The following is a 288,358-nucleotide window of genomic DNA, read 5'->3' on the forward strand; positions in this document are numbered from 1 at the left end:
ACAAAGTAATTAAGTTTAATATACTCGATAGGGGCATACTATCCTCAGTCCTATGCCAAATCTATAGGGTATATTATTCCAATGTGCAGAGCCTATTAGGGAAATAGGAACTACACTACATGATGCCCAACTTTTGGTAAGGCACTAATTTAACGCTAGATACTGAGTAACTCAGTCGTGCTTTTCTCAGCGACCCCATCTCACATAACCAATAGGACGTCGGGAGTGGGTAGGGTTAAGTATCCGCCAAAACTGAATAGGACAAAAATCCTATATATTAGCTGTTTGGTTTGTTCAACGTTGAAGGATACAGTGTTCCAAAATATTGTGCACCTTAACTTTGTTTCCTTTAAACTTGTTCTACATTTTTCAAAAACAATGTCCCTTGACGGGGATACTAACACCGAGAACGGTGAAGCTGCGGCTGACCCAGTCGTAACAGCTTTTAATTTTACAGGTTTAAATGAAACCGATGAGGGTGTTATAAACATCCCTCCAAACTTAAGGAGAGCCATCACTCTAAAACTTATATAACACGGGCTAACACCAAGAGGTGGTAGAGCAGTTTTCGTGATAGAGGCACACGAGGTATTCTATTCATGGATTGTATTCCCAAAATCAAATCCATGAAAAAAAGGATTTCACTTCTTTAAAGAAGATGAACCACCTGAGGAATATATTCCTTTCGAGGATATTGAAATTCCACTCACATACCAGAAGCATAATCTCTGGTTTAAAGGCGCCCTAAAATATCACAAAAACATTACCAGGCTCAATCCACTAGGTAGACCAGGAGCAACATGGCCGATTCTAGCCAGCTACACACCTCATCCAGACATCGAAGAAATGTCAGATGAGGAATTACTCACTCAACTACAAGAGTTAATCAAAATTTACAGACAATTAGTACAATATGTCATGCGTACTTTCACAGTCCAACCACCAATGACCATTCCAAATCAAACCCCTCAACAGGGGTATACACTAAAAATTACTCCACAGACTTTACACGCAGTCATGGGTAAAATGGCCACAAAACGTGAACAAATTCCATTCTGGATAGCTCAAAAAATTACTCAAATTGAAGCAGTATTTCCAAATACTAGTCCTTATAAGAAACACAGAATCCTAACAATCTGTTTATCAATGGGGATCACACCACAACTGGAAGACTGCACCAATTGGGGCACAGTCTTTGCTGCCATCTATACTAAAACACATGGTGTTCCGTCAATTGCAGTAATACCAGCTATCCTGAAACAAATTCAAAACGAATACGGGGCAGAGCCTGCTCTGAATTTAGGTATGAAATTACTGAAAAACTTTGATAATATTATCTAATATTAAAGGGGAGGTAGCATCAGTGGCGATCCGTCAACGCTTAAGGGAATTTGATGTAACAAAACATCAACATGAACGACCCAGAATAATAGAAAAATGTTATGCAGAATTAGGCAGAGACAGTTTAGGTGAAAAACCTTTGAAGCCAAAACTGACTAAAGGTCCTGAGAAGGACTCTATTAAACAAAATCCTACATCTTCTAAAAAGAAGTGAGAAACTAATCAAATTCAAAAGAGAAACGTTCTCAATCCCGAGGTAGGTCTCCTCAAAAAGAGCCCTCTGAAAGGAGGTATAACCTCAGGAATAGGGATAATTTAAGAAAAACTGACAGGTATCAGGATACTGATACACGTTCCTCTCGTACCTTTCACATATCATCACATACATCAGAAAGAAGAGGACGATCAGAACACAAAGAAGAACGAGTGCAGTAAAAAGACGATCAACACGTTCAGAAAATAAATCAAAACCTCAATTTACCAAAAAGAAGGTAGCAGGTCTGAAGATCAGACATGCCGAAAACACTGAGAACGCAGCTCAAGAACGGAGAATGGGCTCAGACAATGCTGGACAGTGCAGCAGAAGTAACAATATCTCGCCAGAACCTGAAGGAACTTCTGGAGATAGTGGACTTAAATGAGTACATCACAGTAGAGACTGTAGACATCAGGGTTAGTACTCCACATATGAAATAACACTCCGGATGGAGGGAGACATACCAAGAAAAGTGAAAGCACTCTTTTGGGAGAAACTTTCAAGGGGTTATGATATACTTCTAGCAGAACAGGACTGGCCACCAAAATTTGTCAGGGAGTGACCACATGGCGAGGATATAATTATGCCAGCTTTCTCCAACCATATTCCAATTCACCTAAAATATACTTATGCCAGGAAATGGGCAGTTGCCCTGGCCCCAGCATTATACAAAAATCATGTAGGATGGGATGAGGATTCACCTCACCACAAAATCCGGCTAAAAGAATCAACCTACTGCACAAAGGCAGTACCCAATAAAGCAAGAAGCTAAAAAACAGGTCAGGGAAATCTTAGATCAACTTGAAAACCAAGGGGTGATTGAAACATGCACCTCCTCAATGAACAATCCTTTGTTTCCTATATCCAAACCAGACAATACATACCATCTAGTTTTGGATTACAGACATTTGAACACTTGTTCCAAAACATTTGCTGTGCAAAATGCACATAGTACAGCATTAATGAATATCACTGTGCGTAAAAAATATAAAACCACATTGGACATTTTAAATGGTTTCTTTTGTCAAAACATAGCACCTTAAAGCAGGTACTTAACAGCTTTTTCAATAATGGGGAGACAGGGTCAATTTTGTCGACTCCCACAAGGGTTCAAGAACAGCCCGGGGTTATTCTCAGCAAGGGTAACAGAGTGACTACTAATTTATGATGACGAGGCATTGTCTGTCATATGTTGACATCTATCTGACAGACGATGACCTAGATAGGCACTTGAACAGGGTGAATACCATTATACTGGGCTTCGCCTGTGAGGGCTATAAATTCAACTTTAAAAAATCCAGAACTGGAGGGGAGGAGCCAAGATGGCGACCGGAGCAGACGCTTGAGCGCCCGGCTCCGTCGGCCCTTGGCCCCGGACTATCATCCTGATTCCTATCCTTGCCGATTCTCGAAGTGAAACGGGTGCGACGGCGCGCTGTCCACGCCGCCGCTTCCCCGAAGTCTCGGCCCGCCCGGATGCCGGAGTTCTTGGTGCTTTTGTTCTCCGCCCTGGACCCCTGCTCCATTGTGGCCTTTGCCGGCCCCCCGGAAGCTCCGCAGTCACCGGACCCGCTAGCGCAAACCCGAGCCCCGCGGTCCCGACCTCACCTAACACCACGGACTGTCGCCAGATGAGCCTGGGGAGGGACGGCCAGACACCTCCTGCACCCTGCGCCTGAAGGGCTGGGGCTGTAAGGTAAGCCCTGGTGCGGCGGGTCTCCTGCCCCGATCTGTGGACCGCGCTGTGGGAGGCTGCCGACCCCCTTCTTCCATTACCTAGTCGGCTGCAAAGAGAACCCGAGGGAAGGGAGGCGACTGTTGGCTTTTCCAGTTGCGGCGCAGACCTGAGGGTGACTGACTCCTTGCTACGACCTCCCCCCCTGGCCATTGTACCGTCCGGCGGTAAAACATGGCGTTGTTTGCCTGCTCGCGGCTGGGTGGTGATACTCCGGTCTTGCCCGCTGCCCGCTTCGCCCTCCCTCCACCAGACACCAGCTCCACAGTGCCGTCCCGGATTGTTGCCGATGTGGGGGTGCAGCCTCCGCTGACATGCGGCTCAGTTCTGGCCGTCCTGCTGGACTTTCGTCTACAAATGTGTGCTCGCTTTCAGGCGCTGAGTGAGCAGTTTGACTCCAGGCTGTCGGCTGCGGGCCGTGAGCGCTCCGTTTGTCGTCAACACGGCGTGGGTCTGCCAGTGCTTTTGTCCTCTTGCGGGGACGCAACAGCTGTGTGTGATCGTGCTACACTGGTGCCTGCATCTGGCTTTCCCGGCACCCAGGATCAATTGCTCTCCAGCTCAACAGCGGATACTTTGTTTCCCAGTTCATTGCTGCCTGCTTCATTGTTGCCTGCCTCACCGCGTTTGCAAGAGTATCCAGCTGAGCAACACCTAACATCCTCGAGGAATCGTTCACGGTGGCCTACTGCTTCTTTTCTGTGGAACTCCTGTACTCTACATGCCATGTCTGGACTTTATGTGGTGCACAAAGGGACCTCTACAGATGGTCGGCGGCCATTTTGTGATTCTACTTCACCATCTTCTCCCAAGCGGCCATATTGTCTTTGTCTGCACGGGATGCGGGGCCTTCATGTAGGGGCTGGCTTAATCTCAAGCCCGCGATCGGGCCAGGGCTAGACTGATTTATATCGCCATGGTTTCACGGGTGGGCTGGACTGGGACTGGAACTGTGTGTATACTTTGTGCGCACTCGTCGCGATCTGTCTTCCTTCATTTAAATTGTTGTGACAATTTATTTTCACACGACCGCTTTTGGTGTAGTGGGTTCTCAGTGTGTGGAAGCCATAGATGGCCGATGGTTAAGGGCGCTCTGATGATACGTAGGCTCCTCCCCAATTTCTTCTTTTTGGGAGTTTAGATTAGAATAGTCCTATTCTTTTCTCACCCCCTTTATCATAGGTGTACTGTTTTCTTATCTTTCTTTACTCTACTCTTACTCTCTTTCTTGTCTATATTTCGGGTTTATTGGGCGACAGGCACTATGCTGGGGGGGGGGCAGGCCGTAGCCTCCGCATTGGTGTAGGGTGGGGGGGTAATTTACTGTTTCTAATTAGTTCTATGGGCCTTTTTTCTCTTTTTATGTTTCTGCGCTATACTTGTTTCGATTCTGGGTCCGGGTGTGGGGTTGACCGAGTGGGGGCGGCACTGGAGGGGTGCGTAACTGCTCATGTGACTATCCTGTTATATAACTGCATTGCCTCACTGCCTGAGATTTTACTTCCATTGCTGTTTTAATGATGCTGCTGCTCTCCCGTGTGGTGAAGATATCGTGCGGACTCGAATCTCCTTGGTTCTTATTCTTCAATGACTTTTTCCCTGATAAAGTTATTTCGAAAACCTTAAAATTAACCTTCACTTCTCCTTTCCCTGGGGTCAAGGATCGCTCCAGTGTATAATTCATATAGCGTCGCTAATCTTGACCTTTGAAGCACAGGGGCCGTAATGTTTGTATCAGTGCTTAACCGTATCGTGGCCGGCCTGAAGGTTGTAGGCCCGTATTTGTTCTTTCAATATGCACGAATAAAGGTTTTAAAAAAAAAAAAAAAAAAAAAAAAATCCAGAACTGCTCATCTCAATGTCCTTTTCCTAGGATATGAGCTTTCAAGTGAAGGAAAAAGCCTGGCAGCTAACTTTTTAGAAAAGTGTGCACTGCTCCAACCTCCCAAAACGCTGAAATATTTACAATCTATCTTGGGTTTCCTAAATTTTAGAAGAACTTACATTCTAAATTACGCAGAAAGGGTTAAACCTCTCTACGAATTAATCAAACCTGATTTTTCAACAAAACATTAGACACAGGAACACACAGACATCCTGCGTTCACTCCACACAATTTAGTGATCCGAATAATTTCGGGTCAATGCGGATTCACCTATTTAACATTTAATGAGGGTGAAAAAGTACCAATAGCATACAAATCTCATTTGTATACACAAGCAGAAATGCGCTTCACTGAAATACTGCCAGAAGTTCCAAACGCTGTAGCAAAAGAAAGAGCACTAGCTCAAGGGAAACACATTATTGTCGTGACTCCAGTACCAGCCTTAGAGGCGGTTACAAAAGTGAGCATTCCAAATGCAAAAGCTTTACATCCTAGATGGATACAATGGTTTAATTCTCTTGCTGCAACAGGTGTTGAATATGTTTTTGATCCTGATTTAAAAACACAAGCGTTTCTGCAATATGAACATGAATGTCCTCTGCCCACTGAAATTCTGCCTCTCTCTACAGTACGAATTTATAATTTATACTGACGGATCAGCACAACCCGCTACAGGGAGTAAGCAAGCTTACAGTACAGCGTGCGCAATCGTTAAAGGTCGCATGCTCGATGGTAACGTTCGACAAATGGTCACTAAAACTCAATCTCTAGGAGATTGTACAGCTCAGCGAGCTGAACTACAAGCATTCAAACTGGCACTTGAAAGTACAGATCGCGAATTCCCCACACTTATAGTGTGCGATTCCTTTTACTGTGTTCAGTCATATAATAAATATTTACAGAATTGGCTTAAAAAATGATTCAAAGATGCAAAAGGTGGCACAATAAAGCATAAAACGCTTTAGGAACAAGTAGTTCAGTTGAGAAATGAACTACCAAAAGCTCACGTGATACACAGCTGAGTCATCAACGTGATGGTGTTTTCGTTGCAGGGAATTCATTGGCTGATGAAGCGGCAAAGGGGGCTGTTCAGACGGCTTCTGTAGCTGCGATCACTGGCTCAAGAACGAGAATAGACAGTGAGATATTGTTGGCTGTCAATGCATCAAGCAAAGGCAGTGGTGCTGCATTACCAAAGAAATTTCCACTCAAGTACTCTTATGTAATTGATGTGAACAACGTTCCTTTTGCTCGAATCCCTGGAGTGGGGGATAGGGTAATTCCAAACATGAAACGTAGATTAGGACTGATCCTAGTAGCACATGAAGGGATAGCCTCTGCCCATGCAGGTGTTTCTGCAACAGCATCTTTACTAAAACAAAGATATTGGTGGCCTGGCATTAGGAAACAGACCAAAAACTATGTTTTGGAATGTGAAATATGCCAACAGATGAACGTCTCCACAGTGAAACGTCCTGCCCAGACACCCCTGTTGATTTCAGACAAACCATTAGCTTGTGTTTACCAGGACCACTGCGGTCCCTTGCAAAGGGACGGTAATGGTCGCAGTAGATTCATGCTCAAGGTTCCTATGGATGTGGCCTCAGCGCTCGGCTGACGCTCGAACTGTTATAAAAGATTTGCGAGTCTTTATCGCCACATATGCAATTGGCACACTACATTCTGACCAAGGCCCTGCGTTTAGCTCTCAGGCTTACAAAGAAGCCATGGCCAGTTTGGGTGTAGCACTGCGGTACTCCTCTCCGTTTCATCCTGAGGGAAATTCTGTTGTGGAAAGGAAAAACCGGGACATAAAGCAGTCTATAACAGCTAGAGTTTTAGGTTCGGTGATGGGTGGGACAAACATCTTTATGGGGTCCAACGCTTTTTAAAAAATTTGCCAAGAAGTTCTCTGGGGGGGGGGTCACTCCATATGAGGTCCTATTTGGGACAAGAATGTGGGTTCCTGATCTCAAATGTAAAGGCACAGTGGAGGAAAATAAACCCTTTGATATCAAAGATTGTTTGGCTGTTTTACAGGATCTAAAAGAACTAAGATCGAAACAATGCAATGTGTTGCTGAAGCCAACCACCACTGGGGAAACACCGACAGTCCCAGCAAGGCCTGTCTGGATCCCAAAAGTTGGGGATCTAGTCAGAGAGAAGATTGTGGACAAGAAGGAATTTGGACCTAGCCGTCCACGGAACAAGAACAGTACTTCTGCCACCCCTTGCTGGAAAAAAGGAGAAAAGATTTGTGTCAATCGATCTCATCAAACCACACTATGTGGCCGATATTAAATAGTAGGCCTCGTGGACTCCGACCTAGTAGCAGACGCCCTCCTCTCGCTACTATCCAAGAGGTTCAGACTGAAAGACTCATAACCATCGATAATTCAGCAGTAATATATGAAGGACTAAGCAACAATGCTATGGAACTCATCCCTCTTGAAACTCAAGTAACAGTTTGTCCAGATACACCTGTCTACACCAACGTTACACGTGATCAACTGGTTTCAGCGATTTCGACGAATCCTGATACAATTCCAACAATTGACCGAACTGCTTCTGGCTACTTCATTAACTTTGATAAGTTTTCTGAGGATCCAAGTGAGCCTGAAACGACGCCAGCCCTAAAAAATTTCAAACAACAAGTACAAGACTTTTTTCATTCTGTGAAAGACACTTATCTGGTTTCACCATGGATTGAACTATGGATTATTTCTGAATTTGTTTTCTTTCTGCTTTGGCTTGCTTTGGTAATGACTCTTAGTGTGCTTATGAATGGCAGATACATTCGTTTGGACACCGAAAGTAAAAATGTGAACTTACTTTTAAAGCCACACAAATCTTCCCATCGTGAAGCAAGAGACTTGTCAGAAGTGAACATCACAGCCGTTCCTATACTGGACGGTAGAGTTTGGGACAAAGCTGATTTCGTCATATTTGGCCTGACTGAACTTTTAAAGATTCCACATTTATTTAACATTTCATTAAGTGACTTTATTACCTCCAGTACCTATTCTGATGATTGGGACTTTGAGACTGTTAATAACATGATGTCTGATCTAGAAAGGTCTGCTGCATTCTCTAACAATGAAAACTTAGAGGGTTCATCAGACTACAAACAGCTTTATTGTTACAACCACTATGGTCATCATTTCTTGCATAAATCTGCAACACCTAGAAATGTGTTTATGTTTAACCAATGGGAACATTGTCCTACACCACCAAAGGGTAGTTCAAAAATGTTTGCAAATAAGTTTCCATATTTTTCAGGGTACAATACATCTGATCCAGAAACATTTTTCTATAGAAATGTAAACAAAACAGGACAGAAAAATATGTTAACTAATACAAAACAGATTTATTCTACAGCCTTTATTGCCCAACTGTCGACACAAGGGTTTGACTATTGGAAAGACACAATCGACACAAAATCTGTCTGGGGTTCTAAAGATTGGCAAGTGCAAGGGATAGAATCTTTGTTTAGAGCCTGTATCATCCCACAGCAAATAATGTTTTTGAATGACACTGTGCAACAAACGTCATGCCTTGGATTAGCCAAGATCAAAGACATGAACACACCTTCTGTACCAACACCTGCAAGTAATAGCACTACACAGGGAGCGGTCACAGTAGACACAATACTACAAAACAACAGATCAGATCCTGATTGGAAAAATGGTTGCTCTGGCCCACAAACATCTGTCAAGAAAGATTCCTGAATAGAATACAGGGCTTTACTATCCATAGGCCAGACCCACGTTATGTTCAACGACAGCACCCGGGGGTAGTAACAACATACAGTGTAGGAAAATTGTGCCTCGACTGGTTACAAAAATCTACATCCGAGGATGTGGAACAACACTTATCTTTACTGAAAGAAGACGCAGACCTTAGGGATTTCGTGCTAGGACCGAGAAAACCGCGTCAAAAAGTTTCATATATGCCGGCATTTATGCTGCTTATAATGAAATATGGAAGGTTTCACAGGCTGAGGCCGCAGAAAGAATACGTGAACTTGATCGTATTAACTTAGAGAAATCTCTCACTGTGGTCGACAATGGGTTAACAACTTTGTCATCCAGAATATATTCACTGGACAACATTGTATCCTCTGCTATTGACATACTGGAACAAGATTTAGCCATTTTACAACAAGGCCAATCTCAGTTACGTTCTATTATGTTATCAGGCTGGACGCTGCAATCCTTGCGTGCAGGCTATGTGCCGTGGCGTTATATTAATACGTCGTCTTTGTTTTCAGAATACAATCTCATGACTAAACGGATCGAACTGGCACAAAGGAGAGCAAAGTATAAAGTGCTGAGCATTGAAAAACTGGAAAAATTACCATTTACGGTAGCAGAAAAAACAGCTACAGAATGGGTTATCCATGGCAAAATAACTCTGCCTGTCACTACTTTTCATTTTCAGTATTGCCTCAAAATAATGCAAGCAGGCAAATATGAACGGTTGGGTAAGGAATACATTAAGACATCCTGGGATATACCTTATGAATACAGATGTTGGAGTGGGGGTCGTGAAGTGTTTATCAGTGGTACACACTGTGAAAATGCACTAAGGGGATCACTCATATGTCAAGACATTTCTTTACACGGGGCTTGTAATGGTTCTGTGGCAACCTTGTCCTGCCACCTGCAGGGTACACCAGCTGCTGTGATTAATCCAACGTTTGACCAACTTTCTAACGGGAGTTACCTCATGTTGAATGATCAAAGTTGCTGTGGCATGTTGCCAGGAATCCCATATCTGGTAACGGTTAGCTCCAGGGTTACTTGTTGTATGCAAGTATTGTTCCCCCAAATAGACACAGTCAGGGAGTCGCCTCTATGGCCTTCATTGAATGTTTCTTTTATACGTTTTGATACTTTAAGCAGAATGAAAGCCATGCTTTTGCAACAGACCGTGCCTCTGACCTAGGCCAAAGAAACCTATGATCTACAAATTGCAAGGACTTCGGCTGAGATACAGGCTCTAATAAGTACAAACTGCCCTATACATTTCGTAGAAATGATGGGACATATCTCAAACATGTCTGATACGAGCTGGATTGTACATGTATTTAAGATCATATGTTCATGACTGTTAACACCTTTTCAGGCAGTCCTCTGAGTCATTCCAAATTTCAGGGATTCGGTGTTTGGTGGTCTGCCATTACTTCTAGCACTCATTGCAGGAATCCTGTTTCTATTCCTACTACTACGCTATGGCAAGTCTATTCACCAGCGTCACTCCCAGCAACTTGGAGAAAGCTCTCCTAGAACGGAAGTGCCGTGAGCGCATAGTACAACTTTTGGGCATACCTCGTCTACGGGAACTTAATACAACATGGTTTCTGTCATTTAGACCAATCTGGCAAGATTGCATCTTACCTGTTCTACGCTGCCTGCTTTGCGGGGAAGAATGCATGCTAGACGTCTGTCTAACACTCCCTTCAGTCATACCAACGGGTATCGATACTCTGCTGGACCCGATAACGGCCCAGGCTCTGTGTTGTCCCCAGAGGCTACCAAACCTGATGACGGCATTCGTTGAGATCTCACAGGCGCTTCCTGCTACTGCTGAGGTACGAGATGGATCAACAGGCACACAGGTTATAACAGACGCGAACATTGCTGCGGCATCCCATGCTGAAGGCGATGCTTCACATCTCTGTGCAGTTAACCTTCTAAACGAGGTGTTCCAACTGTCACCGACATCGGTAGACGATCTTTTGTCTACAGGAGTAGATGATTTCATGTTTACACCAGACCCATACATTAACTTTGATTTGGCTCACAGTGTACCGGGAAAGCTATGAATTTGGCCTCCATATTTTCAAAACAGAACAAAACTTGGAACTCTTCCTAAAATTGACTTTTTTTTCTCTAAATTTGAAAATACATGGCAATTCAATCTGCTTATAGTAGAACTATTCATATAGAACGGACTTCTTTGAATACTTCAAGGGACACATTGTCACCTTATTTACCACTATTTCATTTAGTACCATGTTATGAAATGGCTTTGGTTTTTGAATAATTGTCAACTATTTCGTCATAGGTATATATTTCTATTCATTCATATTACATTTATTTCCAATGTATGCTTAGAATGAAAGACTGCTTTAAAATATACAGTACCTGTGCATTACATGTTTAGCAAAAGTTTTTTTTAAAACAAAACTTCTTTTAGTATGCTTTTACAAATTTTTTTTTTTTTAAACATGTGGTACTCAGTTTAATGTTTAGCATTTAATGTTTAGCATTTAGTATTATCGTTCATTCGAAAGTGGTGTGGGTGTTGTATTCCGTTTTAGGTGTCCGTATATAGGTTTTACTGAAACATGTCCTTATATAGGCACAATTCGCATTGCCCTTATATAGGCATAAGATCCCAGTCCTAATTTAGGCATTAGCCATACTATCCAAATACAGGCATGGTCACCTACAGCCGTCCACCCCAACGTCACAACGAGTTCTTAGAAACCAGACCCTTAAGCTCTTGGGAGTTCCCCTGGCACAGGATTATTGATTTCTCCAAGAACTCCTTTATTATGCATGAACCGCTATTCCTTAAGGGTTCATTCCTGATGTCTTCCTCTGCCCGACTTTACGTCAATGCTAACATTCCACGGCACCGACCAGGTATAAATATAGCTTCCCTTGTCCAAGCAAGTGGGAGGAGACCTCGACTTTAGAGGAGCCCGTGTCCCGGCCTGACGCACTGATAAGAGACGCTGTCATCCCTGCTCGCAGAGAATCTAGCTTCCAGTGTTCTGACTCCCTTCGTGGGGTGTTAGAGTTCGAGACCCAGAAAGAGATTCCCACCTCTCTCATTCTCAAGGTATGGAGCTGACTAGAACCTAGAGGGACTCTTGGCATACCAGACTTGGCATACCAGACTATAGCATACCATATTATAGCCTACCATACTATAGAATACATCACCTACTTCTTACCTTGTACAACACTTAGGTTAGGTACACTGGGGTAGAACTAATTAGAGAAGCATCTTAGGAGTACTCACATTTTTAGCTTATGTTATTTATGTATATGAATATATGTGTCATAACAAAAAGATAATGCTAGCGCAGTATTATTTATTTCTACTGCTTACGCTGTACATAATATATCTTGCATATTGTCTTACGATTGTAACAGTTCATATCTTTTACACGAGAAACAAGACTGTTCAATAAATCCTTTTATTGAAACGCCCGTCTATTCTTTCTGTGTAACTCTGAAGAAACTAAGCATGCACGATTAGCTGAGTGAAACTGTTATCTGCTGTTTCCACGATTCTGAGAGTGTTTCGATCCTAAAGGGAAACAAAGTTGTCATGTTTATGCGGTTGCCAGAAACTTCTCCCTTCTTGTGTACAAGGAGTTTTTAGTGGCCTCTGACTTAGCTGGCACAAAGTAATTAAGTTTAATATACTCGATAGGGGCATACTGACCTCAGTCCTATACCAAATCTATAGGGTATATTATTCCAATGCCTATTTAGGGAAATAGGAACTACACTACACCGGGGAAGGCGGAGAATCCAGCGGGCTACATATCACGCCATCCCCAAGTGCTGATGCAGACACGCAACTCGCTAGCCGAAGAATATCTTCATTTTGTCATTGATCAAGCACGCCCACCTGCTGTCCCACTGGAAGCCATTATAGAGGCCACCGCCAAGGACGCCACACTTCAAGACGTCATGCAACGTATCCGCACAGCTTCCTGGAGACACTTGGATGATCCGCAAACCAATGTCGCCGTTAATAGGCAGGAACTCTCTTCCTTCAGACATGTCAAGGATGACCTCACAATCAGTGCTGACGGGCTGCTGTTGAGAAACAGAAGGATTGTCATTCCTCACCAACTAAGACAAGGGACCGTCAATCTAGCACACAAAGGTCACAGAGGTGGCCATGAAGAAAGCACTGCGAGAGAGGGTCTGGTTCCCATCCCTCGACCAGATGGTAGAAGCCACACTTCAAGACTGCCCACACCGTCAACTAGTAGGGAGAGAGGAACCGCACGCCCCACTGCAGATGTCTGACCTCCCACACAGTGTGTGGTAGCAAGTAGCTGTCGACTTCTTCGGCCTGCTGAAATCCGGAAAATATGTTGTCATCATGGATAAATATTCCCGATTTCCCATTGCACACCAAATTTCATCCACAAAAGCATCCGTTGTCATACCTGTCATTGACGAAGTGTTTGCAGCATAGGGCATCCCCAAGGTAGTGAAATCAAACAATGTGCCACCATTCAACGGGAATGAGTTCACAGAGTTCGCAAATCACCTGAATTTCCAACACCGAAAAATCACTCCCTTGTGTCCCCAAACCAATGGCATGGTCGAACGTTTTATGGCCACCCTAAAGAAGACGATACAACAAGCTGAACTGACTCAATGTGACATCCAACCAGCCCTCAATGAAGTATTGCGAGCATATAGGACCACACCACACAGCACCACCAACAGATGTCCTGCCACCCTGATGCTCGGAAGAACTCTGCGCACCAGGATACCAACTTCAGATGCAGTCACACAGTCCAGACCTCCAACCTCGGACCACGAGACACTTGTGAATCTCAACAAGACCAAGACAGCAAAAATGAAGGAATATGCTGACGACTGTCGACATGCCAAGGTGTCTGACATCCGAGAAGGGGACTGGGTACTAGTGAGGCAAGAGCGGAAAACCAAAGCTGATAGCCGCTACTATGTCTACCCACTCCGAGTGGTAAAGAAAAGAGGGACCATGATCACAGCTGCCTCTGGAACCAAGAGGACCACAAGAAATGTGTCGCACTTCAAGAAGTGCAATCCAGCGGCATACGCTCGAGAAGTTGAAGCGGACTGGGACACGGACATATCGAGCCCAGAAACGAATAATCAAGAAGAACATCATTGTGTGACTCACATGAACGAAGTGGGAGAGGGGCATCTCTCTCGCCGGCCACAGAGAATTATCCAGAGACCGGCTCGACTCATTGAGGAACTCTAAGAAGGACTATGGGACAGTTGACAAATCAAAAAAGGGGGGGAGATGTCATGTCGCCATGCCTGACAATGTCCGTGACTTCCGAGTCAGGCATGGGAGGAGCGAAAGGCACCAGTCGGGGTAAGAGTTAAAGAAATAAAGACGTGTGTAACCCCAGCTCGTGTACGCGTGTTATTTCAGCGCGAGACACTAAGGGCCTCATGTAGGTAAATAAATTTTACCGGTTCTTAAATACCGAGCCGTACCGAATCGGTAAATTAGAATCGGTAAGTTATATGTAGGTAAAAATTCGGTAACAGTTACCGATTCGGTAACATTCGGTAAATACAAATCGGAATTCACCGAATCGGAAAATACCGAGGTGATAATTACCGAATCGGAAAATACCGAGGTGGTATCTACCGATTCGGAAAAGACCGAGGTGGTATCCACCGATTCGGAAAACACCGAATCGGTATGTACGGATTCGGTAAATAGCATCACATGACTTGACGAAACAGCTAATCCTGTGCAACGACAGCCCACCCAACCAGGAACTGCCCACACCCAGGCAGGTGTACACAATTAGCCGACGTGGCCACACCCAGGCAGGTGTACATAATTAGCCGACCCTGGAGAGGCTTGGAGTGCAGAGGAGAGGCAGGGAGCAGTTGCATGTGCGAGCGGGAAACGAACAGCATGTCCAGCCAGAGAACACAGAAAGACGGAGGGGAAAGGAGGAGGAAGCTCAAATTCAGCCCCAAGGAACTCCAGGTGCTGGTGGAGGAGGTGGTGAAGCAGCACCAGAAGCTGTTTGGGAGGCAATCCCTGCAAGTGCCTGAGGCCGAAAAGCGCAACATATGGCTGGCCATCCAGGCGAAGGTCAATGCTGTGGGAGTGACCCACAGGGACATTGAGGTCCTCAAAAAGCGCTGGTATGACCTGAGGATTGTGACCAAGAGGAAGATGGGCGACATCCAGAAGGAGGCCAGCCAGACCGGAGGTGGAACCAACAGGGCACCTGCCCTCACCGAACTGGAGGAGCTGGTGGCGGCCACAATCGAGCAAGAGAGCGTCGTGGGTCTTGGGGACGCCGACAGCTCTGCCAGAGCCGCAACACACCAAGGTAAGACGAAAGCACAGCAATGTAGCCCCCCCTACCCCTATCCCACATCCCCCATTGTGAAACGAGAATCACACTGCAGTCCACACGTGTCAGTGCAGACAGGCAATGCATTCCGGGAGATGCAGTCAGGGCAACACTAACCATGACGTAAATGTCACAGGGCAACAGGGCATGTCACGCACTCGAGGCACAAGGAGACAGAGGACAGATTGGAATGTGAAATGATTTATTGTGACGCTTGCAATGCAGCCCTTCGGGGACACTGAGCCAATGTTGTTTTTCTGTCCACAGATGTGACATCATGCAGTACAGGGCATGCTGCAGGGGAGACGGCACACCTGCCACAAAAATCACCTCTAGCCAGCACGAGTTCAGACCAGGGAGCAGGCCCACTGGCAGCCGCACCACCAACACAGCCAGCCTCGCCGCACACAGAGCCAGCATCACCTCACCGAGAGCCAGCATCACCACAACCACAGCCAGCATCGCCACTCATGTTCGAATCACCGGCCACATCTCCGCTTGCAGGTGTGAGAATGAGGAGGCGTCCAGCAGCCAGGCTACGAGCCTTCGACACCTCGTCAGACGACAGCATGGGCCCAGAAGACCGCACCGGGCACCAGGAAGGGAGCCATCCCACTGTGCCCCACACCTCACAGGCAGCACAGACGGGAGCAAGAGGGCGCCGCAGGTCGCGTGTCCAGAGTCCACCAGCACCCACTGACGGCCATGGTGTCTTCTTGGGGCTCGAGGGCCAAATGTTGAAGCAACAGCGCCTGCAATCAAAGGCAGTTATGTCAGTCCAGAGGCACATGCGGGTGATGAAGACAAGCTTAGTCAACATGGACACAAACATTGGCGGCATGGCTGCGGGCATTCGGGACATGTCCCAGTCAATCCAGCAGTTGTGCAGCAAATTAGATGCTGACATCGAAGCACGGCGCCGGGAACGCCAGAGAAGGGACACTACCAGCAGGGCACTCAACCGTCTGGCAACTGCGACTTCCCTACTTTGCCGGCGCTCTGTGACGATGCAGGAGGGCCTAACACAGTGCTGCAGCGACCTGTCTCGGGGGATGGTGCAGGTGACAAGTGCACTAGGGGTGCTATTGACTAGTCAGGCGTCGACAACTGCTGCAGGGGATGCTGCGGAGCGCATCGACACCAGCAGCAGCATCACACCCCCCGTCCCAGAAGCACGCAGGAGCAGCAGGCGGCTTGGGGTTGGCTCTAGTGAGGATGCACAGGCCGTGCAATCCACCACTGCAGCGCGTATGCGCAAACATTGATGTGGCCCTGCTTAGCCACTTCCCATTGGGTGACGTAACCCTGGACATACTCCTTGTATAGATGGTATATTGCCAGATTGGCCTGTTCATGTGTTCATGGCGTGGTGCCACATTAAACTACGTCATGACTTCTCACAACTCGCTGTGTCCCCTCACTTACTCAGAAATAGTTGCATGTGATCTCTGCCCGTCTCTCTCTCCCATCGATTGCAGTTGGCACTCTAGCTGCGCTGCCCTCTGGCTGGCCTGACTCATCCTCGTTGTCCTCAAAATATGTTAGTTCCACATCTGTACCTTTTTTCGTGGCAAGGTTGTGCAGCATTGCACAAGTGGCAATAATCTTGCAGCAGGTGATGGGTTTGTACTGGCGTGCGCCTCCGCTCTTGTGGAGGCAGCGGAACCTGCTCTTCAGTAGTCCAAACGTGCGCTCCACCACATTGCGTGTTGTTTTGTGGGCCACGTTGTATCGTCTCTCACTCTGGGTTGCTGGGTGTAGGTAGGGAGTGAGGATGAATGAACGGCATGCATATGCACTGTCGCCTGGATGAGTAAGAGGGAACCATCAGTTACATGCCTCTATACACTCTGATTTGCAGGTTTCAAGGGGCGTCACTGTTACTTACCCAGCAGGTATCCCTCTCCGAATTCGCCGGCACTCAGTCGTGTGTAGATCCCACTATTCTGGAAGATGTAAGAGTCGTGGGTGCTCCCAGGAAACTTTGCAACAATATCTGTGATGATGTTCCCTGCATCACAGATCACCTGCACATTGATGGAGTGGGTGGACTTCCTGTTCCTGTAGATGTGCTCTGTATCAGCTGGTGGACAGATTGGGATGTGTGTACCATCAATACAGCCGATGACATGGGGGAACTGTGCCATGTGATAAAAGTCTGTTTTTGTTTTCTGCAGTGCAGCCTGTGTGTTTGGGAAGCTTATGTAGTGGTGCATTCTCTGCATCATGGCATCCAGGAACTTCCTGAAGAAACGGGACAGGCAACTCTGGGATACACCACCCACCGCAGCTATCACCACCTGATAACTGCCGGATGCCAGTAGATGTAGGCTGCAGAGCACCTGCACATGTGGTGGTATGGCGTGCGCCCTTCTTGTTGGCTGGTCCAGGAGTGGGTGCAGGTCCCTTATCAGGTCCATGATGGTTTCGGGGTGTAGCCTGTACCTCTCATGTATCTCTGCATCAGTCAGCTGTAATAGTGTGATGCGCTGTCTGTAGATTTGTTCCTCCCGTCGCCACACCCTCAGTCCTGCTGCCTGTAGACGTAGGCGCCTTGCAATGACGTACATGGCGGCCATGTTGTCCACGCTGTTGCATTTTGGGATTGCTTATGTGCATTGTTGATGGTTACCACCTGCTTTCAATCCGTGTTAATTACCGACTCTTATTTACCGATTTTCCTGGATTTCTTAATTACCGCCTGCTCCTACATGTCATTTTCAATTTTTACCACTTCATATTTACCACTTCATATTTACCGATTCGTTAATTATGTATTCGGTAAACATGAATCGGTATTTTGGAATTCGGTAACTATGAATCGGTATTTACCGCCTCATATTTACCGAAAAGTGGTTTTTGGACTCCTACATCTCACTTGTCTGAATACCGGTCGGTAACGGCATATTTACCGAAAATCGGCCGTTACCGACCGGTATTTCGCTACCTACATGAGGCCCTAAATGAGGTAATGTTTAGGTATGGTGTGGTTCCACTAGGAGTGTGGATGTGTCTTTCTGGGTAGAAGAAATGGTGTATTAGGCTTGGACACATAAAAGTTATTCCAAAAATCTACATTCACACTCCTTTTGGCTTCAGGAATTGGGATCTCTGCAGTTAGCATTTTTATTGAAAAGTGCTTATCAAACTTAACCATGAAACAGGTCACTTAGTAACTATTTTACTAATTGTAAAAACATATCATTTAAAGCTAAACCATGAGAGTGTTCGTTACCCGGGAATACAGTAAACAAGCATTTACAATGCAACGGTCTCGGCATTGTTAAAGTTAGAGCTATTGGCATTGCTCATGACATTATTTTTGTTTATGTTTGTAAAACATTTAAAGAAACGGCTTTGTTATTTACAATGTCAATAGCTTAATCACTCTCAAATTAGTATGGACACTCCCTTGAACTAAAAATGTGCAGAAAGAGCCCATTTTGGAACTGCCCAAGACCCGAATGTGTATTTGTCCGAAGACATATGGTTTGGATTTGGTAGCAAACATCTGATGCCAATATGCAGTCTGAGTTCAAAATGTACAAGTGGCAGGCAGTGGCGGGCATTTGTGAAATCACTCGGCTTTTATGCGTCGGATTGAGCAACCATGAATCCTATGACTACATCCGAAAGCTTGATAATATGCCCCCTCTTTTTTTTGTAAAACGTGCGATAATTCTCTCTTTGCAGATTTTTCGTGTATACACAAACCTACATATGCACAGACACGCACCCCAACGGTACGCACACGTATGCATCACGCACACACTGCTCAAGCTCTACGAAACGTTGGGGGGGACTTCGGCGCTCCAGCTCTGGGGCCAGAGAGTATCTGAATTAGGAGGGAGGCGGGGGAGTTCATCAGACTGGGGGGAGGAGGGTGACGTGTGTAACAAATTAATTAGCGGCCTGTACCAACAGCTGCGTCGTTAACTCCGTACCCTCAACCCCCCTCCAACACCCCTCCCCCTCTGCACGCTCTGGACTCCAGACAGGGCGCAGACAGCCACCCATGTGTCTCATACAGCTTCCTCAGTCATTTGTTAAAGGGTAGCGGATCTTCTTTTGAACGCACAATGAGTGCCCTTCCTGGCCAGCATGGACGGGGGAGGTGAGAGTGTGTAGGGACACCTGGCCTAGTGCGCCGAGGGCGCTGCGGACTCTGCTTCTCTATCACTTCATGTCCAAGACCTCACTGCTCCTGTGTCCATCTCCGGCTGGTCTTGTTAAGTTACTGTTCCCTCGCTCAGTGTTTTTGAAGATGCTTCTATACATTCAGCGCTCTTTCCGTGTCCACATATTTAATCAATACCCAAAAAGCCAGAGCGAACATACTTATAAACGTGCAGTCAATGTAGTAAAACTAAACATAAATATTCAAAGCCTGCCATCTAATCATAAACGCTAGTATCTTTCGGGCATTGATTAAAATGATCAATTGAAGAGTCGCAGTTATTTATGGAAAGAAAACACACCAACCTTACAGTGCGAGGCCTGGCCCTGAACTCTCACATCAAAGTGACCTTTTCTCTTAGCGCCAGGCGCAGCCGTGATATCCGCATGGGATGTGAGCTGGCACAGGACAGCAACGTGCGGATAGCGCCTCGCCGATAAACAGCCGCTTCGTAGGGCCACCGAGCCGGAAGGACCGTGCCGAGGCCGCTGCGTCTGTTCCCGGCAGAGCTTCTCCTCAGAAGACCTCCAATGGCGCCCGGGCCTCCCGCCCTCCGCACTTCCTGCAGCACCGAGGGCGCGCGCTGGGCGGAGGGTGTGTCAGACCCAATTATAACAGGGTCCCACAGCCATTTGTCCTCGCTTCTTCTCTAGTACTGGGAAATGGTGGCTTTATAAAATGTTTAACACATGCTACATTGGCTAGGATGGATTTCTGAGTATTAATGCAAGCAATGGAAATCAGGCCCTTTTTTTGCAGTTTAATATCGCGTGGACTCGTCTCGTACATGAGCACCAGTTACACTACACAAGGAAACATTCATTTTTTGTAGGCGCAGGAAGATAAAGGGATTTGCCAAGAATCACTGGAAGTTGAGCTGACGCAGACACTCAAACCCCTTTTTTTTCGGATCCAGTTCCCCAGTCGGAAGCTCTGGTTGTTATGCCACAACACCACCCTCCTTCCCCCTTTGCCTCATATAGGATAGTTAAAGCCTGTGCAGTGAGTCCTGCAAACACCTCGGCCCTGGTGCCAATGCACCTGCTGCACCGACAGGAGCTCTGACTCTGCCGTCCTTTTTTTTTAATGCTTTATTTAATTTTGAAAAAACAAAACAATACAAAGACATTGGCTGTATGTTCAATAATGAACCATTGATAAGATACATCATGACACCTCTGGCCCACAAATCTGCAATAGCATCTAATAATGGCATCGGTTCAGTGGCCCCCCGTAATCGCCCCAACACTCCCATCCGTCTGAAGGAAAAAAAAAAAAAACCATAAGGAGAACCTCCCGCCAAAGGGCCCACCATTCAGTCTCCATAGACACTGCAGCTGTCGCCCCACACCCCCCGACCAGCCCACGCCTGCACAGACCAGCATCCCAGAACCAACAGCAATGATGACCATAACGTCCTGACAGGTTCTTAACCCATCCTGAATCATAACCCTGGCGCCGCGCGGTTTACCCCACTCCCGTAGGCACTATGCCGGAACTGGAGTGTGGTGGGGAAGAGCTCGGCAGGGTAGCGATATATGTCTTATACGGGCCCCAGATGTCTTTGGGTCGCGCCACCGTGGGGAGGAGACTAGAGTAGATCTCGCTGTTTGTGCTGCAGAAAGCCATGGAAGTGAGCCATGCACCCGCCGTGGGGGCCAGTCGATCCCCCCAGTGCTTAGCAACCTCCCGCTTAGCAAGCAGGAGGCCTAGAGAGGCAAGCCTTCGGACAGTCTTAGGGAAATTTACCGTGTAGCCCAGCAGCGCAACCTCGGGTGTGGGAACCAACGTGAGCCCCAGCGTAGTGCCCAGGATCTCGTGTACCTGTGTCCAGTATAATTGCAGTCTGGGGCACGTCCACGACAGGTGTGCAAAATCAGCGTGTGGTGTAGCGCATTTCCAGCATGTGTGAGGTCGAGAGGGATCAATGGCGTGGAGTCTGTCAGGGGTCATGTAGAAGCGGCGAAGGAATTTGTAATGGAGGAGCTTGTGGCGACTATTGAGTGATATCGTGTTAGTGACTTTGCAACAAACGGTCCACTGCTCGTCCGTGATAGGCCTGCCCAAGTCCGACTCCCAAGCCGCCCGCAGTCGGACATCCGCACAAGGAACCAGAGCTGCGCATGACTTATAAAGTTTAGAAACCATGTGGGCTCCCGTGTCTTTATCAATGAGGAGGGTGAGGGGCTCAAAGGACTCCGGCTCGAGAGGGAATCCCGCGATTTCCGACCGCGCCACGCAATAAAGCCGGCGTAGTACAAACTTGTCCATGAACGTAGCCTCGCTGAAACGCGCCTCCTCCGTCATCGAGAATATGTGTCCGCCAGGATATAAATCTCTAATCTTAGTGAGGTTAAACTTATTTAAAGTACGCTGCACAAGGAGTTCTCCCGTACCCGGCAGCAGCCCAGGGTTAGGAAGTGGGAGCGAAGAGGAATACAGGCGAGGCCGGGCTATATAACGAGCCAGGCGACCCCAGGCCAAGCTGGTGGTGGATACCGTTTGGATGTCCACTGGGCTCCGGGAAACCCCCCTGGGCAACACCGCCGACAAGCGACCCGGGAGCACGAAATCCGCCTCCGGCCGAAGGAACGGGATCTGTGCGTCAGGATGATACCAGGCGTAGGCGTGCGCACACTGAGCAATCAAGTAGTACAGATACATATCCGGTACACCGAAGCCGCCTCTGTCATGGGGGAGCGTAAGAGTCCTCCAGCTGATTCGGGGGCGCTTCCCGCCCCAAACCAGCTTAATCAAATGTGACCGCAGGGTGGAGAAAAATGCCCGAGTAAGAGGAATAGGAATATTATTTAAAAAATACAGAAATCTGGGAAGTACAACCATTTTTATAATGGCAATTCTGGCCGACATGGAGAGCGGGAGTCGCAGCCACCCCTCCACCTGCGTCTCCAGCCTGGCAATTGCGCGGCCATAATTGAGGCGAATAATTTCGTCCGTGTTCAGATGTATCTGAACGCCCAAGTACCGTACCGAGTCGGAGCACCACTCCAACGGGAACTCACACTGCCATTGGGAAGTGCCGCTAGTCAACAGAAAAATTATGGACTTGTGCCAGTTGATGCCCATTCCCGAGTGGGCACCGAAGCGAAGAATTTCCCGTATCAGGGGAGCCAAGTTGACCTGAGGCTCTCTGACATACAGTATCGTGTCGTCCGCGTAGAGGGAAGCCAATAAGGGACCCGTCCGGAACTGGAGACCCCTGTGCAGATGCCGCTCCTGGAAATGCCGAATTAAGGGGTCCATGGCCAAAATGAATAATAGCGGGGAAAGCGGGCAGCCCTGCCGCGTGCCTCTCGTGAGAGAGAAAGGGCGGGACAGCGTACCATTGATACGCAGACGGGCCGTGGGGCGGCAATACAAAAGCCGCGTAGTGGCGAGGAAGTTCTCTGGCATGCCCATGCGTTGCATGACAGAAAGAAAGAAAGGCCACTCTAGGGAGTCGAAGGCCTTCTCAGTGTCTAGAAGGATAGCTGCTATTCTAATGGTTAGGGGTATACCCAACGATCACCCTCCCCTTTTACCTGGGTATCTGAAACACAATATATAAGCAATTGGTAAGGAGGAAAAGATACACAAATATTTTTGGACACGGATACCTTTAATTATCCTGTCATCTGCGTATATATTCGCATTTTAGTTATTTCAACATTTTATCATTGAGCATATACAAAAAACATATATTTACACTTAACACCTCTGCAACTGAAAAAATATATATACACACAACAAACTAAAGCTACTGTCCACCAGGGAATTTTTTCTTATTGTGGAGCCACCTTTAAATAGTATGGACTACCTAGAAGGTTCAAACATTGCATTAGGATCAACTTTTTCCAAATTATTCATGGGAAGCAATGTGAGATTGTAACATCCACAAATAATTGATTCAAATTTTACTCCTTCTATAGAACAACTGTCGACGCGGTCGCGTTTCAGCCGGACTATTTCTTACGGCTTCTTCAGGACAAAAAGCAACAGCAGCATTCTACAAAAAACAAACATAAGCTCCAATAACATATACAAACAAAAATAAACAATTATCCTTGCCGATTTATATACAGGTCTCTTTCCCTGTGAGGCATATGGATAGATCCACCACCACAAAGAACCACCAAAGAAGTGATACGCATTTCTAAAAACATGAAAATAATCTCAATATAACCAGACATGTACGAACTCCCAAGTCGCACAATCTATAAACTTGTCTCTCATGCCCAAATTAATCTTGGTGTTGATATCTTAGGCCAACCTTTCATCTAAGCCCACAAGAAAAGAAGTAAGGTCTTCGTACTGATTAGTGCGGAATTAAAAGGGACGGAATATGTCGTGCACCTACTCAAAACAACCTCATAAAGGTGTTATCTCTATCCAAAAGAAAATAAAATTCAACATAAAAATACCTTAAGTACCCGTAGGGGTCACACTGGTCTGCCTAGGTCAGATGGGAGGGATTAGCATCAATCTTGTACTGGCCGCTACAGTGGAGGAAAATAAATAATTGACTATTCAAGGCTAAACAATTGATGCAAAGCAAGTAACGAGGCTTAATAGCGCGTCTCGGCGTTAAGGCTGATCTTACCTTCTATATAATTATTTACAGTCCCAGGTAATGATTCCCGTATCTCCAAACTAGTAATGTGGCCATGGGTGCGTCGGAAAATAAATCCTTAAGTTCCAACAGTTCAATAATGTAGCATTTCATCCTCCGCAGTGTGGAAACTAAAGGCAAAAACGGTGCCCAACTTAGTAATCAGGAGGCAACAGCAAGGAATCTAAAGCACGGCGTGCGCGGCGAGCGTCCCCCTCTTTCTCTCCCTGCTTGTCTTACCTACTGGGGTTCTCTTGCTGAGCTACGGATAAATATCGTCCTTCAAACCGGCTGTCTGCTTCAGCTCCGTGTGGAAAGGAGAGTTTCCGGAACCGAATAAGAAACTCTGGAAACAGACAAAGGACTACTGCAACCACCACCTGTAGTGTGGGGAGGGTCGGCCATTATGTAATGGAGTCATTAATGAGTGTAAAAAGCTTGCATCATATGGCAGCGTAGCTCTATTAGTTGAGGTCACGCGATAATTGGTGCATTTCAACCGTCGGGAATAAACACTATACGTGCATTAAACTAATGTTAATCAAGGCATCGAAGGCTTAAAGGAGACAAGGATCTTCATAAAATGACGAACAATCGTTAAATTATGGAAATGTTATGTATATTCAAAGTGATAAACTACTAAACAGAAAACAAATACATTAAATCAAATAAAAATTAGTATAAAAAATAGTATAAAAAATAGGGAGGGTCAAGAAGAAAAGTAAAAAGAAAAATGAATAATGGAAAGGAAATAAATCAAAAAGGATAACCACCACCATTATGTCTTATATGTGTAAACAAGGGAGTTAGAGAACCTATGGAAAATACGGCTCACATACTTCAGAAAACATATAGTTAAAATGAGTGTTTCAACAATACATATTTACATCAGGACTACACATCTACAGGCTGACTAATTCGGATTACCTTCCAGGGTTATCAAGGGAGGAATTCTTAAACTTTTCCAGCTATTATTTTATCAATGCCCATATTTCGTCTTTGTCGTTTAGGCCCTCAACAGCTGTACGATATTTCTCAATAAGACGTGCTTCAAGGCGATTTAGGGTATTCTGTAATAAAACTTTATTCATCGGTCGCATGACCGTAAGAACAGTCCACCTCAATTCATCTTCTTGGTGTCCCAGTTCCAGAAAATGCTGGACCAATGGAGCGCCAAGAATTTTACACCTTATCCGTGATTTATGTTGTTGAATTCGGGATTTGACTGCTTGGGTGGTTTGGCCAATGTAGGTTTTCTTACATGGACACTCAATTGAGTAAATCACGTTTTTTGAGTTACAATTTGAGAAACTCTGTTGCACGTGCTTTTTGTCTCCAATGATTGTAAATTTAGAGTCACTTGTCTGAGGGCATACAACGCAGTTCTGACATTTAAAGTGTCCCTGTATCGGTGGCAAACCCATCATAGCTCTTACATCTTTAGGTGTAGAGGGTCTAGATGCTTTGACTAGGTGTTCCCTTAGGTTCTTTCCTTTTTGGAACGCGAACAAAGGTGTACCAAGATCAAGGTGCTCAACTAATCGCCAATTTCTCTGAATGATTTGTCTCACTTTGTTGGCTTTCGGGTTGTAAGTCAACACGCAAGTGAGAAGATCCTCCTTGACTTTGTTTTTTGGTACCAGTAAGGTTTCTCGTGGTGTAAACCACGCTCGTTTGAGGGAGTTCCTGACTAATTTCTTAGGGTAACCCCTATTGCAAAGTTTAGTCTTCAAAATTGCTGCATTGTCAAAAAAGTCATTTTTGTTGAAACAATTTCGGCGAATTCTGAGAAATTGCCCGTAGGGCAAGTTGTCCTTCAGGTGTCTGGGGTGTCCTGAGTTATATACCAATAGTGTATTTCTATCGGTAGGTTTAGTAAAAAGGCTTACTTGGAGAACACCTTCATTGTTTTTTACCCATACGTCCAGAAAATTGACTTGACTGCTACTTACATTTTTAGTGAATTTAAGATCATCTGTTCGTGTATTCAACCAATTATGGAATGCTTCCAGCCTTTCTGCATCTCCATTCCATATCAGGAATATATCATCGATGAATCTTACCCATCTTCCCAAATTAGTGAAGTATGGGCCAGATTCATCGAAAATAAACAGGGTCTCAAAGTGATCCATGACCAAATTCGCTATCTCAGGGGCGAAGCTACAACCCATTGCTACGCCTTTTACTTGTAGGAATAGATCTTCTTTAAAGTTGGAAAAGTTGTTTTTAAGACATATTTTGGCCAAGGCAATTAAGAAATCTGTCGGAACTTGGTGTGGTCTGGGTCTGTTGTTTAAAAACATCGTCATAATTATGAGCGCCTCACCTTGGGGGATGTTTGTATAGAGACTTTCGATGTCGAAGGTAACCAAAAGGCTTTGGTTATCGTCGAACACCGAACCCTCAACCTTGGCGATAAAGTCCATTGTGTCACGTATATATGCTTTTGTCTCCAGGACCAGTGGTTTCAGAAAATGATCCACATATTTAGCCAGGGGTTCCAGGATGGACCCACAGGCTGAAATAATCGGCCTCCCTGGTGGTTTAGTGGCGTCTTTATGTATCTTGGGCAAAACATATAGAGTTGGGACTTTTTGAGTTGTAACATTTAAGAATTCGAATTCCTTTTTACAAAGGAACCCGTTTTCAAATGCTGCATTGGTCAGGTGTAATATTTCTGCTTTAAGTCTTGCTGTGGGATTATTTATCAGGGGTCAGTAATGTAGCTGATTGCTTAGCTGTTTGATAATTTCCTCATCGTAATTTACCGCGTCCCATAAGACGATTCCACCGCCTTTATCGGCGGGTTTCACGACCACAAGGGGATTGTTGGCCAAGTCTGTGAGTGCTGTTCGTTCGTCTTTAGAGAAATTGGGTTTGAAGTAGGATCTTTTTGAATGTAGACCATCTAATTCTCTAAGTATTTGATTTTCAAACATCAAGATTTGTTCAGGCATGGCTGCATTTTCAGGGCAAAAAGTCGATTTATTTCGTAGACCACTAATATTCCTCTCGGAGGCTTCATTATACTCTGAGAAGAAGACTCTTAGTCTGACTTTACGGAGAAACTGTAGAACCTCTTTTTTGGTGTCAATTGGATTCTGTATGGTGTGTGGAACAAATGACAGTCCTTTATTAAGCATTCGAGTCTCTATTTCAGATAAATGATGTTTGGACAGATTGTAAATAGGAATTATTTCATGCATTTTTCCGGGAGTATTGGATATTGAAGGATCTATCTCCGATAGGATCTTTGTCGGGTTCGAAAATAATTCTGTTCTTGAATTTGTTGGGGAACTGGAGGTTGCCATGTTTGTTGTCCTCGCCAGTTGCCTCTGTATCCTCTCCCCCTGCCTCTGCCTAAAAAAGGAGGGGGTGCACGTGGATATTGGTAATGTTGGGGATATTGCTGAGGATACGACCCGGTTCCTTGATCTGAATCAGAGGAAGAGTCAGAGAAGGTGATGAATCTGGATCGTGATCGTGTTCTGTATTGTAGATTCAATGTGCTGGGGTTATTATTTTTGTAAAAGTCTTCTTTGAGGTAAGGGTAAACTGTAAGGTTGTCAAATCCTCTAATATCTTTTGTGACTTTTGCAGTTTTTGCACTAGTGGTTTGATTTTTAAATTCCACCAGTGTTTTTTCTATAGAGTCCAGGAGTGCTTTGGCGTCCTGTATCGTACTGTCACCACTTATTTCTTCTTCTAGCTTCTGGATTTCTTTTAATTCCTCTTCACTAATTCTTAATGCTGTGTGAATAGATAAAACCAGCCAATCTCTGGAGCACTTAGTGCCGACTCCACTGAAATCCAAGAGATAGATTTTATCATTTACAAAGATAATTGGGATGTTTTTTACCTGTAGGCCTACTGGGATAGTGTTAGATTTGAGATATTCGAGTAGGACCTGAGCATGGAGTTGTGTCCTGGTGTTTTTCTTTCTAACCTGAATTAGCTTTTCACCTTTATCGGTAGTGATGTTTGTAGGGTTACTTATCTGTCCTCCTAATAACGAGGGAATCTCTATCAATTTATTAATTTCATCTTCTGAGAAACTGACCATATGTGGAAGTGCCATAACCCCAAAAGGGGAATCTCAATAGCCGACCCTTTAATGTGCAGTCACACAATCAAAAAAAGAGAGAGAAGAACTAAACAACAAAACTTACAAAACTTATTCACCATATATGTTAATATATAGCTCATTCATTACTTCTATTTATACACCAAGTGTATTCGCTTCATTTAGACTGAGGCCCTCACACTTAAAAAAGTGTAAAAATACAATTCTAATGGTTAGGGGTATACCCAACGATCACCCTCCCCTTTTACCTGGGTATCTGAAACACAATATATAAGCAATTGGTAAGGAGGAAAAGATACACAAATATTTTTGGACACGGATACCTTTAATTATCCTGTCATCTGCGTATATATTCGCATTTTAGTTATTTCAACATTTTATCATTGAGCATATACAAAAAACATATATTTACACTTAACACCTCTGCAACTGAAAAAAAATATATACACACAACAAACTAAAGCTACTGTCCACCAGGGAATTTTTTCTTATTGTGGAGCCACCTTTAAATAGTATGGACTACCTAGAAGGTTCAAACATTGCATTAGGATCAACTTTTTCCAAATTATTCATGGGAAGCAATGTGAGATTGTAACATCCACAAATAATTGATTCAAATTTTACTCCTTCTATAGAACAACTGTCGACGCGGTCGCGTTTCAGCCGGACTATTTCTTACGGCTTCTTCAGGACAAAAAGCAACAGCAGCATTCTACAAAAAACAAACATAAGCTCCAATAACATATACAAACAAAAATAAACAATTATCCTTGCCGATTTATATACAGGTCTCTTTCCCTGTGAGGCATATGGATAGATCCACCACCACAAAGAACCACCAAAGAAGTGATACGCATTTCTAAAAACATGAAAATAATCTCAATATAACCAGACATGTACGAACTCCCAAGTCGCACAATCTATAAACTTGTCTCTCATGCCCAAATTAATCTTGGTGTTGATATCTTAGGCCAACCTTTCATCTAAGCCCACAAGAAAAGAAGTAAGGTCTTCCTACTGATTAGTGCGGAATTAAAAGGGACGGAATATGTCGTGCACCTACTCAAAACAACCTCATAAAGGTGTTATCTCTATCCAAAAGAAAATAAAATTCAACATAAAAATACCTTAAGTACCCGTAGGGGTCACACTGGTCTGCCTAGGTAGGAGGAGCTAAGGACTCAGCAGATAACGAGTCAGATGGGAGGGATTAGCATCAATCTTGTACTGGCCGCTACAGTGGAGGAAAATAAATAATTGACTATTCAAGGCTAAACAATTGATGCAAAGCAAGTAACGAGGCTTAATAGCGCGTCTCGTATTTTTTCAGTTGCAGAGGTGTTAAGTGTAAATATATGTTTTTTGTATATGCTCAATGATAAAATGTTGAAATAAAATGTTGAAATAACTAAAATGCGAATATATACGCAGATGACAGGATAATTAAAGGTATCCGTGTCCAAAAATATTTGTGTATCTTTTCCTCCTTACCAATTGCTTATATATTGTGTAGAAGGATAGCTGCGGCAGGCGTGGCCGGGTTGATTCTGTGGAGAACCGTGAAAAGCGTCCGCAAATTTAGAGACGTGGAGCGACGCGGGACAAAGCCCGATTGCACGGGCGATATAATGAATTCCATCAATTGAGACAGTCTGTTGGCCACAATTTTGGCCAGTATCTTGTAATCGAGGTTCAATAGGGAGAGGGGCCTATACGATCCACACAGCATCGGGTCTTTATTTGGTTTGGGGAGCAGAACTATTACCGCCTCACTAAGGGTCGCCGGGAGGGACCCACGCTCCAGCGCCTCTGCGTAGACCTCAATAAGCCGTGGCGACAGGAGATCCGCAAAGGCCTTGTAAAAATCCCCAGAGAAGCCATCGAGGCCGGGGGCAGAAGAGCCGCGAAGCACCTTAATCGCACCCTGAACCTCAGCCACAGTTATGGGCTCCGCCATGAACTCCTGCATACCCCTATCGAGGAATACTAGCGCGATTTCGGACAAGTAGGCCTCACGAGAGGCCGAGGATTCACCTAACTTGGTCTTGTATAGCTCCGAGTAGTAAGCCACGAAGTCGTCCCTGATCTCGGTGGGCTTCGTGTGCAGCGAACCATCTGTACCCCGCACCTCGACTATCAAGGATTTGCTGTACCTGGGGTCTCAGAGCCTGCGCCAGCGTGCGACCCGGTCTATCCCCCTCCCCGTATCTAAGCGCAGTCTGGTACTTCCCCAGGTACAAAATCTCTCTGTCCGCTGCGTCCCTAAAGTCGGTCAGGAGGCGGAGCCGACGAGCGGACAGTTCGGCGGTGGGCGCAAGCTGCGCCTCCGCGTCAATTGCCTCCAACTGTGTCTCCAACTGTTTAATCGTCCCGCGCAGTGCCCCTAGGACCCCAGCATGTTTGGCTATGCAAATCCCCCTAATATATGCCTTGAACCCCTCCCAAAGCATGGCCCACGAGTCAACCGATCCGGTGTTAAGCGTGAAATAGTCCTCGATCGCCTCGGAAATTTCGTGAACAAATAAGTCATCCAGGAGCGCCCTCCCAGGGAATCGCCATTGCCGCTCATAACCCTCCGACCGCGGAACGTCCAAGCACAATGACACCGGGGAGTGATCCGAGTATGTTCTGGGGAAGGTCTGCATCGCACGGAACCATGGGGCCAGGCCTGGGGACAGGAGCCAGTAGTCAATCCTGGTCCAAGTGTTGTGTTGTCCGGAGAAGTGTGTGTAATCAGTGGTGTGTGGATTGCGCCTGCGCCAAATGTCCGTCAGAGAGAACTGGCTGCATAGGTCAAGTAGTGCGCGTCGCGCCCTAGGCTTAGAGTGAGCCGCCCCCGAAGTACTGTCCAGACTCTCGTCCAGCAACAAGTTAAAGTCACCCCCAAGTATGAGGACGGCCGGTTCAAGAGTAGCAAGCTGGGCGGCGAGCTCATGAAAAAATTCCGGAGAATCAGTGTTAGGAGCATACACACACACCAGAACAATAGCATGACCCATCAACTCCCCTCGCACTATGCAGTAGCGCCCCTCCCTATCCCCCAAGAATGCCCGGCAGTGGAACAGGACCCACTTATGAATCAGCACCGCGGTGCCTCTGGCGTAGTTGCTGAAATTGGAGAAGTATCTATGAGCGCCCCATGAAGCCGCAAAGCGTGAGTCAACTGAGGAGTGAAAATGCGTCTCTTGGATAAAAGCTATATCAACTCTATGCCGATTCAAATAATGTAATATCTGTTTACATTTACGCTGGTTGTTCAGACACCTGACGTTCCAAGACATTAGCGTAAGGCCAAGGGGGGACGTGTTCATGCCTATTTGAGCCATCGGTGCCATGTAACAAGTAAGGAGGGTATGAAAGCAGCCGTGTCTCCGTGTACCTGCATAATTAACACAATGCCAGCCATGTCAAGAAAATCAAAATAACCAATCCCATCCCCCCACCCTCCACCCAGCCATACCACGCAAACGTGAGGCAAACCCCAACCTGTGGAAAAAAAGCAGAGCTTCAAACAACAGTACCAAATGTAAGCAAAGAGAAAAATATAGAGCATCAGAACCAAAAGTGTTCCCAGCGGTGTCAACCAGAGGGGGATGACAACGACCCGCCACCCACCCAGCACTACAAAGCAGTTATATATAAAGCAAAAAGTTCCCAAGTCCCCTGTAACAAATTAACAAATATTCAGGAAAGGATAAAGTCAGTCCACAGGTGCCGACTCAGCCGACTCCAGAGCCAGAGAACAGGTCCTGACTAAGCGCCGGTCTACTACGCGGAGGAGATCGACCATCCTCGTCGCCCCCCGGAGGGTCCTTGCGCAGCTTGTAAGTCCAGCAGAATTCCTGCACCGCAGTAGGATTGTCAAAGATCCGCACTCGGCCCTCAATGTCAACCCGGAGCCGGGCAGGGTAGAGCATGCCATATTTGTGGCCCAGATTACGGAGCGCCGCCTCAACCCCCACGTATTTGCGACGGGCCTCCTGGACCATGGCGGTAAAATCGGGGAAGAATGAAAGTCTCGAGCCCTGCCAAGTGATCTCACCCTTTTCCCTAGCCAGTCGCAGGGCCGTGTCGCGGTCTCGGAAGTTCATAATACGGGCAACCAGCGGGCGGGGCGGGAGCCCCGGGCCAGGCCGCGGACCCAGGGAACGGTGCGCCCTCTTGACCACAAATCCCGGTGTGAAGGAGTCTCTCCCAAAAATATCTGAAAAATGCTTTTCCACAAAAACGTCTAGTCTGCCAGTAGCCGTGGACTCCGTAACCCCAGTAATTCGCACGTTGTTGCGCCGACTGCGCGATTCCAAGTCCTCGTTCTTGATGGCCACCTCCTTCAAAATGCATTCCAGTCTATCTATGCGCTTGGTCTCCTGCCCCGCGCCATCCTCCACGGCAGATATCCTGGCCTCAGCCTCCAGCAATCTCTTGTCGTGGGCCTGGATCTTGGCCCCCATTGTTTCCAGCGTTCTATCCAGGGCATCAAAGCGACCATCGAGGGCCCTGAACCCAGCACGCATCTCCTGCAGCCAGTCCGGGGAAGGGGCACAGGCCGCCGGGTCACGGGCTGGCCCCCGGAGGGGGCCGGCATATCTGGACGCTGTTCCACCGGTTGTTCAGGCAGCTTTTCAAAAGGCAGCGTTTTCTGCTTTGGGTCCTTACGACCCATGCCCCCACACGGCTGGGCCGCAACCAGCACGTCGCGATGGGAAAATGGTTCCAGGACAATGAGGAGGCGGCACAAGGGGGACAGTTCACTCAGCGACCCGCTGGGCCCGTGTCACGGGCGATGCAGCAGCCTCCGCGGAATTGCCATGCGCTGGTCAGCCGCCGGGCGAGGCCCTCACTCCCCGGACCAGGTAGCGCCCCCGCGGAGCGTAGGGCCCAAATCAATCCGGAGCAGTCCGGTGTGGACGCAGCAGACGCGGCCGAGCGATGCGGGGTGGGGGTGAAGGAGAGCAGGCCGTACCGGCCGCCGAGCACAGGAGCGGTCAGGCGAGGAACCAGGGTCAGGGGCAGAGAGAGTCCAGGCACCCGGCCCAGCGCAGGGTCCCCCCAACCCACCCACTCCACCAACCAGCCGTCCCGTCAACCCCCCAAGGCCCCCAGACAGTATCTGCCCGGGGCCCCCCAGGAGGAGACCCAGAGGAAGGCCGCGACCGAAGCGCAGAGCAAAGTCCCAGCGCCCGGCCCGACCCTGGCCAACAGCGGAGCGGGGAGTGGAGCGGACCCCCACCAGTCAGAGCCCCGGTGCTCGATACCCCCCCCCCCTCAGTCCCCCCTCCCGGGTACCTGCCTCACAGCCGGCCGCCGCCTCCGTGTTCCCGATCCCGGCCGCCGAGTCATGCCGCCATCTTGGGCTGGAGGGCCTGGAGCCCGCGTCCTCCACCGTTCGTTCTGGGCCACGTCGGGGCCCGATCGTTGTCTCGGAGTACTCCGGGCCACAGGGGAGTCAATGCCGGGGTCGGACACCCAGCGCCCGCATCAGGATGTCGGGAACGGCGGTGTAAGTGCTGGGCCGGCGGCGGAGCTTCAACGCCGCGTGGCCATCTTAGCCCGCAGCTTGGCCACGCCCCGACTCTGCCGTCCTTCACCGGTTCTCCTGGAAAGAGGCCTATGTGGCGGAGCACCCGACCCCGGGTAGCTGAAGGTTCTACCGTGAAAGGTTGCTCCCCCTTTAGATATCTGCCGCAATGAATGCTTTTGTGCCAAATGTTTTGGGGTCTAAGAAAAAGGGGCGCAGGTGTGCTGTGTGGATTTGTAGGCTGTATTATTGGAGCAGCACAAGAGGTGCCCAGGTCATGGTTAGTTGCAGGGGGTGGTTGTGCTCTATGCACATTCAAATCTTAGCCTCTCCTTTTGGTGCGAGCTTGTCGCCTGTGCTCTTTCTTTCTTTGGCCTTTCCCTTCTAGGATTACCCTTGGGCGTGAGGGCAGCAGAGTTCTACCCACCTGTCCATTTAATTGCCTGCTCCTCTGCGGAGGGGTCATTTTCAATGAATAAATAGTGTCAATCGTATGCACATTCACTGTTTGGCCTCTTTGTTTATCTGCTCTCCCTCCTCCCCAGGCCCCCATCTCTCTTTGACTGGACTGGAGGGGCTTCTATTGAAACCCTAGTGCTTTGATTACCAGCTGAATCCTTTGCCCCCCGCGACTCCACGTGCCCCTCCACTCCTGAGCTTTCCCCTCACAAACCATGTGTCCTGGTGCTTCTGCCCAGTCAGGGCAATGGACGTGAGACAGGATTACAACTAATAATGACAATAAAGGTTGTAATAAAAAAGCATTTATACTAACAATACTAAACATAAATTGTGTTACTATAGCGCTTGTAACCTCAGTGTTTTTTTCTAGGCTTTATAAATAGCTGATATTGTTTCTCTCCATTTTAATGACACTCGGGTTGCAAAAGCTTATTAAATGGAAACCTGGGCTCGAGAAACACGGTCCTTTATAGCCTATAAAGGGCCGTGTTTCTCTCCCCGGGTTTCCACTTAAGCTTTTACACCCCGAATGTCATTAAAAAGGAGAAAAACAATATCAGCTATTTGTAGTGCCAGGAAAAAAATACTGAGTTAACAAGCGCTAGAGGGTAACTGTAAGTATGCCACCCAGGCAGGGCCGCCGCCCTCACCCCGTCTTTGAGACGGTGACCCCAGTACATTGTCAGAGAGCAGCAGAACCAGGTGAGTGCCCCCCCCACCCCCCACGCCCTGCACACATCCCCTCCTCTCCAATCTAGACCCTTTGTGTAGCACCCTGGAGGGGATGCGTTAAATGAGCCTCCCTGCGGCTCGGCCTGACCTGGTGAACAAACAGGGGGCCTGGGGGCTGACCTCAGCTGCAGAAGCCATTGTCAGGGGGGCCCCTGAGCTCCGAGGACTGGCCCCCTCAGTGACTAATGGCAGCCGGGCTCAGGCAGGAGCCGGCCTTCCTGTGTGCTTTGTGTCTTCACAATACCCCCAGCATGTTTGCTCTTGGGCACTTTAAAGGGGCATGCGTCTTACAAGACATGCCTGCCTGTTTGCACAGCTTATCTTTTATTCTCCTTGTCTAGGGCCTGAATTCCTTGAAAATCCTGCTCTGTTTTTTGTTGTTTTAATGTCACAAAACCTGCTTATTGTCACCTACGCGCATTTATCAGACAGCCAGTTACAGTGAACTCATGAAATGTTGCCCCCAAGTTCTGTATCCAGGCACATTGACTCGGTCCCTTTCTGTCTCACTCACTCACGCGCGCGCGCACAAACACCAACATACATCTATAGATGTATCCCTAACGTGCCTATAGGAACTCAGATTTATCTATACAACAGGAGATCCGTGTCCCTGAGGATACTAAAAGCCCTCTCAAAAAAGACACACAGACATACACACCTATACAGCAAGAAAACCCGTTTAAGCGCACGCACGCACACATTAACACACACGTACAGCAAGGGAGCCCCTCCCTGGCTATTGCATTCGCACACGCAAGCAGCAGGAGATCCCAGTCCGTGACGATGAAAATTCACAAATACGGACGTGCGCAAACACTAATGCATATTTACACACAAACTACAGAAAGAGGTCCCCCCCGTAGCTATTGCAAATTCACACACACACACATCTGCACCCTGCGGCTCCGATGCAAACTCCTGGGCAAAAGTATGTGGTGCTCCGCCCAGGGGTCTATGGCCTATGGGTCACGTATCGATTTTTAGGTCGAGGACTACCGGTCTGCCGAAAGGCAGAACCGGAAGTCGGAGATTTAATGACTTGGAGAAGAGGGGCTTGAACCAGCCCCTCTTCTCCCCTGTTCTCCATTGGCTGGCCTCGTAAATGCTGGCCAGCCACTGGAGAAGAGGTCAGTCACTCCATTTAGGCCCCGTCCTTTTCGGATCGGGGGGCGTGTTTTTTGCGAGAAGTCTCAAGGAGGACACAACAGCAAAACACGCCCCCGAATCCGAAAAGGACGCTGCGTTTCTCCGAGGCATTTCTCCTCTGCCCCGGAGAAAGGCGGTGGTGTCTTCCGGTGCCCTAGCTTGTAAACAGACTCCGTGTCACTGAAAGCCTGTAGTGTTCTGTCCTTTTTTTAAAAGATTCTACATTATATATATCCCCCATTTGAGCATTTAAAGCGTTTGGAGCTTTGGCGCCATTACATACTTCAAGGGGATTGAGGGATTCAGATGTAGCCGTCCCTCCTGCGGCATTCGATACACTGTTGCTAACAATGTTGCTAGCCATATCTGTAACTCTCTCCCCCGTTGAAGATTTACTTGGAATCTTGTCTTAACAGGCTAAACCCCTGTCTTCCGCTTACCCTTTTCACCGAAAACATCCCGGGCACCGTCTGTGTCCTAGACTTCGTAGCACCATCCGCAAGACGCCATTCGCCGCTGGTAGTTCCATTTTTACTCTCCGCCCTCTCCTGGGTAGGTGTGCAAGCAGCTTCTGATTCCTTAGGGGTAGCCTGCTTCTTAGGCGCTGTTAAGGTCTTAGCGCCGGTCGCTCCTTCCTTCAGAGCGAGTCTCCGTGGAGCCATCCCACCTAGCCGTGAACTCCACCGCCGGCTCCCAGCAAGCAGCGCCGGCAACAGGTATGACCGGTTTCTCAGGTGCAGAGCGCCGATAACAAACACCTCCGATGCGCGTTGTAATAGTTTGTATAAATATTGCTGAAAAATCATCCGGGCTCAGGTTCAGCTTTTTTTCACCACCGTGGCTCAGCTGGGCATTGGATTTCACCAAAAATTACCATAAAGCAGAGCAGCGGTCAGGGAGTGACTCTCGCACGGGTCACGCAGCCGCCGTCTTGCCGCAAGATTTTTTCAATGTTGTTTGTTCTGACTTCAGGGAGGCAGGGGAGAGGACTCCTTGATTAATTTACATAATTGGTTCATTTTAGCAAGTACGAGCATTTCTCCCCTTCATATTGACCGTTTGCATTTCGGAGAAACGTAGGATACGTTTAAGGGAAGGGAGATCGTGGATACAATTTTACTACTTCTAGAAGAAGAACTCGTGAGTTTGATGTCCAATCGAGAAACTTCCTACTTTTTCAGGGAGCTATCTGTTGCTTTTGTTTTTAAAATGTTTATTCCTCAACGCACAGCTCCTTTTGGGCGTTCATAAATTCTTCTATACCTATATTCGTTTGGGGGAGACACCATCTTTTATAACCAAAATAATGTAAATTTTTTTTGTGCGTGAGGTGCTTTGCAAAATACTCCCGTTCTGCAATTTTACAATCTAGAGCAAACTGAAATGGCGACCTGTCGACACATAGGAGCGCCAGTCCGGACAAGAGGAGTGCGGTGAATCACGCGGAGTAGACGATATCTGTTTTATCAAACACATTTGCAAGTGTTCAATACTACCTCACATTTTATTCCACGGGTTGTTTGAGATCTTGAAAGCTGACAAGAAAGCATGTTACAAACTTCGAAGGGCACAAAACAGAGCCAACCTCCCTCCGCAAGGATTTAAACACGTTATGCTGGAGCAAGCGCATTATCCCACCGAACTACCTTTGGCTAGAGTTATGTCGGCAAGTCTCGCAGCCGGATACGACCAACTCCGAATTCCACGCGCTGCGTCCTCTTCCAGGTTTTCCTCTCAACCCAGCCTCTTGACTGCTGGCTTAGATCACCTGTGGAACAGCCCCCTCGCCCCCCTACCCTGATCTACACAACTAAAGAGGAACCTCATTTTATCAGCTAATTGGCCACTTGGCTGGTGTTAAGAGGTCAGCTGCTCCCCCCCCCCCGGGGACTCTCCGCTGTGCTGAATGCACATTTCGGCCTTGCACGCTGTGTGAGAGAAAAGGAATGCAGATTTCAACGGCCACCTTCCCACAGACTGGATGTGCGGGCATTGTGGGCTGATTGGCAGCCTGCAGGGGGAGGAAATGAGAGCTCGAAGCCCCCCTCCTCGGGCATACTCATAGCTCGAGCCAGGGAACACGGGGCCTGCCCTGGGGCATGCATCCTGGTTGCTTAGGGGTAGCGCGTGTTTGTTACCAATCTTCTTTTAAAATAAGATGAAGCGAGTTACTAACTCGGAGGCATCGGAGCGCTGTGCTTCTTTCATTGGGAGACGAGAGACCAGCTAAAATCGTTTTAATCTACAGGGGAATTCACCCCATTCAGTTGCATTTCACACATTAACAATTGCATTGCGGCAAAGGGAGAATACATGATCTGCCTACGATCACACGTTTTCAGGCATGTCCTCTGACCTGGCACGCGTGTTCTCTAAATACAGCTGACTGGCTCTCACGCATGCCTTTATATAGCACCTAAGCCTTTCAGAATAAAAGCGATGTAAATGCAGGTTTATTATTCATGCAATATAATTAGTGCTAATTCTTCCCATTTCGGAGGATTACATACTTTGAAATCCAACGTGCAGATGTGCAGCCCCGCATTTTACAAATGTTGACACCTTAAGCCACCCAGGTTTGGAGGGGGGGGGGCATTCTGAAGCTCGTAGTATCTTTGAGTAAAGGCTAAAAGAATTCGATCTAAGAATTTCATTGGTTTTTGGCTAAAAATCCAAACCTTACGAAACGTTTCACTTATGACGTGGAGTCATTTGGCAGCTGTGGTTGAGGTGACTCCTACCACAATTTAAAAGGGTTCTCCCACGGGCTGGGTGGAAGGGTTAGGCATAAACACATTTCCTTTCCGTTCACTGCAGAGCTCTTGTTTACTGACCTCCGCTTCTTTCGAAAGGGGGCTGGCGCTTGCACCCGTCGCATCTTGTAAACAATGCAGGGAGGAGCCTAGAAGGGGCCGATTTTCTGCAGATGTGGTGGGACAGCGGCAGGGATATCCTCACGTTATCGTAACTCTTCGCTTTTGTAACAGATGTGGCACGATGTATTGAGGGGGCCTGAGACCAGCGAGTCACCTCCTAGCTGGTAAGATAGTACAAAGTGGTAAAATGCCCGGCGCTGACTTCCTTTGCTATTTGCCGACTTGCTAGTTAATGTTCCCCCATGACCCTCCAGCTAGTCCGACATAATTGCCAGGCCTACTTTGGGGTTCCAGTTCGGCCCTGTTGTTGAGTATCCTACCCAGGGCTTTAAGTGGGATAAAAAAACATGGGTGGGGGTGGGGGGCGGTGTTGCGCGGGGTCTGTACGAATTGTCTTTTGCTGTCTCTTTTGTCATTGCATCCAGGCATAATGATACAGCAAGTAACATGCTACCTACAACAAGTTAGGACTATTGGCTTTGTCAATCGTTGTTAGTTGCATAAGATAAATTAGCAGTAACTGTGGCTTGTATATAATATTGAGAAAGCATCCACTTGAAGCCCTAGTGACACCACGACAATGTTACTGCTCCTGAGTTTCAAAAAGAGACAACAATATAATCATGCAGTGGCTGAACTCGACAGATTAAGAAATATATCCCAAATTATATATAACAGTCGGTAGACGCATGCCTCTACAGTGTTCTATTATATTTTGAAACCAGAATTGCTCAAGTTCGTATCCTTTCAAAGTTCCCTTTTCAAACAATCAATATCAACGCCAAGTCTGGCCCTGGCACGGTAGTGCGATTTTTGCTTAGTATTAATAAAATTTGACACTTCAGAGAGCAGTTTCAGCAGAGAGGACAAAGAAGGAATGGGCATGGGATCCAAATACTCATCATGCATATTAGTCTGGGCCACTGGCATTTTGCGATGCTGCAGCGTTTTCCTCATAATTATGGGTTTGCCAAACTTCCCAAATAATGCTCGCATAATAAATCTCGCTTTTGAGAGTGATTAAGCTATTGACATTGTAAATAACAATGCCGTTTCTTTAAATGTTTTAAAAACATAAACAAAAAAAAGCATTTACAATGCAACGGTCTCAGCATTGTTAAAGTTCGAGCTATTGGCATTGCTCATGACAATGCCGTTTCTTTAAATGTTTTAAAAACAAACACATAAACAAAAATAATGTCATGAGCAATGCCAATAGCTCTAACTTTACCAATGCCGAGACCATTGCATTGTAAATGCTTGTTAGATAATGAATGCTGCCTTACCAGAGCAGCAGCCAAACACGGGAGCAAACAGCCGGGGGAGAGGACGCCAGGGACACCACCGCCTTTCTCCGAGGCGAAGCAGATATGCCTCGGAGAAAGGCAGCGGCGTTTCCGGATTCGGGGGCGTGTTTTCTGTTCTCTCCTCTTGCCATTGGCTGGAGGAGATAATCAGAAAAGTAGCAAAAAACACGCCCCCGAATCCGAAAAGGACGGGGCCTGTTCGGAGTGACGAAGCTCTTCTCCAATGGCTCGCCAGCATTCAAGAGGCCAGCCAATGGAGAAGAGGGGAGAAGAGGGGCGGGTGCAAGCCCCTCTACTCCAAAACATTAAATCTCCGACTTCCGGTTCTGCCTTCGGCAGACCGGACGGTCCTCGACCTAAAAATGGGCACAACTACATTACCTTGTACACAGAAAAATCTTGGACAATGCTTCGCACTACCATCTAGCGGAGAAAGAATTCTCAATTTATAAAACTTGCGACTCCCTCCTATTTAAGATCACAGAGAACTCGGCCAGTCGGCTCTGACAACAAACTCACCCAACGAATAAATAACCTCGCTCATATCTCAACCAGTCCAGGGGGTAGCAAAGAGTCAAAGACCTATGTTGACGGTATATAACATGTAGGAGCGTTATGACGCCAAAACGGGTCTAGTAGATGTACGCGACCCAATAGCTTACCTAATAACCAATTTTAATTTGGGTGGCAAACGATCTACTATACGCAATATGGCTGCCGTAGTGACTCTTTTTTTATATAAGGAGTCTAGTGTTTACATGCTTTTGGAACGTGCTGCGTGCGTCTGACATCATTACGCGACGAGTGCCGTCGGAAGCCGCTGTCTTCTTTTTACACCCGGTTGAGGACAGTGACATTACTGTGTGTTTTCGTGTTTTGTGGATTCGGGCTAGCTGCAGCTATGGCGGCGGAGGAGCCAGAGCGTGCTGATGGCAAGATTGTCAAGATGGAGGTTGATTATAGCAGCACTGTGGATCAGCGGCTGCCCGAGTGCGAGAAACTGGCTAAGGTGAGCTGAGTCATGTCTGGCACTGGTAGGCCACAATGGATCAGCAAAGGTTGGGCGAGTCCTATAGGAAATGTGGTAGAGACGGTCGTCGCAGTCTTGGGGCAGGCTGCACTTGAGTGAGAGAACTAATGGATATGAGAGAACTCTGAGTAGCAAGTGTCTAGTGTACTCCCCATTGACACTCTTGTGAAATCTCCCACTTTTTAGATATAGCCACACGCCTAAAAAACAATGTTCTTCCGTAGACTTAAGTGAAATCTCCCACTTTTTAGATATAGCCACACGCATAAAAAACAATATTTTTCCGTAGACTTAAGGGTAGTAAGCAAGCTTGCTTCACCACCTTTTTTTCCTTAATTAGATTAGCCACATATATATTTGTTTTTAATGTCGTTTGCCCTCCAACAGGTGGTGTATCCAGTAACTAGGAAATGAGTCTGGACACGGTGAGAGAAGCTTTTCTCAGCTTGATGGGCTCTCTCAAGCGAATTGGTACAATCTGTATTAGCCCTTTATCGGTAAAAGCCCCTAAACACCTCAGTGCTGAGATTTTTTTTTTTAAATATTTGAGCTCTTTGGGGTTCTGTGGGTCTTACAGGCACAAAGGCGGAGTGGCAGTTACGTTTTTAGTAATGGGCTCCATGCTGATGTTGTGGAACTACTTAAATACAGCATAAGGGGCTCACCTCGTATTCCTCACCGGACACCTGTTTCTTTGGAAAGCCTTATTTCACACCGAGGCTCGAGAGGGTGAAATTTTGAAACTGGCAACAAAGGAGAATGTTATAAGTTGAGAGATCTGTGTAAGAAATCCACACTTAAATCCTTTAAGACCGTTAGATGGTACTTTGGGTTCCCTAAAAAGGAGCGCTTGTGTACCTAGAGCTTTGCCACTGGATGTCACATCCTGGCATTCAGATGTGAGCAGTTGGGGAACTTACAAGTAAGGGAGGACCTGGCTTGGCATTTCGGCCTGGACTGTACCCATAAGGAACAGGGTCAAGACTGATTTGCATATGACTGGGTCCAAACTGGGGTGGTGTGGTGAGCAAAAGAATGAGGGATTAAAACCAGATCCTTGTGACTGGGGGTGAATGTTTGCATTGTCCAGCAATCTGTGTGTCCATCAATTGTTTCTTTTGCATCCAATGCATAAAAACAAAAACGCAAGCAGCAGCTGTTCTTGGTGCTTAGTTTAAATGCATCCACGCACCACAAATTGACGAGAGGACACATTTTGCGCTAAAATATACAAGACAATAAGTGTTTCATTTTGTGTCATTACACATTATTTTGCTTAAGTATATTTACATGAAAGCAAACGACGCAAATTTTGCACACCCTTAATAAAAAGTACAGTCGTCTGCTGAATCATTACATGTGTTGGCATCTTGAAATCAGTCTTTCAGTTTGGGTAGTGGGACCTATTACCATTAGCCGTGTCCTGGCTACCATGCACTTAACCAGCAGCAATAGGAAAGCAACAATTTTCATAGCTAAAGCTGGAATTTCAGCAACATATCCCAACACTGCAGTCAATGGTGATGGTTCAAACGGCGTGTCAGTGATTGTCTATGTAACAAAAGGGTTCCCATAAGTTACTAATATACAGAGTGGGACAGGGGAAAAAAATAAGTACTAGAACAAAAACCCACCTCCAAAATCTGCTCTATAGAGGAGTTGAGGACACATAAATCCATTACACATGTGAACTAGTTTCAGAATATTATACATTTTTATAATGAACTAGTCCTTTTTGATATTTTCTTGTTTTATCAAGTGGCCCATCAATATGTATATTTAGTTAAACACATATTTTCCACAGACATTAATATTATAATATGAACCTCGCACCTGTCGCATACATCTCATTCAACCACTCAGCTTAAAGAGTATTGTTCTGACCTAGTCACTTATTCATTCATACCATTAAAGTAAAACGTACACAGCACCTTCAAATGGGACATTATACAATCTGTTTTGAATGTGGTGTTGATGGTGCGTTGCAGTTCGAGTGCTATGGCAGCCGTGGCTCTGTGGTAGGTGGGATGGGTCGGTGGGGGCCCCCAAGTGGATGCTTTTCATGGTTGAGGCAGTGTCTTCAGCTGTGATCGGTGTCCAGTTGGAGATGGTGGGCTGACTGGTGTTTCTGGGGGGCCGTCTGTGGCGCCTGGTGGATGGTCGATGAAGTTGTCGTAGAGGTTTTTGATTTTGAGGTGGAAATAGGTTCCAAGCTTGTCGCAGAGGTCTTGGGATGGGGTGATGTCTGTGGCTTCTCTGCGTGGGTTGGTGAATTCTTGAATGACACTCAAAAGTTCCTTGGAGTTGGTGGAGTTGACCAGGATTTTGTTGTGGATGAAGTTCCTCTTGGTGGCTCTGATCTGGTTGTGGTAGTCCATCATGGCGTCCTTGTAGGTGGTGTGGTTTTCGGTTGTCTTGGTGTTTCTCAAGTTATTCTCCAGGCGTCTGCAGGTGCATCTGGCTCCTTGGAGAGTGGTGGTGAACATGGCGGCTTTCCTGGGGCCTTGTCTGTCGGGGTTGCGTAGCGGGGCGAGCTCGTCTGCGCAGTCTGAGACCCAGGTGTGGAGTTCTCCGTTTGCGTCGGGTGCCCAGGTGGGATTGTCTCGGGTGAGGGTGGAGTTAAGTTGCTCGTCGGTAACCTTGCTCCAGTTCCTTCGTGGTGGGCGTGGGGCTGGTTTGGGTGCCTTGGGTTTGTTGATGGCGAAGGGTACGCTGTGGTGGTCGGTCCATGGCGGTTGCATTGGGTGGCTGAATTGGATGCTGTTTCCTGCTGCGAAGATGGGGTCGAGGGTGTGTCCTGCTCTGTGGGTCGGTGTGTTGACTAGTTGTTTAAGTCCGATGCTGGCGAGGTTGTCACGAAGGATAGTGGAGTTGGGGTTGTCGAGGTCGCAGTTCAGGTCTCCAATGAGTATGTAGTTTGTTGAGGCGATGGCGTGGGGTGCGATGAAGTCGGTGGTGTCAAAGAGTGTTCGGGGGTCTGTAGACTAGGGTTCCTCGGAGTGTGGCTTTAGGGGTGGTCTGGACCTGGAAGTGCAGGTGTTCGGTGGAGGGGAAGGTTTCGTTTGAGGTGGTGAGGCGGAGGGTGCTCTTGTGGGCAATGGTGAGGCCCCCTCCTGGGTGGTTGGGGCGGTTTTTCCTCTGGATCTTGTATCCGTCAGGGATGGCGGTGCTGATGTCGGGGGTGGAGGATGTGTTATTCCAGATCTCTGTGAACAAGGCGATGGCGAGAGTGAGTCGAGTGGGTTCCAGATTTCCATGGCGTGCTTGTGTACGGAGCGTACTTTGAGGAGGATGCATTTTAGGGTGTCGCCGGTGCTGGCGTCGGTGGTGTTGGAGGCCGGGGTGGCAATGAGGATCTGGCAGCAGTGGAGGCAGGAGAACTGGCTGTGGGTCGTGTTCGGTGAGGCCTGTTGGCAGTCTGGAAGTCTTCCAGGGTTGAGTGCGAGGAGGGTGGTGGTGTCGTAGCGATGGGTTGTGGGAGGTCCAGGGTTCCTGGCGCTGGTCGCCATTAAGTAGGGGAGGTGGGAGGGAGGAGAGGCTGGGAGGTGGGAGCGGGGGAATTCCGGGGGAGGGGGGAGAGGCCGTAGGGGCAGCAGCGGCGAAAGGAACAGGCAGGCGCAAGAAAATAAACTAAAAACAGTGGTGGACTTAGAGCAAGACACAGATGGGTACCATAACAGTGGCACAACAGGGCAAATTAAGAAAAAACGGCTGATAGATGTTACGGTGGTTGCAGGCAGTCTGGTCCCAGTTGGAGCGGGCAGCAGGCGCAGGAGCGGGCAGCAGGCGCAGGAGCAGGCGCAGGAGCCGACAGCAGCCTCGAGCCTCCCAAGGAGGAGGTCGGGGTCTGGAGACTAGAGATGGCCCAGCAGAGCTGCAGGGAGAGAGTGAACATAGACCGAGGATCGGAGGTCTTACTCCACTAGTGAGAGTAATAGTTTAAGTCCTCTTTAAACCTGCTTCCATACCTAAAATCAGCGGGTACCTTGAGAGGCGGATATAACCCTACCTTCTGGTGACTTCCATTTGTATCAATAGCTTTATGATATTGTATATCACTTAAGCACTGTTTAGCAGAGTGTTTAGCAGATTGACTCAAAACAGGTCCTGATGAATGCCCACTGCACAGTCTCTTTGACAAATTGAGGGCAAAAACTTGTCGACAAGGCCCCTCCCTGCTTTACACTTTTGGTTTTAATCCTGTCCCTGCTAGACAGAATACGATTGGAGGGACTGACCATGCAATAGTTTTACTACCTCTCACTTTTACACTGTGCCCAAGCTCACCCACACTCATAGGGTAGGTGATAACATCCAAGAGTTCTAGAAGTTGTAGTCCACATCACAACAACCTCTTTTTCTTGTGAGGAGGGACCCTATGATGAACCATGCGACCTCAGGTTGCGTGATGGTTCATGTTCTAAATAATATTTTCTTCTCTTCTGTTTGTCAGAAACATCAACTCTCTGCAGTTTCCTTTATATGGATTTTTGCTTTTAGTGGTTAGACTCTGGTACTTTGTTGTGCTTGTTTGTGTTATTAGAATTGTGTAGCTGCCTGGCCTTTAAATATTCCCCATGGCACTTTGGTGTTACTGGTAGTAAATGTTTCTCCTAATTAATATCACTTTATGCAAAAATCAGCAACTGAAATGTGACCTTCCTCCATGCAACATAAAGCCTGTCACTGAGTGGCAACACTTGTTGGTAGCATTCTTAGTAACATTTGATCCATTCGTGCAAGCACGCTTTTTTTTTGGGTTGTTAAAATATGCAAATTATACAGAAGATGATGACGTGTGGCAAGTACAGCAAATTAAAAATGTAGCAGAAATGCAGCGGCCACAGAATCGGTTATCTTGGCCATGGTTATAACCTTCAGTAATATTTTATTGTTAAAGTTTATCAATGACACTGTCCAGTTTTAAACCTTACCTGGTCTCTGCAATGCATTTATCTTCTCTCTGTTGATATGTGGTATGGAGTAGGCATTTGACCTTCAGTGCCTTGTTGTACACCTTTAGTAGATGTGGAGCTAACAATTCAGTTTACCACATATAAAAATGTGGTCCTTTGAACCCTGATGATTGACTTCCCTCAAAGCTATCTGTGGCAATTTTGATTTCTTTGACCACTGGCTCTGTTATGGGAATCTCTATTTTCATTATCGACTCGTACTCCACAACGTCATTGAGGTATTTGTTCTTATGGTTATAATCTGTAATTCCCTTCTAGTATAACTCTTGTGTACAAACAAGTTCATGCAAAGTTGCTTATCTGTTACAGGCTAGATCCTAGTCTCCTCTGTGTGTATTGATGTTACATGAGCTCATAACAGCAGAAAGGCGTATTACCTTTGTTAGTGTTTTGCTTTCTGTTTCTCCCTCAACCTATCTACTCACATATGCATATTAATGCAAATATTTCACCTTGCTTTTGGCCACTTCTCTGAGGTTAAGTTAAACTTTACTGAACTCTAAAAGGGTTGCAGCAGATGACTTTTTTTTACATATAGTGTGACTAGTCCCAGTAACCCATATTCGCCCCCCCTTTTAATTGAGCTCTGATTGATTTATGGACTGCAACATGTTTTAATATGCTAGGACCATAATATAGATCTTGACGGTCTCCCATACCATGTAGTAATTTGGTATTGATCCCAAGTCTGTTTGAAGAGATTCCTCCATTGCAGAGTGCATCCTCTCACAAAACACCTCATCTAGCAGTGCTGCTTCTGAAAAATTCCAACTTCTGCTCCATGGCAGCAGGACTGGAAATTCCACTACTACAAGCACTATTGAATGGTGTTAAAGAGATTAAAGTAGAAATGAGTCAATCATCAGGTGGAAAATACTTATGGATAGTAGCCAGTAATTAAAGTGGGAATAAGAACACAGAAGACTAAGATAAGTCACCACTAAGGTCATGGTCATGATTTGTTGTAGCAACGGTGCATTTTTAGGGGATTGGTTGTCTATGGTCTGGACCTGTCCACAGTGGCAACCATTGCAAACTTAAAATCACCATACCAAACTTTGGTGCTTTAGAGTGCCAGTATATCATTGAAAAACTCAGTTGAGTCTACACTAGGAAGATAAATATTGAAGAGCTTAACTGGTGTGTCGCAGAGAGAACCAGTTATCAACAAGACATTTGGGCCTATGTGTATGTGACTCGATCTGAAATTCATTGACTTATGTATACGGATTGCTACTGCTATGGCATATTTGCTGAATGAAGCAAAGTATCAACTCCCACTTATCAGCAGAGGAGGGGGCATGTTTAGGGCAGAGGTGTGTTTACTGTAGAAGCAATACGTTAATGTTGAGGATCAGGATTAACGGTTGCCATACATGCCTTCTTTGGGTTATTCACTTACTCCATGATAAGTGTGTGTGTGTTAAGGTTTGGGAAGGCATAGAGAAGTATTGATTAGATATTATAGCATTCACATGCATTTCAGCAGCAAAATCACCCCCGATGTACCCCAACCCGCGCTCTCAGAAAGTCTATGTTTAGAATGAATTTCCCAATAATTCCACAAAACATGAATGGACCTTCATGGTGTGCACATGGGATCATGGCGCACAGCCAACCACCTGTATCCCTATAGTAAATAGCAGCTTTAAACATGTTGGGCATCTCTGGCATGAATAAGAGCGATGTATAGATTAAAGCTGTAAGTTGTAGGTCTTGCAGTAGCAATAAATACAAACTCTGGCCCTGTTAAATTATAAAGAACTCGTATAAGGTTATTTAGAGCTATCCTTATAGATTTTCTGAAACACCGTAGTGGCCTGTGTACCCGTATTCTTAGATAAAGAGCCCGGCTCTACACTCTGATTCTTCCTTCAATATATATCTTGACAAGGAGCAGCAAGTGAAGAAGTGAGCCCTCCCCTTGTGTAAACTATTTTAGCTTTGTTGAGTCGAACATTGCATAATCTACATCCACAGCTTGGACCCTGTTTTTGATATCTTGGAAGGCTCGTCGTGCTTCCTCAACATGAACCCTAGCTGCAAAGTCTGAACTTATGCCAGCTTTTTACTGTGACTTTCTGTTGTATCTTTGCTTCTAGCTGCTTTTAAGTGCTGTATGCCGGTCTCTATGAATTTAACATCTGTCAGTAATGAGACATATAATAGTGTGTTCTGTATAAATGATCTATAAGCTTCTGTGTGAAAGGCATGGCTGAGAACTGGTTGCTGGTAAATACATGTGTCATCAGAGCTTCATGAACACCTTCACTTTGCCCAGGGTGGAGGGTTCGATTACTCCCACAATCCTTACATTATTGCAGGAAGACCTTGCTTCCAAATACTCATTCTTTGGTTTTGTGACTAATTAAAAACTTCTCTAGCTATGATTGGGTTTTGTTAATGGCAGTGGAGTAGTCTTTCAGATCTGATATTCTCTGCTCATCCCCCAGTATGTTGGCACATGTATCGATGAGTTCCTTAATTTAATCAGTCCGATAGCCAAGGTCTCAGTTTTGGAGTCGGTGGTGAAGAGGTTCTGTTCATTTCAAGCAATATCCCCTTTACATCGATATCTGTATTTCGTTGTTCACCAGCCGTATTACTTGCGGCCTGCTTTGCTATGTTGTTTTCTGTTCCCTTGGGGTGCTGTTAACTGTCAAGTGAAAGCTTCCTCTGCTTATGGTCACATTTTCCCATCTCCTTGTGTCACTGTACCTGTGGCAGATCTACTCTCCACTGTTCATTACACCTCTACCTTCTCTTGTGGGGGAGGGATTGGAAATTCCTTAACTGTTTATACACCCATGGGGTATCGCTGCTCACTTATGTATCGTTATCAATGGAGCAATATCAATAGGGGTTCGGATTTCCGCCTCTGATTGAGCCCATATGGCTCATGGTATGGCTTCAACAGTATGGACCAATTTGTAAGCCTTTTAACTATTATCAACAATTGGTCTGTTCCATCACCTGTTACAAATTGTCTCACTCCAGAGATTGTGAACACTGCACAGCCCCTGTATGCCTAGTTGAAGTTTAAACAATACTGGCGGCCGGGGCCTGTTATGCTGTCCCTCAGGTCCTTGGTGGGCCTCTTCGCCGGTGCTTCTCGAGTGAGTCGCTTTAACGCTTAAGGGGAATGAGCTGTGACCACCAGGTCTATCCTAATTTATGTGGGGTGCAAGATTTTGTTTGTTTGGTTTGCGGGTTTCATTTATGTCTTGACTCAAATTCCTCGAGTAGGTCCTCGAGGGTGCCTACTATTTCAGCGGCGCTGATAAACGCGCGTTCCTTGAAGAAACATCAATCGGATGTGTTTGAGTTACTGGATGACAATTCTCTGGATCTTCTATTTATTACGGAGACCTGGTTCGACAGCTCCTCTGATCCAATAGTCCCATTGGCTATTCCTGGGGGGTTTAAAATTTGTAGATTAGATCGGACTAAGGGGAGAGGGGGTGGGGTGGCTGTTATTTTTAAAGAGAAGTGGGAGCTCTGTAAGTGTGACCTTAGTATTTGGGGTGGCTGTGAAACCCTTGATTTTAGTATTCGTTTCTCAGCTCACTTTACGTTGGGAGGTTCTCTGATTTATCGTCCACCAGGCTCGGCAAAATCTTTTCTTCAGGTCTGTGATGAGGCTGTGTCAGCGCGGGCTCTTCGTTTCTCCCACTATTTGATTCTTGGAGATTTTAATATCCATTTGGATCAAAAAGATTCTAGGGACACGATAGAGTTCCTTGATATTTTTCAATTAGTGCAGTTCTCCCAATGGGTCACTCAGGCGACCCACCAAGGGGGCCATACTCTTGATCCTATTTTTTCTAATTTCCCTATCAAAGCTAATGACCCACTTCCTGTCTCTTGGTCGGATCATTATATGACTTTCTTTTCATGGGAAGTAGACTTACCGAGCTCTAGATCTGTAGTCTGTCATAAACCTCCCTTTAAGAAATTGATCCTGCCAAATTTGCTATGGCATTGGTGGACAGTAGGCCATCCCTGCCTCAGGACTTGGATGGGAGCCTTGTAGCCTTTTCTAACTGGATGCTGGACACTATGTCTGCTATCGCCATTCTCACTTCTAGGAGGCGCTTTAGGGAGTCCCCCTCCAAACCATGGTTTACAGCTGAGCTGATACTTCTGAAGCAGGACTGTAAGAAATTGGAGCGCTTTTGGCGCCTCCGTAAATACTGTCTGGTGGCAAAGGGTCGGCTCAGGCAGGGCCAGAAAATTTATTATAAGGCGATCTCCCTAGCTAAATGGGAGTATTTTGCCGCTCGTATCAACCAGGCCCACAACAACTCAAAAGAGATCTTTGCCATCGTACAGAGCTTTGTCTCCTACAGCACAGAGTAGCGCTCTACCTGCGACGGCTGCGTGGTGCGATACGTTATCCAATTTTTATCTGGATAAAATCCGAGGGATACATGACAGTTTTACACAGCCTTGTGCTCAATCGTGTTCTCCTTCATTGGAGTCCATTCCTGAGGTTATTTCTCCTAATCACTTTGTTTCCGGTTGATCTAGCCTGTACGTTGAGGATTCTGAAGGGACTGAAGTCTGGCTCACCGGCGGACCCCTGCTCTGCAAGATTATTGGCTTCAGTGGCAGATGTGGTGAATTCTGAGGTCAATAGTATCATTAATCTTTCCTTGCGAGATGCTAGGGTCCCTAGTGTTTGGAAGCAAGCTAAAATCCTCCCCCTACTGAAGAAACCCACCCTTAATCCCTTGACTCCGGGGAATTATAGGCCCATCTCTCTCCTTCCTAGCCTTGCTAAGGTGTGTGTGAGAAGATAGTGAACAGACAACTGTCTGATTTTGTGGAGAGGGAGGGGCTCCTGCATCCAGCACAGTTGGGCTTCCGCCCCTCCTGTAGTACGGAAGGAGCTTTGGTGGAAGTGACAGAGGCGATTCGGGAGTTCCTTGATGCCGGCGGGAGAGCAGCCTTAGTGCTGCTCGACCTGTCTGCTGCTTTTGATACGGTCCCCCATCCCCTGTTGTTAGACAGATTGGCGGAGATTGGCGTTGTTGGTTCAGCCTGGGGTTGTATTTAGTCCTTTTTGGAGGGCCGGGTTCAGCAAGTATGGCTACCTCCGGCTGCTTCTTCACCTCAGCGGGTCTCCACAGGGATTCCTCAGGGTTCATCCCTCAGCCCACTTTTTTATTTTTTTTTTTATTTTTGAAAGACCTTTATTGAGAGAAAAAACAAATACAAATCAACAAAGAGCCCTGGGGGCTCACACATACGGTACATTACAACTTACTGAAAGCACAGAGGATACATTACAGAAGGACTGAGGTCTAGTTTTAAAAGTTTTCCTTGTAGGATAGACATAAGCAGGATATCGTAGCACAACAAGTCAATACTGGTGTTGGACAATCAGGATAGATAATCTTATAGCAGAAGAAAACACCAGAGTCGCTGCGTGGCACCCAGAAAGGAACGTCTAAACCCCAGGGAAGGAAAAAGGACAAAGAATAGAAGGCCCATAGAACAAAAAAGAAAAACAAAAAAGAAAGCAACCCCACCCCCCAAGTACCCCCCACCCTGCACCCCTGCAGCTGGCTACGGCCTGTCCCCCCCCTAGCAGTGTGCCTGTCGCCCAAGAAAAGGAGTCCCGAAATATAGAAAGTAAGAAAAGGATAGAAGCCTAAGACTCTCATAAAATTGAGAAAGGTGGGGAGGAGCCCACTATTCGTCCCCCAGCTCCGCCATCTCGCACCAATAATAGCAACAGTAGTCTGACACCCAATAACAATAACATGCCCAATATGACGAGAAAACTGGGGTCACAGCAGCAGCGCGCAGGGTAAGTAAGGCAGCAACACCCAACCGAAACATCCAAAATATCAACAAGGAATCTTCAAGCCATGATTGATAAGCGTAAGCCCCCGCAATAGTCTTCTAGCACCACCGATACATGTCCCGGTCACTCAGAGAAAACTAGGTCCTCGGCTGCCCCACTCGCCAGAACGGTGCAAAACATTTATCAACGGAGGAGGGCCAACCCATGATAACAAAAATAATCGACAGGAGTGTATCCGGCCATCGCTTCCCGGACCCCTATGCAAACCATACCCAAAGTCCAGCTTCCTCGTCAGTCCAGCACAGTCCCAGGAATGTAGTGACCGGTATCAAGGCAAGAAAAAGACAAACTCAACCCTGACCCCTACGTTCCAGTGCGCCAGCAAAGTGCAGTTGCGGCGTAGCCCCGTAGAGTAGGAAGAGCATCCGATGTGACCACCTAGAGAGATGGCAACAGCCAGTAATCGCCATCCAAGGCAGGACAGTGTTATCCCCAAGAGTGCAGTACGGGCAGGCGTACAGTGATAGCCCACCGAAATTAGGCAACTCACTCCCGGGCAACATGTTCAAAGTAAGCAGAGCAATCTTGTCAGCAGCACCCGCTGGCGGTGGTAGTCCTGGCATCCGACGGCGAACTTCTAGTTTCCGTCCAAATATAGAATGCACTGTGTCCTCCATAGTTGCGACAGTCCGAGCGGCGGTGATGTTAAGTGCACTCACAGTCAGTTCCTCTACGTCTCCCCGGAGAGGCTGCACACGACTGCCGAGTCCTGGGCTCGGCGATCCGCTCCGCGCACAGCCGCCCGTCCGGTCAGCCAAGGAGAGAACGGGCACAGCGTCGTCCAACCGGCGCTCCAGGTCACGGGCGTTGGAACAAAAAGCAGCTCGCATAGCAGCCAAAGCTTCCAGGACGTCGCCGATGCTCACGGGCATAACGTGAGAGGAAGAGATGCCAGCTCCCTGTCCCCGGAATCCGCAAGCGTATGGCGACCCTCGAGCCCAGTCTTTAGCATACATGTCCAGGCGTTGTTTAGTAGGTCAGCTCCCAGAAAGACAGGGCCAAACCACGGGGACAGGGCAGCAACCTCTAGTCCAGCGCCACGCACAGGGACAGCACAGTGACGGTCCAACCAGGCGCCGTGTATAAGCGCCGATCACTCAATACAAATGGCCCCTTCCATTACACTACGTAGCGAGAAATCAAAGAGAAACTTCCAAAAAGGGGGATACATTTGTTGCATCGGTGGTAGTAAAGCAGCGTAGCGGCGAGACTCCAAAAGAAACTGTTGCGCCACTTCTGAGGATCTCGGTGGTTTGTCGCGTCTCGCCGGCGGTTTCAGATTCTCATGTAATGGCCGCTGCTGTTGCCTTCCAGCCGGACGCTGCCGAGAACAAAGGACCGGACCCACTCAGCAGCCGTCTGCAGGAGTTCAGGGCATTTCTTCATTCCCGGTGCAGGAGGAACGACGGGGAGCCTACCATCGGATGCAGCGTCGCCTCCCAGACCCGTTACCGCACAACAGGCACGATTCCGCAATCAGGAGAAGAAGCGGTACGGGAGGGAAGCGGACGAGTCGGCGGAGCCGAGGGCTCAGGCGGCCATCTCTGTTGCAGGCTAGGCTCCTCCATCCTCAGCCCACTTTTGTTTAATATCTATCTTACTCCTCTTGTTACATTAGCAGCGGGTTTGGGGGCTAAGGTGATTGCCTATGCTGACGATACTCAGCTATTGTTTACTTGGGATAAGAACGTGGTTTGGCCTCCTCAGAGTCCTTAGAAGATTTTTCCCACTGCTCCCTCAGGCGGCTAGAGAATCAGTGGTACGTGCGCTCATTCTCTCCCGCTTGGACTATGCTAATGCGCTGTATGTGGGGATCCCAGCCTATTTACTCAACAAACTTCAAGTGGTGCAGAATGCGGCGGTCCACATTCTGGGTGGGATCCCGCCTAGGGACAGTGTGCGAGGTTATCTTCGCTCCCTTCACTGGCTCCCGCTGAGGGCGCGAGTGATGTTTAAATCTCACTATTGCCCATCGGGCACTGCATGGTCTAGGGCCGTGCTATTTGCAGAAACGGTTCTCCTTTTATGTCCCAGGGAGGATACTGCGCTCTTCGGTCCTCAGGCTGGCGAAGGGCCCTTGTTTCCATCGACACAGATTAGGAAGTGCCTCCTTGGCCGTTCTTGCGGCCCGAGCGTGGAATGCGCTTCCACTGATACTGGTTTTTAAAAAATTGTTCAAAACCCATCTTTTTGTTTAAAGTCAGGTTATGCTTTGTTATTCTCTATGCTCGCGCCAGGACACCCCTAGGAGTAGCTGTGCGCGTTAGAAATTCAGATAACATAACATAACAATGGAGCAGTACCATTAGCTTCTTATGTGAGTACTGGTGGAGCCCACGCAGCCGAGTTCTTTTTGGCCAGCACCGGGGGACCACCGCCCCCAAGAGACTATTTTCCCCTTGTATTTGCTTCTGCTTTGTTTTCACGGTAAAGTCATTCCCTGGCATTATTTCCAGTAAACGCCATGCTAGATATTCTGTAAGTTATTCATGGCCTGTCCTCCACCTCATTTGAATGTCTATTTGAGGACTATTGTACCTCTTTCCTCTGTCAATGCCCCACTCATATTTATTTAACTCTTGTCGAGGACCGTTTTTTCCAGTTTTTTCTTTATTTCTTATGTCAGCTTAACTATAGCCCAACTGTATAGCCGTAAGCTCTTAATGTCGCTGAGGATCATGTGGCTATTTGAAAATAATCCTCCACCCGGCTGCGATCCAGTACTCGACTAAGGACCTATCTGGACCACGGTTCTCTCAAAAGCCCTGGTTATTGCAGTTGTTCCCATTCTGGTTCGATTCAATACTTTTGATAGTTATCTGGTATAATGACAGAATATTCAGAATTAAATAAAGAATAGATCTGATATTCCCTGCCAAATATACATAATTTGAATGCTTTTTCTCCTTTTCCTCTGCTTCTTTTCTCCCATTCCCCTTGTCTCCCCCCTTTTTTTTCTGATACTTGCTTTTATTATGCTTGTTTCATGACTGACCCATTATTAAAAACTTTCAAAAGGAATCTACTTACTCTTTAAAGAATGTACTTACCAAGATATATTACCATGAAATGTTGCATCTGTAACTTACCCATAGAGCACTTCCTCACATATTAATGGCACCTAACTATATAATATCATGGCTTCCACATTTATTCTTTCTAACTCACTGTTGATTAATGATAGCCCTAAAAAATAATTTAGAATGAAACCCGGAGTAACATCAAATATGCACCTAAAATTAGAATGCCCGCATGCAGAAACTCGCTACATTTCCTAAACTGTTATTTCGCCAGCACTGTAAAACACGCTCTTAACCTCCCAAACTAGACTCCCATCCCTCTTCTCACATCCTTGTTCTTCTCACATAGTCTTGCGCCCACTCTTTTCTCACACTTATCCTAGTCACTTTCTTTCGGGTTCTTACAATCTGTACTTTTAAATATTCTTAAATATTTTATACAGTCTCCACTCCCGAACTTCCTACACTGTGCACACGGTGGTGTCTTATATCCGGTTCCTCATATTGCATTGACTAAACTATCAAATAACATCCTTTGCAGCCTTAATAAAGCCCTGGTCCCACTGACCACTTGGGGCGAAACACGTGTCCGCTGTTGCAGTACTTACAACGTATCTCAAATAACACTCTGGAAAGAAGAGGATGTAAAAGAGAAGTCTGTTCGAGATGAAAACACAAAATGAATAATAACATTTCTATCAAAACTAACCCGAACCAAAAGGTTTTTTTTTCTTGACTACTAAATCATATGCCAATTAATGAGGAGCACATGCTCAATTCATTCCGCGTCTTCTCTCAGTCCTGCTCATAAGTCACTGTGCTTCTGGGTGCTGCAGCAAAGGGTTCCTCATACACCAGTCTCAGTTATGGCCCACTATTTGAATTCACTTACTTGTCTTGTGGTCGATGTCACTCATTTCAACACCTCCAATGTTCGTTAGTTCTCTGGTTATCTGGCTTGCAATCGGTACTTTAGGTACCGATTGCAGCTGTCCTCAACAGCCCTGCTCGGCGCCGAACCAGTTGAAAGCTTCAACTGCAGCTTCACAACTCCAGGACAACTTGCCCCTGGTTAGCAGTCTGAAGCCCCTGGATCTTGTCCCCAGCCACTGGGTCTCTGTGCTGGCTGCTCACTGTCGACCTGGCTCAGTGCCCATCCCTGTAGGTCTTGCATCTTACCTCCCACTTACTTGCAGCAGTATGGTTTAGCCTGTGATCTCTCAGATTTTCACATGTTGATGTAGTCTGTAAAGAATGGGATTTATATTGATGGTTGGGTGCAGGAGCTTAGTGGCTGGCTTAGGCTGCCATGGTAGCTGACAGTCCACCCATGCTGCATGTGGGGTCTGTACGGCTCTGGAGCGTTTCAAGATTTCTCAGAGATTAGAACTGACTATTGGGGGAAAAACTCCTGAAGGTGAATAGGGAAATTGATTTGGTGGTGAACTGCACGATTAGCATGGATGAATGTTGGGTCACACAGCATGGTTATTGAAAAGTGTCAAGTTAAACTGCTTCATTCAGTTCAGCTATGCAATTTAAACTCCTTCAATCAGAAATGACGTACAGCATGTACCCTTGTAACTTGAATACTTGCTATAGTCTGGAATGGAAGAGGCTGCCTTCTTCCATTGAGATGGACCGGCCCCATACTTCAGGTCATCTGGAAAACCATGATGGATCCTTATGGGCCAGTAGCACAATTTGTAGGCCCAAGGTGCTTCTCCTGGGATTGATGCCCCGATGCAAGGCTTAGAAGTCAATCTGCAGGTTTATTGATCTAGCCTTCCTGATGTCCAAATGATCCATAGCCATGAGCTGGCAATGTCTCCATGCACCCAGCATGGCCTGGGATGTTGAAGCTCCATAATTTAGCTACGTCTGAAAAGAACACCTATATTTCTGAATGCAGGATGATGGAAAATGACATGGTATGCAGACTCCTTTCCTCAGCCTTACCCTGATGTGTTCCCATAGGCTGTTTTGATTGTAGTGATGTCCTTCCGGCATGCTGATAGAATAATGGCGGGATGGGTCTTGATATGGTTTGCAATTATTTCATGATTGTGTGTACTGTGGATATTCGATGGTCCCAAGGAGGCTCGTCTTTTGATTGATTTATTTTTGCTGCTGTGTTGACTTGCTATTAACACCATACTTGTATAATTATTGAATTCTTGTCACTCATGGCCACACCCGATGGCTCATTCAGATTGTTTGTTTAGTGGAAGATTGTTGTTCATGTCTATCCTAATTGTGTGATTAACATTTGAATTTTATGAAAATCATAAAAAAAAAGCCTGAACACACATTTTCAGGACTTTTGGCTCAACATGTATTCCAGGCCTGTCTTTCGACTGCACATATCACCGCAATGCCATAACAAATGGGCTTAAGTCTGATCTAATGATGTCTGATTAACTATAGGTGATGGGAGACCTGAGTAGCACCCATGCCTTGAACAGTGGGAAGAGTGCATGGCATTCAGATCTCAGGAGCTTTGTTGGAAGAGGAGTGGAAAGAGGCCCTTATTGCGTTGAGAGGTTGCTATCTCCACTATGCTCACAAGGATTCTATACAGTAACATGCACAAACTGTACTCAACCAGAGTTCACCTGTGGCACATGCAACCGGCTCAATCGCTGATTTTGCCTCGTCTATCAAAACATGAAGATAAACGTCTTGCATACGGTATGGAGATGAACAGATATCCATACTCAAGTTGGAAATGGCAGGAGTCCTCTCTGCTCTGTTAGAATGGATGTTTACCCTGACTCTGAAATTGTCACTGTTGGGGACAGTGGATGGCCAGACTTCTCCCATCCGATGAAAGCCTTGATTAAGTAGGAAGGCCTCAGAACTGGTGTGTGGGAGTGGTATCATCAGTGAGACTATATTTTGGGGAAATAAATTAGTGCATGGTAATGAGACCACAGTTTGTCATACCAGGAAGTGTCCTTTTAAATTTATTTATTATTTATTTATTTTATTTGTAAACTTTTCCTTACCGCGGACTAGACCTTGGAAGGGTATCGGAGCGCTTTACAAAAGTTGCAACACGTAGAAGTTAAATACAAATAGCTACAAAGAGAGAGTGAGGAGTAGAGGGCAGATTTGATGTCTAAGAATCTTAGAGGTCCAAGGAGATTCAGGAGTGTAAAAGTCAATGGTCCTGATGATCGAGTGTAGGTTCTGTTTGGCAAGCAAGTTAAGTGAGGTGGTTGGGTAGAAAGTTGCTCATTAAAAGCAGTTTGACTTCATTTTTGAAGGAGGTGTTCGAAGGGTTCATTCTAATTTAAGGGGGCAGGGCATTCCAGATTGTGTGCTAGGCCAGAGAAAGTTCGATTGTATGTTTTGTCAGAATTTTTGTGGTTTCAGTAGCCAGATGCTGGAGCTTCTCGAGGCTCTGCCACCGCCTGATAGTTCCAATTTATCTGCTAGATACTTTGGTGTGCCAAAGTGCAGGGCTTTTTGTGTCATACATGTGATTTTTAGCTGTGATCTTGCCTCGAAAGACAGCCAGTTCAGTGCCTTTAGATCAGGGGTGATGTGGTTGTTCCTTTTGGAGCTGGTGACCAGTCTTATGGCTGCGTTGAGTAAGGCTTTTAGTAGAACTAGGCTGGATCTTTGCAGACCACATATGGTTGTATTCCCATAGTCTAGTCTTGTATTACTAGGAATTGTACTGCTGATTTGAGGTCGTCTATGAGAAGGAAGAGTTTTAGTTTTCTGATGATGTTCATGTGGAAGTTTGCTCCTCTGGTGGCTGCACTGATGTGTTCCTGCATGTTGAGATCTTTGTCAATTGTTATTCCTAGAGATTTTGCAGAGTTTATGATGTGTTGCTTTCAGTCGAAGGCTGTTTAGATGTTTCATCCAGTCTTCTTTGTTACTTGTCCTCGCGGAGGGGTAGTTGGGAGGAATTCGGTTTTGAGCGCGTTGAGTTTAAGGTAGTTTCTGATTAGCCAGTTGTGTGGTTTTTTCAGAGTTTTATTGAGTGAGCGGATATCCTCAGGTAATGAATTTTTAGGTATAGTTTGATGTCATCAGCATATATGTGGTAAGGAACATTGGAGAGTTTCAGAATTTCGGTTAAGGGCTCCATGAATGGATTGAAGACGGTAGGTGAAAGGAAGGAGCCTTGAGGTACTCCTAAGGTGACCACCGTGGAGGTCAACATCGATTGGTTGAGCTTGATTCTTTGTGTTCATCTGTCTAAGGAGACAAACCATTTTAGGACAGTCCCAGATATCCCCATTCTGTGTTCAAGTAAGTCTAGGAGACTGTAGTGTTTGACCGTATCAAAGGCTTGGGATTGGTCTAGGAGGATTAGGAGGCTGGATTCGTTTTGGTCTAGTATTCTGAGGGCGTCGTCCATGACGTGTGTCATGGCAGTGTCTATGCTGTGGTCCTGACGGAAGCCAGATTAGAGCTGGTCAATGAGGTGGAATTGGTCTATGTGGTTACATAGTTGGGAATGGACACCTTTCTCTAGTAGTTTTTCTGGGGTAGGAATAGTGGAGATTGGACGGTAGTTATCTGGGATAGTGTGATCAGCTGTATTTAAAAAAAAAAAAAAAAATAATAATTTTTTAGAATGGGGGTTACTGACCTGTTTTTAGGCAGCTCGGAAGATTTTCCATTAGGAGGCATTCACAATCTTTGTTCAGAGTGGGATTAGAGCGGTTTTGATTTCATTGAAGATATTGGCTGGAAGGGGGTCGCGGAAGTGGTTAGATGGTTTAAGTGTTGTTAAGATCTTGAGAATTTGATTTTCGTTAAGAGATTTGAAGGTGTTCCAGGTCGTTTTGTTTTTGAGGGGGAGTTTGTTTTGGTTAGTGGTTTGTATAGACTGGGGGGTAGGGTGAAGAATTTTTTTGAGGTGGTCATTTGCTGTTCAGAGTTCATTCTCTATTTTTACACTTTTCATGGAAGTGGGAGGCAAATATGTTGCAGTTTGGTTGTGAGTTTGTTCCGAACGTGGAAGCGTTGGTTTGTTGAGCGGATTGTTGCTTGATAATTTCGAAGAGTTTCCTTGGTCGGTCTTGTTTGTTTGTTTTTTGTTTTGTTTGCTTTTTTGCCTCATTTAGTTGCGCTTTGAAGAAATTTGCTTTTGAGAGTCTGATGTGCTTGTTGTAGGTGCTTCTTTGAGATCTCAATTGCTTAAGGTGCTCAAGCGATGGTGTGGATCTCCATGTCTGTTCAGCTAGTCTCAGGTTGCTTCTTTGGTCATTTAGGCACCCATTGAACCATGGTTTGGAGTCTTTTGAGACGGTTCTTTTTAACTGAAAGGGTGCAACTGAGTCAAGAATGTTTGTCATCGAGTTGTTGTAGTAGTTAGTGAGGTTAAGGACCTTTGTCATGTCTACTGACGTTAATAGAATGGTGTTGCTGAGACCGGTTAGACCATGGAGGTTGATTTCACGGGTGTTCCTTTTCCATTGTTTGGGTTTCTTAAGTTGGTGTTTTATGTGTTTTTGTTGGTTCGATTTTTGTTGGTTCGGTTATGAGGAAGGTGATGTAGTGGTGATCTGTCCAGTCAGAGGGGATGATCGATTCTAGTTTGATGGAATTTGGTCTAGCAGTGATCAGGTCCAGTATTAAACCCTGGGTTGTGAGTTGGGCTGTAACATATTTGGACCAGGATAAGGACAGTGAGGAAGGTTTTAAGGCTATTGACTGAGGGGTCGTTGTGATCGCTCCAGTGGAGGTTGAAGTTTCCAAGGAAGCAGTGTTGTCCTGTGTTGAGGAAATGGTCTCCGTGATTTGTTCGATGAGATGGTCTCCATGATTTGTTCGATGAATGAGTGCTTGTTGCCCGGAGAGTGGTAAATCAGGTGTAGTTTGCATAGGGGATTGTTATTGTTCATAATATTCATGCTTGGGTATTCGCAGGAGGGGTGGTCAGTGGTTTGAGATTGGTTTACCTTGAGGTTAGTGCGATGTATACAGGCTATGCCACTCCCTTTATCTTTTTGGTCTATCTGCCCTTATGATGTCATAGCCTGGAGGGATTAGAATGTCAAGTATGGGTGTAGTATCTGTCTTGAGCCATGTTTCGGTTAAGAGATTCAGGTCAAGATTATTCGTAATAATAAGGTCTGCTATGTTGTCTGCATGTTTTACAGCTGACCTGCAGTTTAGGAGCATACACTTCAAGTGAGGTTTGTTGTTTGTTGAGGTGGTCTCCGTCAGGGGTATTGTTTGAGGTAGGCCTTGTTTATCTCTCTCAAGTTTGGTCTTTGTTCTCTGTATGGATTCGATGCAATTGTTGAGATGGGTTTCAGATTATGTTGGAAATCCTGATGTTTTGTCTCGTATGTGATGAGAAGGGCTTGGATGTCCTTTTCAGAGAAGGGATTCTTGGTCCTGGCTGGCCTAGACATGAGGTTGGGGTAGGGTGTGGAGCGCAGTTTTGTGGCCAGGGGTGGGTGTAAAGGGGTGGACCTGCTTAGAGTGATACTTGGGAGGTGGGAGTGGTGTGAGTTGTTAGTGTGTAGTGGTCTGAGTTGTTAGTGTGTAGTGGTCTATAATTCTCCTGTAGCTTTGAGGGTCCTCTGTTGTGCGAGATATCCAATGTTATGTTCGTTGGGTTCAGTAGGTCAGCTTTGAATAGCTGGAAGGCCTTTGAGTCTGGCTTCAATCTCTGCATAGTGGTCGGAGGGCGGGGTTTTGGGTGGGGGGGGGTGCTGAGATGTCTGTTACGTCTGAGTTACTTTGTTGTGTAGGTCTATTGGAGGTTGAGGGGGAGGTGTTAGTGTGTTGGTTCTTTTGGGCTTATAATTAGGGCGTGTATGCGGGGAGGTGGTGGTCGATACATTTTTGTCGACTTGACGTGCTGTGGTCCTTCTCAAAGTGGTGGTCGAGCAAGGATTGGTATGGTGAGATAGGGTTGCCATGACACAATCAGGTGGGGTGGTTGGGTTGGTAAAGTGTGGTATGGTTGGTGAGGTCGTGCAAGAAGGTGAGAGGTGTGGACTGTCTATGCTGGTAGTGTTATGAGGGGAGGGGTCGGTCTTATCATTACTGCAAGTTAACTGTTGGAAGGTAGAGAGGAGGTCAGTCCGGGAGGGTGGTTGGGATGGTACAGTGTGGTGTGGTTGGTGAGGTCGTACAAGAAGGTGAGAGGTGTGGATTGTCTATGTAGGTAGTGTTGTGGGGTGGGGGGGTCTGGCTTATCGTTGTTATGGGCCTTCTGTTTGAGCATAGGGGAGAAGTCATTGAAAAGGTCGAGATGGTGATCAGATGACTGTATGAGAATGATCTCATTGTTAAATGAATATTGTGAGTTTTGCTTTAAGGGCGGTGGAGGGGGTTATTGAGAGTCTAAGGCTGTGTGCCGTTTTTCTGGATGTGACGATAGATCGCATTGAATAGAGGGTTATTCTCCATTGGACTCTTTTTTTTTTTTTTTTTTTTTTTTTTTTTTTTTTTTTTTTTGTGTGTGAAAAATATGAGTACTAGTTATGGATCCTTTAGATGTGCAGAAATATGGGTTGGATAGGAGTGTTTCTGGATTCGATTTGAGAAGACGATGTTTGAGGGTTTTGGCAGCTTTTTTAGTTCGATTAGGTGGGTATTTGATTATGAATGTGTTGTGGCTATCTGGTACTAAGGAGATGTTCAGTGAGGTAGGTCATTCGGGGTCCATGTCTGAAGTGAGCGAATAATGATCCTCTGCGTGTTATGCCTGTCGTGTATTAAGAGGGTTGATTGAGTCTAGTGATAGCTGTAGGACTGTTGAGTAGGTGGGTGTTTGTGGAAGATGACAAGAACATAACCTCTGTAAGGTAGGTGGGTGTTAGGGGAGTCAGAGCAGGCAGCAGGGGTAGTATGCACTAAGCTAGAGACTCTAATTCTGATGTGAGCCCTCCTATTTTAGGGGGAGGTGAACGCTTACGGGCGGTGTCAGCTATTGGAGTTCCCCGATGGTTCATGCTTTAGAATAGGATGTGCTTGCTTTCTATATTGAGTCTGTGTTCCTTCCTTGATGGGGTAGAGGTTTCATTATTGATTGTGGGGTGGGGCCTCCATGCCAGCAGTAGCCTTGAAGGATTGGGGTTGGTCAGTTAGACAGGGTTAATCTAAATGTTGTTGTTTATCAGCCTCCACTTTAAAGTCCGGCATGGTCCGAGGAATAGCTAGGGTTGGGGCTAGTTTAAAGTAGTTGAGTAGAGTTGGGTATAGTATATGAAACAAAATTGTCCATCAAATATAGTTGCAATAGGAGGTGGTAGCAGGTTGTCTGTGCAGAGGTCGTAGGTCGGGTCAGATTTGCGAGTTTCGATGTCTGGTCTCCATTTTGGGCCCAGGCATATTCATGTGCAAAGTGCCAATTCAGTGTGGGTGAGGTAGTTCTAGCAGGGTATTTCGAAGTGATCAGAGTGCTGCTGTAGCACGAAAAAGGGCTATAAGAGTGCAGCATGTATGTCAGGGTTAATGATGCAGGGGTTGAGCGTCTGCTGCCATCTTTAGTCCAGGCATTAGGTAAAGAGCTTTGGTAGAGTTGGGAGGAAATGATAAATGGCCAGGATAGTTATAGGTTATTTAAGCGTGTTCAATCATTGCAGCGACAATACGAGGGGCTGAGAGATTGCATCTGCCGGATTGCGTTGTGTTTATAAATGCGGGGGTTAAGCATTGGCCGCCAACTTTAGTCCAGGCAACGCTTGGTGAGGCATTCATTTTGTTAATTGTCCAGGTAAAGTCAGGTTAGGGCATGAGTAAACTCCGCCTAAGCACTCACTGCATAAAGGATGGTCATGTTAGCCTTCGGTGAAGCTATCTTAGGGTGTATTGCTTATAAATGTGTGGGGGGGGGGGGTTAACGCGTTGGCCGCCATCTTTGGTCCAGGCAACGCTTTGTGGGGCATTAATTTTGTTAAATGTCAAGGTAAGGTCAGGTGAGGTGTAAGCGCCGCCTAAGCACTCACCGCATAAAGGATGGACTTGTTAACCTTCGGTAAAGCCATCTTAGGGTGGGTTTGCCGGTCCCTGCATTTAATGTTATCTGCCATCTTGCATCTCAATTCTTTCTCTTTGGCACTTCTGTGTAGTCAGGACGTCGACCACTCGGTGCCCACAATAAACTATCTTCCTTCCGTGGATCCTGCTCCCAGGGTGCTGTGTGGGAAGGCGGCTGGTCCTTTCTAGGAATGTAGCACTAGTCTCACGGCATCGGGTCCAGTCGAGCATGAGGTCCGAGATGGTGACTGGAGCGGTGTCAGGTAGGCTAGATAATTTAATTGACGCCGTCAATGATTTGGGAAGCCCCGGGAACCTGTAATTATTTCATATTTATTTTACTGCAAGCTTGTAGCACTTGATTTACGTTTGTTAACCTTCACAGAAGATGTTTACATACCTGTTTAGGTAGACTCTTAAACAAGGAATCGAGCATCTGCATGGTTTCCATTTATTTCTCCAGACTGAGCGTAATAGAAAGAAGTCTGCGAGCTCACCATGTTGCTTGACCCACAAGTAAAGCAAGACTTATCTAGCTACACAAAGATGAAGACTGTGCATGCATGGAGTAAGTGATGTGATTCTGCTGAATGTATCATGAGGATCAGCTTGACTGTGTGATTGAGAGGACATCTCAAAGAAGAGATAATGCGCAGAAATCATAACTTCTGACAGCTGAATGTGAGAAGCAAGTACTAAGCGGAATTGAGGAGCTGCTCCATTGCCTCCAAGACTTATGATCTGTGAGTCTGCTGTCTCAATCCCACCCCACCCTTTCAGGTACCATTATTTGCCTCCTACGTAGTTCCCAAAGATCAAGGAGGCAGTTAGTCTGCGTACAGAGATATAGTTGAATCCGGAACTAATCTAACCATCCTATCACTAGTTGAAGTCATGACTATCCTTTTTTTCATTCAGACCAGTATCTGTTGCTGCTAGTGACTTTCTTTGGGTGCCTCCTTGCAACCAGAACATTTTGGCTCGTAGATTTCAAAATTCAAGCCCTATAACTTTAAAAAGTCTCCTAGTTAGTGTACTACAATTAGCATACTAATTTTCCATCCGTAGCCATTTATAAGATGGTGTAGTTGGTCATTTATCTGTAGTAGTAAAACCTGTTTAATAAAAGTTTTTTTCGGTCATGCTTATACAGCTCACGCAGTGTCTCTCGGAGACGTGTTGTATCTACTCTGTGGCCTTACAACTCGTCCATCACTTTCGATTTGTTGCTGCATGTCCTTAACAAAGGCTTGTTTCTCTGTGGTCAGTGTTTATGTCCCTCTTTTTTGTGTGTCGACCTTCCCCATGGAGCATGACCCTATTACTTATAGTCTTGCCGTTTTGTGTATGTAGGTTTGTTTAAGCGCTCTATTTTTTTAGGTCTCGCTGAACCAGCGCATGCACTGCTCTGCGAGACATTTAGTGTGTGGGTTTTCGAAGTGCTGCCACAGGTTTGGTGGCCTCAAGCTTGCATGCACGCGAGCACGCACGCGCTCAGCCACCATCTGTCTTTCCTCCGTCACACAACTCCCGCTTCTCCCCCACCAATGTCGCGGGCCGCGCGGCCATGTCACTTTCACGGCCGATGCTTGTTTAATGCTTTTCTTTGACCTGTAATTGTAATCATCTGTATTGTAGTTCACCTCCTGTTCAAATCAAGAGTCTTTAAACTCTCCATTGTAGAATACTTTTTGAAACTGGTCTACTTCAATTTCCACCAGCAAGTGTCCCATCCTCCTCCCCAAACCAAATTACAGTTCGAACATCCTTCTATTCTTAAATTCAATCGGCTCTTCAAGCTTTTTTGGCAGAGCAGAATATGGTTTGGGCTCGTAATGCCATGCGCAACTACACCTCACTAAGCTCCTCGCTGCACTACCTAACTTCTTCCCTCTTTTATTAAAATATGTGATATTTGTTCTGTCATAAATTGCAACAATTTTGGAGCAATAAAACAAACTTTACATATTTTCAATTGAATTCATGTCCCCGCCACCCCCTCCCACCCCCTCCCACAATGCAACCCGAGTGATATTCAAACCTAGCAGCAAAGACAATTCACATGTGGACAAGGTCAAAACTATAGGTCATGCCCTTTCTCCTAACAGCAGGGCAGACTGCAAATCAGGTATCTGGGTTGGGTTTGGTGCCATAGGTGCTGTGAGGTGGGCCCCTGAGGTCGTTTGAGCAGTTATTCTAGTTACACAAGACTCTGCTAACCTAGATTGTATCCGTTGGCAGTAGTTCCCTCACAGTCATTTGCCCCCTGGTTTTTGACATTCCTTAGCATTGCTGTACAGTAGCCATACTCTCCCTAGAGCCAATCTATTATAATAGTACCCATACTTAGCACACACGAAAAAAAGAAAAAAAAATGTTGATGCAAGTTTATTTACCGCGGTTAGCTGACAATCATTCAGGGTTAGCCAGCAATGTAACAATTGGAGTTAACTTGACCACTATCCTGCATGCATAAACCATTTATAGTGTGCTTGCACATCGGTTTTTGGCTTTTTTTTTTTTTATTTTTTTTTAAACCGTTTATTACAAGTCTCAAGAATATACAAGTATGGGCCTACAACCTTCCGGCCGGCCGCTAGCAATGACAGGAGCATACGACATACATTTATAAAACACGTGGTGTTGCGGAGGAGCATGCTCAGGAGGTAACGACGTCAAAAGCCACATTAGCCAGACCCCACTATACGGTTTCATTTTAAATTAAGAACAACAAAAAAAACCACACCCACAAGGCAACCCACAATCGGAAATAGCAGCACGTACTCCCCTAGAGGGGGGATCCCAACTATCCACAGGAGTCTAAAGAGGGGGAAGAAAGCAGAGCGAGGACTGGGGGAACCCAATGCCCGGTACCGGGGGAATGAGTCGGCTAAGGGGACGGGGCTGGCGAGGTATCAGGCAGCAACGGTGGTGCACAGATACCCCCGCGGTAGGCGTTCCAGGGGCCCCATACTTTCACCCATGTCCCAGGGTTACCCCTCGCCACATACACCACCTTTTCTCGAAACATGCACCAGTCCATGTGTTCTTTCCAGGCCGAGACCGTCGGGGGGCCTCTGGGATCCCCACAGTTGAGCAATATCACGCTTGGCTATCATATATCCCAGAGTCACCCACCACGTCTGCGGCGCCGAGTAATCAGTCGGTTCCCACACATTCAACAGGCATCTCCTCGCTTCAGGCAACAGCGCCACATGCGTAACCAGTCGCAGCACCTCATGTACACCACGCCAGAACCCTTCCACCTCCGGGCACTCCCACAAAATATGCAGAAAGGTCCCCAAAGCACCACACCCACGCTTACACAACCCATCTTCAGCATAGCCCATACGCAGAAGCTTTGGCCCCGTCATGTAGACCCGGTGGAGTATCTTGAGCTGGACGAAGCGAAGGCGAGCCGGTATGGCCACCTCCTTCGGGGAGGCCACCGCGGAGGTCCAGTCCTCGTCGTCCAACTCCAGCCCGTCGGCAACCCAAGCCACACGAAGGGCAGTCAACAGGCCCGAGCGGTCGTTAATCAGCTTTTTGTATATCAGTGAGATCGTGCTGTCCGGGACGTGCCCATCCAGCATTCTATCCTCCAGGGGGGAATATTCCGGGATGGAGGCAACTTCCGAAAAGACGGAGCCCAGCGCATGACGGACCTGCAAATACCGAAAGTATTCCCTGCCCTGCAACTGAAATTCCGTCTGCAGCATCTCGAACGTTTTAAATCCTCCCCTCGTCCAGAGATCCCCCACTTTACTAATGCCTATTATGTCCCACTTCTCAAAGCCCTTAGAGGTCCACAGGGAGCCCAACCGCTCAGACGCGTATAGTGGTGACGCCCGGGTCAAACGGTCCTTCCACCCCATAGCTGCATTGGCCGCGTGCCACACTTGCACCATGACACGCGTGGGGCCCGTCAGACGAGCGTCGGGCGCGCTAGAATAGAGCGCTCGATTGTAGTCGCCACCTGGCAGGAGCATCTTGTCCATTTCGAATGCCGGGTTTAAGGCGGGCCCGTATAGGCCATGGTTAATTGCAGCTAGCTGGGAGGCCCAATAGTACCGTTTAATATCCGGGAGGGCAATCCCCCCGTCATACCATGGGAGCGTCAACTTCGCCAGGGCAATACGCGGCCTCCCGTCCCAGAACAGGCGGCGTTGCAGACTCTCCACCTCACGGAAGTAGCGCGCCGGGACTAAGTCCATAGTGTTCTGCAAAGCGTACAGGAAGCGTGGCAACGACATCATCTTGAACAATGCCGCCCGGCCGAGCGGCGAAAGCGGCAGGCGCCGCCAGCGTGCGACGTCCTCCTTCAGGCGCTGGAGGGGGGGGAAGCAAGTTCCGTTCGTAGCGGGCCTCCGGGTCCAGAGTAATGAAGACACCCAGGTACCTGAACCCCCGCGAGGCGATCTGAATCGGACAGCCCCGCGGGAGGATGGGAGCCTCCCCAGAGAGCACATACACACATGATTTAGCCCAGTTGATGACAAGGCCGGAGTTGCGACCGAATGAATGTAAAACATCAACCAGTACTATTAGTGATTTACGTGGGGAGGCTAGGTACAAGAGGATGTCATCAGCGTATAGGGACACGCGGTCCTCATACTCGGGGGGGGGGGGGGGGGTCCAGCGGAGACCACGGATAGAGGGATGCCACCGCAGCCACTCCGCCAGGGGCTCCAAGGCAAGCGCAAACAGGAGCGGCGACAAGGGGCAGCCCTGTCGCGTGCCCCGGCCCAGCTCGAACGGGGCCGATACTCTTCCGTTCACCACCACCTGCGCCAATGGGCCCGAATACAACAATTTGACCCAACTGATGAACCCTGGGCCAAATCCAAACTTCGCAAGCATCGCCCAGATGTATGGCCACTCAAGCGTATCAAACGCCATGGTGGCGTCTAAGGACGCCAAAATGGCCGGTTCCCGTATGAATGGGACACGTGCGAGCACCCCATGCAAACGCCGCAGGTTAAGGGCTGTGTTGCGATGGGGAATAAAGCCGGACTGGTCCTGATGAACCAGATCGCCCACCACGCCGACCAGCCGATTGGCCAGTACCTTGGCGAGAATTTTGGGCTCCGCATTCAGTAGCGAGATAGGCCGATAGGATGTAACCCGGTCCCGAGGTCTCCCTTCCTTGTGGATCACCACGATTGTAGCCAGACGCTGGTCCAGCGGGAGGGAGCCCAGCGAGTGGGCCGCCAGGAACATTGCACGGAGGTGGGGCGCCAGTGTATCCGGTCGCAACTTGTACAACTCGCTAGGGATACCATTCGGGCCCATGGCCTTGCCAGAAGCGACCGAGCGTATGGCGAGGGCGATTTCGTCGGAGGTGGGAGCGGCGTCCAGCGACACCCTGTCCTCCCCGGAAAGGGACGGCAGCGCGATATCCCTGAGCAGGGCACGGGAATCCTCTTCAGAGCAGGAAGAGACCGGGGAATACACCTCGCGGAAATAATCCGCGAAACAGGAGACAATTTCTTCTGGCTCAGTTACACACACACACCATCCGTTTTCTCAATCAGCGGGACCACACGATTCGCTCTCTCCTTTTTGTCCAACCACGCTATCAGTTTACCAGCCTTATCACCCACATCATACAGTCGCCCCTGTTGCTCTCTACTGAGGCCCCTGGCCGCCTCCGTGACGAGGGCCCTATAGGCCGCTTGCTTGAGTTGGAGGACATGTAGTGCAGCATCCGTCACCCCACCTTCTAGATTACCCTCCAACTCGGCTATTTCAGCCTCCACCCGGGTCACCTCCTCCCGCTCGCGCCTCCGGGCGTGGGAAATAAGGGATAGGGCCTCCCCTCTGAGTACTGTCTTGAAGGCCTCCCACAGGGAGATAGCCGAAGGCACGGACCCCACATTCTCATCAAAATATCGCTGCAGGGATTTAATCAAGTCAGCGCGAATGGTGGGGTCGCGCAGGTACCAGGAATTGATTGGGACTACCCTACCCTCACCCCTCGGAAAGACATCGAAATGTAACAGGAGCGGGGAGTGATCCGAGATACCCCGTGCCAAATGGCGCACCTCTCCCACCCTCCCGACATAGGCCGCCGGGACAAGGACATAATCAAGCCGTGAGAGACTACCATGGGCCCCCGAGTGGAAAGTGTACTGCAGCTGCGTGGGAGGTTTTAAGCGCCAGCAGTCCACCAATCCCAGTGTATCCAAGAGGCCGGATAGCCACGCCTGTGCCCGGGGGAGGTCCCTAGGGGGGTGACGATCCACAGTCCCAGAAACCACCGCATTGAAATCCCCCCCCCACCACCAGAAGCCCCCCCGGAAGGCCAAGGAGGAGGCGCCCCAGGTCTGCAAAGGTGGTCGACTGCAGCCCCGGTGGGACGTATACTGACACTAAGACAACCACTTTGCCCTCCATTCTCCCCACCAAGACAGTGTAACGTCCCCTATCATCGTGGAGCACCTCATCAATTTCCAACGGGAGCGAGTTCTTTACCATGATGCCCACACCCCTTGAGCCTGACGTGAAGCCCGAGTGGGCCACTAGGCGGTAGCCACGCCGATTCATGGCACAGAAGGAATTGCCAATAAGGTGTGTCTCCTGCAGAAAGACTACATCGGGCGAGAGTCGCTTCAAAAACTGCAGGACCACACCTCGTTTGATCCTGTCCCCCAGTCCATTAACGTTCCAAGACAACAAAGTTAATTCCCTACCCCCCATCATACACAGAAGCCATCATTCGTCCCCCCGAGAGCACCTTAGAACCAACACAAAAATAAGTTTGCCTTGTGATAAAAACGAACAACACCCCATCCCTGCCCACCCACCCCAACAGAACTCCCCCCTCCCTGCACCCCTGCATGAGCCCAAACAGCCCCCCCAACGTGCAGTGTGCCTGTCGCCCCATAGATAGTTAAACTAACTAGACCCCCAGAGGAGGAGGGAGAACCCCCAAGAGACCCTACACAACCTCCATAGGAGGGGAACTTACACGAACAGACGCATGGTCAAAAGTGGCATCATTTTCGTCCCGAGCGAGGCCTATTATTAGTCCCTCAGTCCTGATCCGGCGAGCCCTCTCCCCCCACCGCTCCCCCCCCCCGCCCCCCCGATCCCGATCCCCAGGCACAGTATCCAGCCAGTCCCCGGCCGCTTCGGGACGATCAAAAAAGTGCGTGCGACCATCCACCTCCACTCGCAGCTTAGCTGGGAAAAGCATGGCGTATTTGAGGTTTAGGTCCCGAAGACGGCGTTTGACACCGAGGAAGCTCAGTCTCTGCTTCTGGACCGCTGGGGTGAAATCAGGATAAAAATTAACGTCCATATTTTCAAGTCTAACCGGTCCCTGCAGTCTGGAGGATTGCAGGATAGCGTCTCTGTCCCGAAAATTGAAAATCCGGGCAATGAGAGGTCTCGGAGGGGCTCCGACCTTAGGCCTTCCCCCGGGAACCCTGTGGGCCCTCTCCACAGCGAAAAATTTACTCAGCCCCCGTGGCTGGAGATGGGTAACAATCAGGTCTTCCACGAAGAGGTCCGCCGCCGCCTCCTCACGTCCCTCAGGCACCCCGATGATGCGGATGTTGTTCCTCCGGGCCCGACTCTCGGAGTCCTCCAGGCGGCGATCCATCAGCGCACTCGCCTGACTTAGCCGGCGCACCTCCGTTTGTAGGGCCGCCACATCTGTCGTAAGGCCCGATGCGGTGTGGGCCAAAGAATCGACTCGGTCGTTGGTTTTGGAAAGATCGGCCCTTACCAGGCCAACATCCACGAGGACCGAGTCGATCTTCTGCGCCAGTGTATCGAAACGCTGGCCCACCGAGGCCTTCATCTCGGCGATGGCGCCCATGACATCCCGCAGAGTCAGATCCGTGGGCAGATCGGGGGCATCAGTAGGGCCCTCAGGGGACCTGCGTGGCACCTCGGGAGATCCCTTCTGGAGGGTATAGCGGTCCATGCTGTTGGACTGATGGACTGCGCCACGCCGGGTCGATTTTATCTTTGCCCGGTCACCATCTTGTTTCGTGGCCATGGTCCCAGTCTCCCGGTCGCACCAGCCACGTCGTGAAGGGCAGGCAAGCCGGTTCACGGGCTCCGGGGGGGGGCCACCTCAGATCTGCGGGGTGGATCACAGCCGGCGGGCAGGCAGGGTCTCCCAGCGAGGCCACACCAACACACAAAGCCCCGCGACCCAACCTCGCAGAGACAGCAAGGGGGGTGCGAAAGTGAAAGTGCGGGGTACGCGAGTCGCCAAGCCCTGCCTGCCGCTGTTGTTCACTTTGTCACTGGATCGCCCCACAGCTCAAATCCGGGGTTCGGCGAGGAGAAGGCCGCAAACCTCAATCGGTGCTCACGCCGGTGTCCGAGGTCCGATTTGGAAGCGGGAAACGGGTGCCACCTCAGCTCAGGCTCACCAACACAGTCCCCTCATCTGGGACAGGATAATTTCAGGATAGTCGTAGGAGGTCGCGGAGGTCCTCGGGAGCCTCGCACCTACGCGGCCATCTTGGTTGCGCGCTAGGCTCCTCCGTTGGGTTTTTGGCTTTTGACCTACTTCTGGAACCTGTTACAACCATTCGTACTCCTTTGTATGTTAGAAAATTACAAAACCAACCCTACAGTTGCCAAGGATTTTAGCTCTCTTGCTGGAAATGCTGTATTCTCGCATGAATCTTCTGCCACATTACGTGTATTTTTTCTGGTTGGATTCATTACCCATGTTGTCCCGACTTTGCCAAACCTGGTTTATCTGGTGTTTCCTGTGAGTGTGTTCACTACCAAATTAGAATATCACTAAAAAGTGAGACGCAATGTGTAACGTAGGGAATCTTGCAGTCCTGACAAGTCTCGTGACCCAAGGTGGCTGTTATAGCAGACTGAAAGATGTCGACTGAAACTTAAGCATTGGCATAAGTGTTTAGCCCTGCAACGGTTGATGTTGCTGCACCAAGGGTATTGTGTTGCATAACTAAATACGTATAAGGTCCAAAAAGCGAGACCCATTGGCTATGCCAATGCTTGTTTCTTTTGTTTCTGCCCATGTTTTTTGAATGTCGGCTTTTCTTTCCTGTGTGGCCTGGTTTGCTTTTTGTTCCAAACGGTTTCACCCAATGGGAGTTCAGTGAAGATTGCCATAGTGCCAATAAACAACCCACAGCGCTAAACATAAAGAAAAGTGTCTGTTCTTGTCTGTCTTCTAAGTCGTAATGTGAACTGGCTGGCGTGGCTTAAAAATTGGTCGGGCGAAAGCATATTTTTTACTCGTGCGTCCTGCTTAGGTTATGAAGGAGTCTTAAGTGAGAGTGAGGCATATAGGTAGGAAGTGTGCTTCTCACTGCCTAGTTTTTCTATTTACCAAGAATGCCTATGAAAGATATGTGGAAACTATTTTAACTGACCTACTCCAGTTGGTGGTAGCGACGCAGTTTCTATCCGATTGAACTTTGCTGCTAGACACCGGAAATAGATTGAGTCTATTCTTTTAAAATTCAACTCCTCCCCACCCTCCGTTTCTTTTCACCCTGTCCCTCGTTCTTCTTGTTCTTCTGCCCCATCTCTTCAATCCCAACCGAAATAGTGCTGCGAAGCAGTCTGCGCTGACCTCTTTATATCGCTTTTTAAAATCCTTGTAATTTCTCCGCACCAGCCCCAGTTAGCCACCCCCTCCCATTTGCCAAAGGCAATAGCTCACCCACGGCGAGACTGATTTGGCTTTGCCAATGGTTGTTTTTATAATGTTGAGGCATTACTAGACATTAAACTTATTGAGTGGTAGATATTGTATGATTCTGAGACTTGAAGCTTCTCAAGCGCCTGCAAAATGTCTTCTGCAGTCAGTGGTCTTGCTGCATGATGCCAATTGCCTTAAGGGGACCCGTTTGACTATCTAGTTTCTAGTGCAACAGTAATGTGGACCTGGGATACCAGTGGTCAATGACCTCGTTCTCTTAGGGTAAAAACCCCAGAAACGCCGTATTGGTTCATAACCCTAGGAAAAGATAAGTGGTTTAAACGCATTTTTGATATTTCTACTTGTTACAGTCACAAATCGTACACTATAGAACAATATTTAATTTATTTCACAGTTCAGAAGCATGTCTACTGTTTCTTTGGGTATGGTCTTGCTTAATAAATACATGGAAGAAAAATTCTATGAAATAATTTCTTCCGCATCTTTGTTCTGTGAAAATGTTTTCTTTGTAAATCATAATCAAATTTGTTGGACTTAAATAATTCTGTTAATATTAGATGTTAGTTGAGAGGGCTATTTGTTCCTTAGAAAGCAAGTGTACAGTATCTGTTGTAGTTTGTACAAAATAAAGTATCACCATGCAAAGACTGTGCATAAACAAGCGGGGTCTGGTGGCTCAGTGGACTAATGCATCTACTGCAGGGGCCTGTGTTTGACATCATGGTCACAGGTTCAAATCCCGGCGGGTCCACTCAGCCTTTCATCCATCTGAGGTCACTAAAATTAGTACCATTGAGTTGGGTAACAACAAACATCTGTTATTCAGCGCCAAGATACCGGTAGTGGTGAACGTGCGCTTGACAAATACACGTCATGTTATAAACAAGAGCAACATTTTTTCCTGTAATACAATTTGAGATATGGTGTATTCTTCTATGCTAGGTTAGAGCAATTTTTGATCTTACTTTGAACATACATCCACCTATTGAATGGAATTTGCCTTAGGAGCCATTACTTTCTTTAGAAAACACTTCACATTGCATTACAGTTTGTTTTATCTCATAATATCTTATTGTATTTTAGTCATGCAGCTGGCAAATGAGTGCTGTTTATATATGGTTTACCTTGTGTTTTTATCTATTTCAGGAAGGGAGACTTCAAGAAGTAATTGAAAGTTTGCTGTCCTTGGAAAAACAGACTCGAACGGTGAGAAAAATAACTGATTGCAACTTAAATGGCAATTTTTACTTGTGAACGTTTTAACACCACAAATTTAATGCCCAAGCAAGATAGCTTGGTTAGTCAGATTGATGGTGTTGCCATCACTGTTCAGCCGCCACTCAAATGCTTTTGTTAATGTACATGGAGGCCAGCAGTACCTCTATCAAGTAAGCTAATTGTTGTCTCTTGCTTTTGCTGGTGAATGAATTGAGGTGGGTATACTGGCAATGTATTCACCAGCCCTCTTCAACAGCCGCCCAAGGTCCCTTCCTTCCTCTGTTTATTGGCTTAGTCTCCATGTCGGGCTCCTCGAGCAGAGGAGGTATGGAGTTGGGTTGGAGAAGCAAAGCAGTACTTGAAGTCTGCTTCAATGTGCTTGCTACCAAGCTTACGGAGTATCCAGGGCCTAACTAATACTGCCTGCATAACTGCTGCTTTGGTTGGTTAAGTATGGGATGTGTGCTCATGTTGGTATGTGTGTATCTGAGAGTTTGTGTGTGTGCTAACGTGCATGAACGGATGTGTCTGTGGTTGTAATTTCCCTCGTCTAATGTGGCACATTCTAACTTTGTGAGTTTCCTTACCATGGTGGTGGCTTAACCTTCAAATATTATTGGCATGTTGACCATATTTGTGGCTGTCCATGGTATGATAACACAATCATAATAGTTCCCTCTGTTGACATGATGTAGACGTTCTCGACATTGTGGCTTTCACAAGCAAAAATGTGGCTGTGGCATAATGGCTCTTTGCTCCATTATGGGTGTTTTCTGTGTGTGAAAAATGGTGCACTTGGTATTCTTGCCTTGGTTCAGTCCTTTACTTGGTTATAGGTTTTGAAAATTCCTGTAATATGATCTTCCATAGTAATTGAAGATTATGATAAGTGTGCATGCTATGCAGAATCTCTCTACAATGCCAGTACGTGTACGTTCAGAACCTGGCAGTATGGTGTTTTGGTAGAAAAAAATGCACGTTTTAAATATTTGTAAAGCTGGAATTTGAGGGGAAATGCATGCTGAGATCTAAAGGCTTATTGGTGATCTTGATTCCTTTATAATAGAGGACAATGAAAAATTTCCTAGCTAACGTAACCAAAAGTTTCAGTTCTATTAAGGACTCGGAGGCGAGGATTATGACTTCTATTCTTCACTTTATTACTCAGCAGCCAATATTAAAAAGACTACATTTCCCATCATACCCAGGGAAACTATAGTCAACAAAAAACTGATCTTCAATGCCCTTAGTCCACTAATCAGGGTCCTCCAGCACCCATGTAGTCCTCTCTCACTGGCCTTTACTCCTCTTTCTGAGCGTGAAGTAAGCCGCTCAAAACTCCTTAGGCGTCCTGTTTATTGGAGTCCGACCCTACGGAGGCAAAAGGACCCATCAATTCACAAAGGAAAACCGTTGTCAGCAACAACATTTTATGACAGACAATTAAAATTGCAACCGGGACATCTCAAGAACAGCAAATAACTGCACATAACCACAGGATGAAAGATCATTATTACCACATGAAATTTCCAAGTCCACCCAGCAACACAGAATAACCCTCCAAACTGCACTACTTACTGGCATACGGGCCGGGCAGCCTGGAATGGTCTGTAGGGTGGGATAATCCTTGCCTCCGAGTCCTTAATAGAATTGAAACTTTCCGTTACGTTAGCTAGGAAATGTTTCATTCTGTGTCAGGACTGGAAGCGAGAATTATGCAAGTTCAAAGCTTGCACACCACGAGGTGAGTCATATCCAGCACAGGCTTGAGATGAAACCTTTTGAAGGTAGAGTCCGAAGACCAATCAGCCGCATTGAGGATATCCTCTAAGCGGGCGCCCAAGCCAAATGCTTTTGGAGTCATGGCCCCTCTGACAGAGAGGGCTCCAAAATTCCGAAGGCTAATACCAGCCTCCTGCATGACCCACCGGACCCATCTAGCGATGGTCGGGGAAGAGACCGCCCTGAAAGGCTTACGGAGAGATATGAGAAGCTGACGTTCTCCTGGGGGGGGCAGAACTCCTCGCTCATTTCCTCGTAGGCTTTCAAACAGCGAACTACGCAGAGCTTCGGAGAGTCCGGAAACTCTGGATAAGAAACCGTTCTGGTATGACATTTCGTCTGCCGGTGGATGGTGAAAGTCACCCCAGAAGGAGTGAAAATCCTAGAGGAGACTTCCAGAGCCCAAACGTCTGAGACCTGTCTTCAAGGGACCAAACACAGTAACATGCCCAACTTGGCGGACAGCTCTTTCCTGGACAGGAACCTGTTCGGTTGCCATGACGGGAATAAATTCAAAACGTGATTGACATCCCACAGAGCAGAGTATCTGGGTTCCGGCGGTAGGGATAACTGAACCCCTCTGAGAAGTATGCAGATCAAAGGGTGCTCGCCCACGGAGGATCTGTCAATGAAGACGCGGCCTACCGAAATCACAGAGCGAAAGGTATTGATGGAACGATGAGCCATGCCAGTGGAAGCCAAGTGCGCCAGGAAATTCAAAATGTGCACTACATCCGTGTCCACGGGATTGAAACCCCTTTGCAGACACCAACGGGACCATCTGCCCCAAGCTGATCTATAGCGCTTGATGGTGCTGTCAGCCCAGGCTTTGGACATGAGGTCTTCAGCCGTCGCCGAAAGGCCCGGGATTTTACACCGTCGCCGGTAATCCTCCACGCAACTAGCCGCAGCGAGTGGAGCAAGGCAAGAGGATGGCGATCGCCGTCGGGATTGAATAGAAGCGTATTAAACAGGGGGGAGTAGGATTGGAGAATCCCAGGAAAGTTCCAGAAGAACCGGAAACCAAACCTGAGATCGCCACAAAGGAGAGGGGACTACCAGCTCTGCACTCTGGCGTCGGACTTGGGCAGTCACTCTGGTCAACATCACGACTCTGGTCAACATCACGAAGGGCAGGAAAGCTTAGCCCACCTCCGGAGCCCAATCCTGGAGAAAAGCGTCCGTGGACACCGCCAGAGGTTCCGGTCTCCAACAGACAAAACGTGGCAACTGATGGTCCAACCGGGAGGCAAAAAGATCGATCGAGAAAGGCCCCCAGAGATCGTTCAGCTGTAGGAACACTCCTGAATCCAACATCCAAAGACTGGAATCCACTGGTTGATGTACCGGACCGCTGAGACATTGTCCATCTTCAGGAGGACGGATGTCTGAATGCGGTCTTTGGTCCAACAGCGAACCGCGAAGGAACCCGCTAGAAGTTCCAAACAGTTGATATGCAAACCGCGTTTGGCTTGTGACCACAACCCTCCGGTAGAGAACTCGCCGCACCTGGAACCCCAGCCTTGATTTCTGGCATCGTACTCTATAAGTCTGGAGCGGAGCTGAAAATGGCGCGTCCGTTCCAAGCTTCCATGTGGTGAAGCCACCACCGCACCTCTTCCTTGGCCTCCCTTTCCGACGCTGCAAGGCTCGATAATGCAAAGGTTCCGGGAAGATTGCCTGGATGGAGGCCGAGAGCAACCCCACTACGCAAACCATATCTCTGAGAGAAATCCGAGCTCTGGACAGGGTGCGACGTAACTAGTGCCTGATCTTTGTAACCTTTCGAAGAGGAAGACTCAGTGTGGAGGCACGCGAGTCTATTACGAAGCCTAGAAATGTCAAAGTTTGAGAAGGAACTAGCAGGGACTTGGAGTCGTTGATGACCAACCCCAGGTTCTGGTGTAGATTTACTGTCATCTGATGCTGTTGAAGAAGACGGTGAGGACAAGTTTCCATAATCAGGATGTCGTCGAGGTAGACCCTCTTTCTAACGCCTCGAGCTCTCAGCCATTACACCACTGGATGAAGGACCTTAGTAAAGCACCAAGGGGCGGAGGAGAGACCGAACGGGAGGGCTGTAAACTCGAAAACCTGATCCCGCCACACGAACTGTAGGAATCGACGATTGGGAGGATACACTGGGATCACCAGATCGGCGTCCTTCAAGTCGAGACAGACCATCCAGTCGTTTTGACTGAGTACATTTCTGAGAAGATGGATGCCCTTCATCTTGAAGTGGTGGTACACCAGCCACTCGTTAAAGCTGCTTAAGGTGATAACCGGGTACTTGCCCCCGTCTATTTTGTCGACGAGAAAGATATTGCTCAAGAAACCCAGAGGGTGAAGTTCTGACGGAACTATGGCCTCTTTGGCGAGAAGAGAAGAAACCTCTGTGTCTACGAGCAGAGTCTTGTTGAGCGAACTGCAGAGGGAGTGGCCTGATGCGCTGCGAAGGAACACCCAGGTATTCTATGTGAAAACCCTGACTGGTTTGAAGGACCTATTGATCCCCCGTGACCGAAGTCCAGGCCTGGAAAAAATTCCACAGCTGCCCCCCTATTTTTAGATTGGAAGAAGGGAGTAGACTCACCGTTGGAAGAGGAAGCAGCTGCTCTGAAGCCTCGACCTTTGCCTCTTCTGCCTCTTCTCGGGTAAAAGTTACCGAAACAGGACTGATCCTGGTACTGTCCTTTTGCGGAGCCTTGCCCACGAGGCTGGTTGCTGGTGCCTCGGCCGGACGAACTGCACCTGCCTCGACCGGCCCCCCTGAAAACCCGGGGAAGACTTTCCGGATGGTAGTTTGAGCCCTATCGAGAGAAGTGAAGGTATTCTCAAACTTCCCAAGTTCCTTCATGAATGGTTCCCCAAACCACCCACCCTGGGCCACCGCACCTGCTTCGGAGTCCGCGAGGTCTCCCAGTTTGGGGTCGACTTTTATCAGGAGAGAGCGCCAGCGCTCTGTTGAAATCGCGCAGTTGGCGTTACCCAGGAACGCAATCGCTCTCTGGGCCCAACCTTACAGGGACTCTGGGGAGACGAGGGATCCTGAAGACTTTGCTTCCTCTGCCATGTCTAAAATCAGTGGGTCAAGAACATCCAAAAGCTTGTCCTGGCAAGCCCGCCAGGACCTATCAATACCCTTTTTTGGGTCTCGCATAAACTTTTGCAGAAAAGTCACCATGCGGTTGTCTATTTCTGGAGGGCTGGGGGCATTCTGTTCTCAGGCAGTTACGAGCGTCCTTATCCAGGGGCTTCCTGATCCGTTGTGCCACATATTCTGCCACCTTGTCCGCTGGGGCACAGTCTGAGGAACTGGGGTGCATGTTTTCATCCGGATCAAAGCTGTCAAACGTCGGGCGTTGGGGCAGCATAAGATGGGATGGAGGGCCCAGCGACTGGGACAGCTGCACCCGAAGGAGGGGGAAGAACAGGGGGAGGCCCCTGTGGCAAGTCTAGCTGCGTAGCAAGAAAAGCTTGTTTAAGCTTGTCAAAAGCGTCACGTGGGCGTTTGGCCGGTGGAGGAAAAGTCACAGGAACAACCACGGGCGGGGGAGTAGGAGCCGCCAGGGTGTTCTCAAATCGCGCCAGTGCTTGATCAATGTGCTGTGTGAGCCGGTCTTCTAAGGGAGCCGTTGCTTCCCCCACAGCCCGATACATAGAGGTGTCTACCGCCTCATAAAAGTCTTCCTCCCATTGGAGGTTGGTCAGGGCATCTTCCTCTCCTTAGGCATCGTCATCATATTTGTACTCCATGACCCCAGCTGGGAAAGGTGGAATTCTTTTGTACTCCATGACCCCAGCTGGGAAAGGTGGAATTCTTTTGAAGGTCTGGGTGTCCGACTGAAGAGGAGGGCAAAGCTCCAGTTAAGGAAGGGCTGGGTGTCAGCCGTGTATTAGGGCTAGAAAACTCGCAATTCAGTAAAGAAAAGGGGGGGTAGAACCCCGGGCATCAAAGTCTGGTGAAAAATCAAATACACTCTGCAAGACTGGCCTGGGATTAGGTGCCCAATAGCACTAAACGTGCGCAGCAATACAGGCCCAGAAGGGCGTGAGGAAATAAGGAAAGTACAGGACTCCACCAAATGCCTAATGGAGCGTGTCGGTTACAGCGAGGGACCGATGGAAATGAAACGCACTTGGAAGGCGGCCCGCTTGCGTAATCCCCTCAGGCCAGAAAGTCCCCAACTACGGCGCGACACACAGACCCTTCAGGGTTTAAAATGCGTGCGCCGTCCAACTCCCGCCGCACCCCCTGACGGGCGGAGGAGTACGGGACACACCAGATGAGCCACGTAGGAGTGGAAGCTCCTGTGGCTCAAACTACACATCTGTCGGGCATTCGCCCATAGAAACACCAAAGACGACTAGGGCGCAGCCGCGTCGTGCACACGCAAGGCTAGCAGGCCGTACGGCCGAGGATAACACGCACCCTCTTGAAATGCGTAAGGAAACAAATCAACAGGCAAATAAGGCGTACATAACGGAACGCGCAATACAAGTACAAAGACCCAAATCAGCATGTAGATAATACACACATAGCGGAATGCATGCAGCGCTTAAGCGCGATATGAAACTTTCAGAATAATGCAATACAGGTACAAATACACTGAGAGGAATGAGAAAAGCACTTAACTCGGCTGCTGAACAGGAAAGAAAGAGGAGGAAGGGCCAGTGAGAGAGGACTACATGGGTGCTGGAGGACCCCGATTGGTGGACTGAGGACATTGGTTGTTTTTTGTTGACTACAGTTTTCCTGGGTTTGATGGGAAATGTAGTCTGTTTAATATTGGCAGCTGAGTAATAAAGTGAAGAATAGGAGGCATCATCCTCGCCTCCAGTCCTGACATAGAATTATTTCTGTGGCTATCATTCATAGCTCATGTTGATGCATTTTATATTCAGATTTCTATGATGTTATCACTTCTGCTGTCTGAGTTTTGAGTGTGCAAATTTAGTCTTAATGCAAATTAAGGGGTAACATTGTTTTTGCATGAGCCCAATAGGTGTCAAGCTCTGCTGTCTTTGACATGTGATTATGACAATTTCGTTTTCCACCCTGTCCCTTCCAAGAAGATTATCATTAATAAATTGAAAATAATAATCTCAGATTCCAGTATGTGTAAGTCAGACTGCATGTACACTGCATTTCATGGTGGGTATTTACTCCACAGCACTTTTAATGTCCCCTTTGGATGTTCTTTTTATATGTAACTCCAGATTTGACTTTAGTAGCAGCAAATTGCAGCTTTATGTATGAATTGGAGCATGTTATGAGAAATTACTTTGCACAATTCCACGAGGTACATAAATATAGCTGGGCAGTCACTGGTAACGTAGACATATTCTGCCTTCTTTTGTGGTTTAGTTGCCTCTCTTGCCAGGCTTGTCAAGTACTTTTCTTGCAGGGTTTGGATTGAATTGGAAATCCACCATCTGCATATAGTTAGATTTGGTAATTTTTAAATAGCATTGTATCCAGATACAGCTCATTCTGAATGAGACTGGTAAATTTGTTTATAGAATGCAGGCTGCGATGGAGGAAACTCCATTGAGAGTATTCCAATTTTAAACAAATAGTATGGATATCTGTTTAACTTCATCCCAATAGTGTTGATTATATAATAGCAGTTAAAATAAAAACATTAGGGTGAGGGAATCCTTGCTTTGCTTGCCTATTATCTCTAGACATTGGAGAAGTTACTGTCTGTAATTGTATGCTTTATTGGTAAGTCCAGATGTATTCCCAATTGCTTAAAACTATTTTGGATCACTCCCTGATAAAACCTTCACTCGATTCATGTGCACATATCGGCACTTGCTTTTAATACTTTAATAGCTTTATGCTTAGTCTTCAAAAAAAGCACCTACCATTCAGATACATGTCTTTATAAAGTCAACCCAATCTCTGGGAGACTGGCTGTCTGAGTTTGGAACAGGAAATCGCCCTAAAACTGCACTAATAGATGTTCCAACCTCTATTTTGGATTTCACTAGTGAGGGTAATGTGATACGCACCTTTATTTATCTGTAGCAATTGATACTGAATTGGACTGGACTGTAGAAACATTTTTTGACCTGTGCCTCGGATGGGCTGCTATAGAAACAAGACCTGTAAAATGCTGCACAACGCCAGGGCTGGCCTCTACTACCCATGTTACTCTATTTCTGAAATACTTATATTAACTACTAGCTAAAGCCAAAGTAAAGTTCAGCAATGATCCATAAAACATTGTACTGGTAGACCCCGAATTACATGACCGCTTAAGTAGCATCTTATCGTCCTTGAGCACTGTGGCCTGGCACAAAAATTCCAATGGCCATTCCCAGAGTCGAAAGGGCTAATGCTGGTTGCTAAGTAAGGAATCTGACTGTGACATTCCAGAGCAGCACAAAGTCTATATGAATTTATACCATTTAGATGCATGCGAAAAATGTAACATTTCAGATGTGGTTTTTTTGCAAGTGCATGAATGCCCTCCAGAGTGTGAAGCTCAATGTAAAAGAACATATGATGAAATACGTTTCCAGGAAGTGGTTATAAACTTTATAAAGACTGCTGCGATTCATGTCATTAATTGGTCTGGCGGGCATGCCACAATGTAATAAATCCACCATGATTGTTTTTTTGTTGCTTTTTTTTTTAAGGGTTGATAGTCCCATACAGCAATTGTTTGCTCCCTATTTTAATATTAACATATTCACAGGGCTGAAAAAAATGAATTATTTAAATAAATTGATAAAATGTGTATTACGTTCAAAACTAGTGGCGCAGATACAGATTTTTTTCCTTCAGTGTTCCAGAAATGGTCATGTTTGCCTATCTATAGCGTATTGTTTTCACGCTCTTCTATCCTGCTGGAATATTAACTTGTATCTGCATTTGCTAATCATGTATACCAATTATTTCGAAATTACTGTTCTAACTTTGTCTGTCAGTCTGAGTATGATAAACTGTACTGGACTCTTTTGCCAGACAACTTTTTTTTCAAAACTTTCTCTCGCAATACAACAAAGCTAGCAGTGCCTCAAATGCCATTGTTTGACCATCATCTGCTGTGCAACCCCAAGCTCCCAAAACAGCATAGTTATGATTGGAGGTGTTTTTAAGATTACTGCTTTTTGTCATTTACATAGTTTGGGAATGTGGTTTCAATTGCATTCAAAGAGTGGCAGTTATCTGCAGAATGTGTGTTTATCTCTTGCCACGTAAATTGTCACAAGCCATCACTTTCACACAAATGTTAGGAAAGCATGCAATTTGACAATCCTGTGTAGTTTTCTATAGAGCAACACAAAGATTGAGAGTAGAATTTTCACAAATTGCGTGTGAGTGGTACAGTACATGAAGGGTGTGTGTGTGTGTGTGTGTGTGTATATATTAAATGCATATACTATGTGTATCGGTGAAAGTCACAATACATGGCATACTGTGGGTTACGTTTTGAGAGATCAGGCCTGCATTCTGGGTGGGGGACACTGAAGAGGGCAGAGCCAGGTTTCCCCTGCACATTTCAAAGAATGCTCATTGATTCATAGAGTGCTCACAGGGAAAGGGACCAGGCACATCTCTGGAAAAAGATGGGGCTTATAAGGTTTTATAAAGATTAGGGCTGAGGCCTTGGGCTAACCATTTAAAACACATATCACTGTGGCTGACATCCATGTTTGAACTCTAGTCACTCCCATGGGGTGTGTTGTAGGGCTTTCAGCTTTGGATTAGGTCCTGCTGTGCCAGACAGAGGAGTGGGCACTGTAAAAGGAATCAGACATCCAAATTAGCAAGAAGCGCGACTTGATCGGGAACCTTGCCGAACTGTCATGAGATTCACTCCTCTTTCTCCCCCCCCCCCCTCCCTAACCCCTCCCCACCACCACCTCCAAATACACCTACATCAGGACACAGGGGCCACCATCGGGAACTTTGTACAATCTTCTCTGTATCAAGAGCCTTAATTAATCTGGTTGTAGCCAATGCGCTACTAGGGTGACTACACCTTCAGGGTGCTTACACCACGTGCACTGAAGAGCGGGCTTCACCTCGCCTCCCCCACCTGAGGGGTAGGATTGACAGAGTGGGCCCCCCCCACCCCCCCCCCAATTTGTCTTCCCGCAAAAAAGGGGTTAGACCAGAAGAGAGGTTGTTCTGATAACAGGAGAGTCTGGGGTGTCGCGTTTCAAAGGCGGCAAGGCCTTTTGAAGCTCCCCACCACAGACTGCTCTTCCTGTCTTGTGTGAGGTGCGAACACCTCTGCCCAGGAAAGGCTTGGTTTCTGGGTCCTAAAACTTGTCTCGTGGTGGCAGGCTGGTATTAACCAGTCAGGAACCCACCAGCGGTTGGTTTGGTTCAGGGGTACCCTCTAGAAGTGACCGCTGAGTGCATGTAATAATAAACCTGATGCTGGAATCCGTGCAGGCTTATTATTCTGAGATATTTGATATCAAACACCACAGGATTTAGTAAAGATATCCAAGAATGGCCATAGATATTATAGGAACCTGTCTGCTCATGCAAGTAAGTCCTCACTTGAGGTATAGTGCACACGGCATTAAGGGTTACTTACCTAGGCCTCATGCAGTGCTGGGCAGGCATGGCACACAGGTATGTGTGCCATGTCGACCCTTCAGTTTTAGCTGCACCACAACACGCTAACTGCAATGGAAGTGGTGTATGTTTATGGTGAGAGGTCCCCGATGGTGGCATAATACATGCTGCAGCCCTCTGGGCCTTTCCTTGGCTACCATGCCCTTGGTAGCATAGGTACCCCTTACAAGGGAATTGCAGGTAGGCCAGAGTTGTGCCAATTGTGAAAACAATTGTACAGGTTAAGGAAAGAACACAGGCCCTGGTAACTGGATTGGCAGGGACCCTGGGCACACTCAAATTGCATTAGGTATCTCGGCAAAAAGGAAGGGGGCAACCAAGCAGAAAGGGCATATTCCCACAAGCAAACAAGCAAGATTAAATTGAATACAGATCATGAAAAGGGTGTGTAGCTGAATTCTTTTCATTTTTAGTGGAACTACAGACTGTTAGACTAGCACGTAGGACTTCTAGATCTGTGGAAGACCAAGGAATGTGCAGCTTACCAGGATCTGGATTCCAGTTTGGTAAAACAGTATTTGTCAGGTTATGTTAAAATGAAATAAATGTGTGTGTGTGTGTGTGTGTATATATAATATATATATATATATATGTGTGTGTGTGTGTATGTATTTAGAAAAAATGGTGGACTTACTGCTCAGCAAATTTGTTCTTTTAATTGTAACAATTTTTATACCTTTACAGGCATCAGATATGATTTCTACGTCTCGTATTTTGGTTGCTGTGGTGAAAATGTGTTACGAAGCTAAGGATTGGGACCTTCTTAATGAAAACATTATCATTTTGTCGAAAAGGCGAAGTCAGCTGAAACAAGTGAGCTTAAGACACTTTCATATCTTTAAAAAGTTCTTATTGTCATGGCCTTGCTCTAGTACAGTTTCAGTTTGTTACGGTGATAGAATTTTTGTTTTCTTCTGATTTTACTTATGTACTATAGTGGTAGCATCTAAGTTCCGGCCAACACTGTTCTGTTTCTTGGAGTTGGGTTTGTAGTTTCTCTGATCCCTCAAATAAAGCGACTATTTTCCATTTCGCTGACTGCAATAGTTAGAGCATGTGTTTATACTTATGTTTTTTGCATTTTACAAGGTCTTTTGTGCAAGTTTATCAATGAATTGTGGGGATTGGCTATGGTATAAGATAATGCAGCTTTTGAACGTAACCAGAACTACCTAGTACCTCAAATTAGAAAGACTTTACCTAAAAATAAAGGTGCCTGACTTCCAGATTCAGTGGGAGCAATGTACTGTTATGACTGCCCTGAATCCATAGTCAATCATGCAGTGTATGTTCTAAGAGAAAAAACAGACACTGGCTATCTCCAGTCGGACTTTCCACTCAACTAGTTGCCTTGTCTCCTTGAGCAGTAGTGGATAAGTTGAAAAAGAGGTTATTAATACATTTATAATTAGATAGACTTCTTGAACACTTGCTATAACAAATGATATTCACCCAGATTCTCTTAATGCCCCACAGTCTGTGTGATATTGTTGGAACACTAAGATTCCTGGTAATGAAACATAAACCTTATCTATGAAATGAATACTACTTGGGTTTTCCATAAACCTCACTCTTCTAATTTCAGACTTCTACCTCAAGTGTACGACAAGATGTTCTCTTGTTCTGTTATAGGTTTAAGGTTGTTTCTTAAACTGAAAATATTAGCAAACGTTCACCAGGATTATATAGTTTGCTTTGGTACTAATGAATCCCTTTCCTTAGAGCATGCCACTAGCTTTCGCACCAACATATGCATCATGAAATAAAGCCTTGAAAGTGTTTGAGGATCCATATTCCAAGTGTGCAACATATAGAATTATCAGGGTTCTGATTGACTTCATAGACACCACAGGCGTACTTTTTTTGATCTATCTGATGTAACTCCAACACCTGTGAAAAACCTCTTCATTCTTCACTGTTACCCACCATTACCTAAGCATGCCTTTTCATTTTTTATTTTTTTTAGCAAACCCCATGTTTGAAAGATCCAGACTGCTTTCATCTGAGTCATACTTGGTAATCAGCTAAAGGGATTTTCGGACAGATGTACACATCATGTTGAGGTCTTAATCACTCTGATTCAGATTTTGCCACTGCAAATGTGTTTTTTTTGTCCAATATCTTAACCCTGATTTAGTGGTTAATATCTTTTTTTACTCCTAAAATGAGTTTAGAACTGGATCACTAGTTAGAAGGGGTGTTTTTAAGGTGCCCAAGAGAACAGTTAATGCAATTTACAACCAGCTCTGATAATATGAAAAGACAAGCGTGACCAAGGCGGACCGCACTGAAAGCGGACCACGCTGAAAATAAAGATACACAATACCATCACAAAACACATGCCGGCAGGGGGAGGAGAGGCTGTCAGGCCGGGGGCACCCACCTTCCTGCGCAGCCGCAGCTGGCCGGTAAGGGTGGGGTCAGGCTCCTTCACACTCACGCACACATGCCAGCACGGGGTGTCAGGCCGATCATGTGCACATGCCAGCAGGGGGTGTCAGGCTTGTCCACACTCACTCACACATGCCAGCAGGGGGGGTGTCAGGCTCGTTCCAACTCACTCACACATGCCAGCAGGGGTGTGCCAGGCTCGTTCACACTCACACATGCCAGCAGGGGGTGTCCGGCCGATCACTCTCACATGCCAGGAGGGGGTGGGGAGGGTGTCTGCCGGGGGCACCCACCTTCCTGCGCAGCCTCAGCTGACCGGTAAGGATCGCCAGCAGGAGCATCTTGAGCAGCAGTGTGTTCTCTATCCTCGTGGCCGTGCGAGGGCTGCTCTCTGCCGAGGGTCACCGAGCAGTGCGTGGCTGCGCTGGGAAGAGGCACTAGGTAGTCAAAGGGGGGAGGAAGGTGACTCAAAGGGCAGGGAGTAAGACAAAAGGGGGTCGAAGAGGAGGCAGGGAGAGGAGGGGAGAGAGCTGCGAGGGAGGAAGAGAGGGGGCCTCAACGGGCGGGAGGACCTGAGCGTGGGCTGAAACGCCGGAGGGAGGGAAAGCGAAAGCACGCCATGCGCGCGTTGAGGGATACGCATGCACTGGCTGAGGGCGGCTGGTGCGTGTGTGTTTGTTGGCGCAGGGGGCGTAGAACTCGGCGAAGCAGGCGCTGCAGGAGTTCAGCAGGTGAGAGCAGGCCGAGTCGGAGTACAAGATGACCAGCGGGTCTTCCCGGGAGTACATGCCGGCCCAGCGACTGCGAAATATTCGTTGTTGCTTTGAATTGCGCTTTCATTAGTGGTTTGCCTACCAGGCACTTGGACCAGGGGCTCATGCCGATATGTTTAGCTGCCCGGGGACTGCCCCAGGGTAGCCAGCGATGGGGGTGGCTGGCCCGCTTTGGATTACACTCGGGCAAGACTGCCCGCGAGTTCTCTCCTCGCTTCCCCCTTCAGCCAGACCGGGTTTCCTGACAGCCGGGATCACAGATCCTTTATCCTGTCCCTAGGGGGGGTGATAGCGCGACGGCCTAGGGGTGCAAGGCACACTACACGCGTTGTGTAGAGCAACACAACATAATGGCTAGAGCGTGGGACTTTGAAGCTGGGGAATCCAGTTCGAGTCTCGGCACCGACCCTCAAACATCCGGTGATTCTGGGCAAATCGCCTAGCTCCCAGCGCTAAAAAGGAATGGGCCCGCTTGTTTACGCTTGAATGAAGAAGGCAGTATAGGGCGCCCTGAGCACTAACCCTCCCGTTCGCTATTAGCGGATGTAGCGCGGCATGTAGTATGACGGAGCGCGCATAAGGCTCGAACCTGATAATATGTACACATTGAAATGGCGCAAGGGGCGCGAGCACTGGAGTTCGAGGGCTAGGTAATTACCGCAGCATGTGGGTACCAAGGTACAGGTGCCGCAGGTCCATCGTACCTCTCTGGTGTGGTTCTTGTATTTTTACCGCTGCGCCATAGCCATAGTTCAGGAATTGAGAGGGGCCCGAGTCTTTTATGAGCGCGTTCACAAAGAAACTACTGCCTCGAGCCTAATTAACACGGCACCAAGCACCAGCTGTACACGTTACATGCAAGCGCCAAAAGCCCTGCGGATGCCCAAATGCTGCGTTTTTAACGAGTGAATGTTCACGAAAGTGAAACTGCATGCTGACTTGCGAGGGAAGGGGGACAGGAGATGTGCACGCCGCGTGGCTGTAAGCGCGTACACCAACTCAAATCCGCCAAGAGCCTGCGCGTGCCCATCTCCTGTCCCACTTCCGAGGCAAGTCAGCAACAATAGATCTCGCTGGCGACAGCGCTTCGCGCTGCGTTCGCCAGGCGAGACCTAATGAGGCAGCGGGCTCCTGACATCTAGGGCAGGTGAAGGAACCGTTGGGGAAATACTTCTGGAGTTTTTCAGGAGTGAGATATGCCCGATGCAGGATATGCAATTGTATGTTTTTGAAGCGGTAGTTGCGGGATACCTTCTTGGTGTACGCTAGTGCTTTGTCCCATTCCCTAGCATGTAAAGGCCTGCGAAAGTCTGTTTCCCATTGTTCCCTGAGGGATGAGAGTGTGGGCTGCTTGAGGGATCGGGTGGCTTTATATATCCAGGTAACTAGGTGTCGCCCAGGGCCCATTTGTAGGATTGCGTGGAGGACCGGGTGTGTAGGGGGTTCTTCATCAATTGTGCGCCAATGTTTACGGCAGTCACTTAAGAGCTGCCTGTGCAGCAAGAACTGTCCCCTAGGGAGCTCAAAGTCCTTCACGAGTTCCTCAAATGTCTGCAGTTGTCCGTCAAAATAGAGCGCCCCAACGACCGCCAGGGCATGTTCTGTCCATATGTGCAGCATTCTCTCCGTGTAATGTGTGCAACCTTTGGGAAGCCCTACCAATGGCAGGAGAGGGGAGTACGGAGGCGCCGCTCAATGCATTCTGTGAATGCGTGCGTGACAGGCTTTCGCCGTCATCAGCTGGAGTGGATTGGTCGGGGGGGTGGTGCAGCTCCTGGTAGTAGTATGCGATGGATGGTGGGAGTTTGAAGCTGTCCAGCCGTGGTGACTTGTTCCCTCTGCGCCCGGCCCACCGTCCAACGGGACACCCATTGTAATTGGGCGGCCAGGAAGTAAGCCTCCAAGGATGGCGCAGCTTGCCCTCCTTGGTCGAGAGGTAGCTGCAATTTTGCCAGGGCGATACGCCTGCGGCCAGAGCCCCAGATAAGGGTCCCTAGCAGGGCATCTGGTTCGCTGAACAACGAGCGGGGGGGGGGGGGATCCACTGGGAGGTTGGAGAAGAGATATAGGAGTCTTGGGACTAGGATCATTTTGGCGATCGCTATCTTGCCCGTGACTGCTAGCAAGAGATCTTTTCAGAAGTGTATGGATGATCTGGTGCCCGCCATCAGCTTTCGACAGTTACCTTCGTAGATGTCCTGCGGTGTATGATACAGTCGAACTCCCAGGTACCATACTGCCTGGGGGCTGCATGAAATGTCCACGTTACCTAGCCTCAGCTGGCACTGGGGCATTGCCTGTACCAAGGGGTAGACGGTGGACTTGGACCAGTTTACTCTGAGTCCAGCCATTTCTTCAAAGTCTTGTAAAATGCGTAGTATAGAGGTGAGGTCTGCTGCAATATCCCGGATATATACGAGGACGTCATTGGCGTATAGTGACACCGAATGGGTGTAATGGGCAATAGGGATTCCACACTCCTCACCCGTGGCACGGAGGGAGGCTGCCAAGGGCTCCATGACCATGGCAAAAAGTAGGAGGGAAAGCGGGCAGCCCTGCCAGGTGCCGCGACGGACCGAAAAGGGGGCGGAGATGAGGGGGCCTATTCTCACTCTGGAGGTGGGCGTGGAGTATATGAGCCTAGTATATGCCTGGACGCGAGGTCCTATTCCCATTTGTTGCAAGACCCGAAATAAGTATGCCCATGAGAGAGTGTCCAAGGCTTCTTCCAGATCCAGGACCAGACACGCCGCACGAGGGAAACTGTCACGGATCTGGTCCTGTACATGGAACAGCAGCCGGATATTGTGGGAAGTGTTTCTGCCCGGCACAAATCCATTTTGATCCGGATGGATCAACTGCGGAAGGAGTAACACTTGTGTAAGTTATATCATTTTTGCAAGCACCACCATCTTAATAAGTGAGCTAGTTGGGCCTAGTTGGAGCAGTGAAAACTTAGGCGGAATCACTGGCTTAGGCACTGCTTATATGGAGTCACGCACTCCATTCTGGATGTTGGCAACTCCTTCAGTTTGCTGTGGTTCCACCAATAGCTGATGAGTGCTGCTGAGAAAATCTGTATCCTATCTGTTCAATGTATTTTGTTCTTTTAAGTCGGCATGTTTACCAAGCAAGGAATTCTAATCCCTTCACTCTTCCACTACCCCCTACCCTCCCAGATACTTCAGAAGGATTTTGAGAATGCAGCGCACCTTTCATTAGAACTTTAGAGTTCAGTCACAGATCTTATTTAAACATACATGAGACTTATTAGTTCCATCAGAACCCTGCTGAGATTCTGTGTGTGATTTATATCATTACGTTTGCCTGAAGGGCCACTACCTGTTTCTATGGTCCGCAGGTTAGAAACATTTGACAGTAGTCATAAGTAAAGTAAATCAGTTTTTGCATTTGTGACGTACTTGGTTACTCCTGTTTTCATAGGAGTACCAATTTCTGTCACTTGTATTTTTTAATGTATTTCTTTTTTTTTTTTTTAAAGTCTGGCTTGACCGTGCAGCTGTCTGCAGTGCTTATTTTTACCACATACTTAAAAACATATTAAAGTGTGCCTTTTCTCCTCCTTAAGGAGTATCTGATTTTTAGGTCTCGGCTGGAGAAAGCAGCGCACATGCGCTGCTCTCGGCATCTGAGAGCTTCTTGGAATCAATTCAGATTCCAAAGCTCCCGGAGGCGGAGTTGAAGCCCCGCCCATCTTTTTTTTTATTGGCCAGCATCATCTTTAATGCAAACCGCTGGCTTTTGATTGCAAACGAGGCTTTTTAGTTCCTCCTTGTTGCCGCCTTGTCACCTTTTGGCCACGCCCACCGGGATTTGATCTTTTACCGTCGGCGTGACACTCTCTCCCTCATTAGATGGTACGTACTTTGTTATTCACATTCGGCTTGCCCGCGACACACTCTGACCACACCAAAGCAAATTCAGCCTTCGTCTTTCAGAGACTCGGAACAAGGAGCCAATTTGATTAAACGTGCAAGGCTTCTTTGGTGAGCAGTCAGAGCACTAACCTCTTTTATCAAGCGCTATATAAAAGCGTTGGTGTTATTACATGTCCAAGAAAATAAACACTCCGATATTTTCATTGAGGTGTTTGGGTAATTTAACATTTATATCCCTGCCGGCGTCACATCAGTGAACTTGCGGCCCACACTCCCTCTCGGTATTCCCCTACCTACACTGCTTATGTCTATTAATCACCTGGGGTGGGGGCAAGAGTGTGGGTGTGTCGGCTCTCGGACATTGGCAGTGAGAGCTGGCTCGTAGGAGCCTGCTTTGCTTTGGGGGCATTCTTAGCTCGAGGCCGCGGTGGTGATCTCGGGGCATTGCCAATGCTTGTTTTTTAACTGCTTTTGAGAGCCGCGTCTGGGTGCTTAGCTTTACCTGCTGTGACACCAGGCACCCGAAGCGCGCACAACGCTCTCTACAGCAATAGCTAATGGTGCGCAATAAGGGCGGTTAGATGTTTTGTGACGTGGACGTCTTCAGTCTCTTCCTCCCATTAGCACAGGAGCCGGTGTTCTACCTCCATGGGGCGCTACGACCGCTGCCTTACCCCGGTAACCACAGCCTCTGGCTGGCAAAGCCCCTGCGGTTCTTCCATGGTCGGGAACTTCTGGAAGAGTTCAAACTAGTGTGTAGCATCGAGGATGGTGTTATGTGCTTCAGAAAGAAGGCGGGGCGTTATTCTGTTAGTGTGTGTGTGTACTTGTGGGTGTGTACTTGTGGGTGTTATGCTCCTTTCAGTAAGGTGCGGGTTGTATGTTCTGTTTTGGGAGTGGGTCTCATCTCCTCTGGGTAGGGTGAGTCGATGTTTGTGCTCGTTAAGTTATGGGACTTTTGTGCTGCTTGGTGTGAGGTTAAATAATGCTTTAAAAATGTGTTGTGCTTCTTTGGGATTATATGCTTTGTTTTAGGCTAGAAGTGCGCCCAAGTGCTCCTTCGAAGCAGTGTCTGCTCTTGTGTGGGGGTTATATTAAGCTCTACGAGCAGTGGGGTTTTCGGTTCATTTTTTTGGGGGATAGGTACTTCATATTTCATTGGTGCGTGTTGAGTGGGTTCTGCATGTGCGTGTAATTGAGTCCTTTTTCTTTTGGGGCGGAAATTTCAGAGCTTGGTAGGGTAACAAATGCTGCGTTCTGATTGACGAAAGCTTAGTGGTGTTTGGAGTACGGAGTTATCTTGTGTGGGATTTAATGTGTGTTCTCTTAGATGTGGTGGTTCTAGGGAGTGGAAGTGGTAAGTCGTTTGTTTTTTACTTTTTTGTGGAGGGCGTTTTCATGAGGGTGGAGGAGTTGCGAGTGACCGTTTTGGTTGTGAGTGACCGTTTTGGCCAGATTATAATTTAAGAGAGAATTTCTGAGTTGTGTAAAATTCCATATGGTGTATTACCACGTGCGATAAATACTGTGTGCTCGCAGTTTTCCCCCCTCCCAGATTTCTTCAGGTAACCATAAAGGCAAACACAGATTCCACATTGTTTCAGTTTCCCTGACAAACTCTGAGTATGGAGATGTATAGATCACATTCAGTATTCAACCCGCCCTCGCCCTCCCCTCCCTCCCCCCCGGGTAATGGTGTATATACTGAGTGTGATAAATAACACTGTTTATTTGAAGCAACATGTGCCACTTGTCTGCTCTTCCGTAAAATGGATTTATTTTTACTTTTTAAGTGATTCATGGTCGGCAGAATCACAGTAAAGCAGTATTGCTGTGAACTGACCAAAATACAGTAAACGGACGGGTTTTGTAATTTCAGAACACAATTCAGTATAAACTGCATTTAATACATACATTATGCCATTTAAGCGTCGTTAACCTATACATCTACATTTAAGAATTCACTCAGCTGCCAAGGAGCCCCATGTCATGACTCCCTAAGTAATTACTGGCTTTATGGACCTAGTATTCTGGAATTTGAACATTTGTATTTTTGTGTAGCAAATATTTTATTGAGTTTTATAGAAAACCACAGTACACAAACAAATGCCAATAAAGAATTCTTTATCTACCTACCTACAGGTCTCATTCTCTTCCGGGTGATGGTCGGAAAATATTGAACAATGCTTCTAGAATCATTCGTAATAAGCATTGTCCAAACAACTCTTGATTATGTTAATACAAGTTCAGTACAGAAATACATAAGCAAAAATGAAGATTATCTTTCACATAAAGATAAGGTGCCAATGCCATTCCTACTGGAATGTCAAAGGATAAGTAATAAGCTAATAAGAACAAGGTAACAAAGCCATTCTTATAACTTTAAATTTGCTCCCCTGAATCTGGGGCGTAGGTCTCAAGTATTGAATATGTTGTGGTGATTACTATCATCTGGGAATGTCATTGTGCTACAAATACATGTAAGCGAAGCTACGTTGCAGTAATGTGTGCTAAATGTATTGCATAGCCAAATACTTAAAAGGCCCCAAAGGCGAGACAGATTGCATTGCAAATGCTTGTTAACTTATTTTTTATTGGTTGTTTGGTGAGCAATCTACAATTATTTTACATGTCAGACATACCCTGAGTAATCCCACATCAAACGTTTTATCTTACTCTCGCATTTCATACAGAAAAAAATCATCTTTATGTTTTTTCACTACAACATCCATTTTTAGCGAGAGCCCTTTTGTATGGGGTTCTGAAAGCTGCTCACACAAAAAAGCCAGCACGCAATTGGGCAAAGGCGGGCGCATGTCCTGCCTTTGCTCCGCCCATTCCCGTCGGTGGCCAGCATGCGCAGCAGCGCGCGTTCGCTTCGCTGTCGCGCTCCCTAGCCCCTGCTCCTCTGTGGTGCGCGCGCACCACTGTTTTTATTTTCTTCTTGATACATTTTGGCACCAAAGGGGCTTTTCGGTCCATTTTTAGGTCTCGCCTGCCTGGGCTGCGCACATGCGCAGTCTCGCTGGCGAGATTGAATGTTTGGAGTTATTTTGTGTAAAGGGCATTAAGCCCCGCCCCTCTTTTCCATTGGCTGGCGTCACCGTTTATGCTAAACGGTGGCCAGTCATTTGAAAAGAGGTGTTTGTGACGTTTTCGTCCAGCTTTCTGAGCCGTCTCATTTGGACGGGCTCGTCTGCCTTCCTTCTGCCGTGAAAGCTTTCTTATCTTTATGGGGCCATGTGTTTCAAACACATGGCGTCATAAAGACGAGAACGCTTTCGCGACGGACGAAAGTGAAAGCGGAGCGTGCTTGTTGTAGTGGGAATCCCAGGTTTGTCTGCTGGCTGCTCTCCAGCCCGAGCTCTGCTTAGATTAACGCTGGAGTTTGTCCTTCTATGGAATAAATCCCCCCACGGTACGGAAATAACTGGTTTAGTGTGACGTGCTCAGGGCCTGGCAGAAGATTACAAATTGGTGGGGGGGGGATGTCTCACGGGTCCCTTCATTCCCTCCCGATGCTTTTCAGCGCGAGGTTATTTCTGCCATTTCAAAGGCTCCCATCCATGGTTTCTACAGCGGTGCAGCAAATGTAATGATTAATAGGAGAGCGAGTGGTGTCGGGGGGGTGGGGAGAGGGGGGCAATTGGGATGTGCGAGGCAAACCGTGCTAGATTCACAGTGCATTAGAATTAGGGGTGTGTGAAATTATGCAGAATTTTAGGAAAATATCCTGCAATTGCGAGGACTCGTTTTTCCGAGGGGGAAAAAAAAGTGTGCTAGAAACACAAATCGCGTGAACGACTACCACTTGCATTCTGGCCATTGATGTTGCTCCTGCGCTATAATTGTGCTGCCTGCGTGGCGAAATTGTGCACTATGTCATAATTTCCCGTAGCAAGTGTACAAGATTTCTGAAATTACGTGAATTACACCTGCGTAATAGACATCTGACCAGGAACTAATTCGACCGAGCGGCTGACCACTTCTCTTGTGTACATAGTGCCCTGTGGCCTGGAGGGGGCATGGCATCTTTCTGATTTCCACATCTGTCCAGTAGCCGGCTGAGCTTGTTGTCCTATAGCTTTCTCTGAAGTGTCAAAGGATTGTCTGAATTCTTCCAAATGAAACCCCCCACCACCCAAAAAAAGTGCAGGGGCTCAGAGGTTTGCTTCGGGGCTTTCTGCTGCACTCCTCAGTTGCATTAGTCTGTGTTCTTCATGCCTCTTCCATTTAACTAGTTTTGCTGTCTGCTTATCTCACTCCTGTAGGTTATTTTTCATTACAGCTTTCTTCTGTTATCGTTGTTTTCATATCTTTCTCCCTCTTTCTTCCTTTGTATTTTTTTTCTGTTGAACAAAGCCTGATGGTAAACAAGCATTGGCAAAGCCTGTAGGTCTCGGCAGTGCGATATCAATTGGCTATGCGTGGCTGAAAGTAAAAAAGAAAGCAGTATGAAGTGATCAACTGTGGCCGTGTTATACCGTTTTGTTTGTTCACTTTCAACCATGCTGCATAGCAGGCGCGACCTGTAGGTTTTGACAATGCTTTTTTATATGTATGTCGTAACAAGGCTCACGTGTACAGTTTCCCCGCCTTCCTAGTTGTCATGTACTGTAGCATTGATAATGTATCGCTAACCGAGCTTGTTATTAATAAAACTCGCAGATGGGGTTTTGTTGACTTTGCCCAGCCTTCCCTTTGCAGCAGTTTATGGCTCCTGAATGGCGCCTTTTTGCGGAACGGAGCTCGCTTCCTTATCGGGCCTAGTGGTTCCTCCGCGAGGGTCCTTTCATGAGGCACATGTCTGAGGCGACAGCTGGCGAGCGGTGCAGGAAACCAGCCCAGATGCCAGATAAGCAGGCGGCTGCACTTTGTGTCGGGCCGATAAGAGGGGCCGGCGGATGAATACTGCATTTTACATCCTGTATCGGAGATTTACTCGTTGGTGTCTTGGTGCGACAGTGTCACGTTTGAGTGGAAAATATTTTTATTTCAGTACATTTGGGCTTCTTTATTAACCGTGGAGTAGCTGCTTTTTATATAGTTGTCTAAGTTTACATATTTTTTTTACCTTTTAGTTTGACAGTTGTATAGGGCGCATTCAGCTATGGGTATAAACTCTCAGCACAGTCCGATTAGGGTACCTCCAACCCATGGTCTTTAGAGCTCATCTTCTGCAGTTGTATTACATAACAAGCATTGGCAAAGCCTAGAAAACCCATTGACTTCGCCTGTTTTTATTTTTTTTAGCCATAATGAACAGCATTGCAGCTCCTGTGAACAAATCTTCAACAAGCATTTGAAATGCAACAGGTCTCGCATTTATGCGAGTATGAGCTATTGACATTGCAAATGACAATGCCTTTTATTGGTGTTTTTAAAACCTAAATAAAATGCATTGTCATTTGCAATGCCAATAGCTTAAACTCGCGTAAATGCGAGACCTATTGCAATGCAAATGCTTGTTTTAAACCTAGGCTCGGGCGCTTCAAGGTGCTTTGAGGACTATGGTCGTGAAGCTTTGCACTATACGTGTTTATAACAATAATATTTTTTAACAAAATGAGCGGCCTGACCGAGACCACCCCACAACTTTCAGAAAGATGGCGGAATAGAGCGTCGGCGCAGTTAAATTATAATGGCCTTCCTGGAAAACCAGATAAGATTTGTTGCTTTTTGCTGTCAAATGCCAAGCACCTAATCTCTTCAGCACACGTCTCGGGGGCAAGTGCACGAAGAAATGCACGTGACCCGTCTTGTAATCACCAGCAGAGAGCACCTGGCAGGGCCCAACGGTAAGGTGGAGAGCGACCCTCTTTAGAGCTCGTACGTCACATATCACTCGACACACACACACACACACCCTCCTTGAAGACGGGCGCAAGTGCAAACAACACGCGAGACTCTGAATTTGATGCAAAATGGTTGAATGCACTTCAAAATCAAACAGTGAGGGGGAATACAACGGCGGATTAAAGATGCGGACATTTCAGTGAAGCGATGCGCCCTTCCAGGGTATGATAAGCGCCCCTCGAGGCCTATATATAGAGAGCCTGCTGATGGAGGGCAGCTAGCTCCACGCTTCCCCTAAAGTCTGCCACACATTCCAACATGAAAGGCGGCCCCCACTTCAGGTCATTCCACTTCCAATAACACGTCTTTCTAGCAAACAAGGTGCCCTTTTCAGAGGGAAAAACACAATTCCCTTTCCAAGAACAAGATGCTCTAAGCGATATTTCCTTATTGTGCTGTCCGTGCGGTGGGGTGCTCCTGAGCAGTCTATGAAAACGTGCTTAAACCACATATCTGACATTTAGCACCTTCCTTGATCCATCTGCAAGGCAACATTTGGATTTGTTTCATATGCCAAATGCTAAAAAAATAGTCTGTTATCAAAATTTTGCCGGCAAAAATAAGACCCCTATATATGCAGAACCCCATAAAACAACATAGCAATACTATTCCTCTGGATAAAGTACGCGGGGCACTGTATTTTTAATTATTGCGCAATTCTAAAGGAGGGAACACTCTGTATGAACGGTATCTGCACTGTTAAATATTCGGTAGGGCTGCGTTAGATGCTCCAGACCATGCTCCCGTTGTCCCATCACTACACAAATGTATCTTTTATTTTTTCATCACAATGCTGGTAGTTTAAAAAAAAAAAAAATCAAGTGTGTCTCATAATTCTCTAGCAAAATAACACGCAACCTAAGGCACAATTTGCATGTGAGAAAGGAATTAGTACATTCACACTTGCCCACTAAGTTAAAGCAGGAAAAAGACCAAGGGGACTTTGGAAGACTGAGACCCCAGAACCTTTCAAGAACCTTAATATACAAATACTTTATCAGACAAAAAAAATTGATGCGTGGGTCCCTTTAAAAATAACGCCCTTTGCCCGATGTGTGAAAAAACAATCCGTCCCTAGATTCTGGCTACAAAGTAAGGCACGACTTCATAGACTAATTACTCCTTCATTATGGAGAGTCAGGAATGGAAGGCATAACTGCAGTGATGCTAAGGGCCACTAGAGTTGTCCATTAAACAGTTTTGCTGTCAAAAAAATGTATGTCAAGAAAGTTAGCCTAAAAGATAGGAGCGCCAGAGATTATGGGCAGGACTACCATACCCCAGTGCAAAGGAATCCTAGCTTCACTCTCCTCCGCACGCCACTATCAAGCACCTCTTCAAATTAACCACACAAACAGGGGTAATTTATTTTTGCCTCTAGTCAATCCGAGGGAACCACTTCATGAAACAGGATCATCTTTAATGCCACAGAACATTACATAAAACTTACCTGCACTCCTGCGCGGGCTCAAAGGAAAGGCGCACTGGGACAATTTACCTCAATGCTCAGGAGAATAAACTTAATACTGAGTCAGGGAAAACAAAGTTGAGCCATAAACCTACAGGACATGTTAATGTTCCTTTCCTGGAAGTGTCCCAGAACGGCATATAGATCAAAACCTTTATTTCACACAGGCATATACGAGAAAGTCAATGATTCCTCAATGCACCACAACTAAGTGTTTCAAGGAAAGATGCATGGCTTCACAGCCGCACGCACCAGGAATGACAATGAGTGCTAAGTGGATCTGCAGGCTTCAGGTGCATGTGGAGAGTGAATGAAGTAGTGCTTAATTTGAGCCGTGGGGGCCACAAGCACTCACTTTTGGGGACCGGCACTAACCTTTCCGTTGAATTTTACAAGAATAAGAGAAGGAAAAATACACAAAGTAGAAAGACTGAGGGAGAAAGACTTCGAAACAGTCACAAAGGGAGAAAACAGGTACCCGCATGAGGGAGTTAAACCGGCACGGAGTGTCTGAATGTGGCAAAGAGACATGAGGTGGATTTAGGACTATGCAGCCTTGGTATTCGGTATGCCCAGCGGCATCACTAGGGTTGATATCACCCAGTGCGGTAACTCATGGTGTCACCCCCTCACGACTTACCCCATGATGGACCTCCTCCGAGTCCGCCAGTGCCAAATAACGGGATGCATGCCTATAGTTCTCAATTATAATGATAATACCGGCCTACTTACTTTTACACCATTTTTGTAATGGGGGAATGAGCTACAGGTATAACTGTAGGGAATCTTAAATCAGTTGCAAGTTGCCCTGGACTGGTCGCTACCTGTATCAGTTAGAAAGTAGCACATATAAGGCAATGTACTCAATCGTGGCTCAGCAGGTCAATGCAGCTGCTAAAAAGATGTGTGTGCAAACCTGAAATTCGAGTCAGTGAAAGGCGCCAGCACAGCTTTTTCTGCCTCCCAGCACGAAAAAGAGTACCACAGAGTCCAGCAATTGGGAGAGTTATTATTCACACTATATGAGGCGGGTGCCCTGGAAGCATATTTAAAAGCGAAAAGTAATTGGTCACGTCAGCACCCCTCAATCGAATGTATTTGCTTTCTTCCAGTTGAAGAGTTACTCACTTTACGTGACATTGGTTCTCGTTTCATAGGAGTTTTTTTTAGCTTTTGAAGGCGGCCACATCTCTATGATGCTTACAACCCCTGTGTTATTTTAATAATAAGAAAAAGTCTGACTGTTTCAGCTGAACTTCATCGGAATTGTGTTTGCATTGGTTTTCCCTGCTTGAAGAATTGAGCTTTCTGCAATGGATCCTATGCATCGTTTGGGAAATATAGTTGCTACTAAGCACTATAAACAAAAGCTGTTGTTATCTAAGGTTGAAAGGCCGAGTCATTCATGCCGGGATTCAAAGAGTGACCCGCAGATCACCGCACGTGTGAGCGGCGAGCGTTTAAGTCGCCCAGCCAGCTTGCCGCATGCAGTAGCTCCCCTGGCCCTTGTGCCATGCCAGAGTTTGAACGCAGAGTACAAGCGTTGCGCCGCATGTTCAAGTGAGGGCTATTGGCTTTGACAGGGCCCCCTTTCCAAGCTTGCCTGAAAGCCGCTGCTACCCGGGACCCCTGAAATCCCAGCCAGCCCTCACCTCTGCTGTAATTCGCTCTGGTTTGCGGGTTGCCGCGCTACTTCACTTTCCCCGTTTAGGATCTATAAAAAAGTCTTCCCCCATGACCGCGTTCCTCATCCAGAACCTACCTCATGCAGGGAACCAGCAGCGGCTTCAAAACTTCAGTTTCTGCCTTTCGTGCAATTAAACGCCATCTCGCTATATTGGTGCCTTAAATGCCTCCTCATTTCTCCTACGTCAATACGTGAATGTCAGGGTCATAAGACCTGCATCTCTACATCTTAGTGGACTGTTAGACTATTGGCACTCCGGTTTTGCAACAAAAAACACCCGTATTGCGCCTTCCATCATCCAATTATATGTTCAACATTGTAAATAGTCTCATTTGGGACATTATGTCCGTGTCACCCCATGTGATGGTGTCACCCGGTGCGGTCCGCACTCCCCTAGTGACGCCACTGGGTTTACCAACATTGAACTGTACCATCCATGTGCTTCTGAGCACAGCTTTGGACACCAGAACTCATCCTTTCACAAGTTAAGCAATGGCAAGCAGTGGGTCAGACCATCACAATGAGAATTACAAACGAGCATTGGCATAGCCAATAGGTCTCGCTTTTGGGACCTTATAAGTATTTAGTTATGCAGCATTTTATCCTTGTTATATATACTTCACTTTTAAACATAAGCTCAATCTCCCGGGACGAGTGAGTGTGCCTTGCAATGGGGAAAGTTGGCTTCCCAGTTTTCACAAGCATTTGCAATGTGGTCAGTCTCGCTTTTGTTAAAGTTGGAGCTATTCGCAATGTAAATGATATTGCTAGAGGACTGAAAACAAGCATTTGCAATGCAATAGGTCTCGCATTTACGCGAGTTTAAGCTATTGCCATTGTAAATGACAATGTATTTTATTTATGTTTTAAAAACCAATACCAAAATAAAAGGCATAGCCATTTACAATGCCAATAGCTCAAACTTGCGTAACTGCGAGACCTATTGCATTGCAAATGCTTGTTATATTTTGCTCTGGACTGCTGTTTGTTTGCTCTGTCTGTTTTGCCTATTTGTGTATTTATTTATTACCCATTGCTTTTCCTTATATTACTTTTTCCTTTGCTTTCTCCATCTGTCTCCTAGCCATTGTTCTTCTTCCTCTGTTTTTATATATACACAAAGACAGCTTTGGTAAAGCCCACAAGTATGGCTTTAAGGATATAACACTGGCAAATGCAGACATGAACACACTTTATTTCCATGGTTTTAGCACACTGTTCAAAGTTGTTACCCAACTTGGAGTATATAGCTGTTGAGTTTAGGATTAGGGGTGGGCGTAATTTGCATAGTCGCGTGACGCAAAGCTCCGCGAAACAGTAAAAAATCTCCGCGAGCACTCAAATTCCGCGAACACGCGGAATTGCTTATTCGCGATGCTTTTTTCCTGTTTGTGAACACTGTTTGCGTGCTCGGGGGAAATATCTTGCGAACACGCAATTTGAGAACGTGAACGAGCAAAATTCCGCGAAGCCGCGGAACGCAGAATTTTGGGCAATTCTGCGTTCTCCGCGGATCGCGAAATTACCCAAATTCCGCGAGCGGAATGGAATTTACCGCCCAGGCCTATTTAGGATCCTAGTAGTTTAATCCTAGAATTGGATTGGAGTTTAATTATATTGATAACACTGACTGCTATAAGAATAGTTCCTCTATTTTTTTTTTTCCTTTTTGTTTTTATTAGCTTCATTTTGATCAAGGTATATACAATATAAAAAAAAGTTGCATCATGGTTATGCATATCAGTACAACAGATCACTACAGTACAAAAGATCATTAGATCCCACAAGTGTGATTCAGGCAATCGGGGAATTTCAAACATACAATTACATTCTCCGTTGGAATAGCAATCCACGTGGTATTAACATGTCGCTATACTGACCGGTGTCCCGTGTGCGGTCCGATTCTTACTCAGTGACCCCGCTAATGCGGTCCAACCTCCACCGAGAGCCCCTCAATTGTCTGTTACTGTCTCTTGCAACAGTGCCACATTGGGAGCAGTCTGCGGATCTGATACTGCAGTATCAGTTCTACCTAAGAGGTATGTTTGGTATGGTCCCCAGTAGTTTCTAGGACGACTTCTGGGAGGAAGCAATTCGCTATGTACGTAGGCCTGCGTATTGCAATACAGCATGTCTACGTGCCACTCTTTGGTTCGTGGAATTGGACCTCCCATCCAGCGCAGCGCCACCCGGTGCTTAGCCAGTAAATGTCAGATGGCCAGCAACAGACAGTTCCTCTGTATTTAATTCCCAGGCATGACCGTGGTTGACCTTTTTGAAGAATGATGCTCATGGTGCTCCTCTACTCATTTACACAAACTGATCGCCGGCAACAAAAACAATGAAGTGCTGCATGCGATTTACTGTAAAGAGTAGTCCTTGTTCCAGGATAGAGCCTCAGAACAGGACATGTTTAGTGCTAGAGCCATTAACAGTTACACTACTGAATTACTTCCTTCAAACTATTCTAAATAAATAACTTCTTTAGGCTGCCCCAAGCTTGCTTTCCAGTCCCAACCGCTGCCTTTAGAACCGCTGCCTTTAGAACCATCAAACCGGCTATGAACAGGCATATTTGAAAAGAAAACATTTGATTCTATTAAATTCATAGAGGTGTGGATTATGCTTAATCTATCATTTCTTAATTTGCTCAGCCTTGAAGGTCTTAGTTAGCGTAGTTGGTAAATGGTTTTCCCCTGTCCTCTTCCATTGTCTTTTCATAATCTTTGATTCAATGAACATCACACAGTTTAGGTTTCTCTAGAAAAAGCCATATTTGAAGTAGACATCAAATTTGGATCTGGTCCTCCTAGTAAGCAAACGTCACTCCATCTGGAGTAAACATCCTGCCAGCAATATCTAACGCCACTGCGTCCCACACATGTCTACAAGAGACCAAACACCACAACACAGAGTTTAGCTAAAAACTCCTTTCTGGATAAAAACTCACTGGGTCAGGATAGGAAAGAATTCAACACCAAGTTCTTGTCCCAAAGGCAGGAGAAACAAAAATGTGTGATTTAGAGAGTCGGACTCCTCATTAGTTTGGAAACCAACAGATATGTCTTTGACTGGAAAGCTCATCCTGAAATTGCTGTCCTAAAGTTGTTAATGGTTCAAGATGCCAGCCCCAGTCTCCGCCAATTCTGGAAGGCAAGTTCAGGATATTGAAACCACTGGATCCAGATTCATTGTCACATAAAACCACAACCATCTCCACGAGGCTAGATAGTTCCACTTGAGGGGGCCCTCCACACAGGCCAGCTATGAGTTGGGAAGTGAATTCGGATAGTTCTGGGAGCGACCAACATGCTTTGTAATATTTCAGGCCATCAGCAAAATTAAAGGGTGTGCCTCTCTCTAATCTCTCAGAAAGAATTGCAACTAGGGAATGGCCACAGTGAAGTCCAATGATCACATTAGCAGTGCTGAAAACAAAGCCGTAGACCTCTGAGTCACCAGAATGCTCTACTTGCTCTGGCATATCATCTATGCTGAAACTATGGCCATTGTAGCAAACATGGGGAAGGTATACGTCTGTACCCCTATCCAACCCAGCCGGAGTCCCTCCTTTGTTGTTCTTAAGGGATCTGGGCACCAGCTGAAGTAATTCTGGAGCTGATTGTTCAGTCTGGAGGCAAAAAGGTCTGTTGTGGAAGGCCCCAATCTCTCGATTTAGAGCTGAGGTCCAGCAGCCAATCTCTAGCATCCTGAATCAATCTGAAGAACCAATCTGTGACCACATTTTGACATCCTGGAAGGTACTCCACTGTCACTGAGATCTGAAGTGACACATTGTCCCTCATAATGACTTGATAGCAATTAATCGCATCAGAAGTTCCATCTGCCTTATCTGGAGATTTTGCCTCACATGTCCCAGTGACTGGTTTCTGATTCTGGGGCAGATTCTAAGATTCTTCTTCAATTCTCTGAACCATCATCTGATCCAGCCACCCCTGAACCTCTCACCTGTCCTCCGGCAACATTGTTACCAACTCTCAGAAGAGGAGGAGAGTGATTTACTCCTAATCCTCCAATCTCTGCAGGGCCCTATACTGCCGGGGTGCTGGAATATTCACCTGGATGGAAAGAATAGGGCTTTCCCACTATCCCTGCTGTCTGAGCGAGAGGCTGCCCCACAGGATTGCCTTCCTCCTTTCTTTCCTGAGGCCAAAAGTTTTCTTACTAGGGAGATTCAGTCTGGCCTCCACTATCACAAATCGCAGGAAACTCGTGGTGCATTTGGGAGACCATTCGACTTATGGTCATTAATGAACCTGAGGACCTGCAGCAGTGCAGTGGCAATGTTCTGATTGCACCTGGGCTGTTAGTATTGGTCCAGCAGAAGGATGTCACCAGATGGGTAATCAATCTGATGCCCTTCTATCTCCAGAACTCCACTTCTGGTCTTAGCAGTTTGTTGAAGCACCACAGGAAAGCTTGTATATCTGGCTCCTCCAACAAAATTGAAAAAATGTCCTGCATTGACAAAGAATGTAGCGGTCAGATGCATGTCCTTCAGATATGTAAACCTGAGGGAGTTTCGCATCTCTCAGCACATAAATTCCATGCTTTTTGAAATGATGAACGAGCCACTAGTTTATAATTGGCCTGTACCCTTTGTCCTTCTGCAGGAGAAATATATTGTTTAAGAAACCTCTCTGGTGGATAAGTAGCCTTTTTTGTGTTAGACCTTTCTCCTGTTATGAAAACCCTGTAGGTCTCCAGAATCTAGAGGTCCCATGTGATCTCACTACTTCACTAGAAATTATCTCCCTCCTGGTCCCCAACCAGCCCTAACTTTAGAAGGAAAAAAGGGCTAATCCTTACCATGGCAATCTCCTGGGCTTTTGCTGCTGTTCTGGATCTGCTTCTGTGTTACCCTTGTGATGGGAAGAATTTCTGTAATGCCTGCTGTCCTGCCATCCATTATTGCATCTTGACTCTTATCTTCTCTGGAGGTCTTGTTGGTCAATCCAGCCAGGGGCTCTGCTTGCTGCATTGTCCAGCGCCGGTAGACCCTTTTTGGGTAGCTGGGCGCTTTATAAGTTCCTAATTCAGTCAGTCAGTCAAATACTCTTTATTCGATTCGTTAGAATCATAAGACATTAAAAACAACAATACAAAATCCCAGTCACAAAATACACATGTAAACACTCAATTTCAATGTTACATAAAAAACGGGACAAACCCTAAAAAGTTCAAAGCGAATTATTTGGTTATTATTAAAAACTATTTAAAACCTCTCATATTTCATTAAATCCATTGAGGGAGGTTTGCTTTTTAATCCTGATGGCTGCCGCTAAAAAACTTGCCACACAAAAAATAATACGAATAGACCCCAAATGCTGGAGATAAATCAGAGCGGGCTTAACCTGTATGAAGCCAGCCTCTTTCAATAATGGTAACAGGTGTCTTTTCCTTGTGACCCTGAAAGTCTCACAAAACATAATAAAATGTTAAGTGTCTTGCTGCGAGAATTTGTCACAATTACAAGGGGGACCTAATTCAGGTTTTATCCAAGAGGGGTGACTACCTAGGATCTGATGAATCTAATTAAACCTAAATTTGGTCAGCAAAAACCTATGTAAAGGTTTGGTGACAATTTTGAGATAGGGCTCCAAAGAGGGGGAAGAGATTAACATAAAATGTGCCCTGACCGCGGGTTTCTCCAATTCCTTTTCCTCCCTATCCAATCTGGCCCTCTCCATGAATTTGGGTTTTATCCAATTGACATCCTCCTTCCTAATGGAAGCTGGCAATTTGAAAAGATCTATACGGCCTAGTCGATAAAAAGTTTTTTCCAGGTAGGCCATCCATGGAATTTTGTGGGCTCGGTCCAAACCCCTAACATCAGACAAGATAGCATGATTTAATGTTAGCTCCGAGTTGAGCCAGGTTTTTAACCAAAAAGTCAGGGGGGCCAGTTTCAACCTATCTGTAAGATAATCCATGCCCACCTCCGAGTGAATGGCGAAGGTCGGGGAAGATTTAGGGAGAGAGAGGAGTTGTCTAATAAAGCCGTTCTCCACTCTTTGGATCCTATCCACATGTACATAGCCCCACAAGGGTGCGCCATAAGAGGCGATCGATAGGCACTTAGTATTATATATTTTCAAAAGGGCCTCCATAGGCCTAGACCCTAGTCTCCTTGAAAAGCCCATAAGGGCTGCTGAAGAGCGAGCCATAGATATGCTCTTCGCTTTAATCTGGGGGCCCCAGGATCCCTTATCGTCAAAAAGGACGCCCAGATAAGGGAAGACCGCAACTCTAGAGACTAGTTCCCCTTCGCAGAAAAAGGTCTTGAGTTTTGATTTACTTCTACAGTTGCCTACCACCATCGTGTGTGACTTTTTGGCGTTAATTTTTAAGTCTAAGTGGCCCATGAATGCCCCGAATTGATCCAAAAGTCTTTGAAGCCCAACTCCTGTTCGTGCTAATAAAACTGCGTCGTCCGCGTATAGGAGCGCTGGTACCAGCGTGGCTCCTGCACGCGGAACGTCCGCCCCCACGTTCGCCAAACATTTTCCCAGTCCATTAATATAAATGGTAAAAAGGAGGGGGGCCAAAATACAGCCTTGGCGAACCCCTCTCTCGGACTTGAAACGATTTGTGCACCTGCCCTCCCTGGAAACCCTAACTACTGAAAACAACTCCTGGTGAAGAGAAGCCATAAAATGAACGAGAGCTGGGTCAACACCAAACTCCAGTAAAATAACCCATAGCTTAGACCTATTGACCATGTCGAAAGCCGAGGAGAGGTCCATAAAGGCCAGAAATACGGACCCCTCCTTGGCCACCGTATACTTCGAAATCAACAGATGGAGATTTAGACATTGGTCAACACTCGATATTATCCCTCAGTCTTTTCAATAAGACTCTGCCCAGGATCTTGATCGCAGAGTCGAGCAGAGAAATGGGTCTATAACACCCCGGATCGTCTCTCTGCCCCTTCTTAAAAATCGGCACTATAATTGAAGTAACCCAGGTAGAAGGAAGGGTGTTACCATTAGCAGCACAAAAAATATTTGTTAGGATCCTAGCCCAAAATTTCGGTAAATGAGAGTACAGGTCTGCAGGCACTCCATCGGGACCAGGAGCTTTATTTCTAGAAGACTCTAGAATAGCTTTCTCCACTTCCTCACAAGTAAAAACAAGAGGGGCACACGCAACAGCCACTGTGGGGTTATATAATAGGTCGGTGGCTGGATTTCCGTAAACTCCCTGGAAGTGGAGCATCTATTTCGAGTCACAGATTACATTATCCATGACCGTGTTCTCAAGTTCGGAAAAAAAGGGATGATTAATAATAGCCCAAAACTGACTACTATCACGCAGGATATCCGTACTAAGTAGACTCTCCCATGCATCTTGTTTAATAGCATTCTTCCTAGTGGTAGTAGTAGACTTGTACTCCTTCCTGAGTTTGGCAATAAGGACCCTATCTCTTGGAGTAGTTAAGAGTGCCTTCTTTAGGGCCCTATGAGCTTTAGAGCAGTTAGAATCAAACCATTTGCAGTGGTTATTTCCATGCCTATATGATGTAGTTGACAAATCATTAGATATTTGGGCACATATGCTCTCAAAGGCCCCTATTTTATCCAAATTAGCAGCAGCTGGCTCTGACAGATAGCTACATTGGCCTCAATTTTAGGGAAAAGATTGTCAAAAAAAATTACCGGGACCACCTTTGCCCACTTAAGTCTTCTACCTTTGTCCTTGGGTAACAGGGCGTTTTCCCCTCCCAAAGATCTCGCATTAGTGACCTTAAGGTTACTCCAAATTAACTCGAGTAACACCGGATTGTGGTCACTATAGGGGGAGCTAATTGCTCTGTAGGTCACAGCCCTATGTAAAATACCAGGTGTCAGGAATATATAATCAATTATTGAACCATGGTCGTGCCCCTTATATGTACATGTGCGCACCCCCCCCCCTCTGAGTTCATTAATTCCATCATGTTAAAATTGGCCAGCAGGTCTTCAAGAGCCTCCCCTGATTTTGTGTGTTCAAAGTGGGGAGCCAGGGAACCTGTTGGACCCTCAAATTCCTCAAAGAGGCAAAGATCACCACAAGGATGTATATTAAAATCACCCATTAAAATTAAATCGAATTGAGTATGGTTATTTAGACTGAAACTGTACACATTTTTTTCCAGAAGGACAATGTGGTCGATACCGTGTTCCCTATCCCATGAATTGTAAAAATTAATTAGTAACAACTTGTGGGATGTAGAAACTGCCCATTCAACAATTAAAAGGTTAGGAGAACCTGACTTAATCATTTTAAAATCACCTTTCAGTGATAGTGAGAAAAGAAAAATAAGGCCACCTTTAGCTCTACCCATACCACTAGAAACTGCTGGCACGACAAAGCTAGTATAACCATCCATCCAAAAAGTAGGAGAGGAGTCCCACGACTCCTGCAGGGCTATAATATCATGTTTAGTAACAAAATCCACCCAGGATGGATCTGATCTTTTTGCTCTAATACCAGGTATGTTCCAGGTAATGAGTTTACAGCGAGATAGAGTGTCGGTCTTGGGAGTACCCGTTAATTCTAATAATGGTACTCGAGCCAACCGTCAATCAAGTTCCTCGATATCTGAGAGGGGGGAAAAACGGTTACTCGTGACCAGCCTCGTGCCCGCAAGCACTGTTTGTACGGGCCTCAATGAGGGACTAATGATAGAAGCATTTTGGGCCCCTTGAACAGAATGTGAGGGACTACTTTTGGCCAAACCACTCACTCCTGGCAGTAAATTTGGAGCCCCACCCACCTTACCTGTTAAATGGAAAGCCTGCTGAGATAAAGATGGGGGATATAGTGTAACGGGGGGGGGGGGGGTAAAATAATCCCAACGGAACTGGTCTCATACAGCCTTGATCTAAAATTGGCGACCCATCCCAAAACAATCTATCAGCCAGATCAGGGGCGTTGAAATTAACAATAACACAATCCCCCTGTAAATGTTTGGTAGAATTACCAATCCACCCCACCCGTCTTGCCATAATTAATCTGCCTGAAATATTCAACCCACCACTGGAGTGTTCAGTACACCACTGTTTTGCCTTATGTATTAAATCTGTGGTGTATTCTGTTTCTCCCGGGCTGAGGGGGACTCCTATAAAAATGCCAACGAGGGGCGCAGCTTCCGATGGCAGGTTTATGGACAATTGGCAGCCTGATGGTGGGGAGCTAGCAGGGGGGGGGGGCTTGGGCTTTAGGGATTTATTCAAGTGACCTGGAATAGAATAGATAGGGTCCGTACAGTTAGCTAAGGAGCAGAGAGCCCTCGACTCTAGAGACTTTGAATTTACGTCCCTATGGATCAACGTGGCGCTAACCTGACTCACTGGGGCGGTAACTTTATTTCCCAGAACATCCCCGGAGACTATGTAGGGGTCCTTAATCAGCACGAGTTTGTTAGACACGGATTCAATAAGTGCGCACTTCTTCAATAAACTCGCTAAGCAAGTATTCAATGTGTCCACAATGTCTTTAGCAACATCCATTAGTAAGGGTTCAATACGGTCAATAAATAGTTTTTCTAAGAAATCCTCCACATTATTTCCCGGAGGATGAGAAGCAGTGGTTGGCGCCCCAACGACCTTCTTCTTCCTTTTAGTGATCGACCTTGGCTTGCTAGTGGGCACCTGAACCTGCTGTAACGTAGGGGACGCATCAGTTAATACAACAGGTAGGCCAGTAGCTTCTGCCATGCTAGTCTTGTGAGACACAACCACAATCTCAGGGACCAGTGGCACGTGATGAGTTTTAAAAGGGGCACTGGTAATCAGTGGGGCGTCTATAGAAGGGGATACAATACCCAACTCATGTTCCGCGTTGGCAATTTCTTTGGACAAGGCTCCCACAGCAGAAGACAAATAGGATATTATGGAGTCTGATTTCCTGGGGACTTTAGGTTTTTTCCCTCCATCCGTATTTGACACACATTTGCGCTTACCCATGGTGCGATATTATGGACTGGGCCCAGCCCTGCCTCCTCCTGCCCCGGACGGCCACAGACGGCCCGCCCTCTGCCCGGGCTCAGCCCGGCGTCGCCCGCGCGCGTCCCGCGACGCGGAGGGAGCTGTCGTTTATCAAGCGCCTCCGGGCGCGCTGGTGGCGAAAGTAACGTCAGGAGGAGCAGGGGCTCATGGGGATTGTAGTCTCCCCTCGCGGCTGTGGCTACGATGGTCCGCCGGCGAGGGAGACACCCAGCAAGAAGGCCCCGGTCAGCTATCCCCCTGCTGCGGTATGTCGCTGGTCTCTGCGGCTTGGTAAGAGTTCAGGTGTGCCTAATTCATTCCTTGCCTCTCTCAGCCCCAGTGAAAACCTTTTCCCTTCAAAATCGTCTTTAGTGAGGATTTTGCCTAGAGAGATTAACTTGGCCATGAATTTTCACAGTCCTTTTACGAATTAATTTCCAAAGAATCACCCAAAGTTAGAAGCCTGACCACGTTGAGTAGTTTGTCCTGGCAAGCCCTCAAGGGGCGATCTGTTACCTTGATGTCCTTCATAAACTTCGCTTGGAAGGTGGGCCTTTTTTTTTATCAATCCCTCATCTTTATTATAGCAATTAAGTGGTGGGAAGGCGCTAAGGGCCCGGTATGGATGTCGGGCCACCGACAGGCTGTTTGTAGCGGTCCAACCGCCGACATCCCTTCGTCGCATTACAATGCTGGTGGTCGGGCCCACTTATGTACGTCGTGAGACTGCCTCCTCCGCCAGGATTCGAGATCCCGACGGGGAGGTGGCCGGAGCTGCATCCCAGAATGGCAGCGGTGCCGAAGCAGGCACTGCAGTCGGAATTACAGTATCTCTTTCTGACAGCCTTTTTCATGGCGGAAACCACGCCATGGAAAGGTCTGAAATGAATATGGGGACCCCAAACAGCCCACCCGTCCATGGGCCACTGTAATGTGACCCTAGAGGCACATGTAGTGCTCTCACACATCTCCGCGCACCATGTGTATGGCACACCGTGGACGGATGTGCCGGAGGTGTTGCCTGTGGAGGCATGTGCTGCACCCCTTTTTTCATGCCTGCAGCATTTCCGACCTGTGCATACATGTCAGCGGTCTCCTGACTGCTGCAATAGCGTTAAACATTCCGACCGTCCAGCATCATAATGATGCTCGAAGCGAAAAATGCTCTTCTGCTGTGCTTAGGGCATTCTTAGCCACCTCTGGTGCCTTATGACCTTTATAACAAGCCAACTTTACTACCAAAGTAGTGTATTTGAGGTGGAGAAGCTTGTCTGTATTAGTTAAATATGGGGAAGGCGGTCCGCTGTTTCATGAAGAAGTACCAGACTTCTCCTGTGGACAGTTCCTCTAGTTCTGTGAGTCATCAGTCTGAGCAGTACATGAGAAAATTCTTCTGGTCTAGGAACCTGCCCAATACCTGTTGTGACGTGGGTCTGCCTGGTGAGCAAGATATAAGGAAGACTACCCACACCCATAAGCGGCATGTTGTAACCTCAATTTGCCGGCCTCTAACATGTCTAGGGCGGGCCCATATAGAAAATGCTATCACACTTTAGCGTCTTTGGGCTGCGATGTGCTGCTGCTCATGGTGGACTCGGCTTCAAGTCCAAACCGATTCTGCTATTGCTATTCGTGCAATGAACAATTGATAAGAACCTCTGCAGTAGCTAATGTCTTAGAGTGTAGCACTGTGCTGAGAAGTGGAGGAGGAGACTGCTGTTTGTCATATAGTGATTGGTGGAAGTTTCTTCAGGGGAAAATGTAGTTCATTGATTAGAGAAGCTGAGTAATAAAGTGAACAAAGATGATGCATAATTGTCCCCTTCGGTCATCATTCTGCAACATTTTGGTAATTTGTTTATAAGGACAGTGCACAATGTGCCACCCAAGAGATCTGAGCAAGTAATTGAACTATACTTGATTCACTAGCATTTTGTTGATCTAGTTAATAGATGTAACACCGTTTAACAAAAGGAGGTGGTTGGATGTTTTCTGAGCTAAAATAAATGTAATTAAAAAATAAAAATGGATGGCAGCATTTCCTATACCAAACTTTTTTTTATATCTAGATAAAACCTTCTAAGATGCTGTGCAACAGCAGTATGCTATTTCTAACCTTGGTGAATCATGGGAATTTAGCATGTGTTGGTAGGAGAAAGTACTGTCGGAGTTCATTTTTCAACATGCAATAGTTCTATTGTTATTGGATTACTTAATTGATTCTCTTTGTGTTGTGGCAGGCGGTTACAAAAATGGTTCAGCAATGCTGTACGTACATTGAAGAAATCACAGACCTGCCGATCAAACTGCGACTGATCGATACTTTGCGCACCATTACTGAAGGGAAGGTAAGAAAGTAAAGAGCATTTTCAAAACTTACCATAGCATGAGACCATAGAATTGAACTTTATATCACAAATGGTCTACTGTGTCCTGATTGTGAATTGGAGTTAGAATAACACTAAAATCTTTCTTCTGGCCTGGTTCCTCAAATATCTGTGACCTTTAGAGGCCAATTAATGCAATTTTTCTGTTACAAACCATGCAAAATGACTGGTTAACTGATGAAAGTATGATTTATTTCATTGTCCTACAGACTTGGAAAAGTATATTACATTGAGTTTGTCAACTCCTTTTGCCTTCTCCATTTGCCATGCCTTTTCATACATGAACTGCTATCCTGTTTTAGTCCTGTCTTACTGTTATAGGTATCTTATTGATAAAAGATTTATCTCCTTCAGGGGATTTTAATCATAGTCTCACCAGCAGATGGGTCAAGAGACTGCTCAGGTTCATCATGGTGATGGTGCTTTCTCTTAAACCTTTATATTAGTTCTCCTTTTCAGATCTAGGGCGCCTCTTGTATTATATATATCCGAGTGTTTGGTCTCCCTCTGCCGTGCCACCTGTCCCCGGGTGCAGTCCCCAGCGGTAGATTTTAAAACCTTAAAAACCAAACACAGATGTCCAAGGCATTACAATATTCCAGTGAGACAATGGAAAGTGATACTAACTTTGAAGAATGATGATTCTTTGGTGATCAAACCATCCGGTAAAGGGGGTAACCTCATCCTGTTCAAGAAGGATCAATATTATAATGAAGCCATAAAGCCATTGAGAGATCAATAGTGCTATTTGCCCTTTCAGACAACTGAATGTCAATTGTGTAAGAGCTTTTCATAATCATTTAAAGGGCTGGAGCTATCAAGGCATGTTGGATCAAGATGAATATGTATTTCTACACTGTGAATATCCAGTCCTTCCTACTTTCTATCACTTGCCTAAAGTACATAGAGATCTGTTGAATCCTCCGGGAAGACCTATAGTGGCATTGTTAAACAGTCTATTTGAAAAAACGTCTGTTTACATTGACTCTTTTCTGTCACCTTGGGTGAAGGACTTAAGCTCCTATGTTAAGGACATTCAGGATTGTTTTAGGCTAATTGAGGGCATTGAATGGGAGGATGATATGCTGTTAATATCTTTGGACATAACTAGCCTTTACACTTGTATAGATGATAAAATAGGCATAGATGCAGTAACATGGTTGCTGAATAAGAGAGCGTTGAACTACCAAGAACACAATACCATGCTATCTATGATATGATTTTGCCTGGAGAATAATATTTTTATGTTCTCCAGGCAATTGTATTGCCAACAACGGGGGATTACAATGGGCCTGGGCTTTGCCCCCAGCTATACAAACTTGTTTGTAGGCTGGTGAGAGAAGCATGTGGCCTGGGCAGAAGGACCAGAACATTGGGTTGATAACGTGGCCCTGTGTGCCCGATACATAGACGATCTGTTTTATCATCTGGAAAGGAACCCGTCTAGCTGCTGAAACATACAGCCTCTTACCCAAAATGATCTAAATCTAGTTTTTCTGAGAATATTAGCAATAGGAGAGTTTTTTCTATTTGGACCTGGAAGTGTATGTAGAAGAAAACAAATTATTAACCAGATCGTATAGAAAACAGACGGCTGGTAATTCTATACTACACTCAGGTAGTCATCACCCTAGAAGTCTAATTAGAAACATTCCGTATGGCAAACTCCTACTTATCAAACGGAACTGTACCAATGAGGGCGAATATCAGACAGCTAAAGTAGGTGTTTTAGAGAGATTTAGGAAAAGGAGATATAACGCCAGTATCCTAAATGAAGCAGTAAAGAAGATAGAAACGGTGAGGCGATCTGAACTATTAGCAAGTAAGACTCCTATTAGATCTAATACCCATAAAGAAGGAACCATTAGGATGATCACTAAATTCGAGTGGTACAGATTTTTGGGTAGTCATTAATATTCATCCTCAGATCATTTATAGACCTAGTTCATCGATAAAAGATCACTTGATACATAGTCATTACTGGTCTACTAATGTCAAGAAGGATATGATCACCGGTTTCTTCCCCTGCTTGAAATGCAAAGTCTGTAAATAAAGTAATAAAGTAAGCAGATATGAGACTGCAGAACAGAGCCCTAACAAATTTAGGAGAATAAGCAAGCTGTTAAACTGTAATTCTGAGTACACTGTATACTGTTTAGAGTGTCCCTGTCCCAAACGCTATGTGAGAGGTATCATTCGTCCCACTAATTTAGAACAAAAGCGGGCAATTACAAAGAAAGACCAAAGTTATCCGTTGGCTCGCCATTTTGAAACAAAACACAACAGCAACCGTGATCTGTTGAAATTCTTCTCTGTAGACAAGGTGCAAAAGATCAGAGGAGGGGACAGAGTTAAGAAATTGCGTATTTTGGAATCTAAACACGTAATTCATTTGCAGACTAAGGTCCCAAATTGTCTGAATAATGAATAAGAATTGTGGGTTCACTTGGGTTAATGCCATATTGCCTTTATGTGATGGGTATCTCCTACATCATAAACTTCGCATCCCTCAACCTATATTTCCAATATAAATTATTTATATATTTAGGTATAGTAATGCGTTACTGATTTTACATCTTGTGGGGCTCCATTAGTGAGTTTGCCCATTCAGGGCTTCATTGAGAAGGAGAGTAAGGAATATTAGAAACTTGTGTTACCGATTCGATATAATTAAAGGTGATTACATTTATGAATTGATACCAGGATTATTATAATCTATAAATTTTCTTACGGTTTCCCCTTATTTTTTCCTCTCTTCATGGCTCCAACACTTTGAGCCTGCCGCTTTCTTATATAATGCATTGTAATTATCAATATACTTACTAACATGTTCCAAGATGGGCGCCATTGTATTTACCAAGAATACATGGGCTGTCTTTGCTTTTGATGAATTGACGAAGTTAATGTACGTCACGTATTTTTGTTTTTAAATGGTAACTATTTATGATGGAAACTGACATTGAAAAAGGCGCCGTGCCGAAACTCGTTGTCAGTGGTTTTGAGACTCGCCTAAAATAAAGCACTTTGCTGATACCTATCCGAGAGTGCACCTGTTACTAGCTTTGTATCAAGGGATGAGGGAGGGAGGTAGAGGGAGGTAGAGGGAGGTAGAGGGAGGTAGGGGCAGTGGGAGGGAGTGGGAGGGAGTGGGGGAGGGAGAGTTTTTTATTTTTTATATATTCATGGGAGGACCTCTATATAAACAAGCATTGTCATAGCCAATAGGTCTCGACTTTGGGACCTTATAAGTATTTAGCCATGCAACACATTATCCTGGCTGCTACAAATCTACTGTTCTTTTAACGTGTAAGCTTTGACACGAATGGACACATTCTAGCACTGCACTAAGAAGTACTTGAAGTGTTATTTTTGTACAACTGGCAGTTTGAACTCGTCTATGTGGAAGTCCCACAAGTTACAACATTCAACACCAGTATATTAATGACCGGTACCTAATCTCAAAATATACCCCGACCTCAGGAATTGAAACGAGGAACAGACAACATAGGTTATGTAACATTTGTAAATAAACTGCTGTACTATAACAGCCCTGTTGCCCAGGCAGAACTTCTTGCGATAAGAATTATTTTTATAGTGGTCACAGCGCTCATGGTCTAGCATGGGGGGGCTCCATAAATCGTATAGAAATCAAAACTAATATCAACCAAATTAGTTCCAGTCTGTAGGAAATCAGCCTACTTTTTGTCTGCTTTGCTTAATGTGTATTTAAATCTACATCCATTTATTGTTTTATTTGACATTAGAATATTTTCAAATATATAGTGTTCTTTTAACTAGGCTAGGCTTGTGTTTTGTGCACATACACACTAATGTTCTTTTAACTTGTGAAGATTGTGCCCAGACTTTTGGCTGCAAAATAGAGGATTTTCAATCATGTGATGCGTATGAAGTCACTTCTGGACACATTGCTTGCTGTGACCATATTATGCTTTGTCTATGCTTTTTAGGCAAGCCCATATTTTTAGAGGACTAGAACCTACCGCATCCTTCCTGAAATCTTTAGTATATTTAGTAAAATGATGACTCGGGGTTTTTGAGGGTTAATTTGAGGGAGAAACTTGGTTAGTTACAGTGAGTCGAAACACAGACGTGAGGTATGAAGTACTGGAGAAAAGGAAAATGCTACTTGCATCGTATGCATCTGTTCTTAGCATGTAGAGTTGTAGAATCTCATGCTTATGCATAGATCGCCATCTAGTGTTGGGTCCAGATGTTTGCACTTTGTTTTTCTTCAAAGAAGTGTTTCTAGTCACAAGACAAGTGACTCCTCCTTTCGGTGATAGAGCGCATGGTCGTCGACTCCATCTTAAGATTGTTTTCCCGCAGAGGGTGAGAGAATGGAGTAATAGTAAAGAATAGAGATGACCATGTGTATGTTTGAATAGTAAGAAGAGAACTACAGCAGTTACAGGTACCCGGGGAGGCAGGTGGGCGCATGAGATTCTACAGCTCTACATGCCAAGAACATATGCATACTGTGTAAGTAGCATTTTCCGTTCGAGGCATGTGAGCTGTAGATCACATGCTTGTGCATAGACTATACAGCAATCTCCCCTAAGCGGTGGCTATCCTTTAACTGATGGAGTTGTCTGAAATAGCGTTTTAAGTACTGCCTGTCCCACATTAGTTTGTTGTCTAGCTAACACATCCACACAATAATGTTTGGGGAATGTGTGTGGTGTGGACCATTTTGCAGTTTTGCAGATGTCAGTGATGGGGATGTTTCCTAAGAAGGCCATAGTAGCTCCTAATTTACGAGTGGAATGTGCTCTAGGAGATACCGTTGGAGTCCTTTTGGCTTTTGCGTAGCAAATCTGATTACATTTAACAATCCACCTAGCAATACCTGATTTGGATATAGGATTGCACTTGTGAGGTGGTGCGTGCAAAAGCAACAAACAGTTGTTTGGTCTTACGAAAAGTGTGGGAGCCGGCCTCGTGGCGTGGTCCTGTTCCCCCTCGCTAAGCCGCACGAGGTCCCATGCACCTCGGGGCTCCTCCATTTTGGATTCTACGTCACTCCATGTGACCACCTGCGTGACCCTGCTTCACCCGGCCTCTGTCCCAGCGAGGCCCGACATCGAGGCGCCAACCCCTGGCCCGGGGGATACCACGTGAACCCTTCCCACTCCCGGCAGAGGGCGGTATCGATGGGACCCCCAACCGTCTTTCCACACCTAGGTGCGATCACCTCACAGCTCTCTGGGGCCTGGCGCCTCTCCTGCTGGGCGTCTGGCCGCCCCCCAACCGGCCTCTCCGCCCCCTCCGGGCGCAAGGGTCCGGACATCAAAGGGCTCCAATCCTATATCTGGGGCAACTCAACAGGACAGTAGTTGTATCCCGGAGTCAAGAGCCCTGCTGATCGGATCGCGGCTGACCCTACGGAAGAAGACTCATCCTGAACCCACACTCTGAGCCCTGCTGACGACGTCGCGGCTCCCCCGTGCTTGAAGACCTTCACGAACCTTTGGGGCCCTGCTGACGCTGTCGCGGCCTGACCTTGTCGAACCTCATTATCAGAGCCCAGCTGACCTCGTCGCGGCTCGACCGAAGCGGACCTACCACCGGAGCCCTGCTGACTGTGTCGCGGCTCGACCCAAGCGGAACTACCACCCGAGCCTTGCAGACGCCGTCGCTGCTCCCCACGTCCGAGCCACCCCGTGGCCATTACCCAAGGTCTGGCGCAGAGCCTCCTGTACCTGGTTGGTACCAAGACTGTCCCGCTACCCTATCCCTCTAACAGACATTGAGACTCTTACTGGATCCCTCGATCCCACTGTAAATATTGAAACGTGCTACTTCTGATAAAGAACGAAATCAAGCAACTGATATTGAGTCCTGTGTGGTGGTGTTACTGGGCCTAGTACGATTATAGGAGAAAGTCCTCCCCGAAGGGGGCTTCTCAGCGGCGCTCGGCTATAACTGTGCGGTAGGAAGGGTGCCGGACTAGTCTCCCCGACTCCCCGGTGGTCCTCCCTCCAACATTTGGTGGCCAGCGACGGGATCCGAGCCAGACGCAATCGTACAGGCGAGTAACGCACCCACTTCCTAACCAGACGGCAAAAGAAAAGGGAACCATGGAAGGCCAAGAGGCAACCGTGGCCGCAACCTTCCAGCCGGAAAGGTTGGAAGAATACACCCATAAAGAACTGAAACAATTCTGCAAGGACAAAGGGATCCCAACCACAGAAATGCAGAAAACCCTGAAAGCCTGGACAGAACCCGAGACCACTCCGCCCCGAGCCGAAGGGACCTCGGCCCGGGACGGAAACCTGCCGACCCCAACCCCGACAGACGGGGGGCGAACCGTCCCAGAAACCAGCCTTTCCCATGAAGAAATGCGAGAACGGGAGAGGGTCCGGACACACGAAATGGACCTCGCCCGACTCCGGCTGGACGGTGAGCTCCTACTGGCGGAGAAGAAAATAGCCTTGGAACAACTACGGCTGCAAGAGGAAATCGAGGAAAAGAAGCGTCATCGGGAACTAGAGGAGAGACGGCTAACCCTCGAGCACGAGAGGAGCCTCGAGGAACTTGAACTAAAATCTAAAACGGGGGAGACCAGCACCCCCGGAGCCCGGGACGCTCTGCCACTGACCGAGCCAAAGGTTCACATCCCCAAGGATGTCGTCAAGGAGTACTATAAAAATGACGACATCCAGCAATGGTTCCGAGCATACGAAGTAGCCATGACCTCCCATCGGGTACCCCGGAAGGATTGGGGTGCCGGCCTATGGGGAAGGTTCCTCAGCGAGGGCCGGGATACCCTGCTGCAACTCCCCGACGCGGTGATGACTTCATACGACCACATGAAAGAAGCCCTACTCACACGCTACGGGCTATCAGCCGAGATGTACCGGCAGCGCTTCCGGGACTGCAAGAAGCTCCCCGGTACCACGTGGGTCGAATACGTGGACTTCTTCAGCCGAGCACAAGAAGGATGGATAAAAGGAAGCAAGGTCACCTCATACAATGAACTGTTCGACCTCATTGTCTGGGAGCACCTTGCCAAAAACTGCTTTGTTGAACTAAGGCAACACCTCCTGGACAGTAAACTGACCGAGCCCCGGAAGCTCGCCGCCGAAGCAGACCGATGGGTCAACACCCGGGTCCCCCGGAACCCAGTGGGGGACTACCAACGGAGTACCACGGGACCCCCCCGCCAGCGAGGCAGAGGAGGGGGTCCCACCGCAGTCGAGAATTCCCGGCCGGGCTGCCCAGAAGCCCGCCACGAGGCCAAGCCACCAACCACACGTCCCCGACCCTGGGCCGAAGGGGGGCCCCTATCGCACGGCCTGGACCACGACCAACCGTGACCTGCTTCGGCTGCCAGCAGACCGGCCACTATGCGAGCGACCCGGCCTGCCCCGCGAACCGACGGAACGGGCACGCTGGGCCCCCTCCCCGGCAGATAGCCGCCGCCGCCGCCGCCGCCCTGGGGGAAGGAGAAGACAAGGAGGAGAACCACGACGACGGGTCCCCCGAGTGGGAACCAGCTGCCATGTCGCTTGTATGCCTGGGCTCCCGAGAAATGGTGCCCCGAGCTGCCATCCCAATCAACACCCAGAAGTACCAACAATGGGTCACCATAAACGGACGACGGGCCGAGGCCCTCCGGGACACTGGGGCCAGTGTGACCGCCGTCCGCTGCCACCTAGTGACCCCCGAACAAATCCTGCCGCATGTCCTATGCCCTGTCCGGACCGCGGACAACACCGAGAGCATGTGCCGGATGGCCAGGATCCCCTTCGAGTGGGGAGGAGTGTCCGGCACCCTAAAAGTAACTGTCCGCGACGACGCCCCAGTAGACTGCCTCCTGGGGAATGACCTGGAGAGCTCCCCCTGGGCCCAGGTGGAACGCCGAGAGCATCTGGGGATGCTAGGACTGCCCGAGTGGGCCTGCGCCACCACCCGGTCCATGACCGCCCAACCAGCCGCTGCCACGGCCCCCGACAAGCTGACGGGCCCCGAACTATCACCCTCCTCCGGCACGGAGGAACCTGCCGAGGAGGCCGGGCCGGCCGAACCTTCTCCCGACGAGGCCGCCTCCCTCGGCGAGATTCCCGAGCTGGCCCAGTGGCGCCACGACGGGGGGCCCCACCCGCGAACAATTCCAGCAAGAGCAGAAGGCCTGCCCGTCCCTCGAGGGGGCCCGACAGCAAGCGGCCGCCCAGGCTGGAGGGGACCCCACGGGAACCCACTGGGTCTATTGGGACAATGACTTATTGTACAGTGAGCAGAAAGTCGCCGAACTGGGGACCGGCCGGGTGTTGGTGGTCCCCCTCCGATTTCGAGAGTTCCTCCTGAACCTGGCACATGACGTGCCCCTCGCCGGACACCTCGGGCGGGACAAGACCTACAGCCGCCTAGTGACCCATTTCTATTGGCCCCGAATGAGAAGAGACGTGGACCATCACTGCCGGTCCTGCCCGACCTGCCAAGCTAGCGGGAAGACTGGGGGTCGAGTGAAAGCCCCCCTGCAACCATTCCCAACCGTCAACACCCCGTTCGAACGAGTGGGGATTGACATCGTGGGGCCCCTCGACCCCCGAACCGCCCTGGGACACCGCTTCATCCTGGTACTAGTCGACCACGCCACCCGATACCCCGAGGCCATCCCACTCCGCACGGTGACAGCTCCAGTGGTGGGCCGGGCCCTGATGGGCATCTTCTCCAGGGTGGGGTTCCCCCGAGAAGTAGTGAGCGACAGGGGTACAAACTTTATTTCAAAGTACATGACATCCCTCTGGCAACTATGTGGGGTCACCTATAAATTCACCACCCCTTACCACCCCCAGGGGAACGGACTGGTCGAGCGGTTCAACAGGACCCTGAAGGGGATGATCGAGGGCCTGGAAGAGCCCCTGAGGAGGAGATGGGATGTCCTGCTGCCCTGCCTCCTGTTCGCCTATCGGGAGGTACCACAGAAATCCCTGGGCTTCAGCCCCTTCGAACTGTTGTATGGGCACCCCGTCCGAGGGCCCCTCAGCCTGGTCAAAGAGAGCTGGGAGGCGCAAGTCCAAGGTGCCCCTCCCGACGTCTACCGGTACCTTCTGACCCTGCGGAACCAAACTCGGAAGTTCCGGGCCCTGGTAGAAGCCAACCTCGAAGCCAGCCAAGAAGACATGAAATGCTGGTACGACGAAAATGCCTCAACCATCGAGTTCGAGCCGGGCCAGCAAGTCTGGGTCATGTCACCCGTGGACCTCTGCGCCCTGCAGGACAAGTGGACCGGGCCCTTCAAGGTAGTTGAGAAGAAGAGCCCCGTCACGTACCTGGTCGACATGGAGTCCCCGAGGAACCCCCTCCGGGTCCTGCACGCCAACCGGCTCAAGCCCCAATTTGCCCGAACTGAGCCTGCTGCTGGCTACCGACGATGGGGGCGAAAGTGACTCCGAGCCCCTACCAGACCTCCTGGGGTCCTCAGGCCAAGGCGGCTCCTTGGAGGGTGTCCACCTCTCCGCCACCCTGACACCAGAACAGCGCCATGACTGCCGGAAGCTGCTGCAACCCTTCGCTGCCCTCTTCTCCCTCACGCCCGGGGTGACCCCCTGGTGCGTCCACGACGTGGACACTGGGGATAGCCCCCCTGTGCGACACCGCGCCTACAGAGTACCTGACCGAGTCCGAGCCTGCATACAGACCGAGGTCGCCAAGATGCTCGCTCTCGGAGTCATCGAGCCTTCCGACAGCCCGTGGGCCAGCCCGGTAGTCTTGGTGCCGAAGGCCGCCGCCCCCGGCACTGCCCCAGAACTCAGATTTTGTGCCGACTACCGGGGCCTGAACGCAGTCACGAAGACCGATGCCCACCCCTTGCCACGAGCCGACGAGCTGATCGATCGCTTGGGGGCCGCCCGCTACCTGAGCACCTTCGATCTCACCGCAGGGTACTGGCAGATCAAGCTCACTCCCGACGCCCAGGAACGATCCGCCTTTTCCACCCCTGATGGGCACTACCACTTTCGGGTAATGCCCTTCGGGATGAAGAACGCCCCAGCGACCTTTCAGAGGCTAGTGAACAAGGTCCTGGCCGGACTAGAAGCCTTCAGCGCGGCCTACCTCGATGACATTGCGGTCTTCAGCGATCACTGGGCTGCGCACCTAGGACACCTCCAGAGAAGTCCTGGCCGCTCTCCAAAGGGCCGGGCTCACTATTAAGGCCAGTAAATGCCAGATAGGTCAAGGATCGGTGACCTATCTGGGCCACCAGGTGGGGAGTTGCCAGGTGGCGCCCCTCCAGTTAAAGGTCGACGCCATCCAGGCGTGGGAGCCCCCCGCAACCCAGACCGCTGTCCGGGCCTTCCTAGGCCTCACAGGCTACTACCGATGATTCATCAAGGATTATGGCAGCATTGTAGGGCCCCTTACGGAGCTCACTTCCAAGAAACAGCCCAAGGCGGTGCACTGGATGCCCCGCTGTCAGACCACTTTTGAGACCCTCAAGGTGGCCATGTGCGCTGCCCCTGTGCTACAGGCCCCTGACTACAGCAAGGAATTTGTAGTCCAGACCGATGCCTCGGAGTACGGGGTAGGGGCAGTCCTCTCCCAGATGGACGCCAAGGGCCTCGACCGGCCTGTGGCCTTCATCAGCCGCCGACTGCTGCCGCGAGAACAGAGGTGTGGAGCACCATCGAGCGGGAGGCCTTCGCCGTGGTATGGGCCCTCAAGAAGCTCCGGCCCTACCTTTTCGGCACCCACTTCAGGGTCCAAACTGACCACCGGCCCTTGCGGTGGCTCATGCAAATGCGGGGCGAGAACCCCAAGCTGTTGCGTTGGTCCATCTCGCTGCAAGGGATGGACTTCACTGTGGAACATCGGCCCGGCAACGACCACGCCAATGCTGACGGCCTGTCCCGATTCTTCCGCCTCGGCGAGGAGAACCCCCAAGGAGATGGGTGACTCTCCCTGCCTTCAGCTGGAGGGGACGCATGTGGGAGCCGGCCTCGTGGCGTGGTCCTGTTCCCCCTCGCTAAGCGGCACGAGGTCCCATGCACCTCGGGGCTCCTCCATTTCGGGTTCTACGTCACTCCACGTGACCACCTGCGTGACCCTGCTTCACCCGGCCTCTGTCCCAGCGAGGCCCGACATCGAGGCGCCAACCCCTGGCCTGGGGGATACCACGTGAACCCTTCCCACTCCCGGCAGAGGGCAGTATCGATGGGACCCCCAACCGTCTTTCCACACCTAGGTGCGATCACCTCACAGCTCTCTGGGGCCTGGCGCCTCTCCTGCTGGGCGTCTGGCCGCTCCCCAACCGGCATCTCCGCCCCCTCCGGGCGCAAGGGTCCGGACATCAAAGGGCTCCAGTCCTATATCTGGGGCAACCCAACAACTGGACAGTAGTTGTATCCCGGAGTCAAGAGCCCTGCTGATCGGATCGCGGCTGACCCTACGGAAGAAGACTCATCCTGAACCCACACTCTGAGCCCTGCTGACGACGTCGCGGCTCCCCCGTGCTTGAAGACCTTCACGAACCTTTGGGGCCCTGCTGATGCTGTCGCGGCCTGACCTTGTCGAACCTCATTATCAGAGCCCAGCTGACCTCGTCGCGGCTCGACCGAAGCGGACCTACCACCGGAGCCCTGCTGACTGTGTCGCGGCTCGACCCAAGCGGAACTACCACCCGAGCCTTGCAGACGCCGTCGCAGCTCCCCACGTCAGAGCCACCCCGTGGCCAGCACCCAAGGTCTGGCGCAGAGCCTCCCGTACCTGGTTGGTACCAAGACTGTCCCGCTACCCTATCCCTCTAACAGACATTGAGACTCTTACTGGATCCCTCGATCCCACTGTAAATATTGAAACGTGCTACTTCTGATAAAGAACGAAATCAAGCAACTGATATTGAGTCCTGTGTGGTGGTGTTACTGGGCCTAGTACGATTATAGGAGAAAGTCCTCCCCGAAGGGGGCTTCTCAGCGGCGCTCGGCTATAACTGTGCGGTAGGAAGGGTGCCGGACTAGTCTCCCGACTCCCCGGTGGTCCTCCCTCCATCTAAAAGATTTTGTTCTTTCAGTGTAATACATGAGTGCTCTTCTAACATCTAAGGTATGTAGAGCTCTTTTCTGCAGCAGAGTCGGGTTGAGGGAAGAAAACAGGTAATTCAACCGACTGATTAATGTGAAATGCGGATACTACCTTAGGAAGGAATTTGGGGTTGGTACGAAGAACCACTTTATCTTTGTGTAGCTGGAAGAAAGGTTCTTCTATGGTTAGTGCCTGAAGTTCACCCACTCTTCTTAATGAAGTGATTGCAATGAGGAAAGCTGTTTTCCAAGTAAGGAACTGTAGCTCACATTTGTGTATGGGTTCAAATGGTGGGCCCATCAGCCTTGTGAGAACTATGTTAAGATTCCACACTGGGGCAAGTGGAAGTCTTGGTGGTATAGCTCCCTTTAGTCCTTCCATAAATGCTTTGATTACAGGCACTCTAAATAGCGATAAATGTGGCCTATTTTGAAGATAGGCTGCAATTGTAGCGAGATGCAGTCTGATGGATGAATAGGCCAATGATGACTGCTGTAAATGTAAGAGATAGCAAGTAACGTTTTGTATGGAAGCATCCAGAGGGTTGATGGTTTTGTTATTGCAATCGATAACAAATCACTTCCATTTTGCTGCGTAGCAAGCTCTTATGGTAGGCTTTCTAGCCTCCTTAATAATGTTCATACAGTCTGGTGGAAGGTTCAGATAACCAAACTCTGACTTCAGGAGCCAGATCGCGAGGTTCAATTGTTTGGGATCAGGGTGTTTGATTTCTCCATGGCTCTGTGTGAGGAGACTGGGAGTAAAGTTTAATTTTTGATGTGGTACCAAAGAGAGTTCCCACAGAGTAGTGAACAAGGGTTGACGTGCCCATGTTGGAGGTACCAGTATTAGTGTGAGGGATGTTTGTCTGAGTTTCCGAACCACTGATGGAATGAGTGGGAGAGGCGGAAAAGCTTAAGCAAATATCCCTGATCAGTTTATCCATAGAGCATTGCCTTTGGACAACGGGTGTGGATACCTGGAGGCGAAGCTTCGGCATTTTGCGAACTAATCTATGTAAGGGACTTCCCAAGCTTGGACGTATGGGTGGAGAACTTGAGGGTGAAGTTCCCATTTTTGTATTCGATACCTTTGTCAGCTGAGGAGGTCCGCAATCTGGTTGTTAACTCCTGGGAGGTGTTCCGCTAGGAGATAGATACTGTGGTGAATAGCCCACGTCCAAATGTCTTGGGCTAAGTGGGACAGTTGGACAGAGTGGTCCCCTCCCTCCCCCCTTGTTTCTGTATGTAATACATAGCTGTCATGTTGTCGGTTCGATTCAAGACTGCTTTGCCAGAGAGGTGATCTTGAAAGACTTTGAGAGCTAGAAAGATCGCCATCCGCTCTAAATGATTGATGTGGAGCAACTTTTGTTGGTGGCGCCACAGTGTGTAGCTGAAGATGAGCTCCCCATCCTGTTAGGGACGCGTCCACTGTTACTACTGTCTGTGGAACAGGGTCTATGAACGGCGTCCTTTTGACAGATTTTTTTTTCCACCACTGCAGAGAGCGATGAGTACGTGCGCTTACCAACACTAGATCGGTTACTAGACCGTGTGACTGGTTCCACTGGCTGGCTAAGCATTTTTGAAGTGGACGCATGTGCAGTCTGGCATGGGGAACGATCATGATGCAAGATACCATCATTCCCAACAGCTGCATAAACACTCAAGCTGGAAGTGATTGAGTGGGTTTAAATTTGTGAATTAGTGAATGTTTTGAATTCTGGCTACGTTGGGAAACACTAGAGCCCTTTGAGTATTCAGAGTGGCTCCTAGGTAGTTCTGAATTTTGTTTGGCTGAAGATGTGATTTTAACCCATTGACTGTAAAACCTAGTTGTTGAAGTAACTGAATTGTTACGGAAGTATGGTTGCGGCATTGTTAGTACGTGCTGGCTTTGATGAGCCAGTCATCCTAATAGGGTAAGACATGTATGCTTTGTCTTCTTAGATGCGCAGCTACCCCCGCCGGACACTTTGTGAAGACTCTGGGGGCAGTGGTGACTCCGAATGGGAGTACCTTGAATTGGTAGTGTTGACCTGCTACCACTAACCTGAGAAATTTGCGGTGAGCCGGATGGATTGGAATATGAAAGAAGGCGTCGTTTAAGCCTAGAGTAGAAGTCGCCCTTTTGAAAAGGGGTAGAACCTGTTTAAGTTTTACCATGTGGAAATGTATGTAAAGATTTAGTTCTCTGAGATCTAATACTGGTCTGAGAGAACTGTCCTTTTTGGGAATTGGGAAGTAAAACGAGTAGACGTCCGACCCATGATGTTGTGGTAGTATGGGCTCTATAGCTTGTTTTAGAAGCAGGGATTGTACCTTTTGTTTGAGAGTGTAGGTGATCCGGTGAAAGTTTGTATTACTTTGAGGGAATGTTTGGAGGAGTGTTGATTAACTCCAGGCAGTAACCAGAATGGATCATTTGGAGAACCCACTTTCTGTTATTGACTGCCACTTTGGTAGAAATTGTGACAGTCTTCCTCCCACGGGTGTTAAGTGGTCTGTGGGGGAACTGTGGGCAAGTCACTGTTTAGTATTGGAGGGGAGGTACGTGTGTTGGAACCTCTACCTCATGCCTTGCTGTTGTTTCCTCTATAAGTACATCTGAAGTAAGTTTTGCAACCTGAGGGTTGGTTAATGCCCTTATATGTGGATGTATTATCCGAGGAAGTGGTTTTGGACCCTGCTCGATAAAGGGAGAGCCGAAAGGAACCATGGCCTTGTGGAGACTGAAGGGCTCCGATTGATTTAGCCACTTCGGTATCTTTCTTCATTTTTCCAAGTGAAGAATCTCTCACCGGGCAAAGCAGGTGTTTATCGAATGGTGTGTTCAATATTGAGGTCTGAACCTCCGGGTTGAACCACGATATGCGTAGCCAGGCGTGCCTTCTTAAAAGAACACTAGTGTTCACCGCACTGGCAGATGTATCAGCCTCATCTAGAGAGCACCTAATTTGATTGTTGGAAATTAGTTGTCCTTTGCGTACCAGGTCTTGCGCTTTAGATTTATGTTCTTGGGGTAAGAATTGTAGAAGTTGTTCCATTTTATCCCAATGCGCATGGTCATATCTGGTTAGCAGCTCTTGTGTGTTAGATATGCGCCAGAAGTTAGCTGCCTGGGAGGCTATTCTTTTCCCTGAAGCGTCAAGGAGCTATGACTCTTTATCTGGGGGTGGTGCGTCTCCAGTAGTCTGGGAGTTTGCCCTTTTGCGTGCATTAGAAACAACTATGAGTCTAAGGGTAATTGTCCTCTTGTGTATACTGGATCGGATGGTGCAGGTTTGTATTTCTTATCCACCACGGGGTTAAGGATATGTGCCCTGACAGGATTCTTAAATATATTGTCTACATGTCTGGTCATTCCTTTAAGCATGGGCAACATATGTGTGGTTTTTTGTGTGCCGTTTAATTTTTAAAAGGGGAAAATCGTCTTCAAGGGATTCTTTATGCAACTGGACCCCATGGTAATTGGGAGCCCTGCCTAGCAATTCAATATATCTTACGCTGTCATCTGGTGGGGAGGGCCTGGTAGGATATAGGTCGGGTTCATTGTCTGTGGGAGAGTCAGTGTTATAGTCATCCCACTCATCTGTAGGTCCAGGCTGATTATCATCATTAGTATCATCCCCATCATCGGGTATATATGGTGGTGAGTGCTCGGGTGAAGTTGGCACAGACAGAGACTCAGGTAAAGGTGGTAGAGGAGGAGAGGAAGGGTTTGTCCCAACAGTTCTCTTCTTTAATGGAATGTGGTATTCCTCTTTAGTAGTAGTCCCTCTTTTTAAAGTTACTTTGGTAGTAATGTGGCCTGTTTTTGGACGTATGACCAAAGTTTTTTGTTTTGGGTCCAGTTTTTCGAGCGGATCACCAAAACTATGCTTCTTAGGTAACTTTGGTGTATCAGTCTGTTTTGGCGCTGAAATTTTCGGTTCTGATGGTTTCGGGACTGGTTTCGGATCCGATATGGTTTTGGTGCAGAGTGGTGATGATCGGAGCCGGACTTGGTCTTTGATCCCAAAGGCTCTGTGCCTGATTTGGAATGGGGCTTTTCGGAGCCGGAAGGTTTTTTGGTAGTCTTTGGTCAGGAGGCGGGGTATCGGAAGCGTGGCCTCGGTGGCAACCGCGGGTGTGGGTTGGTCCAGAGCCGCCTTTTTTTTGGTTCAGTTGGGAGTCGGGGCGAGGCAGGGCCTGTACTTGCAGTAGGTTGTCCCTGCGGGATTTCTTTATCCTGGTCGGAGCCATCGTCTGGTGAGGGAGATCTGTTCTTGCTCTTGCTCCTCCTCTGCTCTGATAAGGTTTTCGGCCTCATTGGAGCCATCGTCTGAGAGGCAGATCTGTTCTTGTTCCTCCTCTCCTCCAATAAGGTTGTCGGCCTCTTCATCCGATTCAGGTCCGAAGAGGAATGGAGCCTGTGTGTTGGCTCTGCAAAGATTCTTTGGAGCAGAAAGCTCTGCACGCGTCGCAGTCCTGTTCACTGTGTTTTCCGGTGACAGACAAAAGTTGCACACCTCATGTGAATCGGTGCGCGGATATTTCGCGTGGCACTGAGGGCAGAATTTAAAAGGAGTTTGTTCCATCCACTGTGGGTCAAACTGGGGGCTAGGCCCAACGGCCTACCACAAGCTCTCCTTATCGAAAAGAGTTAGAGAAGAATGGATAATGCAATCAGAAAAAATACCGACTAGGTTGAATGTTATACGCACTGAGGGAAACCGAAGGATTGACATCGAACCGGAGCGCAGCGAGTCGCATCCGAACCCGATGGTGGAAAAACACAATCTAAAGATGGAGTCGATGACCATGGCCATGACCATGGCCATGCGCGCTATCACCGAAAGGAGGAGTCACCTACCTTGTGACTAGAAAGACTTCTTTGAACTAAAATAAAGTGCAAACATCTGGACCCAACACTAGATGGCGATCTATACATAAGCATGTGATCTACAGCTCACATGCCTCGAACAGACTAGTTATTACCATCTTCACCTGCTGGTTCTGTTCAACAGTTGGGCTACCAAGTTACAACCGACACTAACTAAATGACACGTTATCAACTGTCTCTATACATGCGGGCAGTGTGGTAAGTCCTCACATGGCTTTCAAGTGATGTGGCAGCAGAGCTTCAAACTAGAGGGTGCCTGAAAGCCCCGACCTGCGTTTCAAGGAGCAGATAAGAGGTTAATGAGTGAAAAGAACTTCATGGCGGCGACCAAAAATAAAAGTAACTTCCACGACTCAAAGTTAACTCAAACCACGCAAAGGAATAGCTCATACACATTCAACAAGGATTAAAGCATTAAAACATGAAGGAAATTGGGTCTGCCGCACAGCGCACGTCCCCCTTCCCTCCACGCAGCCCCTCTCTGGAAGGTACTAGGGAGGCTCCATGCTATGTTTTTGGCCATGGACAGCGAAGTGTTTGAGGGGGCACTGTGACTAGATGCAGACCCTGGCGTTGGGGGGGGGGGGGGGGGTTGGGGAGGGGAGCATCAGTGAGGGGATCGATGCTCTGCTGTTGGGTAGCTCTGTACAATACAAACTGCTTCCACTTCTGTGGGTTCTGGGGGAGGTTGTGCCCACCACACGATGGAGGTGAAGCAGAAGCTGTTACAAAAACAAACTTGTTGCATCTACTATGATCGCTGAAATGTGCTGACAAAAGGGTGATGTACACACATGACTCTCTAGGTCTGAGTTCGAACCACGGGGTTAGTTAGTGGGTTAGTTAGTTAGTCATTTGCAGTTAGTGCGGAGGAGGCGATTTATGATACTAGGAGCAAATGTGCTGTTTTTGCATCTTCTTTTATGAAGAACCTCTCCTAATGCCATCGCCCTCTAGCCTCCTGGCGCTCTCACCGCTGCTGTAGCTTCTGTTGCTGTGTATCCTCGTGGAGGCTGCAAGCATACCCCACCCAGTCCAGGGTCAGTCTAAGCTCACGCAGAGTCCCGGAGCAGTCCGTGTGGGAGTAAGAGAGCCATGGTCCACCCTGCTTCCTTTCAGCCATGGAAACGCTCCGCTGACCTCTCCGGAGGGAGGAAAGCAGCCCTCTCCCACATTCACGCTGGCCGACTCTAGACGGACAGCTTCTCAAACGGCCCTACCTGTAAAGTTCTCATTGGTAATCAGCTGCAGTCAGTCTTGTTTCCTTTTTTGCAACAGATCGATTACTGCCCGTCCCATTCACCATGAGGAAACAGAAGTAATCATTAGCAAATCTTAGTCAATCGGTAAACGTATACCATAAATGTACTATTCCACAAATTCTCCACCCTTTAAAAACCGGACGTTCAGATGCAAGGAGTCAAGTCTTCAAAAATATTTGCAATGCAATAGGTCTTGCATTTGCGAGAGTTTAATTCCAAACTCTAAATGCAAGACCTATGGCATTGCAAAGCAGCAGCACGATTGTCCTGGGCCGCAAGAGAATAGTTAAAGCGCGCATGGCGCGCTGTATGCAAGTAGAGCACGTCGTGCTTGCAGTAGTGCAAAGCCCATTAAAGAAAATAGTGCTTACAGACTATATAAGGCATACTGTGCAGCAACAGAAGTAAGAGCCAGTCGCCATGGGATGTTTCAAATGAAGACAAGGCGGTACCAAGGAAGGACTAACAAACCTATTACCGAATCAGAAGCCGGGATTTACAGAGGACAGTGACACAAGCCAATGAAAAATATAGGCAGAGTTTCAAATCCCTAACTCAATACAGCATGGCTCGCAGGGCAGCGCATATGCGTACCAGACTCAACCTAAAAGGATAACTAATATATAGATCCAAGACTTTAATTCAGAGTTCTAGAATAACTACATTATGAATGTATTTTTAAATAGATTAGACTTTTAAAATCATTAATAACCGCACCATATTTTATTGTTGTTGGTACAAACCTCCTTTAAACTATTCCATCTCGGAAGGCTTTCTTTTGCCTCTCAAGGACTCAGTATACTGTAGCGCCATGAAACCGCCAGGTGTACGTGCGCTTTAAAAATAATTTAAAACTCAAACTCAAGGCTAGGGAGATGAAATATTGATCAGTTCATTTTTTGCCTCTAAATTGTAATATAAAATACTTATGGGAGTAAATTGTTTAAGTGAATACATGAGAACTAGAACATTGATTATATTACAAATGACTGTGACAAGAGTATGGTTTGAAAGATATTTTGCACCTTCAGTGAATTATGGAATTAAGATTCTGTGGTTTTTTTCTCAAACTAATTAAGTCATTAGTAAAATTTAAAACTGTGTATGTAACACAATGGTCCTTGGCTTGCTGCACCACCTCAAAACACTCCCAAAGGGGGAGATTGAAAGAAAGGTCTTGACAAGAGGCACACTTACTCTACTGGTCAATATCTGTGCTGTCAAGATCTTGTAGGGACTGAAACATGCTCGCTGTCAAGAGCAAGTATGCTGTCTAGAAGCCATTGGACATAGGAGGATTTGAGGAAATCGACATTTAAACTACTTTTGATACCAGAAGTTATTAAATCAAATGAATATTTGCACCTTTCAGCATAGTTGGTGCATAACCTGTATTGCAAAAGGGTCCTGAAAACATTGCATTTGTGAGTACTGTACAGCTTATTTTTCTGTAAAACACACTTCTCCTATGATTGGGTCATTGGATACAGTATCTTCTTTGTGCCATGATTCACCAATGCAGTCTACTCCTATTCCTGCTACAGCAGATACAGCAACTACTGCAGTTCCACAACCACCCATCACTCCTGCGCTCCAACTAGTAGCGTTACCTCAACCACATCATCTGTACTGGCCTCTCCACATAGTCAAAAGTCTCCAGCACCTAAAAGATTCTACAGAACTCCTGATATGCAGTCAGTATCTTCTAGATGGCATTCCAGATCAAGGATATTCACGATTGTTGAACAGTTCCTTGTAGAGAGAGTTTTTGCTTGTCCTGGTTTTCTATTAGAAAAAACTCACTTTATCGGACTCACGCCTTTTGAGCAGCTCTCCAGTAGATGATATAACTACATTTAATTAAGTCCTGGTGAGAGGAGTTAACAATTTGACTATATCAATTCCAACAGTTTAGACTGCTATAATTGTCACTTTTTTAACACTCCATTCAACTTCACAGCTTCTAGTGTTCCTCCTAAGAAGAAAAGTAAACAGACCTATGCTTTTGGCCTTCAGGTCGGATGAGACGTCTGGAATTACATTAATTAAGCCAGCATTATACTGACAACTTCTTTTAGAGGATGAGTTTAAAGAAGCCCTTGAAGATGTTGAGATGCTCTCAAACAATGTAATCCACACTACAGCAGATTCATCACCTCTATCTGCACATGGATATTGTCACATGTAATTCATGCTTCATTTTCTGACTCTTAGGATTAAAGCCTGAATTCTTAATATACTTTAGTCAGGGCTCATTGATATTTTCTCTTTCATAGGGCAGAGATGTGCAACACATGTCAGAATTGGAAAATCTTAAGGTTGGTCAAGAAAAATTAGCAGAGTAAAACCATTGTAAGCATTACAACTTTTGCTTTTCACAGCAGATGGTTGAAATTGCTTAACCTCTTCAGTGGCCATGACGAGATGGTCTCGTCATGGAGCACGGTTGCGCTGTGCCCATGACGAGACTATCTCGTCATGAACCCCGCCCGCTAATGTAACACCCGGCACAGGGCGGGGAAAGGGCGTGGCACTGAAGGGGTTAATGGCCGCAACAGTGTCAACAGCAGAAATAGCCCTATCAGCCTAGGAAGTTTCTAAAAGACACTGGAGGGCATCAGGCTTGTGTGGCTGCAGGAAAGCCGCCTGCATAAAATAACTCTTCTCTTTCCTCCTCCTCTATTTGCCACTCCAGTAGGGAGACATCAGCAATTGTCCAGAAGAGGCGAGAAGTATCACAAGAGACGCGTGGATACTGAATATTATGCAGATGCTCTTGTTTGAGGTTCCGAAGAAGTCTTCCCAATATTAATGAACTTCAACCAATGTCAACATCCTTCTGGATAGGGAAGCAGTAGAAAAGGTCCCTTCCTCTAACAAAGGAACTGACATTTTATGAAAACAGCAAACAAAGGTCCTTCGCAAAGGGTTTGTCCCATTCTCAATCTAAAAATGATAAAGAGTTGGTTTAAGAAGAGAATTTTTCAATATTAGGGACATCACCGAGGACTTAACACCTATCTGGGCCACACTGGTAGAGTTTGCGGAAGTCTCCGGGTTACGTGTAGACTGGGAGAAGTCCACAGTGTACCCGCTACATCCGAACCTTCCCCCCCGGGTCTTCAGACTAGGAGATTAGACCATCGCTTGGAGCGCAGAGGCTTCCCGATACCTCTGGGTTCGTCTCTATCACACCCCGGCCGACATTTACGATGGTAAACACTGTAGGGCTTTGGCGGGCATCAGCTCCTCGGTAGGATTCTGGAAAAACCTCCCGTTAGCTCCGATTGGCCATCGCCAAAATGATAATGGTTCCGCGACTACTATACTACTTCACGAACTTGCCAATAATCCCGTCCAGATCCTTTTTTCAAGACCACACTCCTCGGCTCGCTGATATGGGGGAAAAGCAGACACAGGATAGCACTAGCTAAATTACAACTACCCACAACACAAGGACTAGCCTCCCCATCCTTCGAATCCTATTTCCTAGCTGCACAACTGCAGTTGCTTTCCTACTGGGCGGGAAGCAGACACATAGGGGAGACACACACCACGAATGGTCCCGTGCCCATTCCTGAACTCCGGCGACTACTCCTACCGGGCACCAAACCAAAACGTACATATCCCGTACAGGTAACAGTGGCACGCAAATGCATGCAAAGGATACACCGTATATCGTCAGGTAGGCCTCCATATTCCCCCCCCTTGTTCCGCTGGTCGGATGGCCCAAACGTGAACACTACTATACACCTAACACGCTACATACATGGACAGACTGCGGTATCACTGAGGTGGAGTCGCTATTTGAAGAAGGCCAGCTCAGACCCTTCCGGCGACTGATAGAGGACCATGATCTCCCTGCCGGTCAGTTCCTACTCCGTCAACTCCTCGCAAACTATCGCCAGTACCATGACATCTCGACAGGTGAACCAGCCATGCACCCGGGCGTCCACACAATCTTGCACATGGGAGTGGGACGACACTTGGTCACCTGGATCTATAAAGCCATCAGGGAACTCTGGAGCAAACCACTAGAGACCCTACGGGCCACCTGGGAAGAAGAATTTGGCCACTCTCTACACAAGAAAGAATGGGAAAGGGTCCTTGAATACCCTAAGAAGGTGTCTCGAAATGCGCGATTCAAAAATATACAGTTCTATATCCTACATAGAGCGTACTTGACACCGCACGTCTGCAACGCTTTTACCCCGACACCCAGTTCTAATGCCCCAGATGCCAGTCGCAGGCGGACGACTTCCAACACATATTTTGGAGCTTTCCCACATTGCAATCATACTGGCAACACATTCATAAGACACTCGAGGACCTCACCGGGCTTACATATCGGAGTATGTGGTAAGCCTGTGCGTTGGGTATCTATCAGAGGAGGAAACCACACAAAGTGCCCCTTAGATTTGTATCACTGGCCATCTTACTGGCAAAACTGAATATAGCCATGCACTGGCGAACCCTACAGGCCCTACGCCTGCTGCATGGGTGGGGGCGGTACACAAATGGGCACTGGCGGAGGAAAAGAAACTACGAGAAGAAGAGGCGAAAGGGACACGCAAGCACCCTATATCACTGGACTGGGCTATCCTATTGAATCCATTCAGACAATCACTAACCCATGACGACCCAGAGGAGTCCCTCACACACCACAAGATACACAGTCGCAGGCCGCGAACACAGATGCCAGACCCCCGGCAGTTCACAGTTAACCTCACTAGGTATCAGTGCCGGGCTTCACGCCATAAGCGTAAGCCGGACCCCCAGAAATAGACCGACCGCAGGTTCCCTCACTTCACCCCTGGTAACTTGTTGAACCACCGTTCACCGAGACACATGCCGCCCTAAGTCCCCATCCGACACCTGTACCCAGAACCCCATGAGCACCCCCCCCAGTTTTCTTCCCCCCCCCCCAGTTATATTCAGCAATTCTCTGTAGAAAGATTTCAATAGTGACAAAAACTTAACTATTCACCGCCCGAATAACAAAGCATTATGATAGCAATACAAGTAAATGTATTCCGAAGAATTGTGATTTGATGCAAAATGTCACTGTAAATGTAAAATGTCAATAAAAATATGGTTGTAAAAAAAAAAGATTTTCAAATGTTGGCTGTCCATCAGATATGATCGAATACAATGCAAATTTGGAAATACGTATATTCACTCTGTGGGGGTACATATGCTAAACAACCATATATGTGCTTAAAATGAATTCTTTGAGATGCATGCAAGCATAGCATACAAATAGCATAATCTGAGCACATAGAGCTTCAACATTAAACTCGCACTCCTTCTACAGGAAGAAACCTAGTGATAAAAATAGAATATGTGACGATCCTAAAACAAAGATCAAAAATAAAGCATAAGTAGCAGAAATAGCTGATACCCATAGAATGAATCATTCTGTAGAAAACACTACATATGTATGATTAAAGAACTGTTGCTCCTTCTTTGAATGAAAATTATATATCCCCTTCTTGATAAGATTCAAGGTTCTCCTAGGACTCTGCTGCACTCTTTTACAGATGGGAAGCTTTCTTGGATGTTTAATTTAGGCTCCTTTATTAGACCTCGCCTGGCGTTGGAGCGCATGCGCTCCTCGCCTCGAGACTTATAGTAAACAACTTAGTTTGGTGAAGGGAACTTGAGCCCTGCCCCTCATTTCCATTTGGTAGCGTCGGCGTTTATGTTAAACGCTGGCTTTCCATTGGAAAGAAGGGTTTTAGTTTGCCTCCCTTTGGCTTTTTGCTGAACTGGCTCACCTGATTTATGGCTGTCGTGAAGACTTTTCTTATCTGCTTGTTTATTTAACAAGCAGATAAGAAAAGTCTTCACAACAGCTGTGAAGCAGGCACAGAGCTCAGAGGCTCACTGGGAGGACAAGGCAATGGCGAGCGCTCGCTTGTGTTGGGTTATGGGAAATGTCTCCGTCAATGAACTGTTTTCTTTAGCATTGTTTTTACCTATGCGTCGTATATTTATTGCTCCTTTTTCGACGTCGCTTTCTCCATAACTTTTGAACCCACCATGTATGTGGCTTTATTTTTTTCCAATTTGCGTATTCTTCTTTTGCTTTAACTTGTTGTGTACATTGTGCAGTATTTGTTTTGCTTTGTGCTGTTGTAACTGTAGTTTATTTGGGCCCCGGATGCGCACGTGCGCCGTGGGTCAGGACAAGGGACCCTAAGATCAGAGAAAGTTACTCTGATGTGGGGAAAGCTTCCCCCCATGAAGCCCCCCCACCCCTTCCCCCCCCCCCCCCCCCAAACATCCGGAGACAAGTGAGGCTGGAACTCCACCCCCTGTCCTGTCAACCCCACTCTCTCCCGAGCACCGGAGCGGGGCACAGGAGCTCAGTCCCACGCGAGGGCTCAGTACAAAAGCCAGTGCAGAGTGACAGATCCAATCCTTGAGGTGGCAGAGGGAGGGCAGGGTGGAGGGGCCGGAGGGAGCAGGGAAGGCATGGGTGGAGGGGTCGGAGGGAGGGCTGACAAACCGGAAGAAGAATGGCAAAGTAAATGAGTGTGGAAAGTTGTGAGCACGGGATACACACGTCGCGCAGAGAGTTCAGTGCTTGCGAGGCGTGCGTGTTCCACTTAGAGCGCCTCACTTCGGGGCAGAGCCCTTCTCACCCCAACCAGGCATGAGCTCAGACCCTGCGTGAACCCGAGGCCCTGTCTCTGCCATTACTGAGCGCCACGCTCTCCCGGCTCAGACACGGGGCCTCTCTGCTGCGCTGCCTGGCCTCTGTCAGTGTGCGTCTCTGCTCTCTTCAGACCCTGCACATCTCTTGGCCTCTCTAACAATCTACTTCTCTGCTCAGACTCTATCTCTTGGCCCCTCTGCTGCGCTACAGGGCCTCTCTGTCAATGTGCTTCTCTGCCAATGTGCTTCTCTGCTCTCCTCAGACCCTATCTCTTGGCCTCTCTGCTCCTTTACATGGCCTCTCTAACAATCTACTTCTCTGCTCTCCTGCGACCCTCTCACCGGGCCTCTCTACTCTTTCAATGACCCTCTCTCTGTCACTTGGCTTCGGCGCTCGCTCATTTTGTCTCTCTACTCTCTAGAACCATCCAGCGTAGCAATGGGTCTCTCTCCCCTCAAAAGGCTCTGTTTACTCCCACTAGCCCTCTCTTCCCTATCACTGACCCTCTGTTCTTTATCAATGGCCTCTGTTCTCACCCTCTTTGCTTTGTCACCGGGCCTCTTTTCTATCATTTGACCTCGCTGCTCTTTTTCAAGTCCTCCCTTACTCCATGAATGTCCCTCTCGCTCTGGTCTGTCCCTGGCCATGTGCCTTCCAAAGTCTCTCAGGCCCTCGCTTGTCTCTCCAAGTCTTTCAGACTGCCTCTTCTCTGCTACTGTACCCTCTGCTCTCTCTCCATGGACCTCTCGGTTGTCTCTGAATTCACATCCTCTGTCCCTCTCATGTCTGCCTGAGTCTCAGGCACTCTTTTCCTTTCTCTTTCTCCCTCTTTACTCACTCTTTCAAGCTCCTCCTACCTTTTCTATTCTGCTCTTTCCCTCCATGTGATCCACTCCTTTCTCTTTCTACTTGTATTCCTTCTTCCCTACACCCCTCTTCACCACTTCTTCTTTACCTCTTTTCTTCCCCTGTCTTTTTCCCCTCTTCTCCTGTCCATCACTCCTTTTCTCCCTTCCTCTCTACTCACATATGTTTGTTAGCCTTCCTCCCGTCTACCAATCTCTTCCTTCCTCATTCTCCTGCTCTCCCTCTTCTTCTGTAGCCATCTCTCCTTCCCATCTCTTCATCCTATCACTCCCTCCTTTTGTCGCCTCTTTTTTTTTTTCTGCCTTCCTCTCTGCTCCCCCTTTTTTGATTCTTCTTTTCCTCTTTCGCCCTCTCTTTATCTTTCATTTCTTCTTCCTCTGTCCTCTACACCCACACAGTCTACCTTCCTTGTGCTCCTTCTTCTGATTCATCTCTGCTCCCCCATTTCTCATTCTTCTGTTCCTCTTTCTCCCTCCCTCTTTCTTCTATTTCTTCTTCCTCTGTCCTCTACACCCACACAGTCTAACTTCTTGCTCTCCTTCTGCTTCTTCTCTTCTTCCCCTCCGTCACACTATCAATTCCTCCCCACTTACTCTTTCACCTCTCTTCTGCCTGCTATTTTTCTTACTCCCTCAATCCTTCTCCTCACTCTCTCCATTTCTCTGTACTTAGTCTGTGTCCTCCTTCCCCCTCACCTCTTATTTTTTTCGCTCTTCTTCTGCAGTTTCTTTTCTTCCCCTCAACTCTACTTCCCTTCACTCCCCCATTTTCTCCCTCATTCTTCTGCAATTCGTTCTTCTTTTCCTCTCACTCCCTCTTTCTATCTTTACGTTTGCCATTCTCACTTTTCCCCTCTTCTCATCTCCTTCTTTAGATCCCTCATTTTCGCACTCTTCTTGTTGTTCTCTTTTCTCCTCCTCTCCTTTCCATCACTCCCTCATTTTCTCTCCCTCATTCTTCTGTCGTTTTCTCCTCCCTCTCTTCTCTACTTATCTCCACGCCCTCATTTTCTAGTGCACATAAAAATACCGTTGTGGGGCTTGTTTGTTTTTACTCCTGAGCCGCGACATTTGACATAAACCCCAGCCAAGGCACAGTTGTGCTCAGTGAAAGAATAGCCACCCCCCCATCTCCTCCCCATCCATTAAGCAACCCTGCCCTTCCCTACTCTCTACTCCTCACTCTCTACTCCTCACTCTCTACTCCTCACTCTCTACTCCTCACTCTCTACTCCTCACTCTCTACTCCCTCTACGCATATATATATATATTTTTATGCCGACTGACTCAAACGAATAAACCTGTTCGAAACATATTTCTCAGCGTGTGGTGGTCTGTACCATATATATATATATTATATATATATATATATATATATATATATATATATATATATATATATATATATATATATATATATATATATATATATATATATATATTACCTACTGGCGGTCGCCAGTAGGTAGTTATAGTTAGGACCCCTTTTCCATAGGAAAACCTCAACATTCTATTTTGAATAACTTTGGCGCCGGTCGACGAATCCTCGCGAATTTCTCAAAATAGGTGGGGCGCTACGCTCCGCTCCTACCCTGAAAGTCTCGGGGGGATTCGTCAAGCGGGGGCTGAGATAAAAGGGGGGTCCCAAAACGCGTTTTTCCCATGCATTTTTCCATAGGACCTTTAGAACGAGCTACAGCCCGAACGGCTGAACAGAATTACTAGAAATTTGGCAGAGAGGTAGTCCCTAGGTCAAGGAAGTGCCTTTTGTAGGTTTGGTGTAAATCTGTTCAGTAGATTCTGAGAAAATAGCCTTTAAATCAATATATATATCTGAGCCCGCTTACGGTACGCTTACCGTAAGCGTACGGTGGCGTGCGCGAGCGCGATTCTGATTGGCTCTTAGATCTTAGTAAACATTCGAATCGGCCAAAACCAGGAAGCGGCGTCCGCCATTTTGTCTCTCGCATTGAGAGTTATTTCTCAAACTTGATGCCCAAAAACATGTTACGGGGCATTTTTGACAACTCCCTCCCACACAGTCATGTTGAGGGAGTCCCCAAACATCCCCCAAGAGCAAAAACGGTTTTATTTTTTTTTCGGCAATTTCGCCGAGTACGCTTACCGTACGCTTACCGTAAGCATACGGTAAAAAAAATAAAATAAAAAAAACACTATCCACACTTACCCCACCCCCTGTGCTTTTGGTGGCCAGAGGCCACCAAATGTACAGGGCTTATTAATAGGTAAAAAAAACTAAATTTTGGCAGCATGAAATTATAAAATCGAAATAAAAAAAACACTATCCACATTGACCCCACCCCCTGTGCTTTTGGTGGCCGAAGGCCACCAAATGTACAGGGCTTATTAAAGTTGATAAAAACCGTGCACGGAACGAACTGCGTTAAGTGGGCGCGCACGCCTCGAATGGCGTAAAGTAACTTAGCATTTAAAAAACCGTACAAATTCACTGAAAAAACCATAGGTTTCACACACGTTATAGTTAGGAATTAGCATTTAAAAAACCTTGCAAATTCACTGAAAAAACCATAGGTTTCACACATGTTATAGTTAGCGGAAATTTTACTGATAAAAAACCAGTGAAATTGCCCCGTTATAGTTAGTGCTGGCAACTATAACTCACGCGACCGCAATCTTCTGCTGATGACATATGTGTCTTTATGAAAAAAAAATATTTGTAATATATGTATAGCTAAAAATGTATGGAAGAAGACATGGGCAAATAAGTGTCTAAATACAGTATTAGCATCAGCAGAGGATTGCGGTCGCGTGAGTTATAGTTGCCAGCACTAACTATAACGGGGCAATTTCACTGGTTTTTTATCAGTAATGTGAAACCTATGGTTTTTTCAGTGAATATATATATATATATATATATATATATATATATATATATATATATATATATATATATATATATATATATATATATATATATATATATATATATATATATATATATATATATATATATATATAAACATTACACCCAAAAAATTATCTTCCTATAGAAACTTGGTCCTAACAATAAGTACCTACTGGCAACCGCCAGTAGGTAAAGAAAATAAATATATATACATACACAGCCTTTAGTGCGCGGCTGCTACTGCGCATACCATTACTTCGCAAGGGCTACTACGCTTGCGATGTTACAAAGCGTACTGTTAGTACGCAAGTTGTTACATCGCATGCGTTGTTACTACGCATGCGTTGTAATGGTATGCTTGAAAAGAAAATGATCCATGTCGTTGTAAGGAAACTGAGGCTGTTTCCTCACAATGACGTGCACCGCCCCTCAGACTACGTGAGGAAGGTCCCAGGATGAGAGAGGAACCACGAGGAGAGTGAGGTAAGGGGGATGTAGTGTGTTTTTGTAGTGTAGGGGGTCGTGCTGGGGGTACAGTTTAAGGGTTGAGGGTAGTGTTGAGGGGTATGTGTATTGTTTAAGGTTTGAGTCTGGTGTCGTGGTGTATGTGTAGTTTAGGGGGTCGTACTGGGGGTAGTGTTTTAGGGTTTAGGGTAGTGGTGTATGTGTAGTGTAGGTTAGTGTTTTAGGGTTCAGGGTATTGTAGGTGGGTCGTGCTGGGTGGTGTAGGAGTGTAGGGACAGGAGTGGGGGTCTTAGTGGGGTAGAGTATTATGGTTTAGGGTAGTGTTTTGGTTTATATGTAGTGTAGGGGGTTGTGCTGGGGTAGTGAGTTATGTTTTAGTTTAGGTTGTAGTGGTGTGTAGTGTTAAAGGTTTCAGTGTAGTGTCGTCATGTATGTGTAGTGTAGGGGCATGTACGCATAGTAGTGGAATGCGAAGTAATGGTCTGCGCATTAAAATACATTTGTTGTAATTGCTTTTGCGAAGTTATGGTAAGCGTAGTAATATTATGCGTTCTAATGCCATTTGCGATTAAAAAACATCGCACTAAAAGCATGCGTAGTAATGGCATGCTATGTATTGTCATACATTCATATATGTGTATATATGCATATATATGTTTTTTTATGTATGTGTGTATATACATACATAAACATATATGTATACACATCTGCATATCTATATAAATATAAATATAAATGCATGCATACATATACATTTATGCATACATATACATGTTATGTACATGAAAGTGGGAAAAACACTAATAAAAGCAAAGCTAAAAAGCCACCTAATTACAAACAGAATTGCTTTAACTTAAACGGGGGCGAGACCTATTGCATTTTCAATGCTTGTTAGATTATTCGCTGGGCTGAAACTCTGTAAACACTGAATAAAGTCTGCGAAGTATGTTAAAGGTAAAAATGACGAGGTTACTCAAATAGATTTTTTATGAGGTAGTTGCACACGTAATACTTGCAGGTAAAAAAGAACCGTGCTAAAAGTGAAGGTTAATTTCGTCCATCTAATTGTAATCCATCTCCCCACGGACATTAGGTAAACAAGCATTTACAATGCAATGGTCTCGGCAATATTATAGGTAGAGCTATTGGTATTGCTCATTATTTATTTTATTTATTTTTTTGTATCCCTAAATAAATGGCATTGTCATTTCTATTGGCATTAGCTTTTTTTTTGCATATGTGATACCTATTGCATTAGCAGAGAGAGAGTGAGGTAGTGAGAGAGAGTGAGGTATTTAAATAGAGAGTGAGATGGAGAGTGGGGTAGTGAGATGGAGAGTGGGGTAGTGAGATGGAGAGTGGGGTAGTGTGAGATGGAGAGTGGGGTAGTGAGATAGAGAGTGGGGTAGTGAGATAGAGAGTGGGGTAGTGAGATAGAGAGTGGGGTAGTGAGAGAGAGAGTGGGGTAGTGAGAGAGAGAGAGTGGGGTAGTGAGAGAGAGAGAGTGGGGTAGTGAGAGAGAGAGAGTGGGGTAGTGAGAGAGAGAGTGGGGTAGTGAGAGAGAGAGTGGGGTAGTGAGAGAGAGAGTGGGGTAGTGAGAGAGAGAGTGGGGTAGTGAGAGAGAGAGTGGGGTAGTGAGAGAGAGAGTGGGGTAGTGAGAGAGAGAGTGGGGTAGTGAGAGAGAGAGTGGGGTAGTGAGAGAGAGAGTGGGGTAGTGAGAGAGAGAGTGGGGTAGTGAGAGAGAGAGTGGGGTAGTGAGAGAGAGAGTGGGGTAGTGAGAGAGAGAGTGGGGTAGTGAGAGAGAGAGTGGGGTAGTGAGAGAGAGAGTGGGGTAGTGAGAGAGAGAGTGGGGTAGTGAGAGAGAGAGTGGGGTAGTGAGAGAGAGAGTGGGGTAGTGAGAGAGAGAGTGGGGTAGTGAGAGAGAGAGTGGGGTAGTGAGAGAGAGAGTGGGGTAGTGAGAGAGAGAGTGGGGTAGTGAGAGAGAGAGAGTGGGGTAGTGAGAGAGAGAGAGTGGGGTAGTGAGAGAGAGAGAGTGTGGGGTAGTGAGAGAGAGAGAGTGTGGGGTAGTGAGAGAGAGAGAGTGTGGGGTAGTGAGAGAGAGAGAGTGTGGGGTAGTGAGAGAGAGAGAGTGTGGGGTAGTGAGAGAGAGAGAGTGTGGGGTAGTGAGAGAGAGAGAGTGTGGGGTAGTGAGAGAGAGAGAGTGTGGGGTAGTGAGAGAGAGAGAGTGTGGGGTAGTGAGAGAGAGAGAGTGTGGGGTAGTGAGAGAGAGAGAGTGGGGTAGTGAGAGAGAGAGAGTGTGGGGTAGTGAGAGAGAGAGAGTGTGGGGTAGTGAGAGAGAGAGAGTGTGGGGTAGAGAGAGAGAGAGTGTGGGGTAGAGAGAGAGAGAGAGAGTGTGGGGTAGAGAGAGAGAGAGTGTGGGGTAGTGAGAGAGAGAGTGTGGGGTAGTGAGAGAGAGAGAGAGTGGGGTAGTGAGAGAGAGAGAGAGTGGGGTAGTGAGAGAGAGAGAGAGTGGGGTAGTGAGAGAGAGAGAGAGTGGGGTAGTGAGAGAGAGAGAGAGTGGGGTAGTGAGAGAGAGAGAGAGTGGGGTAGTGAGAGAGAGAGAGAGTGGGGTAGTGAGAGAGAGAGAGAGTGGGGTAGTGAGAGAGAGAGAGAGAGTGGGGTAGTGAGAGAGAGAGAGAGAGTGGGGTAGTGAGAGAGAGAGAGAGTGGGGTAGTGAGAGAGAGAGAGAGTGGGGTAGTGAGAGAGAGAGAGAGTGGGGTAGTGAGAGAGAGAGAGAGTGGGGTAGTGAGAGAGAGAGAGAGTGGGGTAGTGAGAGAGAGAGAGGGTGGGGTAGTGAGAGAGAGAGAGGGTGGGGTAGTGAGAGAGAGAGAGGGTGGGGTAGTGAGAGAGAGAGAGGGTGGGGTAGTGAGAGAGAGAGGGTGGGGTAGTGAGAGAGAGAGGGTGGGGTAGTGAGAGAGAGAGGGTGGGGTAGTGAGAGAGAGAGGGTGGGGTAGTGAGAGAGAGAGGGTGGGGTAGTGAGAGAGAGAGGGTGGGGTAGTGAGAGAGAGAGGGTGGGGTAGTGAGAGAGAGAGGGTGGGGTAGTGAGAGAGAGAGGGTGGGGTAGTGAGAGAGAGAGGGTGGGGTAGTGAGAGAGAGAGGGTGGGGTAGTGAGAGAGAGAGGGTGGGGTAGTGAGAGAGAGAGGGTGGGGTAGTGAGAGAGAGAGGGTGGGGTAGTGAGAGAGAGAGGGTGGGGTAGTGAGAGAGAGAGGGTGGGGTAGTGAGAGAGAGAGAGGGTGGGGTAGTGAGAGAGAGAGAGAGGGTGGGGTAGTGAGAGAGAGAGAGAGGGTGGGGTAGTGAGAGAGAGAGAGAGGGTGGGGTAGTGAGAGAGAGAGAGAGGGTGGGGTAGTGAGAGAGAGAGAGAGGGTGGGGTAGTGAGAGAGAGAGAGAGGGTGGGGTAGTGAGAGAGAGAGAGAGGGTGGGGTAGTGAGAGAGAGAGAGAGGGTGGGGTAGTGAGAGAGAGAGAGAGAGGGTGGGGTAGTGAGAGAGAGAGAGAGAGGGTGGGGTAGTGAGAGAGAGAGAGAGAGGGTGGGGTAGTGAGAGAGAGAGGGTGGGGTAGTGAGAGAGAGAGGGTGGGGTAGTGAGAGAGAGAGGGTGGGGTAGTGAGAGAGAGAGGGTGGGGTAGTGAGAGAGAGAGGGTGGGGTAGTGAGAGAGAGAGGGTGGGGTAGTGAGAGAGAGAGGGTGGGGTAGTGAGAGAGAGAGGGTGGGGTAGACTGTGAGAGAGAGAGGGTGGGGTAGACTGTGAGAGAGAGAGGGTGGGGTAGACTGTGAGAGAGAGAGGGTGGGGTAGTGAGAGAGAGAGTGGGGTAGTGAGAGAGAGAGAGAGGGTGGGGTAGACTGTGAGAGAGAGAGGGTGGGGTAGACTGTGAGAGAGAGAGGGTGGGGTAGTGAGAGAGAGAGGGGTAGTGAGAGAGAGAGAGAGAGTGGTAGTGAGAGAGAGAGAGAGAGTGGGGTAGTGAGAGAGAGAGAGAGAGTGGGGTAGTGAGAGAGAGAGAGAGAGTGGGGTAGTGAGAGAGAGAGAGAGAGTGGGGTAGTGAGAGAGAGAGTGGGGTAGTGAGAGAGAGAGTGGGGTAGTGAGAGAGAGAGTGGGGTAGTGAGAGAGAGAGTGGGGTAGTGAGAGAGAGAGTGGGGTAGTGAGAGAGAGAGTGGGGTAGTGAGAGAGAGAGTGGGGTAGTGAGAGAGAGAGTGGGGTAGTGAGAGAGAGAGAGTGGGGTAGTGAGAGAGAGAGAGTGAGGTAGTGAGAGAGATGTAGTGAGGTAGTGAGAGAGATGTAGTGAGGTAGTGAGAGAGATGTAGTGAGGTAGTGAGAGAGATGTAGTGAGGTAGTGAGAGAGATGTAGTGAGGTAGTGAGAGAGATGTAGTGATGTAGTGAGAGAGATGTAGTGATGTAGTGAGGTAGTGAGGTAGTGAGAGAGATGTAGTGATGTAGTGAGGTAGTGAGAGAGATGTAGTGATGTAGTGAGGTAGTGAGAGAGATGTAGTGATGTAGTGAGGTAGTGAGAGAGATGTAGTGATGTAGTGAGGTAGTGAGAGAGATGTAGTGATGTAGTGATGTAGTGAGGTAGTGAGAGTGATGTAGTGAGGTAGTGAGATCGAGAGAGGTAGTGAAAGAGACAGTGAAAGTGAGTTAGTGAGATGTTGCAGAGTTCTGATCCCGTGATGAGGAGCACACACGCTGCTGAACTTGGCTCCGGTGGGAGTATAACTTTTGCTTGTTTTCGTGTGCAGTGTTTGTGCGAGGTAAGTTTGCACATTCACGCTGGAGCAGTTTAAGGCAGCAGGCATGATCCTTGGATACTTTGTGTTTCTGACACTTTAAGCTTCACATTTCGAGCCAGGTGGAGAGGATTGTTCAAATTTAGAAGGACACCTAAAAATTCTAAAATGTACAGACCTGCAAGAGCTGGTATCCATTTGCAAGAGAGGAGAAAAGTCGAGCAATGGCCTACGATTGGATTTTCGCTAAAAACTGAAGTATCATAAACGAAAATAATAAAAAGTAAAAGAAATGTGGTCAGCAGAGAGGAGCTGGAATGGCATACGTCAGTATGATAGCTGAGCTCTTGAATACCATTGATTTAGGTTTTAGAGCAATATGAATCGAAAATACAAGCCTGATAAATGACACAACTCTGAAAGTTTAAATGTCCGCACTCCAATTAAACTGAAGGGCAATCTTGGAAAAGAAGATATCAGTGTAAGTTATTTTTAAAACTACATTGATTTACTCGCTCGAAACTGACACGCTGCCAACATAACGTGGATGGCACACTGGGTTAAGTTCGCTGCTAAAACACGAGTTTCTTTGGGTCACAAGTTCCAGCCACATCAAGGACCACCCATCCGTCTTAGTTTGGTAAATGGGAGAACAAATGCATTGGGTAATAGCACTCCATTATTTACAGCGCTCAAACGGTAATAAAGCAGTATGGAGCGTTATATGAAAAACAAGTTAACATTAGATATAGCTTAAGATAGGTTGCCATAAAAAAGGGAGTGCCTTGTTTATATAAATGTTTTTTTTGTTTGGTTTGTTTATCAGACACTGCGTGTGGACTAAGGGGCAGGGGGGCGGCATGTACACCGGAGTCCTGTCAAGCGCGTGCTGTCAAGGCACCACCGAAAGTTTGACAGCTCGGACTTCTCGCTCTTTAAAGCCAAAAGTCTTCTCTTTAAAATGAACATTTACGGTCTTTCACGGATTGCGCTTGAGGGATGCAACAACGACATTTTATTATGCAAATATGTAGAATTCTATCCACGATTTTATTCAAAACTGTCTTTACTGACATGCTGGCCTTAAGTGAAAAGAAAACACAAGAGCTTGTTCTTAGATTTAAATGGCTCTTATTAATCAGCACGTCATAGTTTCTTTGAGCAGGATACCGCCACCAGCACGCTTGGCGCAGTTTGTGAGGGGCGAACCCCGATATTGGTGCTGCTGTGTGGGGAGCTCTGTGCCAAAGGTAGTCGCCTCTCCAAGCTTGCTCTCTCCCCCACAGAAGCAGTCTGGACCCGCGGCGCTGCCCGGCAGACGTGTAATTTAAAGGCTGATGGAAGAGCTGCCTGGGTATTCAGCCCTGTAAACTGCAGGCGAGCGCGCTGTCTGCACGCGTTTACCAAAGGGCATCGCGGAGAGGTGATCTCAGACCAGGGCGCGCGGGACGGCCTGGGATACTAGTCACCCCGGGGGGCAGATGGGGCAGCAGCAAGCACAACACCCCGGGGGAGAGAGGGGGCAGCAACAATCACGGTAGCGTAACCACTGTGTCAGGTCCCCATTGACAGGAAAGAAATGTCCCCTCTAGCTGCTGTATGCATTATCAAATAAGGGCTCAGTGGGCCCTGGTGCCACTGCACCCATGGAAGCCACGCCCCCTCCAAATTCAGCCCTCAAAAGATACAGCAACCGAGCATGAAGTTCGCTTTCAATAAGTGGTCTTAAAAGTACACGGCGACCAGACTTTGCGTTATAGCCACAGGGCTCCCCCTCTAAAGCAATTGTGGCCGGGCCTCTTTAATTCTGAGAACGATCTTGATTACAGATGCCCAGTCGACCGTGGCAAAGCCCCGAAGCTTAACATAGACAGTTGGAGCACTACCTGAACCGGAGACACCACGCAGGAGCCAGCGTGGGAGTCTGTAACCAACACCATCTCCGGCGGGATCACTGCGAGTCCGGGGAAATGCCAGCTCCGGAGGCACAAGGGGGAAAGGCGTCCAAAGCACGGTGCGGATCCCTGCTCGTCGAACTGGAGCCTGCCCCGGCAGCGCCGCCACCAGCACAACAACACGGCGCCGGACGGATGGATCCTCACGGCCAGACGACAGCAAAAAAATGGCGGATGGAAGCTTCGAAATTTTTTCGGATTCGGGGGCGTGTTCCTGCTGTTTGAAAAAGGGCGTGGCTAAAAAGTGGAAAGAACCGCACGGAACACGCCCCCGAATCTGAAAAAGACGGAGCCTATTTGGAGGGACGGCTCTCTCCTCCAATGGCTGGCCTCCGTTTAGGAAGCCAGCCAATGGAGGAGAGCCAAAAAGAGAGGCGGGCTAAAGAGCCACTCTCAGAAACATAAGATCTCCGGACTTCGGGTTCTGCCTTCGGCAGACCGGATGGTCCCTCGACCTAAAAAGAGGAACCGGGGTGGGAGCACACCGCTTCACCTCCCAGCAAGGTTCGCCCCTGGCATTATGGTAAATGCAGTCTCATGTTGTTTGCTTGGCTAAAATATTTACGAGTGTTTCGCTAGAGTTGGCGCAGATGGTGCTGATCTCTAGACACGTGTTTCTGGTTCTTTAACCGTCATCAGTAGAGATTACAGGCTTCAAATTTGGGGTTTGCTGAGTAGGCTGCCAAACGTCACATCCGGCCCGGTACCTCTCACTAGCGTGCGGGTGCTTTTTCCACGAAAAGGTAAAAAAAGAGGTTAACTGCTATGGCTCATTTCTTCAACCCAGTCGGCACCCACTTATAATTGTTTTTTCTATAGCAGACATCCTAACCATGCTTGTTGTGGATCGTAGATTCATGGGATAATGTTAAGGCATAAGCCACTGGTAAATCACTATAACAAGCATTGGCATAGCCAATAGGTCTCGCCTTTGGGAACTTGTGTTTAGCCATGCAGCAGTTGATGTTGTTGCACCAAGGATATTGTGCTGCATAACTAAATACTTATAGGTTCCCAAAAGCGAGACCTATTGGCCATGCCGATGCTTGTTTTAAAGTGCTGAAGAGCTGTACGTTCACAAACAACGAGAAGTGTTGAAGGGCGGTCGGACGAATCTGCCCTCGATCTTTGATTTAAATTTGGGAAAGAATGGAAACCAATCAATTATTCGTTTAGTTGAAAATGGACTGTTGGTCAGATTTAAAGAGACTGATCACACCACCACCTGAAATCCGACACATTCAAATAAATCACTTTTCGAGAACTTTCTTATGCCAGGCAGATGGGCTGTCCTCGCCGCAGACCAACGTAAGCATAGACTGGCAGCTGGCCCTTAGTCCGATCAATAATCATCCAAAATTCCAAATGTGTAGCTGTGAAAGACATGAATAATTTACAGCAGGACCGGAAATCCCTCTGTCGTCTTGTCTGCAGAACCAGAGTGGGGGCTGGGTTGGATACCCTGGCAGGACCAGGAAAGCCCGTGACATCAGAGGACTGACTCAGGACTCCTAGGGCCAGGCGATGCGCTGTTGGGGTGACACCCCTGAAAGGAAGTCACTGGACCAGATCTAGGGACGCCCTGTGAGCTGATGGATGCTTTTGGCATCCTCAGAATGCTCTTCAGACAGTCTGGCGACCGATTGCGTCCAGCCAGTGTGTAGCAGGGTGAATACCATCAAAGTGGTGCGATGTGATTATCAGGTGCCCTGGCATCTTTTATTTTCTCAAGATCGATTCGTTGACAATCTGAACTTAGGTGTTTTCTCGTTGCTTTAAAACAATCTTGGTTTTCTAAAACGTAGCACCTCATAAAAACGATTTATTTAAAAACAGTGTGGCTAAAACTGAGTTCCTGAAGTTCAGTCTCAGTTCCTGTGTTGGAAAGTGTGCTTGCTGCTCCTGCTTCTCGGTGTGGCTGTTTACGGAGCTCAGATGTGTACAGAATACAAAGGCCTGGATAACGGCGACTGGCCTTGTGGCTAAGTAAGCGAGGTGAGCGCGAGCCACGACCAGGTTTTCTTTATTAGGGACTGCGCAGTAGCGAGTATTTCTTCTTGACTCGCAGTCGGATAATAATTTCCCTAGTAGGACCAAGAGGGGGAGCGCCAGAGGCCATGAGAGTGGAAATAAGACAGTGAGAGGAAAATGTAGAAAGAAACCAAAGGTACCGGCTCAGAAAGATGCGCGTGCAAGGGAGCAGCTTGATAGTGTGTAGCTGTCCTCAGTTCCCAAGCGAGAGGAGAAAGTTGGGAGAGCTCTGCCCCTGGGGCGGCAGCAGATAACGGGGTGCATTGGCATCTCGACAGATCAGCAGCTTAACGCGTATTGGCTTTTCAGACTTCATTTGAGTTTATTTACTAAAAACATATAGGACCTGACCGCGTATATATTTTCACGACATGTCCGTGTTAACGTGGGCCACGCGTGCAGGTGCGTGAGGGTCTGTTCCAGTGTAGCGAATAGAGATGTGCTTTTGAGAGCGCCTGTGTAGTCCAGTGTACATACACGTGCTTTCAAGTGCTTGCGTTCCAGTGAACAGATTGTATGCTTTTCATTTAGCTCAGTGGAAAGCCTGGCAAGCCTCAGTCCTAGTGCACTGCCCGAGGCTCCTGCCGAGTGCCTGTGTCGCGGCGTGACATGCCCAAACTGTTCACCGCCAGCTCTTCTGGCAATTTATACGCAGCGCTCGAAGGAACCCTTGGCAATGCACTGCCTTACTTCTGCAGATGTTGCCCCCACCTTGTTCTCAAGATGCCTTCCTGGAAATGTGCGGGGAGTGGTCCAAGCATGCAGCAGAATACCTTCTTGTCCAAAGACATTTTTTTCCTGTGTTCCGCTTTCACTTTCCTCCTTTTTGAAAGGTTTGTTATCTTTATGGGGCCATGTGTTTGAAACACATGGCCCCATAAAGATAACAAAGCTTTCGCGACGACAGTAAGCCAAGTGAGCCAGTCCAAGTGGGACGGCTCAAATAGAGAACACTGTATGTCAGCAAGTGCTCTTTCCCAATGGCTGGCTGCTGTTTAGCATAAACGGGGATGCCAGCCAATGGGAAAGAGGGGCGGGGCTTAAAGCCCGATATTGACACTGACCCTAAATCATTAAATCTCACCAGCGATACTGCGCATGTGCGCAGTCTTACGCTAGGCTCGACCTAAAAAGGGTAGCTGAAGCTGTCTTAATTTAAAGTTCTTTTTTGTAGGGATCCTGGGTAATCTTTGAGTTTAATAGATGGTCCGAAGTATGTAATGGAAGTTCATTTGTCGAGGCTTGGTTAGTCTCCGTATTCCATGAAATCAAACTTTTGAAATCTTCCCTTATAAATTGCTTTCTTATATATGCTCATACCTTCAAACCCTTCCTAGAGCTGTCTATCATGGACCAGGACACTGAAATAAGTGCATGTCTGAAAACTAAAATAACTCTAATTCCTCTTGCTGCCATTAAAGATCGTATTTCTGAGGATTAACTCGTATTGAATGTTTACGTATACCAAGGAAGAGGTTTACCATGCTTAATAGAAGTCGTAAGGTGTAAGATAATGAGCGAATAATTCAAAGATCCCAAATGCTTTACGTGACATTAGTGTTGATCACTGTGTACAAAGTATTGAGGATTTTAATGATGCTGGTGAGCAAGCACTTAAAACAGACTTTATTCCCAATATTGTTTACACTATTTATCTTCTTTGGACCTATAATTATAAAATGATGTGAGTAGGATACGTATTAATTGATTGCTTTCTAGGCCAGCAAAGCGTTCTATCATAAGGGGTAAGTGAGAGACTGACTATTTGATGATCGGTGATTGGGCCTTTAATCAATGTTTGTGATATTTTTCTAACACCTTAGAGTGGTAGTAATCATTTGCCAATCTCATTCTAGCTGAGTTAACAGGAGCATTGATTATATTTTTCTTGGGATTTCATCTAGGTCACCTCTTGCAATACAATTTGAGATCGAGGACATGAAAACGAGACTGTGTTAGCAAGGTTTTAGGCTAATTAAGACCTAGTTGGTGAAAAGTGAATATATTGCTTTTGTGTCGGGTAGACTTCAATTCTATGTGTTCGTAATGTTCAGAATTGGGTTTGTTCTTCGTAGAATTTGAGTCCTTTAAAACTAGTCTAGAATATAAAGATAATTGCACCTTCTTATTAAAACCTTCAAATTAACTGTCACTAGTTTGTTTTTTGTCCTAAATTTTCTATACTTTAACTTTGTACTTGCAACCTTTTCAGGAGAAATGTGATGTTTAAACTGAAAGACTCTTTTAGCTTAATGGAAGTGCAGTATCCACATATAGAGATGGTGGTTGTTTTGTATTTGAGCTAAATGTTTGTAACCAAAAAAAAGAAACGTTTTTTATTAATCTAAATTCTAGATTTATGTTGAAATAGAACGCGCCCGACTGACAAATACATTGGCAACAATAAAAGAGCAGAGTGGTGACGTGAAAGAGGCTGCTTCAATTTTGCAAGAGCTGCAGGTAAATGTTATTTCTTAGGTCTTTCATATTTGAGACCAAACGTTTGTCTATTGTTTAACATCTTTTAGGGTACTTAACTATTGATGATTCTTATATTGATAGGCAGGTCAACATTTATGAAAACATTTTGGCTGAAGATTTAACTTGCTGACCTAGAAAATTTGCTGCAGAGCAAATTTTAACCTCATATAGACTTTTCTGGTTCCGTAACTGAACTGTTCAGTTTTAGCATTAATTTAATATCTGGTATGTTGAGTTAATTTGTTTGAGTGTGCAGAAAGGCTAGCTGAGTCTTGTGGGTGGCAGGACAGTTTGCCCATTCAGTGCTACAGTTCACATGAGATGTGCTATGCCCGGATATCAACCTGTTTTATTGATTTTCTCCAGGTAGAAACCTATGGCTCCATGGAGAAGAAAGAAAAGGCGGAGTTCATCTTGGAGCAGATGCGTTTATGCCTGGCTGTAAAAGATTATATAAGAACTCAGATAATCAGCAAAAAAATAAATACCAAATTTTTCAAAGAGGAGAACACTGAGGTAACGGTGATTGAATGATGAGTTTCAATTTGTGTCCATGGTTTTCTAAGTCTTCTAAAGTCTGCATGCCTGTATTTGTAGGAAAGTGCCCCTTTTTGACATGGTCGCCCCACTTTTTGCCTGGTACCTAATGCAATTTTGACAGAAAGTGAGCTGGGTTCCTGCTAACCAGGTCTCCAGTGCCAGATATCTTTCTCTATACTGTACAATTGTTCCCCAATTGGCAAAACCTTTAGCATTCCCTAGAAGTCCCTAGTAAATGATACCCATGATGCCTAGCGCATGGAGTACTAAAGAATCCCTCGGGACTGCAGCATGTTTTGTGCCACCCTAAGAGACCCTTCAACACACAACATGCATAGATTGAGTATGTAGGTGGCACTCCTATCACCAGGAACTCTGGTTCCATGGCTCAAGAAGAGAATGAGACAGAGTACCACAAGAAAATGTGAGAACTGAAGACTACTGTAGACTTTTGGCACCAAACTCTGCTTGCCACGCTAAGTCTCGACAGTCGTGACCCAGCGACTTGTCCTGCAGCTGACCAGCTTCCAAGAACCCTGGGAGACCGCCAGGCCTTCACAAACCTCCAAGGAATCTCCCTTGGAGTAGAGGAGCTACTCCCCTGCAGGCCACAGGCACCGAAACGCAGTCTGGTTTGCCATGTTGCCTCTCCCCGGCCAACCCGACGCAGCAGCTGCCCTGGAAGAGGACCTTGTGCTCCTGAAGGGCAGATGTCACCCACCCTCCCACCTCCACAGCCACCACCAAGTGAGACGTCTCCAGGACCAACCCGAGCCATACAGTTCCAGCAGACAGAGACCGTGAAAGTCCAATTGGGACTCCAGCGCCTCCAGGACAGCGTAGCTGTCTAGGGGGACGTCAGCACTGCAGAGACCCACTTCCAGAGTGGCCCATCTGACCTTATTCTGCACCCTCAACTGGCGAGAAGGATGGCCACAAGGTTCCATGGCGCACAGATCCCAGCCGACCTTTTCACTCTGCACCTGAGCCCTCCACCCGGTTGGGTGCTCTCGAGCTTATCCCCAAGTCCACCTTTGCAGCCTGTTTTTAGGTGGCCCCCTCCATCCCTTTATTGGTGTAGCGCGCACAGCTACCAATGCGACCAGCACCTCTTCACCCGGACGCCCCAGGGCAGGTAATGAGAATCTACTGGTAGTATTTTTAACCTTGGCCCACTACGACCTGAAGTCCCGAAGGAGACCCCCAGAAACAGTACTCAATTAACTGTATTCTACACATTCCTTTTCTCCCATAGAAAAGCATTGCGCGTAAGTGAACATTCTACTTGCCTGCTAAAATCAATATCTTAGAAGGATTCAAATCCGTATCAAAATTTGTATAAAAATGCAACTTATTTTTCTTGATTGGTCTCGGATTTATTCTGGAGTGTTTGTCTCAATTGTTGCTTGTGTGTATGTCAGCAAATGCTTAGCACTGCCCTCCAGTACGCCTAATTGCTCGCCCACACTACCACAAAAGAGGGCATTTAGGATATCATTTGTGCCTCTTTAGGCCAATTGGGGTTTGCTGGGAATCTTTACACAGTGTAGCTCTTTTTGGTCCACTATATAAAGAGGCAGCTTCCTACAGTACTTAGGACCAATGAGACCATGCAGCTACATAATTGTTTTTCCTCTTGGCACAGACTGAGTAGGGTTTGTTTTAGCAGTGTTAAAAGCAGCCTATAGTAGTGTAACGTCTGTTTCAAGAATGTACCCATGGCATGATTTTACAACTGTGGTTTAGTCTAGTGTGTAATGTACTTGTAATGAGCGCTTTATTGTGCGCTATTCTAATGTTCGCATCAAACATTAAAGCTGTTGGCTCAAAAGCAAGAATGGTCTATACTAGATTCCTTGGCTGTACTTTCACTTCTTCCATAAATCAAGATAAGATACCTACTTAATTTCTACCCTCCAATTTTAAATTTATTCACACTTGGAGAGTTTTAAACTATTTATTTGTTCTCTTTTATGTATACATGCTTTATTAATCTGTTGATATTTAATTTTCTAAACCGTTGCGGACCCCTTAAATAGGCTTCTGGTCTACGAAGAGTGGCTATTTTTTGAGTTTAGTGCATTTAGTAGTGTCTACCAGGTAATAGCTGTGGATAAATACACCCCTTATGTGTTCTTCTGATCTGCTTGATTCTGTCTAGATTGTGCGATCACAAGATCCGCTGGCTGACAGAAGTGTATTCTGCATGTCCCTTCTTCTGATACCTCCTCAATTGGATTGGAGACTGTCTGAGAGGCACCTTAGAACTCTACAGACTGTGTTGAAGTTGACAAGAAGCCTTAAACCTGACTTCTTACTAACACATATTAAGCCCCAGCTGCTGTGCTTTAGTTTCCCCCCTCAAAAGTATGTCACATTATTCCCTTAGCACAGGCATGTCCTAGTTTGGGATTCATGGACACTTAACCATAAGTGTTTTTGTCACATTTAAGCACATATTGTCCTCATGTCAAGATACTGAGTCTGTCCCACTTGTTCATGGGAATTCATAAAATGGTCCTTCTATCCTTTGGCATCCAGCATTTACAAGCAAAGGTACAGGGGCTGTAATCAGTGCAACTCCCATGCAAGACTGTGAATACGATTTATATGCATGTCTGCAACACCAGGTGCTCCCTTGAGCTAGTAAACTGAGTTTTTTTAGTGACAGAAGTTTTATTTAGTATTGTCTGTATCGGCTATTGTTTTGACCTAACACCTTCACCGGAGCAAACACTGTTTCTTCAGCTTACAGAAACCAGTTCCAAATCCATTTATCTGTAGTGAATGAAAATGCATTCATTGAGGACTTTTAAACTTGTTTGTGCTGGTGAGTGTTTGGTAAATGAGCCCGTGTATGCAAACTCCAGTAAATATTTAAACTAGTCCATGGTACCTTAATAGCTGATGTCTCAACTGCCATTTAGTCACCTTGCTCCTAACCTTCTTTCATTGAATATGAGCTATTATAGTCGAACTTCCATCTTGGCAATTGCTATCTTAAATTAATTAATAGTGGTTATGCCCCGCCTTTGTAGTTATATTTGAGGAGTGAAACACCAGAGGACCATTGTGACATTTGTGGACTGCCCTTGCTTGAGTGGCATTCTTTGTTCTAGAACGGTTTCACATTTTCACAAGGCTCCCAGTAGCTGGTAAAATAATTGAGACTCTTGTAACTGTAGCTGATCTACTATCTAATGCTTTTACTGTTTTTACAAATAAGTACCTCCATCACCGATATTCAAAACTAGGCATTACAAAAGTGCCATTTATTGGATGTGCAAATAAATAAATAAAAGGTTTTTGAAATCCAAATTACACCTCTTACCCGAAATGACCACTTGCACACCCCAGACTTGTTTATTTCTGTTTAGACTGTTATATAATGGGTGGTATTGCTTATAATAATGGTACAGACATTTTCAGCTTAACAAATGTAGGGCTGAGTTGACTCTGCTGTGACTGAAAACTTTGATTTGCATTTCTAAGCCAGTGTGCTGACCACCCTGTTTTCCCCCCTTTATCCAGGCTGATCTTGTTTGGCTGCACTTTTTAAGTTAGCTTAATGTATGCTTTCTTTCTACTCTTAAAATGAATTGCTTGTTAATATGTGTATTAAAAACTAATAATCCTTTTCTCTGTGCTTGATTTATTTTTTTAACTTGTTATTAGAAGCTGAAATTGAAATACTACGACCTAATGATTCAGTTGGATCAAAACGAGGGATCATACCTGTCAATTTGCAAGCATTACAGAGCGATCTACGACACTCCATGTATCCAGGCCGAAAGTGAAAAATGGCAACAGGTTAAAACCAATGATCTTAAAATACATGTGATAATGCGTCTTACTTGGGTCCTTCTCTGACTCCAATCATGCACCCTCTGTATAAGCGGAGAAAGGGGGGAGAGGGAGATAACTGCAATTACGTGTATATATGTGAACCCTTGAGTGACGTGTCCGAAATACACAATGCACCCAAACTGCAGTTCATATACTCCAATCAAAATCAGTTTCTTCTGAAAGCCATAAAATCAATAGATGCGTTAACAATTTGCACATTCTTGAAATCACTTAAAATGTTTAAAAAATAATTTTGTAAATGTTGGGTGCTGATCACTTTTGCTGGAGAAGTAGATGCCACCTCCTGGGGGCTCACTCTGATTGTTGCCATACTGAGGTGAGGAAAGCTGCTGCTGGTAAAAACATTACCTTGTGAGTCAGCCATCTAACATAGGGCTTTTGTCTCTCTGCTATACTGAACCCCAGATTCTGTAAACACACTGAGCAGTCTCTGCCTTTGTGGTGCTATGGATTTAGTGAAGGTAAGTAAAACGTGACTTATTGTCTCCAGATGTCCCTAGTCACGTGCAAAAACCACAACGCTCTTTATTGCCTCTCCATCTTGAGGTGCAGCCTTGTATGGGTAACATTCTAAAATTAACTATAAGATGTGCTGGATCTCTGGCACGAACATGAGGCAATGTTCTGGGTCATTTTGGGACTGTATTGGCGAGTACTATGCCAGTTAAATACGTTCAGTGCCAGTGATAGAGGCCAAAGTTGCTTTCATCTGCCAAAAGTTTGCCTTAAATGTTGTGACCTGTTAGCTGTCCATACCAAGCTCCAACCATTGTGCTCCGCTTTCTCAAGATCTTTGAGTAGTTATCTGGCCTTGAAGCCTGCATTGCATGTATTGCTTAGTCCTTGATTATCTATACAGATTAATGCTCCTGTATAGAACTCCAAAATTGGGCCAACATTCCTAATTTGCGTCCTCCTATATCATTCTCTGGGCTTTTTCTTTGTATGTTTGATGACATTTTTGTAGGCCTCTTTGCAGGTTTTTAGAACTTGTCATCCAGCAAGGCAATTTTGCTGGTTCCTCAGCCTTCTGACTAGCTCTTGCTTTTTCTTGTTGTATTCTCCGTCAAACAAATTAAGGTTATTACTACTGGTATGGCTCATAGCTTTTTTTCTTTTTGGTCTCCGTGAAGTACAGCGAGTTCGTCTCCATAGTGCTCATCAAGTGCTAGTGGCTCTAGAGTGTCATAAAATTTGAGGTGCTACCTGATAGCCCTTTGTTTTTTTTTCTCTCAAGAAATATTTCACTGAAACAGCACGGGTGTTCTATGATTAGGGTAGGTTGCTTTGTGCCAGGGAGAAGTAGGTCAGATACCATTGAGCCGCAGTCACTTTCAGCCCTGTGATGAGCATTCATATCAGATAATAAGTTTTATGCTTCTATGTTAATTAGGACTCCTACTGTTGTCTATATTGTATGTGCTTCTCACTGGAGCACTTGAATTTATTTGCCTGTTTATGGTCCACAGAGTTCCATCCAGCATTCAGGTTGCTAAATGTCCCCCACTCTTGAGTATTTGATCCATCATATCTGCTGAAGGTAGCCTCCGATACGTTTCTCCTTGTGTTAGCTCTTTTCTGCCATTCTTTCATCAGGCCTGGTTTTAAGGGCATATCTATCAACAGGAGAGTGAACTACACTAGTATATGAAGCCAGGGTCCCCGGAGTATTGTTCCGTATCCCTCATCCAGTAATTACCACCGGTAGTGTAAGTAATTGCCACTAGGGTGGCTTATTGGCAGGGCCACTGGAAATATGCCATTGTGTGGCTGCAGCGATTTTTCCCATGATTATAAATTTGCAGCATTTGCCTCCTAATCCATCATCTGCTTCATAATCAGCAGAATTTAACGAAAAAAACATTTTTTTTCAGCTCAAACGGTTCAAAGGTTACTAAGACACTGCAATACTTGTTTCCGCACAGAAGAAGGCCCTTTGCAAATGTTGACCGGTTACCTTTCTGTAGCTTATTGCTGTGTTTGGTGTTAAACTGATATGGATGACTTGCAACTAATGCCCAGGCAATCTTAACCAGTTTAAAAAGGACAAAGAAATGAAATAATACTATCCCAAAAATGTGGAGCATAATGCTGCATAATTTGCCATTTCTTGATGCATAATTTACTCCACCCTGTCCCCCAATTTGGCCCTCCCCTGCCACATAATTCCAGTGGTCCTGCTTATTTGGTAGCCTCATCATTGTGTTTCGCACCTGGGTACTCGCTTCCCCAGGTGAGTACTGCCTCGATCTGTAGGTGGATACTGGTGGGATATAGGCTGTGAAATATAAAATTACCTCCTGTGATTGTTAGCTTTACATTTGGTAAGTCTAGATGATCATCTAGGACAGGTGAGGACTATTTAGGCAGAGACGCCGGGTGCCCTCATCTGACGAAATTGGCATGAGACCCTCGCCTCACCTGATTCCTACGAGGGAGAGGCACGAATATTTAACGTTACAGGGTTGACATACACCTGTAAAACATCTAGTTTTAGAACAGTAACAAAGACCGTTAGGTAAATTATACTTACAACATACAACGAACGATCACAGGACGGATCGGACTAAAACTATAAAGGTCCTGATGAAAGACTATGACCCGCTAGGGCAACTGAGTCGAAACATGTTGACCACTTACGTGTGATGCTAAGGACGGTTAGAACATCCTAACAACATCACTACTTCACCTTTTAATCTAACACCCAATTTTAATAAACAGTATCTTGGTCCCACTAGCCAGAAATGCAACAAGAACTCGCTGCAGATTCCTTGTATTTGAATCCTCTCTCGGGTGTCAAGTTTGATGTGGACATTATTCATACAGCAAAGGTTCCTTCCTGACACTAGATGGCACGGCTGTAACTCCATTACAAATCTTCTCCACTCTACAGATGAACAAAGGCGCCCGCCTCCTGTGACATCAATTCTTCTTTTACAGGATCCGAGGCTGTCTATGCTTTAATAGTTTCGCTTTGTTTTCTCAAGTCCCATTTCATTAAATGGATTGTGTACGTGAGAGGAATATTAAGAGGACATGCATGCTGGACAACCAATCTTACAATTTCATAAATTTTCTTTTGTGCTGCGGAGTTTAAGCATGATAATCCACTGTAGCTGCAGCTAAGAAAGAAACCTTCCCTATTACATGTGCATGGTACACAACCCTACTTTTTAAACTTCAAATTCGTAATTCACTCATTGCACCTGCTTGTTTGTGACAAACTGTATTGTAGCGCTTAATAGCTAGTAGCACGCTACTCCGGATACTAAGTTTTGTGGCTAATACAGTGGTTATTGTTGGTTATTATGATAGTCATGTGATCTCAGGAAGAAAATTGCATGTGTTTGTTCAAGTTACTTTGTGAAAAATTATATAATACTCGATAGGTGTGATCATTAGTGGGGGCTATGTGGTTTCAAGTGAATGGTTGGTGAGCTATTTGACTGGTGGAGATTAGGTAACGTTAAGTTTCAGGGATAGGGGTCTTAAAGTGGAAAGGCTGTAATCTGTGAAATAATTTATCAGCTAATTGCAGAAGTTCAATAAAAGAAAGCAGACGGCATGTGACTGAGAGGAGGTTCTACTCGAAATAGAAGTTATTCAGATTGTTGGATTATAAGGAGAGGGTCACTCTGAAGAAAGAAAGGATGAGAATCAAGCAGGAATAAGTCACGGTCTGTTTTTCATGCAAGGTTTTAGGAGTATAGTGGGCGACAGGCTTTCTGAGTTGGCAAGCAATTGGAGGATGCAAGCTGTGCTGTGGTGCCAGGGACTGAAGAGCTATACTATTACTAGACACTGGGTGTGAAAGAGAGGGAATAGTTTTTGTGCATGAAAATAGTGCGGGTTAGTGTGTGTAAGAAACAGCAAAAGGGCTGTACCTTACAGAATGCCTCCATCTTCTGTGCAGCATGCTGGTACCAGTGCGTTTTGCACCTCTAAAGGTAGGCAAGTGTAAAGAGTGTTAAAAAGGCAGCTCTCGACCAACCATCCCTTCATCCTTCATGCAGTGCCGTAATACAGGCTCAAACAATGGTGTAGTGTCATATGAGAAGCTAACAGAAAATACGAGTGGGCGAGAAGCAAATATGAGGCAAAGGTTTAAACAATGTGAATATTTTGGCATACCATTTCCTTATACGAGTAAGTGGCAGTTGTTCACCGTGCCTGCTGAAACATGCCTACAATACATGTACCTTGACCAAAGCACGCTGCTTGCTAAAAAAAAAAAAAAGTCCTTTGCACTAATATTACAATGGTTAAAAAGCATGAACCAACAAAGTTGTTAGCGCAGAAACACTGAAATAGGAAACTCCCACAAAAACAGGCACTTGTAGCTGAAGTCTCACAATTTCTAAGGCGACCCTAAAGTAAAAGCACATAAGAAGAATGTGATAAGCCTGTTATTTTGACATCCTGGCACAGGGAACAAAAACAAACCAGATTAACTGTGTCGAGGAAATGCATTCAACAAAGAGTGAAATGGGGTGCTAAAGATAAGAGATGTAAGATGTGCAAATGGATGAGATGTGGAGAGAAAAAAGTCATACATGTTTACCAGTGTGAATATTTCTTCAGGTCCCAGTAATGATTAATTCACAGTCTCCCAATTTTAGTTTGAAGCATTTTCAGTATTAATTATTGAGAACAATCATTGTTGTTACTCCTTTATCTTAAAGAGCTAACAACTACTGTCAAAGCTAGTAGTCCTGGCTGATTTTAGGTTTCTTCTATCAGTAATCTTCTATATCTGGGTGCATTCACAGAAAGGTCAGAAAGGCACCAAAAATACTGGTCAGGGGGCACACTGTGGAAGTCTCAGAAATATAGTTGGTGTTTAAGCTATGCCCTTATTTACAAAGGCCACATCTCTTTTAGAGGCGGGGGTGTATCATTGGCAAATACAGAGTTAATGCGTACAAATGTAAATATAATGAAGCAACACGATCTCAAAACAAGATAACCGCGATGTTTACTACGGCGCTCTCGGAGCAAGTCTGGTGAACGTGTTTAAATTAAAAATGAAAATGCGTGGGTGTAGGAAGGTGGATATCTGACTATAGTTACCCCCAACTTTTTGCCTAGTGTCTAGCTGGTTTTTCGACTTAGTTGGCCTGAGATCCTGCCATTCAGGGTCTCAGGCTGTCTGCTCTCTTTAAAATGGACTCCATGTACCCTAGGTACATTCCCAATTGGTAAGGATCACCTTATTGGACCCTGTACAGTGTACCCTAGGTACCCAGGGCATAGGTATACCCTAGGCCTCCCAGGGGCTGCAGCATGGATTATGCCACCCCTGGTCTGGCCTTCCAATCAGACACAACTGGCTGATCACTCAGCTGGGGCAAGGTCGTGTAATCACCCCTTGCTTAGATATAGTATGCCTATATCTACCCTTATATATAGACACATGTGTACCTATCAGTCACTCCTATGGTAGGCCTTAACAATCCTGGAGGCAGAGTGCTTGGTAACATGTGAGATGGTGCTCTAGCATGAGCTGAGCCTGTCTGCAGCTTTCGGAACCATGTCCTTATAGCTGTTCTATGATATAGCCTACCATATACTCTTAAAGTGCCTTATAATCTTAAACGGTTATGGTAACTATGGTTTGGCTTTATCAAAACATGTCGTGTAAGGTGTCTAACACTTTGGAATAATACCCCCATACCATTTCTGGTGATGAGGATATTATTCCTCCCTTCTAGAGGGAGAGACATGTTAAAATCCTACTTTGCTGTTTAACTCTCACCAAAGCCTCAGCATCACAAAATGGATGCTGCTGCCACAGACACAAGTCTGACCTCCTGCTGCTGGGAGTGATCCCGGCAAGGGAGGCTTGGACAATAGGTTTCCTGCTTGGGGAGGTGCTAGCACCTCCCCAGAGAGACTTTAGTGTATTGGGAGAGGGAGGGCTGAAAGGAATGAGACATGCCTGGGGCACACAAGGTGTCCCATGCATAGTCCAGTTCAAACCGGTGCTGGGGCACACCAGCCCCAGTCCTGGCGCGAAACTGGACAAAGGGAAGGGGGTGTAACCACCCCCCTCCCAGGTCCCACCCATAAGGCGTGACCTAGCAGGTAACCCAGCCCCCCAGATTAGTATAAGAGTGGTAGCTGGGCCCCAGGAGATTAGATTATCCTGAACCTGCAACTTGAACAGAAACTCTGGACCTTCGACATTCGACGAAAGAAGAAGACTGAAGAATCTCCCTTGTGGCCAAGGAGTGGCTACCCTGTGCAAACAGGCACCATCAAGAGACTACCCTTTGCTTTGCTGAAGTTCTACAAGGGACCGACTGCAGAGCCTGACCAGAGCCTTGACTTCCAGACTTCTCCGACCCTGATCCACATCCACAGCCGAGCTGAGATCCGTGGAGGCGACGAGAGACGTGGGACCGGCTACCTGGGAAAAGTGGCTAGTATCTTCCAGCGCAGCTTCTGAGGCACCCTCGAAGTTGTGCACCGGGGATTGAGAAGCCCCAACCCCAAGCACCATCTGCACCGAAGATCAGCCCCCCCACACTCCACGAGTCCTGCGTGGGGCCCTTCTGCATTTTCCTGCTTGCCGCGTCTGTCCGGTTGCTTGCCCGTTGGCTAGTGGCCTCTGTGACGACGCATCCAGAAATCTTCACCGCTGGTTTGGCTCCTCCAGACTGGCTCCCAGTTCCTTGCAAAAGAGAAGCACCCCAGACCTTCCTGGTCTGCACCAGAAGCAAGTCCTCCGTTCTTCGTGGGTTCCGCTTGCCAAGGCTTGGTGAGTCCTAGTTCAACTTCGACGCCGCCGACAGCAAGAGCCTTCGTGGGACAGCTCGCCTCCTGGTCCTGGTCGTCCTCGACGTTTCCTGGTCCCCGTGGCTGCAGCGAAAAGCTTCACTTTCACCTGCAATGTTCACGACATCGCCTGGTTCCTTCCTGGTTCCACGTGGTCACTGGCTAGTGACCTTGACTCTGTCCCTACTGCTTGCAGGTCTCCTCTCTTCTTGATCCCAGCCTTGGGATCCACCGGACACTCTTCACTGACTGCCTGTCAGCAACTTTCCTTCAGGCATCCATAGAAGTCCACGACGAAACCCAACGCAAGTTCACACCTATGCACCCGCAGCCCGTGGGCTAGGTAACTTGGGTACTACGGTGCTCACAAGGGTAGTGACTATCCTAGGGTCTAGTTTCCGAGTCTCGACTCTCTAGCTGCTTCAGAAGTGTCCTTAAACTGTTAATTTCTAACTGCTAGTAATTCTATCGACTTTTACGCGTGAGTGTTTCCACTCTGCACCTGAATCCCGTGGGCCTCCCACTTCCTAACTGTTGCTAGTGTAGTGTAGCCCCAGCGATTCCCTAGGCCTAGGCCTATCCTATTTCCGTGACAGTGGTCCTTATACCACTTCTTTAGTATATGGTTTGCGTGGCCCCTAGGGCCTAACTGTATTACTTACCTGTGTGACTTAATGTATGCTGAAATAAGACTGTGTTGTACTTACCTCTAATCTCATAAAAAGTGCTGAGGGTTTGACTAGAATAAATACACTTTATTTTATATATATATATATATATATATATCTGTTGTGGTGTCCTTTCATTTGGTATTCAAGGGATTATATATGGTATCACAGCTGGCTTCACATGCCATTCAGAGTTTAGCCTAAGACTGCTCTTGTCCATGCTACCACTAGGATAGCTGGTCTATAAGGTTGACTTTACAACCAATCACCATAAGGGTTGTTGGGACTGATATAAGGTGTACACTAGAACTAGTGACATCATACATCAGGCCAACTTCTCACAGTGCGCTCATGTTTAAAATGGCTCCGTCTTTAACTACCACAGAGGGTGGATTCACGAAGCAGTCCAGATAACAACACTCCTAATCTGAAAAACACGTTAGTTAGATTCCTCACCTTAGAATATCCCCAGGCGTCAGGCTGGATCCGGAAAGATTTTTCGTCAGCAATACCCCTTGCGCGTCGCTAGGCGTCATCTGTGGCTCCGTGTCCGTCGTCTGCGTCGTGCGCCGGAATGATGTCGTCGGAGTACTTGGACGCCGCCCTCTCGCGCTGACGTCAGTTCTTCTTTTTTCCGCGCCAGACAGCGCCGTTCCGGGAAGAGCTTACCCCTTAGTCGTTTTTTGACTACATTTATTTTTACTCTTTTTGGTCTACTTGTTGACTCGACTCTGGTGCCGGTAGGATGCCTGGGTTTAAAGCTTGTGACTCCTGTCACTGACTGATGTCGGTGACGGATCACCATCGCCGGTGCCTTTACTGTCTGGGGCCCGACCACGATGTGGAATCGTGCCTCAACTGTCAGGCCTTGACCTCGAAGGCTAGGCGGGAGCAGCCCTGTAAGCTTCTCGAGCTTCGACACTCTGCTCCGCGCCGTTCAAGGTCCCGGTCCAGGAGGAGGTTGAAGGACCGGTCGCAGAGCCACAGCCACCATCACCGCTCGTCGGGTTCGAAGTCTTGGGGTAAGTTGAGGCACTCAAAGAAGTCCAAGAGGCGACACCGCTCTTCGGACTCCCCTCGCCGGTCGCGCGACTCGGTCAAGGGTCAGGGTGGTCCCACCCCCGCAGCTCCGTCAGAGCCGCAGGAGCTGCGTCCGTCCCCATACCCGCCGGTCCCTGAGACTGACGCGACTCCGGCAGAGATCAGTGCCTTCCTCTCGGCCATGAGGGGGCCTCGCGAGCCGGCCACTCAGGCCCCGGCGCCGGCCACTGCTTCGGCCCGACGCCGCAGGTCCCCGGATCAGCCCCGGTCCGGGCCTGGCGCCGGTGCGGCGCCGTCCGACGCCGCATCCGATACCGATGGATGAACATTTCATATACCGCTCGGCTCCGGTTATTCCCCATGTTTATTAGGAATCAGATGACGGGGGCGACTTGGAGGGATCTAAGGACCCTATGGGCAGGCAGGCCCATTTATCACTGGACTGGGCAGACTAACTCGGGGATGCCAGTGGACTGGACACCTCCCCGGACACTGGTTTCATCTCTCCTCCGACTGTGGCCTCGGAATAAGGTGCAGCTTTTTCAGTGGTGCTGCGCAAGGTGGCCGACGCCCTTGGGCTGGAGTTGCCTGCTGTGGCCGTGAGGACTAACCTCCTCACTGAAGTGCTTCAACCGCCAGCAAGCTCCTCGGAGCCTCTGCTGCAGTTCAATGAGGCACTAGTGGATGTTCTGCAGGGCACCTGGTCCAAGCCCTCCACAGTACCTCCTGTGGATCGGAACATGGGCCGGCGCCACCGCCCTGCTCCGGGCCACCCCAGTTTTCTGTCCCAACACCCCACGCCCGAGAGCCGGTTATCCAGGCCTCTACTTCCCAATCCTCCTTCCCGTCCGCTCCTCCGGATCGGGAATCCAAGAGGCTGGAACAGTTCGGAAAAAAGCTGTTCTCTTCCCTCGGTTTGGGCCTGCGGTCCTTGAATACCGTTTGCCTCTTGGACCGTTTCTCCCACTCTCTGTGGGATACGGTGGAGGACGTGCTGCCCCTGTGTCCGGAAGAGGCCCGGACACTGCTCGGCCAGGCTCTTGCCGACGGGCGAGATGCAGCACGACATGCTATACGATGTGGACTAGACACTACGGACTCGCTGGGTAGGGCGATGTCAACCACGGTGGCGCTCCGTTGCCACTCCTTTCTCGGGGGATGTCCAGATTACCCTCATGGATATGCCCTTTGATGGCACTCGCCTTTTTGGCGAGAAGGCGGATAGTGCGCTGGCGCGCTTCAAGGACTCCCGGGCTACGGCCAAGTCCTTGGGCCTCTCTGCCCCGCGACCGCAAACTTCCGCCTTTTGTGGCCAAGGAAGGGGCGCCCCCTCATGTCCGCCTAGCCACCGGCCGCAGACTCAACCTGCACGCAGTCGCGGACGTGGATTCCGCTGAAGCGGTACCAGGGGACAATGTGCCGGTCAGTCCACATCCACACCGGCAGCATCCGCCTCACAGCCCTCCTAGTCCGAGCTTTCAGGCTCATTCCACGGCAGTGGGCGGCAGAGTTCGCCATCACCTGCTCCACTGGCGTTCCATCACGTCGAACAGGTGGGTGCTGCAAATCGTCCTAAGGGGCTACTCCCTCCCCTTCGAGACGACCCCTCCAGCCATGCCACCGTAGTACCACCGTATGTCGGGGGATCACTTGAATCTTCTGCGGGAGGAAGTTTTTTATTTTTTTTTTTATTTTTTTTTGGTGTAAGAATTTTATTGCACTTTTTAACACATATACAACATGTCGAGAATCACTTATATTGCACTCGCCTACATCCGCCGTGGGCCGGCTACATGCAATCACAGTTCTCTGCTACAATGCTAGTTGTACACAGTCCATCAGCCGACATCCAGCGGACCGGCGGCGTGTTATCAGACGGTATGCAGTTGTGTGTCAGTGCTATGCTCGCTGCCTGGTACATCGGTAGTCTTACATTTTTACAGTTTTTGTTTATTTTATGCGCATTTTTGTGTTTTAAACTGAAACTTATCTTAACATTGCATTCCCCAACTTGTAGGTCTCCCCCTGCATCCTTCCCTCTGCGTCACGGCATCCTCCCTCCCAAGTGTCAGTACTGCACAACTGATCGCCCTGTGTTATCATTTGCAGTCTTTCAGTTTACGCAATTTCCGTTTCTGACGTGCCATGTTCAAGCAAATAGGCTCGTAAGTACCCCCAATAGTCTTTGGGCCTAGAGCCAACTGGCAATTCCTCTTCGTATGTGACGAGCGTATCTCGACAATACACCATGTCTTCAAGCCAGCGTTTAACCTCTGGCGCTCTTTTACTATGCCAGTGAAGCGACACCCTTCTTTTAGCCAGCAGTAGCGCCACAGCACAGAATCTACGCCTCAAAGCTCTCAGATGTGGAGTAATACCCAGCAGACAGACCTTCGCCTCGCACTGCACGCCAACCCCCAGCATTTCGCTCAAAACCTGTATGACCTGTTCCCAATATCCCGCCACTTTACGACAGTGCCATGCTAGATGCATGAAATCCGCGTCCTCCTGACCACACCTGCAACATTTTGAATCGTCCCGTAAGCCATGTTTGTAAAGCCTCTGAGGTGTGTGGTACACCTGATGCAAATACTTATAATGTATAATTTTCAAATTCCCGTTGGGTGTCAGCATACCCGTGAGCATGCAAGCAGAATCCCACTCTACATCCGTCAGGGGTTCTGCTAGTCAGGCGCTCCATCTGTCCTTGGCCTTGTGTGTGTTGTTCCCTACCGCCCCTTGTATACTCGCATACAGTTTGGAGACCAGGTGGGATGCTTTGGGTGTAGTCAGGAGTAGTTGTAGAGGTTCAAGGGTAGGTGGTTCTTCCGGATGTGTCGGGTAGTGTTCCCGTAGTGCTCTCTGCAGCCTATAGAAGTTAAAACTGAACAGCGGAGTTGGATTGCTGATGTATTGTAGCTTATCAAGTGTCTGGATTTCGCCATTTGTGTACAGGTCCCCCAATGTGTCTATTCCGGCCCGCCGGAACAGATCCATGCCAACCCTCTCTTGTGTTACCGAGAGGGCTGGGTGATGCGCTAGCGGGAGTGTGGGTGCATATAGCGGCAGGCAGCCTGCTTCCCTGCCCAGTAGTCTCCATGCCTCTGCGGTCGTGTTAACTGTGTTAATATCACGGTTGTGTAGCCTGGTGCGCTTATGCGTGAGCATACTGGCCAAAGGGACCGGGTCGGCGTCACCTGCCTCCACCGCCACGTGTGTCAGGAAGGGCACTTCGTGGTACCAGAAGTGCGCGTACTGCGCCTGAGCGCATAGGTAATATAAGTAGAAGTCTGGAACTTTGAACCCCCCCCCTCGCGTATGGCAGTGTCATTGTGCGTAATTCCATCCTCGCCTGTTTGCCTGCCCATAGCAAACTAAGGACTAGCGTCTTGATATTGCGGAAGACGGCAGCGGGAGGTTTTATTGGGATATTGTTAAACAAATATAGGAATTTCGGTAGAAGTACCATTTTTACAATCGCTGCCCTGTCCGCCAAAGAAAGCGGAAGTCTGTTCCATTTTTTAATTTTGTCTTCCAGGGCTGCTATCGCCCGCCCGTAGTTCGTCCTGATTACCAATTCAGGGTCTCTGTGGAACCATATGCCCAGATATTTGGTGGGTTCCTCTTGCCACTCTAATGGATAGTCTAATGTGGTCGGTCGTGTGCTGTCTGTTAGCGCCAATACAAGGGATTTATCCCAGTTTATCTGTAAACCTGCCTGGCGACCGAACTTTATATACTCTCTCAGAAGCGGATTCAGGTGCTGTTCAGGGTGTTTAACATATAACACCATGTCATCCGCGTATAGTGAGATATGTATGGGTCGGGAGGGCATTTGAATCGCAGAGTGATGGTAATGTTGCCGGATTTTGCAGGCTAGTGGCTCCAGCACTAAAGCGAAAAGCATCGGCGAGAGTGGGCACCCTTGCCGAGTGCCTCTGCAGATTTGTATGGGGTCTGAGATGTATCTGTTTACTCTGATGCGTGCTGTCAAGTTTGTGTATAGCATAGCTATCCATCTCTGAAATATCCACGGGAATCCCATGCGGACCAGCACTGCGTGGATAAAGGGCCAGCCTATAGTGTCGAACGCTTTAGCAGCGTCTAGTAGCACTGCCACAGCTTTCGTTTCCGGATCCAAATAGTGTGCTAATGCGAACAGTGTGCGAGTGTTGTGTGTAGTGGCCCTGTCCGGAATAAATCCCGACTGATCAGGCCTGATCAACAGCGGCATAAGTGGTTTAAGTCTGTCTGCCAGCAGACTAGCTATAATTTTGGTGTCTACATTTAACAATGATAGGGGACGGTATGAGTCACATTTGTCTACTTCTTTGCCCGGTTTCAGCAAAGCAATAAGCAAGGCTTCCCTCATTGACGCCGGCAGTGTCTGGGCCTCATGTGCCGCCCCGTACAAGTTCACTAAGTGCGGGGCGAGTAAGTCAGCGTACGCCTTATAGAATTCCGCTACAAAGCCATCCGGCCCTGGCGCTTTGTTGTTAGGTAAGCGCCTAATGGTGTCTGTGACTTCTTCTACAGTTACTGGGCGTTCTAAGTATTTTCTATGTCCATCAGCCAGCCACACCATCTCTATGTCCTCCATGTATTTCAATAATTCAGCCTGTGACGGTGAGGGGTGTGCCTTGTATAGTGCGCCATATGTGTTCATGAATTCCTGCAGTATACCCTTGGTGTCTGAGATCACCTCCCCGGTGCCAGTAGTTATGGACGTGATATTTTGTGGTGATTTGCCTGGGCATATCTTTGAGGCCAGTTCCCTGCTGGGCCTACCTCCTTCCCCATATCTTCTCGCAGTAGTTCGTTTAGACACATATTGCAGCTCTTCAGTTGCAAGTTTAGCATGCTCCGTCAGTAGTACCTGGATATCCCCCAAGATTTTGGTGTCTCCCGTCTGGGTGTAGGACTGTTCCAGTTTTTGAATGGCCTGTTCGCGTGTGTGCAGTTGCCGTCTGAGAACTCTGAGGATGCCTGAGGTTGTACTGAGGCAGACTCCCCTGATTGTAGCCTTAAAGGCCTCCCATAACAAACCCGGGTCTTCCGTTGTTGGGCCGTTAAGGTCAAAGTAGTCTCCTATTGCCTCCTGTATTGTAGTAACGTATACAGGGTCTCTCAGTGCCGCTGCGTTAAAACGCCAGGTGAAAGGCGGTGGGTCGTAGTATGGGACCTCCACCTCCAAAAGCACCGGACTGTGGTCCGATAGTGTTCGGGGTAAGTGAACAACATTTAATACCCATGAGAGTACGTCTTGTGTGCCCAGCCAGTAATCTATCCTGGACCAACTGTTATTCGCCGCGTTTATGTGTGTCGCTGTCGTTACCCCCGAGTTACGCGCCCTCCACAGATCTACCATGCGTAGGTCTTCCATTGCGTCCCGCAACATTGTCCTGGCGTTCCCATGATGTTCCGCAGTGTGTGCTGCTCTATCTAGTGCGTCTTGCAACGTGACATTGAAATCCCCTCCCCATATTACGTGAGGCGCCTGCATGTCCGTGATGGTGTCCCATACCTTTCTAAAAAACCCCGGATCATCCACATTAGGGCCATATGTGTTTACTAATAGGATCTGTTGCCTTCGAATCCTGCCAGCTATTGCCACGCTCCGCCCAGCCGTGTCTCTGTGAACGTCGGTAATGTCAAAGCCCGTACCGTTCCTAATCAATATGCTCACTCCCCTGGAGTAAGATGAGTAGTTAGAGTGAGTGACCGATTCAGCCCATTTAGCCCCCAGTGTGGAAGTGCCGTCTCGACCCAAATGTGTTTCCTGCAAGAAAACAATGTTGATTCGCAGCCTATCAAAGTAAGCAAACAGTCGCCTAATTTTCTTAGGGTTGCCCAGCCCTCTCACATTCCAAGTGAGTAATTTCAGCGAGTCCCTACGTGACATGCGTGTGTATAGGGTGATGGATTATCCCCGTCAGATGTTCAGTCAGGGTTCCATATCGCGTGTGCACTGTTTTATACCCTACGGTAGGTGAACGTGACAGCGGCATGCGTTGAGTGCAAACATTATATATGTGATAGTACCTTACCAAGGAGTTCGCCATGCTTCTCAGACACAGAGGTTGCAGTCGGTTAGAGTCCAATTCCCCCACCCTCCCCCCACCCACTTTAGCACCCGAACTTTGCCAAAGCCATCCCAGAAGTAACTGTAACTTCAACTGTAGTATAATTAGATTCAAAGTGGGGCGCACCCTCCTGGGGGTGTCGCCAGGTTCACACATCTCCATCCACATAGTGGATGTGGGCAGAAGTTTGAAGCATTAATATTGATTAACTTGCATGTTACCTTCCGTCCCCTCCCCCACCCCATACAAGTTTGCAATCACAACCGCCGGCCCGGCCGCCGATGCATAAGTGCGCCATGTCTCAAGTGTCCAGCATCCCGCTGTACACCTGCAAGGTTCCTTTACTGCTGTCTCTCCCAGCCGGATTGCATCTCCCTCTATCGGTGGACCGCCACCTCCCAAGAGGCTAGTGTCACCCAGTGTCTCGCGCCGTTGCGCCAGCCCTCCGCGTGTTGCATGTGCATTGTGTTCCCCATCTTAGACGTAAGTCTATGGCCACCAATCTCCTCATTCCCAATGCGTTCACTGTACTCACTGCGATAGGGGACACCTCCGGTGCAACCGATCAACTGTTCCAGGCAGGGAGTGTGTCATCAGTTCTTACTCCCGCACTCAGTGGGAGAGCAGGGTCGCCCGTCATCTCACTGGGCGCCTACTGCCACATTGATCGCAGTCCGCCCTGTGGCACTCGACGGCCTGTATATATCCACAACTGGGTGTAGAGTAGGTCTTACTTTTGTCGTCGCGCGTGGTCCCGTGTGTCCAGGAGTCATTCAACGTCGCTGGTTCGATCGGTCCTTTCCTGCGATTCCCTTCGCTGTCCCAGCTTCTTGACGTATTCCTGCGCCGCCTGCACTGTGGGGAGTATTACCGGCTTACCCGCTGACATGATCTTTAGTTTTGCTGGGTAGAGCATTGCATACCCTAGCCCCATGTCTCGTAATTTTTTCTTCACCAGGGCAAATTCCTTGCGGGCCATCTGTACCGCCATAGTGTGGTCTGGGTAAAATTCCAGGTTATTTCCTTGATGTGTGATTTTGCCCATTTCCCTGGCCATCCTGAGTGCTGTGTCCCCTGTCTCTGTAATTCAACATCCTCGCTATTATCATGCGTGGGGCTGCTCCCGGTTTAGGTGTTGGTGCCAGTGACCTATGGGCCCGCTCAACAAGGAAGACAGGTGAGAATTTATCGGCCCCGAAGATTTCTTTTAGTAGTGTCTCCACATAGGTCTCCATCTTCCCAGTGTTTGTGGACTCCGGAAGGCCAGAAATGCGTATGTTGTTCCTCCTGGATCTAGCTTCCTGGTCCTCCACCTTCGCTCGCAGGGTCTCAAGCGCTTTATCGTGACCACTGCACGTTTTCAACGCAGCCCTGGAGTCGTCTTCCGCTTTTGAGATCCTGTGCTCCGCTTCCGTCAGCCGTCCATCATGTTTCTCAAGCTTTGCCGCCATGGTATCGACCCTCAGCATCACGTTATCCAGTTTGTTGTTCATTTCTTGTAGGCTCTGCTGGATCGCCTTCAGGACAGCCTCCATTCCCGAGCCTTCAGACGCCTCCCGATCCCCCTCAGCGTCTGGGGTGGCCGCGCTATTTTTGCCTTGTTTGCGGGCCTCGAACTGTAGCTTGGACTGTTGTTTGTCCGTTTTACCCATGTCAGCCGCCTGTGTCCTGGAGCTGTGGGCATGTGGGTCAGCGTGGTACCTGGCTATCTTCACGGCTGCGGCGCGGCGGGCAGGTGTACGGGGTTACAGCCAGGCAGCGAGTCTACACATCAGCCATCCATCGGCTGTTGGCAGGTGTATCACCACCCCCAGCTTCGCCAACACTGGCCTCAGCAGCCGACCCAGGCTCCGTGCGCCACCACACCCCCACTCCCGCCGATGCGAGTATGAAGGCCCCTAGGTCCGCCGCCCCATCCCGTCTCCTGCGACGTAAGGAGGTGCTTCGTCCAGTGCCGTGAGGTGGTGTATTGCTCCAGTCCGAGGCCGTTGCGTCAGTGTCTAGCTATGTGGCGCTATGGAGTACCGCTTCAGTAGGGACAGGCCACACATCCCTCACCAGCAAAGATCGCCCTTCCAGCAACGTTGTTGTCGCGCCTGTTTCTCCCTCGCTGTTGACACCGCCATACAGCCGCGTTGGTATGTGTACTCCCGGGTACTGCCCACGTCATACCCCGCCACCGGCCATCCGTCGTGTGTCTTCCGAGTCCGATATAGCGGTGGTCATCTGGCTACATTCGCTCGTGCCTCCCTTCCTCACAGCATCTCGGGTCTGCAAGCCAGCCCCTCCGCCATTTTGTGGTCGCCGGAACGCACGCTATTTGCCAGTGCTTTTCTCGCGCCCCAGGGCTCACCTCCAGATTGCACCAGCGCCCCGTTGGTGGCGCTCCGCTTCTTACACCACGGCAGGTCCGGGCAGCCGCGGGCCGGTTGTTGGACGTTCAGAGGCGGCGGCAGTCCCGAGCAGTGGGCGCGGCCATCTTGTGTCGGCTCTCCGGTCCCCGTCCACTTTTAGCCGAAAATGTCCTGCCACGCCGCCGTTTCAGCCCCGCAACTGCATTTCCTTAGGCACCGAGGCGTCCGACTGCCATATTCGCCGTTTCCGCCGCTGTTGGGGTGGTTTAAGGGGGCGAAAGTCCGCTAATTGTCTTCCGCCCGGCGGAGCTGCCTTTCTCAGCCAGCCATTCTGCAGTGCGCCCTCTAGCGCCCCCTTCTGCGGGAGGAAGTTGCGGCCCTCTTGGCCAAAGGGGCCGTCGAGCGCGTTCCTGGTCCAGAAGTAGGTCGTGGTTGCTATTCCCACTACTTTCTGGTTCCCAAGAAGGGCAAAGGGGGCCTACGCCCTATCTTGGACCTCGGGAGCGTCAACGCCTTCCTCCGGAAGGAGAGGTTCAAGAGGCTCACCTTAGCTCAGGTTCTGGCTGCCCTAGTCCCCTGGAGACTGGATGGTAGCGTTGGACTTGCAGGACGCTTATTTCCACATCCCCGTCCTGCCGGCGTTACCTGCAATTCACGGTGGGTCAGGAGCATTTTCAGTTCACCGTGCTCCCCTTCGGCCTCGCCAGTGCCCCTCGGGTGTTCACGAAAGTGATGGCGGTGTTCGCAGCTCATCTGCGCAGATTAGGGGTTCCAGTCTTCTTCTATCTCGACGACTGGCTGTTGAAGGCGGGTTCGCCCCAGCAAATAGTCTCCCACCTCCAGACTACGGCTGACCTCCTGCATTTGCTGGGGTTCTCCGTCAATGTGCCGAAGTCGCATCTGAGTCTCTCCCAGAAGCTCCTCTTCATCGGAGCGGTTCTGGACTCGGCGCAGTTCCGGGCCTATCCGCCGGAACAGCGGGTCCTGGATATTCAGACTCTGATTCCCATTTTTCAGCCTCTATCCCGGGTTTCGGTCAGGTTGGTGCTGCGACTTCTGGGTCTGATGGCCTCCTGCATCCTATTAGTGCATTACACCAGGTGGCGAATGCGGGCTCTGCAGTGGGACCTGAAGTTTCAGTGGGCCCAGCATCGGGGCAACCTGTCCGACCATGTCTTGATCTCGGAGGGCACTGCGAAGCAGTTGGTTTTGTGGCTTAAGAACCGCGTTAGGGTCAGCGGCAGGTCCCTCTCCCTACCCCAACCGGAGCACGTAGTAGTGACAGATGCGTCCCTCCTGGGATGGAGGGGGGCATTTGGGGGAGGCGGAGATCAGAGGCCTCTGGTCTCCGGCGGAGTCTCAGCTCCATATCAACCTTTTTGGAGCTGAGAGCGATCCGACTTGCACTGAAGGCATTCCTTCCCGTTATCCGGTGAAGTGTGGTGCAGGTGTTCACAGACACCACCGCCATGTGGTATTGCAACAAACAGGGCGGGGTGGGGTCGTGGACCCTTTGTCAGGAGGCTCCTCGCCTCTGGACGTGGCTGGAACATCAGGGCATCACCCTGGTGGTTCAACATCTGGCGGGTCTCTGAATGCCAGAGCAGACTAACTCAGCCGCCGGTGCATGATGGATCACGAATGGTGTCTACACTCGGACGTGGCGCAAGGCCTCTTTCGGCAGTCTGGAGAGCCTTGGTTAGATCTATTTGCCACCGTAGAGAACTAGCAATGTCAGCAGTTCTGCGTGTTGGAGTTTCCAAGGCGGCACTCGCTCGGGGACGCATTTCGTCGCGAGTGGAGTTGTGGTCTGTTGTACGCCTTTCCGCCTATACCACTTCTGCCCAGAGTGCTGAAAAAGATCAGGCGCGACCGATCCCAAGTTATCTTGGTGGCTCCGGATTGGGAACGAAGGTACAGGTATCCCGAGCTACTCAGTATGTCAATCGATCCCCCGATACGACTGCCTCTTCAGGAGGACCTTCTGTCGCAGCAGCAGGGGACGGTTCTCCACCCGAACCTGTCCAGTCTCCACCTCCATGCGTGGAGATTGAGCGGCGACAGTTGATGCCATTTGACTTGCCTCCTGAAGTCTGTGATTTCATTCTGGCAACCAGGCGTCCCTCCACAAAATCGGTATACGCCTGCCGGTGGAACAAATTTGTAGCATGGTGCACAGCAAAGGCTGTGGATCCCCTTTCCGCCCCTCTTGCTGAGGTTCTCCTCTTTCTTCTTTCTATGGCCCAGCAGGGCTCTGCTCTGGGCACCCTAAAAGGATATCTTTCTGCTATCTCTGCTTTCTTACGGCTTCCTGATCAGCCTTCTCTTTTCAAATCCCCTGTTTCTCGTTTCTTCAAGGGCATTACTCACATGTTTCCCCCTGTCCCCTTCGTAATGCCTCAGTGGGATTTGAATCTACTCTTGACTTTTCTGATGTGCGCTCCCTTTGAGCCTCTTCACAATTGTCCCATTCGTCTTCTGACTCTTAAGACTTCTTTCCTGGTAGCCATCACCTCTGCTGGACTGGTGATTGAGCTCCAGGCTCTATCTTCTAAGCCTCCCTTTCTTTCTATTCATCCGGACAAGGTTGTTCTCCGGACTCGTCCTTCCTTTCTTCCGAAAGTGGTGACTTCCTTTCACATTGGGCAAACTGTCACTTTGCCCACCTTCTTTCCGCCTCCGCATCCTTCAAAAGAGGAAGAAAGGCTCCACCGTCTGGACCCAAAACGGGCGCTGTCCTTTTATTTGGACCGCACCAAACCGTTCCGGGTGGACGACCAGCTTTTTGTTGGATATGTGGGTGCTAAGAAGGGGAGGGCAGTACACAAGCGGACCATATCGCGGTGGGTCGTCTTGTGTATAAAGGCTTGTTACTACTTGGCTAAAAAGGACCCTCCTGTAGGGCTGAGAGCCCATTCCACCCGGGCCACAGCGGCGACTACTGCCCTGGGCCGAGGGGTCCCCTTGCAGGACATCTGTCAGGCAGCAACGTGGGCCTCGCTGCACACGTTTGCCAAACATTATTGCCTGGACAGCCAAGTCCGGTGAGACGGCTTTTTTGGCCGTTCTGTTCTCCAGGACTTTCTGGTGTGATCTTGGTGCGCAGACCCACCACCAGGGTTTGTATTGCTGGGGTATGTATACTAAGGTGAGGAATGTAACTAACGTGTTTCTTTCAGATGAACAAGTTACTTGCCTTCGGTAACGATGTATCTGTAAGAAACAGTTAGTTAGATTCCTCACCGACCCACCCATCCTCCCCGCTCTGCGAACCGTCATCAAGGTTTAAGGCTACCCTTTTCAGGGCCCTTGGTTTTTATGGCACCAGTGTCGGTCTCTTGCATGGCTCTGCGTTCCTGGTGCGGAAAGCTATGTACAAGAACTGACGTCAGCGTGCGAGGGCGGCGTCTAACTACTCCGTCATTCCGGCGCACGACGCTGACGACGGACGCGGAGCCGCAGACGACGCCTAGCGATGCGCAAGGGGTATTGCTGACGAAAAATCTTTCCGGATCCAGCCTGACGCCTGGGGATATTCTAAGTTGAGGAATCTAACTAACTAATGTTTATTACAGATACATCGTTACCGAAGGCAAGTAACTTGTTCTTTACAACTATGCTCTTGGAGCAAGTCAGGTGAACGCGTTTAAAAAGTGAAAATGCGAGGGACGCAATACAGTTCTTGTGTTGCAGCCAGAAACCCAGCAAAACAATAGTGTGCAGACACTAACAATAATGCGCACAAGAGAACTGATGAGTGGAGCAGGGCCAGTAGCCTTGAGTGGGAACAACACGCCGAAAGGAGGGACAAAATTTGACTGACCACAGAAATGAAAGGAATTTTGAAAGGCACACAGATTAACAAACGAATGAAAAGCGATAGGTGTGCTGAAACGCCTCAGAGGAGATGCAGCATGTCGAGAGACCGCGCATGCACTGCCTAGGCTTGACCTAAAAACTTTGTAGTTAATGCTCCGTATCCCCCTTTCTAGTCCTCCTGTAGCACTGCCATTTCGAAGGAGCTGCAGTCTCTGTTCAGACTGAGAAGGTAAAACCACCTTTTTTGTCTCTTTCCCGATCACTGCGCCTGGTTATCAACAGCTGCAAAGACAAATAGTCCATATCTCATTGTGCCCCGGGGGGAGGTTACCCTGCTGTGAGGAGCATCACCCCACACAAAGACTGTGTCTATAGAACAGAGTAGAGGGGCAATTGAAAAGGGAACCCACCTAAAATCAGTTCTCCTGGACAAGCTATTGACTCCTGTGCGTTGCGAGAAAATCAACCATGGGGCACTACGTGAGTGATTACACCCAGTAACCATGATGAATCTAGCAAGCTAACATTCTTCAAAAACGTTCATACAAATAATTTTTTAAAGTCTTTTTGTGTGTGTAAATTATGTATTTATTCTGTCTTATTTAGGCCTTAAAGAGTGCTGTGCTCTACGTTATTTTGGCACCCTATGATAATGAACAGTCTGATTTGGTGCATAGAATAAACGGTGACAAAAAGTTAGATGATATTCCGAAGTACAAGTAAGTATACAGTGGATTTCATTCATTATATAATTTTTCCAACCAATCACAAGAGTACTGTGTCACTGTTTGGTGCTTCTGGTGTGACCTGTTTACCCTGAAATAAAACAACTGGGTGTGTGGAGGGGGGGGGGGGGGCAGGTTTATTTGGGGGGGTGCGGGGATGGTATAATACACGTTGTGGTGCACTTTGTTAAACGTCCTAGTCTCTTTTTTCCACTTGAAATAACTGATTTTTAATTGGGGAGATGGTTGTGGTGTATTAAGTGGAAGGTATGGGGTGTTGCCTCTCATTGCATGTGCTTCGAATGTACTTGTCGAGTTTTTCAACGTTTAATAGGAATGTGTGCATTAAATCAGCCAAAATAATTGTCAAACTGATTTAGAATACAATGACTAAGTATATTTGAAATGAACACTTGTAGCTTGCCATGTTTAGTCTTAATAGACTGACTTTTTTCCCTGTGCCAACGGTAGATGGGTGTTGTGAGCATGTAGGGTGACATCGGTAATTATGATTAGTTTTATTCTTAACCCCCACTGCGTGTAGCCTTTGGCTAAGCACATCTGGAGGTTAGCTGCCCAACATGTAGTGGACAGCTGTTGAAGTAGGAATGTCCCCTAAATGGTGTACACACTTATTTCCTCCGGGGGTACCCAACCTTGTCTATTTCATAATCTTGTTTTGGAATTCTTGACCCCAGCCTCCCACTAATTTAGTGTGTGCACTAAGGGCTAAGCATGTCCCTTGATGTGTACACCAAGCGCATCTCCTTAGTGGCCTTGGACTACTGTCCCTGTCATGGGTTCTAGGATTAATATTTATATGTACACAATTTATAAACCAGTATTATTTAAGTTTAAAATCTAAGTTTTAATGGTACAGGGATAGTGCATTGTAGTAGTTTTAATTATGATCTATTTGTGATTTGCATATAGCATCTTCATGTAAATAAAAATAGTAAGCTTTGGCTTGACAGAGTCTAAAGTAGGAGAGGTTGAAGAGGAATAGGGTATAGAATTTGAAGAAAAGGAAATTGAGCTAGGAGATCTCAGTACCTCAACATCTCAGCTCACGCAGCGACCACACCAACACCACTCCTAACCAGCGTTCAACAGGCATGTAAACGATTCAGAGTACCAGAATGCAGATCATCTGCAAGGCGTAGCACTTCTTGGCTAGTCTTTATTTGTGCCAAATACTGTTGGAAAAAAGAAGAGTAACTTGTATGCCAAGGGCAAGACGTCACTTGGAGGGTAATGGACCAGTACCTTCTACACAAGCATTTCATACTTTAGAGGGCACAGTGCTCTCTTTCAAGTAGCAACAATTAAAGGCAGCAAGAATTTGAGCGGATGAAGGTCAAAACAGAATTACTGACCTTTTATAGTATGACTGATCCTTTAACAAAATTGTGAGGAGCACAAAAGGAAGGGAATGGCTGTTTTCTATGACTTGGCGGGAGCTTTACAGCTCCTGCCAAGCCTTAGCAAACGTTTCATTTCATGCAAGCAGAAGCATTCATTTCATCGCATGCAGGCATCCCCTCTCAGCGGAGTTCAGCACTGGAGAGGGTGAACCCTTGGAGTCTCGTCGGCCGCCATTCCCCGCGACGAGCAGAGGGACACGCCCCCTTTTAGGCCACGCCCCTTTTTACTCGTACAAAGCGCGCTGATCTGACAAGCGCCCCAGTTAAACTTGGACCCTCCTGAGGCTCAGCCGGGAGTAGGATAATTGTCTCTTTGCTCTGATTTTAACCTGTTGTGTATTACTTTTTAAAAAGCACCTACCCTGCTCTCTGACGCTGTTCATCGCATGCAGGCATCCCCTCTCAGCGGAGTTCAGCGCTGGAGAGGGTGAACCCTTGGAGTCTCGTCGGCCGCCATTCCCCGCGACGAGCAGAGGGACACGCCCCCTTTTAGGCCACGCCCCTTGCCCTTTAAACATGCGTATGTGCCGGAAGCGCAGCGGACGAGCGCAGCGGGCGCGCCGATTGCGCGTCGAAGGCGCGCTTAAGGCAAGCTCGTCTGCGCTCGTCCGCGATCACGACGCGGCCGGGGCCGGTCCCCCTGCCCGATCCACCAGTGATATCACCATAACATACACTCGGACTGAGTTGATGTCCCTGAGACCTCCCCCTTGTCTGACCTGCCGCTGGTCCATCCCTGACGCTCGTAGCCCTGCCTTTGTTTGTAAAGTCTGCCACTTCTCCCTTCCTCCCCTCGATGAGACATACAGTACAGCTCGCGCTCTGATTTCCACCCCTACTCGTGGAGCCTGCCCTTCTTTCACTCTCAGAGCTGCGCTGATTAACTGCAGATCATTGAGTAAACATGCCATCGACATCTGGCAGTCCCTTCGAGACAACAATTGGGATCTGCTTTTTTTAACAGAAACTTGGCTGAATGACCCTACGAATCCCACCATCACCCTCGCCATTCCGGAGGGTTACTGCATTGTCTGTGCCAATAGACCTAATGGTAAACAGGGAGGTGGCGTCGCATTAATCCATAAATCCAAATGGACGGCTACCTTCCCCCTATATGACCCTCTCGATTGTATAGAAGGCCTTCCTTTCAGTGTCCAAATCTCTCCGTCCACTTCCAGCTCGGGAATACTTGTCTACCGCCCTCCCCATTCTAATACCTCCCATCTGCCGGCCTTGGCAGACTATATCATCCAGCTTAGCACTCGCTATGCCAATTTCACTGCTCTAGGGGACTTCAATCTCCACGCAAATGAGGATTCCTGCTTGCACAGCCAAAATTTTATCTCTACGCTGGCGGCCTGTAATCTAGTGCAAATAATAGCCTTACCCACGCACAAAGCGGGACATACACTAGACATGATCTGTTCCAACCTTCCAAGTATTCGGGCAGCCTCCCCCATCCCGGTCGTTTGGTCGGATCATTTCCTCATCCCTTTTGAGATAGATATTTTTTGTTCCACTAGACCCTCTATCCCCCCTAAAGCATCAGGTAGAAACTGGAGTCGTATCACCTCTGAAACGCTCCAGGAATACTTAAAAAATTCCCAACCTATCCCGCCGTCTGATCCAGACTCTGGTATTGACCATCTAGATGCCTGGATTAGTCAAGCCCTAGAGGCTCTGGCTCCACTTAAATCTATTAAAACCTACAGGGCTACACCTTCTGCACCATGGTACTCCAACGAGCTTCGTCAGAAAAAGGCCGCGTGCAAATCTTTCGAACGCTTATGGAGGCAGAACTATTCCCTGGATAGTAAAACCATCTATAAGACAGCCCTCAAAGAATACCGTAGAATGATCGTGGAGCACAAAAGGGACTACCTGGCTTCCAGAATTAAACACGCTAATAACGGTGCCAGGGAGATCTTCAGCATAGTTAGGTCCTTTACGGACCCCAACGCGCTGACTCGGATTCAGCCTGCCTCCCAGTCTTTGTGCGATAAACTTTCACAATTCTTTGAGGAAAAAATAGAGACCATCTATTCCACTTTCCCAATTTCCACCAGTGAAGACCCGAAAGAGGAATCCACTTCTCACATGCCCCAGTCCCCCTCGCTGATTGACTTTTCAGTCATCTCCGAAGCCGACTCTATGGCAGAACTACTCAAATGTAAGTCTGGCTCGCCCAATGACCCTTGGCCAGCCAAACAATACAAGAAATTGGCCCCCCTGCTCAATCCCTACTTGAACCATATCTGGAACGAATCCCTAAGAATGGGCTGCTTTCCCGCCAAATGGAAACATGCCTCCCTGATTCCCATTTTGAAAAAACCAAATTTGGACCCTGACAACCCCAGTAACTACAGGCCGATCTCTCTTCTGCCTGCCCCAGCTAAGATCCTAGAAAAACTGGTACATTCCCAGCTGGCGAATTACATCGAAACCAATGGGCTCCTACATGACTCTCAGCACGGCTTTCGGTCGGGCCACAGCACGGAGTCAGCCCTTGTTGAAATGGCTGACTCGGTGAGATGGTCGCTGGACCGGGGGTCGAGGGCGGTGTTAGTGCTGCTAGATCTTTGAGCGGCATTTGACACCGTCTCTCATAAGATCCTGCTGAGAAGACTGGGAGACCTAGGCATTGGCAGAACGGTTCTTAAGTGGCTCGCTTCTTACCTATGTGACCGCACACAGCAGGTATATACCTCTCCTTACACCTCCTCAGCTAGACCACTCAAATGGGGAGTCCCCCAGGGCTCATCCCTGAGCCCGCTTTTGTTTAATGTCTATTTTACCCCCCTAGCTAAATTGATTGCGCGAACTGGGATTAAATCCACCTCCTATGCTGATGATATTCAGTTACTCTTTACCTTTGAGACTCCCTCCGCTTTTGCCTTTGATCCGCTGAAATCCTGTCTCAGAGACATCTCTAGTTGGATGGACTCTAATTCCCTCCGACTCAATGCTGGAAAGACAGAGATCCTGTTTTTTAACTCACCATCCCCTTTGGATTCCAATCTGTGGTGGCCAGCTGACCTGAGCCAAGCCCCCACGCCCAAAGACTTGGTGAGAAACTTGGGAGTGCGCTGGGACAATCAGCTTAGTTTTAACGCTCAGGTCCAAACAGTAGCAGCATCCTGTTTCGCAAAGATCAAGACGATTAACCGGCTTATCAACTATCTGCCGGCAGGCTGCCGTAAGACTGTGGTACATGCACTTATAACATCTCACCTTGATTACGCCAACGCACTATATCTTGGTATCACAGCAGGCCTTTGCCACAAATTACAGACTGTCCAAAATGCTGCCGCCCGGCTGGTCGAGAGAATCCCAGCCAGACAACACATCTCTCCCCTCCTCCGAAAACTTCATTGGCTACCGATAGCCAAGAGATGTGTATTCAAGGCCATGACGCTGGCCTTTCGTGCTTCCAAGGGTAATGGCTCAGCCCACTTGAAAAGCACTCTGAAGCCGTACGTCAAGGCCAGGACATTACGTTCTAACTCCCTTCTTCTCCTGGAAACCCCAAGATTCAAACGTTCTCGTACTGGAGGGAAAACCTTCGAGGTCTGTGCCACTCAGTGCTGGAACAAGCTTCCGATTACTCTACGCGCATGTCAAACTGAAGTGGCATTCCGAAGGTCACTAAAGACCCACCTTTTTTCCTCATAAGGTTATCCTCTTTTTCCTACCCTCACTGTCTCCAAGTTTTACCAGCGCCGGGACGCCCCGTTGGGGCAGCTGTGCGCTTTACAAAACACACAAATAAAAAATAATAAATAATAATAAGCATGAAAAATGCTCTTGCTTGCTGTAAGCGGAGCAAAATTGCTTTTACGCAGCGGGAGCTGCATGTTTAGCAACTCCCTACGTGTAAAAGCAATGCTGACTCCCGCAGGAGGTGGGTGGCTTGCAGGGACCGCTGAGGCCTTCTGGCTCACCCAGCAGTCCCCAACAGATGTAGAGGCTGGGTTCCAAGGGATGGGGTCTCCGTGTCCGTAATCGTCAGGGAGTGGGCCGCCTGTCCCCCTTAAACTTTATATATATTCCAATCGAAAAACGCCCACAATTTGAGAACCTCATACAGCGTGTCTAATTTCTTTATTTCGCCAGACAGTACAACAATGCAGACTTGTGTAGCGAAGTAGCAATATCGGCCAATGCAGTCACAACATGTTTCTGGTGCTTCAGCCCCTGATCACGGGATTGGCATACTGGGAGAAGTAGCGAGCAAGTTGCTTATTAAAGTATTCTTTTTTTTATTTTTTTTTATTCAGTCTTTATTTCGACATATTGTCATAAAAGACAAATTTAAAAACACATTTCATCATCAGATATATAAAAAGAAATAAAAAACACAATACATCATCAAGCACATCCATTAGAGCTACACATTTATGTTATACACAGAAAGCATACCACTGAAACCGAGAACCGCAGGATTTGAGTTCACTACATAATTAATATTCCTTCTCTCCCAATTAAAAAAATAAATATCTGTCTTCCGTAAAAACATGCTAAAACTTTAGTAATAAAAATAAGAATACCACAATTATACTGGATAAGCTTTTGGCGACTGGAGAGCTCTCAGTTTCCCAACTCTTATTATCCACATCCATTTGAAAAATTTAGCTATCGCTATCACCATTGTTTCCGAACAGTCAGTTTGAAATATTCTCAGTGCAGTAATCCCTGTCATGATACCCTTTTGAATGCAGACTGCTCTAATCCATTTATGACGGGGAGCCTTGTATTCTGGGCAGATAAACAAAACATGAGCTATGGATTCCGGGTGTGTTGTACAGAAAGGGCACATTTGGTCACTTTTACTAGATGCCCATTTACAGGTAACCGTATTCAATGGGAGGGTACCTACCCTAAACTGATGGAATAATTTCCTATCATGGGGCATAGTGATCAAATCCCAGTACAACTCATACCTAGGAGTGTGTTTCAGCTCCAAAAAAACCCTAGTATGCGATGGGGCAGTGTGTGACTGAAACTCCTCCTGGGATATGAATGACCAGTAGACCTCTTTTAACTGTTGTTGTTTGAAAATAATGCCTCCTGAGGATTATCCCGAAGATCACCCAAACCTAGTGATTTAAGAAGAATTTTAACCTTTCTAAACCATAAAATTTAACCCCCAGTGTCCATATCACGTGTTTCCAGAAGTGCTAGCGCATAATGATGCAATTCTGGGGTCACCCACAGTCTTCTCCAGTAGGCAACTGGTCTAAATCTGCAGATATTTTCCAGACTCTGACAGCCCAGATCAATGCGCAGAGGTACAAGTAGTGTGGAAAGTGGAAGCCCTGTTATACTGCGGAGAAATTTATTATGTGCTTTTTGTAAACCTGCTATATTAGACGACCCCCACAGTTCCGCTCCATATAGCATGGAGGATCTTACTTTAGAGTCGTAAATTCTTAATACTGGGGCTACGGGTTTAGTGGCTGACATCTTAAATTCTCTTAAAAGGGCACCAGATAGTTGTGCGTGCTTGGAGATTAGATGGGCCACATGCGGCTTCCACTGTAACCTAGAACCCAGTGTAATGCCCAAGTAGCTAAAACTATCAGTCTGCTCTAGTGGTTCCACATTCATAGAGACTCTGCCCCTAATGTTCCTATACCTGTGCATAGTCATAAATTTGGTTTTAGAAACATTAACAGAGAGGCCGTAGTCATAACAGAATTTTTCAAAGCAATCTATTGCCTTCTGAAGCCCTTCCTGAGTCTTAGACAATAGGAGGGTATCGTCGGCAAACATTAACAGGGGGACGGGGATACCATTCTGTTTGGGTGGATCAGTAGTAGAGTCCCTAAAATAATTTGTGACTCTATTTATATATAATGTAAATAATGTGGGTGCCAGCACGCACCCTTGCCGCACACCCCTTTCCGTTGGAAATCTGGCGGTCACCTGACTCTGGTTACCCCATCTGACCTGCGCGTAGTTATTTTCATGTAGTTTTATCAGAACCGCAAGCAGTTCTGATGGGATACCCTGCTCGTGGAGCGCTCTCCACAGCCTATCTCTTGGGACTAGGTCGAATGCCGCCTTTAAATCAACAAAGGCTGCATAGAGTGTATCACCCCCCAGAACCACCCATTTCCAGTATATAGTGAAAAATCTAAAAACTTGGTCTACCGTACTGGTCAGGGGTCGGAAGCCAGCCTGTAAGGTAGACATGACTCCCGAGTCCTCGATCCAATTCTGGACCCTAAGAAGTACCATTCTGGCCACAACCTTCTGAATGCAGGCTATTAAACTAATTGGCCTGTAGTTTCCCGGGTCCGCTCGATCACCCTTCTTAAAAATTGGTATGATTTCTGCTCCCCGCCATATGTCCGGCACCGTGGTACCTTTGGCAATAGTATTTGCCAGTAATTCGATGTAAGGGACCCAGACTGATTTGCTATGCAGAAACAAATCTGCAGGAATTTTGTCTAAGCCCGGGGCCCTGCCCTTAGGTATTAAGTTAAGGGCACATTCAACATCTTTCTTGGTGAACACTAGCGTGTTTACTAATGAGGGGCGGCTGAAAAAGGCTGGGGCAGGTATTGGGGCGTTGTTTGTGTTAGCAAACTGGGACTTGAAGTGCTTGACCCAGTGTTCTGGCGGGACATAATTAACCGGGATTGGCTTTTGATTCCCCGTGCCCCACCTCACAAGATGCCAGAAGTCCGTCGAATTTCTGGACTTACTGGCTGCCAATAACTCCTCCCAATATTTAGAGTCCCACGCTTTTTTCGCGGTGTTTTGTGTCCATTTATAATGGTTCCTTGCCGCCCGAATGGCCTCCCTATCAGTAGATCGTACTGCGTCAGCTAAGGATTTATATGCGGTCCTGCAGTTTTTATCATACCATGACTCCGATTTTCTTTTCCCTTTGCCAGGGTTCCTCTTCCTCGGAGTACTAAAATATTTACTTAATTTAAAAAAAAAAAAAGGGTCGAGTGGATATGAACTACCCTGCTGCAGTAATCCTCATAATCCGGCTCCCCCTGTGTTTCAGTGATTGCTTCTTTTACCAAATCATTCATTTCACTAATGGTTCCGGCCCATCTTACCCGCCGAGTGTCATTTGCCATGACGATATCATCTATTATATCATCTGAAGCTAACCCCAGCCCTGTATGAAGCTGTAGCTCGAGACTGAGTGGGTTGTGGTCACTTTCAATGCGATGAATTAGTCATATCCCGTATTGATGACCAGAATTCAAGATTGACCAAAATATAGTCAATTCTGCTGGATCTCAGTCCATTATTAAAAGTTGGATTACCCTGCTCATCCCCTCGTGTCCTACCGTTCACAGCTCTCAACCCATGTTCTAAACTGAAGTTCTTAAGTTGAAGGGCTGCCTGGGTCCACCGTGTGATAGGGGATATACTAAGGGGGGGAATTTGCCAACAGATATCCTCTGCCTCCGTGAGCTCTAGATCCATATGGTCCAGAGGCTCATAAGAGCAGTTGAAATCTCCGCAGATTAATATATTGGCACCACCCCTCCAAATACTTAGATAGTGTCCCAGTGCCACCACAACTTCTGACGATTTCCCTCCCGGCTTTCCCCTGGCATACACATTAAAAATAATGAGTTCACCAAATGAGGGAGATTTTAACTTAACCCCCAGAATATCCCTTGAATTAATTGCTAGTTGGGTAGTTGTGAATCCATCATCCTGTTTTACCCAGGTAGTCAGTCCCCCCCTTAGGTCTTCCTTTATTTTTTTTAGTTGCAGCTATTGCAAAATGGAGATACCCTGATCTATATTGGGGTTCTAATGCCCAAGTTTCTTGCATGTTGACAATCATATAGTTATCAATAAAGGAGGCCCAATCCCTGGATGCCATCTTGTTTTTAAGACCTGCCACATTCCACGAGACCAGAAACTGGCTCTCCACACTACTAATTAGGGGATTGTGAACATTTGTTGTAACTCCTGTGCTTCTAATGGCCTGCACTCCCACTGTCTCTGATCCACTGACCTCCACCGGACAACCAGATTTGTTGGCCTTCCCTGAACAGTCACTAGGTGAAAAGTGTCCTGTAACTCCAGGGAGGGTCTCATAGTTAATTGAACCGGAAGTTGTTGTACCACTTAAACGGCTACCTTGGTTGTCTATTTGTGTGCAGTTATCGAGATTAGTTGGGACATTAACAGTGACACTAATCGGATCAGAATCTTCATCAGGTATACTTGGAACAAAGGGTACATTCCCTTCCAGAGCCTCATCCAAACCACCTGTAGTTAGAGGGTGTACACCCACTGTCTCCTCCCCTCCTAACTGTAAACTTCAATCACAGGCATCCAGACCGCTGAAGATGTCAAACCTATTTGACATCTCCAGCGGAGTGAATGACACTGGATAGTCCGTACTCACATGTACAGCAACACCCGGCCTGGTAGGTACTAATTTCCACCCAGGTGTTTCTTCGACTGGAGCTGCATAATGGATATGGGCCGAATTCCTATTATTCGGCCTAAGGGGGAAGTTGGTAGTAGGAAAAGAGTAATCATGGGCAGGTTGGTGAGGAAATACTACAGATCTTGGGTAGAAGTAGGTCAAAGGGCGTGGAATAATGCTGCTATTAAGATTTATCTGGGGCCAATTCAGGATGTATCGTACTGCATTCTGATCGCTGAAATTTACCACAACCACATCCCCCCCCAATGTCTTTAGGTCTTCCACCCAACCACTGAAGACGGCGTACATGTATTATTTTGCCATCTATATTACCGGCAATTGGCCTGTGCAATGTCAGCCAGTGAGTTATTTTATTCTTTAGTTGGGAAAAACTCTCTCTCTTGTTCGCTGAGAGCTCAGGTACCCCTGTGAGAATCACTGCATATGGTACGGCTTCTGGGGGAAGATCCGGTAGTGGTCTCTTAATCTGTTCCCCCCGGGTCTGCCTGAGGCCTCCCTCCTCAATTCTCGTTAATCCAATCGGACGACTGCCCTGATCTCTGAAAGATTTAATGTCAGAGATTGTTGGATAGCAGTTAGTTTTAACTGTTGCAGTGCTCACAGGAGCATTTATCTGATTGGTAGTAAAATTATTATGAGCATATTTAGGGGCAAGAGCTATCCCATTCAGAGGGGGTCTACTAGGCGACGAAGCATCTGGTATAGGATTATTTGAAATTGTATTTAATACTAACACAGATTCAGTAGACAATGGCCGGGAGTTATTGACGGAGTTATCCACTAGGGAAGGGACTGAGACCAATTTAAGCTCTGGATTAGCTTTTTGACTTGTAGGGCTTCTCTTCCTACCCAGATCTGTTTCTATTTTCCCCAATCTGTTCTCCATACTTTCCAATCTTTCCGCTATAGCTAGAGTATAGGTTTGCATAATAGTCTTGATACTATCCAAGAGGTTTCTGGTATATATTGAATTAGACCCGTTGTTCTCCAGGCTAGATTTAGTGCTAGGTTCCCCCTCTGGATATGCAGAAGTTAACATTGATATAGAAGTATTCAAAGATCTGCCCCCATGTGCGTATCGGCGCATTGCCTCTTGGTAACTGTGGTCTTAATCAGTGAATCCTTCCGTGGATGCCGCTGCTGAATCTCCTCCAAATATTAAAAAACCACAGTGGGTAGCTTCATCACACCCAGGTCGCCGCAGTACTGTTCTTACCCTGGCGATATGACACGTTGTTCCTTATGCGCTGTTCTAGTGTTAGCGCTGGACCCACACGTCAGCAGAAGGGTACCCACTGTGGTTTTTTAATATTTTGAGGAGATTCAGCAGCGGCATCCACGGAAGGATTCGCTGATTAAGACCACAGTTACCAAGAGGCAATGCGCCGATACGCACATGGGGGCGGAACTTAGAATACTTTAATAAGCAACTTGCTCGCTGCTTCTCCCAGTATGCCAATCCCATGATCAAGGGCGGAAGCGCCAGAAACATGTTGGGACTGCATTGGCTGATATTGGTACTTCGCTACACAAGTCTGCATTGTTGTACTGCCTGGCGAAATAAAGAAATTACACATGCTGTATGAGGTTCTCCAATTGTGGGCGTTTTTCGATTGGAATAATAAATATATACATATATATATATATATATATATATATATATATATATATATATATTCACTGAAAAAACCATAGGTTTCACACACGTTCTAGTTAGGAATTAGCATTTAAAAAACCTTGCAAATTCACTGAAAAAACCATAGGTTTCAGACATGTTATAGTTAGCGGAAATTTTACTGATAAAAAACCAATGAAATTCCCCCGTTATAGTTAGTGCAGGCAACTATAACTCACGCGACCGCAATCCTCTGCTGATGCTAATACTGTATTTAGACACTTATTTGCCCATGTCTTCTTCCATAAATTTTTAGCTATACATATATTAGAAATATTTTTTTTTCATAAAGACACATATGTCATCAGCAGAAGATTGCGGTCGCGTGAGTTATAGTTGCCTGCACTAACTATAACGGGGGAATTTCATTGGTTTTTTATCAGTAAAATTTCCGCTAACTATAACATGTCTGAAACCTATGGTTTTTTCAGTGAATTTGCAAGGTTTTTTAAATGCTAATTCCTAACTATAACGTGTGTGAAACCTATGGTTTTTTCAGTGAATTTGTACGGTTTTTTAAATGCTAAGTTACTTTACGCCATTCGTGGCGTGCACGCCCACTTAACGCAGTTCGTTCCGTGCGCGCACGGTGCGCTTTGCGCACCGTGCGCGCACGGTGAGCACGTGGTGCGCTTCGCGCACCGCGCGCCCACTTTACGCAGTTAGTGCCGTACACGCAAGGTGGGCACACAGTGCGCTACGCGCACCGCGTGCCCACGTTACGCACCGTGCGCACATGGAGGACATATTATGCGCTTCCTTGTGATAGGTAATCTGTTAAATTTAATTTGTAAGTGATGACAATAATATGCCATGCACAGAGTTTTTTTTTTTTTATTAAAATTTTTAGCGTAAGCGCACCGTACGCGTACGGTAAGCGTAATCGGCGAAATTTTCAAAAAATAAAAATTTACCGTTTTTGGCCTTTGAGGACTCAACTAACATGGCTATGTGCATGGGCGCTGTCTAAACAGCCCCTTTATATGTTTTTTGCCTTTATTTACTGCCCCCCCCTCAGAGTGCGAGAGAGAAAATGGCGGCCGCCGCTTCCTGGTTTCGACCGATTTGAATGTTTACTTAGATGTAACAGCCAATCAGAATCGCACTCGCGCACGCCACCGTACGCGTACGGTAAGCTTACGGTAAGCGTACCGTAAGCTGGCTCAGATATATATATTGATTTAAAGGCTATTTTCTCAGAATCTACTGAACAGATTTACACCAAACCTACAAAAGGCACTTCCTTGACCTGAGGACTACCTCTCTGCCAAATTTCTAGTAATTCTGTTCAGCCGTTCGGGCTGTAGCCCTGTCTAAAGGTCCTATGGAAAAATGCATGGGAAAAACGCGTTTTGGGACCCCCCTTTTATCTCAGCCCCCGCTTGACGAATCCCCCCGAGACTTTCAGGGTAGGAGCGGAGCGTAGCGCCCCACCTATTTTGAGAAATTCGCGAGGATTCGTCGACCGGCGCCAAAGTTATTCAAAATAGAATGTTGCGGATTTCCTATGGAAAAGGGGTCCTAACTATAACTACCTACTGGCGACCGCCAGTAGGTAATATATATATATATATATATATATATATATATATATATATATATATATATATATATATATATATATATATATATATTTTCACTGAAAAATCATTGGTTTCAGGGGCGTTATAGTTAGCTGGACATTTCCCTCGTACAAAACCCTAGAAATTCCCCTGTTATAGTTAGTTCAGCTAACTCTCGCCCCCGCAATGCACTGCTGATGACGTCACATATTACATCACTCATGACATGGTCAGTGACGTCACTGATGACATCTCAAATTACATCGAAAGGGCCCTTCCCAAACCTCATTTTTTCAAATCCCTGTGATTAAAGATTTTTTGGAGGGTTTGCGTAAGGTGTTTCCCCCTGTTAGACGACCTTCTCCACCATGGGAATTGAACGTGGTGTTGTCAAGATTAATGAGGGAGCCTTTTGAGCCTATTCATAAGGCTTCTCTGCAGCATTTGTCCTGGAAGGCTGCCTTCCTTGTGGCCATTACATCGGCCAGGAGAGTAAGTGAGATTCAGGCTCTGTGTTGTCAAGAGCCGTATACTGTATTCCATGCTTCTAAAGTGGTAATGCGTACTCATCCTAAGTTTTTGCCTAAAGTGATATCTGATTTCCATGTAAATCAAGTGATAACTTTGCCTACATTTTTTCAGCATCCCTCCTCTCCGGCGGAGAGGTATCTGCATTCGCTAGATGTGCGTAGAGTGTTGAAATTCTATCTAGATAAGACAAAGACATCCGCAGGTCGGATCAACTGTTTGTAAATTATGGTTCAGTAAGAACTGGTCTAGCTACCTCGAAACAGTCCATCTCCAGATGGATTGTGTCCTGTATTCAGCTCTGTTATCAGAAAGCTAATAAGACGTTAGGGGGTAAGCCTACATCGCATTCGACTAGGGGCAAAGCAGCGACTACAGCTTTGCTTAGGAATGTTCCAATTGCTGACATTTGTAAGGCTGCCACCTGGAAGTCTGTCCATACGTTTACAAAGCATTACTGCCTGGACTCTGATGCTAGGGCAGATGCGCAGGTTGGACAGGCTTCGCTGAGGAATTTGTTTGCACAGTAATTTGTTGGTGTTCGGTTTTTACTCCACCGCTGTTTGTTGGTTGGGATGGGCTTGCCATTCTATTCATAGATTATGACTATACACAGAGATCCCCTACTACAGAAGGAGTAGTTTCTTACCTGTAACTCCAGTTCTGTGGTAGGGGTATCTCTGTTATAGTCATAAGCGACCCTCCCTCCTCCCCGGTGGAGTAACCTGACAGTATCAGGCCTGTTGTTATACACCTTCAAAAAGAACTGAAAGTAACTTGCTTTGGCTGTGCATCCTGGGATACCGGGGGTCTCTGGAGAGTTCCTTAAAGGCACGGTATCCTTTTTAGCACACATAATGACAGCCTATAGGGCTTGTCTGTCCACCCCTTCCTCTCTATTGTTTAAAGGGATTTTGGTGAAGGGAGTGTGTGATAATAAAGGAACATGTCAGATGTGAATAAAAATGACATTTAAACTTTATTTTGGCTTTTGTGTTCACTTCAGATGAAGTGCTGGCCAGTGCAGCCATATTGTTGTTAGGCTGTATTATTTTGTCTGTCTCTTAAGTGTCTTTGCAGGTTTGCAAATGCAGGACAGCTTAAGAGATATTTTGATTGCTCCGGGGTCCCCGCACATGGGCGGGACTATTCATAGATTAGGACTATAACAGAGATACCCATACTACAGAACTGGAGTTACAGGTAAGAAACTACTCCATCTATGGTTTTGAGAATGGCCGTCTGAAATTTTGAGTCGGTGTATCAAAGGTTATATTAGGGTTTGAGAAGATGCACTAATTTAGCACATGGATGATGTCATCAGTGATGTCATTTGAGTTATCATCAGTGATGTCACTGACCGTGTCATGAGTGATGTAATATGTGACGTCAGCAGCAGTGCATTGCGGGGGCGTGAGTTATAGTTAGCTGAACTAACTATAACGGGGGAATTTCTAGGGTTTTGTACGAGGGAAATGTCCAGCTAACTATAACGCCCCTGAAACCTATGGCTTTTTCAGTGAATTTCTAAGGTTTTTTAAATGCAAATTCCGATCTATAACGTGCATGAAACCTATGGTTTTTCAGTGAATTTCAAAGGTTTTTTAAATGCTAATTCCGATCTATAACTTATCTCTAAAGCTATGATGTTTAATGATTTTCATTGGATTTCTAAATTTTTCCAATTCAGTGTGTCCATTTCTTTAATTGTATTTTTTTAAATACTTTTTTCTCACCATTTAACTTATTTTTACAGTTCTTTTAAAAATTAAAAAATATTAATTGTTTTTAATGTTTTTTTAAAAAAAAACAATTGTAATTTTTTAAAAAAAATTTAAACTATATTTCCAATACTTTATTAATTTTTGTTTTCCCTTTTTTCCTTGGATCCGCGCACCCAACGCGTTAGAATGCGCGACTCCTAATTTTACAGTTAAAAAAAAAATGGCCCCTATCACTAATTTTTATTATCCCCGGGGATCCCATCCCCCGGGGCTTATAAAAAAAACGTTGGAGACCGTGGGGGGAGCCCCACCGCCCCCACGGTCCCAGCCGGCTCCCCGCATCCTTCGGGAGCCGGCGTTGCTTTTCCACATGGGGAGCTGCTGACATGCAGCTCCCCGTGTGGAAAAGCAATATCGTTTGGATTTTGAAAGAGAGAGCAGGTTTTCCTGCTCTCTCTTTAAAAATCCTAACTAAGTTTGCTATGGGAGGGTGGGAGACTCCGCCCTCACATAGCAAAGAAGTGTCCTGGGGGTGGGCACCCCAGGACACTCTAGGAGCTGGCCCTGGGGGGTGGCGGTCCCCAGGGCCCTCGAGGGCTCCAGGAGGGGGGCCACGCAGCCCCCCTCCCCCATTAATTTATTAAGATTTTGCCCCCCGGATTTGGCCCACCTGGGGGTTAATTATTAACGAAGCGCGGAAGCCCGCGCTTCGGGTTTTAAAAAAAAAAAATTCTGGTCGGATCCGCGCTCCATACGCGCATTTCGCATTTTTTTTTTGTTTTTTTTTTTAAAGGGGGCCCCAGGGGTCCTTCTGGGACCCCCTAAGCAACACTAGAGGGTCAGAGTATTTCTACCCTGCCCCCTTTACATCTTTCACACACTTATTTCCCTTACTTAATCAGCCTCACTTCTACCAAGGCACAAAATGGCTGCCAACAGATCCTCCGAGGCCATAGATATATATCTTTTTTTAGTCTAATTTTCACAGGAACTACTGAACGGATTTACACCATTTATGCAAAAGGCACGAGTCTGAACTGAGGACTACCTCTTTGCCAAATTTGGTGTAATTCCGTTCAGCAGTTCGGGCTGTAGCTGCGTCAACAAGTCCTATGGGAAATTGCATGGGGAAAACGCGTTTTGGGACCCCCATTTTTTCTCAGCCCTCACTTGACGTATCGCCACGAGACTTTCAGGATAGGAGCGAACCGGAGCTGGGCAAAAGTTTGGAAGATTCGTCAACCAGTGCCAGACTAATTGGGAATAGAATGTTGCGGATTTCCTATGGAAAAAAGGTTCTAACTATAACTACCTACTGGCGACCGCCAGTAGTATAAGTATATATATATATATATATATGTGTGTGTGTGTGTGTATATATATATATATATATATATATAGACCAAGTCCCCTCAGATGAAAGGATCAGGCACACGCACAGGCTAGCAGGTAATCGGCAGCTTTATTGACCAGGCATAATGCATTTCGGAGTGAGTTCCTTCTTCAGATGCCTCTTCGAACAACAAGTGCTGTCAGTGTCCAGATTTAAGTAGCGCCGGCTTCTATATTTATATTTTTATATATATATATATATATATATATATATATATATATATATATATATATATTTCTCTTGGGATGGGGTCCCTGGGGCAGAAATCTCCCCCCCCCCCCTCTGAATTTAAATTCAGCTCTGATAGTTACCTGAGCGAACTATAACTTACACCCCTGCAATGCACTGCTTATGACCTCACATATTACATCACTCATTACATGGTCAGTGATCTCTCAAATGACATCACTGATATCATCCACAGACCCACACAAATCCACTCGCACCCGTTACAACCTCTTGTTTGACCACTCTAATACCTATTCACAGACCCATACTAGTACACTCACTCACCCACTCACTTTCGTATAACCACTCACACAATCATTAACTCACCCATTCAACCACTCATACAACTAGTCACTCATCCATACAGCCACTCGCCCACTTATTTACCTACACAGCCACTCACACATCCACTCCCTCATACAGCCTCTCAACACAACCACTTAACCACCCATAAAGTACTCTCACACACCCACACATACGCATTCATACATCCATACAAGCACTGACACCTGTTCACTCACCCATTCTCTCACACACTCCAATACAGCCACTCACACACCAATTCACTTAACCAAACACCCACTGAAATAGCCACTCACCCATACAGCCACTTTTTTTTTGAATCATTTTTTATTGTTTTCATAGCATCAACTCAATACAAGCCCCGCTACCCCCCCCCTTCAAAAGAGATACTTTACATACATCGTTGCCATCCAATATCCAGGAGAATAATCATCCATCACATGCGGGCCCCCCCAACCCATGTCAGTGTGCCCCCCTCCGCCTTCCCCTCTCCTGATGTGCCCCTCCCCTACAATAAATCATGCACGGGTGCTCAACCTCCTCTAGGGAACCAAGGCTTTCCCTCATGCCTAGCCACGTTCTTGCTTCCAGTGCTCGCCACTGCTCCCCTCCTACTCCCCGTTCAACGCCTCCTCCTGCCCGCCAGATGTGTCCCCCTCTGTCCCGGTGTTAGACATCAGCCCCTGAAGTTCCACCACCAGCGCCTCCCACGCTCGGGCCGTCGCCAGCGCCTTCTCGTCATCCCTCCGAAGGGCTAATTGCAACCGGAGCGTACCCTCTGCCCCCGCCCATCGCGCAAACGCCGCCCTCCACCACAAGAAGCTAGGCCCCGCTCGGGACTTCCAGTGCATAGTCAGTTCCCTCTTGGCCATAATCAACCCTAAGTCGTAAAACTTGCTAGTAACCTTCGTCCGGCGGGTGTGGGGAAACCAAAGTAGCAAGCAGGCCCCCAGTTCCGGGGCAATAATGCGGTCCGTCACCTAATTCAGGCAATCCATAACCTCTGCCCAATAGTCACCCAACTGGGCGCAGGACCAAAACATGTGACGAAAATCAGCACCCTCTCCCCCGCACCGCGGGCATTGAGAGTGCGCACCCCCAAAATATTGCAATATCTTAACCGGCGTCAAATACGCCATGTGCAACGTAAAAAATTGAACCAGGTGAAACCGGGCATTGCGGGTTCCCTTCCAGGCCCGCCGCACCAGCGTGGTCCATGTAGTCTCGGGGATCGGTTTCTCAAGGTCCAATTCCCACTTACCCCTCAAGGCGGCAAGGGGCGGCAGGCCTTCCGTCGATAGTCTGCGGTAGAGACAAGTAATGGCCTTGGACGTCCCCGCCGCCATCACTACATATTGGCAACCTGCAGCGGACCCACCCATACAGCCACTTACACGCCGAGTCACACAGCCATTCAGATACCCACTCACAGTCACTACACACCCTCTTTCCCACACTGCCACTCACTTACCTGTACAGTCACTCTCACAGCATCTCACTCGCCCACACCGCCCCTCACACACCCACTTCTACACCCATACACACAAGGATACATAAAGTCACACAGCCACTCACTTAATATGTTACAAGTAGTATCACTCCGGAGTATTGCACATAGTCATCAGTGATGTCATTTGAGACCATGTCATGAGTGATGTAATACCACCACTGCCACATTGCGTGGTTGTACGTTATAGTAAACTCGGTAACTAAGTGCTGAATCTCACTTTGTTTGTTCAAGTTAAATCTGTGCTGAACTTGAACGTCCCTGTAACCTTTGGTTTTCTCACCGCCACCACCCTTTATGTGGCAATAAGATGGCAAACTCAGACCTACACTCTGTATAGCATGTTTACCTGCCTCTCATCTACCAGACACATTCTATTCCTGTCAGAAATTGTCCTACAGAACGTTGAAGGGCAGATATAAGATTTGTCTACATGCCCTTCAGGAGAGAAATCGCACCTTAGAGTGGCTGTGTTAAAGGGGGGTGGAGAGAAGGTCTTATTCCCCTTCCAAAGCACCCGCCTCTCATGAGAAACCTGCACACAGAAGTAGAACAGAAAAACCACATCGAAAGCACCAGCGCCTCTGCATTATTGGGGATGTACAACAGATCTCTCTGGGACTCACTATCCAGATTTACCAATTAAGCTGCCTAAAGGGGACTAGCAAAACTTCAATGAGATCCTTCAAGAGGGTGTCTGGTGACAAATCAAGCGTTAATGCAGCTGCTTATGCCTCTGATCTCGCAGCTGATAAATACTCTAATAGCATCTGCCCACGATGGTCCTCTTGGTTAAGCCTAACAGGGCTTAAACCCGAGACCCTACACAGAATACTCAAGTTACTATTCACCGGCAACTCCTTATTTGGCATGCATGTGGATGATGAAATGGTGAAAATGAAGGCGGTCCTGGATACCCTCAAAGCAGTGGGTCTTGGAAGTGCAAAGAATTCCCCCGCAGATTCCACTCCTTTGGCTTTCTCTCCTACCAGCAGAATGTTCAAACCTCTCACTGGGCAACTCTGCAACACCACCACACAAGGTTGCATTACCATCCCTGCTTGAGGAAAAGGGGCTGCTCGTCCATAGGCCTCATACTCCCAAACGCAAGCTGAGCAATGAGTGCTCGCTTGCCCCTTCTCCTTGTCCCACTCGGGTGGGGGGAGGGGTGAAGTATTGTCACACACCTGGACTAGTGGTGCAAGATTACAAGTGACAAGTGGGTCCTGAATATTGCAAAATGGTTACTCAATCATGTTCAAGTACACTCCTGCTGTTCTACCGATGAAAATATCTTGCAGTCAAAAAGTCTTGCTAAAAATCGAAGTCGACATGCGGTTTGAAAAAGAAGCTATCGAAGTTTCAGCCTCCTAACGAAGCCTAGGAATTTACTCACGCTATTTTCTCGTTCTGGAAAAAAGATCCGAATCGGGAGTACAGACCCATTCTAGACTTAAGGCTTTTGAACAGGTTCTTCCGAAAGGAAAAGTTCAGGATCATTGCTCTCCACTAGATCGACCCCAGCTTCATCAGGGGAACTGAATGTGCGCAATTTATCTTCAGGATGTCTACTTCCACATTCGGATTGTCAAGAAACACTGGAAGTTCCTGCGTTTTGAAGATTCATTCAAGCACTACCAGTATAAGGCTCTGCCCTTAAGGCTCCAGTCAGCACCCTGCACATTCTCCAAGTGCACGGCGGTGGTCGCTGCATAACTGTGGAGGAGGAAAATGTTTGTCTACCCATACTCAGATGACAAGCTAATTAAAAAAGCTCCTCTCCTAACTCAAGCATTTTCAGATCTGCATACAAACTGCAACATCTGGGCTTACAAGTCAATTTCAGGAAGTCTACACAAATCCCGCCTCAAAACAAAGTAGCTGGGAGCGATCCTGGATACAAGAGACGCAAGAGTGTATCTTTCAGAGGAGAGGTTGTCTTCAGTCAACAAGAAATGTCTCGCTCTCCTCCACACTCCCAATCCATCATCCAGACAAGTAGCCTCTCTCCTGGGTTCGATGTTATCCTGCATCTACATTGTTCCCAATGCCAATCTACTCATGAGACTGCTACAGCAAACACTGAAAGACCAGATCTCTGGGAAGACAGAGTGTTTCTCTCACAGGCAGCCAAGGAATTGCTCCAGTGGTGGATGCAAAGTCGTCATCTCATAGTAGGAGTTTCTTTTGACCAAGAGCTTCCCACACAGAACTCTTAACGGGCGCTTCTATCCAGGATTGAGGAGCAAACATGGATTCTCTACAAACTCTGGGCCTGTGGTCGGACATGGAGCAACTGTACTACAGGAATATGCTGGAGCTGAGGGCAGCCCGTCTCGCACTCAAATTCTTTTATCCATTCATAGAGGCATGCTCCCTCCTGATACAAACCAACAGTACAACCACAGTGCACTATTTGAACAAACAGGGAGGAACCCAGTCACATCCCATATCTCTGGAGACGCAAGCCATATGGAAGAAGCTACTTGCCAGGGACCTGACTATCTCAGCTTTCAACCTGCCAGGCTCACTGAACATTCAGGCAGAAGCTCAGGATTGGATTCTAAACAAAGAAGTCGCACAAGACATTTTTAAAGAATGGGGAACCCCACAAATCAACTTGTTTGCAGACAAAACAAAAAATGCTGCGACTTCACATCCGGGTTCCCCCAACTAGAATCGAAAGGGAATGGCTTTTTGATCAACTAGTTCAGGATTTTTTTTATTCAGGTTTCCTCTCATTTCCCTGATCCTAATTGTCATCAACAAATTCTACAGAGCCGTGACCAGAATGATCCTGATTGCTCCGAAATTGCTTCACCAGTACCCGGATCTCCTCCCCCCTGTCCGAAAGACAAAGGTGTCCTCCATGTGATGTCATAGGTTCTAAGTAGAAAATCTCCTGTGTCTTGAATGAAAACGGGCAGGTTTTGAACGTGTTCTTGTAGGAAGTGATGAATAAATTGGGATGTGGTCTCAAACAAGCCCCCAATAAAAGATTTGTGGCCTCCCTCGGGGATTCAATGATTTTTATGTATCTTGGGGATCGAATAGTGTCACCAGTGAAACCTCCCTCAAAAACAAATATTCTTCCTGTGAAATTAGGCCTGTCCCCTTCCGCCTGAATAGCTCCCCAAAATATTTATCCTTCACTTCCTTAATATCGGTTTGAGATCTTTACAGTAACAATTTAGATCTCTTGTATATATGTATGTTTCAAGGTACTACGTACAATAGTAAAGATTAAATATACATATATATTGTATTTGTGTTCCGGAGTCCACGCACATGGGCGAGACTATTCAGTGCTTATGACTTTGAGTATTACCCTGGAAGAGAACTAGGATTACAGGGAAGTAATTTATCCTTCACATATTTATTTATATCGCGCACTACTACCCTAGGGCATCTAGGCGCTTGAGGAGGTAGCACACAGAGCAACTGCGAGATGCAAAATTTCCAGTATTTGCAGGGATTACATAGTGTAAAGCCAGGTCTGGAGTCCTTTCCTAAAGGACAAAAGGTCGGTAGAGTTCTTTAATTGAGAAGGTAGCTTATTCCATCTAGTGGTAATATTGAAGAAGCTTTTTCGTCCCAGTCTCTGTAGACAGAAGGTTGGCACTGTCACTAACTTCAATGAAGCCGAACGAAGTGTACGTGCTGGTGTGTACCATTTAAAAAGGGTTTTTTCAGGTAAGTAAGACCTGAATTCTGTAATGCCTTCAAGGCAATACACAATGCCTTAAATCTGATCCGCTTCTCAATAGGCAGCCAATGCAATGTGATCCAAGCGTGTTGGGCTGAGGAGTATTTAGTTAAACCAAGAAGCAATCTAGCAGTAGAATTCTGAAGTACCTGTAGTTTAGCTACTACTGATTTATTAGCTCCGACCAGTAGCTCATTGCAATAATCAAATTTTGACAACACTAGAGCTGCCACCACTGTTTTCTGCAATCCCACCGGTATAAATGGAAGAATTTTCCTCCAAGATTTTTTCAATATAATAGGTAGATGCAGGGAGCGTATTTACTTGGTGGGAAAAGAAAAGGGAGGTATCTATGATAACTCCAAGGTTTTTAGCCTTGGTGACTGGTGTTGGGAGAGTCTTCAACTCCGATGGCCACCATTCTGAGGACCAGAATGATGCATCTCTCCCGAAAAGCAGAATTTCTGTTTTGTTTGAGTTCAACTTAAGACCGTTATTGGCCATCCAATCACTGACACATCTCATGCACTCCTTAAAATTCTGGGCTATATCGTGGTTACTGTTCGAAACCCCAATTCGAAACCATGGGTTTTGATCATGCGTGCCAGAGGAGCGACGTAAATCTTAAAGAAGGTGGGGCTCAATAATTAGCCCTGTGGCACCCCACATGAGAGCCTGAAACATTTTAATTTAAAACCTCCTACTTCAAATTGCTCGCGATTGAGCAAGAAGGACCTGAATAGTGTTAGAGCTGGGCCTACTACCCCTACTTCTTGAAGCCGATGTATTAAAATGCCATGATCTACCGTGTCAAAGGCAGCTGATAAGTCTAATAATATCAGAGCTGACGATCCTCCTTTATCAACCGCCAGTCTGACTGCCTCCGTTGCAGTGATTAATGCCAATTCTGTGCTATTCTGGACGCCATACTAGGTGGCGTCCAGAACATGATTGTTCTCCATAAAGGCCACTAGTTCTTGATTCATGTGTTTCTCCAGAACCTTCGCTGGTAGAGGTAGACAGGAGATAGGGCGATAGTTTCCTGCATCTGTTTTATCCTGGTTTGACTTTTTTAACAGAGGCAGAATTTGTTTTCTTCCACATTGTGGGAAAGGATCCTGTCTCAATGGCAATGTTAAGACCCTCCATGAGTGGATGTGCAACTGACTCCACTAACAAATTAGTTACTTAAGGAGACATGGATCCAAAGGGGATACGGATTTAGTGGCTAAAAGAAGTTTTGAAGTTTGTTCTTGAGAAAGCAATATGAAGTTTAGTTTACTCCTCTGTTTCTTTGGAAGTGTGTACATGCTGTATAAATATTCTCTCCTTTCTCGTCCTTCTCCATTGTTCGGTTAAAAACTTAACATCCTCCTTACCAGTACATATAAAGCAGCCATTGTGAGAACTAGAAATGCATTTTGGGTATCCATTTATAGTTTGCACCTGGTTACCACCTGCTTCCACTTGATGGTAACTTGCCCTTGCTAAACGATCATTCGGAGTGGATTTGGTATTTGTGAATTTTTAATTAATTGAAATAGTAATTTCTTATTTTTGATTAGGAAATCGCGGTTTAGAAATGTTACTGTACCGATTCGGTGACTTACTAAACCTGTATTTGTGCACTTGAATGGTCTCTTGTACACATTCAAAAAGCCATTTTTAAAAGACAGGTCGTAATGTTTGCTAAGGCTGCTTCAAGTGGTTGTCAGTCACAGACCCCCATGAGGTGTACATTTGGTGATTGGGCTCCGATCACGTCTCCCAGTTGTGTTACCAGTACGCCCTATCAATCAATCAGTGGCTTGTAAAGCGCGCTACTCACCCGTGAGGGTCTCAAGGCGCTGGGGCGGGGGCAGAGAGGGCCAGCTCTGGGTCAGTCGAAGAGCCAGGTATTGAGGTCCTTCCTGAACGTGTGGAGGTTTTTTTTTTTTTTTTCTTTTCCGTGGCCAAATCTATTTTTTTTTTTTTTAACCGCCAAATCCGTAGAGGGTACAGCCCTACTGCACCCAAAGGTGATTTGAGTCCAGGAGGCCAAGCTGTACATCTCGGCCGTCTCACTGGTTCGCACTCCTGTTCCAAGTCACGAACCTGGACCCATTTACGAGGCACTTCTTTTGACCGCACCACTTCCCACTTCAATTCTTCAGGTGAGTCCAGGTTCAAATGAAACAACAAAAAAGTGAAGCAGGACTCTACCCATTCCCTCCATTCTGATTACAAAGAGAAGGCATAAAGATGTCAAAATCTGAGCCTTATTCTTTTGAGGACTTCAGCCATGAAGCCGATACCCCAGCTGATTCAGTTGTGCCCATGAATTTTGTGGGGCACCATTGACACCGCAGCAATTTGAGATGTTAAAGGAGTCTGCAGTGGAAGTTGACTGCATTTGTGTTGCTTCCTGAAGTGAGAGATTTCCTCCCGGCCAGCAGACACCTTTCCATGCAGTTCATCTATGCTAGACGCTGGGACTAATTTGCTGCTTCGTGTGGTGCCGAAACACTGAACCCTTGCAAGCTAAGCTGTCAGGTGTTCAGTTATTTCAATAGCCCAGCTAGTCCTTGCAGGGTAATAGTTAGTTTATTAGTCTGCTCTTACGGCCTTTCTGCATTTGCCCAACCCAGCTGTCCTTGTTTAAACCACCAGTTGTGATGCGGTAAAGGTTTAACACGCTTTCCCTCCCAATTTGTGATGTTCCACTGGGACCTAATGTGGCCTTGACATTTCTTATGAGTACACCCATAAACCCTATGTATTGTTGCTCGCTGCATCTCTTGACCATTAGAATTGTTTAATTTATTGTGATTGTCAGTTTGTCACGTGAATGAACTGCAGAAACCTAGTGTATCTGCCCCTTAACACCTTCTTTACAGACTAATTGGTGCTGAGGAATTGGTCAGCCATCTTTTCGAAGGTGATTACTTCCTTCCATGTTGGTTATTGATACTACCAGCATTCTTTGCACCCCCTCAGTAGGCTCGGACTGGGACTGAAAATAGGCCAGGGCACTAATTAGTCGGCTAATAAGGTGGAACATGTTTGCAAATTGGTACAGTTTTTAACTAGTAAAGACATGCTGTATAAGTGTTGTGCAAGGTTTGGAAGACAGCATGGATTTAAACTTGCAAGCAATGCTTGTTTTAATACCAGGGAAATGAACAGTAAAAATCTTCACTACAGACCCTAAAACAGGCCTACTAACAGCCAAAAACCAGAAGGTTATCTGGTACTGCCTGGTTGCCCTATAGTTTAGTCTAGCTATAGCATGCATCTGCTATGTACTGTAAAGAAAATCCCACTGAGAATGTTCAGACTAAAAGCCGCTGCGACTACCTTGGCATGAGGGGTGCCTGTCCTGGATATCTGACAGGCTGCAAAGTGGGTGTTAAAGCATGTATTCATGATGCACTACCGTCTTGACAGCCGGTTCTGGTAGGAAGGACAGTTTGCCTGCTCGGTTCTGCAAGATGTTTTGGTTTACTTCGCAGGTACTGCTTTGGTATGTATTTTAAAAGTAAACAATATAGGTCCTAATGCGCAAACCAAGAACCACACAATTGCCTTTGGCAAATGTGTGCAATCTTCATTGCAGCTCTCTGCCTCTGTTATTGGGCTGCACATAATCTGGTGGTGAATGACTGGCTACATGCTGGATGGGAAGACTCGCATTTGGGGAGGAAATAGCACTGATCGGCCTAGACTAAAAAACAGGTTTTCTATACAGTGCAACTGTTACTGACTCACTCCTGGCGATGACCAGGAAGGTGTTCTAGCCATGGAAGGCGGTGCTGAGGTGGACTGGGTGGGACCGACGAGTGACACTGGAGATCCCTCTCTGGACTGGCCACTGGCTGAAGGGATTTGGGGGATGGCGCCAAATGGGAATATCGAAGGTGGGGGACATATGGGAGTGCTCCCACATGAACTCCTTTCATGACCTCCAGACTGAATTCAACTTGCACAGGTCCCTTTCGGACCACTGGGAAACTCTTGCAGAAGCCCCTGAATGTAACCCACTGGAGGTGGTGCTAAATGTGCCTAGGGCCTGTAAATTAAATGCTACTAGTGGGTCTGCCTCAGTGATTGTGTCACCAGCTTAAGTAGCTCTTTAGACGTGTCAGGCCGGCCACTGCAGGGCCTGTGTGTGCAGCTTACACTGCCATGTCGGCTTTGCATTTAAAACTCCTTGCCAATTCTTAAACTCCGCTTTTATCGCATACGTCACCCCTATGGTAGGCCCTAAGTAGCCCATTGTGGAAATGAACCTTTTTAGGGGTACACTGGTGCAGGGTTACCCTTTTGTCCACGGGTTCAAAGACCAACAAAATAGAGATCAGCACTGGAGTTGGGAATAAATAACAAGTTTATTAATCACTCATGAGTGGGACCACATCCACACAGCACTCTCAAGTGCTGCCTGAGGTAGTACCCTGAAGTCACAGAACACAGGGCTTTTATACACGTTTTCTGCAGTGTAAGCATGTGAACAGAAATAGGAAGAACAAGTTTTGTAGAAATGGGTGTTCGAGGCATATGAGCTGCAGATTATACACTGTGCATAGATCGCCATCTGGTGTTGGGCCCGGATGTTTGCAGTTTGTTTTTCTTCTTGGACAGTGTTTGGAAGTCACGAGTTCGGTGACTCCTCCTTCGGTCCGTACTGCGCATGGGCTTCGGCTCCATCCTCAGATTGTTTTTTTCCGCCATCGGGCTCGGATGTAATACTTCGTGCTCCGGCTTCGAACCTTTCCAGTTCGACCTTCGATGAAAAATCCTCATCCATCGAGATTCTTCAGACAAAATCATCTTCTTTATCTCTCTCTTCGGCACTTCTTCGATTCCAGGCATCGGCGGCGGCCTTCGGGCCTATCTCGACTCCGGTCTCGGCCGATGGAAAGGACTCCTTTTAAGAAGTGCCCTAAATGTGGGTCTAAATTTCCCCACACCGATTTACATCAGGTGTGCAACCTCTGCCTCTCTCCTGAACACGAGGCCCGAGACTGCCCCGCCTGCAAGTCTTTTCGATCGAAAAAGACTATTCGGGATCGAAGAGCTCGACGCACCATGGCGCACTCCTCGACTCCACCTGACATCTTCGGAGAAGACATCGGAGCTTCGGGACAACAGAACAGGAAGACGACTTCGTCAGCGCTTCAGAGGCCGACGACTCCGACGTGGAGGAGATCACACCGGCGCAGAGGGTCGTGAGTACTCTACCCCCTCCCACTACCGCGCCCACACCGAAAGAGACTCCGGTTACACCTTTGCCTCCGGGCCTAGACAAAACCAAACATACCGCTTCCATCACCCCACCTTCGGGCCCGGTGAAGAGGCATCCTAAGTCTCCCGGCGGCTCGGGCTCGAGCCAGCCTACTAGCGGTGCCGAAAAACACCCTTCGGCACCGAAGAAAACCACACCAAGCTCCGTTCCGAAGCCATCTGTGTCGAAACCTGGCCTCTCGGTGCCGACCAAACATAAATCCCTCGGCGCCGAAACTCCCATGCCGAAACCTGCCTCGGCACTGAACAAAAAATCGGAGGCCCCGAAAAAGCATGGCACAGATAAACCAAAGAAGCCGTCGGCCCCGAAAACATTGGCGCCAACAGATCCATTGGTGCCGGAGGAACTATTCACGCCAGATCCTCGACAAAAGACTTTAACAAAGGATCCAAAGACTGGACCTTTGACTTTGTCTTCAAAGAAAAGACATTTAGACAAACCAGCTCCTCCTCCACCGCCAAAACGGAAGGACTCTGCCACATCCCCTTTCAGAGTACCCTCCCCACCACCTCCACCTCCCCCATCTCCGCCCCCTCCACCGTCTCCACTTTTGCCTCATCGCTCTCCGACCCCGTCTCCAGACCCTGATGACCAAGGGGATCCATACTATGATTCAACAGATGCCCCACAAGACCCCACCCCTCCGGGAACACCAGACCCATGGGAGGATTATCATAATCCAGATGTCCCAGATGTACCTCAGGATGATCTTTATCCATCCAGGCCATCTCCACCAGAGGACTCCTTGGGGTTCCACCACTTGTTACAACGGGCGGCACATTATCATGGGGTGGAGTTACACACTGATCCAGTTGAGGAAGACTTCCTACTTGATAGCTTTGACATCGCAGATAAATCTACTGCCATACTACCCATGCTTAAAGGGGTGACCAAACATGCGGCAGAGGTTTTCAAAGACCCAGTCAGGGCTAGGGTCTTAAACCCCAGAATAGAGAAAAAATATAAGGCCGCCCCCACAGATCCTGCCTATATTAAAGGACCTGCACCCTTAGACACATTAGTGGTATCCACAGCTAGGAAGCGGTCCAATTCTCAGTCATCGGGTGAGGCTCCACCACCCGATAAGGAGTCCAAGCTCCTAGACGCGTCAGGCAAACGCACTGCCTCGCAAGCTGCCAATATGTGGCGTATCGCCAACACGCAAGCGCTGTTGGCAAGGTACGACAGAGCGCACTATGATGAGCTGGAGACTATCATGCAACATCTTCCAGAAAAATATAAAAATAGGGCTCATGAACTAATACAAGAGGGAAAGACCATTACCAACACCTCTATTAACCCCTTCGCTGCGGCGGGAATTCCGCCGCAGCGCTGGGGGGTGCGGGGGGGCAGCGCGGTGGCGCTGTGCTCATGACGGAGCCACTCCGTCATGAGCCACGGTTGAGCTGTGCTCATGACGGAGCGGTTCCGTCATGACTCCGCCCAGTTGCGCTGTCCCCCCGCACAGGCGGGGAAACAGCGCCGCGTGGGCGGAGCGGCCGCCAACGGTCGTGGCATGACGGAACCGCTCCGTCATGAGCACACGGCAACCGTGGCTCATGACGGAGCGGTTCCGTCATGAGCGGGGAAGGGGTTAAATGTGCACTTGACGCAGCAGACACAGCTTCCAGGGCTATAAACACCAGTGTTCTGCTTCGCCGCCACGCTTGCCTCAGAATCTCAGGCTTTAAGCCAGAGGTACAAGCATCTATACTAAACCACCCCTTTGACCAGCAACACTTATTTGGCCTAAAAGTAGACGAAGCCCTGGAGAAAATGAAAAAAGATACAGATACGGCGAAGTCTATGGGAGCATTACAGTCCCACCCTCCTAGACGCTCTTTTCGCCGCTCTTCCTTTCGAGGCACTGGCAGGGGCTACTCTGCCGATAACGCCTCCACATTCTACAAGTCCCCTCCTCAGACTACCTTCACAATCAAAGAGGTGTATATAGAGGAAACAATAATAAAGGCAGGGGCAAAACCAACACCGCCCGTTCTGCCACACCGCCCACACAAAGACTTTCCCCCGCTCCCCCCAGACCATTCCACTCCAGTCGGGGGCAGACTACAAAACTTCTTTCAAACCTGGGAGACCGTAACATCAGACAAATGGGTGACCCAAATTATTCGGTCAGGGTACTGTCTCGAATTAACATCCACCCCCCCAAATATTCCACCCAGGCACCGTACAATGTCGCAAGAACATACCACATTGCACAAACAAGAGGTAATCTCCCTCCTGCAAAAACAGGCTATAGAGCAGGTCCCCATCAATCAACAACATTTAGGGGTCTACTCTCTGTACTTTCTGATACCAAAAAGAAACGAGACTCTACGACCCATTCTAGACCTCCGGCCTCTAAATGCATACATACACTCAGACCATTTTCACATGGTAACTCTCCAACAAGTTCTCCCACTCCTCTGCCAGAACGATCTTCTCACCACACTGGACTTGAAAGACGCATACTTTCATATTCCAATACACCCTTCTCACAGAAAGTACCTCAGATTTGTAGTGGACGGCCAACATTACCAGTTCAAGGTTCTCCCCTTCGGGGTCACAACCGCACCAAGAGTGTTCACCAAAAGACTTGCAGTAGTGGCGGCACACCTCAGAAGACAACACATTCACGTCTTCCCTTACTTGGACGACTGGCTAATAAAAGCCACGTCCTACAACCAATGTGTGCAACATACAAACACTACCATCCAACTACTTCACCAGCTAGGTTTCACGGTGAACCACCAAAAGTCCCAGCTGATACCGTCTCACACAAAGCAATACCTCGGTGCCACTATAGACACCTCAAAAGCTATAGCCTATCCCAATTCAGCCAGAATCGCAAGCATACAAGCCTTGCGTCAAAGATTCATTCCTCGGCACTCTCTCCCAGCAAGAGTGTTTATGAAGCTAATAGGGATGATGGCATCTTGCATCTTCATAGTGCCTCATGCAAGACTCCACATGCGTCCACTCCAAGAGTGCCTAGCACGCCAGTGGAACCAGGCCCAGGGGCAACTGACGGATCTGGTGTTGGTGGACGGTCGCACCCATCGCTCTCTGCAGTGTTGGAACACCACAAATCTTTCCAAAGGGCGACCGCTCCTGGACCCGGTTCCTCAGGTAATTCTAACAACGGACGCATCGCTCTCCTGTTTGGGAGCGCCTCTATTACACCCACAGTGCAAGGTATATGGACGCTACAACAAAAGTTACTCCACATAAACTATCTGGAGTTATTGGCGATCTTTCTAGCCCTGAAATCATTTCAGAAACAAGTCTCAGCCAAAGCAGTCCTCATTCGCACAGACAATATGACTGCAATGTACTACATTCAAAAACAGGGGGGGACACACTCTCCACAGCTCTCTCGGTTAGCACAGAGCATATGGAGATGGGCAATCCCGCAAAAAGTCTTTATCCTGGCACAACACGTCCCAGGGATACAAAACACCATGGCAGATCTGCTCAGCAGACAAACGCAGCAAATGCACGAATGGGAACTGCATCCACAAGTTCTTCACCCATTCTTTCACAAGTGGGGGCATCCTCAGATAGACCTCTTCGCCACCAACGAAAACGAAAAATGCCCAAGCTTCGCCGCCAGATACCCACACCCATTGTCCAAAGGCAATGCGATATGGATGAACTGGTCAGGCAAATTTGCATACGCCTTTCCGCCTCTCCCGCTAATTCCATTAGTGGTAAGGAAGCTACAACAGCACTCCCTCACACTCATTCTGGTAGCTCCAACATGGGCCAAGCACCCGTGGTACACCACACTACTACAGCTCTCAGTGGTACCACACCAAAAATTGCACCTGTCCCCATTCCTCCTAACCCAGAACCATGGAGAGATCAGGCACCCGAACCCAGCTCAGCTCAACCTTGCGATCTGGCTCCTGAAATCTTAGAATTTGGATACCTTAACCTTCCCCCTGATTGCATGAACATTATCAGGGAAGCCAGACGTCCTACCACTTGGGCATGCTAGGCCGCAAAGTGGAAAAGATTTGTTATTTACTGCCGTAACAATACAATCAACCCTTTAGATGTATCCATACAGCACATCATATGTTACCTGCGCCATCTACAAAGGTGTAACCTGGCATACACATCCATCCGTTTACACCTAGCAGCAATTGCTGCTTACCTGCAAAACAGACAGCATTTATCACTTTTCAGAGTGCCTGCTCTTAAAGTTTTCATGGAAGGCCTTAAAAGAGTAATTCCACCCAGAGCACCACCCTCACCTGTGTGGAATCTAAACGTAGTTCTTACAAGGCTGATGGGACCGCCTTTCGAACCAATGCATAAATGTGAGCTACAGTTCCTTACTTGGAAAACAGCTTTTCTCGTAGCTATCACTTCCCTTAGAAGGGTTAGTGAAATACAAGCGTTCACTATACAAGAACCTTTTCTACAGATACATCACAATAAGGTGATACTTCGTACAAATCCAAAATTTCTGCCCAAGGTCATTTCCCCCTTCCATCTCAATCAATCGGTGGAATTACCGTTTTTTTTCTCGCAACCTCAATCTGTTGCAGAAAGGGCTCTACATACACTTGATGTTAAAAGGGCTTTACTTTACTATATACAAAGAACGCAATCTTTTAGAAAGACTAAACAGCTGTTTGTCTCGTTCTCTCCACCACATAAAGGCAACCCCATCTCAAAATCAGGGATAGCTAGGTGGATTGTAAAATGCATACAAATTTGCTATCACAAAGCAAAAAGAACATTATCTGTTCCACCTAAAGCCCACTCTACAAGAAAGATAGGGGCTTCTATGGCGTTTCTAGGGAACATACCCTTAGATGACATCTGCAAAGCAGCCACATGGTCAACACCGCACACCTTCACAAAACATTACTGTGTAGATGTGCACACCAAACAACAAGCTAATGTGGGCCAGGCTGTATTAAAGACACTGTTTCAAACCACTGCAACTGATACCGGTGGTCGCCGCTAGGGTTGGGTACTGCTATATAATCTATGCACAGTGTATAATCTGCAGCTCATATGCCTCGAACGGAATATGCTACTTACCAGTATGCATCTGTTCTTGGCATGTAGAGCTGCAGATCTATACACGCCCACCCGCCTCCCCGGCTACCTGTATTCGTTCCAGTCTATCTTATTTAGATACAACACACATGGGTTTCTTTACTATTATCACTACGCTCCATCTTTTCCCTGCTGGCAAAAAACAATCTGAGGATGGAGCCGAAGCCCATGCGCAGTACGGACCGAATGAGGAGTCACCGAACTCGTGACTTCCAAACACTGTCCAAGAAGGAAAACAAACTGCAAACATCCGGGCCCAACACCAGATGGCGATCTATGCACAGTGTATAGATCTGCAGCTCTACATGCCAAGAACAGATGCATACTGGTAAGTAGCATATTCCTTCATCAAACAAGGGCAGATGAGTAACCACTTGGTCAGCAATGTGGGAGGGGGAGCAGGAGCGCTTATGGCAGCAGTAAATGGTTGACAGTTAACATCTGAGACCAGGTGCTCTGGCAGCTACAAACCCTCGGCATGTACATTGCTTTTAGCTGAGTCAGGAAGTCAACTAAAATAGTTAGCACAGGCAGAGTGAAATGACGAAAGAATTACGAAGGAAACTTAAATGGACACCACAGCCAAAATGGCTGTCGCTTATGCCAAGTAAAATATTACACGTATTCCACACCATTAGGCAGGATGGTAGGACATGTACTTTTAAGTTTTGCATGTCCTTGTAGTGAAAAACACCCAAATGTGTTTATCACTACAGTGGTCTACCCCCTCTTATAGGATAACATTGGGTATTCCTTATTACACTTATTAAGCTTGAATCCCTGATTGAGAGGGAGAAGATCTGTAATGTTTACCACTAAAAAGGGTTTATTACAAATCCATAGGTATAAAGTCAAATGTATCATTACAACTTTGAAAATGCAACTTTTAGAAAGTTGACAGTTTCCTGCTTTTAGACCTTTTTTTGTTCCTGCTGCCTGTCTCTGATCACATGTCTGGGGTGGGTGATGGCTTTGCTTTGTGTATTCTTCTTAGACAGCCACACAACCGAAGCTTAGGTGTGACTTGGTGAGCCATCCTGGCAGGAAGGGCGGGAGGAGCTGGGCACAACCTCACTTACACCGCAATAGGCTGTGTCCTGTCCACTCACAAAAGTCGACCCGCCCGCGTCATCAGTCTGAAGACAGGGCAAGAAAATAGGATCTCTGTGGACTTCAAAGACCCTTCTTTGAAGTCACCCCCCTTCAAAGGCACAACTGGTTAGAAGTACTGGTTCTCTGACCCCACCAAGACAGTACTTTTCTGGACCTGAAACCACTCTGCCAGGAAGAAAGACTGCTGCCCTCTCTGACTGGGTAAAGACTCAACCAACAGTACTTGAAATAAGTGTGACTCCAAGGAATAGCTGACTCCTGTTCGGAAGTGTCTGGGACATAACCAGCTTCAACTTACCCTGCTCTTACACCTGGGACCATTGGAAGTGGGTCTGAGGTGTTCTCCTACAGCCCCTGCACATCCTCTGCTGCGAGAGCACAATATCCGCATCAACACCATTGCGGCAGCCGGGCCGGCGCTTCGCAAACCAAACCACTGCTTGGCTGTCCCTGCAGAAACACGATCAACGCATTCTCTCGACTACATGGAGAAACCCAACGTATTTGCTTTCAGAACCATCACATCTCAGAGCCAGTGCATCACCATTTTGTGTGGAGAAAATTTGTGCACACCTTGACTGTGAGAGCGACACCCTATGTATCGCTCAACTGCACCCTCATCTTTGCTGTTGCAACCAGAATGAAGGCACTTTAGTTCAGCTGGCCTTGAAGGGGGTCCCTGTATTTGGCCTGTGCTCAATCGCTGTTGGCCTGAACGTTTGACTTTGTCCCGGGCCAGCGGAACCAGATATCCCAATAGGCACTTATTGCTTCTAAGCGCTATTTTCACATTTAATTTTTAGAAAGTCAAATATCAAGTTTTACTCCTCCGATTTTTGTTCAATTCTTCTGACCTGGTGTGAAGTCTCTTAGTGGTGTTTTCACTGTGTTACTGTTTGAAGTATTAAACAAATACTTTACACATTGCCTCTTAAGTTGAACCTGTCTGAAATGTGTCAAGCTACCAGAGAGTGAGCACAGGATAATTGAGGGTGTACTGTGACTTACCCTGACTAGCATTGTGGTTTCTGCTTGGACAGGGTGGACACCTCAGCCAACCAGAAACCAAATTTCTAACAGTCAGGTTAACATTTACATGCTTGTCATCACATCTTGGTTTCTCAAAATGTCTTTCTGAATTGCAGAGAGTTGCTGAAGTTGTTCACTACCATGGAGCTGATGCGCTGGTCCAACTTGGTGGAGGAGTATGGGAAAGAGCTTAGAGAAGGATCACTTGATAGTACTGCTACAGATGTCTTTGCTTTTACAGAGGAAGGAGAAAAAAGATGGAAAGATTTAAAAAACAGAGTGGTGGAGCATGTAAGTGCTTTCTTTCCTCTTCTTCGGTGTAAGACAATCTACTTGTACTTTTATTGAAGTCAGTAATTCTCAAGTATTCTTAACCCTGTACTGTATCCTTTACAGAGGCATGCTCCAATGAAAGGTTACTGCATGGTACATCTTTGACAAGTTAATATAGTTGATATTTGGTGTAATGTTTCCATTTGTTTTATTTTCTTAAATTCTTTCTAACACCATTAATTGACAGAAGCCTAGTTTCCACAGTATGTGTGGCTGTAGATACACATGATCTGCATATTCCTACTATCTAGTGTTGGCTTTGGATGTTTGCAACTTGTTTCTGTTTGATGGAATCTTTTGAGTCCCATTGGTATGATGTGGCACCTCCCTTGGTTGGCAATGTGCATGGGCACTGACTATATTATGAGATTATTTGTCTAAATCATCTGGAAGCTGACCTTCTTGAGCCGAATAACCTAAAGATGCCAAGTCATCAGGCATTCCTGCCTGTAAGCTGAACCAGAGGTCATTGATTCTAGCTCCTCTGACCCAGAAGAAGAGTGGGTCAAATCGCTCCATCCAAATATATATTTTGTTTTTCTCTCACACACTGTATATGGACACCATATCTAAGTACAATGACTGTTCTGTTGGAGAGGGAAGAAAAACTATAGTCCTCTCTCTGACCCCACGTTCATCATGGGTCATGACCCTCAGACTCCGGTACACACAGATGTAGCTAGCAAAATGGATCCAGTTGGGCTGAGACCCACTGGTGCATCACTAATTCTGTTGGCCCAATGTCAAGCAATAACAGAGCTCAGTGGAGGGCCTGCTGCAACACTTCCCTGTGTAGTTCAGGAAAAGGGGTGGAGTAGATACTGTCTCAGAGTATGATCATCTCCAATGCCACCATACAGTGCACCCTTAACACCGCAGCTAGAGGAGCAAAACAACCATCCTATTCCACTGGCACTTCTGGCTCCTTATATCTGGTTTTAAGAGGGTTGTTCAGTAGCCTCTAACAATTTGCCATTTGATGTAGATCATATCATGGCCTGGAGGTTGATGAACTGCTTGAGAAAAACGAGGACACAGACAAGACAAACTGTGCCCTCCAGACTTTGGCCTCCTGTGCCCCTTTAGGAAACAGAATTCGGGGGTGGGAACAATAACTCCGCACCCTACCAGAGGCAGCAGCAGGCCTACTAGCAAGGGTTGTAGAAGAGACGTGAGGGGCACTCTCCAGGGCAAAAATTGTAACAAAGGTCGATACATCGTGCATTCTGGCAAGGGAACCTCTTACTCCAAGCATTTACTTGCCCCACATCCTCACTGATCACACCACACCGGTTGGGGAAAGATTGCAAGGATTCCTTCCTTGCTTGGCGGAAATTGTAGAGCGCGTTTTTTGGCTATAACTCCATGAAACCCTGCCAACATCCCATCTGTGCGCACACACCCTCCGCCTGGAGCACCTTCATCTGCTTCAAGAGAAGGTGCAAGTGCTTCTCCTCAAAATAGCGACCACTAGTGCCCACTCAATATCTGGGCAGAGGGGTTGACACCTTGTCTTTTCCCATTCATGAGAAGGGTGGCTTTCCCAGGCCAATCCTCTACCCCATGCCTCTCAGCAAATTCCTCCCCTCTGAACATTTCCATAGGACCACCCTGAACGATGTCATCCCTCTGTGGCAGTAAGTTGACTTCATGACCACACCACTACACCTTTCATCCACCCGGCTCACCGTAAACAGTTAGTACTACCAGTAAAGTGGTGTCCCCTCTGAGTTTCCACAGCCCCAAAGGTGTTCAAAAATCTGTCTAGCAGTGGTAGCCACCACCTCAGAAGTGGAGGGGGCACTTGTGTTCCCCTACCTATCCGATTGGCTGATCATCAGTGCAGGCAGCAGTGCCTAGCCTACACCCAAGCTGCTAATATGTGTTCCATAGCTTGGGATTTACCATAACTGCCTCCAAGTTCCATCTCTAACCCCTTCATGTTAAGCCTTTTTTGGGTCAGTCACTACCAAAGGGTACCCAAAACGAGTAGCAGCTGCTGCCTCTGTCAACCACAAGTCTCCCTCACAGGCAAAATCGTAATGCGCCTACTAGAGGCGCTGTCCTCCTGTATAACCATAGTCCCAGATACCAGACTTTCCTCAGGAGACCATCTCCATCTATCCTTTACGCGTACTTTGCGAGGGAGGCACATCTCCAGAGCATGACAAGCTAGGGTTTCTGGCCGCCTCACAAACAAGATCTCCACATCAGCCATGTAGAACATCTAGCTATTCAGCCAGTCCTGAAATTGTTCTTTCAGAACCTTCAAGACAGGCAAGGTAGTCCGGATAAGAACAGACAGCAATACCACCATGTACTATCTACAGAAACAGGGCAAGGCACATTCCATGCAGCTTTCAGCACTTGCAGAATGGATTTTGCATTGGGCCATTTACCATTGGATACACTTCCTAGTGGAGTGCCTCCCAGGGGTGGACAAAATATTTGTAGACCTACTCAGCAGGTTGCATCAAAAGTTGCAAAGTGAGAACTCTGTCCTTCTCACATATCTCTGTTGTGTGGGTGTTGCATTGATATAGCTATTCACTACTTGTAAAAACACAAAATTCCTCCACACTGGGCAATGCTCTATGGAGGAACTGGACAGGGTTTGTTGCCTACGGTTTCCCCCCCCCCCCCCCCTCATTTCTGTACGTAACCGGGAAGCTGCAGCAATCAACTCACTCACATCCTGGTGGCTCCTACTTGTGCCAGACAACATGGTTTCAACACTGCTAGAGAGGTCTATGGTTCCCCACTAAACTCCTCAACAGCAAGATCTTCCCACAGAACAAAGGCAGAGTCAGACACCTAAACACCAGGCAGCTCAACATACCAATCTAGCTACTGACGTTCTAGAATTTGGTTACCTCAATTTACTTCTGAAATGCATGGACATCCTAAAGGAAGCCTACAGGCCCAGTATGCAGGCCACCTTTTCAGGCAAGAGGAAAAGCGTGTCCACTATTGCATCTCAAAACACTGAGACCCTCTTAAACCTGTGTTCCAAGACATTATTTGCTATCTCCTTCATTTACAAAAAAATCAGGACTATTCTACACTTCTATAAGCCCGCACATAGCTATCATTGCTGCATATTTGCAGAACAGACACACTTCCTCTCTTTTCAGAATCCCTGTAATCAAGGCTTTCATGGAGAACCTTCAAAGGGTTAGCTAACCGAGGGGTCTAGTGGTCCTAGTCTGAAACATTAATATTGTCGTTACCAGGCTTATGAGACCTACTTTTGTACCATTACGTTCTTGCCCTCTACAGTCTCCACCCCATTACAATTCCCCAAAACACGCTATGTAGCCAAAAAGGACACTTGACATTAAACCTTCCATAATGTATTACATTGACCGGACCAGATGCTTTCGCGTAACTTAACAGTTCTTCTTTGCTTTTGCTAAACTTCGTAATGGTCAAACTGTATTACAAGCAGGTATAGCTAGTTGTATTGTAAAATGCATCCAGATCTGTTATCTTAAAGCAAAAAGAACCATACCTTCCCCTCACAGGCCACGTCCAATGCATAAGAAGGTCACAATAATGACTTTCCTCGGAAATATTCCTGTAGCTGACACTTGGAAACTGCTACATGGTTAACTCTACACACTTTTACTAAGCATTACCATGTGGAAATCCTAGCATGTCAACAAGCTAGAGGTGGACAAACAATCTTAAGGACTTTGGTTCAGACCTCTGCAACATCCACTGGCCGACCACCGCTTCTGGGAGCACTGCTTTACAGTCCCTGGAGAGTATGTGTATCTAAAACCACAACAAACCGCTACCAATGAAATAATACCTACCCCGTAAGCATATGTTCATAGCTTGTAGTGCTGTAGATTCTCATGCACCCAACCACCTCCCCAGAAAAAAGTGGTTGCTGCAGATATCCTCACCTTTAACAATTTATTACCTATATACTCTACAAGTGGGGTCACCATACTGTCCTACTTACCACTCCATACCTACTCAACGTGCGGAAATCGATCTAATAATTTAACGCTTGTACGTTGGTAACTAAGGGATGAGTTATGTCATACCCTGTGACTCAAATGACTTCTTCAAACAAAAACAAGCCCAACACTAGATGGCAGGCGTACAAAGAGCAGGTACATCTACAGCAGTGCTCGTTACGAACAGTTTCATATCAGGTAAGTAACATATTACTTCATCAACATGCCACTGCGATGCATTTTCTTTTTGCCCCGGAGCAAAACGAACTTAAGATTTATTGTTGCATAAGATCAACAGTTTGCCTGAGCATTTTTTTTCTTTGTTTATTTCAGAATATTAGGATAATGGCAAAGTATTACACGCGAATTACAATGAAGAGGTTGGCACAAATGCTGGATCTCTCTGTTGATGTAAGTGTCAATTTATGTACTCCTTTAATATGAAGAGTGGGAAAGAGGTAAGCATGTTGCCCTTTTAATTAATGTAGGTCTTGGGAGCCCAGTGATGTTTGAGAATGCTAGAAATATTATATTGCATGCGAGATTTCACCGTCTAATAGGCGTTATTTTTTTTATGTTTAACTTTATTTAGGCATGCCAGTGAGGAATTACATTTTAACTTTATTTCACAGTCTTTGAAAGATCTTAAAATATTAATATTCTTCTGCTGCCTCAGGATACTTTTGGTTCATGTGGAAATCTAAGGTCCTTAAATGCATCGGGCCCCAGTGATCCTCATTTTGTAACATTCCAGAAGCTGAACCCAGAAGACATGTGGTAACATTCTACTGCTTGATGGGGAGGATAGTGGAGGTATAGAGGAAGAGTTTAACCTTTTGCTTTTAATTCTCAAAGCAATGAAATTTGAAATTATTAGAAGTAGAATTGATGCATTTAAAACTCAAAACTATGGCAATCCTACAAAAAGGCATTGCCATTAGTTATGTGGATCGGTGTGCAGCAATGATGGGAGTAGTAGAAAAGTTATTATTTGACTAGTGTACATGGGTTACAACCAGTGACACCAAGCAGGGTAGTTGTGTTTAAACAAAATAAGTAGGTAACATGCTCCCCATCTTCAGAACTAGGATATACTAGCCCAGATGCAAAAAATCACTTAATGCCCAAAATAGGTAGGGGATAATGTGACTGATTAGTATAAAGGCAACCTACATGTCAAATAGTTTTGGTTTGGTACATCGCTAAATGAAGTTGTTAGTTGGTGTTTGTAGGGTAAGCTATCCAAGTGCTTACTTCAGGATTGGGTGTCCCTTTAAGAGAAGAGTCCTCCGCAGCATCGGCTTGTATTGATATTTATAGTGTACTGAATCAGTGTACTAGAGGTGGTTTAATGTCGAGCAGAACAAACACATGAAGGAAATTTAGGTGAAAGGGTGTTGTAATGTTCCTTGACATAAAATAAGCATTTTTTGTAGCGAGAACCTTTATGATAAGGGGTTGCTGGTGGTATCTGCTGGGTAAGGCCATTTAGTGAAAGGTTGTGATGGGTCCCAAATGTTTGTGAAATTGAAAAGTGAGACTGGTAAGGTTTAAACCACAGTGATGTGCACATTAACAAACCTCGGTGGAGAGTGTGAAGCATACTGCGTAAAAAATCCCTGCTAACACTTGGCTGTCATAGTTACTTTATTTCAGGGGTCTCTAACCTTTTCTGTAATGAGAGCAACTGCTGATTAGTGAAAAGCATTGTGAGTTACTGAAGTCCAAGCAACGCTTTCAGCCTAATGCCATTTAGCCAGATACTATGGCTTGGACAAAATAATTTGACTAGGGGCACTATGTCAGGGCTTCCATGTGTGTCATTAGGGATGTGTGATCAAATTTGTGCGTATAATGGGATGTGTTTGTCAGTGACTGAGAACCTGTGTTGTACGTACTTGTGTCACAGGACCTACCTTTCGCCATATGTGGCACCATTACAAGTATAACACAAACGTGCATTTTTTTTTTAAATGAGATAAATTTAAAGTACAGAAAAATGTTCTGCAAATATGTTAAACATGGAACATTTTTCTGCAGCTAAATTTTTCCACTTAAAATAATGGCTGTATTTTTCAGTTAGAAATATGGAACCGTGTCTACGAGCCTCTGAGAGCAAGATGCCTACTGTGCGTAAAGGCGACACTTTGAAATGGATGAAAATGCAACTGAAGAATTCATTTTGTTTATATAGATTCCATAAAACTCCTCATTTAAATGTTCCCCCATTACGAGGTGTAATGTTTAGACAGCAGGCATCTTCCTCCCAGTGGCCTGAGGACACCATGCCAAAGTATTTGACAGAAAAATACTGCCATTTGTTTAAATGGGAGGAATCTAAAGTGAAGAACCATTCTTAAAACATTAAGATGTAATTAATTATTGGGGAGAGAATGTGGCCTAACAGCTAGGGCTGTTGACCTCTAAGCCTGGGAACCATGTTCGAGTCTCTGTAGGAATGCTCAACATTTTATGATTCTGGAAAAATCACTTAATCTCCCCTTGCCTAACAAAAATGAATGTGTCTGTAACGTAACTGGTGCTCGTGTAAAGAGCTCCGATACCTCCGGGTCTAGTTTGCACTATATAAAACTCCACCAGAAAAAAGGCTGGGAGCTGCTTTAAATGTGTCTGACTTACTGGTAGCTCTCGCTCGACTGGTTGGAGACACATGATTTAGTCTCAGAGGCTTATATTAGTGTATATCCTTTTGTCTATACTATTTGTCACCATTTTAAAAAGTTGTCTGTCTTCACACGTAGGCGGGAATATTCTAGTATTTATGAACTCAATGAAGACTCCTACCATGCCGAACTATGCTTACAAGTACGTAATTTTGCCTTCGATCTTTTTTTTTTCCTTTCCAGGAATCCGAAGAGTTCCTGTCAAACTTGGTAGTGAGTAAAACAATCTACGCGAAAGTAGACCGGATGGCAGGAATTATCAACTTTCAGAGGCCCAAGGACCCAAATGACATTTTAAATGACTGGTCTCAAAAGCTAAATTCATTGATGGCATTAGTCACCAAAACTACACATCTCATTGCCAAAGAGGAAATGATACATAATCTGCAATGAGGGGGGACTGTAATGCTTTTATAAAGGCGTTTAAAATTGCAGTTGTTGAAAAGACTGCTTTTTTCAGTGTATATTGTTTTTTCATACTTAAAAAATAAAAATACTAGAAAATGTGTATTGAAGCTATATTGAACGTGGTTAAACTGTTTGTTTATATTCACGTCATTGTTAAATTTGTTGCTCTATTGAGGAGATCACGGCAACAGAAATAGAACTATTTTTGCTTATATATACAGAATTAATACTTTGACTTATACCTGAAATGTTTTTCAATTGTTGTCCACCTCCCATGTTTATTTTCCTGCTTGTCCTTTCCCCTCCAGGCTGGGAAAGTGTTATATGTAATATTTTGGAGGTGTTTCACAAAATATTTTATGCATCAGCGAACAGAACCCAATGGTTCTTGAATTACGTGGCAAACTTAGATATTTGACAGCAACTCCTTGTACATGTTGGTTGTCATTATTTAAATGATGGTAATGCTCTAATCTGAGAGCTGCCTAATAAAAAAAAATGTCAGTGGTTTATCTTAATTTCCTGATTTTTCTAATGGTTACAAATTACCCAGCTTCTGTCACCTTAGACAGAATCTTTAACTAATGCAGGGTCATTTTGAGGATATTTTTTCTCCTAAAAGTATTGGATAACATTCCAAGACTCAGACCCCCAGGATATTGCGAATTGCAAAAAAAATTGCGAAATTGTCACTTGTAAAAATGCTGCGATTATTTTTGTACAAAAGTTGCCACACAATTAGAATTAATTTTTATATCTGGGGGCGGGCGGGGGGGGGGGGTGGGGGTGCTATTTATTCTGCTGTTTGGCAGTCTTCACAGATTAGCATATGTGCCCCTTCTGCCATCTTGTGGCTATGTGCAGAACAGTAATTGCAGCCTTTAAAAAAAATAGTTCCTCATAGTAATAGCCGTAGCGGCGGGACCAGAAAGTAAGGAATACTTTACTTCTGCAGAATGGACATTCAGAATGCTTATGTTTGTGCTGGCTGCGGGAGTGTATTATTGTGTACTTGCAATGGTTGCACTAGTTGTAGCTTTGACTGGGGACTATTTATTTTGCTCAAAACTGAAACATTACTGGTTGGCACTCATAAATGACGTAATGCAGTCTAGAGTGTCATGCTTGTCCAGTTTCCCACTAACTGTGAGGACGTCAACCTGGTATGTCTGGCATTTAGCTGGCAATCTCTGCCCTGCCACTTTGGTGCATATATTTGTTTTCAAATTAATTTGTGTAATACAAAGAAACACAGTTCCTATAAATTCTCTCAAGGTGATGAAATGTGTCCACTTCCTCCGCTAAAGCAACAGCTAACTCTGCAAGAACTCTGCATTTTTCTAGTTTAGAAGTTGTTTCTGATGTTAAGAGCATTTGCTTATACTTTTCATTGTTCGTAAATATTAGTTAACTAAGTAAAAAAATAATCACAAATGAATTTGGGCCCGTCGTTGCGGTGCATGCGGTGGGCACTAGAGGCATAGTAAAACTAGGAATATTGCTTCACCACTCCAGCCCACCATCACCTTACCCCGAACCAAGGCTCTCTGCCCCTTCCACCCTACAACCACCTACCTAAGAGCAGGTGGACAGCCTGCACCTCCTGTGATGATAGACCTCCGTTTGCAATGGGGAAACAGGAGAAGTGGGCTGCATTTGCCAGTCTCCTCCAGACCCGAGTGTTGCAGACTGGGCCCTCCAAGAAGTGCCGTTCACAGCAGCACCACTTCATCACAAGTCTGGTTCACAAGTCTGCTTTTCCTCAAAGAGTCTGCAACAGTCTCTCCTCTGCGCTGTCTCTCAATTACCTTGCGGGGTTGCTTTCCTCTCCCCAGAGCAACCTGGAAACCCCCACTTCTGCAAGGGTCACGGACTCCGACTGATGCCTGTCTGATACCACGGGCCACGGAGGTATGGGAGCGAGTGGTGACTAGAGTCTTGAAGAAGCCGCCCTTCGCCAGGGGCCTCAGTAATTGGACGCTTAGTGAGGATATGCCTGTGGTGCACTGGAGGGAGAGGGGGTGAGGTACTGGGTCACGTCGACCCGGGAGAGAGTATAACAAACACTCAGACACTTTAAAGATGCCTATTTCAAAGTGGAATACTCCGCTGAAAGAGTTTCTATTGATTTATGGCTGAAAAGGAAGATTAAGAGAAAAAAAGTGCTGCAAAATTTCCATTTTTGTGCTACAAAATTTGCAAATATATGCTCCGTCCTCTGCACCCAGTAAGGCAATAATGTAAATGTTCCGTAAATAATTGAAAGGTAGAATGAATTCTCGTGTGTGATTGTCATATAAAAATACTTCTAAACTACACACTTTTTACTTAAGGGACGTGTATCTGCCAAATTACTTAATGTAGTAGTAGTTAGTGAGGAAAAAAATATCATAGAGTTTGCTAATATTTTAGTGTGGAGCATGCTTCTCCTGCATTGGAACTTTAATAATCATATACTTAAATTATTCCCTTCCACTATTTTGGGGGAATTCCCGATTAGATGAATCAGTCGTAGGGAATCACAAGCAAATATTGATGGTACACCTCTTTGAAACTGCAACATATATTGCACTGTCTATACTTCGACCTAATGGTTATTCACTTTTGCATGCAAACACTTAAAAATACATGAAGCAATATTTGTCATGCTTTTAAGAAAACTTAATTCAGCTGGAGATTCATGAACAAGGAAGAAGTGCAAACTCCGTCTGAAGTTCTCAGTCTCATGCTAAATGACATTCGATTATAACCTGATCATAAACTCGCCAGGGCAAATATTATATTTCCCATTAATTGTAAAATTGAATACTTCCCAACTTGCAGCAAGTTAACCCGCTTAAAGCTGTGTCTTTCTCCGAAATGTAGTTTGGCATGGGTGATATCAAAAGCGTAAGCGTTTCCCAATCTAGCGAGATAATCGATAGTGACAGCCTTACTCAGTGCAGCAACGTTGCATGAATACAAAAAGCAGAAGACGGAAGAGCCCAGAGGGTTGAATCCCAATAAAAAGAATCTTGACTTACTAGTATTTTTTCAGATGGTGATTAAGTGGAAGAAAAAAAGTGAGGTAAACAGGGAAACAAAGTCTCTTAAATAAGCCTAAATCATTTTGACCTAACCTCAACCAAAATTGCTGCTGAGGATGAGCTCTCTGCAGATACCTTTTTACAAGATTTCCTTAAACAGTTCACATTCTGCTTTTGAGGCTGATTTTTAATGAGGCAAATGATCTTTTTGACACCCTGGAATAGTGTAGAGATGACTAATGAGGTCCCAGACTTTCAGGATGAAACGCTTGGAGGAAGAAATGTCTTCAGTTGCTTTCAGAAGGGGCTGGTGCTGTGGGTCATTGCAAAGGTGCTGCAGAAGAGTCCCAAAAGCACCCTGATGGTGCAGAGTTTTTTTTTCTCATAACTCTTTCAGTTTGACTGGGCGTAGTATGAGATGTATGAGGAAAGCAGACCTTACGTGTCTGGCCAGGCACTATGGGTGAATAATTTGGAAAAGACGTCTACTTCTGGGTCTCCCAGACATATGTGGTCCCATCCTTTGCTTGATAGGCAGTTAGCAGAGCGATGTTGAAGTTGTTATTAAGTGGTCCAAATCTTTTCATCCATACTCGAGGCAGCACAGTTTTGTTCTTTGTAGCTTACATTGTGATTTGTCTGGGAGGCCCCTATGCATAACGTTGAAATAGACTATGGATAATAATGCCTATGGCTAGCACTTCAGTTGTGAGCCTGAAGGAAATGGATAATGCCTCCGATGTGACAGAGGTGGGAACATGTTGTTTGTGGCATGTATAGCTGTAGATATACATCCTGTGCATACTCCTGCCATCTAGTGTTGGGCTCTGATGTGTGCAGCTTGTTTTTCTTAGCAGAAGTCTTCGAGGCACAAGGGATGGTGATACCACTTATTGCTGGTAATGCGCATAGACATCAAATCCATTGTTAGATTGTTTCTTTACGCTGTCTGGTTTGGACATGCATCCACCAAGCTCCAGCAGTCAACCAATCAATCAAAGTACTTTATTTCGGTCAAATGACCATAACCGTGCAAACGTAATAAATTAAATACATTCATTACATAAAAATAGTAGCCATCGTAGATTTACAGTCACTTGCACACTAGATACCCATTTAATCTTATATAATATCCTATAATAAGGTAGTAAGCTCAAGAGAATAAGCACAACATGAACCTATAGAGATCCTAAACTAGATTAGAGGGTTCCGCCATGTTGGATATCCGGTCCATGCCAATCTATAGATATCTTTATTCTAAGGAACATGGCTCTTTTAAGTAGGCTACTTCTAGGGTTAAATGTAAAATCAATGCAAAATACTAAAAATACTTTCCTAATAAAATGACCTTCCGATACATAAACACCAAGAAATATTCATGACAATTGCAAGGTCACAACTAAAAGCCTGTTCGTTCATATAACCCAAGCCATCTAGGGGAGCGTGAGACTGCACGTTATTACACCAATATGTGGTGGATAATTCAAGAAGTTCGTGCTCTTCTTCCCAAATATAATTTATTTTCCTCTGTGAACCAAATTAATACTTGTTTCGGTTTTCGTACACATACAGGTTCATACAGCTCACAATGCACAACCTACGTTGAGTATACAAGCCAATCCTACTATGAAATGAAATGAAAAAACCATTTGTTAAGCGCAATAGCTACCCTCAGGCGTCCTAGCGCTACGGACAATGCGTGCAGTTGAACAATTGTAGACTATTCAGGTTTGTTAAAAAGCAGGGTTTTTAAATGTTTGCGGAAGGAGAGTAATTTGGGCTCTGATCGTAGATGGAGGGTAAGGGAGTTCCAAAGTTTGGCCGAATTATAAGCGAACGAACGGCCCCCACATCTGGCTCTCTTAATCCTGGGCACTGTTGCGAGGAGAGAGGATGCTGATCTGAGCTGTCTGTTCGGGTGGTAGGGGGTGATCAGTGATTGATTGATGGTAGCGCCCGTTTTCCAAAAGGCTCGGTGGGCGATACACAGGGCCTTAAATTCAATTCTTTCCCTGACTGGGAGCCAGTGAAGGCTCTTTAGTCCGGTTTTAACTGGGAGTCGACGGGGGATCTGGAGGAGTGTTCGGGCCGTGCAGTTTTGGATGATCTGGAGCTTGCGCAAGGTAGTTTTAGGGGCTCCTAAATAGAGGGCATTCCCAAAATCCATGTGAGACAGAATGAGACCCTGGACCATGATCTGTCTAGCTTGGAGAGGCAGTAAGGGGAGAATTTTCTGTAGAAGCCAGAGTAGACCAAAGCAAGTGGCTGAAAGTTTAGCTGCTTGACAATTGAAGTTAAGGGACTTGTCCAACCAGATGCCCAGGCTCTTGATTGTGTCCTTTGGCACGGGAGCAGGGCCAAGACAGGTAGGCCACAATGCGTCGATGATGAGCTCGGGGGAGTTACCCAAGAGCATCAACTCAGTTTTGTCTCCGTTCAACTTAAGACATGACAATGTCATCCATTTGGTCACTTCTTCTAAGCAGTCCCTCAGGCTGTTATGCGCGGTGTATGGTTGATTGAGAGCCACCACTAGCTGAGTGTTATCTGCATAGGTGATGATTTTTATCCCGAAGGGGCGGACTATCTCAGCTAGGAGTCTCATTCATATATATATTGAATAGCGTAGGGCTCAGAGAAGAGACCTGCGGCACACCGCAGCCAAGAGGCTTGCTGGGGGAGGTGATTTCGCCCTCAAAAACCTGGAAGGCGTGGTCTGAAAGGAAGGATTCAAACCAGGCAATCGCTTTTCCTGAAACTCCTAAGCTGGTAAGTCGATGTAATAGAATATTGTGGTTTACAGTGTCGAAGGCGGCACTTAGGTCAAGGAGGATGATTGCTGCAGAGCCTCCTTGATCCAGGATCCTCCTGGCCTCCTCCGTCACTGCGACCAGGGTGGTTTCAGTCCCATGCATGGGGCGGAATCCCGTCTGGGTGGGGTCGAGCAGATGGTTGGTCTCGAAGAACTCCGCCAATACTGAATTGGCATGTTTCTCAAGGATCTTGCTCAGCCAAGGTAACAGGGAGATTGGTCGATAATTACTGGGGTTATCTTGGTCTGGTTTTTTGAGGAGGGCTTTAACCATGGCCCGCTATGAATTAGATAAAAAAGTAGTTGCCACATAATGTGCATTGAGTTAAAACCGATCATGAATTACAAACAAACTAAAACTTTTCCTCTGCATAGCCTATAAAGTGTAAGTACATTTGTGAATGGTAGTACCTTGACCAGGTGAACTTTCTACTACAATATCCTCTTTGGCTTAAAGGTTCTAATTCTCACCCTCATTGTACGAGACAATTTATATCCTTGTAAAGTGCAAGTACCTTTTTACTTGTTGATAACTTATGCAGGCAAACAGTCCACTGCAATAACACCTTTAGCTTAAAGGTTCTAATTCTCCAAGACCATAGTAAGAAACGAGACACACTAAACACTATTGCCTCCTTGGTGTTTCTGAAAATTCTGGATGCTTTCCAGTAGTGGGCAATGCCCAACAGCTTACACACTGGGACAGTCCATTTCTTATTTGATGTTATACATGGGACAGAAGAACATAAAATGTTCAATAGATTCCTCTGTCTGCCAACAGAAAGGACAATGGGAAGTAGCCAATCTATTATTGTTCCACAAAGAGGCAAAAGAGTTTAGTGGTAAGATGCCATACCTAAGTTTTATATACAGTGTTTTGGCCTGGACTGGGTATATTCTGTCCAAGAATGGAGAGAAGTTGGCCTAACGGCTCGGGCGGTGGACCTCTAATCTGGGGAACAGGGTTCGAGTCGCTGCAACGACGCTGAACATCCTGTGATTCTGGGCAAATCACTTAATCTCCCAGTGACTAACAAAAAATGAATGTGACCTCATGTAACGCAACTGGTGCTATGTAAAGCTCTCTGATAGCCGATTGGGTCAAGTTTGTGCTATATAAAACTCAGAAGAAAAAAAAAAGGACAGTGCAAACGATGGGCTACATTTGTGACTCAAAAACTTGTCTGTGAGGCTCCCCACTTTTTGATTTTTCATAGTTCCAGTTTGGTTTCCAAAAAGACACGTTTTAATGCAACTATGGCGCCCTTTGTTGTCTTCTCAAGGAAGCAACACACCTCTTCCATCCTAAGGCTCTCACGCAATACTTTTATTTTCCTCAGCCCGGGGGTTTGGGTCTCCGTATCGAGCCTGATAATTACCTCTAGGGACTTCCTGTAGGTGGCTAGTTCAGGGGTGGACCAAATGCGAATCCAAAACGTTTATTTTTAATAAAACCACATGTTCTATTCTTTTGAGTCCTAGTCAAATTGTAATGGAATTAAAGGGGTGCTTCTTGAGAGATTGAAGAGCGACCTAGCAAATTGGTTTTCAGCACTCGTAAGTGGGGCTGCATCTGTTGATCCCCAGAGTTCAGCAACATAAACAGCCCCTGAAAGGGCTGTAGCCCTATATACTTCCAGGGCTGGTGTCACTGCCCCAATGTAAGTGGCCTTGTATTTCTTCCCTATGGCCATTGCCCTTTGGAGCAAAATGATTTTACTTTTCCTGTACTGTTGATTCCATGACATATTGTCTGAAAGCCTCACTCCCAAATAATCGAAAGATCTTACTTGCTCCATGGGGGGCCCCCTCAATACTCAACTTTTCCTTGAATTAACGATTAGGATTTAAGACCATACATTTCGATTTCTCTGGATTTAGCTCAAGGCCCCTTGTGCACCAAAAGATCAAAAACTGATCTAACAGCTGCTGAAGTCCACGCAAAGTATGAGAAATTAAGTGTGTCCTCAGCGGACATTAAAATGGAGTACTCATGCCCTCCAATTTTGGTGCATCATGGTTACAATTCACTAGCCATTTTACTGCTCCATACATAGACTAAAAAGAGTCTGCGCCAACACGCATCCTTGCCTGACACCACGGTTAATACATATTTTAGATGGAAGGTCTCCTTCTGTGTTCCACCTGACCTGAGCGTATGTTTCAGAGTGTAGGGTATTTCAAATTCCTAAGAGATTCTCCAGAATGCCATAGTCCTCTAATACTACCCAAAGGTTCTCCCTTGGGACCAGGTCAAAGGCTGCCCTCAAATCAATGAAGGCGACTTACAGATGGTCCCTCTTCAGGGGGACGTACTTCCAGCACAGCACCCTGAAGCAGAAAACCTGGTCCAACCTTATCCCTGAAACCTGCCTGACATTCCTCTCGAATGCTATGAGCCATGCTCGTAACTTAATTAAAATCTGCCTGGCAAATACGTCTTGGCTTATGTTTATTAAATTATTAGGTCTTTAATTAGACACAACGTCTTTCCTGCACTTCTTATAATTGGGCACAATGATTGCCCCATGCCAGGATTGAACGGCCTGACCTCTCAGGATTGCATTGCTGAGGGCGTTCAAATAGGGCACCCATATCTCAGGATGAGACAGAGGCATGTGCTGGTTCAGTTAGCCCTTGGGCTATGCCTTCCTTTTCCTCTTTCCTGGGCTTTTGTCCCTTCTGGTTTGTACTGCTTCTCTCCAAGTAATCAATTCAATTTGTTGCCCAGACCTTCTATAGCTCTGTAAAATGAGCTTCCCATACATAAAGTTGTACTACTGTACACGGATCACTAGCAGTGGTATGCAGCCCTGATGCTATTAGACGCCAACATTCCTTAGTGTTCCAGTTATGTAAGGATTCAGTAACCATTTCCCAGTATTTTTCCTCCCACCCCTTTTCGCCTATGTTTTCTTTGCAGGTTTTTCTAGCATTCACAATCCCCTTTTTAGTCCCCATGTTTTACTGCTTCTAGGATAGCTCTTTTGGCCAGTCTGCAGTCCATTGCGTACCACCCAGGATAGTTTGATTTGTGGGCGCCCTGTGGCTTACCTTAGTCGGTAGTTTTATTTGCCCCATGAGTTCAGAATGAAGATCTATAAAATTAATGGCATTGGGAACTGCAGTCTCTAAAGGGACTAGCTTTTTTGCAAAGAGAATATAAATTCCCATCTGCACTTTATCATTGTCTGCTAGTGTAGCCCATTTCACTTTCCTTCTATTATTACATATGTTAACTATACTTTTGAAGGTAGTAGTTCCCAGTAAAAGTACATTTGCAAGGATGCCAACACGGAATTGAGCCATTTAATGCATCATGATCACGATCATTTCTTGTTGTTACCATCATGTCTAATATTTATGGCCATAGGGGACTATTCATCAAAATATAGTCTAGATTACTTGTATAAGAGCCTCGCTTAAAAGTGGGGCGAGCAGGGCAATCTGATTCAGTGCAGCCATTGGCCATGTTCAGGTCGGAAGTAGCCATCCGGTCAGTGATTTGGTCAACTATCCTAGGGGGGGGGGGGGGGGGGGGGGTCTTGAGTAATATTTGTGTCACCTTCCATTCTTGTTGTCAATGACCCATAACTTTGGGGCCATCTGGTGCGGCTATATTAAGCCCTCTGGCAATTTTATATTTAAGTCGCCTGCTATAATTTTATGATGGCTATGATTTAAGGGTTCAGTAGTATTAAATAATTGACTCGCAGTTCCTGACTCATGGTTGGGCTGGATAGAACGGATGTACACATTTATGACTGCAATGTGCCTGATCCCCAACGAGGTCCAGCTGGAACAGCCATGCCCAGCAGATCTCTACAATCTGTACACAAGCTTTTTGTTTTGGGGAACAATTCCATTTTAAGCCACACCAACACCCCCTCCCCCTCCCCCCCCCCCCCCCCCCATTATGGTCTCCCTGCCTTAGAAGGGACTGCACTAGATGTAAAGTTGATATAACCAGCTCTATGCACTGGTTCCGTAGCCCAAGTTTCCTGCAGTAAAACTATGTGGAACTGGTCAATGAATATGCCCCACTCCGGATCCCCTAGCTTAGATCTAATCCCAGCCACATTCCAAGACAATAGTTTTACAACTTCTCTTTGTCCAACATCTTCCCTTGGATTTTGCTTTTACAGTTTGTGTGTAAGATAGCTATGTTCTCCAAAAGATGGGTTAGTTCTGCCTTGTTTGTGTCCGGTGGAGAGGCGTGAGCGGCTAGTAATAGATTAACTGCCATCTGAGTACCTAGTTGTCAATCCAGATCAGACCGGGCCCTTCCACGTCCCATGAGGGTAGTAGATTGGTAAATGCTAGCAGCTGAGTTAAAAAAAAAAAAAATTGTGAATGTTGCTAATGAGTTTTGTAGGAGGTGGAGGATTGTCCTTCAGTCTTATACATGGTTCAATTATGGGCCTAAACCTATGTTCCAGCCCTATTAATCCTTCCGCTAGGTCATAGCTTACTAGCTTTAGAGCGATGTAATATGTTGGGCATTGTTCATCATTAAATCTGGCTGCTCTCATTAGGACTTATCTTATAACTATCTACAGCCCCTTACTTTCCTTAGCCAATGAATGGCTTTATTAATGAACATTCACCATGTATATGTCCCACTGCTCTTATTGCCTCCCCTGCTGTACTTGTTATCTTTTTTGGTAGTGATGTTAATGAGTTCTGTCTCATGGTTTGGGGGTCTTTCACATTTACGCCCCTCTCGGACTCCCTCACCATCATCGTGTCTGTATGTCAAGTTAGGCTCACAGCCCTCAACCAGATGTGATGTAGGTGTCTCACTGTCAATTCTAGTGAACATAGTGGTAGTTGCTGCGCAAGACCTAGTTGTGGTGCATGCTCTTGACCCGCGGTGAGACTTACCGCCCTGATTCACTTTGAGACTTGAACTGGTCAACCTAATTTCCTCTGTACTTGGCGATATTTCAGAGCTACGTGTCAGTTCTAAAGTTGTCAATTCATCAACCTTTTTGTTAACGGACTTTATCAGATTACTAATGTATTCTTTTAGTCCTGCTATCTGTTCATATAGGACCTCTATATGTTTGTGTGCAGTGTCTCTCTCTGGAGCTATAGATTTGTTATGCTCCAGTGTAAGTAGAGCGTGCTCAGAACTAATTACTTCTGAGTCACCTAGCACATCAAACCGACTACAGCACTCCCCCATTGAGTGGCCAGCAATCCAAACTTGTTGTCCCTCAGGCACTTTGGGTTCATCACTGGTGTCATACTCGCTATTCACAGTGTTACTTGTTGGGTTTCCCAGGGTTTCAGGTATTTAAAAAGAAAAAAAAAATGTAATGTTCCCCTTCCCTTGGGCCTTCCCTTTAGCCTTGGGCACCTTATTTGCCTTGTTGGTTAGTAACCCATCTACTTCCTCCAACAAGATATTTATATCGTCTGTGTTTTCAGCTGCATGTCTGGTCTGTTGTTTGGCTTTCACAGCCTTCTGTTTCACCATATTTAAGTCCATTGTACTTTAGCTGTCCTTTTTTTTTTTTATATACTTTTTGCTCTCCTCTCGGAGTAAACCGAATCGACCCGTTTAGATAAGAATACCTTATGGTGACTTAATTGTGGTTTCAGTTACTATAGGAACTGGTAGTAAAAAATAAAAACCTGTTTAAACACCAATTTCCTCATTTAGTTCTTCTGCGAAATCTTCAGCCACTCGTTATAGACTCTTAGCAATAAGGACTCTAGAGCTGTATGCAAAGACAAGTCAATTCAAAGGTTCATCCTTTGTCTCGGGTTAAGATATCGGGCACAATAAGCGAGCAGCTTGGATAATAAGTATGCTGAATATACAGACAAGCAAAACAGAATCTTACTAGCACAAGCATGAGCTCTTCAAAATGAAATCCAAGGGGGGTGGCCCTGCCTCTTCCTGGCAAGGACGGGCACGCCCTTGGCCCGGGCTTCGCCCATGCGCTTCCCTCGCCGCAAGAGGTAAACCGCTCTTATCAGCTGTCACGGCTTATGACCGGCTCTTCCTCCTCGCTACTTCTGGGACACGAAGTCCCTGGCTGGCAAAGGTCTCCCAGGCAAAAGGCATCCCGCGCCGAAGGAGGTAAACCTCTCTTACCAGCTGTCATGGCTAAAGACTGGCTCCTCCTTCTCCTTACTGCTTCTGGCAAATGAAGTCCCTGGATGGCAAATGTCTTCGAGGTTAAAGGCGTCCCCTGCAGCTTTGTCTCCTCACTCAAGTACAGGTTCCTTCCAGCAGCCCCCACAGGCTACTTGCACCCTTTCTGGGCCTTCTCATTGGCTTCTTTCACCAAGAATGCAGACTCTAATGGGAAAAAAAGCCTATCCGGTACTGTCTACCGTAGCATTCGAAATACCCCTTGTCAGATCATCATCAGGTCTGCAACTCATTTCTCACTGGAGCACAACAAGGCATCTTATACTGACTGCCTTCCCTTTAGATCCAAAAAGATACTCCGCTACCATCGAGATCGGTGTCTAGCTCGGCGTGGCATGGCACACCATCAGGAAGGTGACACCCCCTAGTTCTTGAGGGACTAGGATGTTGAGGGTGAGCCCCAACCAGAGACTTCTACCCAACAGGCCCTCGGCTTCAGCCCAGAGTCAAGGTCACACTCCAACTCGGAAGCAGTGGAACTGCCTCTTGGTCAGCAGAGAACGTCAACTGTGAGTACAAAACACACCCCATAAAAGCATGCCAGTAGAGAAATTTAGCAGCTTATTTCTTGTGACCTGCCTTGCCCCATTAAACACAAAGATAAACATGTGGGCTGCGTCCAAACCAGTCATTTACTGCAACCAGAGACGTAAAACGACGTTGGTGCAAGTGCCGATTTATGTTCTTAAGTGAGCTTCGAGTGCATACCTACTTAGCTTTGCCACTGCTGTTGAAATGGGACTGATATCTCTCAACTACAACATCTGTGCTCAGCCTGAAATTGTGAGTCGGTTCCCATTGTTTCATTGCCCAGGAAGGCTCATGACAATGAAAGTGCGGTTTCATATTATGAGCACATTAACTTTGTTGCCCAGCCGCACTCCCTTTTTACCTACAAGAAGCCGTAGAGAAAGAACTAGAAACGCTGTTGAAGCATGACCTCATTGAACGGTCCATCTGTCGTAAGCCACGGGCTTCTCCCATAGTTGTGGTGCTAAAAAAACGAAAAAGTAGAGGTGCAGTTGTCATTTATGTTGATATGCGCCAGGCCAACAAATCAGTGGAGAGAGAAAGACATCCTGGTCCTGAATGGAGACCGTCTTCTACCGTCTTGACCTAAACAAATGATGCCATCATATAGAGCTGGAAAAGAACTGTAGGTACATTACAACTTTTTCTACTCATGTTGGTTTGTTCAGATACAGAAGACTGAGCTTTGTAGTATCTTCAGCTGCAGAGATATTTCAGAATGTCATCTGCGGAGTAATTCCGACTTTGAGAGAGGATGCATTGGCTGTAGCAGCTGCAGGGCCAGTGTGATTAACTCCATTTTGTGTGCCCCAAACCCCAATGGTGGATCTTTTCCTAGCCATGTCCAGTTAAGTGGAAACAAGGCTGGACCACGCAGCTAAGCTGAATTTGAAGGCTTGTTTTCTCCCCATTATGGTCACTGGTACGACCACATATTAAAGTGGAGATTGTTCACCCATCAGAGTTGAGCCTTTCGGCCCTTCTACCTCCAGGGAATTATCCTGGTCTATTTTCTCAGTTGAATGACTTCGGCATTTGGTCGTTCCTTCACCTTCCTAGTCCTGATGAACACCCGCGTTTGAGGCATTCAGTGGCCCCTTTCCCTCCCTAGGTGTCGGGTCGAAACGTCCATGCTCTTTCATTAAGCCTGGATTGTTTGGATATCTGTGCAGAGTGGCAATAGTAACTTAAGAACTGGACCACTTCTAAATGAGATATGTTATTAGAAATTGTTTACCGGACCGGCTTCCATGTACAATAATATGATTTGTGAAAAGGTCTAGAGGACCCCCCCACCCCCTTTCTTTCTTCTCCTTTTTCTACTCCTTATCTACACGAGCACCTTCTCGGAGCACTCATCTTTATAATTTTATCCATTTGTGGAACTAAGATTTTTCGATATGTGTAAATAAGAATGTTGTTTGAGACTGACCTAGGTAACTAAACTTTCAGAAATGCAATTCTGTGTGTGTATTAATCTTCTGGTTTTGAAATCTTGTCTACCGCACTAACCTTGTAACTGTGGATTGAATCTACATGACTGTTTTTCTTTTCCATATAGTGGTAGGAGATCTTTTGATATATTTAGTTCTCCTATGCCTCTTGTTGCTTTTTCCTATTGTACCAATGTTTGTCTGTATCACGAGTAATTCAACCTGTCATTCGTGCTTTCAATTACAGTGAGGACATACTGCTAGTTGGGACAATACAAAAGGAGCATTACAAGGCCTTTACACAAGTGTGTCAATTACTTGCTGATACAGGTCTCACTTTGAATGAAGCAAAGTGTGAGTTTCACAAAACCAAGCTCAAATTATTTAGGCACATTTTCTCTGATGGGGGAACGACTCCTTGCCAGGATAAATTGCAAGCATTGTCATCTGCTTGTGCCCCACAAGATGTAACGCTGCTGCAATCCTTGTTAAGCATGGCTAGTTATTGTTCAAAATACATTTGTGACTTTGCTACAGTGATTGCTCTGATAGGAGACTTAACAAAGCAAAATGTCCCAGTTCAGTGGACTCCTGAATGCGACCAAAGTTTCAAAAACATAAAACATGTGATTAAGAATGCAACTGAAATGTCCTATTTCGACCCAAAGTTACACACAGAAGTGAGCCCAGTGGGGCTGGGGGCAATCCTGCTCAACACAATGGCCATCGGACTAGCCTGTGCCAGTAGTAATGTGACCCTGCTAACATATTTTTTATATATATATATATATATATATATATATATATATATATATATATATATATATATATATTACCTACTGGCGGTCGCCAGTAGGTAGTTATAGTTAGGACCACGTTTCCATAGGAAAACCTCAACATTCTATTTTGAATAACTTTGGCGCCGGTCGACGAATCCTCGCGAATTTCTCAAAATAGGTGGGGCGCTACGCTCCGCTCCTACCCTGAAAGTCTCGGGGGGATCCGTCAAGCGGGGGCTGAGATAAAAGGGGGGTCCCAAAACGCGTTTTTCCCATGCATTTTTCCATAGGACCTTTAGAACGAGCTACAGCCCGAACGGCTGAACAGAATTACTCAAAATTTGGCAGAGAGGTAGTCCCTAGGTCAAGGAAGTGCCTTTTGTAGGTCTGGTGTAAATCTGTTCAGTATTTCCGGAGAAAATAGCATTTAAAAGCATATATATATATATATATGCGCGCAGGGTGCGCGCACCGTGCGAGCACCGTGCGAGCACCCTAACGTGCGCGAGCGTAATTCTGATTGGTGGTTACATGTTAGTCAACGTTCGAATCGGTCGAAATCAGGAAGTGTCGGCCGCCATTTTGTTTGTTTTCAGTGCGAGAGTGAAAAAGGAAGGTGGCGAACGTGAAAAGGGGGCAGGGTAGAGAGTTCCTGACCCCCTAGCCTTTGTCAGGGGGTCCCTGAAGGACCCCGAAGGCAAAAAAATTTTTTTTTTTTTTAAAAATCGCGGGGGTGCGCGCACAGTGCGCGCACCCTGAAAAACACAAAAAAAAAATTTTTTTTTTTGCAAAAAAAAAAAAAACTAATTCGCAGGGTGAAAACCAAAAAAAAAAATTAATAATAATTTTTAATACGTAGTTTATTGCAAAATAAATATATAAAAAATAATACATAAATAAATTAGCATTTAAAAAACCGTACAAATTCACTGAAAAAAACATAGGTTTCACACACGTTATAGTTAGGAATTAGCATTTAAAAAACCTTGCTAATTCACTGAAAAAACCATAGGTTTCACACATGTTATAGTTAGCTGGACATTTTACTGATAAAAAACCAATGAAATTCCCCCGTTATAGTTACTGTAGGCAACTATAACTCACGCGACCGCAATCCTCTGCTGATGACATATGTGTCTTTATGAAAAAAAAATATTTGTAATATATGTATAGCTAAAATTTAATGGAAGAAGACATGGGCAAATAAGTGTCTAAATACAGTATTAGCATCAGCAGAGGATTGCGGTCGCGTGAGTTATAGTTGCCTACAGTAACTATAACGGGGGAATTTCATTGGTTTTTTATCAGTAAAATGTCCAGCTAACTATAACATGTGTGAAACCTATGGTTTTTTCAGTGAATATATATATATATATAGAAAACATTTCACTATCATCACAGACCACCAGGTGTTGCTCACTATCTTCATAAACCCAAAAGTTAAGATGCCCCCTCGAGAGGTGGAGTTGCAACTGCAAGAGTACAACTACATGATTGTACACAAGCGGGGGAAAGATTAAAACCCCGCTGACTACTTTTCACGAGTGCCTTTACATCACAACAGTTCAACGTCCAAAGCGGCAGAAGATTATCTCAACTTCAATGTGAGGTTTAGCACGCCAGCAGCTCTATCCCTTGCACATATTATTGCTGCTACGAGTGCAAATTTAGACATGCTCATCCTCAAAGGCCTCATTGCAATGTAGTATTGGAAGAAAAGAGTTCAACCCTTTGCTGATCATGTTGAATTTCAAAAATGTACACAATTAACAATCCATCACCTGAGAAGCTAGCATACTGAGAGGCTCGAGAATCCTCATACCTGTGAGCCTGAGACAGCAAATCATTGAACTGGCCCATGAAGGACATTGTGGCATTGCAGCCACCAAAAGAGCCCCATGAGACAGAGTATGGTTCCCTCCCCTAGATGAACGAGTTGAGAGAGCAGAGAGCGTGCCTACCTTGTAACTGTTTATCCCTTAAGCTGATGCAGCATCCATTGACAATGTCTGACCTTCCTGCACATGCATTGGAGAGAGTTGCAGTTGATTTCTTTGGGCTTCTAGGAAATGGACATCGTCTCATGGTAGTCATTGATGAATATTGGTGTTTTCCTTTGGTGAAAGACTTGACTTAACCCATGACAGTCATTGAGCTTCTTGATAACTTCTTTCCAGCGAATGGCATCCCTGCTGTTCTCAAATCTGACAATGGCCCACCTTTCAATAGCAAATAATTCAAGCAGTTTCTTGTTCAACTCAGTCAAATAACAAGAGTACACTTTTCTGGCCACAAGGTAATTTGGCAAGCATAGATGGAGGGAACTTATCTCAGTCAAGCCCTTCATGCCTATCAATCCGCTCCTCACAACTGGTGAGAGTCCTGCCACCTTGCTAATGGGGAGAGCCATCAGAACCAAACGACTCCAATAGGCTTTTTTTTTTTATAAACGCACTTTATTGATTTTACTTTTAAACCATCACATTTATGAATAAATCACTGTATTGAAAAGCGAATTATACGTTTGTTGATTACAATACTTTACAGTTGTTAATTTATACTGAGTGCATAGTTTTAGACAAACTTTTAAGTATCTTTTTTTTTTTTTGCATGTGTGTTAGATTAACAACCCGTTCGTTCCACCCTCCACCGCCCTATTCTGGCTCTACTCCGGTTTATTCACTGCTTTATTATGTTACAGTCACCTTGATGTTACATATGTGGCATTATTTGTGTTTACCATGTGGTTGCACATCCGATCTGTGACTGTGCTGGGCTCGACTGTTCAGTGTTAAGTCTATGTACGCCATCAATATTTCAGGAGCTATAGGTCGGGGAGCAGGTTGTAGGGCTTTGAAAGCCTCTAACATGATATCCTATTACATAGAGAGCTGGTTCTTTCGCAGTCCTCGGGTCTCTTCCTGTCGGACGGCTGCGCTCTCTGCTCCACCCCAACGCACCACTTTGCCGTGCCAATTGTGCACTGTTGGAGGTCGGATCGATTTCCATCTCATTGTTATGGATCGTTTAGCTATGAGTAGGTCTAAGAAACGAAGCTGCACTTTTTGTGATTTGGGGCGCCGATGGAGTCCTAGTAAGCACCTTTCAGCAGTTTCTCCTATTTGGAGACTTCTGTTTCCAAGTTGTGCCGTACTTCCGCCCAGTATACACTAAGGATTGGGCAGGACCATAACATGTGGACAATGTCTGCTCCTTCTACTTTACATCGGGGGCAGTGGTGCTGTGTATTCGGGAACATGCTTTGAAGATGGTGTGGTGTAAGGTAAGCCCTATGTAAAATCATGTATTGTATAAATTTAAATTTGGCATTTCGTGACACCTTCTTGGGGGTATTCTAAGATGCCAGCCCACTCCTTGTTGGAAAATTCCTTCTCTATATCCCTGGACCATTTGTTACGCAGTTTAACTAGGGATATCTCCGCATGCGCCCGGGTTCCTTTATTTAGCCATTTTATGAGATGGCTCCCTTCTCCCATTAAATACATTGCCTGTACTAATTTGTGTGCTGGAGGTTCTTCCCTGGCAGGAGCCTAGTGTCGCTTTACATAGCGAAGTATAGCAGTATGCGCCATATATAAATTGCCTGGGACCCTGTTCTAGCGTGTGAAGTTCTCATGATCCATCAGGATACTATTTATTGAAGAGTGCCCCTACAGTATCGACCCCTTCCTCAGACCAGCTACGGATGCTGCGTTTAGTGATCTGGGCATTGGGTGTCCTTGAAGGGGGATACTATTTACATATGGGAGGCGTTGGTGCGTTTATTGTATTGCTTTTGTCCAATATGCAAGTGCTATGCGTAGTAACGTCGGTGCATCTTGAGGGATCTTGCTTCGAGGCAGAAATAGTGTGTAAGCTTCCTCGGTTAATATTATGTATAGTATAACCTGTAGGTAGCAGCCAGTGATTCAATATGATAGCCACTAGAGTTGGCTCGCATAACAGTATGTGTGGAGGTCTGGTGCCCCCAGCCCTCCTCTGCTTGTCCCTAGCTGTAGTTTAGTGAGTCCCACCCTTTTTTGAACGGTCTCCCAGATCAAGTCCGATAAGATTCTGTCAAGTGTTTTAAAGAGAGAGGTCGGGACTAGTACCGGTAGATTGGTAAAGAAGTGTAGGAGGTGTGGGATAACCACCATCTCAGTTATGGCTATACTGCCCATCACTGATGGCGGCAGTGAAGTCCAGAAGGTCATCTGGGAGCGGATTGCCCTGATCACTCTAGTCAGGTTACCCACTATTTAGTCTTGCTTAGATCACGAAAGAAGAAAGTGTGCGACTTTGTCTCGTTTATGGCAAGTCCCGATACGCATTGAATTGTGAGAAAATACTTGGTGTTGGCTCCAGTGTGCCGTTCAAATCGTGCGCATATATTAAGTCGTCTACATATGCTGATAGCACATGCGTTGTGTTTCCTAGTTTTATTCCCATTTGTCCTGCCTCTTCTCTTAATTTAACAGCTAGCAGCTCCAAGGCAAGCACAAATAATAAAGGCGACAAGGGGTATCCTTGCCGTGTGCCTCTGCCTACTGGGTATGCGCGCGATATGTGACTTCCCGTACGGACTCTAGCTGTGGCGACTGTGTATAGGAGACGTATACATTGTATATATGCTGATGGTATACCAAACTTCGCAAAAGCCTTGATCATATAGTCCCATTTAATTGTATCAAATGCTTGTCTGAGGTCCAGTGTAATGCATCTTGCATTTGTATGGTCTACGGGAGTGGCTTCCACATTATGGTACAGTCTCCTAATGTTCATGACGTGCTGCGTGCTGGCACAAAGCCTCATTGGTCTGTGTGGATTAATTTAGTCCGGTATGGGAGTAGCCGGCGTGCCAATGTTTTGCTTAGTATCTTGTATTCTGTGGCAAGGAGTGATAGTAGGCGGTATCCTGTAATACCCGTGGCTTCTCCCCCCGGTTTAGGGAGTGAAACCATGTGCGCCTGCATGGTTCTGGGGGGTAGGTGTCCTACTTCTAGCGCAGTTTTGTATAACCGCTCCAGCTGGGGGGGGCTAAGGCTTCCGAGAATGTGTAAACAAATTCTATTGGTAGACCATCAGGGCGTGGCACCTTGTTACGCGGTAGCTCTCTAATGGCCGCTTTGATTTTTGTTCTCATAATGGGACCTGTCAGTTCATATTGAGCCGCTTTGCTGAGTTGGGGGTAGAGCTGCTGTTCACAGGAGTTCCGGTCTTTGTGGAAAACAGTCCTCCCATGGGTTCTGGAGGTCACGGGCTGCAGGATAAGATAACTTTTATGGCAGGATCTCTGGAAACCACAGACAGGATAGTAGTGCTGAAGCCTAGTCAGTTGTTCTCTGCAGTCTCCTCTGCTGGATGTTTTGTCCTTCTTTGTAGGTTGCTGGTATCTGTCTTCTTGGTTCAGGGCTGCCCCCTAAATACTGTATTTAGGGGGCGTTTTAGGGGTCCCTTGGTCAGTAGCCAATGGGCTATTGACCTCAAGGTTTCTACATCCTTGGTGTGCTCACCCCATGTGGGGGAGTGGGCACAATCCCTAACCCTGATTGGAGAGTGACTGCCATCTGCAAGTAGGCGAGCACTGTTCTCAACCTTAAGGACGCCTACTTCCACATCCACTCTGCACGTCGCTGGTACATCCAGTTTGTGGTAAGTGGTCAGCATTATCAGTTCAGTGGTGTCCTTTGGGGGTAACCACTGCCCCAGGGTGCTTACAAAGTGTCTGGCCCTGGTCACCTCTCACCTCCAGAGTAGCAGCATTCACGTCTTTCCTTCTTTGGACAACTGGCTGATCAAGAGCACAACTAAACATCTGGTGCACACTCTGTCCAATTTATAAAGTGCACAGCTGTTTCCAGAGAAGCGTTCCTGCGCTAGCGGCGAGCAGAATGTCCAGTAATATATAGGAGCAAAAATCCAAAGCAACAAGAAATAGAAAGCGATCACCTGTTAGCGGGATTCTGAAAGTGGACTTTTTTTTTTTACCTTCTCTCCTTTTATCTGCTGTAGTATTTTGAGGGTGGATTACTTGTTGGGTGGCATCTCCGGAAGAGTGGAGGCTGCAGGATAGATACATTTTTATTGTTTCCAATTATTTAAAACCATCACAATATAAAACAAGGTTCTAAAAACAAAAATGGCGAAGACCTTATATAACCTATTTACTTCATACATTAGCAGCACATAAATCATTCCTGGACAAAAAGGCCCTGGTCAGCCATACTATTCTACTAAAACACAGTGCGCCTAATTGGGGCCATGATCCGATATAGTGCAAAATGTAATACAACAAGGCGGTTGAAACCCTCTTCTGGCCCAGGACTGGGAAGCCCTACGTGCTATGTTAAAGTCTAACGAAGAGCCAATGAGACGACCAACAGCATATCGGGCAGATAAAAAAAGTTAATTAGTGCATGTTAGGCAGCTATGAAAAGTTGTCATCAAAGGTAGCAGTACTGGAGTTGTAGAATTCAGTGAATAAGGTGCAAACAGACTCCATACAAGTTTATTATTTCTCAAGGACCAAGAGGGTCTTCTTTGAACAACATGTGTCTTATATGCTGAGAAGTTCTATGGAAGAAACCTGGACAAAGAACAGATTGGTATTGTTAAAGTGCCTAAGGCAGTAAAAGCTGGCAGGCATAATGCGGCAAGACCAGTAACTGGTGTGCAAATTGAAGGTTCAATTAAGGTAAAATGTAAATGCTACAAGATAGGTGGGGAGTCCATTTTGGCTGTGCTCTAATAATCTGATTCTTTTGAGGTGAAGGGCCAGCGATCTAAAACTGAGCCAAACAGATTGCGAAAATGCCTAACGCAGAAAGATCTTGCAGGCATCTCTTGATTTATGTTATGTTATATCCACTTGTAGAGCGCATGGCTGCCCCTGCATCGGGGTGTCCCAGTGCTAAATCTAACCGAAAGCAGACAGGTGAGGAAGCTAAAGGTTGGAGATAAGCCACGTCTTGAACATTTTCCTGAAAGGCCAATGGTCTTGCGGGCGGCAAGAGGAATAGCATTCCAGAGGGCAGGCACCCGTGCCCTGAACAAGCGCCCCCCCTGCTCTAGTTCTGCGCACCCGCGGGAAACAGGCCAAATGCAGGTCTGCGGAGCGCAAGGCTTGAACTGGGACATACAACGAGGACAGCTCACTCAGAATTTGCATACCCAGGCCATACAAAAGCTTGTGTGTCGTACACAGAGTCTTAAAGTAGACTCTCTGCTCTATAGGTAGCCAGTGGAGCTAGCGATGAAGGTCTGAGGCATGACAATACTTAGGTAGTGCAAAGAGTGTGCGGGCGGCCGTGTTCTGTGCCTGTTGAAGTCTTTTGGTCATACCTGTATTAACGCCAAGTGGTAACTCTTTACAGTAATCTAGCTGGGACAGCACGGTGGAGTAAAGTGCACATGCAACTTGATGGGGCAAGTCTATTTCAGCTGTACTCTAATAATGTGATTCTTTTGTGATGACGAGCCAGTGATCTGGGACAGACATGAGCAAATTAGAACTGAAAAAGTGCCAAGTGCAGTAGGATCTAGCGGACAGCTCTGTGGCAGACCCAATGACTGGAATGTAAATTTTTGATTTAGTAAGATAACCTACTAATGTGATGTCATGTGAGAAGTCCATTTTGACTGTTTTCTAGTAGTCAGATTTTTTTAGATGAAGCACCAACAATTTGCAACAGGCCTGAAAGAAGTAAGTCTGCAGTGGCCTGCCACCAGATACAGGCCCTTATCGGCCTCACCTGCTTGCCATAAATGGGTAAAAGAAATGGAGGATCTAAAAATTCCTTATTTCGGCGGTTTTCCGTTGTTAGATTCAGTACCATGAGTGCTTGTCTGAGAAATTTCACACATCTGCCAAATAGCCGCACATCCACACCACTCAGACATGCAACAATGGCCATGTTGCATAGCGTTATGCCGAGGTTACTGAACATCGGTTTTAGCCAATAGCACCTTAAACTCTTTAAGGCTGGACATTCATATCACATGGGTCAGGCTTTCCTCCTTATAGTTGCATAAAATGCAGTTCTGTTCCACTGACCCAGTTAAACGACCAAACTCGTGGCCTTTTAGGGAAAATAAGCCGCATCTCAGCTTCAAGAGATCTTTTTTTAAAAGCCAGTTTCATCGGGCTGGCTAGATATTATTCTTTCCCCAGATCTTGGTACAGAGTCTCTCATAGACTGGCATGGGCTTTTCGAGAGAGCTGTTTATCATCGACTCCAGAGTGTATCCTAGCTATTTTAACCAACCATTTTGCAGTGAGCTTCGGGTTTGGATTTTGTTTAAAGATGTTCGGCAGGGGGACATGGCCAAGCGTTCCAACATGGTGGACGCGCTGTTAGAGAGCTGCAGTAGCCCTTTATTAATCCGCCTGATAATCCTGCTGTATCGGAAGGATCCCCCTTCCTAGGTGGATATTTCTTATGCCAGGCAGCTTCGTATGAGCGGTGTTGGACCCTTCCATCCAAGCTGCTGAAGCGATTCAACACTGGTGAGCAATTGAGACCTGGTGATCCTCAGCCATTCGTGAGGGGGCAGCGCCGAGGAGCCAATGCGACGTGTGCCTGGTGCACCGAGGGGTCTGCTGTGCCTCATTGTTGCTCACGAGAGGTGAGGTGCTGGCGGCTGTGTGACAGTGCTTGCTGAGAGGCTCGTCTGAGACTACAGCTGTACCGGAAAGCGGCGTGCCTACTCCCGATCAGCGTGGTGTGGGACCGAACCTATCTTCTGCAAGGCGGACCCCGCTGCTTCACTTGGCTGCCCGGCAGCTGCTGCAGAGGTGTGCAATGGCCGGGGGCGGGGCCGATCCCTGCGGTGGTCCCCGCTGTGGCCCGGGACCTGGGAGGGCCTCATCTTTCGGTGGTGTCCCGGATGTATGCACTACTCCTGGGCGGTCATCCGCGTGCCTGGTGACTCCGGGGTGGTGATGCTCGCCCGGGCCTGGCCAAGAAAGAAGGCTGGAGATACCGTCAAGTGCCTTTCCCCTGTGGGCCGATCTGGCGATTTTGCTGCGGAGCTTCCCCCCCCTTCCTTCTCCCATATGTGACTTGATCTGGGGACTCCCGATTTCCCTGAGTGGAGGCTGGCAGAACAGGAGGGAGTGGTGTGGCGTGTCACCTCATTTGCTAATGGGGTCATTGTTAGAACCTTCAGAGAACTCTGAGGTCTGGCAGTTGCTGCGCCATTGCCGTTGGATGAGGTGTATCGATTAAATAACACCACTTACCTGTTCTACGTCTTGTCCCTTCTTGAACCGACACTACAATTTGGCAACGCCGGATGGGATGATTTATGTTTCCGGTGGTCTGTGATACACTTCAAGGGGGATGTTGAAGTGAGACCTTGAAGTTTGTGTTGGCTGTCGACAGTCTGGAAGGCTTTGTCAGCGAGTGATTTCGGCTCTGCTCCTCGCCCTGAAGTCGTGGGACAACGTTGAAGGTTGCACGGCTTCTGAGCTATTCACAGCTGTGCCGTTTTCTCTGGCGATGCCGCTGTGGAGGTCTGGTTTATGTCTCTTTTGGGGTCTGACACCTCAAACAAATCTTAACAAGGTATGTGGGATGTCTTTCACGGGCTCAGAGGAACGTCTATTCGCCCTCTAACCTGTTTTATTTGATAAACAAGTCAGGAGGAACGACGCCTCGCCATCCAACCCTGTAACTTCCTGTAGTAAGCTGATAAAGATGACAAAGTCCATTGTAGTTTCCAAGATGGTTTATTCCAAGTTGATGTAACAAATGTAGATATAATACGAACCCCACCAGGAGCAGCTTCCCTGCTGCTCAGCCCATACACCAACTGCCTCAGTCACACCAACATTCCACATTACATCACACATCCCAACATTCTCACAGCTACCACTCTGGCTGAGCAGCAGGATACCACATATCTCCTTTCTTTACAAAGAAAAAGAAAGAAGAACCAACGCACATCATAAATTAACCATGAAAAGATATAGAAGAAAATACACAAGAAAACATGAATTGAAAGGAGGAAAAACATGCATTAGAAAAATGGGAAAAATAGGAAACGCAACCAAGAAGCACCAAAAAGAAACAAAGACTAAAACACTAACACCCTTTCACACAGAAAGACAAAACCCACATCCTCCCTCACATAAATAACAAAAAGAAAACCCCTGTACAAAGATACGAAAGCTGGCCAGGCAAACATAAAAATATACAAGGGTATGGGCAACAAAGTGAAAGAAAGCAAACAGAAACAAATAGGTTGAAAGAGTGAAAATCAAGTATAGATAAAACAAACAAAGGATAGCTGCTTTAGACTCAAACAAGAGTATGGAGGAATTCCCCGAAAGACAGCAAGTCCTGTACTGCAGAATACCTTGCAGAAAACCCTGCAGTACATAGAAATAAACCGTTGCCGTTGACATCCTAGTTGCACAGAAGGTTAAAAATAATGTAAAACACTATCGTGCAATAACCCTGCACAATGACAAACACCACAAAATTTTGGGTGGAAGATGTACGGCGAGGCACAAAGTGCTACATGTAAATGAAATATACATATACAAAAATAGATGTGGAGAAAGACCACATAAAACATTAAAGTGTATGACAAAGCATACACGGCACAAAGTGCTACTTGCAAATGAATTGGATGTGGAGAAAGACCACATAAAACATTAAAGTGTACGGTAACCATACACAGCACAAAGTGCTACTTGCAAATGAAATGGATGTGGAGAAAGACCACATAGAACATTATATTTTCCAATTAAATGAAAAGGTGTGCAATAGGGCACACAGCACGATGTGCTACATAAAAGAATAGATGCGGAGAAAACCACATAAAATATCAACATTCCAATTAAATAAACATCCCCTCAACATTTTGAGTGAAAAGGTGTGCATCACGGCACACAGCACAATGTGCATGAAATAGAATAAATATGTGGAGAACCACATAAACGTTAAAACCTCCAACTAAACGCATTAGCAAAACATTTTAAAATAAATGCAAATTCACTCCGATGAGCAATTTCTCACCCGAAATCCATGTCAAATTCAGGAACCACAAAAACACAGAGTCAAAACATGAAGAATGTAGAAATCTGAACTGGAACCAAAACAGAGTACATAACACATTCATGAAGTACAATGTAATAAATAAATTATACAAAATTAGACTCTGGCAAAGGAAATGAGAAAACAATAAAATAAAATAAAAGAAGTGGTCACCGTTGTCGTCTCCGTAGAAATGTAAAAGGAAACAGAGAACTCACGTTCCTCCGTGCTTATACATACACAGCTGATATCCCCACGCTGATATCCCCACCAACGGCAAGAAGAGTTAAAATCACGCAGTCTTCAATAATGGTTGAAAGTCATGGCGAAAATGAAGACTTCAAAGAATGAGCAAACCACAATTGTAAAACTCTTCATAATTGGAAAGCTAAAGGTGATCGATGTCATTGGTAAAATACCTTTATCGGATTTGATGAGGAAAAACGTGATTGCCAGCCGAGACTCATTGCAAAATGCGAGTGGAGGTAATGTCCCAATCTCAAAAATGGCGGCACGTCTCAGACGTGGTTGCAGGGTGGCTCACGGTGCGCTTAAGTCCAAAGGAAAGCAAAAGGCAGACCTACGTCACAACAAGTCTCGAGGAGCTGCGCAAGATAGAGGCGGGTGGCTCAAAGAAACACCGTGCTCCCAAGCGTGACCAAATAGAGGCACACGTCATAGGGAATGATGAGAGCGCGTCAAACACAAGCAAGACTGCATGCGCTGAGTAGATCGGCTTGGTGGATGGCTCGTGGCAATTCTTCTCGTGGCAATTCAAAAATGAACGGAAGCAGATTAACCGCCATAACGGGACCACATAGAAGGTAAAATAAAACACCAAAAACTTACAATTTGTGTTCCGTGACCCCCGATTCCTGCTCTGATGCTACAAGAAATTAATTATCGAGGTGAAATGAGCACGGAACATTTTCTTTAAAAGCCGAAATCACAGGCAAACACAATCCCCAAAACATCCAGTAGATGGCAGCAAATATCAAAATATTGTTCCGTAGTCTGCTGTTGAAATTTCCGAAATGCGAAATTGACGAAACATATGGTTCTTGCGCTTGTCAAACGCCCCTTGTCATGTGAATTTTCCTGGGCTTTCAGATTTCCTTTGCTGGTATTGGCAGGAAATGGCAGGCATCAGGAACAGGCACTATTAGACGGTTGTGGGCCATGGATGTCGCAGGAATTGCTGACAAAAGTTCAATGATAAGCAGGAGGACTTGTAATATGAAATTGAAACTGGCACTTCAATATTGAGTTGCGGGCGACCGATGACAGGTCACTGGTGGGGCTCGTTGGTGCCAGTTAGATTGAAATCCTCCTCTAAAATGTAAAATGAAATCCTTTTGATTTTTTTTTTTAATCTTGATTGTGGGTTTATTCCTTCAGCTTCTTCAAATTCCAAACTGAAGAGACCCCACTCCTGGTACCAAATGTAGTAAGCTGATAAAGATGACAAAGTCCATTGTAGTTTCCAAGATGGTTTATTCCAAGTTGATGTAACAAATGTAGATATAATACGAACCCCACCAGGAGCAGCTTCCCTGCTGCTCAGCCCATACACCAACTGCCTCAGTCACACCAACATTCCACATTACATCACACATCCCAACATTCTCACAGCTACCACTCTGGCTGAGCAGCAGGATACCACACTTCCCCTGAGATTTGTGCATGCGTAGGCAGTCAGGCAGGAAGTTTTTTTTTTTTGGGGGGGGGGGGGGGGCAAATCTTCACAGCACAACTAGTGCGCCCTAACTGCAGGAAGAGGATTACCGTTAGTGCACGTTTTGTTTATTAAGTGAGAAATCTTCACAGAACAACTAGTGCGTGACTCAGAGTAAAGAGGAACGACTCTTCTCCCTCTTACTTTGTGCAAGTCATGTTATATTGGAGCATATGATTCAAAAGTTAATCCTGAAGCACACCCTCATAATCTTAATGCTTAATTTCATCACTATTTTCATCCGTTTAGCGTGCAAGACTCCTGTGCGCTCCGTCCCAAAAAAACGCCAAATTATCATGGATCCAAGTTCTGGCACGCAGTGTGCGTGTCAAAAGGAGTTGCACAGCAATATGCACATAAGTGAACAGTATTCACAAGTATTCCAAGATTTTGTCAAATTCATCCATTTTATTCAAAATATCATCATGCGTTTAATCATCACGTCAGGGGCAAAAAGTTTCTGTGTTTCAAGCAGCTTCATGCTCTGAGATCGGGCCTATTCACAGGCGAGGTAGAAACTTCATTCTTTACAAGACGTGTAATTTACCCAATGCATTTCGGTCTTCACGACCTTCTTCGGGGGTATCTATATTGTTAAAAATATATGTCAATATATTTCTTTCAACTAACAATACAAAATGCAAATTGGTTTAACTGTGCAAAATTTGCCTCTACTCCCCTTAACTCTCATTAAAAAATCCCCAAAACATTTCACCCCAATCAACAAAATAGTGCTAAAGGCTTTTTCACACGATGTTCGTAACCCCCCCCCCCTTAAGATTGAAACTCCCAATCGGAATTTTCCCCGTTCACACTACGCATCATTCTATGTACCCTCCTGGTGAACATCGCGCTACGAACCCTAAACCTAGATAATGCATCTCAAAAATAAATTCCCAAATCATAACCGTAACAACGTAGTGTGCTCACTCTAACCCCCTCTGTACCTGCTTAAACCGCGATGGTTACAAAGTCACAGAACGTCCTTTTCTCTCCCCAACAAGCCTTCTGAACGTATCCCTCCCATCGTGGCTATTTAAACCGGCTTCCACACCTGTGCTGGAAAATGCCCCACCCATCTTTAAAGTGCACTCAACTTTTGAAAATATGAGATCTGTAAACAAATTAAATTACACTCCCCCCAAAAAACCGTGCTTCAGGATTAACTTTTGAATCATTTGTCTTCGTTCCAAACCCTGCTAGAGCACCCCGTTGGAAAAATGAGCAAAGATTTAAATGACCACAACGGACATTTTCACGTCAGAGGCTTTTACAAAATATGTTGGTCAACTAACTATGAATTATCGCACAATGTAACAAGGTTTTTTTGGGGGGATGTAATTTAATTTGTATTTTTATTGTTCATTTAAGAAATGTTTGTTTACAGATGGATGGGTGGGCAAAGGTTGATGACGTTTTAAGTTAACCAATGAGTGAGAGGGGCGGGTATAGGTTGGTGACGTTTTTACTTCATTTGCATTGATCTCATATTGGAGCATATGTCTGTAGGGATGAATTAAACTTGCAAAAGGAAGAGTTTACTTGTGTGTAAGTAAAAGCTGTGCAAAGTGATTAACAAAAATAAGAGGAACGATTAACAAGGATAAGAGGAACTATATTTTCGAATTTAACCTGTCATTTGTAACAACATTAACACTTATAGGTTGGTTTTATGCTTCAGTCTATAAAATAAATAAAACATGGCGGAACGTCAAATTCGCCCTCCAGGTTTTTTTTTTTTTTTTTTTAGGAAAAGAAAGGAACTTCATAGTTAAGCATCATTAGCTGAATCGAACTTTTGTGGTATATACATGATATTATTCATTTTTGTACTTTGTGACAGTATTTAAGATCTAGTTAATTGTGTTGACACGTCATTTATTTAATTTTTGTTTTGTGAAGTACAATTTACATTTCAAAAGTGAAAATGCAGAATGTATCATCACCTCCTTTCTTTCCCTGGTGAACCATCCATAGAGTGGCCTAAGTGGAAGAAAGTATTTAGCAACTATGCACAAGTTTGTGGCACTAATCTGAGTGCAGAACGGAAACATGCTCTGTTACTACATTGTTTAGGGACAGAGGGGCAGGATGTTCTTGAGAATTTACCTGATCTTCCACATGCTGAGGCAAGAGATTTAAATGAATATGAAATTGCAATGACTAAGTTAGATCTACATTATTTGCCACGCGGGAGTACCATTTAAAAAGGTATCACTTTGGTTTAAGGTGTCAGGGTAAAGACGAATCTGTTGAAGATTTTGTAACTTCCTTAAGGAAATTGGCGTCTAAGTGCAAATTTGGAGGTGCAGCAGAAGAGAGGATTAGGGATCGGTTTCTGCTCCGCTGCAACAGTGATAAGATACGTGAGGAACTATGGATGAAAGATGAGCCTCCTCTTGATGAGGTGCTTATTGTTGCTAAGCAAGTGGAACACATGATGAGATGTGTCAGTGAACTTAAGGTTGAGAAAGAGGTACATGTTCCTAGTTCCACTAAAAAGTAGAGTACTGCCGAGGTATGCGCAGTTTAATCTCCTGGAGTTAAACCCCAAAGTGGTCCTGATGTTAAACAATCCTCTGAGGTTAGAGGTGGCAGGAGTAAAGAACAATATTTTAATGTAACCTGTTTCAGATGTGGGTATGCTGGTCATAGAGCCAATGATAGATCCTGCTACAAGCATACAATCAAACTGAGAGACCATGTCACCCCTGCAGTAGCAAAGGTTAGGAGGATTCCGATACACTTGCAGACAGCAGTTGACAAGTAACTCAAGAGGTTGGTAGAGTGTGGGGTCATTGAAGAAGTTGAAGCTACAAACTGGTTGGCTCCCATTGTCGTTGCACGAAAGGGGAATGGAGACATTCGTCTCTGCGTGGACTTGAGAGTGTTGAACAAAGAGGTTGTGGTTGACAGATTTCCGCTCCCCAACATAGAGGAAATGATACTACCTTTTCTGATGCTAAAGTTTTCAGCACTCTGGATCTGATGTCAGCTTATCATCAGGTTGAATTGCATGAGAGTTCGCAGGATTTCACAGCTTTCACGACTCCATTTGGCATCTTTCAATTCAGGAGAATGCCATTTGGTTTAATTTCTGCAGCTGCAGTTTTTCAGAGAGCTATATCGATTATTTTAAAAGATCAACCTGGTGTGAAATGTTATCAGGGCAATATAATTATCTATGCATCAAACAACATAGAGCATGATCTTCGTGATCGTCAGGTCTTACAAAGACTTCAGGATGCTGGCTTAACACTCAAAGCAGAAAAGTGCAAATTCAGTGTCAACAAAGTAAGTTACCTAGGTTAAGATGTCACTGCTACAGGAATAAAACCTAAGAGAGAACTGGTTTATAATATAAAAAGTTTGAAAGAACCTATGACCAAAGAAGAACTCTCATCTTTTTTGGGAATGGCGGAGTATTACAGTCGCTTCATAAAAGACTTTGCTAGTAAGACTTTTCACATTAGGAAACTGTTAAAGAAAAACACTGATTTTGTGTGGGGGGCAGAGTGTAATCAAGAGTTTGTCAGTGTAAAACAAGATTTAGGCAATGCTCCCTCTCTGCAATCTTTTGAAGCCTCATCTGACACTAAGATCGTGTGTGATGCCAGTAGTAGAGGTTTAGGTGCCTTACTAATTCAGACTAGGAATGGAAAGGAAAATCTTATTGCTTGCATTTCAAGAATGCTCAGGAATGCAGAACGCAATTATTCTGTCATTGAACACGAGTCATTGGCTGTGTTTTGGTCAATAATGAGGTTTAAACAATTTCTCTGGGGCATCAAATTTGGTGTGCAAACCGATCATAAACCCTTGGGGATAATATTTGCAAAGAAGGGTCTTGATTCCATTTTGTCTCACATTCGTAGATGGGTAGTAGCATTGCAAGATTTTTCTTTCTCTGTCCAGTATGTACCAGGTGCAAGCAATTATTCAGCTGATTGTTTATCCAGGCTGGTTGATTTGGGTGTAGATCAGTCTGACAATTGTGGTGATCTTGATCAGAAGAGGGAGTGACTGTGTGTGAAGTGACCGAAGGATCCATTAGTGATGAAGAGTGGTTAGATGATTTAAGGAAGGATGCCACTTTGTGTAAAATTAGAGATTTTGGCGCATATCAACAACAACCGGCGATAATTATCGCTAAGCGCACTTAGCGCTAGGATAATTATCGCCGGCTAGCGTTGATTTTTATCGCTGAGATAGTGTGCTATTAGCAACGCTTATCTCAATAGCGATAAAAATCCTCACACTAAGTGGCTAACGTGAGATTATTGCTGGAAACCCAGCGATAATCTCACGTTAGATTGTTGATAGGGACAGACAAATTTAGCCATGATATCCTCCTTCCATAGGATATCATGGCTAAGTCAGAAAAATACCAGACGTAAAAAAGCAGCGTTAACTGAGGTTAGCGCTGCTTTTTTTGTCTCTAACAGGGTTAGCAATATTCTTGATAATAGGAGAAATGTCGCTTAGCGACATTTCTCCTATTATTTTACTCTGGAACGCCTCCTATGCATCTCATTAGAGATGCAAGGGGAAGCGTAGAGTAAAAGGGTGCTAACATGCCAATTTGCATGTTAGCACCCTGTTGTTGATAGGGTGCTAGTTTTATCTCTGCTTTTTTGGCTGTTAAAGCCAAAAAAGCAGAGATAAAGCCCTTGTTGATATGCCCCATAGTTGCTTCAGGTACGAGGGATAAATCTAAGCTCAAAGAATTTATAGGATGTTGGGAGAAGGTGTTAATGAGCTTGCAGTTGACAGAGGGTTTCTGTTGAGAGGCACAAGATTAATTCCTCTAGAAAATTTGAGAGGTAAAATTTTACGTCGGGCACATGGGCATAGTGAAGATTAAAGGGAGACTTAGGAGAGATTTTTGGTGGCCAACGCTCGATCATGATGTTGAAAGCTTGATTAGAGATTGTGTGGAGTGTACGGCTTCAGACAAAGGGCTCAAGACTAATCAACTACCTATGGTTTGCAGAACTCTACCCAAATATCCTTGGGAAGAAGTTGCAATGGATATGCTTGGTCCAATAAGAGGTGAACATGCCACGCCTTATGTTGTTGTGCTCATGGATCTGTACTCTAGGTGGGTTAAAGTGTCGTGTGTACAGGACATTTCTTCAGTGATTATCAGGTTCCTGGAAGGTGTGTTTAAGGGAGAGTTTTCCCAGGTATCTGCTTACAGATAATGGCGTGCAATTCTGTTCTCATGAGACAATCTTTTTTGCAGAGGTGTGGCATTGTCCACAAAAAATCAGCTTTGTATCATCCTGAGACTAATGGTGCTATTGAGAGAATTATCAAAACTTTAAAGGAAGGCATCCAATTAGCGAGAGCGAATGGTTCAGATTTGAAAAAAGAGTTGTCCAATAAACTTATGGGCTATAGGTTCTCACCTCATGGCTTTACCGGGAAGATTCCCTTTGAATTATTCAAAGGCAGATCGGCATCTACTCTTGTGTGTCCTGGGTGGATGAAGTGGAGCAAAGCATGTGTGGACAATTCTACTGGTTTGTGGAGAGATAAAGAGATAGCTTCTCAGTACAAAAGAAAAGAAGATTTTGATTTTCATAAGTGTGTGAGAGATGTGGAGGTCAATGTGGGTGATTTTGTCAAAATAAAAGCACCTAAAGGGTGTGCAGAGTGGTCCAAGTTCACCGAGGAACTTCAAGTTATCAAATGTTTAAAAAATGCTGTTAAGACATGATAGTCGCATATGGAACAAGAGCAGAGTTACTATTACACATAAAATATCTAAACCCATTGACCACTCATTGTTGGGACCACTATCAGTGGTAAGTGGATCTTGTAATTCAGGTTTGCATGGTTTTTCTAGAAGTGTTCCACCAATACACAGGCGGAGTGTCAGAGTGATCAGGAAACCTGCTTACCTCAAAGATTTTGTAGAATGATTTGTTGCTCTTTTTGAATTTGCTTATTTGCTGTTTTTCCTTTTCTTATCATACATTTTACTATTTAAGTTTTGCTATGTACTTTCTTGTATGGAAGGGAGACGTGTGGAGTGTCACCTCATTTACTAATGAGGTCACTGTTAGAACCTTCAGAGAACTCTCTGAGGTCTGGCAGTTGCTGCGCCATCGCCGTTGGATGAGGTGTATAGATTAATAAACACCACTTACCTGTTCTACGTCTTGTCCCTTCTTGAACCGACACTACAAGTGGCCCGGTGCTGCGTATGCTGCTCTTGTGACCCATGGATATCCTGCATAGACCCTATTTGTAATGCCCAGAGTCAGTGACTCGCCAGCTTGATCGCTGCCTGCGGTCAGATTAGGCCTCCCGCCCCCTTTCAGTACGGTGGCCCCCGGGTGAGTCCTCCAATATTTTCAGTGACCCTATCGCCATCTTGAACTGGTCCTACCGTATCCATTTTCTTCCATACTCTGCGTGCCCACCATGACCGTCTCTATGCCGTATTTCTGCATAATGACCAAAGACAAACTTCCCAGTGCGACAGCATGACGGAGCACACTTGATAAATATGCTGGTGCTGCTGCTTCTGCTCCAACTACAGGTAGGCCGCTGCTGCCTGTACCAGACAATGTTGCCATACTAGCGGCCATAACCCAATCCAGAGACATGCTGGAGGCAAAAATAGGCACAGTCAGATCCGATGACATACTCCTCAGGCAAGATATCGACTGGAAGTTTCAGTGACGAGGCTTCAGAAGAAGGTTTCTGCCCTGGAGTCTGTCGCAAAGGGCCTGGCAACACGTGCTGAGGATGCGGCGGGTGCGCGCCCACAGAAACAACCTCCACTTCATAGAGTTTCCCGAGGGCTGCGAGGGCGGTGACACAGTGGGGTTTCTTGTTAAATGACTGGCGGACTGGCTTCCCTCTAGACTTATTGTCCCCTTGCTTTGTCGTTGAGCGTGCGCATCGTGCTCTGTTACAGAAACCGCCACCCGGTGCTAATCACAGGCCTCTTATTGCTAGATTCTTAAACTTTAAGGACAGAGATGTCATCCTACAACAGGCTAGACCTAAGGAATTCCTCCATTATTCCTCACACCAGCTCATGATATTCCCGGACTATACAAGGCTAGTTCAATAGCTCCGACAATCCTTTACAGAGGCTAAAGATAGACTGTGGAACCTCAAAATACAGTATTCTCTGCTGTTCCCGGCCAGGCTGCGAGTATCCTACAAATCGCGGACACACTTCTTCGACTCACCTGAAGAGGTGTTCACCTGGACAAACGAGAATGTCAGGCTCAAGCCACATACTCCGCCTAGAATCGATTCGGACTCTTCATCTGGGTGCCCGGCCCACGTGTCGCCTGGGGTCTCGGGAGAACAGTGCTGCAGATCGCCATCCAAGAAACGCTCCAAATCTCTCACCAAATCCCACATTCAATCCACAGAAGACAGCATATGAAAGACATTTAGCCTAGTTAATTCTCGCTATGAATAATTTGTATACACCGTCGACAGCATAATGATATGGGCTACTATTCTTAACACTTTCCCTTAACTCTGGAGACCTCTTTCTGTCTAAAGAAAGCCCCATAGAGATCCATTGGGTGAGTGTTGATTCAGACCCCCTTTGGGGTTGGGACTGTCCTCATGCTGCAACAGATTCTTCAAAATCTGAGGTATTGGGGTGGAAGGGAGGGGGGTAGGTGTTTTGGAAAGTTATTGTTTTTTGTTTTTAAGTTTCATATACAAATTTGGATGCCACATCAATGTCTATGATTACCACATACTGTCCCCCGCCCGCACGCATCACTGTCAGTCATGTCCCTAAATGTGTCCGGATTATATGAAAGACGCCACCACGTCGTTAGTTGGAATGTCTGAGGATTGCTAGATAAGGTTAAAAGGGGAGCAGTCCTATGGCAAGCTAAATGCTATGAAGCGGATATCCTACTGCTGCAAGAAACGCATTTACTTGAGAATAGGATCCCATGTCTAACACGATTTGGGTATTTACAAGCCTTCCACTCCGGATTCACTAGAGGCTCAGGGGATAGTGATACTGATCCACCGTAGAATCCCCTTTCTTCAAGATAAACCTTGGACTGATCCCCAGGGCAGGTATGTCATCGTCACAGGCTCACTGTATGGCCAGGTGCTCGTTCTGGGTAGTGTATATGCCCCTTTGCCTCTTACATGGAGCCTAACGGAACGCTTGATGAGGCTCTGGGAGGAAATTCCCCCGGGACTGACCTTAGTTGTGGGCGATTGGAATGATACTCTGTCCCTGTTTGGATAGATAGCGCAGCGCGGGCAGACCTGCGGGAGTCGGGGCAGCAATCCCTGGTGCAGAGGCTGGATTGGGTTGATACTTTGGCGACTATTGTACCCCACTGATCGAGGCTACACCTATTTTTCTAGCACACGGGTCCTTCTCACACATAGATTGTTTTTCATGTCAGCTACACATATACATAGACTCTGCATGGCAGAGATATTATCCAGGGGCCTCTCTGAGCACTCCCCTCTGCAGCTTGATCTGCGACTTGAATCTAAACAACTCCCCTTGCGCTGGCGTCTATCTCCATGGCACCTACACGACGAACAATACAGGACACATATGCACAATGCCATCACAGATTCTCTCCCACAACACCGCGTTGGTCGAGTTGCCCACAATCTAATGGGAGGCAAGGAAGCCAACACTTCGGGATGGACATTGCATATTGCATGGTGCAGCGTAGACAGAGCTGGTTAAAAGCTGATACAGCTGGAAGCCCAGCTTCTGAATGCGGAGCATGGGTAGTAGGGGGGAAAATGGACACGCCGCACATAGTCAACTGCTCCACACTCAGCAGATCTATCCCCGTGAGCTTATGGATGAGGCTTGGGTGGCATGGTTAGCTACCCGCAGCAGGATATACCAGTGGGCCGATACATCTAGTGCATTATTGCATCATCTCTGTCAGAGGGCTCTCTGCCCCCTCACCATTCCGAGTATTCCTGACCCTGCTGGGGCAGTTCTCACAGATCCCCTACAAGTCGTAGGAAGCTTTGCCGACTATTATGAAGATCTATATGCCCCCCGAGAGACTCTCACCACATCCATCTTGTCCACAAGTTTATAGGTGACATGCCTCCGTGTGCCCTCACAGACCCTGCACGGATAGAATTAAATGCCCCAATAACAGCAGAGGAACTTCAGGTAGCATTATCCGAGATGTGCCTAGCCCAAACAGCTTTCCGTGAGAATTCCATAAGAAATATCAATCCATGCTCACCATCCCGTACTTAGCTGCACTTCATGCCGCTTTAGATGAACGGTGCCTCCCAACAGATTGGCGCCATGCAGAGATAGTGTTGTTCCTAAAACCTGGGCCGACCCCCCCCCCCCCCCCCCCTGAGCACCATGCCTCGTATCGCCCGATATCACTCCTTAACGTCGAGGCTAAGATCATTGCCGAGATCATTGCCAATTGCATAGTACCATACATTTCTAATGGATACATCTGCTTGTGGAGTCCTCACCTTTTGAATTACCCCTGTGCCAGCATTCCACAGAAACTTTTTCTTAGCTCTCCCCTGTCGACAAGGACGTGACAATGGCACGGCTCTGCTCGCGACTCCATATGATGTCATCGGAGCCATAAGAAGACCTCGTCGGCGTGCTGATGTCGATTCCCTTTTTCCGCTTCGTTGACTTATAACGTTTTTTTCAAGGACTCTTCATTTTTATTGGTTTTAACTTTGTTACTAGATTTCTTAGTGTTGCACTGTAAATGGCTTCTTCAAAGAGGTCAAGTTTCAAGCCCTGCAGATAGTGTAGGGATCGTATGTCCATCACAGATCCCCTTGAAGAATCTTTATGGCTTGTGCGAAAGAAGAGAAGAGAGGTCGTAAGAAGTTTAAGTCATCAACTTCTCATGCTTCGAAGTCAAAGAAGCAGAAGAAAAATAGAAGACATGGGTCTCGACGTTTGTCATCGAAAGGCAGGTCATCGAGATCAACCTTGCCTGTAAAGTGGCGTCATGAGTAGGATGCCGTCACCTTCTCCTTCTCCCCAGGCGACTCCGGCCCATACTCCGGCGTGGGGGAATTCACCAACGCCTAGAGGTTCTCCGGTTCTGAGAGAGTCTTCGCCGGCTCCTGCGGCTTTGCCTGTGCCGGCTCCGGTTTCTCCAGTGCCGCAGCCTTCGCCCCCTGTAAGGCCTCATGTGGAACAGGACAAAGGGTTGCCGGATCCTTATCCTTCTTTTCCAGGACCTGGAGCGGATCCATCGCATTTCCTGAATGCGATGTTTGGCATATTTGCCAAGTCTTCTACCGGTGCGCCGTCTGGCCACGTGGGTCCGCTTGCCTTCAATTTGTGTATTCCCCAACAGTATGCCCGGGTGCCTTTCGTGCCTTTTATGCCGACGACTCCATCATGGCAGTTTCTGGCGCCGAGGTTTTCGACTCCAATACCTCAGTCATTGGCCCCGTCTGGCGTCGGACCGATGTAATCCCGGAATCGATCGATGCCATTGCCTGCTTTGGAGGGGCCTTCTTCAATGCAGTTGTCACCGGTGCAGCGGCCGGCGCTGCCGATGCCTATCCCGAAGCAGCATTCCAGGAGGGAAGCGCAGAGACTGCTGGAGGAAGAGGAGTACCAGCAAGAGCATGAGGAAGGGGAGATCCTCGACTCCGTAGTAGATGACTTTGAAGGTCTGCAGGAGGCCAGTGGCCTGGATACTTCCCCTGAATGGGAGCCTTCCTCTCCAAAGTCCTTGTCTTCTCAGGATGTTGCCCCTTACCACACGGTCATCAGGAAGTCTGCTGATCTGTTGGACCTTCAGTTGCACTCAGCTGAGGTAAGGTTGAATTTATTGATAGAGGTGTTGCATTCCCCCTCCTCTACTGTTGAACCGCTGCTGCCTTGTAATGAGGCTTTGACCGAGCCGATTATGGAGTTGTGGCAGGAGCCCTTGTCTTCCCCTGCAGTTTCTAGGTCAGTGGCTAGGCGTTACAAGCCTGCTCCTTGTGATCCAGTTTTTCTTTCTGCCCATCCTTCTCCAGAAAGCTTGGTAGTTCAGGCTTCATGTTCCAAACAGTCTGCTGGGTCTTTCCCTACATCTCTGGGGGATAGAGACTCAGAACAACTTGAACAGTCTGCCAAAAAGATTTTCTCCTCAGCAAGTATGGCTGTTTAGTCTCCAAACGCCACTTTGCTAGGGAAGGTACATTCATGCCCTGATAGATACTGTCAAGCAAATAGTGCCGAAGTTGCCTGATGATGATAGTGTTCACTTTTTGGAGGCACTATCAGACACCCAAGCGGCGGCCTGTCAAGTTATTCAGTCTAGTCCGGACACGGTGGACTCGGTCACCCTGGTAATGGGCTCTTCGGTGGCTACCAGGAAACATGCATGGCTTAGGTCTTCAGGTTTCTCTCCTGATGTGCAAGCTGCTTTGCTCGATCTACCCTTCGATGGATCAAAACTGTTTGGGGCAAAGGCAGATTCTGTGCTGCAGCGTTTCAAGGACAGCAGGGCTTCTGCAAGATCCTTGGGCCTGCAGTCCCAACCTAGGGGTTGTGGTTACAAAAGGTATCAAGGCTTTGGAAAGGTGGCTTCCTTTTGAGGCCGTCAGCAGTCGCAGCAGCAACAACAGCAGAATCCTTTTTACAAGTCATACAGAGGGAAGGGTAGGGGCCATCTGCGAGGAGCTTCTCAACTTCATTCTTCCGCCTCCTCCTCTCTTGACCCCAACACCGGTACCGCGGGAAGGCAGCTCTAGATCCCCCATCTTGGAGCATGCTGGTCCTTTAGGGGGCCGGGTGTCCCTTTTTCTACAAGATTGGAAATCTGTTACTTTGTATCGTTTGGTTTTGAATCTTGTGGAAAATGGGTACGCCCTACCTTTTCAAGAGTTTTCACCGTCTTACTTTGCTCACTAGGGATGGTGTTCCGAGGACCATTTGCTGCTTTTACAGCAGGAGGTTCTTCCTTTGTTGCAGAAAGGTGTGATAAAGGTGGTTCCAGAGCAGGATCTCAGGGACCTCAGGGTTTTGAATTTTTTTCTTCAAGCAGGAGAAATTCAAGATGCTGACCCTAGCTCAGGTTCTTCTGGCACTGCAGCAGGAAGACTGGACAGTGTCAATCGACTTGCAAGGTGCGTATTTCCACATTCCTATTCTCAAGTCGCATTGGAAGTATCTTTATGGTAGGAGCTCAACACTACCAGTTTGTGGTCCTTCTGTCCATTCTTACTTCCGCACATTGAGTCTTTACAAAGGTGATGGCGGTGGTGGCAGCACATCTCAGGAGGTCAGGAATTCCAGTTTTCCCTTATTTGGACGACTGGCTGCTCAAAGCAAGGTCGCCAGAGATGGTGCTGCGTCACTTGCAGGTAACAACGCCTGTTGTTAAACTTGGGCGTCTCGATAAATGTACCCAAATCTCACCTGGTGCCCTCTCAGTGCAGCCTGTTCATAGGGGCAGTTCTGGATTCTACTGTGTCGAGCATTTCCACCTCCGCACAGGATTCTTGACATTCTGGAGATGATTCCTTTGTTTCACAAAGGAGCAGTTTTTCCAGTCCAGAAGGTTCTACACCTGCTCAGTATGTCTGCTTCCAGCATACTGTTGGTCAACCATGCACGCTGGCACATGAGGGCCCTCCAGTAGTGCCTCTACAGGCAGTAATATCAACAAAACGGAGATCTCAGGGAGATGGTCAGGATCTCCAGAGACACTGCAGCGGAGCGGTCTTGATGAATGTTTCAGGCAACCTGTCTCAAGGAAGGCTTTTTCAACCTCCTCTGCCTGTGGCCACAGTAATCACAGATGCCTCTACTCTTGTGTGGGGTGCTCATCTAGGGGTTCTGGAGGAAAGGTTCCTCCACATCAACCTTCTGGAATTGCAGGCAATACATTTGGCTCTCAAGGCCTTTCTTCCCTCTCTTTGCTGTCAGTCAATTAAAGTCCTGACGGACAACACTACCGCGATGTGGTACATAAACAAACCTGGAGGGGTAGGGTCGTATAGTCTCTGCAGAGAGGCTCTGCAACTCTGGTCCTGGGCTCAGGGCCATCAGATTTGTGTGTTTGCAAATCATCTGGCCGTGGTGCTAAATGTGCGTGCGGACAGTCTCAGTCCGCAATAATCAGCCGACCATGAGTGGAGGCTTCACCCAGAGGTGATTTGCCGCAGCTTTTGATTGTGGGGGGTCTCCTCGGGTGGACATGTTTGCCACCTGAGAGAACGTGCACTGCCCATCTTTCTGCAGTCTTCAGTTTCCGATGCAGGGAGCGTTGGGGGATGCGTTTCATTTGGATTGGAGCTCGCAACTCCTTTATGCATTTCCTCTCATACCCTTAATTCCTTGGGTTCTGAGGAAGATTTGCGAAGACCGGGCCCAAGTTCTGTTGATCACCCCGAATTGGTCAAGAAGGGTGTGGTACACAGATCTTCACCTTTCATCACACCCTCTGCTCTGTCTCCCTATCTGGGCAGACCTCCTCTTGCAGGGGCAGGTTCTACACCCCCACCTCCTGAACCTGCACGTTCATGCCTGGAGATTGAACGGGGCAATCTGAGTTCTTTCTCTCTCCCACCGGATGTAGTAGATGTTATTTTATTATCCAGGAGACACTCCACCAAATCTATTTATTCCTCTAGGTGGTCCAAGTTTGTGAAATGGTGTGGAGAGAGATCCAGTGATCCTTTGAAGCCCCATTTATCTTATGTTCTTGGTTTCTCTTTCCTTAGCTCAGCGGGGTTGTGCTGTGGCTACAGTAAACGGTTATTTTCCGGCCTTGTCGGCTTTCTTCTGTTTGCTGGACCAGCTGTCTTTATTTAAGCCCCCCATTGTTATGAGGTTCATTAAGGGCCTCACCAATAGGTTTCCTCCCAAGCCCTTCATTATGCTTCAGTGGGATTTGAATCTGGTACTTACTTTCCTGACGGGTTCTCCTTTTGAGCCTCTTCATAGTTGCCCCTTGAGGCTTCTTTTTTTAAGACAGTATTTCTGATCTCTATTACCTCAGCCAGGAGGGTAAGTGAGCTGCAGGCTCTTAGTTCTATTCTCCCGTTTTTAACCATTATGGTTAGCAATAACCGAAATAAAGATTTTTTGGAATTTGTATTTGTATTTGTTTTTAACCATTCATGCAGAAAAGATGGTTCTCAGGACCAGGACTGCTTTCCTGCCTCAGGTGGTCACTCCTTTCCATCTAGGGCAATCTATTACCTTGCCTACCTTCTATCCTCCCCTTCATCCTTCCAAGGAGGAGGAGAGACTTCACCGCCTGGATCCTAAGAGGGCAGTCAGTTTCTACAGGGACGTCAGACTGGGTGACCAGCTCTTTGTTGGCATTGTTGGGAAGATGAAGGGCAAAGCCGTCCACAAGAGAACGTTATCCAGGTGGATCCTCTTTTATTCATCAAGATTTGCTACGCCCTGGCCTAGAAGGAGCCTCCTGAAGGTATCGGAGCTAATTCTACTAAAGCTAAGTGTAGAGTTCTTTCTGTAGTGGAATGTAGAACTTGTTGCTGGGTTGGAATGTTGATCTTTGAAGGAAAGGTCAGTACTGTAATGCTGGAAGATTAGCTGGAGGTGTTTTCCTTACTTGCTACAAATAAAGATCATCATCCCTTATCCTGTTGTTGGAGTGGATCTTTACATTGGCGACGATGGACTAACGCTGCGCAGGGGGCAGACAGCAAGTACCTCCACCCCTGGATTAATCAGATTTCACTTAAAGAAGAACCCACTGCTTGGAAAGCTGTGTTTTCTTGAATATGTTATCAAGATACTAAGATTGGGTATGTACCTTGTATCTTGTTGGAATTCAAAATGTCTTTTACTTCTACGAAGTTTCCAGCATTCAGAGATGTGTTGCTTTACTGATTAAACCTGCACTTACTTACTGAACTGCAAAATTCTACCTTGTGCGAAGGAGGAAAAAAATAAAAAGTTTCAAACGTGATTCATGCGTACGTGAATAAATTGGACTCGTTTCTACTTCCTAAATGGTCTTGGTTTTGAGTACACATTGTGGTTCCTAGTTCCTGCGGGTCTGCAATACAACGTGAATTGGTGCATTTCATGTGTTAGACGACAGTTCCTACACCGAAGCAGTGCAGCGTGGACTAGACGGCTGTCCCTACGTCTTTGAGCCTAGAAAACGGACATATGTTCCTCCGTTCGTGCAACGTTGAACTTGGCCATGTTTGTGAATCGTTTTAGCATTTGAGTTCTAGACGGGGGACTCGTGTGCGTGCACTGCCAAGCTGTTGGGATCGAGCATGAACTGGGAAATCTAAATCAACTGGCAAATCACTGGCACTGGCAAATCGAGACAAGCTTGTTGGACATCAACATTAACTAACCGTCTGTAGATTGCCACGCGATCGGCATCTTTCAATTCTTCGTTTGCGTTCCTGTCTGTGCGCAAGGCTCGAGCGTACAAAGCAATGCAATGAAGATTCTTAGTTCCGGGTTTATTGTGCCCAACCACCCGTAGAAAACGACGTGCGTCACGCACAAAACGTACAGCGGCCATTTTAGGAAGTTGGGAAAGCGTCCAACCAACATTTCATTTCCTTAAACCAACTCAGCGATTTTTCTCGTCGTGTTCTTCACTCCACAACAAGAAGTTTACCAAAATTCTGCAGCGACTGAACTGTCAAGCTACACAGACAGTAATTTATTTATTCTAGCCTAGTATTACTAATTATTAATTATTTTTCCACAGGTAAATGTTGTTGAAATAACAGATCTATAAGGGAAGGCCACGTCCTATCATTCATGGCAGACCAAGGGTTAGCGGCTCCTCCCTCCTTTCTTCCCACGCCTGGGGATCCTCCCATTCTTCGGAAAGAATGGAAAAAATTATTTTTAACGTATATTCTAGCAACTGGTGCAGACAAGTATGGCCCAGTACGCAAACAAGCTATTTTGCTTCATCACCTGGGTGTAGAAGGGCGACGTTTGTATGAAGATCTGCCGGAGATTTCCCTGGGGATGGGGGATGGTCAACCAACTAATGTCTATGAAATGAGTATGCAGATGCTAGAAGTGAGGTTTGTCGCTAAAATCAATGTGGTATTAGAAAGACACAAATTTTTCTGTCGTGCACAAAAACCAGACGAGGATATAGCAACTTATGTGGGTGCTTTGAGAGGACTTTCCCTAACTTGTCGTTTTGAAAGATTGGCAGATTCACTTATACGGGACCAAATTGTAAGATGTACTAATAATAAGAGGGTACGCGAGAAACTCCTTATCAAAGATTGCACGTTAGAAGAAGCGATACAAATAGCAAAAGAACTTGAGCACACAGATCTTTGGATAAGAGAGATGGAAAAATGTAGTAGCTCGGTAGTACCAAAAGAGGTAATATCAAAAGATTCTAAGGGATCGGAGATACATGCATGTGTTGATGAAACTAAAACTGTAAAAAGTTTAGGGAAAGCAGAACCTAGACCTATAAGTAAACAAATAGACATTTTTCATGAGAATAAGACAATACCTGTGTACACACGTTCAAGAGGTATGATGCCAACGACCTTCGCACGCAATGTTAAATGTTATCGATGTGGCGCTCCTGGCCATATAGCTTCAAGCACGAAGTGCATGGCCAGAAATACTATTTGTAGAGCATGTGGAAAAAGGGGACACTTTGCCAAAGTATGTAATACGAAAACCCAATATGTACAAGAGGTTGATGATACCTGTGAAAGCGTTCAGGAGCTAATGTTATGTGTAGATGGCTTATCTCTTTCTAATGAGGGAGATTGTAATGTCGTCAATGATGTTGGCATTCCCATGGAGAGCACAGGTAAATTAGAGAAGCCTCATTCTATTATTGGCTTAGACATGAACGATGTGAAAATGTTGATTGACTCTGGAAGCCTATATACGCTTTTGTCTAAAGATATGTATCTTGAAATATGGGGAGAAAAGAGTAAAGTAGAAGAATGGAATATTCCAGACATCAAAGCTGTAGGTTATGGGGGTAGGACAATAGAAATATTGGGTTTCAAGTGGATGTTAATAACTTTTGCAAAAAAGAAAATTTATGGGCGAGTGTATTTGACGAAACAAGGTTCTAATTTGCTTGGTTGGCGTCACCAAAAGGATCTGGGAATAATGTTAAATCCAAATGCCAATGAACCTGTTATATCCACCTTTGTTCACGACGTTAGTAGTTATGAGACAAATGTAATGGATAGACTCCCTAATGTTTTCACTGACAAATCAGGAAAATTAGTGAATTTTTCTCATAAGATCATCCTGAAGAAAAACGCCGTACCAATTGTTCATAAAGTTAGGAATGTTCCTCACTTGATGAGAGGGCCTCTCCAAGATGAATTGAACAAGTTGTTAGATCAAGGGATTATTGAACCCATTGAGGCCTCAGAATGGTTGGCGCCCATTGTGGTCGCCCCCAAGGAAGGGAATAACATTTGTTTGTGTGTAGACTTGCGCGATTTGAATCGTAACATATGGGTAGATAGACAGCCGCTACCTAATATATCTGAAATGTTGACTGCTATGGGAGGTGGGGGCTGTCTTCAGTGTGATAGACATGTCATCAGCTTATCACCAAATTGATCTTTGCAAAGAATCAAGGCATCTCACTTCGTTTGTAACGCCGCTGTGAGCCTTTCGTTATTGCAGGATGCCATTTGGCTTGGCATCCGCTGCAGCGGTGTTTCAAAGAGTTATGCAGCAAGTATTTTCCGGGTTGGACAATGTGTTGTTCTTCCAAGACGATGTGCTGATTGTAGGGAAAAGTGATGAGCATCATGACAAGGTGATGGATGAAGTTTTGAAACGAATGGAAAAACATGGGCTTACGATTAAAAAGGAAAAATGTCAACTTAGAAGGAAAACAGTGACATATTTAGGTCCTGAGATATCTGAAGCAGGGATCAGGCCTAAAAAGAGTATTGTGTTAGCCATCAGTGAAGCCCCCATTCCACTTAGTAAGGAACAATTGAAATCTTTTCTGGGATTGGCAGAATATTGTTCCAAGTTTGTAAATGGGTTCACAGAAATAGTAGAACCACTGAGACTGTTGATGAAGAATGGTGTTGTTTGATTGGAACAAAAGGTGTGATGAAGCCTTTAAGTCTATAAAGTGTTGTATACTCCATGCTCCTACGCTTGGTCATTTCAATGTTAATGCGAAAACATTTGTTACAACAGATGCTAGTGCAGTTGGTGTTGGGGCTGTTCTAACTTAAGTATACAATGGTGAAGAAAGAATTATCGGATTTGCATCCAGAAGGTTGCAAGGCGCTGAGGCCTCATACTCTGTGATAGAGAAAGAGGCTTTAGCATGTTGTTTGGGGCATTAAGCATTTCCGCTACTTTGTTTGGGGGTTACCCTTCAAGGTTCGTACTGATCACAAACCTTTAATACACCTGTTTAAAGGAGGTAGAGGCTTAGAAGGTAATGTCACACCAAGAATTTCCAGGTGGATTCTGTCAGTAATAGAATACAATTTTGAAATGGAATACATGAAGGGCTTGAAAAATGTTGTAGCAGATTGCTTGTCCAGAATGCCAGCAGATGTTGTAGATGCAGATTTGGAAGATAGTGTAGAAGTAATTAAGTGTAATGATGAGCAAGCGTTTGATAAAGAAGAATGGGAGTCTGGTTTGTTGAATGATGTGGTATTACAAGCAGTCATGGATTGTGTATCGGCAGGATGGAAAGATGATAATATACAGGATATTCGTTTCAAAGGCTATTGGAATGTTGAATCTGAATTGAGTGTAAGCGAAGGGAAGTTATGGAGGAGAAACCAGTTAGTACCACCGGTTAGTCTAAGGAGTAAGATTGTGAACATAGCTCATGAGGGACACTTGGGCAGGAACATGACTAAGAGACGAGTTCGGCAGTCATTTTGGTGGCCAGGTATGGACAATGATATTGAAGATGTTGTCAAGGATTGTTGTGCGTGTGCAAGAAGTGACAAGACGAAAGTCATAAGGCAACCGCCATTAGCGTGTCCAGAGTTTCCTGCATGCCCGTGGGAAAGGGTAGCGATTGACTTTTTAGGACCCATTTTCAAACTTGGGTCACGTAACAAGTTCTTGATGGTCTTGATAGACTATCACTCTAAATGGTTCGTTGTTGAAAGTACCGAGTGTATTGAAACTGAGAAGGTAATTGGATTCATGGAAAGAATATTTATAAATGAAGGGATACCCAAGACACTTGTGTCAGATAATGGAGTTCAGCTAGTTTCCAAAAGAATGCAAGAGTTTCTCTGTGGAATGGGGATCAACCATGAGAGGGTTGCATTATTCAGGCCTCAGGCCAATAGGTTGGTAGAACGGATTAATAGTTTGATTATGGATAATATTCAACTCTCTCTATTTCCAATGGTTTATTGTGGTCAGAAGAACTCAAGAAATTGGTGTGGTCGTATAGAGTAACACCACATTCAGTAACGGGGTGTCACCTTTTGTCTCTTAAGGGACGGGAGCCAGGCATGAAAGAGGTCCCGGGTTGGCTTAAGAATAGAGAGTGTGTGTGGGTAGATCGCGAGGCAGTGAAGAAGGATGTGACGGAACAACATGCGGTCGCAAGGTATTACAATATCAAGAAGGGTGTCAAGAATCATGATTTTGTAGTTGGAGATTGGGTGGTCATAAAACGAGGGGGAGTTGTTACTAAGGGTGAAAGCAAATTTTCACAACCAATACAAATCAAAATGGTGAAAAGGGACATTCTCATTATGACGGATGGTTCTGCTTGGAGCGCAGGTAATGTTTCCAAATGCAATGCTCCAGATTTGAATGTGGGGAATGAATGTTACTTTTATTGTGTTTGTATTAGATGTATGACAGAATGTTCACGATTTCTTATTGTATGCTCTTATTTCTGTTCTATGGGAAAAAAAAGGAGGAAAAAATAAAAATATGTAAGGAGGAAGATGTGTAGTGTTCTTTCTGTAGTGGAATGTAGAACTTGTTGCTGGGTTGGAATGTTGATCTTTGAAGGCAAGGTCAGTACTGTAATGCTGGAAGATTAGCTGGAGGTGTTTTCCTTACTTGCTACAAATAAAGATCATCATCCCTTATCCTGTTGTTGGAGTGGATCTTTACACTAAGTCTTCCACATCTGCTTTGGCTAGAGGTGTTCCTGTAGTGGACATTTGTAAGGCTGCAACGTGGGCCTCTCTCCACCCTTGTGCGAAGCATTATTTGGATCCTGAGGTGACGAGGGATGGTCGTTTTGCACATTCTGTGCTGCAGGACTAGGTGGACACCCTCCTCCGGGAGCGGTACAGTTGTGGGATTCAATTCAAAAGGTGAGGAATCCAAAGGTAGATGTATCCATCAGAAGAACAAGTTACTTACCTTCGGTAACGCTTTTTCTGGTGGATACAGTATCTGACTGTTGATTCCTCACTGTCCTACCCTCCTCCCCGTTGTCCACCTTCGTATGCTGAAAAAGTTTTTCTTTCTTTGGCATGGTTGTTTTCCTCTGTCTTTTGCTTGCCATGCTATTGAGTGTTAGGAAATGCTGTGTTTCTTTAGCTTTTCCTCTTTGGCTGCATATTGTGTAAATCGTGTATATATTGTATACTGTGCATATTCCAATTGTGTTGTCGGTCCACCCGTTCGCCTCGAAGGCACAGAAAAAATGGGTGCAACTGATGTCTGCACTCATCAGCACGCTGACGAGGTCTTCTTATGGCTCCAATTACGTCATACGGAGTCGCGAGCGGACCCGTGCCATTGTGATGTGCTCGTCAACGTGAGAGAGATGAGAAATCCACAGGCAGATACTGTATCCACCAGAAAAAGCGCTACCGAAGGTAAGTAACTTGTTCTTCAGACCTAGTCCACCCAGTCCAAGCTGGCCTCATGCCTAGCTGCGCCACATAACACAACATCTGTTGTGTACACAATGCCATGGCATCGGTGGACCCCCTGGGGGAACCGGCTCCACTCTTGCTGGTGGATATAGATAGGGTGTTTGATTCCCTTACCAGGACATACTTCTTTGCGCTCCTGAGTCGTCTATACTTCAGCCCCTGTCTCCTCAAATTTATTCAACTTCTCTATACTGATATTACTGCCTCCATCCGCATTGCGGACACTATCTCACAAACCTTTCCTATGGGGCGGGATACCTGTCGGGGCTATCCCCTCTCTCCATGTCTCTTTGCGCTCGCTATGGAACTTCTTGCGGCCTGGGTGCGGCGGGACGCACAGGTCCGTGGGTTTGAGTGGTCTGGGGGGACCTCTGACCGCGTAGCTTTTTATACTCCTTACACAACCAGACCGGTCGGGACCCAGATTACTTAGGATCATGCAGGTATTTGGTGAAACGTCTGGGCTTTATATAAACCCCCGTAAGTCTTACCTGTGGTCCAAGCGTTGCGCAGGGTCTCTGGGCCCGTGGTCCGACGAGGTGACGGTGGTGCGAGACGGATTTAAATATTTGGGGCTTTTCCTGGCCCCATCACAGTCTCTGTCCTGGGAAAGAAACCTGGCCCCATTATGAATGCAAATTTAGGAACAGACCCGTTCTTGGTCACACCTACCGCTCTCATTATTTGGTAGATCCGCCATTTTTAAGATGGTCTCTCTGCCGTCCCTACTATATCAACTCCAAAATTGCCCATATCTGATATCACCCATTTGGTTTAAGCAATTAAATGCTACTCTTCGCCCCTTTCTCGGGGGGGGGGGGGGCGGGGGGGGGGCTCAGCCCAAGTGGCATTGAAAACATGCTTCCAATCAACCGATTGCAGTGGGTTCATAACGCCAGACGTCCAGGCATACTACTCGGCCTCGCACCTTCTTATACTAAACGATTGGTGGTATGTGGATAGGTCCGATCCTGCATATACAGTCAAACGTTGGCTGATGAGCAACCCGTCCCTAAACACGATCCTATATGCAGGCCCGACCCTAAAAGTGTTATCGTTAGCGACTGTCACAATCTTCAAGCTCTGGAGAGGAACACTGGGTCAGCTGGGATGGTGGGGCAGATTAACAAAAGATGCACCCCTCTGGCACAACTGTCTTCTACCTCAGCTAGCCGGACTGCCTGACTTCTCTGGGTGGAGGCTATAAGGATTTCCCCTGTTGGGGATGTCTTCCACGGCCAGACTTTGAAGTCCTTTCAGGAACTATAACAAGAATACGTGATGCCTCGATCGCAATTTTATAAATACCTCCAGTTCCGACACGCTTTCTCCCCATCTCTCACACTCCAGTACACCATACCAGACTTTAGCCCTATTGAAGCCAAAGTGTTTATGGGCGAACTTGGGAATCATAAGATCACCAAAATATATCGTACATGATTTAGGAATAGCCCTACTACACTTTATAAAACACTTGAGGCCTGGCAGTTTGACATGGACCCCTTGGATGACGAGGACTGGACTGAGGCGCTAGAGTCCCCACATGGGGCCGCCATTGTGACTCGATTACAGTATACACAATTCAAGTACCTCCACAGGGCCTACTACACTAGATACAAGCTTTGGTAAGCAGGGCTCATTGCATCTCCACTCTGCCTATTTTTTTATTTTGTTTTATTTTACAGAGTTTTATATACCGCGAACTTGACCCGAATCGGGTATCAGAGCGCTTTACATAGCACCAGTTGAATTACATGAGGACACATTCATTTTTGTTAGGCACTGGAAGATTACGAGATTTGCCCCGAATCACAGGATGTTCAGCGTCATTGCCGAGACTCTAACCCAGTTACCCAGATTCGAGGTCGACCTCTCTGGCCGTTAGGCCAACTCCTCTCCCCAAACGATGCCATGCTACTGATGAAACCCTCATACATACCGTATGGCAATGCACATCACTCTCAAGGTTCTGGCACAGGGTCATTGCATGTCTGGCGGAAGTCTTGGGGTGGGACATCCCTTATTCACCACGACTAATCCTCCTCCATATTACTGATGGCATCGGGGACAATATATACAAACGTCACCTACTACTATTGGGCCTTTCACTGGCGAAACGTGACGTTGCGAAAGCTTGGAAAGACGCCTCTCCGCCCTCCCTTTGGGTATGGAAGGAGGGTTTCGATTTCTGTATGGGGTTGAAAATACCTGTATTTGCAGCACAAGGATGCCCCTAGAAACATCCCAAAATATGGAAGAGGTGAGCGGACTATCGGGGGATATATTTGGAACCTATCCCAGCTGTTTAAATAGACAAGCAATGGATACAACAGACACGATGTGGGGTGAACATGGGTTTAGTGGCTTTGCTCTTCAACTGGGGTACGATTTGGTACGTACTGTATTGTATTTATGACACTTCAGTTTATTGTTAGTAGAACACGTTTATTTGCACTTAATCCCCCTTTGTTTATTTGACATCATTATGGTGATCATGTGTATTGTACTACTTTGGCACCCGGCCTCAGAAGGCCTCCTTCAGCTGTTGACAATAAAATCTTGTTGTAAAAAATAAATAAAAGATGTTCGGCATGTCGAGTGCTTTCATTGCCTCCCTCAGTTAGGGGTCCCACAGGAGTTTCTTTGTCTTGGATACTTTGCTCTATCATATCTTTTAGGGACCCTGAAGGGGCATCTTTCAGCTTCGCATAATATCCCAAGAACCGGGCTTTCAACATCTGCTTGTATAGGCCGAGTTCCAGCCGCATCTGTGAGCATGGTGCAGCATCAGGAATGTTGAATAGATGTCTGTAACCTCTTATCTGGGCTTTGTCCAACAAGGAAGAGATGTGATCTTTAAAAATCAATGAGCCGTATGTGAGTGTTGGCGTAAGTTTGGCATCGATTTCTTTACAGATGCCAGTTAGATCAGGCCCACTCATCTTGGATGCCTGTTTTTTAAAGCTCATTGACAATGCAGTTTCCTTTAAGCTGGGCAGGTGTGTGTTATGGGAACCAAACTGATTAAAGTAAATGCCCAGATATTTGAGGCTGGTCACTTGTTCCACAGCCACATTCTTCATCAAGGAATTAAATTGGGGGTAACGTCTATTTTTGAATGCGCATGCCATGATTTTAGTTTTGGCATGATTGACTTCTAATTTGTTTTCTGCACAAAGAGAGGGAGCCGCCAGAGGGCGCTGCAGCCTTACCGCTGTATGGTCGAATAGTAAAGTGTCTTTGGCATACTGGAGGAAATGAATGTGTGAACCTGCAAATTTAGGAGGAAAAGCACGTGCAGACGCCAGAGCCTTATTTATGTCCGCTAGATAGAGATTGAACAACAGTGGTACAACGATACAGCCGTGTTTTTTTTCCTGAAGGGGTCCAAATGGTATGGGTTGTGACTCTATAGATTGTGATTTTTACCTTGCTAGTTCTAGTGTGCAGGCTTCTGATGACTCTTAGTAGTCAGTCAGTCAATTACTTTTATTCGATTAATAAAAATCAAAAAAAGACATAACAAACAGATAATCACATAAGATACAGGACAAAAGTTCATCAGTTACAATAATAATAACATTATCAAAGTTTTAAAAAGAATTGAAGTGAACATATTTCATAAGTTCAGTTCAAGAGTTAAAAAAATAAATAAAATACAATAATGTAATTTCAATATAAAAAGTCTAACAGCAATAGAGACTCCAGAAAAAGAAACCACCAACCCTTCACCCCAAGGCAATCATATTGAGACTTGGCCGTGCGCTGACACGCTTCTTGTTTATGCGGACAGCCGCAACTAAAAAGCTTGCCACATAGAAAGCAATGGTAATGCTAGGTAAAAGTTGCAAGAACAAGAGCGCTGGCCGCACTTGTAAGAAACCAGCCCTTTTAAGAAAAGGTAACAGGTATTTTTTCCTAATCTGTGCATAATGCTCACAGAACATAATGAAATGTAGTGTGTCCTGAGTGGAAAAATTATCACAATCACATGGGGTTGCATTTTCAGGGGTAGCCCATGTGGGATAAAAACCAAGCACAAGATGTATCAAATTAAAACGAAATTTGATTAGGAGAGACCTGTGGAATGGACTGGCTACAAAGGCCAGGTAGGGTTCAAGACCAGGAACAGTTATGAGCGCATAGTTCCTTCTAACTAATGGCTTTTTTAGTTCCAAGTCCTCCCTCTCAGCCATAAATCGCGTTACTAGTGCGGACTTAATCCCCATAACATCCTTCTTGTTAATACAATCAGGGGAATTAAATAGCTCTGGTCTACCCACTGTTGCCAGCGTCTTTTTAACATATACCAGCCAGGGGATTCTGTGGGCTCTGTCCAAGGCAAGACAATCCTTGAGTATCAGGTGGGTTAAAGAGATTTCCTGGTTAAGCCATGTTTTTAACCAACATATAACGGGTGCCACTTTAATTAGGTCTGCAACATACCCCACACCCAACTCTGAATGTATCATAAAGGTGGGTGTGGACTGAGGGACGGACAGCAAAGATCTTAAAAACATATTCTCCACCCTCTGAATGGTATCGGTATTAGTGTAACCCCAAATGGCAGAGCCATAGGCGGCTATGGCCAAAGATTTGGCTTTATAAACTTTCAAAATAGCCTCCAAGGGGCGAGCTCCCAAGTGTTTGGCAAATCCAAGTATAGCTGCGGCCGATCTTGCCACAGAATTGCCTTTTTGCTTATGTTGCGGACCCCAAGTTCCTTTCTCATCAAAGATAACCCCCAAATAAGTAAAAATGGGGACCCTTTTTACCTCGTGACCTAGGCAGAAAAATGATTTAGATTTTCTTTTCCTACTGGCCTGGCCGGTGATCATGACCTGAGACTTTTGGGTATTAATTTTCAGATCTAAAGATGTCATGAAATCACAAAAGGAGGCCAGTAATCTATCCAAGGCCACACCTGAGCGTGCCAAAAGCACGGCGTCGTCAGCGTATAGGAGAACTGGGATCTTAGTTTCTCCTACACGCGGGACGTCCGCCGCTGAATTGGCCAAAGCAGGGTCCAGGGCATTTATATACAGTGTAAAAAGGAGGGGTGCCAATATGCAACCCTGCCTAACGCCCCTCTCTGACTTAAAGCAGCTGGTACACCTTCCTCCTTGGGTAACTCTCACCGAGGCTAGTAAGCCGCGATGAAGGTCCGCCAAGAAGCCAACCAGAGGGGGATCAGCCCCCATATCCAGTAGGATTCTCCACAGCTTTGACCTGTTAACCGGGTCAAAAGCTGAGGAGAGGTCCGTAAAGGCCATATACAAGGACCCCTCCTTTGCGATGGTATATTTGCAAATAAGTAAATGAAGGTTTAAACATTGGTCCAGTGTGCTTCTATTAGCCCTGAAGCCATATTGAGCATTTGATAGTGTGCTGCTGCCCTCAAGCCATGTGGTCAACCTGCCCAAGATGACTCTGCCTAGGATTTTAACAGCAGAGTCAAGGAAATAGGCCTATAACAGGCCGGATCACCCCTCTGACCTTTTTTAAAAATTGGGATAATGATGGACTTAGCCCAGGACTCAGGGATATTTTTGTCTCTGGCGGCATTAAAAACATTTGTTAATATTTTGGCCCACAATTTAGGGGCAGACTTGTATAGGTCTGCAGGCACACCGTCTGGTCCCGGAGCCTTGTTTTTGGATGTCTCGTGAATGGCTTTTTCCACATCCTCCTCCCTAAAGACCGAAACTAGACCAACCTGTTTAAGAGGTAGCAACCCGTCTAGGTGCCCAGGTGAATATAAGCTATACATTTTTTCAAAATGAGCTAACCACTGCTCGTCAGGAATACTACATTCCTACATTCCATAGCCTGGTTCTCGCTACCGGAAAAGTATGGATGGTTAATCACTCCCCAGAATTTTAAGCTATCCCGCAGGGTTTCCGGTGACTGTAAATTATTCCAAGCATCATCCTTAATCTCATTTTTACGAGCTGTGATGGCCTGTTTATATTGTTTCCTCAGGGATCCAATCAATGATCTATTTCTCGGTGTATCCTTTAATGCCTTTAAAAGAGCAGAATGAGCCTTAGTACAATTAGTGTCAAACCATTTTTTGCCTATTTGACCCCCTGGGTTAGTTTTTACCAAAAGGGCGTTATCTACTTGTAGGCAAATAGTATTAAAGGCCTCAACTATCCTTGAGTTGGTGTTTGCGTGGTCTAAACATATGCCCACCTCCAATTCAACCTTGGACAAAACCTCTTGTAAAAAAGTGATCGGAGTCACTTTAGCCCATTTCAGTCTCCTACCCTGGTCTTTTAAGACAAGGTCTGTGGTTCCTAAGGTTCTTATATCTTTAAAAGCTAGTGACCCTCCCGGAACAGCCTCAACTATCACGGGGTTATGGTCGCTAAATACAGAGTCTTCTACCCTGTAATTTAAAACCAAAGACGAAATCAGAGTCGAAACAAATATGTAATCGATGACTGATCCTGAATCTATTCCTTTGAATGTAAAAGACCTCTGCCCCTCCATGCAGCAACTGGATTCAAAGAGGTTTGAGGAAGCCAAAAGGCTCTCCAAAACCTCACCTTGTTTAGTGTGTTCAAAGTGTGTGGGTGATGAAAAGGGAAATCCTTCATCATCATCCTCTTAGTAGATTTTCCGAGATGCCCCAGTTAGCTTCTGCCAAAGTCTCCCCCCGTCAACTTTGTCAAAGGCGTTTGTAAAGTCGATGGATGCGACATAAAGCAGGGGGCCATTTTGATGTTAGTGGCTTTAATCAAGGAAGAGAGTGGATTATCACCTGCGCCTTTCTTTGTGGATTGGAGTGAGTATGACACCTCCAAGTGTCTGCAATACATCCACCCCTCCCTCTCCCCCTCCCCCAGAAGCCGCTTTTAAAAGCAGCCTAAGCATTAGTGCCCCATCTCCTAGGACGGATTTACATTTTCTCGTGGGCAATCCATTTGGGCCCGGGGCCCCAGCTACTTGAAATGAGGCCAGTATACGTTTAATCCAGTCTTGATAGGACAATAGTTCACCTTATAGTAGCTGATTATTGTTGCGATGGTCAACTATTTCTTCCGATGTAATGTCCAGGTTATTACTTATCTCGACAGTGTTGATTAGCTTGGTCTAGTTCACTCACTTGGTGGCTGAGACATCAGGCAGCTCTTTCAAGTTGTTTTCAATCCTTTCTTGAGGAGTTTCCAATATTTTGCTGGATTTTTGTTTTCAAGGCATCGTGGAGTTCAATCCATGCCATTTCTTCGTTGCTCTGGGAGATTTCCTAGGCTTTGGTTCTATAGGCCTTCCTTGCCTTCCGGATATTGACCACTTGTAAGGGTGCATTACTGCTTTTCCGTGCTGATCTCTGAAGTTGGTTTAGTTCTCGCGTTAGAGAACTTAACGCCTGGTTGTGAGATCCCACGTGTGACTGTGGCCCTCTTGACTTTTGGAACTTGGTCATTAATCTGTCAGTTCACTTTTTAAGTGAATTTGGCCAGTTTGCAGGTGATGGAGGAGATTTCCTGGCATCATGTTGTAGAAATTCTCTCAGCTCCTCCAAGGCTGCAGTTGAAGGATTTGTTGACCATTTTATTTTTTAATTGTCCACAAGTGCTCTTTTTCATACTGATTGTTTGGAGTTGTGGCAGTCTTGGAATATCCCTGTGGAGAGTACACATAAGCGTTGCATGATCACTCAACAATGTATTGAGGACGTGCAAGTTGATTGCCCATGTGAAATGCAGAGTAGAGATCCAGATATAATCTATTAGAGAAGCACAGACGCTCATTGTGTAAGTGCAGGAGGGGGTTCGTGTTGGCTGCGGTGTGTGTGCACCCTTAGTCAGGCGACCGAAGGAGAGGAGGGGGCGTTGGAGGGGGGCAGTTGAGGGGGGAATTCATGGGCCTGTTTGGTCAGCTTTCCAGTCTTTATGGAAGCTGGCCATAAAAGCAAGGACTGTACTCAGCTTCTATAGGACTGCTGCCTGTTACGGTAAACTATTGCACTCTACACAGGACTGCTACTGTCGACGTAATTGTTTAAAAAAAAAACAACACTTTTTTAAATACTTATTTAACTTTTGTGATATCGCCTGTTCGCACAATTCTGAACCATCTCACCTTGTCTGCTGTGGTATTGTGAGGGCGGATTACTTGTTGGGAGCATCTTCGGAAGAGTGAAGGTTGCAAGAGGGGATTCAGGTTGGCAGTTGTGTGTTTTTAGCCACGTGACCGGGAGGGATTCAAGCGCCATTTTGGTCAGCATTTCAGTCTTTATGGAAGCTGGCAAAGTAAGGGCGTGCCAAAGGCAAGACTGTCTGTGCCCATCCACACCTGGATGGCGCCAGGCACCCAGGGCCCCCAGGTCCCTGCTCCTCTCAGGTCAGTACCTACTGTATATACTAAAAATAATCCACTAGGGTTGTGCCCTGCTATGCACAAATCCTTCAGTGAAGAGAATAAACCTGGGAAATCTGGATTCTAGGTGTGGCCACTGCGTTTTTTTTTTTTTTTTTTGTACTCCCTACTCCAAAACCTTCGGGAACCAGAATCTGCCATGCAGTACCAGTTTGCGACTCTTTTGATTTTAAGACGGTGGTCAAGCATAATATTGAAATGCTTGACTTTATCAAGAAACACAGGCCAGGTATAGTTATTTTTTTTTAAACTGAAATGTGGTTTAGGGTGGACTCCTCTCCTGATGTATTGTAGGCTATCCTGCAAGGCTATTCGATTGTGAGGCTAAAGGTGAATTGTTATGATCTATAAGAAAGATCTTATATGTTCCTTCTCAGTTCTCCCCATTGAGGGCTGTGAAGCCTCCTTTTTCTCCTTGACCCTCAGGAGTTCTTCTTTATCGCCCCTTAGGGCTGATGTGAACTTTTCCACCTCCGTAGCAAACACATCATCTCCTTTAGCTCTGCGTTACCCTAACCTGTTGGTCCTGGGTGATTTCAATATACATTTCAATGATGTTAACTGCCAGGTTGCAAACACATTAATCGACGACCTAGAGAGTTTACTGCTTCACCATTTACTTTCTACCCCCCACTCACAGATTGGGTCATATGCTCGACCCAGTGTTTACTTACATGGCGTATGTTGGAATCTGTATGGTCAGACCATTCAGCTATCCCCTTTAACCATACTTGTGTCAGGATGTCTGTGATCTTGACTCCCGCACCCTTTGGGGCCTGGAAGTGGTCTACAGTGACACCGGTGAGGCTCGGTCTTACTTTGAGAAATCTTAATCTGAGCCAGGATCAACAAAGTCAGCAGTCCATTAGATAGCTGGCTTAGAAAAGCTCTTGCCCAAATTGCTCCTTTGGTCAAACAAGCTGCCCGGAGACCAAAGCCATAAGCTGGGCGGTTTAACAAAGAAGTTGAAGAGGTGTGATCGCCTCTCGCAAAAAACCTATGATCCCCTGCTGTAAGATGAACAATAAAGCATTACAGTGGTATGCTGAAAAGCATTTTCTTAAAGTAAACATTTCAAATATGATGGTGGTAAAGTTCAAAGGTAGAAAATAATTATAAACCATTCACTTGGTTCATAGGTGAGGATAAATTGTAGGTGGTGAAGACTTATACCTATGTTAGTAGAACCTTTTTGCAAGATATAAAAAATAATAAGCACCTTAAACAAATGTTAAGATTAATTTAACATTTTTCACAGCATCCTATTTTAGGGAAACCGCACATGCAAGGAATATATATAGATCGGCCACTTCCTGGAGCTGAGTACGGGTGGACTATAATGCCTACACCTGCATTGATAGGACTTTTCCATTTTTATTTGCCCCAAGAACGGTATAGGGGAGTTATGGTAAGGCATTGGTCCGTGTCCATGTAGATGCAATGATTACATTTTATTAATCAATGCGGAAAAGACATTTTGTGCATTTAAAAAAAAAAATTTGAGTAAAAATTCCCATTAGTCTATGCCTTTGATTACATTCCTGTATGAAACTGGATTTATTTGAACATCAATAAGAGTAAGATTATACTGAAATGTTATGAAGTAAACTCAGATTCTTGTGCAAAATGTCAGAATGCTTCAGTGGGACACCAAAACTAAAGAGTTGCTTCTGGGTGATACTGCCTAGAATGCCCACCATGTGGAGAAACACAGAGCGACCCTCAAAGCATTGAATACTTATGCCCAAGCAATTGCAAAACTAGTTAGTTGAACTTACTTTGAATTACATGCTCCAAAGCATTGTCCAAGAGGATTGTTAAATCATGAAACCCATCTAGCTTTACTAAGAATTGATCCTTTTATAGCAAATCTTCAAATTGCTCTAGACAGATAGAACTGAATTTCTCCAGTCACGATCCCCTGAATATTTATGACTGTTTTGAAAACTGCCATTCCAAGATTACTTTTTAGGTCGAGCCTAGCGCATCGCGCATGCGCTGCTGTAGGAAAACGACCTCCTGGAATCACTCTGGACTTTTCACACTTTTTATTTTTAGCATTTTTTCTATTGGGCTTTGCGTGCGTCTTTCTAAAAAGACAGCACACAATTGGGCAAAGGCGGTTGCATGTCCCACCTTTCCCAGGAAATGTATCCGCCTACGGCTTGCGGGTACGAGCAGGGGTGCTACCTGTTCGGGGTCATGTCACCATCTGTTTTTAATTAGCGCGTTCGCCGCACTGCCGTGCTCACTCACCCCCGCTTCTCTCTTGCGCCATTCTTTTTAACCAACCCTCCCTTCACATGCACACGCACAGCCCTGCCTATGCTGTGTTTGCAATGAGAAACTTGTGCATTCGCTGTCATGCTAGGCCCATTGCTGTTGACTTGGAGAAGGAGGAAGGCAGCAGAATTGTGTTTTGACAGTGGCGGCCAAGGTAGCGAGGACTCAGCTTACACACACGGCTCCTGATTTTCTCTACTGATTTGGTACTGGCATTATATAACGCAATCTTAACTTTAACGCAAGCACCCTATTAATCTTGTGTTTGACCTCACAACCGCAGGTTCGAACTCCAGCGCGTCTGCTCAGCCTTTCATCCTACTAGAGGCTGACGGACTAATTAACATTCATTTGGTTGGCAAAGACATCTGTTACTCTGTACCAAGAAGCAGCATACTCCAGCCCCGCCTTCACTTGCACACTGGGATAACTCGCTTTCGCCTTCTTTCAATTCTGCTCCTGATTTTCTCTACTGTTTTTGCTTTCTGATTTAGTACTGCCATTATATAATGCAATTTTAACTTCAAGGCAAGCACTCAATTAATCTTATGTTTGACCTCACAACCGCAGGTTCGAACCCCAGCGCGTCTGCTCAGCCTTTCATCCTACTAGAGGCCGACGGACTAATTAACATTCATTTGGTGGGCAATAAACATCTGTTACTCGGCACCAAGATGAGGCATACTCCAGCCCCGTCTTCACATGCACACTGGGATAACTCACTTTCGCCTCCTTTCAATTCGGCTCCTGATTTTCTATACTGTGCTCGCTTTCTGATTTGGTACTGGCATTATATAATAGGAGCCAGCAGCGGTGGCGCGCAGGCTGCCATCTGTTTTGGGTCAGGTTTCATTTCCAGACCGTGCCGCTTTCATTAGAAGGCGCGTCCCCTCCACCCTACCTCCACAAGAGTGCGCTTTCATTTTCTCTAAAACACAAAGAAACAGAAACAAAATCAATTACGGTGAGATCTTACTTTTCAGCGTAATCGTCAGCACCATCTAATGAGCAGGCTTTGGCCGACAAGCCTACCCTGGAAGGCAACAAGCAGCTGCTACAGTAGTTAAAGCTCCTTAAAGACCACTCATGTCTTGGGTAGGAAGGGAACGATCCTCGTGGAATTTCAGTAAATAGCTACATTGTGATGCTTAACCAAGAAGAACGTTAGCAATCAGCATTTTACCCTAACTGTTGTTGAGAAAAACATCTACAGCAGGTAGGCACAGCGTAACCCTACAGAGTGCATCTTGTCGCTCCCCCACCTCAGAAATCTGCAAGCACTTCTCCTTTCATTCCTTTTTATTTTTTGCATTATGTAGCACAAATGAAGGTATCAAAGCACTTTACATAAGTACTAGTTCCATTACAAAAATCTGCCCGGTTGGTGATAGTGTGCTGCATGGCCTAAACACTTATAAGGTTCCAAAGGCGAGACCTATTGGCTATTGAACACTGTGGTCCTCTTCAACTATATGAATCTTTCATTAATGAAGTGTTGTTTAATCAGGCCCCATCGTATTTATCTCGATATCTTGAACACCATGTTAAAAGATTCATAATCCTGTTATGATTAGGCAAATTACTTCTTAATGACTATTCAGGCAAATCGGTAGACCACAAAAGCGGATTCATACAATTGTCATTATTGCCATGAAGAAATACAAGATTTATGTCATGTTCTTTACATGTGTTCAGTACTCACAGAACCTTGAAGACTTATTCAAAACAGATTCATTATAGGATTCTTTCATCCGTGTATGAACGCCAGTCTCTAATTTCTTTATAATTGGCAACTTGTGACACACCCAGTCACCGATTATAGAGAGAGTAGGCCAGACCCTGACTATTATACGTTATTATAGTTGAGTTCTGACATCACAATGCCTGCTGCCAGAACCAGAAGCTGAGGTAAAAGGCAGGTCAGGTCACGTGCATAGATGAAGCAGCTGTTTAAAGCAAAAAAAATGGAATGTTGCTTTTTTTCTTCTATTTTTAGCATGTTTTTTTTTTTGCACTCATTGGATATTTAGAAAATGGCTAGAATCTTTCAGCATGTTTCAACACATTCCGAGCTAATGTAGCTTTTTTTGTTTTTAAAAACATTATTTTCTATTGAACTGTTTCTAATATCTGTTGTAGCAAATAATTAACAGGTTTTTGATGTGTTTAATTCTCCACTAAATGTTTTTATTTTTATACTTCATGTTTGCAAACATGCTTACTCTTTCATATGAAAGAGCTACGCCCCAAGGTTTTAAGTGGTTTGTAGGAAAGGTGCTAGTATGACCCCTGGCATACATAAGGATATTGCAAGTCACCTTTGAGTTCTATAACCTTATAAAAGAACTCGCCCTTCGGCCTCATTCCTCTATATGGTTATGGAACACCTCAGTGACTTGCAATATCCTTATCCTTATAATGTACAGCTGGTGGTACTTTATTCCATATATCACAAGATTCAATGAGCTTATGAAGTTTATTTGTCACCACTGAATGAACAAGTTTGTTAACTTTAAAGTGTTTTGGAAATATTTTAGTAGACTATATATAAACTGTTGAAATTTGATTGTATTTAATATTGGAATTGATTCTATTTTATTTAGTTTTTTTTAAACATCTGTTCATTTGCATTTATAATAAACACCTGAGGATCTAAACAGGTATACAATATAGCATCAACATTCAAGGTATAAAAGGTTCACAATGGTCGATTAGGGATTAGATAATGATCAGCTACGCAAAGCTCCATGTACAATTTGTATAAGACCTCCAACACTTTTTGCTGTTGGGACAGCCCCTTCAAGCTAGACGAAGTACAATTTAGTAAAACATTTTAAGGAAAACTGTGGTGTCTTATAAATATAAACCACATTAAAAGAATATTAATAGGGAGAGAAAGAAACTAAACTAAACTCAGGTCAGGGATCGTTCCATTTGACTAATTCAGGTAAGGCCTTCTTGCAAATAAGGGTGGCGGGAGGGCAGTGGTTAAGCAGCCCCTCTAGGGCTGTCAGTGGGTGGGCCCCAATGGCAGGGACAGAGTGCCTGCACTAGTATGTGAAGGGGTGGGTTTGGCATTGACCTCTCCATGGTGCAGGAGGGCCAGCTCACTGCTGATCAGTGTGTTTCTCAGTTCAATGTGTATCTTCTTTCCCAGGTGGTTCTCACAGAGAGCCAGCCCTGCTCCCCTCAGTTGGGTCCTCTTGACCTTCATCAATTTTATATTGTTGAACACAATTGAGGTCTAAATCAATTCTCATAAAATAAAACTGAACTAGAAAAAATATGCTTCCGCTTTAAAAGAGTCGCACACCTACCATCCAGTGCACAGAATGACATGACTTATGATGCGGTTTCCTCAATTAAGGCTGTTAGTTGTGCTTTATTATACAAAATGTTACATGAGACAGGATATTGCTCTGACCTGGACAAGGAATTGCTCCCTGGCTGGAAGTCAAAACAGGGAAAGCAAGGTTGTTGCACTGTCAGATATAAAAATGGAAGAGTTACATTTAACAGCATATTTTGATAGGACAATTAGAGCAGGATTGCAGAACTACAGTTTAGATTTGGAGCCTTTCGACTCGAGTCGGCAAAAGTAGGAGATTTCATATTTGAAAATATACCAACAAATAACATGACCCCTGTATGTATGAAAAAGCAGTCTCTACATCACCCTGTTTTGGGGGAAACGGCACATGAAAGAAGTATATAGATTTACCACTTCGTGGCCCTGGATGTGTGGGGACTACCATGCCTAGCCCTGCATGGAAGAGAGGTTTGTTTTTCATATGTAGACAACTGGCCTATTTATATTTACACCAATTATGGTATAGAGATGTTACCTGTCCTTTGTCATGCCCAGAATATTTCATGTGGATTAAGGCTCAAGAGAGTGGTTGCCTGGTTAAATAAAATGTTGGGTGCATTTGGAGTAAATCTACCTCCAGTGGGGATAGCTCACAATAGTCATCAGATAAATACATTTAGCATGGCTAAATAAGAACCTGTCTAAGATGACAACAGTAGCCTTGGGAAATATTGCGAATGTAACAGTAGCCATACAAAGCGTTGGAATTTCAAAACAGAATGGCACTGGACGTTATATTGGTGAAAGATGGCAGAGTCTGTAAGGTTGTTAGACAGAAATGCTGCACATACATCCCAGATAACAGGCCATTTGCAAATCGTAAACGTAATACACCACATTGGACAGGAAGCACAAGACATACAGGAAGATGGTTTATAGGTTTCATTGACTTTCCTGGCTTGGAGGGTGAGGTACATAGCTGTACTGATTGGGCTGGTCATATTGATAGTGCTCTGTGTGATAGTTACAGCTGTTCCCAAATGGGAGTGTTGGTGGTGTTGTCTGATCCGCTGCACCCCCCGTGCCTTGGGAACAGGTGAGGAGCCGTGCTTTACAAACCCTGATTGATTGATAGGGTGCTCCATATAAAGGTGCTGCTCTCCACCTCAACCTGGGAACTGCTCAGTTGCCTGCTTCCTTTTTTTTGTTTCATAATGTGGCACTCTAAGCCTAATAGGGTATCAGAGATGTATGTATATATGTATATATATATATATATATATATTCCACAGCAGGATCCCAGGGGTACCACCATCCAAAGAAAGGCGCAACACCAGGAAACAGACTCCAAAGGCAAAGTTGAGAGTTAAATGATGATTTATTCAAGCATCAAGTGTCCAAATGACGCGTTTCGGCCGCCAGACATGCGGCCTTGATCACACATATATATATATATACATATACATATATATACATATATATAAATATATTGCCACACGATCCACTTTATGGATGCCTGGGCGCTCTATGGCATTGCGTCCGAGGTACGGCAGGATCAAGCCGTTCCCAATTCTCATTCCTCTTCCGGCAGGGTTTCCTCGCGCACTCACGGAAAGGATGCAGCATGATCCCAAGGTTAATGTGGTTCAATTTCTTTTATTTTCTTATAGCGTGCCAGTAACAAAACTCTACGCGTTTCGGTCTCTACGGTGAGTCTTGTGACCAAGGTCTCAGTAGAGACCGAAACTAATATACTTTGTTAGCCTGCATTAGGGTCCTCGGATAAATATAAAGATGTATGTGAAGCAGAGAGATCAGCTTACTATAACCATCAAATTTAGAAATGCCCTTTTTAAATTATGTAATTTTCCTAATTGTCTTTACCTTATTTCAAGTTTATGAACTCCGTGTCTAAGTTGATAATTTTTTAGCTTTTGCGATTTACCCAGTCTAAAATCTTTTCTACACATCTCAGAGGACTTTACTGTGCAATCTTCAAACAATTTTTTCATCATTTTACCACTACTTTCACTGTCGTGTGTCTTGCATGAACCTTTGTAGTTTTCCATATGTTAGCCTAACTGTAAACGTTGTAGACCTCATTCTCCTTTGCACATGTTGCTTTATAAACACGTTTGCCTTTGTGCCACATTGTACTTTCACATGGAACATGTATACGTTTTTGCGTTCTGTTCCTGGGATTTAGTCTGAGCACCACCGACAAGGTCAAACAACAATGTCCCTTGGTATTCTTTCTAGCTAGGCACCAGCACCTAGACATAACATAAGAACGCCGCTGTTGTTTATGCGCACACGTCCTATATAGACGAATACATAAGCCACAAACAGACACATGGAAAGAGAGTTCTGGGACAAGAGCACTGCTTCCGCTGAGATGTGGATCGTCCATTTGTGTATGCTGAGGTATGGGGCCTGCCGGTAATCCCAGAGATCTTTCATATAATCATTTAGCTTTAGTAGCAGGGTAGGGGGGTTAGGTCACTCTGGCCTATAAAATGAAGGTGCTTATGGTATATGGATTATTAACCATGCTAACAGTATTTTTATTATGCATGTTTTTTCTAATTGTGGCACATGTTCTGCATTTCAGAGCTAGATAGTTTGAATAAATATTCTAAACTTTCTTTGTGTCTCCTGGTTATCCCATTGTGGACAAGTATGAGTGAGAGAGTGAAAGAGTGTGTCCTATTACCGCGATCCGTGGGAGAATCGATAGGGTTGTGTTCTGGGGGTGCCAATTCATTTGTTTCTTTGGTAAGGTTAGAAGGGGAAGTTAGGGGCTATAGCTAGTCGGACCCAGACTCCAGGACACTGAGGTGGTATAGTGACTCAGTCTCTACATACTGATGTTCTATGGTTCCAGGCATAGTTCTGTTCCAGAGCAGAATCCCTGAAACATCTCTATCATGCAATGGTCACACCATCTACGTCAAGGGAGAACCCTGAATTCATGTGTATGGGTAAGAATGGGGTCAGATATGTAGTTGAGGTGTCATGGATTGTTCCCAACTGGCCTGCCCCAAAAGGGACTGCAATATATGCATTGATCCATTATGACCCTCTGAAATACACCTTAAATGCCACTAACTTTACATGAAGATGATATGTCACTGACTGTTATTACACATATCATGTACTTTTTTGTCAGTTGCAGTGCATTTACCTTTGCACATGATGTGGATTTCATAGTGTATTTTCTGTTGTCATATTCTGTACATGATGACGCCTATTCACAAAGATAAATTTACACCTGAGTAAGTCTACATGTAAATTTGATCTTATTCTTTGTAGTAACTTAACATTTGGTATTCACCACCTCCAAATGTAAAGTTACTACAAAGTGTAGACTTAGATGTCTCCACCCCCTCAGTTTAGAGGTGGAGTCTTCATGAACTTAAAATATGACTCTAAAGTTACTGCTATTAACTTTACAAAGGTATTTTATGTTCCATACACTTGGTAGAGACCTCCGTAACCGGGGTAGAAACTCCCGCATGGAAGGAAACAGCAGACCTATATACACCCGAACCTAATCATACACACCTCGTACCCATTCCCTTCCAACAAGGGAAATACAGCCCACCCCAT

The 288,358-nt window shown here is 46.3% G+C and overlaps 1 protein-coding gene across 1 annotated transcript; it reads left to right on the forward strand.

Annotated features, from left to right (window-relative positions):
• The first annotated feature begins 41,043 nt into the window (after window positions 1-41,043).
• PSMD12 (proteasome 26S subunit, non-ATPase 12) lies at window positions 41,044-222,919 on the forward strand. Its single transcript, XM_085617265.1, has 11 exons — window positions 41,044-41,281; window positions 74,948-75,007; window positions 86,091-86,219; window positions 113,713-113,820; window positions 154,028-154,132; window positions 154,520-154,669; window positions 158,369-158,503; window positions 179,909-180,021; window positions 215,133-215,307; window positions 219,651-219,728; window positions 222,185-222,919. The coding sequence occupies exons 1-11, from the start codon at window positions 41,174-41,176 to the stop codon at window positions 222,392-222,394; spliced, it is 1,371 nt and encodes a 456-aa protein (XP_085473391.1). The 5' UTR covers window positions 41,044-41,173; the 3' UTR covers window positions 222,395-222,919.
• Window positions 222,920-288,358: the final 65,439 nt, after the last annotated feature.

Source organism: Triturus cristatus, chromosome 7 (genome assembly GCF_964204655.1).
Source record: "Triturus cristatus chromosome 7, aTriCri1.1, whole genome shotgun sequence".
Taxonomy (NCBI): Eukaryota; Metazoa; Chordata; class Amphibia; order Caudata; family Salamandridae; genus Triturus; species Triturus cristatus.

Bases quoted from the DNA above. Each gene is read 5' to 3' on its own strand.
- PSMD12 (XM_085617265.1), top strand. From the start codon at position 41,174: ATGGCGGCGGAGGAGCCAGAGCGTGCTGATGGCAAGATTGTCAAGATG. The intron at 86,220-113,712 runs GTGAGCTTAAGA...GTGTTGTGGCAG, and splicing joins GGCGAAGTCAGCTGAAACAA to GCGGTTACAAAAATGGTTCA. The intron at 158,504-179,908 runs GTTAAAACCAAT...TGTCTTATTTAG, and splicing joins AAAGTGAAAAATGGCAACAG to GCCTTAAAGAGTGCTGTGCT.